General features: G+C 47.1%; 4 protein-coding genes across 12 annotated transcripts; 2 read left to right on the top strand and 2 right to left on the bottom strand.

The window, feature by feature from the left end:
- Positions 1-15,744: 15,744 nt before the first annotated feature.
- PARD6B (par-6 family cell polarity regulator beta) lies at positions 15,745-33,101 on the bottom strand. The gene is made up of 3 exons (XM_030839081.3): positions 32,572-33,101; positions 27,680-27,902; positions 15,745-18,980 (listed from the first exon to the last, which is right to left on the bottom strand). The coding sequence occupies exons 1-3, from the start codon at positions 32,635-32,637 to the stop codon at positions 18,151-18,153; spliced, it is 1,119 nt and encodes a 372-aa protein (XP_030694941.1). The 5' UTR covers positions 32,638-33,101; the 3' UTR covers positions 15,745-18,150.
- Positions 33,102-69,796: 36,695 nt separating this feature from the next.
- On the top strand, positions 69,797-140,030 carry RIPOR3 (RIPOR family member 3). 6 transcript variants are annotated; one of them, XM_030839074.3, is made up of 22 exons: positions 69,797-70,202; positions 112,611-112,729; positions 117,296-117,442; positions 119,695-119,773; positions 122,774-122,797; positions 123,104-123,157; positions 123,811-123,960; positions 124,131-124,194; positions 124,541-124,584; positions 124,772-124,897; positions 124,983-125,128; positions 126,872-127,001; positions 128,538-129,110; positions 131,688-131,818; positions 132,746-132,869; positions 133,424-133,559; positions 134,189-134,350; positions 135,057-135,218; positions 135,726-135,928; positions 137,193-137,276; positions 138,388-138,478; positions 138,897-140,030. In XM_030839074.3, the coding sequence occupies exons 1-22, from the start codon at positions 70,200-70,202 to the stop codon at positions 138,998-139,000; spliced, it is 2,856 nt and encodes a 951-aa protein (XP_030694934.2). In that variant the 5' UTR covers positions 69,797-70,199; the 3' UTR covers positions 139,001-140,030. The 6 variants fall into 6 exon arrangements, with proteins under 6 accessions (XP_030694934.2, XP_060141074.1, XP_060141070.1 ...); XM_060285087.2 differs by lacking the exon at positions 69,797-70,202 and adding an exon at positions 82,805-82,885; XM_060285089.1 differs by lacking the exon at positions 69,797-70,202 and adding an exon at positions 108,125-108,425.
- Positions 140,031-141,167: 1,137 nt separating this feature from the next.
- PTPN1 (protein tyrosine phosphatase non-receptor type 1) lies at positions 141,168-209,160 on the bottom strand. Of its 3 annotated transcripts, none has more exons than XM_070043644.1 (10): positions 208,940-209,160; positions 166,367-166,447; positions 163,734-163,824; positions 160,740-160,840; positions 157,882-157,980; positions 152,486-152,623; positions 148,520-148,729; positions 147,967-148,128; positions 147,371-147,594; positions 141,168-144,642 (listed from the first exon to the last, which is right to left on the bottom strand). In XM_070043644.1, the coding sequence occupies exons 1-10, from the start codon at positions 209,000-209,002 to the stop codon at positions 144,456-144,458; spliced, it is 1,356 nt and encodes a 451-aa protein (XP_069899745.1). In that variant the 5' UTR covers positions 209,003-209,160; the 3' UTR covers positions 141,168-144,455. The 3 variants fall into 3 exon arrangements, with proteins under 3 accessions (XP_069899745.1, XP_060140895.1, XP_030694939.1); XM_060284912.2 differs by lacking the exon at positions 166,367-166,447 and adding an exon at positions 200,415-200,504 and having other exon boundaries at positions 141,169-144,642; positions 208,940-209,154; XM_030839079.3 differs by lacking the exon at positions 166,367-166,447 and having other exon boundaries at positions 141,169-144,642.
- A 24,131-nt stretch (positions 209,161-233,291) lies between these two features.
- LOC115843221 (chromatin target of PRMT1 protein) lies at positions 233,292-234,727 on the top strand. 2 transcript variants are annotated; one of them, XM_060284547.2, is made up of 2 exons: positions 233,292-233,975; positions 234,114-234,727. In XM_060284547.2, exons 1-2 carry the CDS (start codon positions 233,573-233,575, stop codon positions 234,317-234,319), a joined length of 609 nt encoding a protein of 202 aa, XP_060140530.1. In that variant the 5' UTR covers positions 233,292-233,572; the 3' UTR covers positions 234,320-234,727. The 2 variants fall into 2 exon arrangements, with proteins under 2 accessions (XP_060140530.1, XP_030694929.2); XM_030839069.2 differs by having other exon boundaries at positions 233,292-234,255.
- Positions 234,728-288,358: the final 53,631 nt, after the last annotated feature.

The raw sequence follows: 288,358 nt of genomic DNA, 5'->3' as shown, positions 1-288,358 counted from the left end.
TTGCCAGCCCCCGCTTTTCACTGCCCTCCCAAAGCACCTGTAGCCACCTCTCTTCCTGCTCTTAATTCCCCAGTACTCACCAAGTGAAGTTCAAACACCTCCACCCCCCAAGCCTCCCTTGCCAATCTGTCTACTGCTTTTCTCTTTGAACCCTAAGATGCAAATGGGAGCCCACAGAGCAGAGCCAGGGCCCGGAGAAGGTAAGAGAGACACTTGGAGTACAAACTGTTAAGGGGGTCTTCCGGTCAGGACTGGCCCCAGGGAGTGAGGGTCTCCTTTCGTTGTGTGCCCTGGGCACCTCGCCTGCCTCACCTGAGTCCTGGCCCTGCCACACAGCCTGCCGTTATAGACCAAAGGTTTGTGTTCCCCCAAGTTCATACACTGAAATCCTAACCCCAAGGTGATGGTCTCAGAAGGTGGGGCCTTGTGAATGGAATTAGTGCTCTTACAGAGGTGACCCAAGAAGACCAGGCTGGGGTGTCTAGTCCACAGGAAGATCTGTGCCCCCATCACCTTCACAAAGGTTAACTCGAAGACAAAGGAGCTCTGCAGAAAAAATATATACATATATATTTATATAAAAGAAAAATATAAATATAAAAAATATATACATATAAAAGAAAAATTAAAATAAATTAAGAGACCCCAGGAGAACTCCCCTGCCCTTACCACCGTGTGAGGACACGCGGAGAAGTCAGCCGCCTGCAATCCGGAAGCAGGCCTTCACCAGAACCTGACCCTGCTGGCACCCTGATCTTGGGCTTACAACCTCCCAATCTGTGAGAAATGAATGTCTGCTGTTCGTAAGCCACGCAGGCTATGGTGTTTTGTTACTGAGCGGCCCAAACGAAGGCATCTGTAGGTGTGTTAGATTTGCACAACGTCGTGCTTAAATACCTGCATCTTTCAATGGTACCTTTTACAGTTCACACATTCAACTGTGGCTTCTCTCGAAAAGAAAGGGAAGCTCAGGAAACTGTGGGCCTGCCCTGCGGCAATTAGGAGCTGCCCCAGTTTGCAGTCTCCCCACCCCCTCTCTGACCTCTTGGTCTGTGAAAGTGTCTGGGTGTTGCTTCCGGGGTCCCCTGAATATGCCCCAAGTCTGCCGGGCTCCACATGGACGTCCAGCGTTTCCGTCTGCCCCTGGGCCCACTGCCCTCCCTGCCTTCCACCCAGCCTTCAAGGTCGCTCTTCCAGGGCCCTTTTTCTGACCCGCAAAGAGATGAGCCCTTTAAGCTTACCTTCTGATACTTTCTACCTTCGGCTAAGTTGAAAGTAAGGCCACCATCAGACAGAAAATTCCTGGAGGACAGAACACACGTCTTGGGCGTTTTGGGGGGCTTGCTGTAGGAGTCCAGCGGCTGCCTTTGCACCTAGAAGTCACTCCTCAATAAACACATTCATCTAAAGTTTGGAGTCACTTTCCTGCTTAGTGTCTCTCTTTCGCCACCAGCAACATGATTTAGAACACCACCCCTCTTGATAGAAGCATGGTGAAAACCCAGGTTTTAAAAGCATTTTCCTATCACAGTTTTGAAATGATCTCTCTATGGTAATAGGAGATAGCACATCCCCTTCGTTCCCTGTAAAAGAAAAGCTTCTGATTCTCCTCAGGCATTTGATCCGTTTTTCTCTGCGCCTTTTCTTTCCACAACAGAGCTGCACAAAGGGGCTCGTAGCTTTGGAGGCAAGAGGCCAAGCGTCGAGACTCAAAGTGCTCCCTATGTGTCGACGTTTGGCTTTCCAGCTAGAGCTGCCCCGGTCCTGGAAAGTGAGGGGAGAATCCTGGGTTTAGAGGAAAGAGGCATTTCCTTCCCCCTCCAGCTACTGAAATGTGGGTCCCAGGCTGTTTGTTCTGCCTCCATTTAAACAGACTCTGTAGGGAAAAGACCCTGCCCAGCAAGGTGTGAAGTGGCCGGGCTTCGGTGACCCAGGCGGAAGCTTAGCGCCTTCTGTAAATTCTCCTGCAGGCTCCGGCAGTCCTGGGCGTTACAGGCCCACCACCCCTAATGCAACCCCCCTGGGGCCAGACATATTTCGGAATCAGAACTCCTGGGTTTAGAATGTTAACATGGAGCACATAGGACACCCGAGGTGACAACTCCAGGACGAGTGGGGCAGCACCCTGTTATCAGACTTCGTATTTCTCAGTAGAATGTATGAATAGTCCCCTTATATGAGCTCATTAAGGGTCTTAAATAAATCTCATGCCAGTCCGACTCAGGTTCTGCTGGTCAATGCATTTCTGCTGGCCCGATGGGGAAAAAAGCGAATGAACTGAAAAGCGGTTTTCAGTTTCCTGGATTTCAAAATTTCAAAAAAAGGAATTATGGACTTGACTTTCTGTTTCGCAGTTGGGGAAACTGAGGCTCAGGAAACTGTGGCCCAGGCCCATGTATGTAACTGCGTGGAGTTGGGTTTCAAGCCCATGGCTCTTTCATCTATATCACACTGAGATGGATCGGAATACGTCAGAAGATGTTAGAAAGTAGTTAAGTGCCCTGGTAAAACAGTATTCATTAGACTATTGGGGACATTGGAATGTATTTGTTTCTTGCTTCAGGAACCTGTATCTCTATTCACTAGGATTCAAAGGCCCTTAAGTGTCTTTGGAGTACAGGGTACGGCATTGTGTACACAGTACGTGTTCCATAAAAGAGATCCTGCTGTATATGAAACCTGCAGGCATATCAGCAGCAAACAATAAGCGGAGAGGGGCCCCTGGTTGTAACAATGGCCATCAGCAAACACAATGATATTTAGCAGAAAAAAAAGAAAAAAGTATTGACTTTTTTGAGGATTATTGAGGATGTGGGAAACCTCGTCTTCAGCAGTTCATGTGACAACCACAGAGAATTTTTTAATTGATTTTGAGTTTAACTTAAGATATTGAAATAACACAGCTGCTAAAGAGCAAATGAGGATGAGGATGCATTAACTAAAAAATACAGAATGCAGTACAAAGAGCTAGAAGTGGACTGTCTTCTGGCCCCTGGAGGGCTCCTGCTGGGTACAGAATGTACCTCTGGGAGGGAACAATGCACAGTGACTAACAGCACAGGCTCTAGAGTCAAACTGTCTGGGTTCCAACCACCTAAAAGCTGTGTGACCTTGGCAGAATTACTTAACTTCTCTGTGCCTGAGTTTCCTCATCAGTAAAATGGCATGATACAACTTCACAGCATTGCTGAAAAGATTCAATGAGACAATCTACAAAAAACTTCTTTAAACACTGGCTGGCATACAGTAAGTGCTCAATAAATCCTACATTATAAATGGAATATTGACAAACTAGAGTGTTTTCAAGGGAGGACAAAGAAGATGGCCAGATAGATAATATAGCTGATGGTGGCAAGGTTTTGGTCACCAAGAATGCATTTGATAAATGTCTGTTGAGACAAACTGAACATAAAGTCAGTTTATGACTGACATTATGTTCATGTGATGCTCATGTGACCTTACGACATGTAATGACAGTTTGAAGGATCAGGAGCTGTTTTGCCAGGAGAAAGCTTGGATTATCTAAAGGAAGATCGCAAGGAAGGGGTTGATGAATTCTGTGGGGCTGCTGAGAGAAGAATGACAACTGAGCCAGGGACATGAAAAAACAGAGAAACCCCACCTGCCTAGCTGTGCAGAACACCACTCACATAGACAACGGCGTGCATGGCGTCCCCTGGAGTTGTGTGGAATTCTAAGATCCCAGCCCACTGGCGTACATCACATAATCCCCAAGTACGGGGGGAGCCAGAGGATACGATGGGTTATCATTCCCATGATGAAGTTACTGATTAGTTGACTTGGAGTTAATCAAAAGGGAGATTATCTTGGGTGAGTCCGACCTAACCAGACAAGTCCTTAAAGAGGCTTTCGAGGTCAGAGCTGGAAGGAGTCAGGGAGGCGCACCCCTGCTGGCCTGGAGGAAAGCAAGCAGTCACACTGTTGTGCACCCCTCTGGGGGCCGCGGAGCAAGGAACAGCTGGTGCCTCCAGGAGCCCAGGGCCTCAGACCTACAAATGCAGGAACTAAAATCGACCTGAATGTGCTTGACATTGGATGTGGACTTGAGCCTCAGACAGCTCCAGCGGCACCTTCACTATAGCCTTGTGAGAGAGACCCTGAGCCATGGAGCCGGGTAACTGTACTGAGACTCCTGACCCACAGAAATTGAGATAACAAACGTGTGTCGTTTTAAGCCTCTGAGTTTGGGGGAATTTGTTAACACAACAAAATAAAACAAGTACACAGGTATGACTAAAGGGAAGCGGACTTCACCTTAAAGTGAAGGGGGAAGTTTCCGAAGGTGAGTTGTATGTGAATAAACAGATGGGGTCTCCGAGGGGTGAGGCTCCACCTCGGGGGCAATTCAAGCAGAGTCGGGCCGTCTCCTCCTAGACAGGGACAGTATAGACAGGGTTTCTGCTTTGGTTGAAAATTCACCTCTAGATCACTGGTTCCTAAACTTGAATGTACCAGGTGAAGGACGCGTCACCTGGGGATTTTGGTAAAATGCAGATTCTGATTCAGCTGGTCTGTCCAGTCACTTGAAACCACTATTCTTCAAGAAGTGTGAATTAGAAGCCAGAAGAATTTCTGATGGTCTCGGAAATTTCTTTTTTCAAGTATCCTCTTTCCAAGGATACAGTGTGACAGCAGGTCCACTAGATGTTAGCTCCATGAGGTCAGGAACTGCACCCTCTTGTTCACTGCTGTGACCCCCCAACTGCCACAAAGTCCACATGGCACAGTTCATATATTTTGAATGAATGGGGTTTGTGAATCATTTTTTAACAACTTTATTGAGCTATATAGTTCACATACCATACAGTCCCCCCGTTGAAAGTATACAGTCAATGGTATAGACTAAAGTACATACACAGAGTTGGGCATCCATCACCACAGTCCATTTTAGAACATTTTTATCACCCAAAAAAGAAACACTAAAAAAGAAAGAAAGAAAGAAACCCTACACTACTTAGCCATTGCTCCCCAAACCTCCCATCTACTTCCAGCCCAGGCAACCACTAATCTAATTTCTGTCTGTATGAATTTATCTATTCTGGACATTTCATATAAATGCAATCATATGTTGTGGGACCTTTTGCATCTGAGTTCTTTCACTTAGCATGAAGTCTTCAAGGTCCATCCATGTGGTGGCACACATCAGACCTTTACTCCTTTTTGTGGCCCCCAAATATTCCATTATATGGACGGACCACAGTTTGTTTATTTATTCCTGAGTTGATGGACACAAATATATTAGAAGTCAAAAATGAATAATTACTTAACCTCAGAGTGTGAAAGCATTTCTTATTTTGATACAAAATTCAGAAGCCATAAAAGAAAATTTCAACTATAGAAAGATGAAAAGTTTCTGCACGGCAAACACTACTCTAAGCATATTCCAAAATAATATAAGAAATGTTCGATATCTTGATGGTGGTGGTGGTTATATGGATGTATTCTATTTGTCAAAATTCATTGAACTGTCCATTCAAAGTACATTGTATTGGAATAAATTATACCTCAATAAAGTTCCTTGTTAGGAAAAACAATATGACAAAAGGGGAAAAAATATTTGCTGATACACAGTCAAGGTGTAATCTTCAACTATAAAGGACTTCTGGAAAATGATAAGGAAAACATCAAATGAGCAAAGTATATGCAAAAATAATTGAAAGAAAAGCTAATTCAAGTAGATTATCATCATATGAAAAGATGTTTGACCTCCCTCATTATAAGATACATTCTTCAACCATCAGAGTGGTGAAAATTCACAGGTTTGGCAAGGTTATGGGCAATCCCACTCTTTGTTGGCTGGGTTATACAAATTGACACACAAACCAGCAGACTCTATTGAAATTACAAATGCATGTGCATTTTGCTCAGTAATTCCTCTTCTAGGTATTTACCTTACAACTATATTTCAGCATGTGCAAAATGACTTATGAATACAATTATTAATTACCACATAGCTGCAGTGGCAAAAGAATTGACACAAACTAAAGGTCCAGCAATAAGGGATTGTTTAATATATTAAATTGGTTGCATGTAATGGAGCTGCAAAAGTGAATGGGGATTAAATGCAACGTGGTATCCTGGACTAGATCCTGGAACAGAAAGAAGACATTAGTGGAAAGCTGGTGAAATCCAAATAAAGTCTAAAGTTCAGTCAATAGTAATGTACTGCTATAGACTGAATAGTTGTTTCTTCCCCCTTTCCCAAATTCATATGTTGAAGCTCTAACCCCTAGTGTGCCTGTATTTGGAGATGCGGTCTCTAAGAAAATAACTGGGGTTAAATAAGGTCATAAGGGTGTGTCCCTGATCCTATAAGATTCGTGCCTTTAGTGTCCTTATAAGAAGAGATGCCAGAGAGCTCTTTTTCCCTCCCTCTCTCTCTTGCACAAAGGAGAGGCCATGTGAGAACACAGGGAAACAACAGCAGCAGCACCTTGGTCTTGGACTTCCAGCCTCCAAAACTTTGAGAAAATAACTTTCTGTTGCTTAAACCACCTAGTTTGTGGTGTTTTGTTATGCAGCTGGAGAGGACAAAGACATGTACCAATGTTAATTTCTAGTTTTGACAAAGGTACCATGGTTATATAAGATGTTAGCATCAGAGGAACTTGGGTGATGCTGTACTATCTGTGCAACTTTCCTGTAAATCTAAAACAATTCCAAAATTAAAAGTTTGTATTTAGAAAAAGGAATGGAAATAAATGAATGGGGAAGAATTTTATCTAGTGATAAGGAAAGAATTACCAAAGATATATTAAATGAGAAAAGCAAAGGGTAGAATATGCTGTTTTTATATAATAATAAGAGGGGACATAGTATATTTTCATACTGTCTGATTTACATTAAAAATCTATGAAAAAAAAAATCTATGGAGAGATAAGCAAGAAACAGAGCATAATTGGTACCCAAGGGAAGGGAATGACAGTTGGGTGAACTGGGGACCAAAAAAGGTGAAAGTGTTTTCACTATGTACTTTTAAAAACTTTTTTTGGTTGTTTGAACCATGTGAATTTATTTACCATTCGAATAACTAAATTTGTAAAAAATAAACAATTGGGGAGGAATAAGAGGGCTTGTCTACAGAAACTAAAATGTATTTTAAAGCTTCAGTAATCAAAACAGCATGAAATTCTTCCAAAGCAGACAAGTAGATTAACAAATCGTGATTTGGCCAAAACAAACCCAAGAACATGTAAGAAACTAGCAAATGATAAAGGTGGAATTACAATTCAATGAGAAAGTAGTGTCTTATTCAATACATTATGATAGAACAATTAATGGAGAATTTAAACAAACAAAAAAAATCTCAGATCTCTTAGTTTAACCAAAGATTAGATGGCCAAAGAATTATCAGATGGATTAAATATTTAAATGTAAAAGAAAATCATAGAAGTATGGAACTTAGAATAAAAGCTGGGTAAGCATTTATATAATTTGAGAGGGAAACTACTAGAGAAAAGAATAAAGAATTTTACCATGGACAATAAGAAATTCCTATAGAATAAATACAAAAGCCAATGATACACACAGTAAGGAGCAAATGACTAATTAGGAAAAAATGATGACCAAAAGGTTGACTTCCTTAATCTACAAAGCACTTCTATATTAAGAAAAGACTGATACCTCAATTTTTAAAATGTTATGCAAAGGACCCAAACGGAGAAGCTAATAAAAGAAGAAATACTAATAAACAGTTTTTTAAAAGCCCTTCAAACTAATAATCAAAGGTATGTAAAGCAAAATAAAGAGACGCTTTTTTCCCCTATTAAGTAGGAAAAGCATAAAAATAATAAATCTGGTGTTTTGGAGGGGAAAACGACTCACACATACCCCTGGTGAGGAATTAAATTAGAACAACCTTTCCGGAAGGAAACTGGATATATTCATGAACCAATGCCCCCTCCTTCTCCAAAACAAACAAAAACAAACAAACAAAAAAACACATGCGTTGACCTAATGATTTCTCTTCTAGGAATTTATCCTAAGGAATTAACTGAACAAAGAATAAAAATATGTATTTACAAAGCTGCTCACCACAGCACTGTTATAATTGTGGGAAAAAAATGGAAACAGCAAACGAAAGGGAATTGGTTTTATTAAATGAGGGTTCATCTATACAATGAAATACAATGAAGCCATTATAAAAGATGTAGAGCTGTATTGACAGAGCAAAGACATTCACAATATATTGCCCTCTGAAGAAAGCAAATTACAGAATAATTTAGATGTATGTAAGATCCTGTTTCTGTCAAAATCCATATTAGGTAATATATATCATTGGGCATATGTACTGAAAAACTTAAGAGTGGTTATCTCTGAATAGTGCTTTTTTGAGGGGGTGACTCTTTTCTTTCATATACTTTTTTCCCTAAAATTTCTTCTGAAATCATTTATTACTTCACTGGACACACAGCTTCCTTAGCCAGTCTAGTTTTTGTAAGAGATAGTTATATATGCAAATATATTTTTCTCTTTCCCAGGTTATGTCTCTGAAGCTCTGAGTTAACTGTAAGGACCAGAAATGAATATTAAAAAAAACCTTGCCTCGAATTTTGACTTTTGCTTTTGATGAAGAGAACATCTAGGAATGAGTACTTCAACAACAACAACAAATTATAAAAACAATTAGCCCTAGGAAGAACAGAGTAAAAATAAGCATGATGTCAGTCTGCCAAGGAGACATCATGGTTCTGAGAAGTCCTAATTGAGAGCAAACTATTGGACTGGAAATGAGCAACAACTCAGGAATAAATTATGCATGGCCACTGTTAAATATTTTATCCATCCTTAACCATTATTTATCTTCGCAAGGCTAAAAGAGGAAAGACAAAGAAAATACTCAGATAGTAAGCATTATCAGTCTTGTCATCTTTCCTCCATCCTAGAAGCCATCAACATTCAGGCACAAACCCTGCAAAAGAGGAAAAACTCTAACCATGATCACAATAAGCAATCGGCAGGCTGAACTTGAACTTCACGACTTGATTAAGGGATGTCAAGGTGACCTCACCTTCTGCATCCAGTTTGTCACATCCCTCAAAATCATGAACATTTCGCTCTGCTTAACATGCTGTTTTAAAAATGAACGTTTATGAATTCTTGGCGACGTCCAGGCAAAGGGGTTTTGTGTTCCCCTGGTACCCACGCAGTGAGCGGGAAAGGACAGCGAGGATATTTGAGGAGCTGTCAGGAGTTGATGTAGCCCATTCAGCCCTTTGCCATTTGGCCAGCTTCCCAGCCACTCTGCCTCCTCCCCTGGCTCTCTCCCTTCACTGTTGATTTCCTCCCTCTCCGCTGTCTGCTTGGCTGATGGAGGCCCATGCCAGTCCCACTGGGCATGGGCCCTGTGAGCACCAGTCAAGGCCCCGTGGTGGTGGAGGGAGGACATGGATGCCAGCTCGCTAGAAAAACCCTCATGGGCCGCAACGGAATTGCGAAGACTTTATTGCAAAGGTTTGACTGTTGCCTTCCACAAGGGAATGAAACATTTTTACGATGGCCATTTTGGGGTGAGATTTGTTTGGAATCATTTTTCAAGTATTGTCTGGCATTTTGTATCTGCGTGTGTCAGAAGCATACATTACGTTGTTATCCTTTTGGGGGGGGGGTGGGAAGGCAGGGCTGCACCAGGTGGCATGTGAGATCTTAGCTCCCCGAGCAGGGATTGAACCTGTGCCCCCTGCAGTGGAAGTGCAGAGTCTTAACCACTGGACCGCCAGGGAAGTCCTTTTTTTATCCTTTTTTTTTTTTGCATTACACTAATGTTAATTCCACATTCTGGCAGACCAGATGTGTGTGTGTGTGTGTGTGTGTGTGTAAATGCATGTACCCAATTTAAACATCAACTCGTTAAAAGTTGTCTGTATGGGTGTTTTTACTTTTTTTAATGTCTATTAATTTTATTTATTTATTTATCTATCTATTTATTTATGTATTGGGGGTATAGTTGCTTTATGTATGTTTTTAAACCAAGAATCCTTTTCCACATTTTTCTGCTTTACCAGATAGAGATTCAAACAAATGAAATCTACCTTGTTAAGTTACCTGGTGTGGATTGTTACTCCTGAGAGTGACTGATTGGGGATTCTGATTCCAGATGATTCTGGCGTTAGTCACTGATCCACCCGGGAAGCAACACTGACCAGGACTGCTGTTCCCATGCTGTCATCATCACGGCATTGTTGGAGGCCCACATTCTAAAGCCCTCTCCTTCAAGCTCCCTTCACCCATGCGTGGTAGGTATTTACCAAGTTAATGATTTAGTTTCTGAGTCACTAAGCATACAGATTTTTGCTGGAGTCACCCCGGGTACATACCTGAGACAGCAGCTGAAGGCCTCTGGGAATGTTGGGGAAAACCTGATTTGCGACTGACTACCCTACTGTAGATTTAAAGCTAGCACGCGCTGGCAGGACAGAAAGCCTGGGAACAGAACTCTTATGTTCCATAAGAACAGTGCCCTGTTTCATCTGAGTGGAACCTGTTCCAGGTCTTAGTGGAACAATGCCACAAAAGCTATTTCCTTGTCGTTTCAGGCATTGCTAGGAGATGGGATGGAAAAGGAATGCTGTACTGATACAATCTGTGAGTTGTACTATTAGTCAAATTCTAGTCTTTTTTGGTCTTTTTTGGTGGATAGCCCAGAACAAAAATCCAACCTGGAGTTTTCAGAGGCTTATTTTCTGCACACCTCTAATGACCTGTGTGGGGAATTACTGTATTCGATCAACCTTGCGATTCTGGAAAGTCAGATTATACTAATTTAAGGAAGTGGAGTCCCTTGCACAGGGGGCTGGAGACTGAAGCTTACTTTCGCCAAGTTAACAGTACAGCGTGTGCCAGATGAGAAGACGAAGGCTTTCCGTACATCTTTATGAATTTCAGAAGACCTTATAAGCCATGCTCATTAAAGCAGTTCTGCTAAGAGTGAAGGAGAGATACAGATGGATCTGAGGACTTCTCAGACTGTCATATGCACAGGAAGCACCTGAGGAGAGCTTGTTAAAATGCAGATCTCTGGGCTCCACCAGCAGAGGGTCTATTCAGCAGAACCGAGGTGGGGCCTGAGCATCTGCATCTCTAACTTCCATACAAGTGATGCCGAAGCTGCTGTCTGGGGACCACACAGTTGGAGGACTACTTTGGGCTGGCCGCTGAATCCCTCTGGACCTCAGCCATCTCCCTGAGAAGTGGACAGCACAGCTGACATTCAGAGCGCTTATTAATCCTCAGGCACTGTCCTCAATCCTCGCGGTGACCTATGAGGAGATGGTTTCACAGTAAAGGAATGAGAGCCTTTGATGGTCCATGGTTCTGAGCTTCTGAGACAGCGTTGGCAAACCGGTAGCCTGCAGGCCAGCTGGGGCTGGCCGGTCTGTTTGGTCTGTCTCACGAGTTGTTTTAAAAATCAGGATGTTCCACGGGAAATTCTGGATTTCTGGTATCTTCTTAAAAGTTCGAAGAGCTGGCAACGCTGGGCCCATACATACCCAAGTGGCAACAACACAGTGGGGTGTGTGTGTAAGGGGAGACTGGCTTACCAGTCCCACCCACCCTACCCCATTCCAACCCCTTGGGAATCACATTTACCCATTACTCTAAGACCACGATTCTCTTGTTTCTGTATTTCAAAAGTAATGAATTTTGAACTTTCTGCCATTTCAGATTAAAGTTTCTATGTACTCTTTATACATTACATTTGTATCAGATTTAGTTATGGTAAATACAATCAAAATAAAACAATAATATCTGAAAACACAAAAGCAAACGTTGCCATTATTATGAGATTTAAACTTTTCCATCAAATTCAGAACAGGCCACTAGACCCCAAATTTCATTTCCACTTTTACCATTTTCCTTTGACAGAGGACTGCCCTCTGTCCCCATTTACCTTTTGCACAGTACCTTATGCTTTGAACTCTCTCCTTGACGAGAAATGTACACCCAAATACTCTTAAAAAAAGCTGCAACTGACGCCACTGTGTTCACTTCCCTTTCACAGGGTCCTTCTTTTGTGAGGTGACAGCACCCTGATTCCCTGATTCTTCTTTGAGGAACACCCCTCACCAACCCAGCGCAGATGTGGGCTCAGGACCCAGAGCCAGAGAGAGTGAGCTCTGAGGCTTTGGCTGTGATTCGTGGGGAGCGGAGGCTCGCTTCCGGGTGGGTAGTTAATGACAGAAGGTACACTAGAGTTGCTGCAGGCCATTTTTGTCACCACAAAGGGGTAATTTGTCTGAGAAAACGCAAAGCAGGAAACAGAAATTCTAGCTTGTGTTGTAAATACAGCAGCCACTCGCTCCGTGTGGCTATTTAAATTTAAATTCATTAATTAAAACTACATAGAGTTAAGAATTCAGCTTCTCAGTTGCACAAGTCACATCTCAAACATGCAGTATCCATGTGTGGCCTAGTGACTCCCATGTGGACTGAGCAAATGAGCAAATAGGCCACTCCCCTCATTGTATTAAGTTCTACCAGCCGCACCGTTAGATAATATCTGTGCTGAAGTTCTAGCCTTGACTATTCAGCTACGTGAGCCAATAAATCTCTTTTTAGTGAAGCCATTCGAGTTGGATACACTCATAATCCAAAGCCAGAAGCCTTCAGTTAGCGCTCTAGAGAACACGACCGCAGGATTTAAGTTTCATTGGGGATGGTTTTCTTCCTCTCAGGTCAGTGCCAGAAAAAATAATCACTGGGTCCACAAAAAGTACTTAAGCAAATGACACTCAAGAATATTCATGCCATTTCACCATCTTCTATTGTTTCTCCAATCAGAAAACAATTAAGACATAGAACGGATGGATCTGAAAACAGATACACTTCCTAAGTCCCCGTTCACGTTCATCAGCTTGAGAATAATTAAGAATACAAGAACTGTTTTCCCCCCACTGAAAAGCGTTTTAACATGAACAATATTGAAATAAAATGACATGTGCCTTCTGACACGGTACAATGAGGATATAATATATCTGTAGTATTCTTGCCAAAAATGCATAACTTGAATTTAATTATGAGGAAACAGACAAACCCACACTGAGGGACAGTCTACAAAACTTGTCTTTACTTTGAAAAAATGTCAATATTATGCAAGACAAAGGAAAGCTGAGGAACTGTTCCAGATTAAAGGAGATCAGAGACATGACACCTGAATGCGATGCATGATTCTGGATTAGACCCTGGATGGAGGGACGATTTTTCTGCAGAGGACACTACGGGGGCAACTGGTGAGATTCTAGTATGGCTTTGTGTAATAAATATTACTCTATCAATGTTAAATTTTTTGAATTTGATAACTGAACTGAGGTCGTATACAGGAATGTATGAGAGAATGTCCTTGCTCTCAGGAAAATATATGCCTGTCTTTAGGGGCTTAAGGGGCTGTGATCTCTGCAACCAGTTCTCAGATGTTTCAGGGAAAATGGAGAGAGAAAGCAAATGTGGGTATGATCGGGGTGAAGGGTATAAACTGTACTTTTCATGCAGCTCTTTTCTAAGTTTGAAATTATTTCAAAATAAAAAAGAAAGCAATGCAGTGCTTTTTCCCCCCCCAGGAAAAAAATATACTAGTATTTTCCATGGCAAATTTCTCAAGTGGAAAACAAAGTGCTTCACAAGAGTTTTTCAAATAGTGCATCCTGAAATTGTTTGGGGATGGCCCAATAAACATTTAAAAAATGGAACAGAAAATCAGCATTTTTCATGTAATGGTTTCACTTTGTGAAACTTTCAATTATATATAAGTGTGTAGTATACCCATCCTGACACATGCATACACACATCTGTGTACTGGATCACAACATTCAATGCATTTCTTACTGTGGCGTGCAGTTTTTAAACAATGTTTGAAAGCCATAATACTACAGTATCTTTAAGATAGTGACTCACAATTTACCTAAAACACCTTAGTTTGTACCTGCTGTCCTGGCATAATTATAAATTAGTCACTCATTTTCAGCCACTTTAATTTCTTTTTATAACCAAGTACCGTATGAATAAATATGCTTTGTGGACAAAAAAGAATTTTAGCCTTTTTAAAAAAAAATAAGAAGAATTATGTATTATTTGTATAATTGAAAAAGAATTTTAAGTTATCTTTACTAACACTATATTAAATAACTTTGCTATCCATCCCTTGGGATTATAATGAACTAGATAACTATAATGAACTAAAAAAAAGATTTTCTATTACACGGAGAACTCTCTAAGAAAGCTTTTTAAAATGGGAAAACACCTAAATACAGCTTGTAAATAAAATACGAACTCTATTTAATATTAATTTATAAAATACACATCAAATTTTGTAAAGTAACTGGACAAACACATTAGCTTTTAAAAATATATTATGTAAATCTTGTTTACAGGGAAGAACTTGGTAGACTACTACACACTAAGGGCTTTTCAATTATTAAATCTAACAGACTAATTTCCTTTCTTTTACCTTGTAATAGCTAGTCAGACACCCACCCAATTACAGCACTTAAGTAGCATGTAATATAGCTAGAGGCACAACTAATGTACGCTTTACCTTACAGGTAACAGTCACCATCAGCAAGTGATACGCTGTCACAAATAACAAGGTCAAGACTTTCTACGTCTTCCAAGTCAGGTGCTCCCCAATCTGCTGAGCTGCCGAAGTCACTGACACACACACAACCCTTAAAGCTTTGTCACCCACAATTAAAACCTTTCATCCGTCTAAAAGATGGGAATATCAGAGCAAACAACCAGTTGCTGCTCACCATTAATTCAAGCACCTTAAGGCAAACGACCAGAACAGGGCTGGCTTTTCCTTATACATTTCTATGACTTCGATGATTTTTTCCTCAAATGTAATTTTTTACCCAGACTGGAAACTTGGAAGCAGCAGGGATTTAGGATACAAAGAGCACTGGGGTCGTATTTGGGGATGAAAAGGATCTTTTAGTTCCATACCATTGTTTCATGGACCCCGAAACCAAGTGCATCAGGTACTGAGCGCAACACCGTCTGCACCAATGGATGATGTGACGGGTTCTACGTACACGATGTTGAATTTTTACTCAGAAGACTTTGTTTTTAAACTGGCGGAAGGAATCGGTTATTATCCTGCATGCTGGATGGCAGAGGAGTTAGTGCAGAGATCGACTTAGCCAATGACCGGGTGACTAATTTGGGATTAGACTTGGCTCAGGAAGAGGGTCTGTTTTATCTCAGGCCTTTTACAGTGTTCAGCGTAAAGTGAACTCAATCCATATAGGCAATACCTGTACCTGGGGTGGTAATAAAAAGTATAACTAAGTGAATTTGAATTCAGAAGAGAAACTTTCACTTTACAAACAACTTTTGCCTTATTTCAAATAATCTTAAACAATGTAAGTGATAATTCTATATGGATATCATGCAAAATCTCTCACATTATCAGAATTTAACTATATTTTAAATGCCCTAACCCTAACCCTAACTCTAACCCGGGCCCTCGGCAGTGCAAGCGCGGAGGCCTAACCACTGGACCGTCAGGAATTCCTGGTGTTGATCTTCTAAAAATTAAGGAAGCCAGGATCTTGTTATAACTTAGCAATTTTCTCCCTACCCATTTGCTGTAATGGGTGCTTGGTAAATATTTGTTGGGTGACTTTTCATATATTTGCAGACAAGAAAGTAGCCTTTATACAAGTCTATCTTTATTTGTAAAAAATAATATACAACTAAAGCTAATTTGATTTTTAAAATCAAAGCTCATTTAGTGATAATGTACATTTTATAATAAAGTTGTAGTAAAATACTGACATTTGATAGTTTAAACAAAGTAGCATTCATGTAAAAATCATATTGCATGTAAAATTTAATTAGAAAATCCATAGTTCACAAAAGTACATATATTTTGTTGATAGTTCGAGGACATTATCATAAATTTACTTAAGATACAGAACAAAATTCACAGTTAGCTTGACATTTAGTACTATAAAATTTTATGCTGAGTCCACTGATATTTTTGTTAATAAGGTACACTTGAAATAATTCAGACTACCAATGAATCGACGTTTTATTGTATAACCAAGATCTATTGGTTTTACAATACGTCTAGCAATCAATTCTTTCACCAATAATTTAAACGAGAGATCCAGTTGAAAAGACCGTTGACATATACCCTTAGTGGGATAATTAGAAATCACTAGCAGGGCTTCCCTGGTGGCGCAGGGGTTGAGAGTCCACCTGCCGATGCAGGGGACACAGGTTCGTGCCCCGGTCCGGGAAGATCCCACATGCCGCGGAGCGGCTGGGCCCGTGAGCCATGGCCACTGAGCCTGCGCGTCCGGAGCCTGTGCTCCGCAACGGGAGAGGCCAAAACAATGAGAGGCCCGCGTACCGCCAAAAAAAAAAAAAAAAAAAAAAGCACTAGCAGCTTTGATTTCCATTTTCATGAATACATACAAGACAAATCTGTATTTTACAGTTAAAAGTTGTACAAAAAGTCAAGCCCTGAAGTATTTCTTCCCCTAAGAAAAGTTCTGATGTTAAAACTTTGTTAAAAAAAAGAGAGAAAGAGAGAGAGGTAGTATGTGAAAGTATTTTTACTTAAAATGTTGAAGCCCTGCACCGCTTATAATTATAAATGAAATGTAACCTTCTACTTATTAACATTTTGCCATTCAAGAGTCAAATTTATAGAACTCAACAGAATGTTAAACCTGGAATGCCATTAAAAAATAGTGGTTATATAACTGGAAGAACTTCAATGAATTCAACAAGAAGTACACTGTATTACATAATGTTGTGCAGTTAACAGTTTAGTGATAACATGTTTAGTGGTAAAATGTGGGCAAAATACATTGAAGTATTCTGAGTCAAGAGAGCTTCATTTAATCAACTTTACTTCATATACTTTTACCATATAGAGAAAATATCCTTCAAAACGGAGTCATTTGATTCTTCATTGTTTTAATAGCACACAATTGTTATAAGGTATCCATTCTAGCCCTAGCATAAAATTAATCAATAAATAACTCTGAGAGAAATATCCATAAGTCACAGGAAACTCATGTAGTTCATACTATTCTTAGTCTCTATATACAAGCTACTGTAGTGCCTGTGCACCTCCATACAATGAAACCAGGCAAGGAACGAAAGTTAGCAGCCTTACTCTTACCTTGCTAAGTGGATGCAGCGGAAAGTAATAAATAGCCTCATAAAATTAATCGAGATACACTCTACCTGTCAGAGGTGAATACGACATACTTTTCATAAAGTGTAGGCAGTGTTCCTAGAAATCCCATTAAGGAAAACCCAAAATTTTCATATAAAAAGTGCACAAGGTTGTCCTGTGTGTAAAAATCTCTTAGTTTGGGTGCATTTTTTTTTAACGAAAATAATTCACACTACTCAAATACATTAAAAGAGTAAAAAGGCAGACAAACAAAATATACACACAAACAACAAAAGGAATGATTTCTAATGAGATTTGGAATGAGGACAAGAAGAGGTTATGGGAGAGAGTCTCCCATGGGCAAACACGGACCTGAACAACTGTTAGAGTTTCTTAATTCAGGAACATAGCTTCAATGCTTTATAACTTAGGAAGCAACCCCTAAAAACAGTCAATTGATTTGATTTCTTAGAAATTAGGAAAAAAAAAAAGCATTTGAAAAAATTACTCGCTACAATTAGCAACAGAGGAACAATATTAAAAAATCAAAATACAACATGGGGAATATAGGAGCCAAGGTCCCAAAGTACCGAAAGATAGACTCAGACTTCTTCACGTTAGAATTAAGATATACAGTTAAAGGAAAAATCAACCAGGCTCTGCACAGCAGGTTAAATATGCAACCACTTCAAACGGAAATGATCTAGTCCTTATGTGTAGTTCTGGGAATGTGCTCTAACATCCAGTTCTCTATAGACAAAATAGCAAAAGCACATCATTTCATTAGCAAAGGCCCCTTTGTTTTAGACTTAAATTCACCTCTGACCCACTGAAGTTTATATTAATTATCAAACTACTATTTTAATAACATTTTAAGCTTGCAATATACTTTTTTCATGCCTATCCCAGATCACTGGTTCAGAGGTACATATGCTTTAAACTAGCCAAATTTACAAGTCTCCACGGCATCCTCACTCAGAAGACATTCAGACGCGATGGTTTCATAGTGTTATGATTGTTCCATCTTCTTCTAAGAGTTTCTGATCTGGAGCACGCGTTTCAAATTCTGTATTTGTGCCACTTGCTAAGGGTGCTAAGCTCACTTCATTAGAAGGAATAAAACCGTTCTGTCCAGATTCAAAACTGAGTTCTATTTGTGTTAATGATTCCAGGCTCTCGGTGTTGCGAACAGCCTTAGGGATCTGCTGTGGCACACCATTGTCTTCAATAATAATGTCATCTTCATCGCTGTCTTCATCCTCTGGCTCAAAGCTCGGTTCGATCTGCTGTGGATAGCCAGGAAGGCTGTTGTCAGTAGACTGGCCAGAGCTGCCGGAAGTCCGACTGTTCCTAATGACGTTATTCCTCTGGTTTGCTGGTCTCACTGTGATGATGAGGTTGCGGCTGTTTGCAATCATCATGTCAGTTACTTGATCTAGACTCTTCCCGGAAACTTCTATGCCATTAACTTCTAAAACTTCATCATTAACGGCTAATAGTCCTGTGCTTTGAGCCAGACCTCCTGGCACAAGTCTGGATATAAAGATCCCTGGGACCTTCTCTAAGCCATGGGGTGTCACCCTGACACTGGAGCCGTCCCGGATGTAGAATCCTAGGGGTTTCTCAGTGCCATATTTGTAAAGACGGACCCTACGATGTGTTTCTGGGAGAATATCCACGTCTATAATAGAAGACACAGGTCTGAAGTCCTGGGGCATACTAATGACTATGTGTGGCTTTTTTCTATGGTTGTCAGGACGCAACACGTTGGTTAAAACATTCTTCTTCTTTATTAGTGTGTCTGTACCAAAGGCACTGTAGTCTGCTTCTTCTGTTTAAAAATAAAATAAAATAATTATAGAAATGCTGTAAAAACGCCCATTTATCTATAGTGGAATCTGTACAGAAAGGACAACTCAAATATATTTGATACATAAACTCGTTAAGTATCAGCCTGCTCCTATCGGCTGAAAATGTAACGCAGTAAGACATGCTATACCAGAAAAGCCCAATAGGTGGCCCTCTCGAGTATTCACCATGAAGTTACCAAAAGTTGAAGTTAAATTTGAAAAAGCTCAATGACTCAAACAACATTAAATATGGCAGATGAAATTCTGATAAGCCTCGCACACACATTCTTAAACACCATTTAAAACAAGTTATTTACATTGTATTTTCCCTATGTTTGTTTAAACACCTCCAATTTGCATGTTTATCATATTTGACTCAATGACACGAAATTGGGCACTTTTGAAGCGCAAATACCTGTACTAGAGTCTGGGAGGACAGTGTACAAGCTGACCTCTTTTTACTGCGCTTCGCAGATAATTGTGTTTTTTTACAAATTGAAGGTTTGTGGTGACCCTGCACCGAGCAAGTCTACCGACGCCATTTTTCCAACAGCATTTGCTCACTTCGTATCTCTGGGTCACATTTTTTAATTCTTGCAATACTTCAAACTTTTAAATTATTATACTTGTTACGATGTGCTTTGATCAGTGATCTTTGACATCACTACTGCAGAAAGATTATGACCTGCTGAAGGCTCAGGTGATGGTTAACGTTTTTTTTTTAGCAAAAAAGTATTTTAAACTTGAGTTATGTATTTTTTTAGACATGATGCTATTACACGCTTAATTTGTGCAAGAATTCATGTGACTTGCTTTATCGCGATATTTGCTTTATCGAACCCACAATATATCTGAGGTCTGCCTGTAATTAAATGAAATGGATAATACACATAAAATGATAATGTAATTAAATGAATGCATATCAAACACAGGAATTCTGGTCTTCTGAAAATACGCTCTCCCTCAGTTTTCTGGGGGAGTTCTTAACCTTTCATTTTCCCACTTTTGAAAGAGGCTGAGGTATAAGACAGAGACAACAGGGAGGGGTGAGGATTCTGGCAAAGCTGAGACCTCCTGCCCCATTTAATGGCATGGCTTTTCTCGCTCCAGGCAGCTTTTCTTCACGGACTGTAGGAATTTGTGTGGACAGTCCAACTTGTCAGAAAATCTTGTTTTTTTAGGTTAAAAAAAACACAAACCTTCCCATTTAAAATGCCGACACCTAATTAAATAACAACAAAAACCTGTTTGAGCAAAATAACATCTGGGGGTTGAATTTATTCTTCAAGCCAGCAATTTATAATCCCTGATGTAAATCAGGGAAAACAGGGCACTAAAACTAGATCTCCTTACATCCCACAGCTGGAGGTAGACAGTCTACAAACAACACGTCTCATCAGAGGATGAGGAAACAGAATTAGTAGCAGGCATAAAAGGTGAAATCACATTTCAAAAATAACTGGAATGGGAATAAACTAAAAAGTCACAATCTCCAAGGATGAAAAAAATATTTAATAAGAATAAAAAAGACAAAAGTGCCCCCACCATCCCAAGAACTAGTTTAAAGTCCTAGTCTCAATCACTGCTACAGACAACAGTAACATCACCAGACTGTGTCTGCACAGGGCTTCCATCTGTAGCCTCTTGTCACCCAACTCTCGGCCCCCCTGTCGTTAAGTATTATTACCTTTACTTTATAGACCAGGAAATTAAGGGTACAAAATAAGGTACAGACAGAAGACTGGCCCCAGGTTTTCTTACTAAGGCCAATACCGTACATGTTCAATTCATACAGTGAATGTTAAATGTCCACTGTGTGTCAGAGCCTGGAGAACTTCGGTATTCTTTTCTCAGTGCTGCTTGAACACTCTTCAAAAGCTAGTTTCAGATAAATGTACAAGACTAGGGGTACCTGGGGACTTCCCTGGAGGCGCAGTGGTTAGGACTCTGCGCTCCCAATGCAGGGGGCCTGGGTTTGATCCCTGGTCAGGGAACTAGATCCCACATGCATGTCACAACTAAGGAGCCCCACCTGCCACAACTAAGACCCAGTATAACCAAAAAAAAAAAAAAAAAAGCCTAGTGGTACCTGATTTTGGGGCATTTTCCCCCTGGGGATAATTTTGCTTCATTTATGGAGAAAGTACTTACACTGTGTTCTTACAAAGACAAATTTATTTATAATTTGGCTTGGGAAATAAACTGACTGACAAAAGAATCTTTTGGGCAAAATGTAGCCAGAAATCTATCAACAATGATCTTCTACTGAATGTGTTTATTCAAAATTGTATATTTCATTTTACAATCAATTAAGAAAGCCCACACAATTTTTATATGGGAAATTCCACACCATACAAAAGGAGAACAAAACTAAGTTGCTTACATACCTATTCATGGGAAACCTGACCAAAAAACCCCCCAAATCTGCATAATTTGGCATTGCATCCAGACTGTTTGAATGCTCTCTGCTAAATTCTCAAAAGCAATATGCCCCAGTACAAAGGCACCTTTGTTCTCCCATCTAGCTAATCAGTTTCCAGCCACTGGGAAAAGAAATATTTTGGCAGAAAGCCAGGGTGCAGGGTGTCGGTTTAAAGTGTAAAGGTGAACATCTACAGGGAACAGGCCTGACGTTCCACCTGAGCATGTCTGTCAAAGTACAAAACTCAGAAAGAGACGGAAAGTTGGAATCCTGGCTCATGGCAACCTTTCACTTGTATAAACCCAGGCTTTATGCAACAGTGTGTGATATAGGCTCAGCGAAACCTCACCTATCCCGAGCCTGACAATCTCAGCTCACCGAAACAGACAAGGATCTACCCCTGGAATGCCGCCAAACAGCCAAACTGGATGTCTCACTTCCTTACACACAAAAAGCCCCTGTGCTTTCCTCACAGAGGAAGGGAGCCCTGAAGGGCCTCCCTCTGAGCCTCTTACTTTTTAAACATTAATTCCAAAAAACCCTGGTTATCTCATTCCTCAGCTCACAGTCTTAAGTCACAGTCAGGGGTAAGGGTCCACCAGTGAGTGGCAGGCACAGATACAAAAAATAAAAGCCTACAGTGAAGAAAAAGCAAACCTGAAAACAAACAAACAAAACAAAAGCGTTATATAAATCCCAGCAGCATCCGTGTACAGTAACAAAACAGTAACAGTTCATGGTAGAGTCATCAAGCAGGTTCAAGATTATGACCCATTCAAGTTCAGTAGGAAGACAGGGGAAGAATGAAATAATTTTTGAAATTGTTCTAATCAAGGGGTGGACAATCTTTTTCTGTAGAGTTTGTACAGTAAATATTTTAGGTATTGCAGGTCATACGGTCTCTGTTGCAAAAGCAGCCACAGGCACTACAGAACGGAGTGATCATGGCTGTGTTCCATGAAAACAGCCAGCAAGCCTGAGTTTGCCAACCCTTGTTCTAATCCAAAATGGTTAAATGAAATACATGTGGCAACTTTAAAAGGATTAAACATCACTTAAAGCAATATTCAAAGCCTGCAGATCCCTTCACTTCCTAATATAAGGAAAATCAAATGCCAGACACTTAAGCACCTGCTACTATGTGGCTAGACATCGTGCTGTGTGCTGCAGATCCAGTGCACCAAACAGCTAAGGTGCTTGCTTTCATGGTGCTTACAGACTAAAATAGATGGCAATTAACAAAGAACTTGAAACCATTATATTATTACAAAGGTGCCAAGAGCTGTGAAGTTTATCAGTGGGAACTCAGCCTGGTCTGCAGGGTAAGGCAAGGCTTCTCTGGGGAGCGTGGTTTATACTGAGACTGGAAAACAAACCAGTAGCTAATCAGGTAGAAGGGAGGGAAGAACTTCCGGGTGCAGATACAACAAATACAGAGCCGGGCAGGATGGGGCAGGATGGGGTCGGCGGAGGAGACGGTGAGAAGGCAGGGTGGGAGGGGAGAGAAGAGGAGGAGCTGGAGCCAAGTCCAGGCGGCCAGGGCCCTGCAGACAGACAGGGCCTCCGGGGAAGTGGGGAGGATTACGGGCTTCAGCCTGAGGGCAAAGGGAAGAAAACCAAGGATTTTGGTTTTCCTACAAAGCTCACTCTGGCTGCAAGCTGGAGGAGGGCCCTGCGGGGAAGACAGGAGGTTTTACTGCAGGTAATGTAGGATGGTACCTGGCCTGGGGCAGAGGCAGTGGAATGGGGAAATAAGCTTGAAAAGTAATCAGAACACATTTTTAATAGGCCACGTGACCGAATAAAAAGGTGTGTCAGGAAACGGGGAAATAAGTTTGAAAAATAATTAGAACACACTTTTAATAGGCTTGGTGACTGAAAAACAGGTATGTGTCAAAGGCGACACCCAGGTTTCTGTCATAAGCAACTGGCATCACATTCTGAGCTGTTACTCAGAATTTTTTTTATTTCTCGGGCCGTACCTTCTGTTAAACAATTTTTCACAATTTACTATTAAAATGTATACTCCTTAGACCATTTCTAAATTCAACCCTGACTCACTAAAATATAACCTTAAAATACAGCTCCCAAATAACATCCAATGCACAGTACAGTTCTAAGAGACAGTTTAAGTGGCTGCCCAGTTCCAGGTGTCTGGGCCACAAGGCCACATCCTAACGCAGATGAGGCTTCAAGCAAGGCCCTTCTGGTACTTCCAACATACTCCTTTGAATAAACCCATGATACAAATGGGTTTGTCTGATGGCACACAGAAACAGCCTGTGACACGGCAAGCAGCTGTGGTGTAGGTATGCTGATCAGATCTGGCAAGACGTCCGGGCAGGTCAACGGGCCTCAGACTTGGCTGATCATCGCAACGGGCTTTTAAAAAATACACATTTCCCTGGCTGCGTTCCAAACCTACAGGAATGACCCGAGTACTTTTTCTAAAGGTGCAACCTTTAAATATTTTCTGAGATTGTTTACCATACAAGAACCACCTGAACAACAAGAGAAGAAAAACTCTCTTTTTCCCGCAAATAAATGAGGAAATTCTAAACTCTGACAGGGTGAGGGGGCTGGCAAAAGCCCTAGGATCCTCTGCGAAAGTAACTTTTAAAATATCAGGTTTTTTGTTTTGTTTTTGCTTCCACAATAACAGCCCTGGAAATAGAGTCTGGGTTTTCTCCTCTAACAATAAATTATTGTAAGACATAAAACTTTTCAAGATATGCAATGATGCTACCCGCGAGTTCAAGCTATGAAGTGGTTTATGCCTCCAATCCTGAGCTCTCACTTCAAAGAAGCTTTATTTGGTAGAGGGGATCAGATGTTAAAAGGTCACACGGTTTAAAATTTAAAATCGTTTTCATGTCTGTCTTTTAAAAAATCGCTTGGTGACACATCAAGTGCAACTGCTGCCCTATTGGTTCCTAAATTGGAAGCAACAGGCCAGTAAAACAGAAAGTATGTTGTAATTAAGCGAGAAAATGTAACTGTACTTAATGCCATGTTTTACATTAGTTTCCTGAATTTAATGTTCATTAAAGTTTAAGTAAAATCAGCTTTCTACTTAAGCATCTCTTGAGCTCTGTTTAAAAGAAAAAAGGTATCACCACGAACTACAGGGCACTGTGTAACTCTGTAAGACAGACAACAAACATGTTAACTCTACCTAAATAACCAGAGGGTAATGTGGTAAAGGTGGAGGTTGGGGGGCCCTAGCTAGGGTGGTCAGAAGAGGCCCCTCTGAGAAAGCCATCTGAGCTGAGAACTGAGGGAGGAGGAGGCAGCCATGCGACCAGCTGCAGGAAAAGCGTTGCTTACAGAAGGAACAGCAAGTGCAGAAGCACAGAGACGGCAACAAGCCCGCTGAGTCCTAGGGACAGAAAGAAAGCCAATGTGGTTGCTGTGAGGGGGGAGTGGGAGAATGGAGGAAGGAGACGCTGCTGGAGCACAAATGAGGATGTATTTTATTCTGGATGCAACGGAAACCACTGGAGGGTTTTCAGCAGGAATGCATCGACTGACTGACTTTTCATGTTTTGCTTAAGTCATATTTGTATTACAGTTACTTTTTTTTTTTTTTTGGCAGCACCAGGTGGCATGCGGGATCTTAGTTCCCCGACCAGGGATTGAACCCGTGTCCCCCTGCAGTGGAAGCATGGAGTCTTAACTGCCGGACCACCAGGGATGTCCTAAAGTTACATTTTTAAAAACAAAAATTTTCTGTTGAACACACTGCCTATTTCTAGATCAAATTCTAAGGGCTCTGAATTGTATTGGTTATTTACCTCTACAGCATAGAAAACTTTTGTTTACATCTAAACATATTTGAAAAGGAAACAGCAGATGATAACTGCCCTTAAAAGATGTTAGGATTAATCCTATGATCACGTAAGTGTTACAATTCCAGTAACAAAAACGTGTGGTAGTATAATCCAACACCTATAATCTTTCTAACGAAGGGGATAATCCAACAAGTTCTGTCAGATGGCAGTAGTTTAAAAATAGTCATTCTATATTTAAATACATGTTCCAAACAGCAAATTTGTAATGAAAATTACAACTGCTAACAAGACAGGCCTTCTATGCAACAACAATGATTTAAATTATTCTGCTTAAAATGACAAGCTCCACTCCAATGTTTTGTCTTCTCCTCTTCCTTCTCCAACATTCTATACATAGCTTTCTAAGAACCATCCCTGCTCTTCACCTCAGCAAGCCCTTATGTCCACTCCCCAAAATTTCAACTATCACTTTTCTGCAGACTTTCAGCTCTTTGATCAGCCTCTAGATTTCCACCCTAAGCTCCAGCCCATCATTTCTGATTTCCTACGGGACAAGGTTGAAACTCGCCGGCCAGATAAGCTTTTTTGTCCTATAACCAGACCAATTTTCTTTCCAAGTTAACCTCTCTTCCAGACTGTACCTGTTTTATGGCGCCATCAGGCTCAAATCCAGAAAGCTACTTGCCTCTGGATGCCTCCTCAACCCTCTGCCCTCCGGGGGAGCGCAGTGACTCTCAGATCCTCCCCTTTATCTTCCTCACCTGGTCTCCTGCCGGGGCAGCTTCTCAGCGTCCCTCACCCCCCTGCTCCTTGCTCTCTCCTGTAAGACTGCTGCGTACTCCAATTCCTCCTGAACAGCCAAATGAGTCTTCCTGAAGTAACACTCTAATTGTACCACACCCCTGCCACATACCTAGGAAATCCATCTTAGGGGTCTTTGGGAAAATGAATTTGCGTCTTTGTAAAGTATTTTGTAAACAGTCAAGTGATACAGATGTAAGTTACCCTACCCTTGGAGGTTTATTTTGTTGGCGGACTTTAGCTCCTCCAAACCCAGAAGCAAAGATACACAATCAGTGGAATTTCAAAGCCCTAGGAGTGGTCCAATGCTTATCAACTGATTGGAAAGAAAGTTTCACCTTCAAGGGTAATCTCTACCCACTCTCTCACACTGCTTTCTGGGTTGGTTTACAAACACAGTAAGGCTTTGATTATCCCACCAATACTGGGCTTGTGGCTCTCATGTCGCCTTTCCAAACCTCTTCATTTACCAAAGACAAAGGAATAAATGGCACACACCATGGCCATCTACAGGCGGACACAGATAAACACACACACACGGAGGAGGCCACAAAGTTAAAAGTTTTAGGGCTCAAAATACGTTTCAATTCTTGCCATATAGAGTGGTTATTTTAAAATGTTCTTTTGCAAAGACCAATATCAATGTTTACATTCCTCCAAAATAATGACTTGCTCTCTGATTTTCCAGATAATTCACTAGTTTTATTTCTGTGAAAAATGCCTTAAAAGGAAAGAAAACATTCACCGGAGGCATACTACATGCCAGAGCACTGCACTGAGCTCATTTAAACTTCCTAGTAATCCTATGAGATAGTATGTTCATTCTATAGATAAAGATACCGCGACCCAGGAAGAATAAACAGCTTTCCTTCAGGTACCTATTAAGTGATGCATACAGATTTCAAAGTTAATTGCTACCAAAGAAGTAGAATGTTTCCCTGACTCCAAAGTCATACTCCTCCTACCACATCTTTCTGAATGGACAAAATTCCATTCAACAAAGTGAAGATCAATAAATTCCTAATTTCCATTTTTAAAAAATCTAAGAGGTTATAAAGTAATTAAAACCACAATCTTTCGGACTTCCCTGGTGGTGCAGCGGTTAAGAATCCGCCTGCCAATGCAGGGGACACAGGTTCGATCCCTGGTCTGGGAAGATCCCACACGCCATGGAGCAACTAAGCCTAAGTGCCACAGCTACTGAGCCTGCACTCTAGAGCCCGTGAGCCACAACTGCTGAGCCTGTGAGCCACAACTACTGAGCCTGTGTGCTATAACTACTGAGGCCCACGCCCCTAGAGCCCATGCTCCGCAACAAGAGAAGCCACCTCAATGAGAAGCCCATGCACCACAACGAAGAGTAGCCCCCGCTCGCCGCAACTAGAGAAAGCCTGTACACGGCAACGAAGACCCAACGCAGCCCAAAATAAAAATAAATAAATAAAAAAAACCCGCAATCTTTCCAAAGTATACTTAGTGAAGTGTAACGATGTCAATTAAACCAATAATATCACAGATGTCTTAACTCACTTGTTAGTTAATATGGTAAGAAGATTCACACAAAATGTCTGTTCATTAAATTTGTAGTGAATTCTGTGTATCCTATCAATGAGGAAAATAAACAACTTCTAATTCTAAAATAATTTTTCTAAACATTGTTACTTACCCTTTTTTTGTATAAAAATCCTAAGCAGTGGGTTGGCCGTTGAAACAGCTTTGTGATAATTATCATCGTTATTTATAGGTAGTAAATCTCCGTGGATGTCTGCATAGCCTACTAAAACGTCAACATTGGGTATCTTATGAACATGTTGCAGTAATCCATAAAACTCCTCAAACTTTCCAGGTTTTGATCTTTCCAGTGAAAACCGACGAAATTCAGCTCCAAACTATAAATAAACATATTAATTTTAAAAAAGGTAACAGGATCCAATCTTAAAATGCATGACAGAAAAATTCACAGGCACAGTATTTCCCTTAATGAAGAAGACAGTTCCAATAACACGGTCTATTGTCAGCAATCTCATTATCAGGAGATAAAACAACATAAGGAAGGCACAGGAATGTGTCTGCTCACTGCTGCATCTCTGAAGGGCATTCCCTTCAAGAGGTGCAGGCTCAACTTAATCCCTGGGGTACCCAGGTCTCACTGAGGACTGTCCTGCAGAGTGACTCAGCTCAAACAAACCCTGTCTGGAGCCCAGATCCTGACAGCAGTATCTGCTCCTCACTCAGGCCATGGGGTAACAAAGATGTTCCTAAGTCTTTATTTTGACTGGTAGCAAAAAGCATCTAAGTTTCCTTCCCCATAAAAGGAATTACAATTTCACAGGAAGTGGCAAGAATTAACACCAACATATACAAAAAGGACTTTGAGTTTCTTGGCACTAAGGCAGGATACAAATGGAGGTATGTCATATAAGAAACAGGTCTAGAGATAAGAAGTGTCTTCCCTATGTTAATCTTAAAAACACACACACACACAACACATTAAATATATGTCCTACAACTCTCCAATTAAAGCAAAAGTGTTTACGTGCTTGGCACAATGCTAGGCCCTAGAGAATGAAAGGCTCAGGCCTGCACCAGAGCTCAGAAATTAGTGGGGAAAGAGAATAACTATATGAGAGGCATTAAGGGATCACACAAACAGGGAGGACGACACTTCCATCATGCCCAATATTTATCTCCACAATTCTGGTTCTCAGGTCTGGTTCCCTACTCTAGATTCACAACTCTGCCTTCCAAATGCCAAATTATTTAAGTGGTTCTTACTCAACACGAAGGACTGGCTTCATCTAGTCCATAGTAAACAGGATCCATGACTTAACTATGGGACTAGCATGGCATTTCCTCAAATGTGGAAACGTAAGAAAGATTCATCAGCCTTCCTCAAAAAGTGCCCCAGTCACACAAGTTTGGGAAATGCTACATAACTATAATTACACTCTTAGGAATCACTGTGGAGACCAGATATTAAACGCTCAGTTAAGTCCTGTGGTTGATTAAAAAAAAAAAAAAAAAAAAAAAGTTTTTAAACAAATGTTTGCCAAATATGTTTGACCACTGAACTAATTTTTCCTCTAAATATCTATTATTGGCAAGAAACACTAATGTACCCCTAAGACAGCCTTAAGCATCTTGCAGAGAAAGTCCCTATCAGAATAATTTGAGCAGGTTACAAATGTGTCAATTCATTTCCCTAAGGATCCCATGGTCTCTCTGAACTCACTGCTTTTGCTATCTCAAAGAGTTCATCTGCCTTGCTTATACCCACACTACTCACTAGTTTTAAATTAAAATGAAAAATTACTAAAACCACTTCTTACCTCTAACAAATCAAAAGTTTCCAAAACACATTCCTGAAACATAAACACTAACGTCTGTCAAGAACATAAGGTGACTCATACCTAAAGCGCTCAGAAAGTGTAGTCATACCTTCACGTTTCAAAGTAAATAATAACTGGGGAACACCCTTCATATCAGAGTTAGTCTTATGATGTTATAAAAAGTCATAGTTTCTTCTCCATTTTCTTTATTCTGGTATCAAAACATCCTAGTGCTTTCTGATTCATCTCAGGGTTTTATTACTTCCCCTGGTGAATGGGAGTAACATCTAATAATTGAATATTTTAGGGCTGCAATGTTTTTGCTAAAGCTTGTGGATAAAAACTCTTTGCTCAACATTTTTTTCTCTTGCTTAAATGTTATGATAAAAACAATGGAAAATTGTATGGCTTCACAAGTAGATGCGCCCTTTTGCAATGTTAGCAGGAAAAAAAAAGGGAAATTGTTATGCTTCTTGCAGCAAAACAATAGGATTAAGAGAACTTTTTACTACATGAAGAAAAATACTAAAATAGAGATAATATTAAGACCCAATCAACAACTATTATAACTTTTCTTAGCCTGGTCTAGTTTGCCTTGGTCACCCAGAATGTGTATGGACACCTGTCTCCCAGCATCTTTTGGTACACTCTAGAAATGAAAACTTAATTTTAATATTGTTTGCCCATAAATAATAACTAGGAAATGTACAGCTCAAAGACTATTCCAAGTGTTTAATAACCTAAGGTTATTAAAGGACGTCACCTTGATTATTAAGAGCTTTTCCAACTCTGGAGAAACAGGAAGATAAATCAGTTACCAAAAAAAGTCACATGGTAACTGGTATCACAACTTAACTATAGTTATATTTGCATTATCCATTACTTTATTTGCACCATTTTCCCCTTCCATGAGCAAAGATATGACACTGTTGACACTGTTTTCTATGCAGAAGAAAAAGTTGACACTGTTTTCTATGCAGAAGAAAAAGAAATCCTGAAACGTGGATCTGTACATCACCAACTTGTGGTTACAACCTCTTAGCGACCAGCTTTGTAAAAAGCTGTGGTATCACCAAAGCAGTGAAAAAGGAAGTATTGCTTCACACATCTGTCCAAGTATTTCTTAAATGGTAAAGATGCCAAATGTTTTATTTAATCCATTAACTATATATTTAAAACATAAGGTGCCACTGACACACTAGAAACAGCACCTCTACCGTGCCTATTTATCAGCAGCTAGAACACTAGTGGGACCACACTTTATGAGATGCAGGTTCTCAGAATGCCTTGATTCTATTTAAGAGACACGGTTCACCAGAAGTCCAGTATGGCAGGTCAAATATATAATGGGCAGTATGGGAAAGATTCACAAACCAGTTGACAGAAAAAAAGGGCAGAAAGCCTGAAATTCCAGTCCCCAAGTGCTCGAGGTTTTCTAGTCTGAGAGATAAATTGCCACTTGACTGTATTTATCAGAACACCTAGAATCCCTACTCATTTTTTCCTATGATAAAAAGATTAAATACTTGCTACCAAGATTAGGACCACAAACTGAATTTTAAGATTATGCAACATCATAAATGTCTTTCTTTTCTTAACCTCAACTCCCACAAACCCAAACTAGATTTATGACAGAAATGCCACGAGAAGGTTCAACCACTGGCCACGGAACTACCACCCCTATACTGCTAGAGGGAAAGCTCTATATATTTTGAGTTATCTTAACCCTTAGCTCAAGCATGTCACTTCAATTTGCTATGGCAGTTCCACGGAGGACACAGGAGACAGCATATTCATGAAACGGCTATAACTACATTTCTATTCTTATTAAGCAGAAGGGTTTCTTAACTAGTGCCTATTCTGATACACGAGTTAAGTCGAAAATAACATTGTAAAATAATGTGAAAAATGAATGCAGATACTCTTGATGTGATCATCTCAGTTACAGCAGCTTATAGAGCTTTGCTTATCAACTCCAGATAGTAAAAACCATTCCACCACAGGCTCCAGGGAGCCTTCCTACTCTGCTTCACTGAAAAGCACTCCTGGATTTTGTATTCTCCTCCCCCCTACCCCACCCCGCAGTCTTACATTCAATGATGTTTCATTATTCTTAAAGTTGATATGCTTTTACTTTTCTCCTATTCTTTCATGTGTTTTCATCTTCCCAGCTCTTATTTTCAATGTTCTCAGGGCCCAGCCCATGTCCTCTTTTTTCTATTCCATAAAGCCTAAAACTTATTTTGTAAAAGGTTTTAAGGTTTTGTCATAAAAAGCACACCTTGTCGAAGTCATAAGCTTTCTGAGCCCCCGTCTTCTCAGAGGATCAGACTAGGTTATCTAAGTCCCCTTTGGCTCTTCAATTCATGAAATGCTTGCTGAAAATGTTCCCGGAGCCGCCGACCATCTTCAAATTCCATCTCAAAACCCCCGTTGGAAAGCATTCCCTCACTAATCCCTATACACCGTCCTGCTCAGGGAGCCCTGCAATTTAGGAATTCAGTGGATACTGACGTAATTATCAGCAGATTGGCGTACCGTTGGTCAAGAGTGAAAACATTTGATGTGAAAAGGTAGCAGGATGGAATGAAGAGGGCACCCAGACTCAAACTGTGAAGTGCTACTCAAACGAAAGGCGATAGTGTTAATTTTATAGATTAAATGCATACCAAAGTTAGTGCTAGAAAAATCTCTAAGCAGGAAGCAAAGCTAACTTTACAAGGGCTCTTGAGTTCCCTGGGCTCTCTCCTTCACCACTTGATGCACCCTTGAGCCACAGAAAGGGGTAACATTTTGTGACCACGGGTGTTCCAAATACTCTTTACTCAGAAGGCCAAGAGGTAGAATTCCTCCAAACCTTTCGTACCACGCTGCGCTCAAACGCCTCCCATCCTCGGCTATACCTCGGCCCTTACTCCCATCCTTGAACAGGAATGATTTTTAAGGAGATAGATTAAGCGCTCAGCTGGTCTCCCTACCTGGGGCAGGAGCAGACACAACCCCCCACGCTCGTCCTCTTCACAGCAAGCGTATTCTCCACCATCTCCTGCCTCCAAATCCCACCATCGCGCCCACCACGGTCCCAGACAGCGGGCAGCTCCTCAGGCCGTCCCCGGCCAGCCCTTGGCTTCCCCCAGGCCTCCCCCAGGCCCCGGGAGCACCCCCCTCAAGGCTCTGACCGCCAGTCCCCATCTAGCCGGCCGCTCCGCCCAGCCCGGGCCCCGCGCACCTTGCTCTTCACCTCCATGGTGCCCAGGCAGCCGCTGCCCGCTCCGTGCCGGTGGCTGCGGTTCATCCTGAGGCCTGGCCCGCAACAGCCTCCTCCAGCCGGGCCGCCCCTCGGAGCGCGGAGAGCGAGTGCCCGCCGCTGGGCTCGGGACTCGGCTGCGGCCCAGGCGCCTCCTCACAGGCACCTGCAGAGGGGCGACCGTGGCTCGGGTCTCCGCGCAGAGCTCCGCTCGGCTGGCTCCTCACGCGGTGGGACCGAGGGTGAGACTGGCGGCGCGGCGGGCGGGAACGCGGCTCCCTCCCTCCGGCCTCTGCGACGGCCGCGACGGCGAAAAAGGAGGAGGGGGCGGAGCACAGGGGACAGGCGCCGCAGCCTAGCTCTCAGCCGCTTCCCCCGCGAGCCCGCGCGCGCGCACCCCAGCCGGGCGGGAGCCGCGGCACGTGCGCGCGCTCACCTGCAGCCTCCGTAGACGCCTTGGAGGCTCGCGCTCCGCCCACACCCAATGGGAAGCGCGCACCTGCGCCCCCAGCGCCAACCAATCGGTACACGTCTCGCGCAGCGCGTGGGCGGGCCGCCTCCGCGAAAGTCCCGCCCGCCGCCGTACGATTGGTCCCACGCTGCGAGGGAGGGGCGGGATCACCTGAAGCCGTGGACCTCCTCTCCCGACCTAGCAGGAGAGCTGGAAAGCGCATGCGCGGGCCCTGGAGTTTCCGCCCCGGGAAGGCAGGCCGGAAGCGCGAGCGCACCTGGAGATGAGCTAGGGCGCTGGGCCTTTTGCGCACGCGCAGGCGCGCGCCTGGTTGACCCGGACCCGGCTCGCGCGCCGCGGGGGAATGGGAGGCGAGGCCCGGCTGGTGCGGAGGCGGGGTGGGGCTGCTATGTTTCTGCCACCCCTTATCTTCCTTCCACTTTGGGATGCTGCAGCGTGCAGCTACGCCCCTCCACCACCCATTTGCGTCGTTTAGGGGTCTGGCTGCAACTCTGATTACAAAATTCAAGTTTTCCCGCCTCTGCAACAGTCACTGGGGAAGAATCTCAGGGCTCTACTGGCTTAGTTTTGTTGGTAGAGACTCTTTCTGCAGTCCGTCAAGTCCCATAGGGTCGAGTAGCCGCTGGGAGGGAGGGAAAGTGGGCAGAGGCTCGGGATGGCTCCTCGAAGGTCCGGCTTACCCGAGTACTTCTAGACCGTCCCTCCAGGGCTTTCTTTTTTTCTTTTCTTTTAAATTTATTTTTAACCTCTGAAGTCTTCCTCTCCCTCCAGCCATTTCTGGGCTATTCGTTGTGTCCACCAATGACAGCCTCCAGACTGCCTTTGTCCCCCTCCCCCCAGTGAAATGACCGAGCTCTGTCCCTGATAACAAAAGACTGACTCCTTGTCTCTAAATGCCCCAGAGCTGGGTTTGTTCTCCCAGGGGCCCTTTTCAGCACTGGCCGTGCTGGGGAGGTGAGGAGGAGACCCCCAACGCTCCCCCACACACACCTGCAGGGGGCTCATCATGGCACTGCGGCTCATCAAGGAGCTGTGGAACCCTCCTTTGAGCTGGACCTGGGCCGGCGGGCGGGGTTTCTAACCTGAAATGGCCAAGAAGATCTGGTTAGGGTGCTGCATTCCACCTGAGTCCTCCGAGGCTTCCTCCCCTTATCTCATGCCTCCCATCCCTCCTCACACTTTGCACCCCTCCTTCCCAGCACTTGTGTCAAGTTCCCGTTTCCCTATGTGTTTTGGGAGTAATCTGCTCCTGACCGAGAATGACGGCTCTGAGAAGGCAGGGGTCTGCTTTGCTCACTGTGGAGCAGTAGCACCTACCTGACTCCTAGCAGGTACTCAGATATGTCTCTGCTGGGTGCTGGAGCTGAGGAGGGCGATTTCTCCATACTAACTTTACCTCACCTGGGCTCAAAGGTGAGAAACCCATCTTTCCCCCTGAGGGGTTCAGTCCAGCAAATATTCGTGGGGGAATTTAAAGTTTTTCTGGCCATTTTGGGTGGAAGTCCAGATGGAAAGGATCCCATCCCAAGCTGAGTAATAATAAAACTGCCTTCTCTACCCCCTGTTCAAAAGCACCTACTATGTGACTCAAGCTAAACTGGAAATGAAGTGTGGTGCTGTGATGGGGCAGCATGGCAGTTTGGTCTCAAGACCCCTTAATACTCTTAAAAATTATGGAGGGCCTCCAGGTATTGTGTTTATGTGTGATATGTCTTTCAACAGTCATTGTATTAAAATTGAAATTGAGAAATGTTTAAAACACAAGAGTACACAAGCACACATACCAATAGTCATCAGGGTGATGATATCATCAACATGTCCTGTCCCTTCTGGAAAATTCCATTGTATACCTGTCTGACAAGGAAGGTGAGAAGAGCAAGTGACATCTTAGTATTGTGAAAATAGTTTGGGCTTTGAGACTCACCTGAAAAGGTCTCAGGGACTCCCAGGGACCGCTGGGATCTCTGTTCTCAGCTGTCACCTCCCAACCCCCAGCTGCCAGGGCTACCTGCTGGGCCCTAGTTCTGTGGGAGCTATTGCTGGGTGGTGGAGCTCTATTACTGTTATCGGTACTGATTTATCAAGCCCCTTTTTAAAAAGGAAGTTCATGGGTGCCAACACACCTGCGTGGGCCCTGCATTCCTGGAGGTGTCGTCACATCCTCTCTGTCCTCCCCCCGGGTGTGGCATCCCTCTTGGACTTTCCTTTCTGGAAGGGAGGGCCCGAGCTTTCTGGATCTCCTAAGTGGAATGTGCTCTGAGGCCTGCATCACAAGTGCGCCTGGGCTGTGTAAGGAAGGAATGTGGAAAATAGTCTGAATTTGATAAAGGTGGTGTGGAGGAGGGGAGCCCTTTCATTCCGAGACGGCTGTTCCGGGCACACGTTTGTTCGCAGGGCCTGAAATTCAGCCTCTCTCAAGAAGTATGAAGCCCAGAGAAACAGCAGAAACAGAGAAGGGTTTATATTTTTGTTTCTTTGGTTTGAAAACTGAACCCTAATCTCATTTCTCTCCATCCTCCCTCCCCACCCCCAAATCCTCAAGCTAAAGCTGATCAAGTCCTACGTGGGGGATGAAAAGCTAGTCCCAGGCCTGGGAGAATTAATACTCAGTGAGTTAGGGAGATAAGCAAAGTGAGTGGATGACACAGATTCTATAAATTACAGGTTCACAAAATCATTAGCTGGGAATGACTATCACACCCACACACTGTCATATCTCCCCCGCCCCAGCCCATCTGCACCCTCTGAAAGAAGCTAGTGAGGGTTCCATTTCTGCTTTATCCCTCTTCCCAATACTTTCTGTCTTTAGTTCTTCTACAACTTAACACAACTCTTGTGCCTGTTTGAAATTTACCTTGTGAGGTGGAAAGAGCTTGTAATTTTCCACAATTCATTTTATTGATTTACATCTTGCATGACAATGCTTATTTTTTCCTTCCTCCTCTTAGGGGGGAAAAAAAAGAGGTGGCAAGAAATCACGTGAGATTGGTGAGATTTTTTTCAGGAGTCTCTCTTGCCAGCTCTTTTCCTCCTTGATTGCTCAAGTGCCAGTTTTAATGGAGCTGGTTAATAATTCTTTGAGAGAGAGGGGAAGTGTACACTTATGAATCTCAGACTACTCACCGAAGCACTTTAAGCCCTTTGCAGAGTTGGAATTAAGTCACATGATCCGTTTTCTGGTTAATGGCTTATAACACTCACAGCTCGGGAAACAAATGAATTATCTCCTGTAGCTTGTAAGAAACTCAATGCCATTTTACTTAAAAACCCATCTTCATGGGAGGCAGCGTGTGCCAGGCACCGTGTGCATGAGCCCTGCCCTCGAGGAGCTTTGCTTTCTGACCTCTTGCCTCTCTGGGACTCAGTTTCTCCATCTGTAAATGCAGACGGATGAGATCATCTTCACAATCCCTTCCAGCTCTTAACATTCTGTGTATCCCGGGGATAACGGAGATTGATCATTATTTCAATGAGTTCATGCCAGGGATGAACTAGAATGAAACGCGTAACCTTTCCATCAGGGTCAATAGGCAGGCAGCAGTCATCAGCTAAAATATTCCACTTCCTAGGACGTGTTGATGAAGATGATGATAACTAACATTTACGAGGGTCCACCCTGGTGCTGGGAACTGTGCTAAGTGCCTTCCCCATGAATTATCTTATTGGCTTTTAAGGAACATGGAAGAGCTTTATACTTGGAGGCCCTGAGATCTTAACTTTTTAAAGTGATAGCTGTTAATTTGAGCCCTTGCTCTGCCCCTTGCTGGCTGAGTGAATTTGACCCTGTTCGTTTAACTACTCAGAGCCTCAGATTCTCTCCTCAGATGAGAAACTATACATGAAACTGCTTTGCAAACCATCAGGTTCGGTGAGAACATTGGCGGTTATTATTTAGCACATAATATTGCCTACCAAATCCTTTGGTAGAATTTCAAGAAATCCTTTGAAATAAAACAGAAATGTGTAATAAACCATTCTTCTTGTTTTCACACGGGGTGACCTTTTAGTGGCCATCTCTTAGAGAGGCCGAGAGGCAGCCTAGAGGAGTCCTTAAGAACGTGATTCCCAGATGCCCACCTTCACTCCTGCCTCTGGCATTTCCTACCTGTGTGACCTTGGGCAAGTTCTTAAGCTCTCTGAGCCTCGGTTTCCTCGCCTGTAGAATCAGGATAATAGGAGCATTATTTGTCTTCATTCATGTACAAAGCACTTACGATAGGACCCAGCACAGAGTAAGGACTCCTTAAATGTTACCTATTATTGTCATAATTGCTGTCTAATTATTTTTATTACCTACTGCCATAATAGAATTCATTAATGTAATAAGTATTTATTAAGCCTCAACTGTGCATACAATACGGTCCTCGGTATGGAGTTAAAGAATAATTAAAAAAAAAAAAGAATGAAGGTTTGATTTCTACCATCTAGAACTTCACAGTTCACATAGACGTTGGCTCAGCAGGCATCCTTGAATGCCTACTAAGGATCAGGCAGAGACAATACTATGAATGTGATCAAGTTCTTGCCTCCAAGAATCCAGAGTCTAGCTGAGAAGTCAGACCCTTGGAGAGATGCCCTCTGGAAGCGATGTGCGGAGTAGGTGAGGGGGGAGGTTTGCTGGAGTTGACCATCCTAGAGCTCACATCTGGCTCCATCACTAACCAGCTGTGGAACTGTGGGCACACGTTGTTAGACCTGCGCGGTCTCCTAGGAGTTTCGACTCGCCCAGGAAACAACAAGAGTCGGAAGCCGATGCAAAACGCAAGAGGTTTATTGAAGGCCGGTGCACCGGGGTTCCTTGGTCCTCACGTAGGAGGTCGAAGAAGGAACCCTTTTGGGCGCGAATATGTCAGTTTTATAGGTTCCCATTTCCCCGTATGTAAATTATAGATTTGGTTGTGTTCTCCTGCTGATTGGTCCCGGCTTAGGCTCGGACCAGAGAGGGAACTTGTCCCCAGCTGCCTGATTGGTCTTTGACAGACACCTTTTTTACATTTTGTTATCTCCCTCCTTCTCCCCAGCTGCCTGATTGGTCTTTGACAGACACCTTTTTTACATTTTGTTATCTCCCTCCTTCTCGGAAGGGGGCCGGACATCCTGGAAATTCACCCATTGTCTAAGAAGCCCCTATTGTCTGGAGAGTTCTTAATCATTAGCTGGAACAATGTCCCTCGAGTCCCACATTCCCCCCTTTTTCTTGTGACTATTGATTCCAATCATGGAATCTCAACCTTCTGTTCGTAAACTTTGGTACTGTTGTCTTAACATTAGAACTTGTACAGTACTGATACGTTCTCTAATAAATGCTATCAAGCGATTTAGAACACATGGTCCAAAAGTTAAAATCAACAATAAAACAATAAGAGGTCCCAACAGAGTAGAGATTAAGGTGGTAAACCAGGGGGACTTATCAAACCATGATTGAAACCATCCTTTTTCGTTTTCTCTCTCCCTTTGCCTTTTATCTAAGCGTTCCCTTAGTTTATCCATGGTTTTGGTAATGGTTCCTGAATGATCAATATAAAAGCAACATTCTTCTTTTAGAGCGGCGCATAATCCCCCTTCTTTAAGAAACAGCAAATCTAGGCCTCTTCTATTCTGCAACACCATTTCTGAAAGTGAGGTGAGTGATTCCTTTAGTTGAGTTATGGAACTTTCTAATGCTCGAAGGTCGATGTCTACAGCCTGTCTTAAACTTGCATAATACTGGGGTTGTTGTATGAGGGCTGTGGTTCCTGTTCCTATCCCGGCAGATATTCCTAGTCCTAGAAGGACAGCCAATGTGAGGGTTACAGGTTCTCTTTTGTTTTTTCTACATATTCATCTAAAAAGGATGAGTCTGAATGGTAGATAAGTCTAGGGACTAATTGCACTAACACACAAAAGTCAGCTGAAGTATTAAGAACCTCTAAAGAGACACAAGGGGTGAGCCCCGTGTTACATGCCCACCATCCATCTTGAGGAGGTACAAGATATCCTGAGCCTGAAGGGAGGCTGAAATCATGACAAAGGTGTCTATGGGACTGGGGAGGTGTTCCTACACAAGTACCATTTCCAGAAACCGAGGACAGGGTTAATTTACTGGTCCCTTCTTGCTTCCATCGACATTGGTCGGAGGAGGTAGAATTAGTATAGTTGGAGCTATATCCTATAGCATCATAATAAGGGGGAGGGGCAGCATAGCAAAGCCAACATGATTTTGTAGCCTCTGGGTTTGTAGCATTGAGAACCGTAAAGGCTGCCTGCACCAAAGAAAGCATCCTATCCTGAGGAGTCCCAGGCTTAACTGTGGGTTCTTTGGATCCAGAGGTTTCATTAGTCTCATTCTTTGTTGACGTAGCTGAAGGGGCCGGGGGAAGCAAAGGGGGGCCAAGTATGGGATTTGGGCCTATTGATATAGGAGAAGGAGTCTCAATCTTTAGCTTAAGGGTCATTAATATTCCTAAATCATATCCCCTCATGTAAAATCTAACGCCCCAAGAATGACCATTTATCCATTTTTTATCTCTTTTTCCGGGATTACTAAAGGAAATTTTAAGGGGATGACACCATCCTGAACATTTACTCCGGTGTCCGGTATCCTCATTATGAGAATAATTAGCCGTTACAGTAATAAAATCCCAAGTTGAGGTGGGTTTCCAATTAGTATCCCCGGTAGTTTCACATCCCCAGCTTTTGCAATAAAAGTTTTCAGTTCCACCACATTTATAATTCAGAGATCAAGGGCGGGGGAACCCGGGGCATACGTAGAAAGTGAGGATACCAAGCATCATTCTTTTGCCTGCATTTTTGCAACCCGGCCCAAACCAATCAGTTTCCGAAACTTTGGAAGGGGCAGTGTTCATATCATGAGAATCTTCTGTATCCCAATAAGGTGCTCCTATAGCCAATTTACAAACATCACGAAAAAGATCTGGCCACCAGGTCCAGGGGGGTGCAGTATGACTAATGGACCAGGTTACATCTCCAGTCTGAGAAATTACCTGCCAAGTTAAACGTTGGGGGAGGTGAGGGCTAAAATCACTTACAGTCAGTAAAGGCAGTAAAACCAAAATTATAAGTCTTAGGTTCGTAGAAGCTTGAGTTTGAGCGGGTTGTCGGTTCTTTGGGCCCGCCATCCTGATGATGCCGTCGCTGGTGCAGCCTTCACATGTGAAGCATGGATCCAGGCAGCGATGCCGTCCACTTTTATGGCCGTTGGGGTGGTGAGGAGGACGGTGTATGGTCCTTTCCATCGAGGTTCCAACGTCTGGGTTCGATGCCGACGGACGTATACGGAGTCTCTGACTTGGAAAGGATGAGTTTCTCCCGGTGTTCCCGGTTGGTAGGCCTTGGCGAGTTGGGACCATATTTCTTTCTGGACCAATTGGAGTCCCAGTAGCCTAGCATATAAGTCAGTGTTATTTTGACAATCAGGTTTTATTTCTTTTCCTAAAGTGAGGAGGGGAGGCGGGGCACCATATAATATTTCAAAAGGAGTAAGATGGTATCGGGAAGGTGTATTTCTAACCCGGAATAGGGCCAAAGGAAGGAGCACCGTCCAATCGGTACCGCCAGTCTCCAAGGACAATTTAGTTAGGGTCTCTTTTAGAGTCCTATTCATTCTTTCTACCTGACCTAAACTTTGGGGTCTATAGGCACAATGTAATTTCCAATCAGTCCCCAAATATCTGGCCACATCCTGACTTACCTGGGCGACGAAGGCTGGACCATTATCAGACCCTATTACCTTTGATGCTCCAAATCGAGGAAAAATTTCTTCTAAAACCTTCTTGGCTACTACAGCAGCTGTTTCTTTCTTTGTTGGGAAAGCCTCTATCCATCCTGAAAAAGTGTCTACAAAAACTAAAAGGTATTTATTACCGTACCTTCCAGGACGCACTTCGGTAAAGTCCACTTCCCAGTAAGTTCCTGGGCGGTCCCCCCTGAGTCTCTTTCCAGTTTCAAGTTTCCCTTTGTGAGCATTTACCTGTTGACATGGGACGCATTCCTGCACAATTTGTTCAGCTAATTTTGTCATTCCAGGGGTTTCGTACCCGGCTTTTTGTAACAAGGCTACCGTCTTTTTAGTCCCCAAATGTGTCCATCTGTGCATCTGTTGTAACATGGATTCTGCTTGCTGAGGGGACAAAGTTCCTTTTGTTGTGGCCGGGATGATTTCTTCATCGCGGCCTCGTTTTTCAGGAACTTTATCTGACAGTCCTAAAATGACTTCTCCCGATGCTATTTCTCGGGCCACTTTGTCAGCCATATTATTTCCCCTAATTATTGGGGTATTTCCTTTTTGAAGTCCAGGGCAGTGGATGATACTGACTTTAGTAGGAAGCATGAGTGCAGTCAACAAAGCCACGATTTCGTCTTTGTTTTTAATTTCTTTGCCACCTGAAGTTAGTAGCCCTCTCTGTTGGTAAATGGCACCGTGGATATGAGTGGTAGCAAACGCATATCTACTGTCTGTGTAGATGTTTACTTTTTTATTCTCTGCCATCTCTAATGCCCTCGTCAGGGCAATTAATTCAGCTCGTTGGGCTGAGGTCCCTTGTGGTAGCGCCGCTGCCCATATGACTTGTTTTCCGTCTACCACGGCTGCCCCAGTTCGACGCTTACCTTCCTCCAGGAAACTGCTCCCATCCATGAACCAGGTGAAATCAGCATCAGGGAGGGGCAGGTCCATCAGATCTGGCCTACTGCCGTGTGCTGCGGCTAGTACTTCCTGACAATCATGTATGATGGTGGAGCCTTCCAAGTCAGGATCAGGTAGCAAGGTGGCTGGATTGAGTCCTGTGGCTGGAGCAAACTTGATGCGATCTGAGTTTAGCAACAGGGTTTGGTAATGGGTCATCCTGGCAGTAGTTAGCCACCTATCCGGTGGTTGACGGACTACATTTTCCAGGGCATGAGGAGCTGTTATCGTTAGATTTTGTCCTAAAGTTAGTTTGTCAGCATCTTTGACTAGAACGGCCACTGCAGCGATTATCTTTAAACAGGTGGGCCATCCTGATGCCACAGGGTCCAATTTTTTTGACAAATAAGCAACTGGGCGATTTCAGGGACCCAATTTCTGAGTCAATACTCCTTTTGCAATGCCCTTATTTTCGGCCACATATAAATGAAAAGGTTTGGTTACATCTGGCAGTCCTAGGGCTGGAGCTGAAAGTAAAGCTCGTTTGATTTGGTCAAAAGCCCGTTGTTCCTTATCGCCCCAAACGAAAGGAGTGCTGTTTTTGGTTAGGGGGTACAATGGGGCCGTCAGCTCAGCAAACCCTGGAATCCATAGTCTACAGAATCCGGCCGTCCCCAAAAATTCTCTAACCTGCCTGGCGCTTTTGGGAGCCGGAATTTGGGCCATCGTATCCTTTCTGCTCTCCGTGAGCCATCTTTGCCCCCCTTTTAATAGATACCCCAGGTAACTGACCTGTTGTTGGCATATTTGTGCTTTCTTGGCTGAGGCTCTATATCCCAGGGTTCCAAGTTCCGTTAACAGTTTTTCAGTACCCTTGATACAATCTTCTTGGGTCTCAGCAGCTAATAAAATATCATCAACGTATTGGAGTAATGTTACCTGGGGATTTGATTCTCTATATAATGCCAAATCCTGATGGAGGGCTTCATCAAAGATGGTCGGGGAGTTCTTAAATCCCTGAGGTAGCCGTGTCCATGTCAGCTGACCAGACATTCCCGATGTTGGATCTTTCCATTCGAAGGCAAAGTAGGGTTGGCTCAGGGGAGAGAGTCTTAAACAGAAAAAAGCATCTTTAAGGTCCAAAACAGTATACCACGTATGTTGAGGTGGAAGAGTGCTCAGGAGGTTGTAAGGGTTTGGAACTGTGGGGTGCAGGTCTGCCACCCGTTTGTTTACCTCTCGTAGATCCTGCGCCGGCCGATAATCATTTGTTCCTGGTTTCTTTACCGGCAGGAGAGGGGTGTTCCATGCTGATTGACATCTTATTAAGATGCCCAAGTCTAGTAGCCTCTGTATATGGGGACGGATACCGTCTTTGGCTTCTCTACTCATGTGGTATTGACGGACCGTTATTGGGGTGGCAGTTGCCTTGAGTTCCACTAGCACCGGGGGCCGATTTTTGGCCATCCCCATTCCGGCAGTTTCTGCCCAGGCTTGAGGGAACCGAGTTACCCAATCAGTAACATTAACTCGTGAGGATGAAGGCTGCTCGTATAATTTATATTCATCTTCTAATTTCATAGTCAGTATTTGAAGTAACCTTCCCTTATTATCAGTTATGGTGGGACCTTCTGGCTGAAAGTGGATTTGAGCCCCTACTTTGGAGAGTAAATCTCTTCCCAGCAAAGGATAGGGGCATTCCGGAATAATCAAAAATGAATGGGTTACTCGTCCAATCCCAAGATCTACTGTCCTTCGTGTGGTCCATGAATATTGTTTATTCCCAGTGGCTCCTTGTACCCATGACCTTTTAGCTGAGATAGGACCTTTTGAGTGGAGAAGGACGGAGTGCTGGGCTCCGGTATCTACCAAAAATTGAACAGGTTCCCCCTCCACTTTAAGAGTTACCCGGGGCTCGGGGAGAGGGTTCGAGCCCTGACTTTCCTAGTCTTCTTCCAATGTTAAGATTTTGTTTCTGGTTGGCCTTCCTCCATTCTTTTTCTTAGGGCATTCTCTCGCCCAATGTCCTTTTTCTTTACAGTAGGCACATTGGTCCTTGTCTAATGGCCGCCTTCTGTCTGCCGTTCGCCCTTCCTGCCTATTTCTATCCCCTATATTTCTTCCTCCAACCACAGTGGCCAGTATCTTACTTAAATTCCTCTCCTGTCTCTTATCCCGTCTTATTTCACGGGCTTCCTGCTCTTTCTGCTTTCTTTCTTCCTTCTCTTCCTCTGTTTCTCTTTTGTTATATACTTTATCTGCCTCTTTTACTAACTCCTGAAGCGAAAATCCCTGCAAGCCATCTAGCCTCTGTAATTTCTTCTTAATATCAGGGGCCGCTTGATCTATGAAAGCCATTGCTATAGTAGCCCTATGTCCCTCCGAAGTTGGATCATAAGGGGTAAAGCGTCTAAAGGCTTCCATTAAACGTTCCAGGAACACAGTTGGCGATTCCTGGGGCCCCTGAGTTACTTCCCTTACCTTAGCCAAATTAGTGGGCCGTCTGGCCGCTCCATGGAGACCCGCCACCAGAGCCTGGCGATACATTTTCAGGCGCTCCCTACCTTCCGGGGCATTGAAATCCCAGTTTGGCCTGACGAGTGGGAAACCAGCATCAATCTCGTTAGGCAGCTGGGTAGGTTGCCCATTGGCGCCTAATACATTTTTTTTCTGGCTTCTAAAAGAACCCGTTGCCTCTCCTCAGTCGTTAGGAGAGTCTGAAGCAGCTGCTGACAATCATCCCATGTGGGCTGGTGGGAGAAAACAAGAGATTCTATTAAAGCGGTAAGGGCCTGTGGATTTTCGGAAAAAGTTGGGTTATGCATTTTCCAATTATAAAGATCTGCAGAGGAAAAGGGCCAATATTGGAGAGGTCTATTCCCTTGGCCGTCGGGGGGGCCATATTCTCTAAGAGGTAGGGCAGTGGAGTCCGGGGAGATAGCCCTCCGGCTCCTAGTGCCCGCTGAGGGACCCCTTTCTTCTTCCATCATGGATGGTTCCTTTGGTGCCGAGGGCAGTGGAGCTGGGGGTCCTCTAGGTGGTAGGGGATTTGGGGCCGGAGGATAAGGGGGTGGGGAATCCAAAAGAAGCAAATCGGACTGCGGGTCAGGATAAATCGCCTTCGGTGGATCCGGGGCGTCGGGTAGCTTCTCCGTGTTGGGGTTTTTCTTTAAGGCTAATATCTCCGACGCTGCTGATGTGTGCGCGGACGTACCTGTTGAGGAAACAAAGGGCCGGACCCACGGAGGTGGGGAGAGAATTAAATCTTCCCAGACCAAGACATATGGTACTTGGTCTGGATGTCCGTGGGGATCTATATTAAATATCTTAGACTTCAGCAGCTTAATCTTGTCTAATAAAAAGGATCCTTCGGGGGGCCATCCTATCTGAAATGTTGGCCATTCAGAGGCACACAAAGTCTGCCACTTTCCTTTCTTTACCTCTACCGAAAAATTATGGGCTCTGGCCCGAACTTCGGTCCAATGGCTTAGGGTAAGGGAAAGAGGAGTCGTCATAGTTTGTCCCATTGTCGTCCGTCAGAGAAGAAGAATAGACCACAATACAGAAACAGTTAAAAACTCCACGAAACACATATACACATGGGCCACCGCGAGCTCGCTTCAAAACCGAAACCTCTTCAGATGGCAGTTATCACCAAGGGAACTGCCGAAACCGAGTGAAGGGGAGACAGAGTTTGCCTCTCCTTCCAGATGAGCCACCAGGGCGTCCCCTAGGGCTCATGGACGCCGGCTATTAGCACGTCTGCCTAGCCAGAGGTCCGATACAGATTCCATAATAAGCCGATTCTTACGGCTTTCCTCCGATAATGGCCCACAAAGAACAAGGGACAAACAGACAATCAAGCTCGAGCTTACCTGGTACCTCCAACTCCCGATGTTCTTGTGGTCCGGGGCGAGTGGAATCCCGGACGAGCCCCCAAATGTTAGACCTGCGCGGTCTCCTAGGAGTTTCGACTCGCCCAGGAAACAACAAGAGTCGGAAGCCGATGCAAAACGCAAGAGGTTTATTGAAGGCCGGTGCACCGGGGTTCCTTGGTCCTCACGTAGGAGGTCGAAGAAGGAACCCTTTTGGGCGCGAATATGTCAGTTTTATAGGTTCCCATTTCCCCGTATGTAAATTATAGATTTGGTTGTGTTCTCCTGCTGATTGGTCCCGGCTTAGGCTCGGACCAGAGAGGGAACTTGTCCCCAGCTGCCTGATTGGTCTTTGACAGACACCTTTTTTACATTTTGTTATCTCCCTCCTTCTCCCCAGCTGCCTGATTGGTCTTTGACAGACACCTTTTTTACATTTTGTTATCTCCCTCCTTCTCGGAAGGGGGCCGGACATCCTGGAAATTCACCCATTGTCTAAGAAGCCCCTATTGTCTGGAGAGTTCTTAATCATTAGCTGGAACAATGTCCCTCGAGTCCCACAACGTCTTCATCTCTCTGAAGACCACCTTCCTCAGGAGTGAAATGAACATAGTGAGAATATCTACCTCTTTTGAATTCATAAATATTTATTGAGTGTCTATTTTGTGCCAGATACTATTCTAGATGGTTAAAGATACAGTAGTAGCGAAGACATGACCCAATCCCTGGCCTCCTGGAGCTGACATTCCAGGGGAGGAGAGAGAAAGAATCCACAAGTTAATTAATTACAAAATATAGCGTGTTAGTGATTAGAGCTATGGAGAAAAATAAAGCCGGGAAGGGGGATGGGGGGGCCTAGGGAGCTTGGGGGTAGGAGGAGGTGTAGAAGGAAAAGGAAAATTTCAAATAGGGTGACAAGGGTGGCCTTTCAGGGACACTGGAGATGAAAAAGTGATCCTGTGTTTCTCTGGCTGGTGGGAGCGGGGGCGGGGGAGCTGAGGGTCGGGGAAGCCTTCCAGGCAGAGGCTCAGCCTGGGTGTGATGATTAAAGGAGAAAAAGCTCGCTCCGTGCCTGGCACACAGCGAGTACTCAGAAGACACCAGCTGCTATTTTGAGCCATTACTCAGGGCTAAGGCCGGGGCAGGAAAGAGGAGGTGGGAGCGGAGAAGAGAGGATGACTAAGTCAGGCCTAGGGGGGAGTCTGGAGTGTTTCACGGGTGAAGTGACTTTGGTTAGAGCCAGGGCAGAAGAATGAGTAGGAGTTTGCTGGAGGCACGAGGTGGTGTGTGGGGGGGATAGGGTGAGGGAGGAGGCGTTCCAGGGAGAGGGAGCCTCGCAGCAGAGGTGTGGAAGCCGGCAGAGAAGGCGGTGTGTCCCCTGCGCCCTTGCGTGGGGCGCGGGTGTGCACTAGGTGGCGGCCCTCTCTGGCCACGCGGGCTGGAGGAGGAGGTGGGAAGCAATGAGATGGGCCTCAAAGGCCACACTGGGGAGTTTCTGCTTTCTCCAGCTGGTGCTGGGAGACTCCTAAAATCTTTAAAACTGGGCAATGAAAGGAAGAGATTTGTGTTTTCGTAAGATCTCCGGAGGACGTAGGCACTGGGGCAGCGAATTTAATGAGTCTTGCAGGGAAGGGTGTCATTAAATGGCAAAACGAGTGGTGTGGCGTGTGGGACTTAGGGAGGGGGCGGGCCGTCCAGCCCTCAGTTATTGATTCATTCAGCACATCTTTCTGGAGGCCCAGCTACGGGCCAGGCACCGGCTGGATGCCGGGGCCGAAATGGGGAGTAAGACCAGCTCTCTGCACGAGGGAGACAGATGAGAAGCAAGTAAACCCAGTTTTGGGGTGGGGGACAAGAGCGGGATTGCTTTACCGCCCGGGCAAGTGGCTGCTGCGATGGGTGTGGATGCCAGGCGGGGCCTGCAGAGGGGAGAGCTCCCGCCGAGTCAGGAGCTCACGAAGCCCAGCCCAGCCCGTGGGTCTATATGACGGTGGGCTTCATAGTGGCAGGTCTCGTGGTTCTTGAAGAGAGGCTGGACATTTTTACGGGGAACGTCCTGATTTTTAACTGCTGGCAACTGATCAAAAAGAGTGCAGTGACTGAGGATAAGTGGAGTGTGTACGTGTGTTTGTGTGTGCGCTCGCGCACGCACGTTCTGCTTAGGATGGGTTGTGGGAAAAGCGCCGAGGAGGTGCTGGTGATGTATTATAAGGTGCTGGCTGGGGCGAGAGGGAAGAGCATGTGCTGGAAGGATCCAGGCAGGGCAAAGCTTGATGTGTTTGAGGAGTTAAACGGAAGCCATGGCTGGAGCTGGAGGAGAGAAGGAGAAGAATGGCTCTAAAGGAGACTGAGGGTGAAAGGGGGGCAGGGTGGGCTGTGCAGGGTCTTCCAGGCCATGATGACTTTGGATTTTCTTTCAGGTTCATTGAAAAGCCATCTCTGAATCACTAGAAGTCATTCTAAGTTCTGTGGCGTCTGAATCTAGAGCTAGGAGGGGGAGGAAATGCGAAGGAGGAAAATGGCAAGAACAGAGTCTCTGCTTCTCAATCATCCTTGAGTAGAGGATGGTCAAGTTGAAGGAGAGCGAGGCAGGCAGAGCGCTGGGATGAATTCCAAGACCCCGGAGAACCTTGGGAGATGACATTCCAACGGGGAGGCTGCTGCCGTTTTATGGATGTCTGTGAACCAAGATCTTTGGTCTCTTCTGGATTTTATCTTGTAGGTCAGAGGGTCCCAAACATGCCTGAGGATAACATTCTCCTGGGTGATTAAAAATGCAGATTCCAAGGCCCCTTTATGTGATCCCATTTCTGGAGGCCTGAAGTGGGGCCCAGGGAACCAGTAATTTTAACTATGGGGATTCATCCTCTCCAGTAAGTTTGGGGAACATTGAAGCAGGCACTCAGGTGGCACTGCAGGTTTCTGACCTGGGAGCCGGGAACTGGTATTTTCAGATGGATTTCAGGGAAGAGTTTGCAGGCAGGAAGACCGGTGAAGAGGCCCTTAACATTTGTCAGGACACAGGACTTGAAGGTCTGGACTTGGGTTGTGTAAGGGAACTGTGGTAGTTTTCTAGGGCTATTGTAACAAAGAACCACAAACTGGGCGGCTTAAAACAACAGAAATTTGTTCTCTCCCAGTTCTGGAGGCTAGAAGTCCCAAATCAAGGTGTCAGCATGGTGGGCTCCTTCTGGAGGCTCTGAGGGGGAATCTGTTCCAGGCTCCTCTCCTGGCTTCTGGTGGTGGCCAGAGATCACTGGCATTCCTGGGCTTGCAGGCCCGTCACCCCAGTCTCTGCCTCCATCGTCATGTGGCATTTTCCTCCTTTTCACCTTTATGTGTTGCCTGAAAGTTGAGGAAGGTGAAGAGAGGGAAAAGACCACAGGATTTGTTGAAAAGCTGCCTACCTGACACATCATAAATTCTCTCGATGCTGGTCCTGGGAATGTAGAAACATTTGTTGGAGACTTTGGGGAATGCAATGTCAGGAGAAGGCACATTGGAGGCCCCTGCAGGTGGATAATGGGGAGAAGAGGACCATGGCAACACTTGACGCGAAATAAGATGGGTGCCAGAGATGGTCACCAATAACGACAGCTAAGACCCCGGAGCGTTGAAATGTGCAGGTGTGTTAAAGTGTGTACACATCTCTTCTCGTCTCATCTCAGGTGACAAGCTCATCCCGGTTTGCCCAGGACTTTCCCAGTTTTAACCCTGAGAGTCCCAGAAACCCCTCAGTCCCTGGCAAACCCTAATTCATCTTCACAAGCATATATGGATTTAGGTACTGTTATCACCTTTATTTTACAGACGAGGAAAGTGAGGAACAGAAAAGTTAAGTAACTTGCCTGGGGTCACATAGATTAGTGGCAGAACTGGTACTCAAATCCAAATTGTTGGATTCCAGAGTCTTCTAGGTTGCCTTTTATAGGGTCAGGTGAATGTCGGTGATGGGTTTTAAAGTCTTTCTTCCTTGATGAAATACATCATTTTGTTTGGAGGCAGAAAGCCTGCCTGTGTCCTTTTCCCCCTTCCCCGAGACAATCCTACAGGTGAAAAGTCGGCTAAGAGTCAGGTTGCAAGACTTGTTGCCCTCTAGGAGCCTTCTAGAAACAGGACAGTCTCCAGGGGGTGTGCCCCACGGCCTCAGGCTCTGATCAGAATTCCTCACGGGATTTTTTTTCAGGGGGAGGGAGAGGGGGTCACTATGGAGAGGAGTTTCCAAAATGAAAATAAACCAGCAAACAACCCAACTTGTTAATGAGATCCAGTGACTTAGCCCTATTAAGTTCAACGTTAAGGAGAAGAGAACGAAATCATTTATAGAAACCTTTTTCTCCCTCAGGAGTTATTTAAGAACTGAACCTTTTTTTTTAAAAAATTTAAAGGAATTTGCCAAGGTTATGTAAAATTATACCAATGATGAAAGAGGCTACAGAACAACAACAAGGCCAGCCAAAGTTGATGCCCACAATCTTAGACTCTTGGGAGACACAGAGGCAAACAAGAACAAGGAAGCCAAGAGCGTGAGAACGGGGTGATAGGGAGCACAGCTGGGGAGCCTGGTCCCCTGCCCGCCTGCTGGCTGAGCTGAGCCAGGGGACCTCGCCCACTGAGTCTCATCTCTAAAAGGAGATCCGGACTAGCTACCTAGAGTGTTGTGCTGAGAACGCCACCAGATTACAAATATGTCATTTAGCGCTGTTTCTGGTACATGGCAGGTGTTGAATCAATAGTACTTGTTACTGCTCAGGACTCTTTTGGGTTCGCACTTTGGTCTGTGATTAGAAAAAGCCCCCTCAACAAGCTAGTGTTTGAGGGCTCATGCTGTGTCAGGCCTGAGCTAGGTATGCTACACACATTCTGATATTTAATCCTCACCTTAACTTAGGTAATATTATTATTCCGCTTGTAGATGCGGAGACTGAGGTGGAGGGGGGAGGAGAAATGGTTTGCTTGAAAGATTTACGCAGAGAGGGAGGGATTAGGACCCAGGTCTATTTTTTTTTTTTAACACCCACAGGTCTATTCTGACTCTGTTTTCTACTATACAAGTTTACAGGGAAAAATACACCCCCCCCCCCAGAAAAGAAAAGCAGATGCCGTTTTCCTAGTTCCAGGTCTCCTTAAGTATAAAGAAGATCTGTTTGTTTCAGGAACGTGCCAGTGGGGAATTTTTAAAGGGAGCAAGGTGTGCCCGGCAGCCTTCCTGATTGGGGAGTTTTTGCTTATGTTTAGAGGCAAAATTTTCAGGCTCTAGGTGTTTCCCACACAGTTGAAGAGCTTAAGGCAGACTTGACCCTGCACCCCAGGGCTGAACCCTGCTTACTCCCCAGTTCATCACCCCGAGGTGAATGTGCCCTAAAGCCTCCACTTAGATCCTTAAAATAGGATCCTGTGCACACAGTCTGTGTTTCCTGTTACTCCTTCAGGATGGTTAGGAGATGGTTATCTCCGTTACTAACCTCATCTGACTTCTGTTGTCATGATCAGTGAACGTAACTTTTTATTTGTATGTGGGCCTTGCTGGTGGGTCAGTCCCATGACCTGCGGGGAAAAGGTCTCCCAGCTCCATCTTTAAAATCAGGAGCGTGAATGCATAGTGATGCTCATCTCGAGACTGGCCAGGAAGTCCTAAGCTCTCATCCTTTGCATGGCCCTAAATGAGACACCCCCATCCCAGCCGTTTTACTTCCTGTGGCTTCCTCTTGGTCACTCCTACCGTCCATCATTAGGTGATTTGCTCATTCATACAGCAAACTTGGAGTGCCTGCCACCGTTTAGACATCTGTCTTCTCTCCAGGGACCCAGTGCTTTTCAAACAGGAGTACTGAAGGACCCATTTTTCAAAACTTTCCCAATTGTCACGGATGGACACTTCTGTAAAAATAGAATAAAAATGAACGATCAGGGACTTCCCTGGTGGCTCAGTGGTTACGTATCCGCCTGCCAATGTAGGGGACACGGGTTCGAGCCCTGGTCCGGGAAGATCCCACATGATGCCGAGCAACTAAGCCCGTGCACCACAACTACTGAAGCCCGCGCGCCTAGAGCCCGTGCTCCGCAACAAGAGAAGCCACCGCAATGAGAAGCCCGTGCACTGCAACAAAGAGTAGCCCCCGCTCTCTGCAACTAGGGAAAGCCCGCGTGTAGCAACGAAGACCCAATGCAGCCAAAAATAAATAATTATATAGAATTTAAATATATATATATTTAAAATAAATAAATAAAAGTCAAGCATTTTGTGATAGCCCTTATATGTGGAATCTAAAAAGTACAACAAACTAGTGATTATCTTATAAAAGAAGCAGACTCACAGATATAGGGAACAAAGTAGTGGTCACCAGTGGGGAGGGGAGGGAGGGGCAATGTAGGAGATGAGGAGTGGGAGGTACAAACTGTCAGGTATAAGATAGGCTCAGGGATGTATTGTACAACATGGGGAATAGAGCCAATATTTTGTAATAACTGTAAATGGAAAGTAACCTTTAAAAATTGTATAAAAATAAATTTTTTTTTTAAGTCAAGCATTTTTTTTTTTTTTTTGCGGTACGCAGGCCTCTCACTGTTGTGGCCTCTCCCATTTTGGAGCACAGGCTCCGGACACGCAGGCTCAGTGGCCATGGCTCACGAGCCTAGCTGTTCCGCGGCATGTGGGATCCTCCCGGACCGGGGCACGAACCCGTGACCCCTGCATCAGCAGGCAGACTCTCAACCACTGTGCCACCAGGGAAGCCCTAAAGTCAAGCATTTTTCAGGGGGAAAATGTCTCCCTTTTACCCTGCCTTCTAGGTCTTTTATTATACACACACAAATACAGCAATGGGCTCAGACCATACCATAAATTTAAAAAATATATATGTTTACAAATCTTGCTTTCTTCACTCAACAGCATATCATGGTGATACTTCCACTTACATACCATCCCCATTCCTTTTTCCTGGCTGTATTTAGGCTGCGTATAGGTAAGCCATGACTTATTTAGGCAGACTTGTGATGGTGGATGTTTAGGTCATGATTACTCAGAGTGTTGCAGTGAACATCCTGTGTGTATGTCCTGTGCACTGATGTGTGTATTTCTCTAGGATAGATTCCAACAAATCCATCAGTGGGTGTGCACATTTGAAATGTTGTAGGTACTGCCAAGATTGTCCTCCTGAAAGGTAGGACCCATCATCATCAGATTTCAGAGTTGGAAAATGTGCTGTTGAAGTTGCCCCTCCTTTTGCCAATCAAAAGGCTGAAAGGGGGAAGAGTTTGATCTAGGTCACAAGTGACGTAAGACAGAGCCAAGAACACAGCCTCCTGACTCTCTTTCCAGTGAGGTTCCAGGTTTTTATCAACTTCTAACAGCCCAGTGGCCATTTACCTCGACTGGGGGCATGTCCTGCACAGAACTAGGAATAAAAGCTTTGAATAATTATGTTTATGTCAAATTTGAACCTCGGTCCTTAAGATTGTGTCTTAAGTCCCTTAAGAAACGGACTGTGGGGACTTCCCTGGCAGTCCAGTGGTTAAGACTGTGCTTCCAGTGCAGGGGATGTAGGTTCGATCCTTGGTTGGGGAATTAAGATCCGGCCCGCATGCCGCTCAGTGAAGCCAAAGAATAAATTAAGAAAAAAAAAAGAAAGAAAGGGGCTGTGACTTGGGATGCCTTTGCAGCCCCTCTAGGAGGAACATCTGATTCCCATTTGACCAAAGCACACTTGTCATACACAGGGACAGAACTTGGCCTCCAAGCTTAGCTCTGCTCTGACTTTGTGATTTGCGGCATGGTACCTAGGCCTCTCTGTGCCTCAGTTTCCCCATCTGGGAAGGAGTAAACCCTCTCACAGAGTAATCGTGATGACGAAATCAGAATAATGCATGGAAAAGGCTTGGGAGGCTCCCAGGAAATGTTTTCCTTCTCCTCTCCTCGTATCCTTCTCTTGTGGAGTTTAAAAGGATCAGGATTTGCGGCTGAGGCATCCAACAGAGGGCACTCACTGTCTGAGCTGGAAGTGGGATTCTTCTCCGCACAGAGACGAGCATTAGTAAGACGCTCCAGTGGTGCTAATTTATTCCCGGAGTTTAGGTTTAATTAAGGTCAGAGTCATTTTTCTTTATCATTGCTGTGTTGTTCTGAAGAGGTTATTTAAGGACAAGAAGTGGTCACATCCCCAAATTCCACGGACACTCCCTTTAATCTAATCCCTCTCTGAACTCCCTGTTTCCTAAATATCATCATCTGTCTTCACTTCTCTGTCTTCCGTGTAACCCGTCTCTGTTAACGGCATCACTATCTTTTGGGCCATCTAGGACCATAAGTTTATTTTGGACTCCCTCCCTCATTCCCTGTATCCCTGATTGAAAATATCTAACACACTGGTCCTTCTCTGTTGCCATGCAGAAGCGCCCAGGGGACAGAACTTCACGACCTCCTGCCAGGACCAGACTCCACATCCAGACAGGTCTGGGAAGCCTCAATCTGAGTGTTGCAGCCAGAGCTGTCTGTTCCACCTCTCTGGAGCCCAGGGGACTTGGTGACCCCCATCCCCTCTGTTAGCATAACATTCAGGGCTGAGCAGGGCCCGGTGGCCCCAACCCTCGCCTTTGGCTGCCATTTATGGAGAGCTGACTGTAAAGCTAAGGCGTTTATAGGCCTGGTGTCATTTAATTCTCAGGAGATAGGAAATATTATTATCCCCTGTTTATGGACAAGGAAACTGAGAGCCAGCAGAGTGTAGAGACTTGCTAAAGGTCACAAAGCCAGGAAGTGGTGATGCTGGGATTTCAAGCCCTATGTGTCTTAACTACGTTTCCCAACAGTGGTCCTAATACTGCCCAGGGGTGTGTTAAGAGGGTCCCTTGGGAATTCCCTGGCAGTCCAGTGGTTAAGACTCTGTGCTCTCACTGCAAAGGGCCTGGGTTCAATCCCTGGCCAGGGGATTAAGATTTCACAAGCCACGTGGCAAGGCCAAAAAAATAAAGAATAAAGTAAGATGGTACCTTGAAATGTCAAAATTGGCAATGGTTCCTGGCTAATTTCTACTTTAAAAAGATGACTGGAGTCATTATTTTTAAATTTCCCTTAAAACACCTGGCAGAGTAAGACTTTTGCTTGCCCAGCGAGTCCAGGAAAAAATGAGCCTGAGTGTGACTCGGCCGCTTGCTTATTTTTTAAAATTAGATTAAATTATTTTTATACAGCAGGTTCTTATTAGTGATCTATTTTATGCATATCAGTGTATACATGTCAATCCCAATTTCCCAGTTCATCCCACCACCCCTTTCCCCCTTGTCGGCCACTTGCTTGGTTTCAGTGACACTTCTTTTTTTTTGAAGATGTTGGGGGTAATTATTAATTAATATTTATATAAATTATCTTTATATAATTTATATTTATATAAATTATAAATTATCTTTATATAATTAATTATTAATTAATTAATTAATTTTTGCTGTGTTGGGTCTTCGTTTCTGTGCGCGGGCTTTCTCTAGTTGTGGCAAGTGGGGGCCACTCTTCATCGCGGTGCGCGGGCCTCTCAGTATCGCGGCCTCTCTTGTTGCGGAGCACAGGCTCCAGACGCGCAGGCTCAGTAGTTGTGGCTCACGGGCCTAGCTGCTCCGCGGCATGTGGGATCCTCCCAGACCAGGGCTCGAACCCGTGTGCCCTGCATTAGCAGGCAGATTCTCAACCACTGTGCCACCAGGGAAGCCCTCAGTGACACTTCTTGAGGACCGTGCAGTCACATGGTATTAAATTGCTTTAATTCTTAGACTATATTGCCTCATTTATACCCTGGCAGAACCCTGCTGTTGTAATCTGATAAATTAATGAAAAACCATGTTACTGAAAAACCAACATTAAAAAGAAAAATTTAGCAATGATTCTATTCACATCTGTACTTTCTTAGTTAGTGGAGCAGTGCTTACAAATTAAAACCTGAAAAATCTCTCCTCACCTCTTAGAAACAAACATAAAAATTTTAAAAAAGAAAAAATCTTTTAAAAACACAAAATGCAAGGATTTCAAGAGAAGTAAAGTTCAACAACAGGTGGCTGTTAGGACCATGGTCCTTTGACTAGAAAATAAACTTCATGAAGTCAGGGACCATGTCTTTTACTGCTGGGTGACCAGTTCCTGCCACATAGGAGACCATCAGGAAATGTTTGTTGAGTGAATGAATGTCGATGATACGGTTACACCCAGGATAAAATGTGAATTTCTGGACTTGGTCCCTTTAGAAAGAACTGAACAATGACCGAGATTTTCTGCTCTTTATAGTTTGTGGTACTCTCATCATTGTCTCATTTGATCCTTGGAATCACCTGTGCAGTAGTGTTTTCAGAAGTGGCTGGGAGAGGTGAAATACTGGATTCAAGGTCCCACAGTAAGGGAGAGGGGCCAGGTCTTTTGAGTCTAAATCCAGTTCTCTTCCCACTATCCTCCACCCTCAGCAGGTCGAAGGAGATTAGAGATCGGTGACTAAATTAAGCAAGGTTTAGATTCCTCCTCTGTGGAGTGGAAGCTTTGATTGGCAACCATGTCTACTCTGTCCTTGGACCTCTCTCTTCTCTGACTCCTTCCCCCGGTGACATTACCTAATGGCATGGCTTTAAATACCACCTATGTGCTGAGGGCCTTCACATGGATATCTCCTGCCCCAAACTCTCTCCTGAACTCCTTCTGTGTGTACTTAGTTTCCTCCTTGGCTCCTCCATTATTCATGTCTACTAGGTATCTCAAACTAACATGGTCCAAACTGTAATCTTGATCTCTCCACTCCCCTTCTCATCAAGAATCTTCTTCCATCTCAGCAGATGGCAGCCCCATTCTTGAACTTGTGTCTTCCAGATGACTTCCACTGGCATTATCCTTGACTCCTCTGCTTCTCTCACACCCCACATCCAGTCCTACTAACTTGATCATCAAAATATATCCAGTATCCAACTGCTTTTCACCACCTCCACACCGTCTACCCTAGACCAAGTCACTGTCATCTCTCGCTTGGACTACTGCAGTAGCCTCCAATCTGGTTTCTCTGCTTCTGCCCCTGCTTCTCTACAGTCTATTTTCTATACTAAGCCAGAAGGATCCCAGAAGTCCTAGGATCACTCCTGCCCCTCAAACAGGCTCCCTCTGGTTGTCCCAGATTGCATACCTACTCAGGTGGAAAGCAAGCTTGTGGCTACACTGTCCCAATTCATTTTCCTCCCTTTTAGAAGTCTCATCAATCTCCAACTAGGTTTGCTGGCACCGGGTCTTAAATTCTGATAATTGTATCTTATATCCCTGTCACCTCCCTCCTGCCCCACCTCTTTCCCTTTAAAAGTATTTCAAGACTTTCTCTATGGCTGTTAAAACCATAAGGTAAAGATTCAAGTATATACTAAAAAATGCATTACATAAAAGAACTGATTATATCTCAACAACTGGAATCCAAACAGAATGAAACAAAAATTCAGCAAATATGTATTTGTTTTTGTTACTTATTGCTCAGAGCAAAGCCAGGGAGTTTAAGTGGCAGAAAGAACACACGTCTCCTGTTTAATATTAGGCAGCTGTCATCACCCCCTTGATACAGCGTTCACAGGTTAGGGTTTTTCTGGCACTGAAATATACATACCCTACCTCCCTACATAGAGGTGTCAGGAGTCTTCAGTCATCTCCTATGCTATGGTGGATTACATTTTCCAAACAATGAGCACAATTTCTCCCTTAAGGAAACTTGTTATCGAAAGATTCGAGGGATTGGAATGTGTAATACAAAACAGACATGCAGAGAAGAATGAGTTTTATGGCGCAGGAAGAGAAGAACTGACTTTATTGGCTATAAAATAAAGTCCACATGCTACAAGTTGGCCTGAACCCACCTTGTGCATCATTTTTTTCAAATCGACCTGAGGTTACAAACCAGCCAGCCCTTTCATAGCTGGGGGACTTTAGGGATAAGCTCCTTAGACCTCTCTTAGATAAGCCCCTTAGAACCTGTCTCCTATGAAGAGGGGCTAATGTCTCCCAGGGAAATTGTGAGAAACGGGAGGACACACTGGCCAGTGCCAGTGTGTTCTGGTTGGATGCAGGAGAGTCGTGCCCTGTTAGGCAGAATTATCACCTAGTTACTGTCTCCATTAGGAGATGAAGTATGGTTCAAGGAGATGCCTGTGGGCGTCAGGTTGACAAGGAGTGGACGCCTGAGGAGAAGCTGGATGTATCAGCTTCATGGACTAAGGGATGTCCAGAGAGCTGGTGAAACATTCGTTCTGGGGGTGACTCTGAGGGTGTTTCTGGAAGAGATTAGCATATGAATCAGTCATCTGAGTAAAGGTAAAGAAGATTGCCCTCACCAATGCTAATGGCATCATCCAGTCTGTTTAGGCCTGAATACAACAATCAGGCAAAAGAAGGGCAAATTTGTCCTCCTTGTTTGAGCAGGGACACCCGTGTTCTCTTGCCCTTGGTCACTGGTGCTCCTGGTTTTCTGGCCTTCAGACTCGGACTGAGAGACACACCATCAGTTCCCCTGTCCTCAGGCATTTGGACTCAGGCTGAATTACATCACCAGCTTTCCTGGTTCTCCATTACAGAGGACAGATAGAGGGACTTGCTGGTCTCCATAATTTCATAAACCAATTGCTATAATAAATCTCCTCGTGTGTGGGGGTGTGTGTGTATATATATATATATACATATATATATAAAATTTATAACTATCCTGTTGGTTCTGTTTCTCTGGAGAACCGTGACTAATGCATTACCATAATTTTTGTTTCCCTTCTGACCAGGATACACAGAACCTCATCAAACCTGGGTACTGCTGGCCTCCATACCTTTGCTTATGTGATCCCTTCTTCCCAGCAGGCTTTTAGAATCTTTGCCTGCCCTAAACCAACTGCAAAGTTTCTCACAAAGGCCGCCTCTTCCAAAACGTCTTCCCAGATGCCACCAGTCAGAAGCAATTTGTTCCGGCTCATCTCCTCAAGCATGATTGTACCTCTGTGACGGCTGTTCTATAAGACAGCTGTCAACGTGGTGGTCTTGCAGCATCCCTGAGGGGTGGGGGAAGCCTCCTCAACTTGCTCAGGTCCGAAGCCAGGTGTGGCTCCAGATACCTGGCTCTGCATCACCTTCAAAGCCGTCGATCTTTGCCCATCTCCAGCCCACTGTTCACAGAGATCTTTCCCAAATGCAAACCTACATTATCATGGTGAAGCCTAAAACCTTCAGTGGCTCTCGTCAGTCTGAGGTTGAAGACCTGGGGTCATGATGCCTTGAATGGGGTGACCCTGTCTATCTCTGCAGCTTCATCTTTTTGTTTTGTTTGAGATATAATTCAAATGCCATAAAATTCACTCCTTTAAAGTGTACAGTTCAGTTTTTTTTTAAACTAAATTAACAGAGTGGTACAATTATCACCACTGTTTAATTCCAGAATATTTTCATCACCCTCCAAGGAAACCCCCAGACGTATTAGCAGTCACTTTCCGTTACCTCCTCAGCCCCAGCCTCTGGCAACCACGAATCTTCTTTCTGTCTCTACGCATTTGCCTATTCCGGACGTTTCAAAAAAATGAAATCATACAATATGTGGCTTTCTGGGTCTGGCGTCTTTCCCTTAGCATAAGGTTTTCAAGGTTCATCGACATCATAGCATGTATCAGTATTTCATTCCTTTCTATGGCTGAATACTATTCCACCATACGAATGTACCACTTCTTTGTTTATGCGTTTGCCAGTTGATGGGCATTTTGGCTGTTTCTCGTTTTTGGCTAATATGAATAATGCTGCCGTGAACATCTGTGTTCAAGTTTTTGTCTGAACAATAGATTTCCATTTCTTCTGGGTATACGCCTAGGAGTGGAAGTGCTCGTTCAGATGACATTCCATGTTTCACTTTTGAGGAACCACCAGACCGTCCCATCTCACATTCCTCCAGCAGCATCTGGGGGTTCTGGTTTCCCCCCATCGTCCTCTAGCCTCATCTGGTACCACACTGCTCCTGGGTCTCTGGGCTCTAACCCCATACTTCCTGTTAGTTCTTACACCAGCCTGACTCCCTGTCCCACTGCAAGAGGAGAGTCTTAAAGGTGCCTGTGATTCTAACCTCATCAGACCCAGTGGCTCCTTGTCTACCCGGAAATGAAATTCACAAATAGTATAACTTACCTACTCACATACTGAAAACATGTACGTGTACTTCTCAAACTCTAAAACAAAGGAGAATAAGTGGAAAGTAATCTATAAGAAAATCATATGTATTTTAATGCTGGAAGTCCTGATGAAGTAGCCAGGGGCTTGAACCAAACAGGTAGAACCTCTGTGAAGGTGACACCTGCACACTCAGGTGGGTCTAGGTGTGAGGTGTTGGCCACTCGTGCACCACGAGCATGTCGACTGGAGTTGCTGCCAGCCCTGATGCTCCGGAAGAGTGACCAATATGAACCCCCAAGCAAAGTCCAGTTCAGCCTTCTCTCAATGTCCATGGTCCTTGCATTCCAGGAAAATTCAGTACATATTACAACCATGCCAAAACTATTCTGTGTTTAAATGTAAAATAGAGTTGGGTTCTAGGTTAACCTAACTGCTCCTGGTAAGAACCACTGCCATGGGCTTCCCTGGTGTCGCAGTGGTTAAGAATCCGCCTGCCAATGCGGGGGACATGGGTTCGAGCCCTGCTCCGGGAAGATCCCATATGCCACAGAGCAACTAAGCCTGTGCGCCACAACTACTGAGCCTGAGCTCCAGAACCCGCTAGCCACAACTACTGAGCCCACGAGCCACAACTACTGAAGCCCATGCACCTAGAGCCTGTGCTCCACAACGAGAGAAGCCACCGCAATGAGAAGCCCTCGCACCGCAACGAAGAGTAGCCCCCGCTCGCCGTAGCTAGAGAAAGCCTGCGCTAAGACCCAACGCAGCCAAAAATAAATAAATTAAATAATTAACAACAAAAAAAGAACCACTGCCATATGCTCTTCCCTCGGCCTGGAACATTCTTCCCCTCCTTTTTGGCCAGGCGCTTCACCTATTCTTTCAAGTCTCAATTTGAAAGGTGCTTTCTGGGAATTCCCTGGTGGTCCAGTGGTTAGGACTCCACGCTCTCACTGCCGAGGGTCCGGGTTCAATCCCTGGTCTGGGAACTAAAATCCCACAGCCATGCAGTGTGGCCAAAACAACAAAAAAAGAAGAAGGTGCTTCCTCAAGTAAATCTTTCTGGCCTCTTCTTACCAAACTAGTTCAGTATTTAATACCGTTTGCAGTCACACGTTTATGTCGTTTCCTTTTATTAACCTCCACCTCCCGGCTCAACTCCCGACCCCATGAGGTCTGGATTTGTGACTTTCCTATCATCGTATTCCCAGCCCTTAACGTAATGCCTGGTCTGCAAATATTTGCTGCACGAATACAATAGTGCTCTTGTCTATCTCCTTTGTTGTCCTGGGAGTTCTTAGAAGACATTAGTGTGCCAGATTTATCTGTGTCCCTAGTGCTAAAGATAGTTCTTTCTTTTATGTGGAAAACAGTGGTCAAATATTTAATGAGCAAATAAAAGCAAAAGCACAGTTGGGCTCCCAACGTCCTAATGAATGAGCTAGGGACAGGGTAAGAGGCGTTTCGGTAAATCCTCCAGAAACTGCTGTCATCCTGGGTCGTGCTGGAATCCTTTTTATAGCTGTGGTTTCGATAGAGGACCTTTGTTTTAACTGTGTTAACAATGATTTGAGCTCTAGCCGCTGTGTAACAAACCACCCCAAACCTTACTGGCTTCCTGTAACAGAGAGCTGGTTGTGTTTTTTTGATTCTGTGGGTTGGCAATCTGCTGGCCTCTCTTGGGCTCACTCATGTGACCACAGTCATCTGACAACTCGACAGGGACTGGAGGGTCCACGTGGCCGCACTCACGTACCCAGCAGTGGTCTGGCTGTCAGCTTGGGTGCCATGGTTCCCATCAACGTGGACTTCCGTCTTCTAGGAGGCTAACCCGTTCCTCTTCACCACTGTGGTCCTGAGGTCCCAAGAAAGTGAAAGCAAAGACAGCAGGGGTAAGGTGAAGACTGCTTCCAAAGCTGGAGGGCCATCACGTCCTCCTTGATCTGCTGGTCAATGCAATCACACATTCTCGTGGCTACAGCAGCACCAGCTCCTTGCAGGGGGCAGCGGATCCAGGCAGCACGTTCACTGGGATGCTTCTTATAATAATCCACCATGGTAATCTCTCTAGAGGATACTCTTCTACTTCCTCGTTCTGGAATCCAAAGGGCAGCTCTGGGTCTTTCTTGTGGATGGAAGGTCCTCTGGGACCCTGAGTCTCCCCTTCAAACGTGGCATCTTCTTGTCTGGGCCTGGAGATAGAGTTGGAGAAGGTGGAGGAGATTAGGTTGAATGTGTTCTCTTCCAGATCCTGTTGGGTTTCATCTGGAGAGCAGGATCTCAATTTTGCTTTGGTGAAGTCACGATCTCATTTTATTTCCCCGCCATTTGCCTTGCTTCTCTTCCAACTCAACTGCAATAAAGAGTCGAGTTAATGGAGCATTCTGGCTAGTTCAGCAGATTATACTACAAAAGGACCTCAGGGTTGAGAGAGTTGATTCTAGAGCAAGACTCTTTGAGTTAGAATCCTGGCTCTATCAATTACCTGCGTGGGACCTTGGGAGAGCGGCTTCACCTTCCTGTGCCTCGGTTTCCTCCGCTTAACGTGGGGATCATGAGGCCGAGGGCAGTGGTTGTGAGGATGGAGTGAGGTAGTCAGCGTAAATCACTTAGCGCAGGCACAGGACAGTCACCACCCCAGACACCACCCCAGACAACACCCCAGGGAAGAGCCAGGTGAGGGCATTTGCACACAGGTCAGGCAGATGGTCTATGGCTTCTGCCATAGGTGTTTCTCTTGCAGGGGCGGGTAGAGATGGGGGTGGGAAAGGAGAAGGTGGCTTCACTAAAAAGCGGTTTGCAGTCTTTCGTAGTATATCTGTGAGACAGGAAAGCCTCCATTTGTGGTGACTTTTGCTCATAACTGCCTCTCATTGCAGCCCTATTACGAGGTATTTGTGCTTTCAGTATAAATTATAAATCTAAACACATGCAGGGTTTGTTTTCCCCCCAAAGCAGATTCCAACCAGCATGAAACTAGCCAATCCAAATAAATTGTGCGCTTAAGTCCATTGTTTCCAGCAACATGTAAACTGTTGGGTTGTAAAAAATTGCTTTGAAGAAGGCGCCCCATTAGTGCTTCAAGCATCAGGGTTCAATTTAGGCTGTGCATTTTTTGAAGAGTTTACTAGAAATTTGTGGCAAAGAAAGACACGCATTGGGGTGGGTGGAGGGGAAAGGGTTTTTATCAAATTATACAAGATGCATTAAGAGGATGTTGTCATAAAAGCACAAAATAAAGCCGCAACCCTGAACTCCAGGAGAAATGCAGAATTCCTCGGCTGGGGAAATCATTCTGGGAATGCAAAGATCGCTTCCAATGTTATGTTTGTAAGGAAATGACAGTCACCAAGTGGAGAATGTCAGGTCCTCTGAGAAACCCTGTCGGCACTCACGTGCAGAACGCTATTTACTTAACTGGAGTTGGTTCGGAAAATATTTGACTCCGGAGGGTCCCTAAGGGAGCATGGAGGGCGTCTGGGATTTTCCTTCAGGTCAAGACTTGGCCTTTGCTAATCCCCCCAACTGATAAGGCTCCCAGATTTCAGGGCGGATTCATTCCTCCGTTGAACCAAGGTTTATGGCCCAGCCTGAGGCCAGAGGGGGGACCTGTCATTCCAAATGCTTCCCCAGCTCAACAGAGCCAGCCTCTCTCTGTTGAATCCGTTGTTTGTCACTGTGGAGCAGAGGTGTTTTTTGTCACTGTGGAGCAGAGGTGCAAAGAACGGGACCCTGAGTCAAGACGGCAGTGGAGGAGAAGATTGCCAATGACGGGTCAGGATATTTATCTCCAGGAAGAATACAGCAATTGGATGTTCTCTTCGGTGCTGAAGGGTTGATAAAGGAGGGGGAGTTTTGATCCTACTACCTGTAGGAAAATGACGGATTTTACCAACTGGGATGAACTTCCTCCCAACAAGCTCACCCCCATGCCTTCTTGAATGGGAGACCCCTTCGCCATCCAGACTTTGTTCCTTGTATCTGCAGGAGGCTGGGGGTTTGAAAAAAAGCTCAGCTGGGAGTAAGGCCACTGGGTTCCAGTCAGGTTTTTCCATGAAAATTAGACAATGACTTAATCCAGCCATTATTTATCAAGCACCGGCTCTGCTCTGGGCACTGAGTCTGCAATAGTGCACACGGCAGTCGTGGTCTTTCCTCCCAGGTGGAGAAGGATGAGGAAACGGCAATCCTGTGGGATGATGGTGCCGATGATCATGGCAACCACATCTGTTTAATAGGAGCCAAGCCTGTGCCAGGCAGGGTCTTCGCGCTTTACATATAATGTCTCAGTGCTTCTCAACTTTAACGTGCATATGAATCATTTTGGGATCCTGTGAATCTGGTTCAGAAGGTCGGGGGTGAGGCCTGGGACTCTGTACTAACTAGCTCCCAGGTGACGCCCCATCTGCTGGCCCATAGACTGAGCAACAAGCTATTGTTTCATCTCATCCTCACAACAACGCAGTGAAGCTCTATAGTTACTCCCATTTTATAGATGATGAGGAGATGGAGAGGTCAAGTGACTTGCCCAAGGTCATTCAGTCGGGAAGAAGAGGAGCCAGGATTGGGCGCCGGGGCCTGTGTGCTTACACAGTTTTGCCACGATGAGACAGAGAGGCTGCCTGGGAGAGGGTCTCCACACCAGAGGGGGGGGTTCGGAGAAAGCTTTGGAGAATGTGGCTCCTTAGTGGGCTCCAACAGGGTAAGGATTAAGGTCTTAAACAGGTAAAAGCCAGGAGGGCGTGGGAGATGGCCAAGGGGAGAGAGTTCTGCTGGGGGAACCACGGGAGAGAGCCAGGCACCTTAGAAGGACGAGGGGGCAAAGCAGGAGAGGGGTAGAGTCCCAGGCTCTGCAGGGCCCCCAAGGCTGCGGCTGGTGACACACTTCCCTGAGGCATCATCTTCATTCTCGAAGGTAAGGCGGGGGGGGGGGGGGGGGGGGGGGCCTTCCCTCACTGCCCCGCCCACCTGGCCCTTACTACCTGGGCTGAAATTAGCACTTGGCATTGTAGGTTTCTGTTTACATGCCTGTCTCCCACTGGAACATTTCCTCCTTCTTCATCTCTGTCCCTGAAATCCCCAGCCTGGCACGTGGGATGACAACACCTGCCCTGCCGACATCACAGGATGCTGTGAGGGGTAGAGGTGGGGAAATGGTTTGAAAGTGTTACGAATGCTGTGCTGTTGGAAGTTGTGTGCCTGTGAGGGTGGCAGAGAAGATTCTGCGGGTGACAGGGAGTGAGTGTGGCCACGCAGGGACTTGAGAGGGTCCTTTGAAGTCGCCACAGATCTCCCCGCCAGGCCACATCTTAGCCTAGTTTCCCCCAAAGGCCAGCAACTCAGCACCACCTTGACAATTTGGCTACACTCATTTGCCACCTGGGCTCTTATGTACTAAACTTTTTCTTTACATTGATTTACTTTCTCTCCCAACTGTTTGTTTCAACAAATTTCAAACCTGCAGCAAAGTTGGAAGAATAGCTTCAAGAACCCCCAGGACAGGACTTCCCTGGTGGCGCAGTGGTTAAGAATCCGCCTGCTAATGCAGGGGACACGGGTTCAATCCCTGGTCCGGGAAGATCCCACATGCCTCTGAGCAACTAAGCCTGTGCGCCACAACTACTGAGCCTGTGCGCCACAACTACTGAGCCTGTGTGCCACAAGGAAGAGTAGCCCCCCTTCGCCACAACTAGAGAAAACCTGCGAGCAGCAACAAAGACCCAATGCAGCCCAAAAACAAATAAAATAAAAAAAAAAGAACCCCGTATCCCCCTCACTCAGACACTCCAATTGTCAATATTTTGCCACATTTGCTGTCTCTCTGTTTCTCTCTGTACATACAGTTTAAAAAAAAGCAACATGCAACCACAAATAACAAGTGTTGGTGAGGGTATGGAGGAAAGGAGACCCTCGTGCACTGCTGGTGGGAAGGTAAATTGGTGCAGCCACCATGGAGAACAGCATGGAGGTTCTTAAAAACTGAAAATAGAGTTACCATATGATCCAGCAGTCTCACTGCTGGGTATGTATCAGAAGAAAACGAAAACACTAGTTCAAAAAGATACATGCACACCTATGTTTATAGCAGTATTATTTACAATAGCCAAGATATGGAAGCAACCTAACTTTTCAGCAACAGATGAATGGATAAAGAAGATGTGGTATATATATATATGTATATATATATATATATATACACATATATATATACACACACACACACACTTATAAACACACACATATGCACACATACATATAAACACACACAATGGAATGAAAAGAATGAAATTCTGCCATTGGCAACAACATGGATGGACCTAGAGACTATTATGCTTAGTGAAATAAGTCAGGCAAAGAAAGGCAAATACTCTATGTTATCACTTATATGTGGAATCTAAAAATTGAAACAAACGAATGTATATAGTAAAATAGAAACAGACTCACAGATACAGAAAACAAACTAGTGGTTAACAGTGGCGAGAGGGAAGGGAGGAGGGGCAAGATAGGGTAGGGGATTAAGAAATATAAATTACTATGTATAAAATAGATAAACAGGGCTTCCCTGGTGGCGCAGTGGTTGAGAGTCCGCCTGCCGATGCAGGGGACACGGGTTCGTGCCCCAGTCCGGGAAGATCCCACATGCCGCGGAGCGGCTAAGCCCGTGAGCCATGGCCGCTGAGCCTGTGCGTCCGTAGCCTGTGCTCTGCAACGGGAGAGGCCACAACAGTGAGAGGCCCGCATACCGCAAAAAAAAAAAAAAAAACCACGGACTTACTTTTTTTCTGGGTCCATTAAACATAGTTAAATAAACTTTCAATTTTATTTACTTATTTTTCTTTCAGTTTTATTGAGATATAATTGACATACAGCACTGTATAAGTTTAAGGTGTACAACATAATGATTGGACTTATGTACGTCATGAAATAATTACTGCAATAACTCCAGTGAGCATTCATCATCTCATACAGATACAAAATAAAGGAAAAAGAAAGATTCTCTCCTTATGATGAGAACTCTTAGGATTCACCCTCCTAACAACTTTCACATATAATGTACAGCCGTGTCGATTATATTAATTGTGTTGTGCATTACATCCCTAGTACTTATTTATCTTATAACCGGAAGCTTGTACCTTTTGACTACCTTCATCCAATTCCCCCCTCCCCCAAACCCCCGCCTCTGATCTCCTTTTCTATGAGTTTGTTTTTGAACAATTGACCTACAACACTACGTGAGTTCCTGTTACACAACATAGTGATTCGATATTTCTACACATTACAAAATGATCACCACTAAGCTTTCAATCTTGGAATAGTTTGAAACTTACAGAAAAGTGGCAAAGACGGTACAGGGAACTCTACATACCCTGTACCCAATTTCTAATTGCCCCTCTTGTCATCTTACATTGCTATGGTACATTTGTCATAACTAATGACCAATATTGATACATCATTATTAACTAAACTCTGTGCCTTATTAAGGTTTTGTCAGATTTTCCCTTAGCTGATGGACTCCCTTTTAAACTTAAAAAAATTACAGATAGGAAAGTGGAAGACAGTGGAAAACCGTGATCACTTGCCAAACAGGATTCTAGCTGGATGCTGTTGGCTGCTGGCTGACCTAAGCCTGAGGCCTGCTTTTTCTTTGTCAGAAAGAGAGATTAGTAGACGGTAGAGGTGTTAAAGACAGATTAGCACAAAGCTGAGACTCTGTCCCAGGCCAAATGGGATGGGAAGAGAATTGCCACTGGAGTAAAATGACGTTCCCACTCTAGGGGCAGTGCTGTTCAGTGTCCTGTGTGTCACCCAAAGTCATCTTGGGCACTGACCCTATGTGAGGCCTGCTTTGGGAACGGCATGGTCTCACTCTGCCACTCCCTCAGATGGCTGGAAACACCAAGTCTGAGACTGCCCGGCTCCAAAGCTGGGGTTCCTTTCTGTCCTGGAGGACGAGGAGGAGGGGCTGGTGCCCCCACTGGCTCGGGGCTGTGAAAAGCGTCATTTGTCTTCTTTGCAGTTGAATTCCCAAAGCCCGCAGGCACTGGACAAGTGGGGACAGAGAGCATTCTGGTGAATTCCATCACATCACAGCACGTGCGAAGCACCCTGTGTGGAGTGCCAGGCTCGCCTGCCTGTTGTGCCCGTGAGATGTGGTTGTGCACTTGGTCGGTGAGCAGGAGAGAAACGGCTGAACCGAAACCGTGCTTCTCGGCAACCCTTTTCTTGGCATGAAGTCTGAACATGTTCACTCCTTTAAAACGCTTCAGAGTGGTTTTCATGTTTTGCAAGTTAGAGTAGGTGACATTGCTTCCTGAAAACCAAGCCATCAACTTTCCAATACTTTGCTTTCAAATATAGATCTGCCGGCCTCCTTTCCAGGAGACCTAAGCCCACTCCGGAGTAACTTTGACAGCTCCCTGGCTCTTAAGGAGTTTCACTCAGTGCAATGTCAGTTTCAGCTCTGGGTCCCAACACCTGACTAGAGGTGATCAAACTAGAGTGCTTGTAGAACTTCTGGGTTCACTCCTCAGGACTGCTGTTCAGTTCTCAGCTGACAGATTATAGAATTCTTTGAGCTAGTCCAAGGAGGCAAATGGGTGGATGAAATTTTCTCCGGGTATGGGGTGCAATGTCACTGGTGAAGGAAGCTGGTTGGGAATCTAGGTAACAGATGAATCCATTTTCACTTTTCAGAATGAAGCTGCTACAGGTAAGAGCACCACGCTTAAACTTCTGCCTCCCCCACTTCCCAGAGGTAATGGCTCAGTGTGGTTTATATCCTTATAGACTATTTTCCTGGCTTTATGTGTTTCCATAGCCTTTCATTTTATGTGTGTATAAGGGCGGAGGGTTACACAATCAGGATGATACTGAATATATCATTCTGACCCTCTTTTCACTCGATAATATGTCTTGGAGACCCATCTCCATTGTTACATACAGATGCAGCTCACCCTCTGAATCCCTGCCTGGGATAGTACGATTCTTTCATATTCTATTTATTATATTCTATTTAACCAGTCATTTTTTGGGATGGATATTTATTTCCAATGTTGCCTGTGATAAACCTTTTTTTTTTTTTTTTTTAAACAAACATCTATGTGCATGCCACCTCGTGGACGTGCATTAAGTGATGTTCTGGGTGGCAGCTTATGCCCATTTCTGGTTTTTAAAGGTCTTGCCAAATTACCCTTCAGAGTATGTGTGTTTGTGGCTGTGGGAAGGGGTGTCAGTTTCTCTTCTTTCGGGCTGTTTATTCCTGATTTCTTGTCTGCAGTGGCTGCAGGGTGGCACGGAGCCAAGGGGCAGCAGAGAGAAATTTATCCCTAGGTGTTACAGGCTGGGAGGCACCATGGCTGGGGGGTGGGCTCTCCGTGGTGGCGATGAATGGGGCCTTTGTTTCTGGGTCCATCCCTGAGCAGAATCCGAAATCCGAAAGCCGAGATGTGCCGAGGTGACCAAAGGAGCAGTGCCTCGTATCTGGACTCCACCCTTGACTGGGACACACAGTCAAGTTCATAGGAGTTCTACACACCCATGTAATGGGGGTTGGGCGGCGGGGCAAACCCTGAAATAATTAGGTTGTAAAGAAAGAAAAGAGGCTGACCACTAGCTGTAAAGATGTAAAGGGAAAAGGCCAAGCTAATTTACATCCCAGGAGAAGTGGGAGGTGCAGAGGGGGCTTGGGGGGAACCAGGACCAGAGGAAGGGGTGTACGGAGGACCGGATCTGGGACAGAGGCAGGGAACAGATGGGAAGGAGGGAAGGAAGGAGGGAAAGGAGAAAGAGTGAGGAGAGCGACCCGAAAGTGGCAAGGTAGGAAGAGGGAGAAGAGGGCGGGGGAGCGAGCGGGAGGCTGGGTCCCGTCTGTTTGTGATTAGCACGAAGCCCGGTGCAGAATGAGTAAACAGAAACTTCCAGGCCTCCCCACACCCCCCTCTGAGGCAAAGCAGAAATCAGATGCTCCGTGATTAATCGTGGAGAGTTCAGGACACGACCACAAACGCTGTACTGACTTGAAATTAGCTGCCTTCCCCGGTCCCCTTGCCAAGATGCGAGTGGGGGTGGGCCGTGAAGGGGTGGGGCTCCGCCTGCAGGGGGCCAGCATGGAATTCTCCCTGGCAGAGCTCAGAGTGACACTGACGGGCAATCGGCCGCGGCCAGAGCGGCAGGCAGCATCCGGGGGGAACGGGGCCGGCCGGGGGGGCCCCAGGCGGGCTTCCTGGAACCCCAGCTCCGCGGCCGCCTGCACCCTCACACAGGCCGGATAAGAGCCAGGCTGCTTTATCGGAGCCCGGCTGGCGGCCGCGCGCCGTCCCCACGGCACCACGAGGAAGATCGCGGGCAGGGGGTCCTCCGAGGCCATCTTCCGAGCGGCCAGTCCCTACAGGCTGGTCTCCCGAGCCCCGCAGCCGATGGGAGCCGACGCTCGCTTCAGCGATAGAGAAAGCCGTGTTGCTTCCAGGAGGACGGCGTGACACGGCCCTGAATGTCGAGACCTGCTCGATGGTGAGTGCGAAGCGACTGCTCCGTGTGCAGCTGGCGTGGACCAGACTTTAGAGGGAGTCGGGGTGTGAGGAGGGCATCCGCACATCCCACCTGGAGCTCCCCAAGCGCTGAGGCTGAGATGAAATGGCAGCATCTTGCTGTGTGGCCTTAGGCAACTTCCTTCCCCTCTCTGGGCCTCCCTTTGTCCATCCCTACAATGAGGGGTTGAACTAGGTGATCTTTAAGGGGCTCTTACTATGACTACTGTTTTTTCCTTGTGTTTAGCAGCGCCGGGCAGCTTGCAGGATCTTAATTCCCTGACCAGGGAATGAATCCTGGCCCTTTCAGTGAAAGTGCAGAGTCCTAACCACTGGACTCCAGGGAATTCCCTACGACTGCTATGTTGTGTGGGTCTGCTGCATGCCAGGCACTGTGCCAGGCTTTGCTGAAGCTTTAGCTCAGAGAATTCCCATGAGCCCCTGGCAGGACAGGGATTATTACTCTTATTCTCGTTGTACATTGAGCAAATGGAGGCATAGAGAAATGAAGTGACTTGCCCAAGGTCACACAGCTGGTCAGTGGCAGAGATGAGAGTCAGATCTCAGAAGCTCTCCGCCTCCAGGAGTAGCCGGGACTTCTGTGTTCTCTGAGTCTGTGACTATCCCAGGAAGCAGAGGTGAAGGAGGAGAGGGTGTCAGGGGAGTGTTATGTGTACGAGGAAGAAGAACAGTGGGACAGACGAAGCACTGGGCTGATCAGCCTGCAACATTTAGAGGGTATGTCAGCCCAGGGATGGGCAGGGGCTCCTGGCTTGAATGGAGAGGGCCTGATGCCCCTTGCTGTACGAGGCTCCCGGGGAATGAGAGAAGAGAGTTAATATTAGGCAGGGGTGGGGAGAGCTAGGGGTGGGGAGAGCTGGGGGTGGGGAGAGTGGCACATGCCTCTATGAGGTTTTGTTCCAGTTTTATTTTGCCTTTTTCAAAAATCTGTTTCGAATCATTCTGGGCCCCCACTGCTCCTCTGGACGAAACAGAATTGTGAAACACATACAGTGCTTTCCACATGCCTCCCTTGGGGGGAATCACATATTAATATTATCGTAGGCTATTTGCATATACATCCCTGAAGCTGTGGTGACAGCAGCCAAGAGATAAGATGCAGATAAAGTCAGCTAGTGTCTCTCTGGCAGAGACAAGGAGGATGCATGTTACATCAAGGGCGGGGAAATCCACAGCAGGGCTGTGGCAGGTGGGAAATCCCTCGGGTGCCAGCCATCTGGGTAGAGCTGGAAGTCCCAGCACCCAGATATGGCCTCCTCTTTTCTCTTCCCTTGGAAAATTCCATCCCGCAGCAGCTCTGTACTCGCTCCTTTTCTTTCTAGGACTGGCCCAGACCCTCTGCCTTGGGCTTGAGTTGAGACCCGACTGGTGGTCCTAGCTCAAGAGTGACCAACTTGTCCCAGGAGACCCCCTCAGTCCCGGGACAGCTGGTCACCCTACACAGTTCTGCCCTTGATTTCTGTAATCTTGTGCAAGTCACTCCCCTTCTCTCATCTATAAGACGAGATTATTTTAGGAAATCTCTAAAATCTCTTTACAACTCTAAATTGCTATGACTCTGGCTGGAAGGCACTTATGTTCTAAACGTGGGTGAGACACAAGCTTAAAGAGGAGGAAAATCTCCCCGCGAGTCCCCCAGCGCATCAGGGAAGGCGCCGGAGGAGGCTGGGATTAAGATGGGCTTGAAGAAGTGATTGCTGGCCTGCAGTGCCCCGTGACTGCTGTCAGCGAGAACAGTCCTAGGGCCCCGCAAGCTTCAGAAAAGCCTCATGAAACGCTGAAAGCCCAGCTCAGTCCCGCAGCTTAGGTTTGGCACAGAGTGATTTAACCCAGATGTCTGCCACTTACAGAGCCCTCACCTACGTGTCATTGGAAGCTCAGCACCCCCAGGGTCCCCCAGTTCCTTCTGGGGAGCTCCAAAGGGCTGTTTCACATTGGCTTGCAAACTAGTCCCTCGCCTCTGCCGCCAAGGCCACTGGGAGAAGTTCACTGTTGCCAGCACCCATCTGGTGCGGCCAGACTCCAGCTGCTTAGTGCCTGAGCTGCTCTGGGTTCTGGGCAGAGGTGGAGGGAAGGGCTTCCTCCCCAGCCCGTGACACTCTCTGCCATGTGGTCCCTGCACGGGTGGCGTGCTGGAGCCAGCTTGGACCGGCTCGCAAAAGCCAACTGTCAGATTTTCAGGAGTTTGGTGAACGCGTTGCTAACCAGAGCCATTATTAAAAATTAAGCTACATAAACTTATAATTAAATAAATTTAATTAAAAACAAAGGTCGTGGGGCTTCCCTGGTGGCACAGTGGTTAAGAGTCCGCCTGCCAATGCAGGGGACACGGGTTCGAGCCCTGGTCCGGGAAGATCCCACATGCCATGGAGCAACTAAGCCCGTGCACCATAACTACTGAGCCTGTGCTCTAGAGCCCGTGAGCCACAACTACTGAAGCCCGCGTGCCACAACTACTGAAGCCCACACACCTAGAGCCTGTGCTCTGCAACAAGAAAAGCCACCACAATGAGAAGCCCACGCACCGCAACGAAGAGCAGCCCCCGCTCGCCACAACTAGAGAAAGCCCGCACGCAGCAACGAAGACTCAACATAGCCAAAAAATAAATAAATGAAATAAATTTAAAAAAACAAAAAACAAAGGTCGTAAGTGCTCAAAACTCATCACTTTCCAGTTTTTAAAACTACATGTTACTGTTACTGGTTCTCCTGGGGATATTCACGTCCGGTGTGTCTGTCTGGTGGGAACACCCCCTAACAGTGCACTGTTGCAGATCTCTTCCCAATTCCATTTTTTGCGACTTAAGTTGGTAGCCTGAAGTCGGCCATGGTGGGAGTAATTACACTACAGGAATTGGCAAACAGTACAGCTCAGGGCTTGATTTATTGTTTTGTTGACTGTCTAGGTCAACAGACAAAGTGATCTAGACAAAGAAAGGGAGGGAGAAAAGGATGATGCAGGTTAAACATAAAAGTGCGTCACGTCTCTAATTGTTACAGTGGGAATAACACCAAAAAGCAGGGAAGCTGCACACTTCGCTGACAAACCAGGAAAGTTCCGACCTGCACTTTGGTGTATCATTTTTGTCTCAGTCCTTAAGGTAAAGGCAGATATCAGCCAACGTTCTGGAAAGAACTACAGTCACTCATCAATTATAACCATAGGGTGACAACAGATACAAGAGTTAGGGGCAAAAATCAACAAAAATGTCCTGTGTGAATCAACTGAGTATATGAAATTTACAAAAGGAGGGGATATTGTACATTTTATGTTTATGTGTAAGTTGTGGGCTATACATCCTTTCCATCAATACAATCTATAGTAAACCTGAGTATATATGTGTTTATGTGTGCAAGCATGAGTAAGTGCCTATATTTGTACACATGTGTGCACGTGCATACCCACACATACACTTTCCCCTGGAAAGCTGGTTGTTAAACCTTTACCAACACACCACTGGCCCCACAGCATACATGCTTGTGCCCAGGGTCTTAGAAATCTTGTCATGGACCGTCCTCAGCTCTCACCCAAAGGGATTCAAACTCCAGGCACTGGGCCTTGGACACAATCCCTCAACTTCCTCCTCTGGCCTCAAACAAACCTAACAGCCAAACTCCTCTCTCCTGCTCTAAGCGCTGGAATGGATGCAGAGATCGGGAGGGTCAGAAGGTGTTATTTGCACCGGCTGCGTCCAGGGCCCCAGCTCAGGCAGCACAAAGGCCCTGGGTCCCTGCATTCTCGGTGCCCCCCCCCCGCCCCTCCACATTCGCAGGGCGTTTCTGGGTCCCATCAGGGGCAGCTCCCTGTAAATTCCATCCCTTTTCAGGTCTCGCTCCTGCCATCCTTGATTTTCATGCACAACACATGATTCTCTAATCAAAATGGCGTCTTGGAACATGGAGGAGGAACAGCTAAGCCAAACCTATTGGAAAGTTCAGAAAACTTTCTATTTTTAGAAAGCCTAGGAGCCAGGTGGGCCCTTTCCAGTCTCCCAGGCCCGCAAGCACGAGAGGAAAATATTTCTCATTCCCCTGTTCTGCCTTCTTACAGGCCTAGCCAAGGAGGAGGCCCAGGTGGGGACACTGGCCGCCTATGAGAAGTGAGGCTGGGATGGCAGGAAGCGAGCCCCGCCCACAGCAATCTTAAAAGGAGCTAAAACCAGGGTTTTTGGATTCTTTTATTTTGCATGTAGGAAGGGCAATCCTGACTTTAAATCTCAGTGGGTTCCGCTCCAGGTAACCACTGTCTGTTCTTCCAGACCGTTCATTCACTCGTATATGTAATTTTAATGTTCAAAAATGAGGTCATTCTTACATTTTATTCCGCATCTTCCTTGTCTCACTTGACAATACACCCCGGTGTCTTTCCCTGTTAGCACATGAAGACCTAAACCACTCCTTTCAATGCCTGCATAACAGAAGCCCCAGGAGGTTGTGAGAAGGGAGCCGTTTTGACAACCACATCTCTATTTTCAAACCAGGTCTCAAACTTTCTTGACTGCAAAACACATGAGTAGAGCCCAGCTGCTTCCACTTTTCAGTAAAAAAGACATTCTATTGGCTCTACCCTCAACCTGTCTCCGGAAGCTGCTGGCTTCCCGTCACCTCCACTGCCGCCACCCTCGTCCCTGTGGCCATCATCCCTCTCTGGACTGTTGTGGTTGCGTCCTCACGGATGTCTCTGCTTCTCCTCTTGCCTCTCTGATGGGCTGTTCTACACCTGCAGCCAGCAGGTCTTATTAAAAGGAAGTCAGATCCTGCCCCTCCTCTGCTCAGGACACCCTCCTCCCACAGGCCTGGCTCCCTGCTCCTAACCACGGCCACCAGGCCCCGCAAAATCTGGACCTCATCTCCAGATTCTGCCCTGCCCTGCCCCTCGCCACACTCACTGTTCTCAAGTGAGCCAGGCTCAGTACTGCCTCAGGACCTTTGCACTTGCCTTCCCCTCTGCCTGGGACACTCATTCCCAGATCTCCACATGGCTCACTCCGTACCTCTTTCCATCATCTAAAAATAATATATTATTTTTCTTTTTCAAAATATCCTCTACTAGAATGTGAGTTTCCTGAGGGCAGGTTTTTTATTTATTTATTTATTTTGGCCTGTTTTGTTCAGTGCTGTAGCCCATAGTAGGTACTCAGTTAAGACTTATGGCATATTCGCTTTGCTACGTTGCCAAGGGTGACAAAGCGGTCAGACTGAATTAGGGTCCCTGGGCACCTCTAGCTGCATGCTATATTTCATTTATGAATACCGCATTTTAATAGCCCGTGCTAACTCACCAAGCAGCCGCTCCTTTGCAAAACAACGAGAGTCTGTGGAATCGTGCATCCTCACATGTGCCCGTCAGACCAACCAGGCCCAGGTTCCAGGCTCTTCATGTGGCCCCTATACTCACACCCCCCTTCTCTGTCTCAGGTGGGCTTGGAGGACCCGGTAAACAACCCCCTTTTTCTTACCTGAGTTCGGATAAACCCAGGAGTCAGACAGGTGATGGGACTCGGAGTCTGTCTTGGCCAGGTGGCTGTGACCGTGTTGTCCCTTGAACTGAATCACCTCTCCCACCACCCAGTGCAGCAGGCAGCCCTCTGATGAGGAGCGAGCCTAGCATCGCCCTCCAAACTCACTCCCCAGGGGAGAATGAGCGAGGGGAGGGGAAGGCCCTGCAGGTGGAGGCATGAGGAGGTGGGCTTAAGTGGTACCTCCAGACCATTGGTTGCACCCACCCGCCAGATGCCCGATAGGCTGGTGCCTGGTTGGCAGCAGCGGGAACGGCCCAAGGTCTTTTCTCACTTGCCCAGGGGCACCCATTAGATCCCTGGTCCCCAAATCCAGGTCCAGAGAGCTTTCCTCAAGTCTTTACAAAATGGACCTCAGGTGACTTCAATTAATCACAGCCCAGGTGAAAGAGACAATTGAATGTCCCCATTTACCCACCCAACCCACAAACAGCTGTGACAATTATTTATAACCAGGTACGTGCTCCTTCCACTGTCGTAGCTACTACTTGAACTTTGTGTTTATCTTTCCCTTGGTTTTTAGAAAATTGTAGTAAGAGATCCATAATATAAAACTTACCACATTCACCATTTTCCAGGGTACAGTTCTGTGGCATTTAGCACGCTCGCAATGTTTTGCAATCACCACCATCATCCAACTCCGGAATGTTTCCATCATCCTGATTTCTCTTGTTTGAAAAAGTAGTATTATCACTCACGTGTTTATGCCATAATAACGTATCATTTACTTTTACTTATTTTTGAACTTTATAAAAAGATATATGTTGTCCTGTGGTACCTCTGTGTTCTTAAATCATTTTATCACTAAAATTCATCTATGGCGGCACGTGGCTGGCTGTTGATTCACTTTCACTGCCGTATACTATTCTGCAGTGTGCCGGAATTTGTTTTCCAAGTCTATGGGTCTTTGGGTTGTTTCCACTTGTCTGTTTGCTGTTATAAACAGAATTGCTTTGAGCATTCTTGCACTTGTCCTAGTACATTCATGCTGGCGTGTGTCTCAGACGTGTACCCAGGAGTAGGATTGCTGGATCATAGGGAATATGAAATAATATGCTGAACTATTTTCCAACGTGGCTGTACTGATTCACACCCACCCTCAACCATGTGGCATTTGTCAGATGTCTTACTTTTTGCCGCTTGAATGAGTGGAATTTCCCCTGGATCTCGACCACCACCACACAGACAGGCCCAGCTGCCGTTGACTCTGTCTCTCCAGGTCAGAATACCCAAGCCTGAGCGGGCTGTGGGTTCCTGATGTGCCACATCTTTGTGGTACGGCTGCTCCCGGAGGGGAACCGAGCCTGATAGCATCGACCTCTCCTTCCTCCCCTTCCCCTGCTTTTATTTAGTCTGACTCTCATCACATGTGAGAAACAGTGTGACGGGGGTAAGGGTAAATCCTCACCGTGAGACAGGCACTTTTCCACACACTTTACATGTATTGCTGTAAATTCATTCAACCCTCAGGTCCCGCAAGTGGAGGTGCTCTTATAAGCCCCACTTTACAGGTCTGGAAACTGATGAACAGAGAGGTTAAGTAACTTGCCTGGAATCACACAGAGTTGGGTTTGGATCCAGCTTCTCTGGCTTCCTCTGGAGTTTATTCCCCCTCTTGGTAGAGCTTAGCAGTTAAGTGTTGCAAACTCTTCAGTTCTACAGACTTGGGTTCAAATCCTGATCCCCTACCACTGTGCTGTGTGACTCTTGGCAAATTACTTCACCTCTCTGCACCTCTAAAGTGGCAAGAGCTCTCTTTTCCAGAAGCCTCATAAAGTGTTCCTTTCTTGTGCCATATTGTTTCTTGTCGGGTTGTATGCCCATTCCTGAAATATCCCTGGAATACGCTCCTTGGCATGAGCAACTGACAAGGCTTATCCTTGGAGCTGAGGGGGAATCAATTCTATCCAAACCAGTGTCAGCGAATCAGGGCCTGAGGTGTCCCAAAGCTAGCTGCTGTTCTTGGGAGAAGGGCAGGGGTGCTGGGCAACAGGAGTGGAGACGTCCACTCCAGGCCATGCTCGGGCCATTGCACACACATGTCTGGAATACCTATTCTGAAGGGTAATTCCCAGGGAGAAAGCATGTTTATACTTTTTTGGGGGGGGGAAGATTCCATTTCTGTTGCCAATTAGTTCTGCTTGAGAACAGCTTTTCTCAACACCAACATGTTGGCCGTCCAGGCTCGAGTTCTCTTGATTAGCTCAAAGTAGGGGAGAAAAGTGATTTTTCTTTCCTTCCTCTGCCCCCAACCGTGATACCCGGCTGTTAGTGATGAAAGGGGTCCTGTAGCTCATTTAGTTTTCCTTGTCATGACTCCAGGAAAGGCTGTAAAAATCATCAGTGGGCCCCGCGGGCCGTAATTGGCTGGAGGGGAAGTTGGCTACCACAGCGGCTGAGTTATCAGAATCCACTTCAGACGAGGACGCCTCAGTCGAGCCTCTTCTAATTGCACCTGCTCCGCAGGCTGGCACAGGGCAGGGAGCGCTGAAGGGTGTCTGTGTGCCTCTCTTCCTTCCCGGGTTCCAAGGGCGCCAGGGCTCTTGTCAAGACAGAGAAGCTGGGAGAGCATGTGGCAGGCTGGTCCCCAGTCAGCCTCTGTTGCTCGCACCAAATCTCAGCTCCGCTGTTCATGGCCACGAGCCGTGGACGAGGGACTGGAGCTTTCTGTGCTCACTTTCCTCATTTTAAAGTGATGGTCGTGGTCCCTCCTGAGATTGCTGTAAGGACCAAATGAGTGGATACACTTGGAAGAGACCCTGACCACGTGTAAAGTCCTTCCTAAACGTCAGTTTTTATTATGGACTCAGGATCTCCTCTGACGCGTGAGTCATGTGATTGTACCAAAGTGTCTTAACCCAGTACCCTGTTGATAGACATGACATCAGTTCCAATCTTTTGTGATTGCAAGTCATGCTGCGTTGAATGACCTTTAGCTTCGTGTATCCACCCCTCCCTGGGGTATGTGAACCCCACGATAACCTTGGCTCTGGACTTTCCTCCCTGGGGCCTGCAGAATGAGGAGAGATGAGTGGGCCATGGGCCAGCCCCGGCCTGGCATGCAGACCGGCCTGTGAGGCAGGGCAGGGTGAGGTCCTCCCGAGCCAGGTGGGACAGATTCCTTCCGAGTCCCTCAGAGGAGTGTGGCCATCTGGTCCCCAAGTTTCTGGCAAATGCCTGAGCTGGCCTGGACAGAGGAAATCTGTGCAGGTTCAGCCCATCTTTTGTGATCCTCTTCCTCCAGGAAGACCCCTGGGATCTCCGTTCCAATACTCTTGGCTGTCTCTGCATGGATTTAGTACCATGGTGTCCGGCTCCCTTTTGCGGGGACAGGAGGAGTCAGGAAGGCCGGATTTTGGTCCTGACTTCTCAGCTCTCCACCCGTGTAACCCCCAGGGCCTCTGTGTCCTCATCTGTATGAACCGGATAATAACAATAATGGTAACAACTCCTCAGGAAGGTCTTGGGAGGTCTCGGCGATACAACATTGGTGGAATGTTTGACCCTGTGTCGGGCACGAGAAACACAAGCTCGGGTTAGGAATGTCGCATCTATGGGAGGGTCCAGGCTCACCTCGCCCACTGGGCCGTGGGTACTTGCAGGCTGCAGCATCTGGTCTGAAATCGAGAATAAACGGGGTCCAACCTAACTGTGTGGGCTTGGGCAAGTCGTCCTCCCTCTGGACTGAGTCTTCTTTCAGAAATGGGGGTTCTGACGATTCCTATCTAGTAGGTTTGTTTTCAGAATTAAATGAGGCAAAGCACATAATGCTTTGGATCTAGCAAATGCTCAATAAATGCTGGCTACTGCTGGTATTGTTAATCTTCAGTGTTAACAGTCATAAATAACCTCCCAGAAACCCGCACAGTGCCGTGCACGCCGTGGGTACTTAGTGAATCAAATGCACTGACCGACAGGGCCAAGTCCGCTGGTTATAAAGTCGGGTCTGAGGGAGGCACTGACGGAAGACCCCATTTCTCATGTTGTTGACCCCCCTAGAGAGAATAGAGGAAAACCACCCAATATGACCTGACCTGCAGTTATGCCATCTGCTGGTACTTAACTCCATGCAAGGCTGGATCAGGCGTCAACACCCCCATTTTTCAGATAAGAAAACTGGGGCCCAGAGATGGGAGAGCCTCACCCTGCGCCCCACAGCCAGCCCGCGGCCCAGCAGGGGCCGATCCACTTCTCCTGACCCTCAGGGCAGTGGCCCTCACCCTGACCCTCAGCCCTGTGCAGGAAATGGACCGCAGGGGCGAGATACAGTGTCCCTCTGTGGCCAGAGCTCTTGCACATTTCTGACATTTTTGCCTCTTGGGACAAAGGGTGAAGAAACTCAGATGAACTGTTCTTGCTTCCCGATAGACAAACACTCCTGACCCAGGGTGAGGAATGTTTGCTGCTGGATTGGTTCGGAAGTGTGGTTTTGCCTGGGTTTCTCCCCCTCCTCTGTACCCGGCTACAGGGCGACTGTAGAGAATCCAGGGAGGGCAAATCCAGGGATGACCCTAGGAATTCTTCCAGAGTATCTGAAGGGTCAGGGGGCTCCCTGCACCGTGGATGCTGGCAGCCCCGTGTCCGCACCCAGTGTGCTGTTGGACCCGCCCCGCACGAGAGAACAACTGAATGAGGAGGTGTTCACTGTCCTTACCTGGCCCTCTTCCGTGTGTCCTCTCCTCTTATAAGGACACCAGTCATTGGATTTAGGGCCACCCTAATCCAGTACCACCTCATCATAACTAATTACATCTGCAAAGGCTATTTCCAGATAAGGTCACGTTCTAAGTCTCTGGGTAGACATGAATTTTGGGGGGATACCATTCAACTTACGACACCACCTAATAAATACTCGCCATTACTAACACTCCCTTCACCACCTATCGCAGCAGTACACACTGCGTGCCGGGCGCTTCTCTGAGCTTCTTTTATTCCTTCTCTCCTTTGGCCCTCTCTGAAGCTGTGTGAAGTGGTCCTGTGATAATCTCTGAGGCCCAGAGAGGTGAACTGACTTGCCCTAGGTCACACAGCTGGCAAAGAGCAGAGCTGGGCTTCAGACCCTTTTCTTTCTAACTCCAAAGCTGGCAAGATTTCGAGACGTTCCAGTCTCCCCCCGAGAGCTTGGGGTTGCCATACTTTCCTTCCCAGAATCCCAGTATCTGAGATAGGCTCGCTCCCGGCCCGCACCTCTCTCCAGAAACATCCCCCCAAGAGAGGCTCTAAAGGGACAGGGGAGGAATCTTGTCTTTATCGTGGGAAACTGAGGTTGTGCTCTGCCTCCAGTTGCCGGTGCCCGGGTCTCCTGCGGGTAGGAAGCTGGCGTGCCACGTCATCCCTCACATCTGAGGACATTTTAGGAATCTTGACTGGGGGCTACAAATTGAAAAATGGTCCATTAAGGTGTGATTTATTCATCATCAAGACAATGCTATTAAACGCTCGCAAAGTGATTCACTCTGGCAGGTCGACGAGCCCCGACTTCTCGGGCTGGGCCCGGCCACGGCCTTGCAGCATTGGTGCGGCTGTTTCTTTGATGGTGGCATCGGCGAGGGGAGAGTAGGGCCTGGTGGGGCTGGGATGGGGCTCCGACAGAGACGAATGAGCGCGCGGCCAGATGACGCTTCGCAGTTCACTTTTTATCACGCCGCCGTGGAAAGAACTTGCTTTGGCTAATGGGAGACGTGTGCAATTAGGGGTCAGGAAAGAAAACTTGTAATTTCCAACAACTGGGGCTTTGGGGCCAGGAAATAGTTGCTCTGTCAGAGTGGAGAGAGTGAGTGGGTTAGAGACCCCTGGGGAGGTCAGGGGTCCCCGCAGGACAAAGCCAGCCCGCAGCACTTTGTGTGGGCGGTTGATGGGCCTGGCGAGTAGGTAGGGGCTGGACAGACAGATGGCAGAGAGCACTGCCTCAAAGCCAGACTACCTGGGTTCCAATCCCGATTCCTCTGCGTCCAGCCCCTTAGACAGCCCTGTGTGGGCGAATGATGAGTAGGCCGTGATGTTTCAGAGTTGGGTTTGATTTAACCCACCTAACCCTCTGATTAGAATGGTCAGAATGTAAGACAGGGATTGTAACAGACCTCCCTTGGGGGCTTGCGGGGACGTCCTGAGCTAACGGCATAGAGCAAGTTCTTATTAACGCCAACCATCGTTGTCAGGACGGCGATCCGGTGGGGGCCTGGCCGCATATGGAGAAGAGCTGAGGGAGCAGCACACCGGCTTCCGGCTGTGGCTCCGGGGCCAGGCTCCTAACTCACCCGCTGCCCGCTGGGCGGGAGGCTTCTGCTTCCTCGGGGCAATTGGGAGCCCAGTACCGAAGTGGTCGTCACCCAGCTTGGGCAGCCCATGTGCCCGGCATCCAAGAAGCTGTGGGATCAGCTGGACCCAGGAAGAGGGCTGGGGTCACCCCAAAACCACTACCTGCCACAGCTGAGTCGCCCATGGGCCGCCAGCCTGTTTCCATGCCTGCGGACATCAAAGGTCTGACTCACATTTCCGTCTTCGGAGCAACAGCAGGGCAGGCAACGGCCATGTGGCCCCTGGGGCCCTCTGCTCAGGGGGCTCCAACCCTGGATGAGAGGAAGGGACGGACACGCGTCTCTGTGGGGCCGGGGGGCTGGGGTGAGCCGCAGGGTGGATCCAGCTTAGGGGCGGGGATCACGTAGGCCTGGGGCGGGGAGCGCTAGACACCGTAGTCATCGGGCCCTGTGAGCTGCATCTGGCCTGAAAGTCTGTTCTCCCGATCTGGAGTCAGGCATCTGTTGCCATGTGAAGGCGAAGGCCTGACCCCTTCCCCTTGGTCCCGTCACCGCCAGGTCTGCCTGCTCGGGGGCCACGGCCAGGCCGTGACTCTTGTGCCAGCTGGCTGCGGCTTCCCCACAAAGGCCAGTTTCTGGAGCTCTCAGATGCCGTGGCTCTCGGCTTGTTTATCTCCACGGCGCCAAGCCTGGCCGGCTTTTGGGTAACAGCAGCCCCGTGGGGAACATAATCCGTGAAGAAGGGACAGCAGAACCCAGCGTCGGGGTATGGGGGAGGCCACGGGATGCTGGGCGCCCCGGTGGTAGGCAGCTGTGAGCACAGTCCTCTGGAACCCCAGGAGGCCCCGGTCGGCAAAGTGAGGATGGAGGTAAGGCTTCTCTGCGGTGGAGGACCTCTCCCCGTGGGACAGTGGGGCGCTGACCTTGTGACAGCTGCTCAGTGAGGGCTCGTCACAGCTTCATTCCAACCTACGCGTGGGCTTCATTCCCCGATTCTGTGATCTTTTCAATGCTCAGCCAGGGGTCCCACCCATTCATTCGTTCATCCATGTTCTTAGTCCTCACGATGAAGCTATAAGGTGAGGAGGTTATAGGAGCAATAATACGAGCAGTTATCATTATGCACATTTTTAGATGAGGGAACACATGAAGTTTGAGTAATCGGTTCCCGGGCACAGAGGTAACGAGGGGCTGTATTATCTGTAGCTGCGTTAACACATGATCCCAAAACGTAATGGCTTAAAATAGCCTGTGTTTAAAATCTCAAAGTTTCTGCAGGTTAGGGGTCCAGGCCTGGCTCGGCTGGATCCTCTGCTTCAGGGCCTCTCATGGGCTGCGATCAAGGGATCAGGGGGCTCCAGTCACCTCAAGGTCCAACTGGGGCAGGATCCATTTCCAAATTCTCTCAGCAGTGCAGGCAGGATGCAGTTTCTCCATGGCTGTTGGTGGGAGGCCCTCAGTTCCTAGCCACGTGGGCCTCTCCAGCACGTCAGCTTGCTCTGTCAAAGTGTGTGTGTGTGTGTGTGTGTGTCACTGTCTTTTATAACCTCGTCTTGGAGATGATCTCCACCCCATCACTTTTGCCATATCCATTCATTAGAAGCTAGTCACTGGGCCAACTCATACTTAAGAGGACAGGGTGGCTGCCAGCAAGGGTGGGTGGCTGGGGGCTGCTTTGGAATCTGTCCACCACCAGGGCCAAGCCAGAGTTTGAACCCAGTTGGGTCTGACTCCAAAGCCTGCCCCCCTGTCCCTCCGCCCCCCAAAGGAAGCTGAGAAAAGAGTTCTTTCTTCCCCAGTCCTAGAGATGGGCCACCTGTCTGTTACCGCTCCGGTAACTGAGTCACCATTCACACATTCAGTGGACATTTCCTGAGCATGTACTATGTTTCAGACACAGGGCTGGACAGGATAGCTGTGGTTCCTACCCACGGGAGTGTCCATCCTGGGGGCTTACATTGGGTGGCTGCACACTTCCTCACACTGTCACATGTGTATGCAGAGAAAGCTCTCTTTATTTCCTGTAACTGATCTGAGATTTCTCACAAACCCCAGTTCTAGGGCAACAAGGAAAAATGCTAGATTTAGTCTAATCTGGTAGATTTAATCTGATCCAGGACTTCAGGCCTTTAGGTAATGCCCAGTCTCAGATTCCCTTCTGCTCCCCCTCAGCCCCCTCTCTAAGTGCCATCTGAGTCTGTGTGTCTGGGAGGGATGCAGATGACGAGGTTCCCCATGGAGGGGAGAAGACGGGGTCTCCAGCCACGTCTGATGCCTGGATCACTGCTTGCCTTTCTGGCATCTGTGGCTAAAGCTGGCGGCTGGAAGAACTCATGCTCTGGGCTTTGAGCCCTGCCTGGCTGGCTTGTCTTTACCTTGGCTCAGACTTCCCATCACCACTTCATCTGGCCCCCTGCCCAGGCAGTCCACCGCCTGCCTCTGCTGCGGTCACTCAGCCCCTCCCCCAACAGCATGTCCCCCACTTGAGTAGGGACGTGTTGAGTCCCATCCTGGCTATGGGGGGACCCCGTGTAGCCAGAGAAAGTGGACCACGGGGCTTCTTTCTCTTCAACCTGCTGCATCTCCGGGTTCCCCATCCCTAGCTGGTGGGTGGTGGTGTCAGTGCAGCTTATTCCTTGAGCCTCCAGAGGATCAGCACAAACCCCTGCCTTTGGAGCTGACCCTGCTTGTATAAAAACACCAACAGGGCTTCCCTGGTGGCGCAGTGGTTGAGAGTCCGCCTGCCGATGCAGGGGACATAGGTTCGTGCCCTGGTCCGGGAAGATCCCACATGCCGCGGAGCGGCTGGGCCCGTGAGCCATGGCCGCTGAGCCTGCGCATCCGGAGCCTGTGCTCCGCAACGGGAGAGGCCACAACAGTGAGAGGCATTTAATACAACAACTCTGTGCGGAAGTACTCTTAGTCCCATTTTACAGATGAGGAGACTGAGGCACAGAGAAGTGAAATGACTTGCCCATGGTCACAGAGCTAGTAAGTGGCAGAGCTGGGATGTGGACCCAGGGGCGCTTAAGTCCATGCTTTTCACCATTGGTCTCCTCCATCTCCTGTCCTCTCTGGGCTGAAGCTGAGAGGAGCAGAGGTGTCCTTGCTTCCTCTATGTACTCTCCTTTGGCCATAGTTAGCAAGCCCGGGGTCACAGGTGAAGGGAGACCTTCTCTACTCTCTCAGTGATTTGGGAAATTGCTATGCTCATTGGGAGCTAAGGGACTTAAAAAAAATGTTTTCTCACAGTGGAGGCTTTTAAGGCTACTGTCTCGTGGCAAAATCTATTTAGATTATGAGGAACTGAGTCTAGCCATGGTCCTGCTCTTTACTCCTCTGTACAAATCTACATCTTCACCGGGCAGGTGGATATCTGAAGACCAGGAGGGGAAGGGCTGTTTCCCCACAAAGGCAGAGACTAAAGCGCAGTAATATTTTTCGAATGATTACCTGTTACGGAAATGATCACACAATCAGTCACAGTTGTGATAAACGCGCTGAAGGAGAAACACACAGCAATGCGGGTGTGTAATGACTGTCTGAGCCCATTCAGGGCGGCTGTGACAAAGCACCAGAGACCGGGTGGTCAGAGCCACCGTGTCACAGCTTCAGTTCTGTCAACAGACCCTATGACCTGGCAGAGGCCCAGCCTCAGTCTCCCTACCTGGGAGCAAAGAGGTCAGTCTGTCACCTCTGAAAGGGTAGAGCCGACAGTTCTCCAGGGGGTGACCTGGGATGCTGAAACTAGGGCGGCCGGGGAGAGCAGGTCAGGACCACCCAGGGTAGAATGATGTGGAAGTCTGAGGGCTCCCAAACACTTTCCTCTTTCTCTCTTCTCCATCCTCCTTCCTTCCTGCCCCCACCTAAGCCGATCTAAATGAGAATGATATAAATACTAATACTCTGCCATTTACTATGTCAGCCATTGGGCAAGCATTATAACATCGAATTCTCAGAGACAGACACAGTGAGTAGTGTTATTATCCCCATTTTACAGAAAGGAAAACTGAGACTCAGAGAGGTTAAGCAACTTGTCCGTGATGACACAGTGAGAATGTGGCATGCTAGGATTTGTCCCCAGGTCTGTCTGGCTCCGAAGCCTTTGCTATCCTCCCACCGCTACTGTGCCCGTCAGGTCTCTGCATAGGGGGCGGGGTGGGGGAGAAAAGAATTTGCCCCAGGAAAAAACTTCAAGAGCTGGACTCCAGAAATGCCTGAGGGAGCCAGGCCAGTGAGCCGAGCTGCAGGGAGGATATGTCAAGAACTTAAAGCAGAAACCCAATTTTGAAATGTTCTAGGACAAGGCAGGGAAGGGCCCTCTGGAGATGGGGTGGAGATTCCAGTCCATTTAACTGGAGGAGAAGGGGGTGAAGGGACATTAACTGCTGGTTGATGGTTAACGTTCCCTCCCAAGGGTATGTGTGATTTATGCCGATGTTTTAAAATAAATTCAACCAAGCTAGACTCAGTGTCCCAGGAAGCTAAGGAGACAGCAGTCCTGAAAACTTTGGGGGGGGGGGAATAAAAGGATATATTCCAGACAATTTGCCTCCTTTTTGACTCTGCTTATCCAAAGTGGATGTCCTCTTATCACAGAAACCCCTCAGGAAGGGTCTTCTAGTCACCTCCATCTGAAGAAATTGGTGTCCTGTGTCTGCATTCTAGGCCTCTTGTCTTGACTGGATCAAAGAGAAAAAAAAAAAAAAAACAACCCCCGAACTGTTCCCACTGTCGTATTAGCTAAACCCACTTTGGTCCCCATTCTGGGGTCTGCCTGGGAAAAAAGAAGAATCTGTACATTAAGATTCTTTGAGTGACATGTGACAAAACCCCAATTCATACTGGCTCAAGCCAAAAAGAGAATGTATTGGCTTACATAATTTAAAAGTCTAGGATTGGGTGTAGCTTCAGGTATGGCTGGATCCGGTGGGGTGGTAGGGGTGGGGGATCTTAGCGCTGATTTCCAGTGACCTGGACTGCAGGAGATTTCCTTGCCTGAACCCGTCACGGTGGCTGCAAGGATGTGGTGGTCTGAATGAGCCTCAGTGGTGTGCACTGAGAAGTCGGAAGGGATCATTCGTCCTGAGAAACCTGTGGTGCTTTTAGAAGCAAAGTCAGATCAACAGAGAGATCTCCTTAAGTTCTGTCTGATCCAACGAGATCTTAAGAATCCGAACTGCTCTCAGCTCTGAGGAACCTTATAAAGCATCTGGGTTGGGGAGGCCAGTATGCGTGCCACCAAAACACTATTCTTCCCTCCTTCCATTCCTGGCAGACATTGCTAATGGATTACAGACATTGCTAATGGATCACAGCACCCTTTCCCAGTGAGCCTCAGACTCTGTCTCAATATCGCTTTGGAAGCAACCCGTGTCCACCAGCTGGTGTTAGAGCAGGAGCCGAGATGATTTGCAGTTTCTCTCCTAAGCGGATGGAGAAAAGGAAACCAAAGCTCTGAGAGTTGTGATTTGCCCAGCGTCATGCAGGAACTCAGGGACCGAACCCTCCTGACTCTGGCCAGCCTCCTTTCCTGTGGGATTCTGCCTGATTGAGCACTGAGAGGAGGTCTGTCCCTCAGTGGAGATTTCCACTGCAGACAGCTGCGGCACGTGGTAAAGAAATAGACTTGAGGTCAGAGGAAAGCCAGAAAGCTCGGCCACTGACCCAGCTCTTGCTGAGATTATCCCCTGGAGCTGAGTGCAGCTCGGTGGGCAGGACGATCGGTGGGGAGCCCACCAGTCAAACCACTTGTCCATCCACAGAGATCTCAACGGGCTTTTGGTGCCCTGCCTTACGTATAATAAAACCCGGGAACGTGCTCTACTAGACACGCGTTCTCAACGGGAGGTGATGCTGAAATTATTCCCTCCTGGGGACGGGATCAGGGTTGTCTTAGAGGGAAGGAGAAATGGCTAAGAAGCCAGAAGGTGGAGAGTAAGTCCTGACATAGCTATTATTCTCCCAGCTCAGCCTCACCCAATCGCAGCAAGAAAATACGTGTCAAACAACCAGCTGATTATTGGGCCGTAGGGAGGTACGGAAGGCAGGTCCTGACCTCAAGGAGCCTACAGTGATGTATGGGATATGAACCTAGTCAGTAATTTGTGTGGACTGACATTGGGCTCGCCGTGTGCCTCTCACTAAGCTAAGAGCTTTGCCTGCATTATCTTAACTCAAATTCACATGACAACCTGGAGGAGGCAGTGGAGATTTTCCTTATGAACAGACACTGAACCAGAGGCTTAGAGAGAGGGAGCCGCGCTGCCTGTGGCCACCCTGCCCATGGCCACCCTTGAGTGAGGGCAGAGCCGGGCTCCTGGTCAGGCCTGCCTGACCCTGGTTCTGACCGAGCCACACGCCCTGGACTGGCAGATGTGGTGAAGAGGAGCAGAACGGAATGTGTGAGCCGCTGGAGAGCCATTAGGCCCGTTGCCCCCAGCAGCAGTGTGCAGGGTGCTGGTGGGCTCAGAGAAGCACGCGCTCGTTCCCAGAAAGCACAGGTGTGCCCTTGGGGAAACGTCACCGGGGAGGCTGAGTAATGTAACTAAATGCCAGTCGTGACATTAAGCTTGTGGCCCACAGAAAGGTGCAGTCGGTTTGAAAACTTCGGATCTAGAACAAGCCCCCCATTGTACAGGTGAGAAAACTGAGGCTCAGGAAGGAGAACTGACTTCCCCCAAGTTGCACGGCCATGAGCAGTGGGGGCCAGGACTTGAATCTCCATCGGGGTCCCAGTTGAGCCAACGCCCCTGGGGGCCCATGGGAAATAATAGGAACCAAACCGTGGCAGGGCAGTGATGGAGCACCCAAAAGAGGGTGCTGGGGGGGCCCGGATGGAGAAACACCTGAGGGTGCTGTGCCTCGCCACCTACAACAGATCCCCCGGGGTGGGGTGGCGGGGACGGCAGTGATGACGGCAGCGCCTATGATGGCCACCACCTGAGCTCAAACCCAGGCCTGGGACCCGGCACTTAAAAAGCACCCGATTTCACAGATGTGGCCAATTATTATTGCTTCTTTATTTCCTTTGGAAATTTACTTTTAATACGTTTTGGCTTTCCCCGTCCTCAGCGGGGTCTGGCCCTAATCAAGGCAGCCTGACTGATGACAAAAGCAGAGGCTCCCAGGTAGGCTGCACACACCCACACCTCCGGTGGGTCTGGCAGAGGCTGGAGGGAGAGTCCAGTTTGCAGCTAATCCTTTTCGCATCAGCGGTCAGCTCCTTGGAGCCTCTGGAGGGGCTGCTGATTGTGGAACCAGCTGGAAGGGAAATGCGAGGGCAGATGTGGCCACAGCCAAAGGCCCGAAGTCGGCAGCGCTTCGCTGCAGCGTTTTGGAAAGGGTGCCACACCTGGAGCCCTGGATGCAGATTCGCATCCCAGAACTACCACTGACCGCCGAGCCGCTCTGCCTCGATGAGACTGGGTTCAGCCCCAGGAGCGCCCTGAGCGCTGGGGCCCTGTCTGCTGAGTGACTACTATTTGTCCCCGTTGTCAGCTAAACTCGCTGTGGACAACAGCTATTCTGCGGGGGCCAGGGGAAACGGAAGACATATTTCTCCCCCTTCTCTCCCAGGCCCCCGACCTGCCCTTCAGCTTCAGGAGTTCCGGGCTTCACCCTTTGTCCAGGACCTTCAGAGAGATTGTGATAACAGCAGTTCTGAAGCTGAGAAGGGGTCGTCGTGAGGACAGCGTGTTCCTGCAGCAAAACCCTCCTCGCCTCCTTGCCCCTCCTCCAAGTGCTACAGACCAGAAGAGGGGAGCTTGTCATTAGGGACATTCAGGGACACAGCTTTGAATCTTAACTGTCTCAAAGGGCTTCTGCCTTCTTCGGCATGGTGTGTTCGGGTTCTCTGGATAATAAATCTACTGTAACTATTCTAGGTAAGAAGGGGATGACTTGGACGGTTACAGAGATTTTCCTTTTGATTATACAAAACAAAGCAAACACCAAACTCCAGAAAATCTAATAAAACTAATTTGAAGAAAGATTTGTTGGGTCATGTATGGAAAAGTCCAGTGGTAGCATAGGTTTTAGGTGAAGCTTGATCCAGCCACTCAACATTGTCACGGGGATCCAGACTGCCACACACCTGTCCCTCTTCCACACACATCTGTGTGTGCGTGCTCCCGGAATGGCCATTCCAACTCCAAATATCCATGACCTTTCAGCTCAGGTATCTGCACCAACATGTCCTTCCATGTCTCTTCATTTGTATTACTGAGGGAGGGAATCAGATGTCCAGGCTCATCCTTTCAGGCCAAGCACCAGAAGTTATATGTTTCTGGCCAGTGAGTGGATGGTCTCTCCTGGGTCCAGTTTCCAATACTTATTCAGTCATCAGTGGCCAGACCACGAAGGTCACATGGTTGTTCCAACCCAGTGGAGGCAAGATGTCTGAGAAGGGGTCAACCACCCTGACACCTTCCCAGAGAAGTGGGGACCCACACGCTGAGTCCCATGAGTCTCTGAAGACTCTGGCCTGAAGATGATCTGGAGTCCTCTTTTGTTCTTAATTAGTAATTTTAGGAATACTTTAAGATCGCTTCTGGTTAGAATTTTTTTCCCAAGCTTTTTCTTGAGGCTCTGTTTCTGGTTCGTTCAGGAGGAGAATTTCAGACTTGGTTCAGGAAATAGTGTTAATCACTGTTCCTGAGAAATCTGTCAGTCACCACGTGTGTCCACCGTCAGCAAGCCCAGGATTATCCTCGGTTGGCTGTTGACAGGCAACTGGGCTGCTTCTTCAAACAAACCCTGCATTATTTTATACTTTCATACCAGGAAAAAGGTTTGATCTTCAAAACAATGTACTCACGTCATCGATTAGGCTGGAAGAACTTGTTTGGCCAAATTTAGAACCCACAAGAAGGTCAGAGAATAAATTTAGAACTGAACTCTGCACCCTGAGGGCCAACAGCTCCATCTGGCACTGGGTGCCTGCTAACTCCACCTGCTACCTTGAGTTTGGTTGAATTTTTCCCTCTGATTATGTGTCTACAGAATTCTTGTATGATAACATAGTCTTTAAGGGCACGACCTGGCATCGAAAGCCTGTCTTTACTACTTCATAAGCTGTGTGACTCTGGGAACGTGTTTCATCACCTGATCCTTAGTTTCATCATCTCTTAAAGAAGGGGGGAGGGTAATAATAGCATCTACCTCACAAGATGTTACAAAAATTGATTAAGATATTTTTGTGTGGGACTTCCCTGGTGGCGCAGTGGTTAAGAATCTGCCTGCCAACGCAGGGGACACGGGTTCAAGCCCTGGTTCGGGAAGATCCCACATGCCGCGGAGCAGCTAAGCCCATGCGCCACAACTACTGAGCCTGCGCTCTAGAGCCTGTGAGCCACAACTACTGAGCCCACGTGCCACAACTACTGAAGCCCGCGAGCCTAGGGCCCGTGCTCCGCAACAAGGGAAGCCACGACAATGAGAAGCCCACACACCGCAACGAAGAGTAGCCCCTGCTCGCTGCAACTAGAGAAAGCCCGCACGCAGCAACAAAGACCCAACAGAGCCATAAATAAATAAATTTATTTTAAAAAAAAGAAAGATATTTTTGCGTGGTAAAATATATATAACACAAAATTTACCATTTTGATTTTTTTTTTTGGGGGGGGTACGCGGGCCTCTCAGTGTTGTGGCCTCTCCCGTTGCGGAGCACGGGCTCTGGACGCGCAGGCTCAGCAGCCATGGCTCACGGGCCCAGCCGCTCTGCAGCATGTGGAATCTTCCCGGACCGGGGCACGAACCCGTGTCCCCTGCATCGGCAGGCGGACTCTCAAACCACTGCGCCACCAGGGAAGCCCCACTTTGATCATTTTTAAGTGTATTGTTCTGTGGGATCACATACATTCACACTGTTGTGTTCAATCATCACCACCATTCATCTTCAGAATTGTTTCATCTTCCCCAACTGAAACCCTCTACCCATTAATCAATAACTTCTCCTTCCCCCTGCACCAGCCCATGGTAGCCACCATTTTAATTTCTGTCTCTATGAATCTGATTACTTTAGGAACCTCATGTAGGTGGAATCGGACAATACTTGTCCTTTTGTGACTGGTTTATTTCACTCAGCATAATGTCTTCAAGGGTCATCCATTGTGTAGCATGTGTCAGAATTTCTTTCCTTTTTAAAGCTGGAGAATATTCTATTATACGGATAGGCCACATTTTTGTTTATCCATTCATCTGTCAATGGACACTTGGCTTGCTTCCACCTTCTGGTGATTGTGAATAAATGCTACTATGAACACAGGTGTACAAATATCTGTTCAAGCCCAGCTTCCACTTCTTATCCAGAGTTTGATTAAGATATTGATATTTTATGGAGAGCCCTTAGCCCATGTGTGGCATATAGTAAGCATTCAACATCTTGTAGCTGATAAAATCAGTATTAGAAAAATAGTGGGCAAAATGTTTAGAAATGCAAATTAAAGAAGGAGGTGACATTTTTGCTTGTCAAATTAGCAACAACTAAAAGGTAATAATCCTCAGTGCAGCTGGGACAGGGTGAGATGGATTGTGTCATACACATCCGTAGGAAATCTTTCTGGAGACAACTTGCAGGGCTAAATCTGATATATTGAGGTTCTCAGAAGTGTGCATACCATTTGACCCAATAATTACACTTCTGAGAATTCATCCCAAAGAACTTCAATTGCAGACCAAGATTTGACACTGGAGAAGTTTGTCACAGCAATCTTTGTGATATTGTGGAAGCATCCTCTATTTCTGTTCGTAGAGAATAGTGAAAAAAAATATTGCTGGTGTAGTCCTGCAATGAACTATTTTGTAGTCATTAAAAATGCTGATGAGAATAGTGAAATGAGAAGATGTACATGCTATACTCTTTCATGAAAAAGAAGGTATAAATATTGTATATATGGATCCTGTAAGGATAGGTACCATTTATTGAGCATTTACTATGTGCTGGAAACTCTGCTAAGTTCTTTACATACTTTCTTGTTTACTCCTCCCCGCAAGCCAAAGAGGTGGGTGCTATGATTACTCCATTTTACAGATGAGAACACAGAGGTTCCAAGTGGTGACGTGACTCTCAGGGTCACACAGTCAGCAAGAGGCAGAGCTGGGATTCCAACCCAGGCCCCTCGGCTCTGAAGAGTAGAAAAGGAATGGAAAGAACACGGTGCACGAAAAGATAATCATGCTCCTTGGAAGAGTAGGAGTGAGCTAGTTTTACTTTCTTCCTCATGCTCGTCTGTACTTTTTTCCCGCAAACCGGAGTGGGGTGTGGGGAGAGCATATCAGATAGAAAGGGAAGGAGAGAGGCAATTGCCCCTTGCAAGGCAAGAACTCAGTTTGTGTCCATTTTTTTTTCTGGTGAAAGTAGAGCAGAGTGTCCTGGCTGTGTCTTCTGGCTGATTGCTTAATAATCGTGGACACATACACACACACACACACACACACACACACACGACAGAAGAGACAAAAACCAGCAGTAGCCAAAACTCTGCTAGATCGATGTAGACTTACACGCGCAGCTTTCCAAAAAGCAGAGCTCAGTGAAATAAATAGTTTTCCTGTGAGAAGAGGCTTAAGTTGGCGATCTTAACAACCCTCCAATTCATTCCAGATCTTCTCCGAGTGGCTCGCGTCAATGCACCCATCTTGATGTACTTAGGATCACTTAGTAACTGCAGTGTGCCTGAGCGTCTGCCGGGCTTCTCCGGCTCGGCAGCGTGCCAGGGTGCTGGGCAAGGGGGCAAGGAGGGGTTTGGCCCTGGGGAATGCTCTCCCCACTCCTCGAGCCCCCCATAACTTCTTGGGGTCCCCAACTTTCTTTTCCTGGTAAACCATCACATTTAATCTAAACTGGAGGCCTGAGAATTCAAACACTTTTCTTGGCAAAGGCTCCATTCCTTTAGTCCTGGAGAAAATCTGCAGGAAGAATTTAGAATCAGGGACTTTGGAAACATATACACATGAAAAAGTCTGGGCTATCTTAAAAACTGACAGCTTCACTGTCCAGGCAAAAATGTATTGATGGATGGATTCATTAATTCACTTGCTCACTCAACAATTGTTTATTGGGCCATCTCCTACGTGTAAGATTTGATACAAAGTTAGTGTAAGATACAAAGTTGCTGGACGTACAAGATTCATCCAACCATCCGTCCATCATTCAACCAGCAGATATTTACTGAAGCCTCCTAGGTGCCAGGCACCTTCTGAGGATGCTGGGCCATTAGCAGGAAACTGCCTCTTAGAGCTTGCATTCTAGCTGGGGTGACAGACAGACAAGGAAAATGTAGCATATAGAATAGCGGATGGTATTAAATGCTAAAGAGAAAAGTAAAGCCGGGATGGGGAAAGGGGGGCAGAGGTGATCCCACTTAGATGAGGGGCCAGGAAAGGAGGTGTTAAGCCACAATTTGTGGGAGATGAGGGAAGATGATCCAGGAGGCACAGAAATTAAATAACAGTGACTCACGGATCACGTGCAAGTCCCGTTTCAAGTATCTTTCAGTCCCGATTACGCCGAGAAAGTCTCTACTTGCTAATATGTCTTTGATGCCTCCCAGAGACCCACTAATCTCCCCCTTGGAAGCACAGAGGCTTAGCAGGCAAGCATGCCTACTGGCCCTTGAACTTGGCTTTGTGTTCAGTGTGAATATTTTGCAGTTACTGTTTATATTACTATTGATGGGGAATGACACTGGCTCTTCATTTACAGTTATGAGAAGCATATTTCTAATTTCATCTATGTTTGAAAAGTGAGCTGATTTTATTTATTTTTTAAAATTTTATTTATTTTTGGCTGTATTGGGTCTTTGTTGCCGCACGTGGGCTTTCTCTAGTTGCGGCGAGCCGGGGCCTACCCTTTATTGCGGTGCGCGGGCTTCTCATTGCGGTGGATTCTCTTGCTGCGGAGCACGGGCTCTAGGCACGCGGGCTTCAGTAGGTATGGCACGAGGGCTCAGTAGTTGTGGCTCATGGGCTCTAGAGCGCAGGCTCAGTAGTTGTGGCACATGTGCTTAGTTGCTCCTCAGCATGTGGGATCTTCCCGCACAAGGGCTCAAACCCATGTTCTCTGCATTGGCAGGCAGATTCTTAACCACTGCGCCACCAGGGAAGCCCTGAAAAGTGAGCTGATTTTAAAAAGTATTAAGGAACTTATAATACAGGTGGCACTCAAATATGGGGGAAATTGTAAAGGTGATAATGAATGAAATTTGGGACACACTTAAATCAGACGTGGGACATCCCTGGCAGACCAGTGGTTAAGACGCCATGCTTCCAATGCAGGGGGCACGGGTTCGATCCCTGGTCGGAGAACTAAGATCCCACCTGCCTCGCGGTGTGGCCAAAAAAAAAAAAAAAAAAATCAGACGTGACCCTTCTCCTCGAGTTGCCCAGAGCCTGGCTCAGGAGATGAAAGCTCTCAGTGTGACTCAGCCTGTGATCAGCACCTCCCTTTAAGGGCCTCTGGAAGGGGACGGCATTCCCTAAGGCTCTGATGGGTCAGGGAGAGCTGGTCAGAGGGGGAGCTGCCGGGGGCACGCTTGAAGGCAGGGGCAGGTCTGGACCTGCTGAGGGAGGACAAGCTGGGCATTCCAGGCAGAGGGACAAGGGAAGCCAGGAAGCGGGGGTGGAAAGATGAGGAGAGTCAGCCAGGCAGCCAGTATATAAGGGAGCAGAGCTGCTGGGGGAAGCAGACCTTTGGGAGGCCACCCCAGCTTTATACTAGTCTTGAGACTCCTCCTCACACAAGTTCCGTTCTTCGGGCGCTGCTTTCCTGCGTTTTCTTATGTGATCTCGGCGCACCCACAAGGCAGCACTGTGGTCAGTCCCGTTCCACAGACGGGGAGTTGCGGGCTCAGGACACATCACCTGTGCAGGGTCAGGCACTCAGCAAGCTGCTGTCAGCACTTTTATTTAAACCTGTTTTAAAAAATTCAGATCTAATTCATAGACCATAAAACACACCCTTTTAAAGTGTACAGTTCAGTGGTTTTCAGCCTTTTCCCAAAGTTGTGCAGCTACTGCCACCATCCGATTCCAGAACAGTTTCAACGCCCCCAAAAGAAACCCCGCGCCGCTGCGCAGCCACGCCCACTCTCCTCGGCTCCCAGCCCCCAGCAACCACGAATCCAGCTTTTGTCTCTATGGATTTGCCTGGTCTGGACACTTTGTGTAAGTGGAATCATATAATATGTGGCTTCTGTGTCTGGCTTCTTTCACTCAGCATCATGTTTTCTAGATTCATCCATGTTGTAACATATATCGGTACTTCATTCCTTCATGTGGTGAAAACTATCCCATTGGACGAGTGAACCCTCATACATTTTGCTTATTCTTCAACAGCTGATGAACATTTGGGGGGTTTTCACTTCTTGGCTCTTAGGAATAATGCTGCTAAGAACACTTGTGTACAGGTTTTGTGTGGACATGTGTTTTCATTCCTTTGCGAATATATCTGGGAGTGGGATTGCTGGGTCATATGGAAACTCTGTGTTTCACCTTTTGGGGGAACTGTCAAACTATCTTCCTAATCGGCCGCACTGTCCTGCGTGCCCACTAGCGGTGCCCGAGGGCTCCAGTTTCTCCACATCTTCACCAACACTTGTTACTGTCCATCTCTTTGATTACGGCCATCCTAGTGGGTGTGAAGTGGTATCTCATTGTGGACTGGCAACCCCAGCAGCCAAGTTGCGTTTAATTGGAAACTTACTCTGGCCTCCTGTGGCTGGAACTGGGGTCAGTGGGAACAGAGGCGGGAGGATTAATTGGGGCTGGGGTGCGGGGGCTTCAGCAGCTGCTCTGAGGACAGGAGGGAATGAGAAGGGCAGTCAGAGAGGGGCCCCAGGGTTTGGAGCTTGGAGAATTTGGGGTGTGATGGGGCTGGTAAGGGCAAGTGCTGGGAACAGAACTCGGAGACTGGACCCACCTCTCCTCCTGGGTCCAGGGCGAGCTTCTTCCTCATGAGAACAGGCCCTGGCCTTGGGCTTCACTGAGATGGAGGGGGACGGAGTGAGGCAGCAGAATTCCTCCTCAGGGAAGCCAGAGCAAAGGGGGTCTTGAGGAGCGAAGCACTCCCAGGCCTGCACCAGACTCCGAGGGGGGCTCAGAGCTCGAGGCCTGGGCTTCACCCCGCCAAGAACGCTGGGCACATACCACCCACTGTTTCCAAAGTTGTGACTTTCAGGTCCTGACTCCCAGGACACGGGTTGGGGCTCATTCCTGTGACCCTAGCGTGGGGCAGAGCTCTGACGACCACAGGCCCACTGTTGTTAGCTGTCAGCCACCAGATGATTTCTAATCATTATCATGTACAATATTCGTGTTTCTTAAGCATTTACTATGTGCCCTTATGACGTACTCTGATGCTTTACATGCATTTAATTTCCATCTCCATTTCACAGATGAGCAAACTGAAGTTCTGGGCTGTGAGGGAGGTCTTGCAGCCACCCCCACACAGCCAGCAAGTAGGACAGTCAGGTCTCCAACCTCGTCTCTACTGTCCAGGCCACACTGGGAGGGAGATGGTGTAGGAGCCTTCCACTTTAAGGCCTTCCTCACAGGGGGCGGATTGGTTTTCTATTGCTATGTAACAAGTTGCCAGAAACTCAGCAGCTCGGTGCAACCGCATTTATGAGCTCCCAGCTCTGGAGGACCGAAGTTGGTGTCTAAGATACTGGGTAGACGGAGTTCTTGTGTGGAGGGTGTGGAGACAAATCCACTTGCAAGATCACTCTTGTTGGCATCATTCAGTCTCACGTGGTTGTAGGACTGAAGTCCTGCTTCCTTACTTGCTGTCAGCCGGGGCCACTTTCAGCTTCTAGATGCTTCCGATTTCCTGGCCACGTGGTCCCCTCCCATCTTCAAAGCCAGCAATGGAGACTCTCTCACACTGAGTCCCTCCCATGCTTTAAACCTCTTCTGCCTGGAAGAGCCGGTCCTGTTTCAGGGGTCTCCTGAGTAGGTCAGGCCTGGGCAGGATAATCTCCCTTTTGCCATAAAAGGTGACCTACTCACAGGAGTCATATCTCCTGATATTCACGGGTTCCATCCACACTCAAAGGGGAGAGGATTTCATGCAAGGTCAAAGGTCCTGGGGGTCATCGTAATATTCTGCCGGCCACGGAAGATCTTAGGTTCTAATAATAATAATAGTAATGGCCACAGGAATGGTGATACTTCCTTTCACTTGCTCAGAGCATCATGGTTTCCAGACTTACTCTACATCTGTAATCCAGTTGGAGCCCAACAGCTATGCCGTGAGGTATGAGCATCATCCCCGTTTTACCCAGGAGACAGACAGACACCTTGTTAGCGTGTCCGGGGCTGGAGCCCAAATCTTCTGACCCTAAGCCAGCCCAGGGCTCTTGGAGCCCACAGCACCCCTGCCTGCCATCAGAACCCTCAGACCTCATTACCGTTCTTGGAAAGGGCGAAGCATCTCTTTCCAGCCAGCCCAGGCCTCGGGGAGCGCTTCCCTGCAAACTCACCGCGTTGGGTCATAGAAGCTCCAGCGTTTACAGGAATTGCTGCTGGGCTGGGTGAAGCTCACCTCATCAGGCAGGAAAACGAGTAAAGACTGAGGGGCACAGAATCAAAACAGCATGTGTGCAGGAAGAACCCCATGACCAGGGAGGGCGTCTGGCTGAGGCTGCCGTTCTGTGGCTGAAAGAGAGGGGTCCACGCTGTCCAGAGGGCCACGTGTCAAGCGGTGCTCACCGCTGCTCCTCGTCTCCATGCGCCAGGCACAGGACTCACGTGGGTGCCCTGAGCGGCAGCCCCTGGGTGCCTACATCTGCCAGGCTTCTTGTGGGGTACCTCTCCCCTTAATATTAACCAGAGCCCAAGACCCCAGTGGGAAATCCCTGCCCCCCACACACTATCCCCAAGGATTCTCGAGGGTCTTAACATTGCTAGATAGCTTTGTGCTGATATATGTTAATTTTTAAAAATATTTCATTCTTCTCCTAAAATGCTGGATGCAATTTTAAAAAGGAAAGAGCCAGCTTTGCAGCTCGAGGAGGATGAGGGACAATTAACAGTCATCATTGTTAGAAGGCCAGTAGGGCTTTACGGGGTAGGTAGAACTATTGTAAACCAAGGAGTTTGGGAGATTGGAATATCTGCTTGTCAGATCTATAGAAAATTGCAGGCCTAAGGTGATTGGATTCACTGGAAAGAATTCAAGGCGCAAACTCAAATCTGCATAAGATTACCAAGAGCACAATTCTGTTCACTATTATTTTTAGGAGAACAAAATACGCAAAGCTGTGTTCATTTCCCTCAGAAAGCATTTTCCTGAGCAGTATTAACAGCTCAAGAATTAAAAGCCACTTCTGTTTTTCCTTTTGACACCATCATTTTGAAGTATCACTAATCATAGGTGAGTCTGACCCTCCCAGAGGAAAAGACAGTCTTAGGGAGTTTCACAGGCCTGGGGCAGGCAACAGCCACGCTGAGAGTGGGGGAAAGAGCCTGTTTGGCTGGAAGTAGGTCTGTCAGTCAGTGATGTGGACATGCTTAAGGGACAGAGCCCTATGCTGTGTTCTGATAATGGACCCCTGGATGCAAAGGTGGTTAAAAACCAACCTTCAGGATAAAAACAAGCTGATCCTAAAATATAGTTCATTTGAAGTTTTTGGATGTTATTAATTTTTTTTTTATTTTTTTTTGGATGTTATTTTTTAAGATTAAAAAAATGCTTAGGATTATTATAAATCAATATTTATCAAAAATAAAAGTATATTTAGAATAGTTTTGTTTACCTGATTAAATATCTGGTTTTTGGTATGTGAAAAAAAAAAAAGACAAAAAATTGTCTTCTTCCCTTTTATTCCATGCTGGATGCTGCTCCAATTCTTTCATTTTTCCTAAAGTTTTGCTGACACAAGGCTGCTGGGAGAGCGGCCTTTGGGGAGGTCTGTGGTGAGCCAGTGCAAAGGAATCTGGCTAATTTAAGCTGAGGGGGTCTCCTGGAAGGTCATGGGGAGTGGGGGGTCACCGAATGGATCCAGAAAAACAGGACTGGAAATGGCCTGAACCAGGGGCTCAGGAACCCAAGACGGTCTCATGATAGACCCTGCAGTCAGGGACTCACTGAAGCCAGAATGAACGAAATCCAGCATGTTCTGTCTCCTGTCCTTCGACTCCAGTTTCCCTTCCCAGGGAGGCTGTGTCTGCTTAGCCTGGCGAGGTTCCTGTCCTCTCCGTAGTGAGGGGATGGTGGGGCTCTGGGCCAGTCCCAGCAGACTGAAGGCAGTGGGCTAGAAAAAGGCAAACAGGGTGCTGTCGGGAAGAAAGCCCATAGAATTTGGGGTAATGGGAACCCAGGGGTAGCACACTTGTAAGTAAAGTCTGGAATCACCATCCTAAAATCCCATTGCCTGGAAAATGTCCCATGTGCTGCTCTCCCCTCCCCTCCCCCATAGCCTTCCCTGTCTCCAGCTGTCAATCATCAACACGCACATGTCAGTGCCTTCTTACACGTAACAGTCCAGCATCTCTTCCCCCACCCCACCAATGCCTGGAGCCCCCCTTGGCACATCCCAAAGCTCATTAAGCTGCCGGGCTAAACAAAGTGTTTTCGACCTGCTGTGGGTTGGATTTTGTCCCCCTGCAAAAGATATGCTGAATTCCTACCCCCTTGTGCCTGCGAAGGTGATCTTGTGCGGAAATAGGGTCTTTGCGGATGTAATCAAGTTTAGAGGAGGTCTTCTGGGTGGGCCTTGATCCAATGATGGTGTCTTTGTAACTAGAGAGAAATGCCTCGTGAAGACAGAACGCGCACAAGGCCATGTGGCCCTCGAGGCAGAGATTGGAGCGACGCAGCCAAAAGCCGAGGAAGGCCAGGGATTAAGGGCCACCACCAGAAGCTGGAAGAGGCAAGGAAGGACTCTTATTTTTAATATATTTATTTATTTAATTTATTTATTTTGGGCTGTGTTGGGTCTTCGTTACTGCACACGGGCTTCCTCTAGTTGCGGTGCACTGGCTTCTCATTGCAGTGGCTTCTCTTTGTTGGGGAGCATGGACTCTAGGCTCGCGGGCTTCAGTAGTTGTGGCCCACGGGCTCAGTAGTTGTGGCTCGCGGGCTCTAGAGCGCGGGCTCAGTAGTTGTGGCGCACAGGCTTACTTGCTCCGCGGCATGTGGGATCTTCCCAGACCGCGGCTCGAACCCGTGTCCCCTGCATTGGCAGGTGGATTCTTGACCACTGCGCCACCAGGGAAGGAGAGGGAAGGACTCTTTCCTAGAGGCTTTAGAGGGAACGTGGTCCTGCCGACACCTTGACTTTGGACTTCTAACCTCCAGAACTGTGAGACGATACGTTTCTGTTGTTTAAATGGTACTTTGTTATGGCAGCCACAGAAAACTAAGACACTACCTCAGGTCTCTAACCTTAGCAGCACAAAGCTGTAGGAAAGGCCATAAATTATGGTTTGGTTTTTCCTTTTAACAAGGAGAAGAAAACCCCACATCCTGGAAACTATAAAGTAAGGTAACTAATTTCAATGGTTTCTATTTTGTAGATGAGAAAACTGGGGCTCAGAGTTTGTGACTTATCCAAGTCACATAGTTAGAAGGAGGCAAAGGCTGGACTTGAACAAGATTTTTGACCCCAAGACTTGTACTCATCATCCTGCATGTGAATGTGTGGCTCTGTATCTCACAGGTTAGTGCAGAGACCCCAAATCCTAGTCCCCAGATGTCACTTTTCTTTATTACATGAGCTCAAAAGTTAGTACTAGCTATGTTCTTATGGGAACTACCTGTTACAGCCACATTTTCTGTAACATGAGCCTCTGTAAAGCAAGCCTTTTTCCCTGGTGATTTTCATTACAAAATCAGAGATTCACTCCCACCAAAATCATCTCCCCATAGACCCGAGTAAGAATGTTTGGCAAAGAAGGAATTAATTGATAAACAGCTTGTAGTATACTAACTCCAGTGTCTGCCTGGAATGTTTTGCAACACTTTTGGAAACTCCAGAATTATAATTTCAGCACAACCTGTTTATTTCAGGCTATTAAGCCACATGTGTATTCCGCATGCTTGGGAATCCACTGGCTTCACTCTGAATGGAAAGAACGGAGATCCTCTCTCACTTTCGGGTGGGCATTTGTAGCGGTTGGTAGAGCAGGGCTGCAATCCCTGGGGAGACCAGTAGGGGTCTTCTTCCAAAGGAAATAAATTTCAGGCTGAAGATTCTCTAAGTTCAAGGCTTTGGGTGCTAGAAAATAAGTCGTTTCTTTGGGATGAAACCTACCCTCCTTACAATGTGGATTAACCAGTTGGTGTGAAATCACTCAGTCCTGAGAATGGGGCAAGAAAAGGTGTGGAAAAAAAATCCGACTTTTCCTGCCTTTTTGCCCCTCCTGGGAGGCACTGGAGCTGAGGCCAGGGTGCCTGGGACAGCCTCTGTCTTTCCCATCGGCACCAAGGGGAAAAGGACACTGCACGTCCGCACTGTCGAAAGAAAAACCAGAACGGCAAGCTGGCCTGACTTTTCTCTTGTAAATTGTTTACCTTGGGACAACCAGATGGCTCATCTCTTGTTGACCCCTTGACCATTTCTCGTGCTAACAGCCTCTATTAGCAAACAGTCCCACTCCACTGGCCCACATGCCTGTGCAGGAGTCCCAGGGCCTGCTGGCTGCAGAGCCTCTGGCATACCAGGAGGTTGACTCAGCACTGCTGGGCTACAGATCTTCATCAGGGTTCAGGGTCTGGGTACTTCAGTTGTAAATGGAGTGAGGGTGGAAATAGGATGGATTATGTAAACGCTTTGCAATCCCTCCCACCCCCCAGCCCCTCGTCCCCCAACCCCCTGGCCCTGCCTTTACCATGACAAGACCTGGTTGTGATTAATGTTTGAGGGGTGAGAAGGGGGCTCTTGCCTTCCTGGGCAGTGGGCAGGGAGCACTCCGTCGTCCCTGTCTGGGTTCCGTCCTTAGGCACCACCTCCTTCTGGACCTTGTGGGTGTGGTGCGGGGGTGAGATTTTAATATTAAGAGCTCCCAGAAGCCCCGAATCTGGGGTGGGGTGTAAGAAACAGATGGACATTTTTAAAAGCTCACTCCAGTTTTCAGGGCAAGTGGAGGCGGGGAGACCAGTGGAGACCCGAGAGGTGATGGGGCTTGGTCCTGGGGTAGGGGTGGAAAGAGGGGACAGATTCCGGGTGTTTCTGAGAAGCACGGTGCAGAGTGAAGTCTCTTGACCAAGGAGGAGGAGAGCGATGCCCTTGAGGGTCTTACAGCCCGGCTGCCAGCAAGACAAAATTCTCACCCAGGGAACTAGACTTCAGTGGTCCACAGATCTGAAACAATTTTAGAGGTGGAAAAAGCAGGTTCTAAACTCTAAAGCATAGAAGGAATGTTCAGAGATCCAGACACGTAAATATTTGAAGCTTCTGTTACACACACTCACACGCACGCACGCACACCTCATTAAGAGCAAGGTAAAAGGTAAGTGAAGGGCTGGGAGAAAATTAAGAAAAGATCCCCAATCCAGGATTTATAACTAGCCCCTAGAAATCAATGAGATCAAGGTGGATAACTGGGGACTTCCCTGCTGGTCCAGTGGTTAAAAACAGACTCTGCACTCCCAATGCAGGGGGCCCGGGTTTAATCTCTGGACTGAGATCCCACATACCACGCAATGCAGACTGCAGAAAAAAAAAAACAAAAACTAGGTAACTGTACAAAGGAACATGAATTTGTAAGTTCCAGAAAAGAAGGCTCTAAGGATAATGTACATATGGAAGCAAGCATGAGCTCACTGGGAATCATGTCCAAACATAACTTCTACTTAGGAACCACTAAGTCCATTTTAGAGAACTGGAAGTTGAGGCCTGCGGGTGATAGCACAGCCCAGAAGCCAAAACTCAAATTCATTAGACCCTGAAACCAGAATGGGATGGAGTGAAACCTGCAGCACTGCATTTCACTGAGGGTCAAATGAGCTGATTTGGGTCAAGTGCAAGGTCCGGACTGGCTCTCTTAGCTCTTCCATCTTGGGGGGTCAGGCCCAGTGGACTTGGGAGTAGGGAAGGGGGAGATAAAACTGAGAAGGGGAGACAGGAAGGAAGGGTGAATCTGATTTGCATAATAAAGACTTGTGTGGGAGGGAGCTGGATAGAGAGCCCAAGGGCAGGGCAGGAGGTGGAAGGATTGATCTAGAGGCAGACAGATTGGAGGCGGGGCTAGGAGAGGGCCAAGGGCAGGGCCACGTGATGACTTTCGTGCCATCCCCACCCCACCCCCCAGCACCTTGGCCATCCGGGGACAATTCCTGCATAAAAAATATTAAATAGTATAGGATATTGTGACTGGTATAAAGATGGATGTATTATAAAATAAAATACATTCTATTAATATACATAAATAATATAATTTTACATTATATAATAAAACATTCTCTTTGACCTAAAATTTCATTAGTCTTCTGATTTTAAAAGTAATCCTCATGTTTTCATGGGCCCTGTGCACTGTGCCCACATCGCTAGTGGAGAAGTTGGCCCTAACTTGTTCCACAGACAGCAGTCAGGAACAGAATTCTTTCCCAGTCCTTTTGGCTGGTTTGGAGAGAGACTCCTGGGCTCTGATGTCCAGCTGTGTGGCAGGGGGAAGGTCTGTGTCCCCACGATTACGGAGAATTCCAGGCGGTTCATCCAGGGTGGACTGGTTGGCCCACGTGGCCAGCAGAGTTCTGCCTGCCTGGGTTTGAATCCAAACCCTGCCTGTGTTGAGCTGCCCCAAACCAGCGCGTGCGTTCATCGGCATCAGGGTCTTTGGGATTAAAAAGGGAGGTAGCCTTTGGGTCTCTTCTGGCCTCCAGGTAGGGGGTTACGATCAAGGCAGGTCTCACGCAGAGCACTGACGTTACAGCAAACACCCCCCAAGGAGGAGGTCAACCTCTACTCCAAGCTCAAGGCCTCACGCTCAGGCCTACAGGCTTTCATCCATACCCTGGCGTGTGTGCGTGTGTGCACATGTGCGTGTGAAGGATGGGGGTGGCAGAGGCCCAGTGGGAGCTGTAGGCCCAGGGACCCTTCTGAATATGTTGGGCTGCTGGGGCCCCCAGGTTCCCACACCCTATTCATGTCAGGAGACGGAGCCTGAACAACATTCGTAGCCAACGGAATAGAGTATCTACAACACTACTCCTTTCACCTGTGAGAAATCGTTCCTGACCCCCAGCACGCTAATTCACCAGCCCTCTCGTGCAGATCTGACAAGCTGCCTTTAACCTTTAACCTTTAACCCGGTCCTTCCCATCGGTCACCATTCTGCACCCCGCCCCTGCCCCCGGGGGACAGTACAGTGTCTGCAGACAGTCTTGGTTGTCACGACTGGAGGGTGGAGAGCTCCTGGCATCAAGGGGTGGGAGGATAGCTGCTAAATATGCAGGACAACCTCCACAGTGAAGAATGACCCCAAATGCCAGCAGTGCTGAGGTACAGACCCTCCCATAGCTGCTTCTGGAGTGGGGACCCGCGTTAGCGCCCTCCACGCAACACCTACTCACCCCTAGGATGTGGGCTAGGTCTACGCACACTTGGGCCACGCTGCCCGCACATAAGCATTTTAAGGTGAGTTATTGAAGACCTAGTGCTGCCACGTGTTACTTCAGGCCGTTTCAGTTCTACCAGCCTCAGTTTCCCGGTCCGTAAAATGGGGGTGGTAACAGTGCCCACCTCAGAGGGGTGCTGTGGGGACATGCCCGATCCCTCCTGCCTGACCCCATTTTTATTGGTGATCCTAAGCAGACCCGAGTGAGAGTGGTGCTTCCAGAGGCTCAGCTTCGTCACCTCCCCCCATCTCTGGGCAGCTCCAGCTTCCTGTCTCCCCTCCCCACACCCACACACACTCCTTTGCCCGTGGCGGCCTCAGGAGGCTCCTTCCCCCAAGAGTTGCTGTCTCTTCCAGGTGACCCCTGGTCGACCCGCCAATGGGAGTGTGTCGGTGGTGGTCAGGGGCCATTTAAATTCGAACACTCTCTGGATATTTCACAGAAATTCATGAGTCATTTTTGCCTCATAAAACCCAGTGGAGTTAGCTGGGAGTGCAGATGATATCTGTGGACCTTTAAAAAATTTTTTTTCTTTTTTTTAAAGAGGCAGGTTTCTCCTTTGATCCCAGGTTCATCCTGAGAAGCAACGTTCTCTAGGTTGGAGGACACGCAGTCAGCTTGGTAGCTTGATTACTGTGCGACCGAGGACAGCTTAGTCAATCTCTCCATTTTCTTCGAATTAACATTTTTTTCTTAATTTGAGGGAATACATGTCCATTGTAGCACATTCGTAAGGTACTGTTTCAAAAATAAAACACGCTGTATACAGTTCACATCTTGCTCTGGTTTAGTCACATCTTACCTCAAACATTTTCCCATGTCACTATTCCTCAAAATCATATTCCTAACGGCCGCACAAATTTCTTTTGTATGGGTTATCTCACCTGTACCTTGCACTTGGCCATTTGTGGCTGCACCCTCCGTGTTCCCATCTGTGAAATGGGCACAGGTGTGCTGTGAAGTCCAATGAGAGGGCCTGCCCATCCTCTCCTGTGACTGGTCCTTGACGAGCCTACAGGCCAGAGTTGGTGCAGGACAGGAACTCCTCCCAGGCCTGCCCTGGGCAGGAAGAACACAGCGGGCTGTGGACTGCATGATACACTGAGGCAAGGGCCCTCTTGGATCCCGGATTCTGACTCCGTGCCTGGTCTTGAATCTGGCCGTCAGGAAGTTTCCATTTGCCCTGCAGCTGCGGGACAGTGGACTCTGGGGGCACAGTTGGGGCTCCCCAAGGAGCTGCTTGCTCTTCTCTTATACCAGAAGCCGGAGCCATCAGCCCATCTGTCTCTTTGAGACAAGCTGGCCACCTGCAGAGACACACCTGGGGTCTCCAGGTGCCACTGGCTCCAGCTGCCACTTCCACGGTGGCCCCTGAGAGCTGGTGGCAGGACCCAGGAATGTGGGCTGCCAGGCAGGTGGGTGCCTACTTGCTCTATTTAAACCAAGTGTTCTTCAAATCCGTACTGTCTTCATTTAAACATGCTATTTAAAAAAACACTTTAAGTCATACAGAGCACAGCTTGCTCTAAATGGAAGGTTACCTTAAATGAAATTCAACAAAACAAAACAACCTGACTGCGTTCAAGCGCCTCCTCTGCCCACCCCTGGCTCTGTGCCCGGGCCAGCTCTGTGCTCTGTTGAACAGGAAGGGTGACAAGTGACAGAGAGTCGGGGAGCCAGGATGAAAAGACGACTAAAGACTAAAAGACTAAGAGAACCCTCCCACCGAGTGATGCCTGGAGGCCACTGGGCATCCCTCACTTGGCCCAGCGTGTGCTGTGCTTGAGGGAAGCCTGAGTTCTAGCCCAATCCTCCCATTTTACAGACTGGGAGACAGAGGTTCAGAGGGGTGGGAACTTGTTCTAGATCACATGCGGCTGGAACCGTATTCTCCTGTTTCCCCGGGCACGTCTTCCCAGCCCCATACAACCTGGCTCAGGAGGCGCCCAGCAGGGAGAGGGGAGCCCAAGCCGGCAGGCGTGGAAGCCAATGGAAGGCGTCCATCCTGCGTGGGTCAGCTACGGGATTTTAAGTGGGCTCCAGCGGAGGAGCAGGGGACTGCGTTTTGGCAGGCACAGGGAGTTTGGATTCTTCTGACTCTTCCATTCACCTCTGGGTGAGCTGGGCAGGTCGTCTGGCCCCTCTGGGCTGGGTCTGGCCATCAGTAAGATGAGGGAGTTGGACTCCATCTGGTGCAGACAGTCTGGTTCCCAGAGAAGCCTTCCCAGGACGCCCTTCCCTCTTATGTATAAACTCACATTCCTCATCCTGGGCTATTCTGCCATTTCCTTTCGTGCTAAACCAAAGGGCTATTTTGGAAACTCCTATAAGCAAACTAATCCCTGGCTGGCATTTGAACGGATATAAAAGAGCCCTAAGTGAGGGACTCAGGCATAAACGCCGCCCAGCCCTGAGAGCCCACGCCGTTAAATTTAGAAGCATCGCTTCCAAATGAGGTGAAATTGCAGGTTCCCTGTGGCCGGTGGGCAGCTTTGGGCAGCACCGAGCAGGACAGATTTAGCAGAACAGGCTCCGGCTCCCTCTGGCTGCACCTTGGAGGAAGAGGCCCAGGACGGCCCCTTCAGTGTCTGGGGAGCAGCTGCTGGGTGAGGAGCCCCTTCAGCTGGCCCGCCTGCCCTGAGCTCCCCAGCTGGATCCAAGCATCAGATGCTGCCCGAGTGCCGGAGAGAGGCAGTCTCGTCTGCCACCGAAGGTTTGGGACCCGCATGATTTCTGTGACTCTCTCCTCTGCCCAGGGGCCCAGTGAGGTCCCTGGCCTGCCTCTCATGCCCTGCAGAGTGCCAGCTGCCCAGGGCTGCCCGACCTGCCTACAGTCCAGCCGCTAAAGGGTAATGCCGGCAGGGGGAGGGGGAGGGGGGATGGTCTTGGGGGAGGAGTGGGGTCTCCAAGGTGCCCAGCCTCTGTTCTGAGTGGTCAGTGCCGCTGTTGTGTCAACAACTAAACATTAAGAGTATGACCCTTGGTGAAAGGTGACAAACATCCGTTGGGACTTGTCAGAAGCCCACTGAAGGCTCCTGGGATTCCAGGGGTCTCATCCCGGCCATCTCATGCCCAGTCCACCAGGGAGGGGATCATTTTGCAGCCCGCTGGGTGAGATCACAAGGGTCAACTTCAAAGGCTCAGCCCCACCAGGGATCGGCCAGGAGAGGTGCTGCTGGGATCTGACGCTGGTCCAAAGGGCCCTGGGCTCCCACACCCTGAAGCCTGCAGGGGATGGGGCTCGATGTCTCTCAGCCGTCCCCAGGGCTACATTTCTAGCTTGGCAGGTCTGGGCCATGAACCTGCTTCCATTCTGGGGCCCCCTCCCTCCTGCTCAGGTTCACGGCAGCGGAGGCGGGGTAGTGTCCTCAGCACAGCCCCTGCGGAAGCAGGTGCATCCTAGCGTGAAGTAGCTGGGCTTTGGAGCCCATCACGCCCAGGTTCAAATCCCAGCTCTGGCAGTTCCGACCTGTGTGACCTTGGTTGAGTCATTTCCCCTCCTCTCTGAGTCTCGGTTTCTTTATCTGCAAAATGGGAAGGATAATAATAATATTTGCCTCATATAGTGTTGGGAGTATTAAATGAGATTTTAAACCTTTAGAGCAGGTAGCAGAAGGAGTGCTGGCCACCCAGGGGTCATTCATCAATAGCTGCTGCTCTTGTAAATAATGTTTTAGTGGAACATATCCAGGCTCATTCATTTACACATTATCTGTGACTGCTCTTGCTCTAAAACGGTGGAGTTGAGTAGCTGTGACAAACACCATAAGGCATGCAAAGCCAAAATAATTCACTCTCTGGCCCTTTCCCGAAGTCATTTGTCCACCCCTGTCTTGGAGTCCAGCACATAGTGGGAGTTTTAATCTTTATCCTGTTCTTCCACTGACTGCGCCTTGGGCTGCACAGCCTGCTGAAGTGGGGGAAGCAGCCCCAGCCTTTCAATTCTTGTCCTCTGGTCCCGTAAAGATGCGCTGTGACTCTTTCAGGCCCTGGAGAACGCCCCCAGCCCCACCTGCAGGGAACTCTCTGTCTAGTCGGGGAGGCAGACAAGTCACCATTCACCGTCCACTGTAAGTAAAGTGAGGCAGGGATTGGGGGGAGGTCCAGGAAGGCTTCCTGGGGGAGGTGACATCTGGGCTGGAAGAGGAGCTGCGAGGGTCTAGCCAGGAGGCCAATCCCCACGTGACAGCCAGACCTCACCCTGGAAAACGTGGCTCCCTGAGCCAGCCTTTTCACCTCTTAGAGGCTCTTTCCTCATGTGAAAAGTGGGGTCATTGCACCTCATGGCCCTGTTGTGAGTAGTCAGTCTAGAGCCAGGTGCTGGCACATTGCGTGGGTCTGCACTGAACCTCAGTTCTCCTCCTCGGTCCTCCTTTCCTAACGCTGGGCGGGCAGATGGTTGGGTTTGTTCTAGCAAACTGCATGCAGAGGAACTCTTTAGCGATCGTCTTTCTCCCTTATCTTGAAGTGGAGGACCTGGGGGAGGCTGGAAGAACGACCCAGAAGGCCTGGGAGGGAGGGTGGCGGGGAGGTGGAGGGAGAAGGTGGAGGGAGGGCGTTCCGGTCCCCAGCCCCCCGGGGCTGGCTCCAGAGTCCACGTCCCACCCGCTGACCTTGGGGATCTCCCTGCCTGCTCCCTCCTGTGCCCTTGCTCATCCTGGCTAGGATGGAGGGAGGGCGTGTTTAGCAGTTTGAGAAGCTTCCAGTGCCACCCAGAGCCTGTGCTGATAGGGGTGGGGGCAGTGGTATGCTGATAAAAGTTTAACAACAGGCAGAAAAACAAACAAACAAAAACACCTCAAACCCTAATTTGTAGCACGTGCCCATTTCCACGCTGTACTTAATTCTGTCATGGCTGATTTCAAGCTACCAACATTCCTGAAAATTTAACCGTCGACTCCTGTGAGCTGGTCCAAGCTGGCAGCAGCACAGCCCAGGTAGGGACTGTGGGGGCGTGAGGGTCCTCCCGTGGGGCTGGGGCGAACCCCCAGAGTGTGGGATGCCTGCCCACGTACCTGAGAAGAGCTGGCTCAGCATCAGTTACACTCGGGTTCTCAGCCTGGCTCTGCCGCTTCCTAGCTGGGTCCCTGGGCTCGTCTTGTTACCTCTCTGAGCCTCAGTTTCCTCATCTATTGAATTAGGTTCGCAACGGCTCCTACACCTCAGGGGGTTGTGCGGCTCTACTAAGATAATTTACATAAGGCGCGTAGTGGACAGCTGGCCTAATTATGAGCTCTCCACTGCCAGACTGCGTCAATTTCCCCATCCGTACACCCGGCTGCTGTTCACGGACCTATTGCACGGGACAGTCCCTGGCACTGGGGCTCCACTCAGTGGGTGCTCCGCAGACACTTGCCGCTTCCTCCGTCGGGGCCAGAGGTCGCTCCTTGGCTCATCTGCCCCAGCAGCTGGGGTCTCCAGGCTGGGGTCTTGGTCAGCCGATGGCACACAGACAACCAGCTCTTTCTGGTGTCTATTTCACATCATGTGCTGTCAGCACATTGTGTCCTTGGTCCTTTTCTGAATTTCCATTTTACAGACGTGATCACCAAGGCCTGGAGCCGGTGAGCGGCACAGCTGCAGCTGGGGTTTGAGCCCAGGTCTGGCTTTGTTGCTTCCAGAGCTCACCTATGCACAGCACGTGTGGGACTCTGGGCTGCGGGAGGTATCGGAGGAGGAGGAAGCTTGTGGGGGGTCACGCAGATCTGCCAGGGGGTTCAGAGTGAGGGCTCTGGAGCTTGTGGTGGGAGCTGACTACGAACAAAATGCAGGATAGACACTGGATAGATGTGGCTGCAAAGGGAACGTTCTTCCAGGCAGAGGCCCCAGGGTGGGCAAAGGTGTGGAGTCTGGGCTCAGCCACTGGGTGGAGGGGATGTGGGAAGCAGGGGCCCTACCGAGCGGGAATAGGAGGGAGTTGGCGGAGCGGAGCTTTCTCAGGGCAGTGGGGTCCCCAGAATCCTTGCACCGATGCCACCCTGGCTGAGGGGTGAGGTATAAAACTGTAGCAGCAGAGATTTAGGTTAGATATGGGGGAGAACTTTCCTATTGTGTTGGAAGACACTGGACGATATTCCCAAACGATGTGGTGGCATTTTTCCAATCTCGAGATGGTTTGGAAAAACGTAAAGACAGCCAGGGTTCTAGGCTGGCCTCCCTGCAACCTGGGTCAGAGATGGGGTAATGGATCTGTGGCTTCTGGAAGCCTTTGATGCCAGCAGCCTGGCCTCATGTGAACTGGGCTGACTCACCCCCTGCTCAAAACCTCCCATGGCTCCCAGTTACCCTTAGCCAATTGCAAGGCCAAAGTCCTTCCTGGGGCCACCGAGGCCACCCTGACCTGTGCTCTGCTGGCCTCTCCAACCTCACCTGGAGCCACCCCCCCACCCCCCTGGACTTCTTTCCATTTCTGGATTACACCTTGTCCTCTGCGCCTCCAGGCCTTTGCTCACGCCGTTCCCTCTGCTTCAGATACCTTTCCCTCCCCTCCCCTTCCCCTTCTTCCCTCCTCGCCTTTCCTTCTCAGCTCTCGGTCGCCTCCTCCATGGGTTGGTCTGGTACCCCCATCATTTCACTATGGACTCCCTACTGTAATGGTGGCCCGTCAGCCCCCTGCTGGACTTGGAGCCCTGGAGGGCGAGGGCTGGGCCTGCCTTACTCGGCGTCTGGCTCACAGGAGGTGCTCAGCGGGGGTTTGTGGAGGGGGGTCAGGGTTACTGGCAGAGAGGAGTAGCTGAGGGGAGGTGAGAGGAGCTGGTTCACGAGTTGCTGGGTGCCCCCTGCATCACACAGGCATCAAGGACCCAAGCACAGGGTGCAGAGACCTGGGTTCGAATCTTGCTCCTGCCCCCCCCTCAAGCTCCCTGACCTCACTGAGCCTCAGTTTTCTCATCTGTGAGCTGGGGGCAGCTCCAGCCGCCCCCTCTCTGGGGCTGCTGTAGGGCCCTTGGGGGCCATGGTGGAGGGTAGCCAGCCTGCGGTCAGCACTCACCGGGTGCCAGTTCGAGGCTGACTGTCCTGCCCTCTCCCTGCAGGTGACAGCCATGTCGGTGAGGGTGCGGTTCCTGTCCTCTGGGGACACAGGGGCTGTGGGGGTCATGGGCCGGAGCGCCTCCTTTGCCGGCTTCAGCAGTGCCCAGAGCCAGAGGATCGCGTAAGTTCTGCCCGGGCTGTGTGTGGGAGGCTTGTTTGAGGGCCAGGGATCGGGGGGCCGGCGGGGGCATCCTCCTCCCACGCCAGTGACCCTGAGGCTCACTCTCATGCCAGGCCTGCAGCGCAGGGTAGTGTGTGTTTGTGTCTGCCTGTGTGTCTGTGTATGTCTGTGTCTGTGTGTCTGTGAGTGAGACGCTTGGTGTTGGGAGAAAGCTGTAATTTGCTTCAGATCTGAACAGGTGTCACCCTACGTGCTCCTGGCAGTTGATCCTGGAAGCTGATCTGCTTGAGTTTATCAGGCCCACTTGGCAGATCAGAAAACTGAGGCTCAGAGAGGCAGAGCTGCTCACCAAAGGTCACACAGCAAGACTGATTCAGAGTTGGAACTTAGTCTCCTAGGGGCCAGGTTAGGATGGAATGTTCTTCCTGTTTTTTTTTTTTTTTTTTTGCGGTACACGGGCCTCTCACTGTTGTGGCCTCTCCCGTTGCGGAGCACAGCCTCCGGACGCGCAGGCTCAGCGGCCATGGTTCACAGGCCCAGCCGCTCCGCGGCATGTGGGATCCTCCCAGACCGGGGCAGGAACCCGCGTCCCCTGCATCGGCAGGCGGACTCTCAACAACTGCGCCACCAGGGAAGCCCTGTTCTTCCTGTTTGATAGAATGGGAAGTAGGGCCACCTGTGACCTGGGGCAAGTGACTTCACCTCTCTGAGTCTGGTTTCCTCATCTGCGAAATGGGGATCACAAATGTCCCTCCCTCATGGGCTTGTCATGAGGGTACAGTGAAGTGACAAATGGTGAGCTGTCAGCACATGCTGGCACGCAGTAGGGGCTTGTGGGAAGTTTTCCAAGGAGGAGAGACAGGCAGAGACAGGCCTGGTTAGTACTGACCCTCCAGACGTGAGTTCACGGCTGATCTGCGATGTGTCTCCTCCCGCTGCAGGTAATGCCTGGGAGGAGGGTGCGTTTCTGCTCCTGGGGCCACAGCCCTGCCAGCTCAGGCGTGCCGGGCCCCTGGCTCCAGGAATCCTGAGGGCCCCAAACGGCTGCCAGTCTGAACAGCCGTGGTGGGCAGGCAGGGCCCTCAGCCAGAGCAGGGCGCAGAACCAAATCTCATCCTGGCGTTCCCCTACCTGAAACCCTCCGGAGGTTCCCGTCCCACTGAGAGCGTAATCCGGTCCCCACGCGGCAGGGTCTGGCTGGCCAGCCTCATCCTGAGCCCTGGGCTCTAGCCGCATTGGCCTCTCTGTCCTCCAGGCCTTTGCACAGGCCCTGCCCTCGTCCTGGAACCCTCCCCACTGCGATTCACCTGGCCTGGTCCCGCTTAATCTCATCAGGCCTTGGCTTCAAAGCCACTTCCTGGGGGTTGGGGGTGCGGACCACCCGAGCCCGGCAGGCCCTCCTCGTGCTCTGTCCATAGGCTCCCCAGCTGCGCATTAGACCCACCTTCCCCTCCCCCCGCCCCACCCCCCGCCCCACCCCCCATCACTGTGAGGCCGACCCTGTGGTCAGGCCCTCCCAACTCACCCAACTCACTCGCCTTGTCTCGGGGCAGCCCAGCTTCTCGGTTCTGAGGTGTGCCTGGGAGGAGTGGCATCTCAGGGCTGAAATCCTGGAAGCACCCCTAGGAATCCCTAATTCTTTCCACAAGTATTTATGGAGCATTGGCTCTGGTCAGGCCTCGTCCAGGGCTGTGGAGACAGGCCCAGGCCCCGCCCTCCTTTCAGGACGGGGAAAACAATAAGCCAGTGATAGTCAAGATGGATGCCGCTGGTGGCAGGTGCCCGGAAAGGGTTAAAGCAGGGAGGCAGGAGGGCAGCAGGGGGCTTGGAGGAGGTCCCCAGTGAGGCATTTAAACGAAGGCAGAGAGAAGAGGAGCCCATCACGTGCAGACAGGGTGTGGGCGTGGGAAAGCCTTCCAGGCGGAGGGGACAGAGGTGCGAAGGCCCTGAGGTGGGAATGAGCTTTGAGGGACAGAAAGTGGGTGTGCGGCTGGCCTGTGGGACAGTGGTGTAAATGTCCTGGGGCTCCCCGTCCTGCCCCCATCCCCCAACCCTGCAGGGACTACTGGAGGATGTCTGGCTTGGACGGGTTCTGAGATTCCTGAGTGGCCTCCATCGGGCCTGGTTCTCTGTAGTCCCCTTGTCCAGGGGTGAGGAAGTAGCTGCCCGTGATGGCAGAGAAGCAGCACATCTGTTTTTAACTTCCTGTCTCTGTACATAACTTCTGTACATAACTGTACATAACTTCCTGTCTCTGTACATAACTTCTGTACATAACTGTACATAACTTCCTGTCTCTGTACAGCTCCCAGGGATCTGGACCCTGGCTCTGGGGCTGGACGGTCTGGATCGGGTTTCAGGTCTCACCTCTGGCCTTATTTCCCAAGTAATCCAACCAGGTTGAAACACGGCCACATTGCCAAGGTGCTCAGCAGCGGGGGCAGGTCAGGCAAAAATAACCTTAGACAGGAGAGCAGAAGAGCCTGGCTCCACTTAGATGTCCCCAGCCCTTACCCCTGCCCTGGCACCTGAAGCCCCTTTGCCTCTGGACAGTGTTGTTGTTTTTTTCTTTATTGTGTAATCAAAGAATTCACTTGGGGAAGTAATCTGGTGAGGAAATTTTACACTAAGGTTGAATGACTGCTATAACAAGGCCACATATAATAAATATATAATACTATATTATAGCATAAGGCCGTACATAATAAGGTGGGCAGATGAAGAAGAGAGCCGGGCCCTGACACTGTCCCATTCTGCCCTGACTGACAGGCACAGGCTGCTCTTAACCCCTTCCTGCCATCCCTCAGCCAGGTCTCCCCTCCCTCAGGCAGGGACCCTCTTGAGCCAGGAGACCCTGCAAGGTCCGCACCACCTGGGAATTCCTCCACTGGGACGGCTGGGAAGTGTAGGTGTGAAAACCAAGCAGCAGCCCTTGATTTTCAAGGAGAGGAGGCTAGAGAAAGGGGGCAGAGAGGAGGGCTAGACCTCAGAGACATGTATCGGGAGAAACAGGCTAGTACACGTGAAGCACCCAGAGCAGAGCTTGACCTTTGCGAGTGCCGTGCGCGTGTTTGTCATCATCCCTGGGCGTCTAGTACCACCAGATGCAGGAGGAAAGGTGCGCTTACAGCCAGCTTTGAGTCCTCACCTGAAATGTGTCCAGTCGGTCCTCTTATTTATTGCCCCGCCCCCAGCCCCTCCTACCTCCGGATCCTGCACCTGCAGCAGCCGTGCACCGGGCCTCCGATAGTGTCTCCCAACGACACCAGGTAGAAGGGCTGGCCCAGCGGCCTCACGTGAGGGCTGGGGCCCATGGGTCACACGTGCCCATCTGGAAGCTCGTCTGGCATGCCGGGGGATGTTTAATATTTACTGAGTCCTCTCAGAACTGCTGTGACATCCGCCCCTGGAGGTTGCTCCCTGCCCTGGCAGTTGTGGCACTGGGCCAGACATGAAACCTGATTTCGCCATCCGGAGACTGCACGTACATCACCGTCCCTGGAGGGGCTGGCCACCACACCTGCTCTGCTGAACTTCAGACAAGAGCACTGGGTTCAGAGCTTCCCCAGGAGCCAGTGCTATCAGGCACAGCCACAGAGCGAGGGCGAGGAAGTTGCCAGGTAGATGGAAGTGGGATCCAGCCGAGGGCACGCATCTGCCGGGGACTGTGGGACTCTGGGAGCTGGCAGGTGAGCGGGGCTCCTGCAGCCCCACCTCCAAGCTGCTCACCCACCCCACCTGCCTGTCTGCCCACCTGCCGGGGACCCTAGCCTGTCTGAAACCTGCTTCTCTCGAGGCTGCAGCCCTGCCTGTCCCTGCCAGCCTGCAGATGGCAACTTTGTGGAGGGTGTGTTCCAAGAGGTGGCTGACGTGGCCTCCGGGAGGGTCGGGGAGGAGGGAGCACAGTCCCTGCCTGGGCTCTGCAAAGTGTCACTTGACATATAATATATGAATAACAGCAACGGCAGGTGCAGGGGTGAGCTTAGTCCCCAGGGCTTGCGTGCACATTACCCAGACTCAAACATCGCCTGATTGGAGGAACCTTCCCTGTTCACCCTTTGCATTCATTATCCTGCCTTTGTTTTTATTCTTGGCACTAGGCACTATCTGATATATAATTTTTTTTTTTTTTTTTTTTTTTGCGATACGCGGGCCTTCCACCGCTGCGGCCTCTCCCATTGCGGAGCACAGGCTCTAGGCGTGCAGGCTCAGCGGCCATGGCTCATGGGCCCAGCCGCTCCGCGGCATGAGGGATCCTCCCGGACCGGGGCACGAACCCACGTCCCCTGCATCGGCAGGTGGACTCTCAACCACTGCGCCACCAGGGAAGCCCCTATTATTCTTTTAATCCTCATATCCAAGCCCTCATTTGACAGATGAGAAAACTGAGGCTCAGAGAGTCTTGGCAGCTTTCCTGAGACCACGCAGCTTGGTGGCAGTGGGGTGAGACTCAGCCAGGTCTGCTGACTGCCTGGGGCTCTGGCCACTGTTCCCAAAGTGCCTGCCCCTGAGAAGGGCTTGGTCCAGACCCCTGCTCTGACCACGCCCCCCCATCCCTTCTCACAGAAAGTCCGTCCACAGGAACTCAGTGAGGTCTCGAATGCCTGTGAAATCCTCCAAGATGTATGGCACGCTGCGGAAGGGGTCTGTCTGCTCGGATCCCAAGCCACAGCAAGTGAAGAAGATCTTTGAAGCACTGAAGAGAGGCCTCAAGTAAGGATGGCTATTCGTGGCCTTTAACAAGTGCATTCTTTGTCCTCGTCTGCTCGGTCCTCTCTGCCTCTTCCTGGGGAACGTGGGTGGGTCTCTGCTGTAAGAGGCCACAGAGGGAGCTCCTGGTTATCTGTTTAGTCAACAAGCATGTCCTGGGTGCAGCCATGTGCTTGGCCCTGTCCTTGGGCACCTGGGACACAGTGAATACGGCAGGGGGACCCTGGTCTCATGGAGCTCACGGTGTGGAGGGGGAGACGGTGATAAAAAGTAATGTGATCAATACCGTAACTTCCACGAGCCCAGAGGGCAGTGAGGGAGGTGATGGAGAGACAGCGTGTGGAAGGCCTGTCACACAGGGCTGCCCAGAGAGCTTCACTGAGGAGGTCCTGATGGTTTCCGAGAAGGAGCCATTGTGCTGGCCTCTGGGGGACAAGCATCTTGGGCAGAGGGAACGGAACGGGCAAAGGCCCTGCAGTAGGAGCTTGCACAACAGCTGGAGGTCAGGGAGGCTGGATTCAAGTGAGGAAGAGACTGACTGATTAACTGAGCAGAGGTGGGAACAGGAAGATTCAGTCACTTATTCCCCATATTTTTATTGAGGGCTTATCAAGTGCCAGGCGCAGGGTACGGGAATGAACAAAACACAAAAACCCCTGCCCCCGCGGAGCTGACATCCCAGTGGGGGACACACAGACAATAAACAATATAGAAAAGTAGGATAGAGAGTATGTCAGGGGGTGGTAGCTCCTATGGAGGAAAACAATCAGGGTAGAAGGTGTGCGGTTGATTTTAAATAAGGTGTTCAAGGAAGGGCTCACTAAGAAGGTGACATTTGAGCAAAAACCTGAAGAGGTGAGCCCTGCAGATGACGGGAGAACATTTCAAGCCAAAGGAGCCACTTGTGCAAAGACCCTGGGGCAGGAGCATGATCGGCCCATTAGGGGCACAGTGGTCGGGTCAGCATGGGAGCTGAGGTGGGGGGAGGGGTATTCGCACATTTGCCGAATGGAAGGCTTTTCCTTCTTCCTGGGATGCCCTGTCCTGCTCTCCACCTCTTGTGACCTGCTCTTCATCCCTCACTAATTAATAATAATAATAATAACAGCGGCAGCACCTCTATGACTTGTTTGGTGCTTCGTGTCCCTGATGCCGTGAGAGACTCTCTCAGCCTCCTTTTCCAGGCGAGAAACTGAGTCCCAAAGATGGGAAGCATCTTGTCCAGGATCCCACAGCCAGGAAGCAGAGAGTGGGGCTCCAGGGCCAAGGCTGCCTGCCCTGCTGTCCCCTGGGCTTAGGGTAAATGCCACCTCCCTCCGTGCCGGTGCCTGGCTCCCTACGCAGGGGTCATCCCACAGTGCGCCCGGCGCTGGTGCTGAGAGGGAGCCGGGGATGTGCCCAGAGGGTGGAGGCCTATCTCCAAGGTGCCGCTCTCCCAGGAAAGCTTCTGGTGATTCCTGTGAGGACCGCACATTTGAGACGTGTCTGGGGTCAAGGGCATCTCCTTCTTCCTGGGGAGCCCAACCCCTGAGGGAGCTGTGGTCTGACAGAAGGTAGTGTAAGTGGGCCCAGAGAGGGTGAGTCACCTTCCTGGGGTAAGCCAGCAAATCTACAATGGAGCAGGACGGGGCCCCCACCTGGCCCCCAAGTCCAGACCTCAGGTTTCATGTCCGAGTCTCTTTTTGGCGGAAAACACAACATGAAAAGTCCCCTCGGGCCCATGGCTTTTTCTGTGCCTTCCAGAGTGGGTTTGTCAGGCCCCTTTCTGGGCCTGGGCATCCAGGCAGCAGGACGGCCTGCCTTTGGCTGTGAGGGAGGTGTGCTCTCTGTAACCTCCCCACGGGCTGGGGTGAAGATACTGGACTCTGGAGGCCACTGCCTGGTTTCAGACCCGGGTTCAGCCTCTTCCCTGCTGTGTGACCCTGCGCTGAGTTGCTTCAGGGTCAGTTTGCCCATCTCTAAAATGGGTATAATAACAGTAGCTCCTGTTTGCAGGGCTGTTTGGGGAATTACCTAAGGGATTCCCCATTTTGTACAGCGCTGGGCGCACAGCCCTGGGTGTGTGGGATGTGGAGGCTGGGCGAGCTGGGACTGGGCTTCCTGGGGGTGGGCTGAGTCTGCCCTCTGACCCCTGAGCCTGCTGAGCAGTCCCTGCTGGTGGCCGTGGCTGCCTCCTCCCTGGAACTCTGCTCATCTGCCTGTTTCTTTCCTTTCTCTGCTCCTTTTCCAACTCCTTTTCCTTGTTCTCCTCACAGGGAGTATCTGTGCGTCCAGCAGGCCGAGCTGGATTACCTGTCAGGACGCCACAAGGACACCCGCAGGAATTCCAGGCTGGTGAGACCCCTCCCAGGCCCTTCCCAGGCGAGCAGCCTTGGCCAGGGTTCCAAGATGGACCCTCTTTCCCCCCGTTGCCTGCATCACGGGTGTGACTCTCAGTCTCGGAACTCAGAGGCCTAAGGAGTGGGCTTTATTTTTGATGAATGAACCTCACTTGGACCTGGATGAATTTAACCTCGCAGACTGGTGGGAAGCTCCCGGCAGCCCCCCGCCCTCACATGGTGCAGCAGTTCACACATCTTTGGGCCACCTCCCTTTAGTGCTAGAAGTAACTGTAAGGTAGGCGAGTGTGCAGAGGGGTGTCTACGTTAGATGGCCCTATTCTGTAGCGCTTGGCCATCTGGGCCCCCTGCAATCAGGGTGGCTTACATGATGGCAGGAAATTGGATCAGGCATTGAATCCAGGGTGTGTCACTGTGCCAGTGGCCCTGACACCATCCGTCCTTGATCATCCCTGCGTGTTCCCACAACGTCCAGCGGCTCTGCAGTTTTGCTCTCATCCGAGTGGCATCTTTGAGGCTGCCCTGGGGCCTGTCTAGCCCAGGATTCACCTGCTCTGGGCTTCTGCCATCCCCTTAGCAAAGCCAGATTTAGAAGAAACAAAACAAACGCCACAAAAAACCAATACCAAAAACAAACCAAAAAAATAGGATTTCCAGTTAAATTTGATTTTCAGATGACAAATCAATTTTCAGTATGTCCCATGCAATCTTCAGGACACAGTTATACTAAAAAAAAAAAAGTATTCATTGTTTATTGGAAATTTAAATGTGACTGGGGGTCTTGTATTTTTTTTTTTTTGCCACGCTGTGCAGCATGCGGGATCTTAGTTCCCTGACCAGGGATCAAACCCGTGCCCCCTGTAGTGGAAGCGTGGAGTCCTAACTACTGGACCACCAGGGAATTCCCTGGGTATCTTGCATTTTATCTGCTGGCACTGCCAGGACCCCACTGCTGGGTGCCTGCATCTCTCCAGTGGGGAGGCTTTCTTTTGCATCTTGGGGAGTCCTTCCCAGCCCCTCTTCTCTATCCAGCTGCTGCCTTGTGAAAACCCCTCCTGTCCTTAATGAGAACTTCTGGAAGCAGAAACCAGGAGGCCTTGATGTCTATGGTTTTCTCTAGCTCATTCCAGCCCTGCTCCTCCAAGGGCCAATGCAGAGAGCGGGCCACCGGCTTGACGGAGGGACTGCAGACACGAGGGGGTGGGGAATGAATCTATCAAAGTCATGTCCCCTCACCTCTATATCCTGGCCCCAGCAAAGAAGACCTCGGGGGTCGACAGGGTGGGAGATGCAGGGCTCCCAGCCTGCCGGCCCACTTGGAGAAGGGAAGGCCGGGCAAACTCACTCATGCCTTGTCCTGGGTGGGCAAATGGGTCAGTGCAGAGGCGGAAGGAGGCGCTGCCTTGTTTCCGGCCCTTCCGAGCACTTGCCGGGCCTCCCTCTCTTGTGGGTGTGGCTGTTCTCACGTCCTCCGGTCTCTCTTTCTCTGTTCTAGAAGTAACTCTAAGGGACGCAAGGTTTATGTAAAGGTCTGTATGTGTTAGCTACTCCCATTTCATAGGTGGGCACACTGAGGCAGGGAAGGGGCAGCAACTGCATTGGGGCCACCCAGAGGGACGATGTACCTGGGGTCCGGTTCTCAGTTTCTGAGAAGTTGCTGTGCAGTTACTTCTCTTTCCAAAGCCTTGGGAACTTTCCTATTTCTTAATTTCTTGCATAGAGTTGTTTTTGTGTGTGTTTTTAAAGAAAATATTTATTTATTTTGCCTGCGCCAGGTCTTAGTTGCAGCACTAGGGATCTTTTAGTTGAGGCATGCAAACTCTTAGTTGCGGCATGCATGCGGGGATCTAGTTCCCTGACCAGGAATTGAACCAGGGGCCCCTGCATTGGGAGCGTGGAGTCTTAACCACTAGACCACCAGGGAAGTCCCCTTACATAGAGTTTTAATTTCATAATCCTACACGTACAATGTCACATAAATGCATACGTAGGAAAACAGACGTTGGCACGGGGTTAATCCATTTTTCCTTCTTGCCTGACTGGTTCCCGTCTGCAATCTTCTCTGTTCCACCCTGTTTAGCCCTTGAGGACAATCTAGTCTTTATCTTTCCATATTTTCCTCCCTGGTCACATACTCATGCAAATATACAGATTGTGCATATAGAGTGGTTTGGTTAACAGTTGTCTTACAAAAATGAAATCGCAACTTACATACTCTCCCGCCTCTTAGTCCTTCTCCTTAGTGGATCGCCAACCTTGTGGAAATGCGTCCAGGCTCAGATATAGTGACTCTAACCCATGTGGGCAAAGCAGGGCCTGTTTTGGAATTAAAGTTTATCCGAACACAGCCCACACCCATCATTTACATATTGTCTGTGGCCGCTTTCATGCTCCAGTGGCAGAAACCATGTGGTCTGCAAAGCTGCGATATTTACTATCTGGCCCTTTATACAAAGGTTCCCCCATCCCGACAATATATTCTTTTCATTGGCTACACCGTGGCCCCCTGCGAATCTGGATGGACCAGTCCAGATTTGCAGTTTCCTTAGACCTGAACTCCTGGGTGGTGCTGGCCGCCTCTCCCCACTCTCAATTCCTCTGGTCATGGCTGAAGTCACCCCTTAAATAATCAAATTGCACTGGTTCCCCTCTTGTTGAGTTTACACCGTCCTTTACTCTTCGTAACTACCCTGTGGGGTCGGTGCTGTTGGTACCCCACTTTACATAAGGAAATGGAGGCTCAGACAGGTAGAGAAACTTGCCTGGGACACACAGCTGGCAAATAGAGTCAGGCCTAGAGTTGCCTCACCCAAAGCCCGTGTGTTTACTCATTCTTCCTGCTTGGCCTGGACCACAGCTTGCTGACTGCAGGCCTCAGAGGACGGAGTGGCCGCTGGCTTTTTGTCCTCTGAGCTCAGGCACCCCTGGGATGTAGCCTCATGGTCTTGGAGGAGCACTGGAGTCCTGACTCCCTCCTTCCTCTCCTCCCCTGCAGGCTTTCTATTATGACCTGGACAAGGTGAGGGAAACTCCTGTCTGCACGTGGTAAGCAAGGTGGGCCATGGCTGGGCCTGGCTGGATGAGAATAACGTCTTCGCTTGCATTCCATCCTCCTGGCTGTCCCATGGGAGGAATACTTGGGTTTCCTCCCCACTTTACAAATGGGGAAACTGAGGCTCAGTGATGCGCCTTCTTTAGGGATGGTGAGGGGCTGGCCTGGCGTTGAGCGCAGCTCTGTGTGTCAGTACCTGGAGGAGGGTGGCAGGGGCTGGGGGGGAGTGTGGGCAGGCTACTTTTGAAGCATCTTCTCTTCTTCTGGGAGAAGCAAACACGCTCTGTGGAAAGGCACATTCGGAAGATGGAGTTTCACATCAGCAAGGTCAGCCTGGCTTCGGGGGGTGTCTCCCGGCTTGCTGGGCCTCTGCTGGGTTAGCAGTGGGGCGGTGGCGGGAGGTTCTCTGGGTGCCAGGTGGCTGGAGAGAGCCGAGGAGGAGCAGAGCCTGCAGGGGCTGAGCCCTGAGATGGGGATCAGGGGGTTGGGGTTAGAGGGCTGGGAATGTTGAGTCCCACCACCCGATCATACAGATGTGATTGCAGAGGCCCAGAGAGGGACAGGGATTGGCCCAGGGTCGCACAGCAAGTGCCTTAAGCTTTATATTCTGCAAACTCTTCCGTGAGCTTGCTCTACTCCCGCAGGAGCCCAGTGGGCGGACAGAATATCACAAACCCACCTTCCCTGTTTCACAATTGAAAAATCGGGCAGGGAGAGGGGAAGCGATGCACCCACCCGGCCAGTTCACTAGTTTTTACTGTGCACCCGCTGGGTGCCAGCCTCTGCCAGGTGCTGGGGATGCGGAGCGGACGAGACAGACTTGGTCTTTGCCCCGCGGGCGCACAGTCTACGGGGGTGGGACAGCCGGGGTGGGGTCGGCTGCTCGGGGGCGAGTGACTGGCAGGTCGGGGCTCCGCCCCTCGGCGTGGGCCGCGCCCAGTAGCCCGTGCGGCGCGCCCACGGACCCGTGTGCCCCGCAGGTGGACGAGCTCTACGAAGGCTACTGCATCCAGTGCCGCCTGCGAGACGGCGCCTCCAACATGCAGCGGGCCTTCTCCCGGTGCCCGCCGAGCCGCGCCTCCCGAGAGAGCCTGCAAGAGCTGGGCCGCAGCCTGCAGGAGTGCACCGAGGTGGGCGGCGGTGGCGGGCAGCGCCGCGAGGGTCGGGCCGGTCTTGGGGCTCCCTGGGCCCTGAGGAAGCCTCTCTCTCTGCCCGGGGGCCTCTGTCTGGCAGGGTCTGTGCGTCCCCCGTGGCCGAGCCCGGGGGCAGGCGGTGAGCCACCTTGTGTGGGGCTTTGCAGGACATGTGGCTCATCGAGGGGGCCCTGGAGGTTCACTTGGGCGAGTTCCACGTCAGGATGAAAGGTAACAGAACAGGGCTGAGAGTGGCTGGGCCGGTGCCAGTGTGGAGGGAGCATCAGGCCTTCTCGGGGACCCTGGGCCTTGTGCGGAGGGTTGGTCAGAATCCCGGGGGTCCAGGCCCAGCCCGCGTTTCCACTCCTGTGACTTGTGACCTCGGGCAAGTCCTATCCCCTCTCTGAGTTGAAAGTGAGGGCCCAGGCCTGTCCACTGTCATCATGAAGGCCTATCCCCCCATCCCCCGAAGCTGATACACCCTGTGATGGGGGGGGCTCCTCGTGTGAGGGCCTGTGACCCATGGGGCAGGGACGGAGGAGAGTGGAGAGGAGATTAGCCCGTCTCTGTGTTCCAGGCTTGGTGGGCTACGCACGCCTCTGTCCGGGAGACCAGTATGAGGTACAGCCACGCTCCGGGCGGGATCAGACCTCAGGGCTCCTCACCAGGCCTTTGGGGGTTGGGAGCTGCTGGCAACCAGGGCCCCAGCTGGGTTTCTGTCCCCGCCCCGACCCAGTTGGCAGGGAGGGCCCCCAGGCAGGGGGCAAGGGGGGCGGCTGACCCCTCCCTCCGTGGGCCTGGCCCACAGGTGCTCCTGCGCCTGGGCCGCCAGCGCTGGAAGCTGAGGGGCCGGATCGAGTCTGACGACAGCCAGACCTGGGACGAGGAGGAGAAGGTCTTCATCCCCACCCTGCACGAGAACTTGGAGATCAAGGTGGGTGGGGCTTAGGGGCGGGGCCGGGGCGCCGCGGGGGGCGGGGCTTGGCTCCGACACCACCCAGAACTCCCCATCCCCGCAGGTGACAGAGCTTCGGGGCCTGAGCTCGCTGGCGGTGGGCACAGTGACCTGCGACATCACCGACTTCTTCACAACCCGGCCGCAGGTCATCGTGGTGGACATCACAGAGCTGGGCACCATCAAGCTGCAGCTGGAGGTGCTGTGGAAGTGAGTCGGGGTAGCCGCCTCCCCCTGCCCGGGGCCCACTGCCCCGACTGGAGGCCGGCCCCAAACTCTCACCCAGAGAGGAGGGGGCGGGGTGGGGGGAAGGGGGCTCGCCGGCTCCCCCTGGTGGCCTAACCACGCCTTAGCATCCACCTTGGGCAGCCCTGCCCTCATCCTGCCCCCCAGACAGGCTGGGGCCCAGACCCTTACCTGCAGCCCTGCCTACCCCACCGCCCCCGCCCCTCTGACTTTTGATTCCCTTCTCACTTTTGACCCAGTGGCTGTTAAAGACCTGGCTGGGGACTTCCCTGGTGGTCCATTGGTTAAGACTCCACGCTCCCAATACAGGGGGCCCCGGTTGGACCCCTGGTCAGGGAAAAAGATCCCACATGCCGCGGCTAAGAGCCCGCATGCCACAACTAAGAGCCCGCATGCCGCAACTAAGAGCCCTCATGCCACAGCTAAGAGCCCGCATGCTGCAGCTAAGAGCCTGCATGCCGCAACTACGACCCAGTGCAGCCAAATAAATAAATATTAAAAAATAAAATAAAATAAAGACCTGGGCTGGCCAGGACCCTTTCCAGCAGCCTCCTGTGCTGGGTTCCTGGGAGAAGCCTGCCTCTGCCCAGGAGGACTGGCTTTGCTGTGCCCACCTCATTCCCCGCTGACCCCTGCCATCCATCAGGCATAACGCCGAGTGGTCACCTTGATTCCTCCCTGGGCCACAGCCCACAGCCCCATGGATGGGGGACACGTGTGAGAACGACCCCTGCCCAGGATGGGGCTCTCCACTGTGCATGCCATTTCAGGATCGCTGGTGGTTTCCACAGGTTTTGGTTTTGGTAGCAGAGCTCTTTCTCCCAAATGAAACCTTGGGTTTCGAGGAAATTCCCTTCTCCTCATTCCCCAGGGCAGGTGCTGCAGGAGCAAAGGGGCTGAGACGCACTTCCTCTACTCTGGTGCTTCTTGTGACCAGTTGGGGCCGGTCTCTCCTTCCTCCCTGGGGTGGGGTCTGAGCCGGGGTCACTGGAGCCACTGCCCTCTCCCCGGTGAGCTGGGTGAATTTGGACAAGTGACACCCCAGCTTCAGTGTCTTCATTTGTCTAGCGGGGCTGAGCACGCCTCTCAAGTGTACGGGGCAGGGGGTGGCCCAGCGCCATGCAGCCCCAAGCCGGGCAAGTCCAAGGACCCGGGTATCCTGCCGGCCTGCAGCTGCCCTGGGCAGGCAGTGCCTCTGAGCCTCAGGCCCTCGTGGCTGGGCTGGGCCCCAGGTGTTGCGAGCTAGGCCTGTGTGCAGGGAGGCACGAGGCAGGGAGGGCTGACCCACGCCTGCCTGCTCCAAGGGCAGGCGAGGGCCGGGCTGACGCATCACTTCCTCACCCTGGATCTGCAGCCTTCCCTGTGACTGGCGCCCCCTGACCGATGAGGAATCTGAGGGGGGCAGTGACGTGGCTAACCCAGAAGACGGCAGAGCCGAGTGTCCACCTCTGGTCTGCTGAGCTTCTCGAAAGGCCTCTAAAGGGGGGTGTCATTCACCTGTGTGGCGGCCGAGTGCCGCCCCTCGCCATCTGGCTAAGGGCGTTCAGGGCAGCGAGCCTCTGAGAGACGTGGCCAGAAGGGTTGAGAACGTGGATTTGGAGTCCCCTGGCTGTGCCTGCCCCTCCCCGAGCCTCCACCTCCTGGGTCCTGTCTGTGCTCCAGTGTCCTCCGGCCACCGATGACACCCTGGCCTCTGCTCTCCTCCAGCCCGTTTGATACCGAAAGCTTCCTGGTGTCGCCCAGCCCCACGGGCAAGTTCTCCATGGGCAGCAGGAAGGGCTTCTTGTACAACTGGACACCCCCGAGCACCCCCAGCTTCCGGGAGAGATACTACCTGGTGAGTGAGCCGCGCCGGGCAGGGGTGCCGTGGTTCTAGCTGGGACCGGGAGTGGGGGGGACTCCCCAGGGGCCAGCACAGGGGGTGGGCTGAGCAGCAAACTTTGGGCTCAGCCTCCCTTGTTTGGGGGTCATCCTGGGTGTTTTTCTGTACTTTTTCTTTCTCGCAGCCAAGCCCTCCATTCTGGGGCCTCTGGACTTGGTCCTGGGCTCGGCTGGTTCTTCCGGATGCCTGGGATGGGGTTCTCTGGATGGTTCTACCACCCCAGCCATGACCTTGGCCTCCAGTCTGTTTTACCCTTTAGTATACGTTTCCAGTAGGTAATACCTTAACACCCTGTACAGTAAAATACCTCTTTCCTGTGGCCTCCAGGGACCTGGGTCCCCTCCTTAGCACCAACTACTCTTGTCACCTTCCTCCATATTCCTCCAGAGATGCTCTGTGCCGTCTGGGAGCAGATGCCTCTTCCCCAGCCTTTCTCCCACAGCAGCCCTTAACCGAGTGATGTACTGGACACTGTCATTCCCAGAGCGCTCCTCATTCTTTGTTTGCACGGTGCAGCATTCCACATTTGGCTAAAAATCGCACTTTGTTTAACAAGATATTGAGGTTCAGTTATTTGCTGTTACCAACGACGGGGCTGTAAATAACCTGGTGCACACGTCATCCTGCATGTGTTCAAGTATCTTCCCAAAGCAGGTGCCCCAGTGAGGGTCCAGGGACAGAGACAAAAACAAGGACATTCTGTCAAGCCCAGAGGGAGGGTGATGCTGAGCTGGATGAACCTGTCTCCCGCCTCTGGACCTTAGGTGCGGAAGGCAGCTTTATATGAGCTGGGCAACTTGTGCATTTAGAGGAAACGTGATTGTCTGGCCAGGGTGGTCCCAGTGTACTTTGGTTGAAAAATCATCTATGGTTAAGAGCATGGACTCTGGAGCCAGATGGCCTGGGGTCCAAATTCTGTCTATGCCTTTCATCTGCTGCGTGACCTTGGGCAAGTCATTCAACCTCTCTGGACTTCAATTTCCGTATCAGAGAAATGAGAACAACAGCACCGCCCTGATGGGGCTTTGTAAGGGTTAAATGACTTAGTTAATGAGGAGTGCTTACAAGAATGCCTGGCAAAAACAGATGGTGCTGTCTGAACATCAACCATTATTATTGGTTCGGTTGGTGAGGGGGAGGGGTTCGGGTTTATGTCAGCTCGCCTGGATTAAAACTCTCGCACTTTGATCCTCGCCTGTGTGGCCTGAGGATGAGCCAGTGCCCACCTTCAGGGAGGTGTGGTGATGGTTAAATGAGGTCTGACTCAGAGACTGGGGCTGGAAAGAAGGGCATTAGAAGGGTGATGAGGGATAAGGGCAGAGAGGTGCCAGGCTCTTATCAGCACTTCCGGGCTGCCAGTCACCTTGGTGGACCTCAGTCATCCTGAGAATGTGCGTATGCAGAGCAAGGGTCTGTGGGGGAAGCCCTCTGGGGGCCTCGCTGTGATCCCTGGGGCAGCTGGTGAGTCTGCTCCCGCATCCCCCTCTCCAGTCTGTCCTGCAGCAGCCGGCACAGCAAGCCTTGCTGCTGGACAGGCCGAGGGCCACCTCCATCCTCAGCTGCCTGTCCGACGGTGACCTTCGGGGGCCTGGCCTGCGGAGCCGGAGTCAGGAGCTGCCTGAGATGGACTCCTTTAGCTCCGAGGACCCCCGAGACACTGAGACCAGCACAACAGCATCCGCCTCGGACGTGGGCTTCCTGCCCTTGGCCATTGGCCCCAACACCTCCATTGAAGAGGGGGCCCAGGAGGACCCCCCACCCCTGGGCCTCCTGCCAGAGGTGTTCCACCTGGCGGAAGGCTCATTTGTGGAGCAGCCTGGGTGGAGAAATTTGGGAGTAGAAAGCCTCGACCTGCCACGGGGCTCCCCCTTCCGCAACCACGTGATCCCCGGAGGCCAAGAAGGCCACCATGAAGCAGAAACCGAGGATGGAGTGGATGGGCCCGGGGTGCCCCTCGAGAGGCCCCTGCAGGATGTCCTGGATTTACTGAGGTCCACGGACCCTGCCCCGCCCCAGCTCCGGGAGCTGGAGTACCAGGTCCTCAGCTTCAGGGACCGGCTGAAGGTACGTTTATTCTTTGCTGGGCGGAAGTCCTGCTTTGCTGATGGTGTGACAACTGGGAGTGAGATCTTGGGGCAGGGAGCCGGGGCCAGCACCCTGGCCTCACCCCTGTGTAACCCAGGTGGGCGATGTCTCCTCTCTGGGCCTCAATCTGTTCATCAGTCCAATGGGTGTAACAACGGCTCTCAACGACCTGGGAGGAGGATTATAAGAGGAAGTCGGGGCTCAGTGTGGATAACTTGCTCCATGTCCAGCCAGATCCCAGCCCCATCTCACATCTTCTGACCTGGGTGGGTGGGGCTGCAGCTCAGCTTTAAAATTCCCAAGTCGGGGCGTTCTCAGGGTCAGAGCTGGCACTGTGGGAGGCCCCTCACAGCCACACGCCCCACACCAAAACTTCTCCACAGGGCCCACGCCAGGGGCTGTCCTTGGGTGGCTCTCAGAGGTGCTGGCCTGGGCAGGTTATTTCTGTTTTTTTGGTTTACATATACAGATGTACATAAGCTAAAATGTATACTTATATATATATATATATACATATGGCATATATATACAGCATATATACATACAGCACCTACCTAGACATCAATTTTTTTTTTGGCCGTGCCCCAAGGCTCGTGGGATCTTAGTTCCCCAACCAGGGATCGAACCCGTGCCCCCTGCAATGGAAGCACGGAGTCCTAACCACTGGACCTCCAGGGAAGTCCCCATACAGCAATTACTTTATGGAACCACTGTCTTTTGTGTTCAGTTCACTGGCACTGAAATAGTTTAACAGCTCTCATCAAAATTCGTTTCGGTTATTCCAGCCCTGACCCCTCCCCCAACATTACAGTTCAGCACAGGTGAAAGTTTAATTTTTCACTTTATATCTAGTAACTTTAAAAACACGTTCGCTGTTTACCACTGCTGTGGTCTTTAAAAAGGACCTGCCAGAAAATTTCAAGAAAAAAATTTAAGAAGTAACGTCACCCTTTTTGTATTTCTTAGCGGCGTTAGTGTGTAGAACCATGCGGGTCGGCACGCACGCAGCTTCTGCCACATACCTGTATTTTTTTTTTTTTTTCTTCTGTACGCGGGCCTCTCACTGTTGTGGCCTCTCCCGTTGCGGAGCACAGGCTCTGGACGCGCGGGCTCTGTGGCCATGGCTCAGGGGCCCAGCCGCTCCGCTGCATGTGGGATCCTCCCGGACCGGGGCACGAACCCGTGTCCCCTGCATCGGCAGGCGGACTCCCAACCACTGCGCCACCAGGGAAGCCCCCATACCTGTATTTTGAAAAATACACTTTGCATAAACAACCTAAAGTAATACCACAATAGGACAATAATTTTAAACATCGAGGAAATTTTTTTTTTTTTGGGCAAACCAAGTTAGAACAATACAAATGATTATAGGCTATGGTGTTTAGTTTGACTTTTTCAAGAGAAATTATACACATAGGTATAGGTGTATAAATTCACGTATTTATATTCATGTGTATATGTGAGGATTTAATGAGGATTTAATTTTATACGTGTGTATATATATACACGCAGTTAATTCTCACTATTCACAGATTCTGTTTTTGCAAATTCATCTACTTGCTGAAACGTGCTTGTGATGCTTTCGTGGTCATTCAGAGGCACGTGCAAAGGGGCAAATAATTGGAGTCCCCTCATGTGCAAGTTCCCAGCTGAGGCTGAAGGAGATGACACCCTTCCTTCTTTTCTCAGCTCATACTGCACCCAAGTGTCCTTTTCACCGAATATTTAGTGCTACGTTTTCCACATTTCTGTACTTATTTCTGGTGATTTCGCTGTTTGAAACAGCGCCCAAGTGCCAGGCTGAGGTGCTGGCCAGTGTTCCTGACGTGCCTTATGGAGGAGATGTGTGTGTTGGATAAGCTGTGTTCAGGCGTGAGGTAAAATGCCACTGACCTTGGGTTTAGTGTATCAGCGGTACAGCGTCTATATTAAATAAGACGTCTTTAAGCAGACACACAGAAAACAAGGTTACGTATTGATGGGTTGATGAAAACGTTGACCAGAGGCTCACGCCTCTGCATCTCCCCTGGGAGCAATTGTTCAGTTTCAAATCCAGAGATCACGACGTTACACACCGTAACTACCGTGAACAGCAAGAACTGTGTGTGTGCGCATGCGCCTGTGTGTGCGCGCATATATATATGTATATATATGTATATGTATATATATATATATATTTTTTTTTTTCTATTGGGCAAGGAAATCTCTGCAACTAGTCTTATTCTTCTGTTGTTGCTCAAGGTTTTCTCTTTGGGCTCAACTTTCAGGAGCCCAGTTCTGGCTCTTGGGGCAGCATCTACTTGGGCTATGCCTTCGGTGCACTTTGTGTGAGACGAGGCCCCTGGGGATGGGAATCAGCCACAGCAGACTTGCCACTGGGAGACTTGCCCAGACTTGCCACTGGGAGGGGCCTTGGGGACGCGTCCCCTTGCCCGTCCCTGACGCAGGGGATGGCAGCCCTGCTGAGGGACGGTGACCAGGACGCCGTTAGGGTGGGTATGCTGGGCGGGTGGCCGGGCTGCCCTGAGTTCCGGCTGTCCGTCCATCCGTCCGCAGCCCCGCGGAGCCCGCCGGGAGCACGCGTCCGCCGAGAGCCTGATGGAGTACATCCTGGAGAGCTTCTCCTTCCTCAGCGCCCACATCACCCCGCATGAGTTAGCCCTGTTTGGGGGCTCCCAGGGTCCCCGGTGAGTGCGCCCGTCCCAACGCAGCCCTGGTGACCAGCCTTGGGGCCGGGCTCTCCCACAGCCCGGCCCTGATGTCTGTTTTCTTTATTGTGGCCCCGGCCCCGCCCCGCACAGAGCAGGTCCTCCGTGACCACTGAGTGAACGAGGATACCTCAGCCTGGCCCTTAGCCTTCTGCTCCGAGCGATGGGCTTTTTTTTTTTTTTTTTTTTAATCTTAAAAAATAACAATAGCGCACTCAGTAGGACCTCTGACCTCTGCGGAGCAATTGCCCAAGCGACCCCGCTCCCAGTTCCTTCTGCACAACGGCCCGCCCTCACCTGTGACACCAACTGCGTTCTCGGTGAAGCAGCTCCCACCTGCCCACTCACACTGGCCTGAGCGCTTCTCCTGCACCCAAAGTTCAGCAGCACAGAAGCGTGTGAACAGGCCACATTTCTACTCTCTTCTCACGATCCCATGGGGAGGGTGTGGCACCTCCACCCCCCTCAGGGCTCAGGCTCAGCCCCTGCCCGGAGCAGACACAGTGCTGGGTACGCTTATGTGTCACTCACCCCTCACGGCCCCGAGCTTGGGGTTCCTGCCCCCACTTTTCAGATGAATAAACTGAGACTAGGGGAGGCTGACTTATCCAGAGTCACAGAGCTAGGAATTAGTTGGAACCTTAGGCTTCTGCTACAAATTGCACACCCTGCAAGGTGCGGGGGGGGGGGGGCCCCAATGCCATCCCAGCACCTGTTTTGAGTTGTTGCTACCTTTTGCTGCTTCTCCTTTTCTCTTAGTTTTCTCCTCAGTTTAACTCCATCTCCTTGGGACCTGGAGTTGGCCTCCCTGATCAGAGCTCTCCAGAGAGGGAGGGTTTCCTCTACCCTTGGAGGGAGCTGAACTGCTAACCGAACGGTCACCCAGTTCTTCTCAATTCAACTCAGAAAGGACAAGACTCCACCTCCACCGCCAGCGCTGAAAGCGCCGTCCAGGGAGCTCACGGCTGGTGCCCCAGAGCTGGACGTGCTGCTCACGATTCACCTCCGAATCTGCAAAGCGCTGCTGCAGGTGGGTGAGGAATGGGGGAGGGTGGGGTGGAGTCGGGTGGGGTGGCAGGTTCAAAGCGGGGGTGCTGGTGGTGGTGCTGGTGAATAGTCATGGGGTCCTTATACAGCCCAAGCCCTAAACCGAAGGCAGTGGTTGTGTCTCTTTGAGTGGCAGATGCCAGGACTCCAATCCAAACTGGCTCAGCCGAAAGGAAATTTTTTGGCTCGTAGGATTGAAAGACCCAGAGGTGGGCTTCAGGCCCAGCTGGATCCAGGGTTTCAAACGTCATCATGACTGAGTCTTTCCCTCTCTCAGCTCTGCTTTCCTGTGTTGGTTGGCTTCACTTTCTGGCAGGCTGGCTCCTGCCGGTGGCAAAGGTGGCTCCTGGCAGCTCCAGCCTGCATCCTGTCGTCTCTACCCCTTTAGCAAAGGAGGAATCCCCAGATGACAGTCAGGGAGCTACCATCGGGATAGAAGAAAGGATGGGCACAGGGCAGGTGGGCGCCACAGGCATGGTGGTTGACCTCAGAGGGCATGTTCTGTGCTAACCCGGAGCATCATGGGTTGCTTCCCAGAAACTGGACTCTCCTAACTTGTCGAAGATGGTCCAGGAGTGCCTCCTGGAAGAAGCTGCACAGCAAAAACAGGTTCTGGAGACGCTTTCTGTGCTTGATTTTGAGAAGGTCAGCAAGGCGACATGCGTTGAAGAGAGTAAGTACCTGTCCTCCATCCACGGACTGCCCGTGTGCGTGGCAGGAAGTGATGAGGATGAAAGCCCAGGGGGCCTCCTCTCCCTTCCCAACACCCAGAGTTAAATGGAGCCCAGGGGACATGAGTGGGGGCAGTGGCTGGGATCAGACACACACTGTGGGGTGGGAAGGGAGGCCCGCTAGCCTTGGTTAGCTGTGTGACTCTGGGCAAAAGATTCACCTCTCTGAGCCTCAGCTTCCCCATCTGTACAGGGGAGGCCGCTGGGTAGGTGTCAGTGAAGGAACCCCAGGGCACATTCAGGGCATACAGTGTGTGGTCAGACAGTAGCTGTAACCCCAGTTCTGCCCCTGCCCCCTCTGTGGGACTTCCCCTTGTCCATAAGGAGAGGCTGGTGACAGCAGCAGCCCCAGGTTTGTCGTGAGGGCTGCAGGTGGTGACCCAGATGAGGTGCTCACAGCCGAAGCTGCTTGTCTCTGCGGGTCACAATGGGACGTGGGAAAGGGACTCTGCGTTAGGCCAGGCCATCCCTCCTCCCCGACCTCTCAGGGCCTAGTGGAAGGACATCTCTGGGCTTCCTCACTGCCTGCTGTTCCCCACCGCCAGTCAGGCTTCTGAGCCTGGGCTTTCAGTCATCCCGCAGGCCACGCGGAGGAAGGGGTGCCTGAAGCTGTGGAGAGGCTGCACGGAGCCCGGCGCGGTCCTGTCCTGCCCTGGCACGGTGCTGCTGGACCAGCTCAAGAAGACGTTCCTGCACAGAGTCAGAGGGAAATACCCGGGACAACTGGAAATAGGTAGCCCCCTGCCTGTGCCCGCCCGCCTCAGAAATGCTTTGTGGATCCTCTGGGGCCTTCAGCATTGCCTCGGCAAGCCTCCTTGTAGCCCCGTCTCCACCTCTGCGAACGCCTTCTCGGCATGAAGTGGAGGCCTTTCTGAAATTGACAGCAAGGCATCTCCTTTTCCTGGGGAGAGGAGGGAGGAGTCCGTGAAGCCGGGAGGCTGCAAACGTTAGTGGGCTCGTGCACCTTTCTGATTCCATGGCTTCCACCAGAACCTTAGAGGGGTTGAGAAGGAGCCTTTATGGGAAGGTAGGCAGGACTTTACCTGCCCCATAGCGGTGTCTTGAATCTTGGCTGGACTCTTTCCCAGAATGCAGAGCTGCAGCACTTTTCTCTGTTGACAACTGAAGGGTGACATACTCCAGGCAGTGGCTCTGGGCCTTAAGCAGTTCTAACCACCTGCATATTCCCAGGCCCCGGCTCTGTGATTCACATCGAGGGGCGGGTGGGGCCCAGGGCACACGGATGCACCGCAAGACTCCCACCTCGGGCCTGTGGGCCTTAGCTGGAGCACGCCCCACGCAGGCGCAGGGGGCGCAGGGAGGGACACCCACCCACACGCCATCAGAGAGCCTTTAAAGTGACCCGGCCGTGGCCAGCTGAGCGGCGCCAAGGGGGCGGGGTCTCGGTCTCCCCTCATGTCGTGTCTGTGTGTTGCCAGTGTGCCGCAGGCTCCTGGAGCAGGTGGTCAGCTGCGGCGGGCTGCTGCCCGGAGCCGAGCTCCCTGAAGAACAGACCATCACCTGGTTCCAGTTTCACAGCTACCTGCGGAGGCAGAGTGTCTCCGACCTGGAGAAGCACTTCGCTCAGCTCACCAAGGAAGGTAGGGGCTGGGGTGGGGGGCACATGGCCTCAAAGCAACACACTGACGACAAAGGAGTGTCCGTCGTGGAGACCTCTGTCTCGGCTCGGCTCTGGGAAGCCAGTGTTTCAGAATCACTGTGTCTTTCTCCTCCAGCTGTTCTTTCGAGAACCAGGTTTAATTAGATTCTACATTCAGCCCACGTAGAAATGAGCTCCCAGGGCAGGAGGCTTTACAAAGCACAGAGCAGAGGTCAGAACTGGACAGGAGGGCTATTGCTGGGCTGGCCGGAGTCCCTGAAGTATGGACCTGGGGTTTATTCATTTTCAGGGTGTATTTGATCCCTTGCTAGAAAGCCTTCCTGGAGATTCCAGGAGGCCCCCTTTGAGACCAATCCAGGCTGTCCACTTGGTGATCACACGGGCTTGTCCTGGGATTTGCTTCTCCCTGGCTAATGCACGAGCCACAGCTGTCCAGCCCGGCGCAATCAGAGGGGACCCCGGGCCTCCTTTTTTCTGTCTCTTGTAGTAACACTCGTCGAGGAGCTGCAGTGCGTGGGCCAGGCCAAGACAGTCAGGAAGCTGAAGGGGAAGCAGCTGGGCCAGCTCCAGCCCCTGCCCCAGACGTTGAGGGCCTGGGCGCTGCTCCAGCTGGACGGGACCCCACGGGTGTGCAGGGCGGCCAGTGCTCGCTTGGCCAGCGCAGCCAAGAACAAGAGCTTTCGGGAAAAGGTACGGTGTGGGAGGCGGCAGCCCCTGGCTGCAGGTGTGTGAGTTGGGGGGAGGTGGAGGGAGGTAGGCTTCCTCTTGGAAAAACAGGGAGCAGTGAGTGACTGGGGGCTGCATCTGCGGCCGGTATGTTGATGTAGAGATACTCCAGACAAGAACACAGCCTTCCGCAAGCCCTCACCACTGGCAGCAGCCAGCCAGCCCTGGGGAGGGAGCTGGCGTTGCCAGGCGATCAGTGGTTAGCAGCATGCCACGTGCTCACCACCTCATTCAGCTCAGTGTTTCTAAAGTACCTTATCTATTTGGTCTCTGAGATGTCACCTGCACGTAGAATGTCTCTTAGAATTCTGACAGTCACCCTCATTTACTTTCAACTAATGTGTGTGGCTGGCTGTTTCGTTGTGCTCGGTTCACTTGAAAACCAAGAGATTGGACCCCTCTGCCTTTTAGGTTCCTGAACACCTGTGACTCTTCTAGATTTTGGGTACCAGCCCCTGTGGTGGGAGAAGGGCAATACTGGGGCCTTGGTCTCGGGCTCACCCAAGTGCCAGGCACATCCCCACGGGCCCCTCCCCCATGCTTAACAGCCCTTACAACAATTTTGCAAAGCAGTTGCCAGCTTTCTTTTCCAGCTGAACCGACTTGGCCATGGTCATGTGACTGACAGGGCGGGGTCAGAGCTGTGACTGGGGAAGAGTGAGGAAGGGAAGAGATGCTTTTCCTTCTGGCCAAGGCAGCAGCCTCACCGAGGCTCCCTCTGTGTTCACTTCTGCTGTCCCCGCTGGACAGTGGGTTTCTCTGATTCAGCATTTTTTTTTTTTTTTTTTTTTTTTTTTGCGGTATGCGGGCCTCACTGTTGTGGCCTCTCCCGCCGCGGAGCACAGGCTCCGGACGCGCAGGCTCAGCGGCCATGGCTCACGGGCCCAGCCGCTCCGCGGCATGTGGGATCTTCCCGGACCGGGGCACGAACCCGTGTCCCCTGCATTGGCAGGTGGACTCTCAGCCACTGCGCCACCAGGGAAGCCCTCTGAGTCAGCTTTTTATCTAGATGGCAGTTTCGGAACGCATTTTGTAAACAGTACTAGAGAAAAAGAGTTTTCTTATGTCGTGAGCCTCAGCCCAGGGACCAGCGTTTTTAGATAAATTGAATGCCGTAGCCTACAACTCGACACTGCGCACACCTGCTGTCAGCATTCGGGGGATGAGCCGTGGGCACCGTAGACTTTGCTCTCACCAGCCCCCCGTTCACAGTAACCTCATTTCCTAGGCTTTGCTCTTCTACACCAACGCCCTGACCGAGAACAATGCAAAACTCCAGGAAGCTGCGTGTGTGGCGCTAAAACATCTAAGGGTGAGTTTAACCCGTCCTTGGTGGGGATAGAGGGAAGCCTGCTTGTGGTTAATGCTGAAGTTAGTTCATTTCAAAATGATCCCACTGGGACCGAAAGAAAGAAAATCACTGCCAGTGAAGAAGCACCGTAAAGAGCTGGCTGTAGAGGAACAGCCACCAGCTCCAGCAGCAGAAGCTCTGATGGCAGAGGTCCCTGGGAAACAGTGCCCGTTTGCTCTGGCTTGGTGTGAACAAGCAGGTGGCCCCAGAGACTCACTTTTGAGCTCTTGGATTATATGGTTTAATATCCTCAATGAAAAATGTTCTAAGAGCACAATAAGCTCATTGTAGAAAAAAGAGAGTGTAAAAATACAGCAATGCAAAAATTATCCATCCTAATTCTTGAGCATCTCTGTGCATAAAGCTTTTAAAATTTATATGGAATTCTGAATTACTTCCTTAGGCTAGACTTAGTGTTATCCCAGGGCCAGAGAATGCATTGATAAATGTTTTTGAGACTCATGATACCACACACCCATTTACACTCCCGAAAGCAGACAGGAGGGGATGCCCGTTTTACCTCAATCTCATCTTCATTTGTAACCCTTATTTAAAAAAAAATCATTGCCATTCTGCTAGATGACAAATGGTCCAATACAGACTAAATTCATTCTGGAATGAACCGGCAGGAAATTCTACAAGGACCATCTGGTTATAATCAAATAACCAGTGAGTGTTAGGGTGCCCACTAGGGGAAGCTAAAGTGCACTCTGGTCCTTGGCCCTGGAGGTGATCAGGTGGTCAGCTGTGCCTGAACCAGGTCAGACCTCCTCTCCTGGTCTGACCTGGAGGGCAGGGTTGGGAGAAGAAGACGGGGTAGAATGGTCCAGGAGAAAGCAGGTGTTCTCATTTCCAACACGGGCCTTTCCAAAGGTGTCAGGATTGAAAACATGAGATGCTGCCAGTGGCACTGTGATGAACCTGAGGCCACAGGAGAAACCTGGAAGCCTTCGGAGAAGGAAGGGGCTGAAGCCGCAGAGACCATGCTAGGGCTGGTCCTGCAGGGTTTATAAAAGTGGATACCTGTTCCTTAAAATGCCCCCTAATTGTCCCTTCCCCCAACCTCAAACAGGGCATCGAAAGCATTGATCAGATTGCCCGCCTGTGCCAGTCTGACGTGGAGGCCGTGCGAGCGGCAGCCCGGGAAACCACGCTGTCATTTGGTAACGTACAGCATCCAGCGTTTCGAAGTGCAGTGGGGTTGCTGGGGCCCGTAGAAAGGTTGTGCCAGAGAGGCCACAGCGGTGATGCAAAACAGCACACGGGACGGGCACCGTTAGCAACCTGTTTGACTGCATTTGGCCAAGGCCGGTTTCCTTTATGGCTGAGGTGGCCGTTTACGACCCTTGGGAATGAAAGTCAGATGCGAGGCAGGATTAAGGTTCAGCGGGCTCTGTCTTGGACAAAGGGACGAGGCCCTGGGGTCCACGTGAGCCAGTCCCAAAGGCTCCCCATCCCCTACCCTTTACAGCAGCACCGGAGGCCTAGGCGTCTGGAAGTACTAAGGCCACCTTGGCTCACCAGTGTAGGAAAGAGCGAGGTGGGGAGACAACCCAGTGACAGATGACCTTAATATTTCAGGTGAAAAAGGACGCTTAGCTTTTGAGAAGATGGATAAACTTTGCTCAGAACAAAGAGACGAAGCCTTTGGCCAGGAGGCAGATGTTGAAATCACAATATTTTAAAAAGCCTCAGCTAATGAGCCCAAACCCGGCACCTTTGTTTTTGCTGCTGCCCGGCCTCGACACAGGGAGGGCTTCGGGTGGAGGTACACGGTGTGCTCTCCCAAGAGCGTGAACTGGCCAGAGCTGCTCCCGGACTCTGGGCCAGTTACGAAGCCCCAGGGCACAAGTGGGACTTCTGTACGGGAGCAGAACAAGGGGCTGCACGGCACTTAGAGGGCTGCACTTCAGTCAATCAGCCTTTGGCTTTGAGAATCGGCCTGACCTTCCCCGGGGGCAGAGCCGGGTCAGTGCCAGCCAGCCACGTCACGAAGGGGCCGAGGCCAGGCAGGCGGAGGCCTGGAATCAGCAGGTCAGCTGGCTCAGCACTTCTGGTTCACTAAAGACTGGGACTGAGGAGGCGAGCAGACCGAGCGTCCCTGCTGAGGACAGAACTCGGGTCGTTCCCACAGCATCAGGTGTCACTGTGGGGAGGGCAGAGCCAGGGTTTCGACGGTTCGCCCGCTCAGCCCGAGCTGCAGCCCAAGCGCCACAGGGGAGCCGGCTGGTGGCCTGCTGACTGTGGGCCTTATTTTCACTGTGGTTCAACAGCACAAAGGAAACAAGAACATGCCGTCAGCCGAGAAGTCTTGAGTGCCATTTGCTTTGACCTCACTCATCAGAATGGAATCCATTTTCTGAAGCAAGTCAACTTAGGGTTTATTAAATAAATTGCTTCAGAAGCCATAAGCTAGTTTGAAGAAAGATTTTACTGAACATCATGTTTAAAGAAGGAAAATTAATTTCCTATTTAAGTCTATTAAAAAACCCAGACATGTCCTGGGCTGTTTCTGGGATAAGAATGTAGAGGTACCCTGGGGTCTGGATGTGGTATCAACAATGGCATTGGAAAGCTCTGTAACTTAAACATGCTCATTTACATTTCCTGTATATATTCTGTGCTTTTTGGTTTAACTCAGTATTTATTTGCCTTGTCCATATGTTGTTTTCTGAAATTTCAATTAAAATAACTTTTTATTGGCGTTCCACTCTACCTGAAAAAAGTGGAGGGTAGTGGTTGTTTTCTGGAATATCCTGAGGGAAGAAGCCATCCCTGCTGTCCCTCAGTGCTCTCTTTCCAACGTGACATAGACGCAGGGATAGAGGAGGGCTGCCTCAGGGCAGGGCTGCCCCTTGGACTCTCCACGTGCTCTCTGAGGCTCCCAGAGTCCCCTCTCCTTACAGACACCAGGCGGTGTGGCCCTTCTCTGGCCTTGGGCTCTATCTGACTTCTGCTTAGTTACAAATTTAGTTATTTTTTTCCACATTGGCATTCCTCCTCTTCATGAAAGCTTAGATGTCATTTTCTTTTTTTTTTTTTTGTATCTGAAAACGATTGAGGTGACGACAGTGGGTGTGACACCACCACCCAGGTCCCCACTGTCCTTGCTGGGTGTTGTGTGGTCACATGACCACAGACGTTGTTTCTGGGTTCCATGGATGTTGCTGAGAGGCCACAGCATAAACAGTTTACTCAGCAGCCAGCTCTGAACAGTCATAAAACCTTGGATATAAGGAAATTCTTGGTAGTATTTCTGCAACGTTGTGCAAGTCTGAAATTATTTCAGAACAAGAAGTTGAAAAATCACTTTGGGGAGACTTACATTTAATTTTGTACACGAAACGAAGACTACACGAATTGTTTATACTTCACTGTTACCTCTCTGTCAGTCTCCACTGATGTGTCAGTTCCACATCAAATGTGACTCGGCAGAGGTGCTGAGACATGGCCACCGTTGTGTCTTACAGGCAGCCGGCTAAGGGACACACGTTCTTGAGGTTTGAGCAGTTCTTCAAACAACCTTTATAAATTCATTAAGTTATCCAAGGGCCCTAACACTTGAAAAGGTGAGTTTTGTTGTTGCTGAAATGGGTTGAGGCCTGAGGCGCTGAATAAACACGAGGCAGGGAAAGTGCCCCCAGCCCAGAGGCACCCCCGACTCCAGGAGGCCGTTGCCGTCGTAATCCTCAGATGCGGAAAAACTATAACCCCTCTTGACTGACAACATCTGCTTCACATCAGCAGGGATGGAAAGAAAACAGAAGTTGCCCAGCCTGGTTTAGGCCTATTAAGCAAAGAAATGGGAAGCACCCCAAAGCCATGTTCTTTAGAAAAAATTTTTTATTGTTGCAACTAAAATGCAAACCCATCATTTATATGGCAAGTTGGAAAACTGTACAGTTTGACAGTTCTGTGAGGTCACAGAAGACCCTGAGACGCGCCCCCCGCCCCCCATCATGCATCCATGTATACACACACCTGAAAAGGTATCATACCAAAACACCTCGCTTTTTTTTGTTTGTTTTTATTTTTGTAAAAATGGTTTATTCTATGGCCATCGTAAAAAATAATGACCTGATGAGTAAATATTGGCTTAAGGCATATAGCAGAGCAGCTCGCTACTTCTCTAACATACGTGTGACAAGATGGAGAACCATCTGTTTTCCAAGGATAGGAGGTTAAACCAGTATATCCATTTTGAAATGCTACTATATATACACACCAAACTACTACATACATATACAGGACTTAAAATAACAAACAAGCCCAACTCAAAAATGCTTACAGCCTGGCACCTCAGAGTCTTATCCACACCTCACCAAGGCTCTGCGGGGCGATGCCTCAAATGTTCCCACCACAGACTTTCTCTGCACGAGCTTCTAACACGTGAAAGGCAAAATGTGAAAATGCTGGCAGAAGAGCAGCCCGTGAGCTATAGCTGCCTTTTTTTTTTCTTGTTAAGCCACTTAATGTGGAGGTCTTAAGTTCCCCTCGCAGGAAGAGTCGTGAGCACCATCAGTCCCCAGGGTTCAAGGGCAGGGCAGACGCCTCTCTCAGCAAGGCCCCCGGACCTGAAGGGCCACAGCCTGGCTCGAAGGGACCGTCGTCCAGGCTGTTTCAAGAAGTGTGGTTTCCAACAGTCGCCTTGGTTCCAGATCACGGTCCGCTCAAGAAGAGTGTGAACTTGGCACAGTGGAGGCTGACCCCAAAGGTGTGTGTGTCGTGGGGGACCTGCTTGTCTAAGTGTCCAGAGAGTGAGGTGTGACTATGGCTTCCCACACCCTTGGAATGTCTGAGTTACAGTGGGGCCCAGCTGGACCAGGACAGGCTGGGCCTCACTAGAAGTCACCAGAGTGTCATGCCAGGAATTGGGCAAATATCTGTTACTGGACATCGCTCCGCTGCCGAATGGCAATGATTTCAGCAACGGTCTTAGGAACCAGAGCCACGTAATGCTCAGCTCATGCAAAGGTAGACTGGACTTGTACACGGAGCGCGTCAGTAAGCAGAGATCTAAGGATTTCAAGCACGTGGTATTTGATCGGGACACAAGAAGACTGTACATGCATCCTAATGCACACAGGGAGAGTGGTGACTGAGACCGAGGTTCGAGCAGACAACTGGGGAGGGGAGGAACCGGGACAAAGTAATCTCACGCCATGTGTCTTAAATAGCCAAGTGTTCATTATATATTATCCCCTTGTTCTATAAACATAGGCAAACCTCTTCTCGTGTTACCCAATGAAATCACGACTGCTTACAACCGTCCTCCTTCCTAGTACTGGTCTGACGCAGCAGGCTCACGGCAAAGTCCTCCGTTCCCAGCGCTACCTGAGGGTTTATTATTGTACTTTTTGATAAAGCCCTTGGTGCAAGGCTGACATCAAAAAACGTTAACACATTATTGGTTTATGAAGATGCTAGTGCACTGTGGATGCCTTCAGGAGAAAAGACTTAAAAAATAAATATGGAGTGGAGAGGCTCACTACACGCCGTCTCCAGGGAGGGCTGTGGGAAGGATGTCGCTTGCCGCCTGCCAGGGATGCGCCGAGGGGGCACCATGCGAGGCTCGCCCCTCCACCCGCACAGGCTGCCTTGCTCTGAGCCACCAGCCCAGCGCCCTCTGTGCTCTCCTCAAAAAATGGGTTGTGGGTCTGGTATTCAGAGGAAGGCGAGGGGGAGAAAAGTAGCAGGATGGAGGTGAGGCCAACCGCCCGGGGAGAGGGGCTTTAGTGCAGAACCGACGTCCGTCGGGGCGCGGAGGGCTACGCTGTCCAACGGCCCTCGCCTACGCCGGCTGCCTGCTAGGCGGCTGCGGGCTCTATGGGCAGGGGCGGACCGTGGGTGGAGGCAGGTCAGATTGTGTGTGGCTGTCGAGCAGGAACTAGGACAAAACCAAACGCTTTCAGAGGAGCCCGGCCCTGCCCCCGCAGAGCTGCGGACTCGTGCAACACCTCGGCCGCCCGGGCCACTCCAGCCCCCGTGAAGGGGGTTTTGGTTATTATTATTATTTTTTACAACAGCTCCCCCTTCCCAAAATCACCCCCGAGGAAAAAGCTGTCTGCACGTTACTAAACCATCGGATGCGCTCAAAGGTGGTTGCTTAGAAAGAGGTAAAATACTTAAAATCATTAAAAGAAAAAACAGAAGTCTCGTGAGGTGATTTCCACGACCAGAGATTTGAGGCTAATCCTCACTCTTCTCCGTAACTTTAACGGCAACACATTCTAACGTGTGGATTTCTACTGAAATGGCATTTATGTTCCAAGCAAAGTGGAAACTGCTCCTTCTGGATCTCAATGGCTGGGTGAAAAGCCGGTGGCCACCCTGTGGTGACCTCTGACCCTGAGGCAGGGGCCCTGAGGAACCCTGTTTATGGGGATGGAGCAATGGGTGCAGGACGTGCGCAAGACGGCTGTAACGAGAGGGGGCCGGTGGAGGAGCGGACAACGGGAAGCCAGTGGGACACCCTGAGCAAAAGCAGAAGCCGGGTTCTGTTTTCTAGAGACGGCCTTTTGTTGTTTTTCTTCTTAAAACGGGAAAGCTCGCAGGCACTGTCCCGGCTCAGTGCGCGCTCAGCAGAGGAAGTGCCTGAGCGAGACGATGTCCGAAACCCTCAAACCCTCTCCTCCAAAGGACTTTACATTCGCAAAAGTGTGGGAGTCTTTCCCTGGGAAATCAAATAAAAATTGTGTATCTGGTTACACCACCTAAGGGTACAAGAAAGTTTCGTAAGTGCCTAGTCTTTTTTTTTTTCCCAGAAATAACAAAAAGCTGCTTTTTATAAAGGTTAAAAACAACAATGTGTTGTAATTCTATTACTTTTTTTTCAAAAACAAATGAACAAAAAAAGAAAAAAGAAAAAAGAGAGAGAGACGTATTTGGCATTTTGTCTACTTACTCCTGAATAGGTTAAGGCCCTGAGATTAGACTCTTCTATTCTTGGGACCACAGGGCTCCTTAAGACCCCGGTGCATCAATCCTCAATTCTCTCTCGTTAGCCCTTCACAGTCCCAGACTTTGAAAACCTTTGATCTGTTTCTTCTGAGGCTGGCTCAGAGGCTCCCGCAGCACTGAGCGCTACCGCCGGGCTGGCGGCCAGGGCTTGCCGTACACGCGGTCTGGCCAGCACGTCCGTCAGTGAAAACATACCCTGTAGCAGAGGTACGCGCCGGCTGTGAGGACCGTGGCCACGCACACGTTGACCAGGAAGGGCTTCCAGTGAGTCGGCGCCTGGTCCTGCTCCTCCTTGGGCAGCGATGGCTCCCCCTGGGCGGGACCTGCCCCCGCGACCCGCCTCCGGACTTCAGTGTCTTGACTCGCGCTGAGGAATGAGGGGGGCAGAGGCGGGTTACTCACTCGGGAAAACAATGGCAAGGATGCTATTACTCCCGGAGGAATTCTAGGAAAAAATGAGCCACGTGGAAGCAGAGCCTGCTGATGCTGACACTGGCCAGAGGCCCGCCTGTCACCGCCTCCCTCCCAGGGCCCGACAGCAGGGCCAGGGTGGGGTTCCGGAGACCCGCGGACTCCTCAGTGACGGGGCTGGGTAAGGGTCTGAGGAGCAGTACAGCCCCTGGGGCCGCTTGTAGAATGTTCCCCTTCAGATCAGGGAAGGTAACAGTGCAACCACAGGCTTCCACTCCCTCCCCGGGGCCTGACAGACGTGGACACACAGAGGCCTTTGTTGCTGCTGACATGCGAACACCACACATCTGCAGTGCTGACCCTCTGCCCTCCCCGCTGCACGCCCAGCCAGTCCTGCCAGCAGGCCCACTTCCCAGGTGTCCCGTGTGCAGTCAGTTGACTACCTTGCTGGGGGCAAGCCAGAGCCACCCTGTAGGGCTGTCCCAGGACAGGCCAGCAGAGGCTGTGGGCCTGGGTGCAGCCAGACCCTGCCTCTCCCCTCCCCACCTCTCCCAGGCCGTTGCCCTCCCACCCTTGCGTCCATCGAGGCGGCCCTGGCCACAGGAAGTCCTGCCTCCCACAGGCCTTTCCATGGCCCTGCTGCCCCAGCAGCCTCCCGCGTGACTGGCAGGACCATCCGGGGGCACCGCCTCCCCAGGAGACAGGAGGAGGCTGCACGAAGCGCCCTTCTCGGCGCCCACCCGGTGAGGCCCCAGCCGCAGGGCTGAGGCCTGTGTGCACGTGGGCTCCCCGCCCTCCCCGGTGCCCAGAGGCGCATAGGTTCTTGGTCCCACTCCATTCTTTTCCTGGAATTCTCTGGCTTTCAGCTTCCCAAATCCACACTTCCCTGCTCACCACCTTCACCCACAGAATGTGAAAGGCACCTTTCTCTCCATTGTCTTCATGAATAAAGAAACAGGACCAATGACACAAATTTGACCCAAGTCACATGCCAGCTCCCATCCCTCTCATCCTCGGCCCTCGGCGAGCCCTCAAAGGGAGCACGCCAGCCCCCCCTGAGAGTGTCAACAGAGGCCCTGGGAACCGGGGCACAGTCGCACTTGTTCAGCACCTGCTCTGGGAGGCCCCGCTGGACAAGTGTCTCTCGAGCCCCAGAACCGGACCCGGTGTTCCTGTGATGAGGGCCAGTTGCACAAAAGGCCCTGGGGAGTAGGTTCATGGGCCAGGACTGGGACCTGGACACCAGCATTTAGCAAAGTGCCCGGGGAAGATTTTGATGATCAGTGTGGGGCACACACTGTGTGTGACCTGCTTTCTCATGCATGACCGTTCCAGTGTCCGGCCGTAACAATACACCCTGATCCCATTCTTTAATAGCTGCAGAATATCCAACACAGGGAGAAAGCACGACTTATCTAATCCCTGGATACACAATCAGCTCATCTCTAGATTTTCACCATTAGAAATAATGCCACCACGAACACCTCGACCTGTACATCTCTGCACACCTGCTTGAGAACTCCTGCTGGCTGAGTTTCTAGGTGTAGACAAACGTGGGGTCAAAGTGTGCACTAATCTTAAACTGCCCTCCAAAACTGCAGGTACCAAGGGCACTGCCTCCACGGTCTCAGGCTCGGGCTAACCCCCGTTCATCCTTCAAGCTTGTGCACAATGCCACCTCCTGCTGGCAGCCTTCCTTGACCACCCAGGGAAGGCTGGGTGTCTCCTCTCTAAGGCTGACCCCCTCAGCGTGCACCTCCATCACACCCCTGTCCATGGGCCACCACCACAATCTACTGCTCCCTTGCCAGTAAGATGGTCTAGAACACAGACCAGGGGCTCCAGTCTAGTTATCTCGGGGTTTCACATGCATCAGTAGGTGCTCAGTAATCTTTGTCAAACTGTAAGGAAGCAAAACGGCAATCAACTCAATCAAGACCACATGAAAAGGGGGACTTCCCTGGTGGTCCAGTGGTAAAGAATCCGCCTTACAATGCAGGGGATGCGGGTTCGATCCCTGGTGAGGCAGCTAAGATCCGACATGCTGCGGGGCAACTAAGCCCACACGCCACAACTACTGAGCTCGCGCACCTCAACTAGAGCCCGCGTGCCCTGGAGCCTGCGCGTCAGACCTAGAGAAGAGGAAACCTGCACGCCACAACTAGAGAGGAGCCCACACACCTCAACGAGGATCCCACGTGCCACAACTAAGACCCAATGCAGCCAAAAATAAACAAACAATAAACAAATCTTAAAAAAAAAAGACTACATGAAAAGGTTAAGTACCCCAAGACCATTCTGGGGGCTGAAGGTACGTGGTCAAGCCTGGATATCAGTTTCAGGACTGGCCTGAAGTCCAGGGCAGGTTTCTGTCTTTGTCGCTGTCATCACCGGGCTGGAAGACCTGACTCAGTCGCACCAGACCCCTGATTCCAACAAGCACCACCAGGTGGTGCTAGATCCCCGCTAAAGCAGTCACTTCCCTGGGCCAACCTGTGGCTCAGTCAGAGGCTCCTCCAGCTGGGGGAGGAGCAGGGACGGTCCAGGGGCCTGTTCCTCAAGAACACAGAAGCACCGTTTGCCAAGAGGAGGCTGGGTCCACAGGGTTTCAATATCAATATGTATTTCTGGAACAGAAGGCCATTTCCCCTCGCCCCCAGCAAGCCAGGACCCTCTCACATTACCTTTCCAGGCTGCAGGGGGCGGTTAAGAGGGTTCTGGTTTCTTCCTTGACGGGCCCGTCTTCTTTAACCTCCTCAGTCTCAGCTGTCACCCACTGGTGGTTTGCGAAGAACTCCTTGCACTTCCCATTGTGTGGCTCCAGGATTCGTTTGGGAGGCCGGGGAGGTGGGGGGATGTGCTCGGGTGGAGGCTCCAGGTCCTCGTGGGAGAGCTCTTTCCATTGTTCCTTGAAAAAGCAGCAAGAGGAAGTCCCGTGAGATTTCACGTTTGGCTGATCTGTCAGGAAACCTGCTCCCCTTTACGTGAGCAGAGGTGAGGGGCCCTCTCAGCTTCTCGGGTCTCCAGCCATGTCCTTGGAAGATGAGATCTTATGAAAATAAAGTCTATTCTCCCTATTAATGATCTCTATGTGAGCACTTCAAAGGCAGAAACTGGAACATGGTGAAACCTTCCACAACTTTTTAGCTATTTAAACACGAAGCCCAGCTATTTCCTCTGACCCAGGATACTGTTTCAACGTTTACAATGAACAGCCTCCTTCTTTACAGGCAAAAATTTAAAACCCACACACCTGGATTAAAGCAAAAGCACTGCTGACCTGTACTGAAGAGTCTCCCATGATGAACTTGGCGCCTTCGATCACAGCCAGGTAGGAGAAACGGAGCTGGTCTGCTGTCTGGATCAGTCCCATCCGAAATTTCCGCATTTCTAACAGAACTTTCTTGATATCAACAGAAGAAGGGTCTTTCCTTTTGTCCATCTGAAAGCCAGAGAGGAGACACAGCTCAGTGAGGTCCAAGCCTCAAGTACAACGTGACTGTATATGTCCTGGAGCGTGCCAGTTCCTATTCAGGAAAAGTCATAGCGAGGAAGGCAGATTTCTAGAAAATGTGGCAAAATTGGGACCATTTGAGCACAGGGGCAAAATGAGAGGGAAGGGGATTCTCTGGATCTTCCACATTAAAATTAAGGGCCTCCCTTCAAACGAAGCTATTTAGGGTAAAGCTCCTTTCATGGGAAGGAAGCTATTAAAAAGTGAAGATCAAAGCTAGTTTACTGCAGAGACAGTTAACAGAGAAGCTGTGGCTGGGCCAGACTGGAGGTTAAAATGTGCTCCCTTCTCTTCTCGGGGTATTTAAGGGCCTTCTTACCAGCAAGAGGCAGGTGTCAGCCAGACAGAAGGTCCCTGATCTGCCGATGCCAGCACTGCAGTGCACCACAATGGGGCCGTACTCCATGCTGAGCGACCCCGACTCGCGGACTTTGAAAAGAAAGTTCAGAAACGAGGCTGGCGATTCAGGGACTCCAAAGTCAGGCCACGTGGTATAATGGAAATGTAAGATCTCTCGAGTTTCTTGAGACTGGAAGAGAAATATACTCATGACGATTCTAAGAGAATCACCTGTACAGAAATCATTAATTCCAAGTAAGCATGAAGTGCCTTTCCACCCACCTAACTCCAAGAGTAGTCTTAATTCTCAGATTTTTCTCCCCGGGTCCACAAACCCAGTGAACAAATACCAAGCCCCGAGTGGACCCCAGGTTGCTCCTGCTTCAACTGCCCCTCCTTTAGGATGGAACAGTCTTGCCCACAAGAGCCCTTGTCTCCAATGTTCCTCTCACTTCTGCCGTCTTCATGATTACAACCGATTTCTATCCACCCCACAAGTCAAAATGATGCTTCGCTGCCACCCACAGCAATCTTGTCATCAAAGGCCTCGGGGTTTCACATGAAAGAGTGGAAATGTAACTGCACGTGTGGGGCACCAGCTCTGGGAAACTCGGGGCTTTCCTTACAGGACTATCTGGATGCCTCAGAGAATTGTCATTTTACAGAAAAAAGTTACCAACTCAGTCTCCAAAGACAGGAGGCTGCCACGTGTGGCTCAATATCCAGCTGAACAGATGGTCCACGATGAGGAGGAGGATGCTGACAAGACCAGCTGCACTGGCCCCACAAGCGGAGCGCTTACCGTGTTCCAGTGTGGGCACGAGAGCTCACTGGGTTCTCACAGCAATCCCTCGAGGCACGTAGTCCCGTTACTCCCATTTTCCAGATTAGAAGACTGAGGCTTGGCAGCTAACCCTCCATTAAGTGGGGGAGCAGGAGTTTAAATCTAAGCTTGGTTGACTCCAGAGCCCACTGCAGGAACTCTTGAAAGGAGGAGGACCCTGGCCCTTGTCTCCTAGCCCAATCTGCTCACTGTGGAACAGAAAGAACGGCCTCTGGTGCTGTTTCCAGCTCCGCTCCTTCCTCTGAGCCTCTGAGACTCCACTCCCAGGGTGGACAACTGGTCGCCAGGAGCAATGATCAAAATGTAGTCCTTGCTGAGGAGAGCACCCAAGATTATACTAAGGCAAGAGCCCACAGTAATGGGAGCCAGTCACAGGGGAAGTAAGGCCTGCAGACAGGAACCACCCCAGCTGCGCAGCGCCAAGGGCCAAGCCAGTGCCTAGGTTACCTGGACAGCAGCTGATGGTGAAACACTTTGGGCCAAAGACCCGCTGACTGACAATGTCTCCCTTCGTTTGGCAAATGTCCATAACGTGCCTCCTGTGTGCCCGGCACGATGAGGTAATGACCCCGCGCCCTGCCCTCCCAATGCTCACAGCTTAGTTACAGCAACCTTCCCTGACCCTAGTGTGATGAAAACGTGTGAAAAGGACCCACAAAAACAGCAAGGACCTAACATCAGCAGAGAACACACACGTGTCGCCCTGCACCAGCTCTTACACACACTGGTATCTTTCTGCAGAACTGGAAAAAATCTGCTTATGACATGAGGATAACTTATAGAACCACACCAAACAATTCCATACTTTCCTCCCTAGAAAATGATCTCCTTATATCCTTTAATGGCTTAAAAGAGAAACGTGTCTTCTATTTATTTTGGAACAGAAAAGCACTTAAAAATAGATTTTTTAAAAAATGGAATAAGAAGGGCTTCCCTGGTGGTGCAGTGGTTGAGAGTCCGCCTGCCAATGCAGGGGACGCGGGTTCGTGCCCCGGTCCGGGAAGATCCCGCATGCCGCAGAGCAGCTGGGCCCGTAAAGCCATGGCCGCTGAGCTTGCGCGTCCAGAGCCTGTGCTCTGCAATGGGAGAGGCCGCAACAGTGAGAGGCCCGCGTACCGCAAAAAAAAAGGAATAAGAAAACATGCCAAAAGCAAGTTCCTTCTTTTAATTCTTAAAAAGGTGTGGGTTACCTTCTGTTTACTCCCTCCCTCACGGCTGCCCACCTCTTTCTCAAGGAATTCATTCCAAACGTGTGCTCGGCCAGGTACACGTCTGACAAAAGACTTTTTCAAAACCACGTCTGTTTGGAGCAAACAGATCTCCCCCAAACCTCCAAGCTGCTGCCTCTGCTCTGCCACGCAAACAGCACAAACCTCTTCTGCTCTGTCCAAATTCTGTTTCCCTCAAGAAGCAAAGGAAATTTTCTCAAGAGTTTGCCGGAAGTCACTTGCAATGTCAGGCTTGCAAACGCTCAAAAGCATTAAAAAAGTCTACCACGTAATCCTCCAGGCACATACCAACCCACTGCCAACATTATTGCTGAAAATCCTCCGTATCAAACCCCTCCATAAATCACACCCCGAGAGCCTGCATGCGGCTATGGCCGGGCTTGGGGCTCCAGCGCTAGTGCACAGGGGGCGGCAGGGGGACCTGGACCCACTGCGCAGCTGCATTCCCCCAGAGCCACGGGATTTTAACCTCTTCTCCACTTCCAGTCACCTGCGTAAGTTCTCGATCTTACTTCGACTATTAATCCCACCCCAGGCGTCACGGTGACTATAAAGCAGTAAACTGAAAACTAAGATGCAAATAGAATCCAGGGGCAGATTCCTCCTCTTCAGCCCCGGCCCGCAAGCCCCAACACCAGTCCCACCGCCCCCAGATAAATCCACGTTCCTTCGACCCCACAGAACCTGTGAACCCTTCCCGGCACGTGCTCTGAGCCTATGCTGCTCTCACACTGCACACGGACCACCTTCTGGAAGGCTTTCAAAAACCCTATCTGACAGGGGGGCAGACATAGACGCAGTGAGAACGGTGCCCTTTGCCTGAAGTCTGACAATTTGATATCCTGGGGTGTCCCCAGGAGCTGCCGTCAGCTCCCTTCCACTGTTCCCACTACAAGCATGGTTCCCCAGAGTGATGGCTCCGGGCGAATCATTCAGCCTCCCCGAGGGCAGGGTCTTCCGTGATGCCGATTCTAGCACACTGCCCAGACATATTCCAAGACCATCATTTAATGATAGCTGGCAGGTGGTGTTACAAATTCTCCCCACACATGGGCTTCCCTGGTGGTGCAGTGGTTAACAATCCGCCTGCCAAGGCAGGGGACACGGGTTTGAGCCCTGGTCCGGGAAGATCCCACATGCTGTGGAGCAACTAAGCCCGTGTGCCACAACTACTGAGCCCACGTGCCACAACTACTGAGCCTGTGCTCTGGAGCCCACGAGCCACAACTACTGAAGCCCGCGCACCTAGTGCCCATGCTCTGCAACAAAGAGCAGCCTCCGCTCGCCGCAACTAGAGAAAGCCCGCGCACAGCAATGAAGACCCAACGCAGCCAAAAATAAAATAAATGAGATAAATAAATTTATTAAAATTAATTAATTAATTAATTCTCCCCACACAAACAAGCCCAAGACTTCATCTAGAAAACTTTCACTGACTATGAACTGGGAGTCAGCCCTGGAGGGCCCTTCTTCCCTCACTTCAGACTAAAGAGACTGTGGACCACAAGAGAGGCCCACGTGCTCTGCTGGTATTTAACTCACAGGCCATCACTTTAGTCCCTCTGCAGTTGCAAAGGCAGGAGCAGGAACAGGTAAGGTTTAGGTCAGAACTCCCTTTTCCCTAAGAACTGGTGTTAACTAGTGTTGGGAAAGAGCTCTGTGGGGAAGGAGGCAGGTGAGACCCGCCCCCAGGCACCTCTAGTCACCCGGTAAGTAAGCAGGTAAGCTCTACTCACCATAGTGCTAAAACTACTTCTTGCTCAGAGCACAGAAAACCACTGGCATAAACAACTGGTGTTCAGTAGTATCACCCAAGTGAAAAGACATCTCAACCAGTAACTGTCTGAAGTACTTAAGCGCATGCCATACTCACTGTGAGGTTTTCCAATTCTAGTTGTCGTACTGTGTAATATGACTTAATATCTTCAGAGATCAATGTCAATTTCAAATTTGTGTCTTCAAAGATCATTTCTTCTTCTTCTTTTTGTGGCCAGTACTGTGCACATTTTAACTAGGGGAGAAAATAACATTGAATTATTGTGAGCAACTGACAGTCTTCCTATGGAGGTTTGAAGTACCGTCCACGAGCTTTATGATAACCCAAAGACCCAGGGTTTTCTGACCTTGGAGGTCGCCATCAATGTAACCTGCCTGCCTCCAAAGGAGATGGGGAGGGGGTCTGTGAAGATCTAGACCAGGACTAGTCAGGCAGACAGGACTTGCACTTCCAAACCCAGCTGCCCCGGTTTTCCACACAGCGAAGTGTTCCAGGGGTCTGATCCTCTCCCTATCACCCATGAAGGAAGCCAGATGGCACACAAGGTTTAGTCTCTCATGAACTACTTTATGTAGCCATTTCAAAGGTTATCAAGACCCTGATGGGTGCTCTCGGCATAGCGCAGACTCCCTACCCTGGGGACGATAACCAAGGCTAGAAGAGACCACATGAAACACCGTAAAAAGCTTGAAGGGCTGTAATCAAATGCAAACCAGAATCGAGAAGGTTTGCAGAGGGGTCCTCCAAGGCTGGGGATCACCCACTGCCCCACCCCACCCTTTCATTCTGGTTCGGTTCAGTTCAGAAAAATCCCTTGTTGTAGTTTAAAAATTTTAGAAACTACTTGATGCTCTTGATTTAAACGTAGCTCATTAACATTTTCCTTAAAGCAAGCAAACTCCCGAAGATTTGGTTTCATTTAGAGTTCAAGAAAGAAAATCTGAGTCAAATTTAGTGGCATGCTTTGCTTGAGCCAAGTGTCTACGCCAGACGTTTCTGGTTGCTGATGACTGTTCTGGATAAGAACAGCAGGTAGATGGGGGCTAAGCTGCCAGGTCCATAAGCCAGAGGAACCGACATATGTCCCCAGACAGAGGGACCCTCAAAGATGGTATGACTTTCAGCAAATGAAATATCAGTGTGTGTAAACAGCTCTTTGGGAAATGGTACAAGTTCAAGACCCTTATAATTCAACATGCATTGACTCAGAGGAGCCAGGAGGCTCTTGAAGAGGCTGAAGACAGAACAACAAAAGCCCATCGGTCCTGCTTTAATGAAAACCAAAGCAACAGAAAAAAGGGAGGGAAACAAATTAAGAAACACCACACTGAGATGCCAACACAGCATCAAACTTTATGGTTTCCGAACAGAAGGCCAATAAGAGCCTGGACACTGGCCTGTTTTAAAGTTTTGGCCAGTTTCACCCTCCCTGCACCAATGGTGAGCGCCAAAGATGAACCCCTGGAACAGAGCCCATCTGTCAGCACCAAAGAGATCCTGCCACTCAGGACACAGAAGCATCAATGGCATGGCACGATCCCATGCTTAGCCAAAGTGGGTGAGGCAGATGACGGCAAGACTTCAGGAGACGCTTAAAGGATGCATTCATTCCCACACTTCAAATCATTAGACCTGTGTAATGCCTTGAGACTCCAGAAACAGACTGCCCTGGTAGGTCCAAAACCACGTGTGCTGGAGTGGGCACCCAATTCAGTGAGCAGACCAAGAGTAAAGCAAAGAAGCAGAAATGCAGAATGGCGAGCTGCTACCAAAGAAGAGGCCAATGTTTTCATGCCTCATGGGCAGGAAAGGCAAGTCTTTTCAACCTCACGTCCACACAGCAAGCAATCACTTTCAAAAGCAAATATAAAGCCTTACAAATCTCTGTAATCTGGGTAAAGAGCAAGACTTTGGAACTCTACAGCTGAGGAATTCTGGCACACACTAAGTGTCAATACTTATTTAAAAAACAGGAGTTCTTAAAAGAACTCTTAGGCATCTATAGCAACATGCCACGGTCTGCTGTCATTTCCTGTAGAAATTTTTATTGTAAACATATGCAACAAAACAAAACAAAATAAGCACAATATCAACTACTTCCTGTTATCCTGTTTAGTTGATACATAGTGACCGGAAAAGGCGATTTATTTTATTAGAAAGCAGTCCTTCTTCAGGGTTAAAATTGAGGCATGTTTTGGGTTGGCACCAAACAGCCACATGGCAGTGCCAAAGTACTGGCATCTGTCATACCTGCTGTTACCACCATGAAGGCGGGTGTGAGAGAGTCCTTGCTTGGGTCCATCTAAGACAAAGAGCTACACCATCTTGAGAAAAATCCATGAAAGTCATCTGGGGTGACCCTGTGATGGGTGATTTGGCTGAAATAAGAATGAACACAGAGAACTAAAAGCAGAGAACGAGAGAGATGCACAAAGCCTAAAGCACCTATGATACAAAACCTAGTGTCTCGGGCCTGAAAGCACTTGAAATCAAACAGCATCTTTAGTAGGGATTTCAGGGGAGAGATATGGGCGATGTTTCTGGTTGAACATGGCTTTGCTACTTCCCCCTAGACAACAAGCCCGGCCTCTACACACATGCACTCTATCCCATCATGTCTAAACTCAGTTTTTAAACTGAATGAATGAGAACTTTGGCCATTTGGATGACCTTAGTCTAACACACACGATCATTTTCTGCACAACGGTTTTCCAGGAAGCACAGGGTCCCAAAAGGGTAACGGGCAGGTCTGCCAAAAATACAGGGAGAACATCTACCACTGTTTGGTGAAAGAAGGAAACCAGAAAACAAATATGCATTACATGGAAACGCTCTGCAAGCTGGTTTTGACCACGGGCTGTGTGGAGAAGTTATAATTAGATTAGTTGAGCAAACAAGACAATGCAATTTCTTATAATTTTCCCCAGTCAGCCCTTATGGGGTGATAACGTTGAGGCCGAATTAAAAATGTTTATCCCAAGGAAACTTTAAGAACCATAAACCATACGTTGCTTTCCATGCCAATCTGCAGGCCCAAAAGACCCACAGTAAAAAGAAGAGCTGCAAAGGAAAACAGGGATTACTGTCACATCATCACAGTAAACTACAATAAAAACCAACTAGTTTTTTGTTGTTGTTGTTTTTTTAATGGGCAACATAGCAGTCCAAGGGGAAAGGTTGTCACAGTGGATCTGTGGTCCATTTACGTTCGGCCTTGGGTGGGCGACAACCAAGAGCAGGGCCTGGTGACAAACATGTGACTGCAGTACAGGGCCACCACTCCTGGTGTCCTGTGGCAACAGTAGCTAAAGCAAACCGCGTGCAAATAGCAAAGAGGTTTCATCTGAACTTTTAGTAACAAATAAAAGGCAAATGCTACCATATCTGATGATTTTAAAATAAATAAGTCATGATTTAATATTCTCAACCCTCCATACGACTACAGAGTGTTTCTCAACTGAGGGCAATTCTGCCTCCCAGGGGACACTGGACAATGTCTGGGGACATTTCTGATGGCTTCAACCTGGGGTGGGGGTGATACTGGCATCCAGTGGGCAGAGACCAGGGATCCTGCTAAACACCCTCCAACGCACAGGCCGGCCCCCCAAGACAGAGAGCGATCCGGCCCAAACGTCAGCAGCGATGAGGCTGGAAGACCCCGAAGGGTCATCTGTGCTCAGCACCTGCACCGGCCACCGTGTTTCACTTCTCCTTGAGGAGTGCGTGTATTGCGGGAACCTCGTGTTTTGTTTCTTTACTCAAAACTGCTGACAAGAGTGGTGATGGGTGAGGGTTTGCTTCACATTTGCAACTTCACATTTTATTAATCAAGCCACTGCAGAGAAAATCAAAAACCACTCTCACTGTAAACATTTTTTTCTAAGACAAGAAGCATCACTGCATCAACTGAACACTCAGGTAAGCTCTTTACACCTGTGAGTGCGGAGCGAATAAATACTCTCTTTCAAGAAAAGGAGGCAGAGGCAAAAGTATGATTTTAAACATGTGCGGTCGTACGAAGGCCATTTGTTGTAACCAAGACCGTTCCTTTCCGGGTGCGGGAGGGAAGAGGCTTTGTGGCGAGTGCTTTACTGCTTTAGGTTTTCACCGCTCACGTTTCCTTTGATGTGTTACTTCTTTGCACTTGTATTTTTTCCCTTTAGGGCCACGACTGTGCTTTCTTCAGAGGGGTGGCGTCTCCAGAGCCTTCATGTTCTCCTGGCAAGCCACGGCCGCATCCTGACACAGCCAGGACAGCTGCGACAGCAGTGCCCCCGCTGAGCCCCAGAGAGCACAGTGCCAGCACCTGGCCGGGCCTGGGCTACACGCTCCTCCCGGTCTCCGTGCTCCTCAGCCCACCTCCTCCCGGGGCCTCCACCTCTGAGGCTGCGGAGCCCCGGCAGTGCTGGTGCTGGCTGCGAGTGTCTGCTGCTGGCCGTGTCTGGTGCTGGCCGTGAATGTCGTGGGAAGCAGGCGGGAGCCAGGGGGGCGGGGATATGGCATCTATTCCCTACTTCAAAGATGCGTGGGGAGGGAGAGCACAGCCACCGCGGCCCCAAGGGAAGCAACGTGGGATGCCGGGAAGTGGGGCAAGTGTGATTCTGATCATTAGCCCAGAGAACTGGCAAGAAACTTAAAAAAAAGAACAATTTAATAAAATAAATAAACGTTTGTCCTGGCTGGAGTCTGGAGACGGAAGGCGGGGCTGGGGGTCCAGGTTAACTAGGGCCCAACCATACCCGGTCCAGTAGCCACATTATGCATATCTGGGAGGCAGGGGGAGCCCCAGAAGAGTTTCAGCTGTGAAGAGGTGTGGTGAGACTTGCTTTAGAAAGACCATTCGGGATACAGGACGCAGGAGAGACTGAGGAGAGCCGTTGAGGGGCAGGAGGTGGCCTGAACAAACGCACACCTCGAGTCCACGTTGCAAAGAACTTGGAAGAAAGGAACACACACCCTGAAGTGAAGCACAAGCAGACAACGTCCACACTAAAGAGGTGTGGCCAGGAGCCAAGCGTCTGGGGATTTTATGGAGGCGAACCCAGGGTCCAGCTGCTCCCACAGCTCAGGTGCAGAGAGGCATGCTTTTACCAGCCAGAAAAAGCAAATATGATGAAGATACAGTAGGAACTTGCTTTTCAAAATAAAACTCCGCTTACACAGCTCCACAAGGCAAGCACAGCAGCACACGAAGCAGGAGAGAGACTGAGAGGTGAGAGGAAAGCAGGACACACGCATCACACACTGGAGAGACTGACTGATGGGGGCAGGGTGGAGAATAGGTCAAGGGCAGTTTGCCTTGTTTCCCTCTTTTAAATTCACCTACGTATCTGACTTGTTTACAATAAACATGTATTTGTATACTGCTTCTTTATGTTTTTCTAATAGAAATAGAAAAGCAACTCAAGGAAATAAACACGGACAGATGTCGACTTTGTGGACTGGCGTCCACACGGGCAGCGATGCAAACAGTGGATCAATCTATGACTTACCGAGCCTTTCTCCATCACTCTGTTGAGCATGACAACGCCCCTGCTTTTCTGCTCCCACACCATCTCCCAAAAGTGACCGCAGGTATTGGGCAAAGGGCCCTGCAAACACACAATGCACAGTGTATGCATTTTACACACAAACACGTTCCAGTGCAAGCTCACTGCTGGCGGAGTGGATGACAGGGCCCTCAGGCAGCGTGGTGGCCATGGCTGGGACAGGGACCCGCCTCTCCCTGCCTAGTGGTAACCACAATTTTATTTCCTACCACGCGGTGAAAGGTCATTTCTGCACCTCAGGGCTGGTTCAGAGCTGAGCGATGGAGGAGAGAAAACACAGACTCTGCTTTCTGGTGTGGGCTGGCCAGCTGAGGGGCTCCACTGAGAACCATGCCTTAGGGCGGGTGGTATAGCGAATAAAACTGGCTGCAGGGGAGAGGCAGTGTGGGGAAGGGGTCACAGGGACGCTTCCGACGGCTTGGTCCCAGCTCCAATCACTTACTATCTGTGTGACCTCGGACAAGTCACCCCACCTCTCCTTGCCTCAGTTTCTCCACCTATTCACAGGGTTGTGAAGATTAACTATGTTCATATATCAATACTTATTAGGCCTTACCACAGTACCTGGAATACAGTAAACACCCAATAAAATGCACCGATTATTATTACTATTAATAATGGTTAACCTGACCACAGACAGCCTTCATCCTTGGACCAAGGAACATGAGATGTGGACACACAAATGGTCAGGCGGGTGGCCCAAGGGGTATGGTGTCACCGAGGCATGGGGGGTAGGGGTGCCTGCTGAGCAGCGGGGCCTGTCTCACTCCAGCCCCCCTGGCAATGGGCACAGATGTTTACTGGATATAGGGTATGAATGCCTCAAGTTTGCCTCAATTTTTAGTGCTGCCTGGAAGGGACATCACCTATCACCTGCACGACAGAGCATGTCACCTCCTCTGGCCAGCACCACTTCTTCTAAAATGGTTTCCATTCACTTTCATCCAAAATCTCCTCAGTCTTTACATCTTTTCCCTTTAAGTCTCACCGCGCTTCCCTCGACCACGGAGCCCTCAGTGCCCTCTCGCTTCCTTCCCTGAACTTATCTGGGATTTGCTGCCTAAACCTGACAAATCCTGGCTCCTTAGGGTCTCAGACAATAGCGGATTCCATGGTAACCCCTTCCAGCCAAGTGACAGAAAAACGGCTCCAGGAAGGCAGGAATCAGGGGGCCCATGGCTGGGCACGAGGACCCTATTGCCAGGTCCCCATAGCGGTGGCTCTTGTTACTCCCCTGCCCCCATACTTCACCCCAGTTTAGAATGGGTCTGAGGGATTAAAAATCCTGTAAGATCTGAAAGGATACACGCCAAACTCAGCCAACACTTGAAGATGGACATGAAGGCCAGCACCTGTGACATTATTCTCTATGCTTTAAAAAATATTTCAGTCATATTGTCTAGGGATGTAACTCTGGGGTCAGGCTGCTTCAATCCCGTATGTAAAGCTCAGGGCAGAGGGAGACCATGTAAGCAGTTGGATATAACCATGGTACAACCTGACAAACAGACAGACCTTCAGATGTGCCAAGGAAGCGCTAGGGCATGGGGGTGGGGAGGACAGCGGTGTAGAAGTTTCCATGGTGATTTCCTAACACTCCATGTGACTTTACAGACCCTATCTTTGCTTTGGGCTTCCTGACCCCACACCAAAGCTGAATGGCTGAAATTAGGAAGTAAGAAACTTGACTACTTCTAAAAAGAGAAGTTCCCAAGAAGCCACTTTTGCCTCAACCTCTTCCCACCAGCCTGCCACCACCAAGGTCTCGCTCCTTCTCATCCCCACCCCAGAGGTGCTGGGAGGACCATGCGCTGAGGGCCCGGGGACTGACGTTCCATACACTGACTGGGGGGCACGAGGGCCAACTGTGGTCACGTGCGGAAAGGAATTGGGACAGGACAAAAGGGACAGTAAAGAAGGGCCACCAGGGATACGCCCTGCCCCAAAGCAGAATTTTTTCACTGCACTTTCTGGTTTCACTGTCATTTTAGTCTCCGAATATTAACCACAGCTATGACGTTCACAATCACCCTATAACGCAAACCCAATATACTACTGATAAAAACTGATACGCAATGAAAAAACAAAAATTAGGATTAAAAAAAGAGAGAGAAACTTAAGACTGTTTAGACCAATTTACAGGTAACAGATTAAGACGTGAGAAAATTACTTAAAAAGAAACTCCTTTATCCCCTTTCCCAGATACCCATGGTCTTTGGGTCATACACCAGTACGTGTTTCACAAAAGGTTATTAAACCACTTTTATGATTTTTTTTTCCCATAAAGATGCCAAAAACCAGTGGGAGTTTCAAGTGGTTGTGCATGTTTGTTCACATCACCTACCCCCTCCATACACCCCACCCCCCGCAAGAATGAGGACCATGCAGAGGAATTCTGAATGGCCATCTGGATAGATTCCTCGCCTATTGCTAACCCTCTCAGATTTCCACGAGCAGCACTGGACACTCTGAGGCGAATACTTATGGACTCAACACAGGTACTGCTCTTCTCTAGCTGCTGCCTCTGTCGACAGACCACAGGCCACTCTGGCATTTTACTGCTGTTTTCTATAAACCCAGCAATGCCATACTTCCCAGAAAAGATTCATGTCACGACCAGACTGAATCTCGGAAGGAAGACTTTTTCCTTCCTTGTTGCTTTTTTGGGTTGTTTAAAACCTGATCTTCTAAACAGATGTGGCAGATTTTATTTGAGGTGTAGACAACAGCACTCTGAAACTCTTACGCTGACATCAAGTAAGGCAAAAACCATTAGAGTCAAATTCGAACAATCCGTTTACCTGCGTGAGAATGTAACTCCTTTGGGCTTCTTCCATTTTTATCAAACTAGCATTGATATAGTCGTTATCTTCTTGATGAAGCTTAATCCGACTATGGTCAACTGAAAGGCAAACCAGAACTCAGAGGTTAATCCTGGAGGACCCAAATGTCCACACAGGCAGTGCACCCCATGGGGAAAAAGCAAGAAGGTGAGTTGGTGGCACTCAGGGCGTTCACATTGGCTGAGGCCAAGCTGTTTTAGTTGAGATTAGTTATCAATATGGAAACGACTAGTATTTTCAGAAAGGTTTTTGGAAGTGTTTGAAACTTAACATGAAACAGCAACAGAGGCAAACTATACTAAAACACAGAATATGTCCTGTTTGGGAAATCTGTTTTTAGGCTATATCGTCTTATGATATTTGTTACTGTCCCCACAACTTGGAAGACCGGGGAAAGGGGATGTCAAGGGATCTGTTCTCTGATGCCTAATATATACTTTTAAAGGGTAAAAAATACAGTGGCTTCAATCTTTAAAAGGGAAAAAAAAATCCACCAAAAATTCCACCCAGTCCCCAGAGCTCTAGTTGGTACAATGAGCTAAGTACGTAAGACTTACGATCACACCTCAACCTCACCTATGCCTAATGGTTCAAAGATTAAGTGGCTTAAGTATACAACAGTGTGAAAAGTCATACCTTGAATTCCTTGATACGAGGTTTTTTTTTCCAAAGTTCAAGTATAACATAAATCTCATGATCAAAGACACTTAAAAGACAGTTTAACTGGAAAAAATAAACTCTGAATCCAAAACACTGAAAGTCTATTAAATGTAACTTTCAGAAGAGTTTTTAAAAGTAAGCTTGTGTTTGGAAGGTCTGCCCCAGGTTACTGAAAAAGCACAGCCCCCTTTTTTTCCCCTTTACCATAACTTTGTCACAAAAGCCATGTTTCCCTGAGGGTAAGCCACCTTCCTTATCCTGCTAGTGCAGCTAACAAGAGCAGGTGGGTATTTTTATTTCTGGTACAACACAATGGACAGTAAACTCAGGTGACCACCCATAAATAGTTCTCCCCCTGCCCAGTGGGAAAGGAAAAGTTAATGGGGATAAGTGGTTTGGGGCTTCCTATTCAAAAGGATTCCAAAGAGATGTTTTAGGAAATTAGCCACTGTTTCGAATAATGTTTCTCATCATAGAGGGTTAATACAAACTGAAATACTTGGGTAATATTTAAGTGGGTCATGGAGATAAGAAATCTCAAAAAAAAATTATGACCGGCACTGGTGGTTATGTGAGTGGATTCAAACAGCACTGGGTGGTGACCTTGGGCAAACAACCTACTCACCGAGTGCTGGGTTTTTCACCTGCCAAATGGAAGATAATACCCAGTCCCCAGAGCTTCCACCTTGAAACATTCTCCCCATTTCCTCCATAACCTTAAAAGAAAATCACCTTTTCTACTGAAGAGTAGAGGTAGGGGAGAAAAAGCAAAATAAAAGGAGTAAGATTGGGTGAGGGTGAAAAGGTTTGGGAATTGCGTCTCTGGAAGAATATTTTAAATGCTGTTTTTTCCTCTGTAAAACGGGTTCATAAAACCATTTAGATGAGCCTTGATCAAAAATGTAGAAAAGGAATATTAAAGACAACATTACTGCCTAATTCAGAGCAAGTACAGCAAAGGCTAGAGACCATGGGCATGGCCACACCATGTGAAAGGTGCGGACAGTGATGGTTCTTTCCAGTTCAGGGCGGCTGGCCAGGGCCTCACAGCAGCATCACCTGAGGAGAGGCTGTTAGTATTATTTTTAAATAAAGCCTACGAGGTGCCATAGCCTAGACGTGCTCAATCAAGAGTATTGGGCATTGGGGCAAAATCATGTGTCACTTGACCTAGACCCGCGCTTCAGATGTTCCTGGCGAGCACCTTCAGTTAGTGACCATCTCAACCGCAGCCAACATTCACGAGTGAGACACTGGGCTAAGCGGCTGACGTGACTTTATTCATCTTCGCACAATCCTGAGATCCGCGTTGACTCCTGTTTGACTGACGATCAGAGGAGGGGGCAGCCGGCCCAAGGCCACAAAGCTCTGAGGGGCAGGGACCGTGGCAGCCGTTGGAGGCAGACTGCTCCGTGCCAACTGGGGTCCAACTTCGCGCCCCTCTCGGGAACCTGGGCGCTGCACAGTTCAGGGCGGGAGGGCAGTGAGCTTTGACAGGCCGGCGGGAAGTGCCTGGCTGGGGACTGACCAGCTGCATCTTCAATGTCCCTGGCAGAGAGCAGTGCCGGGGGAGCTGCTGGCAGCCACAGCCCTCACTGATTGGCAACAGCCACATGGAGGTGAGCCAGAAGGTTCTCTGTGGCCTAGAGGAGGTGGCAAAGTTCACATCCTTCACTCCCCTCCAGGTTTTGTTACTTTATACAAATTCTAACATATTTGGTTATTTACTTTCGAGATATCAGCGGACTGAGAGCCAATTACTCAGAAGGCAGAGGAGGATGCCAACGGGCACACTGAGAGCTAATGGCAGGAAAGAGCTTGAAAAATGATGATGGCAGCAGGGGGGTGGGGTCAACAAGCAGAGCTGACTGCAGCTTTAGTTGAGGGGGTGAACGCTCCCACCCTTTAATGCCTGCGCAGGGCATCATTAGCAGTTCAATACAATGCTCGGGGTCTAATAAGACTTTTGCTGAGTCACCCAGAAGTGGTTATATTATGCCTGCTATACCCTGCTTCAGCTCGTAGGAAAATGATTCATCATTAAAATAGTCAAAGTGGAAAAAAAGTGCTTTGAACTTAGCTGAATTTTCCAGGAACTGAAACCTTACCCCTTCTACAAGGGTGGAAAAATGAACCATTACTATAAGTCTCTAATGCCTTTATTATAGGAAACAATCAAGTCATAAACCTTTACTGCTATCAATTTATTACCAAACCCCGGGGCTAAAGGAGTCCTGACTGAGAGGTCCTGCAGCTGAATGGAAGCAGAGTAACGGCGATGTGAATACTTACAGGGACTGACATCTCTGTACCTGTTTCGGTTTTTGTTCTTAGGAAGCTTGGCCACTCTACATGGGAAGTCACTGGCTTCGTGTCGGATATCCTACAAAAAAAGGATAAAGAGTTCTCCCTTGAAATCTCTGGCATCAGGAATTCATCTAGATAGTTAACTGAGCGTGGGCCCTGTGCCGGGCACTGAGGAAGACCCAGCACAGAAACGGACATCAAAGGGAGCCACGCAGTGTGGGAGATGCAAGGTGCTAATTCAGAGGCATGCCCAAGGTCATGGGAGGAAAAGAGAAGGACAACTGGGGTGGGGGGAAGTGGCATGGGGCTGGGAGCTGGAAAGACGTGGAAGAGGGCAGGAAGATGGGGGGGGTGGGCACGTTTCACTCAGGAACCCCCAGCACGGCAAAGGCACGGGGGCTGGAGTTCACGTCTTATGCAGGAACAGTGAGTGGGCCGGTGGGAGGAACAACAGGCCTGGGGCACACAGGTGGGTACAGGCCAGATCTTGGAGAGCCTTCCAAGTCAGGCCTGGGAGTTCCATCTGTAACCTTTTGTAAAGCTACAGTTATCAAGAGCAGATAAAATGCCCTTTTACGCCAACAAACTGTCCAAATGCTTTCCTAGGAGATGGTAAACAAATCCCATTATACCAAACTGTCAGAAAGAGCAAGTGCCTGGACTAACAGAAGATGCACATTATGCGTCCTGCTACATGGATCACACACATCTAATTTTGCTCCCCTAAATCAACAACCCTATAATCCTATTTAAAAGGCTTTTCCTTTAAGTCTGTATTTTACTATACATTATTAAAAGAAAAGCTCATCCAACAATGTGAATATACTTAATGCCACTAAAATGTACACCTAAAAATGGTTACAATGGCAAATTGTATGTTATGCATAGTCTATTACAACTTTAAAAAAAAAAAAAAGACGAACCCACAGTGAGAGAACAGGAGAGCAGATAATAGCAACACAATTTTGGAAGCTGGAAATCAGACTGATTAGTGGTTGGCAGGCCTGAGAAAGCTCAATTACAAGCCAGCAGTGGGGAAAGCAGAGAACCATCATGATTTCCACCACAGAACCTTCCAAAGGCACAGAAAGTGTGCTTCTCTGGAAGGAGGGGTGGGATTCACTGCAGGGGGGCGGGGCAGAGCTGCCTGAGGGGAGCAGCATCTCCACTCCCACCGCCCCCTTCCGTGCTGCTGGGTGACTGCTGCCTCACAACTCTGCAGAAATCTGGAGATTTATTTTCTGGAAGATGTAAATCAGGGGGCAGAGTGCTCTCTAGATGATCTGAGCAGACAAGAGGAAAGACCAAGAGATGCCATTACAGGGGTACGGAAATAACAGCCTACCTGCACCTAGAGGCCCAGTGGCCAGATCTGTGCTGATAAGCCCCTTACACCTGCTCAGAGCTCGCTGCAGACCCTGTAAGCCCCTATTCTTCATCATGTACACACCACTGATTACAAGATGTCAGAGGAGAGAAAGCCTCTGATACAAAAGAGATTTAAAAGAAAAACAAAACAGGCAAAAAAGCCCCTTAGAGGAAATAAACTGCAGAGAAATGAAAGCTTAAAATATATACATTATTAATATACTCAGATAAGATACTGTATCCATGGATTAAGAACAGGATGTTGTATACAATAAAAATGTCTCTTGCAACTTAAAAACAAGATGGCAGAAATGATAAGGTTAACTGAAGAGTGATAAGATAAAGGTAGAAGAAATCCTACCTTTCCAGAAGGCAAAGCCTAAATAAATAAATAACAATAATGGAAAATTAAGCAAAACAAAATATAAGAAAAGAATACATTAAAAAATAGTTCAAGGAAATCTCCCAGACACATCAAGTGCTCATCAAAATGATAAAAACAGATCCATACTGAGACACACTAATTTGCAATTCCAGAATCCTGCAGACAAAAAGAACATACTGTAAGTTCCCAGGGAGAAAAAATAGTTCACTTTCAAAAGATAAGGTAATCAGATTCTGCAAGAACACTGAAAGCTGAAGGGCAATGGCGCAATGCCTTCAAAATTCTGAAGAAAAATGATGTCCAACTTAGAGTTCTATACACAGCCCAATAATCAACAAGAGAGAAGGAACAAGAAAAACATTTCAGATATGCAAGGTCTCAAAAACTTTACCACCTCTGCCCCCTTGCTGCAGCAATCCACTGGAGCATGTCTTCCACCTGAGTGAGGAAATAAACCAAGAAAGAGAAAGATGTAAGATATACAGGACAGGGGTCGGGGGGAAGGATCCAACACAAGAGCAAAGGCACAGGAAATTTCCACAAAAGCTGTGACGGGGGAGGCCCCAGGATGACAACCATATACCAGCACTAGGAGGCAAGCAGCCAGATGGGCCCAGAATGACCCAAGAGACAGACGAGTCAACAACATGCCTTTGTCCCCTGTACCAACCGTGACCGAACGAGACCACCAAAGGGAAATGAGAAGACCTGAAGTCCAGAAAACAGGGAATCCAACTGAGAAGAAAAGCAAAGAAGTCTCAAAATGGTAGCTGTGTGGCAGCCTACAGACCCAGCGACCCAGACCAAAGAACAGAGGTCCCCAGTAGGGACGCCTCCAAGACCAAATCTGAAGCTGAGAAATCACCTGAAACTGCTCTGTCCGAAACAGCAGCCCAGCAGCCACGAGCCACACGTGGCTATTGAGAGCACTTGAGATGCAGCCAGCCTGAAAAGAGATGTTGCGCAAGTGTAAAAATACACATTGGATTTTGATGACTTAGTGCTAAAAAAAGAAAGTAAGGTATTTCAGATATTTGAAATACTGACTATTGGTTGAAATAACGTTTTGAACATATTGGATTATGCAAACTGTACTACTACTTTCATCTGCTTCCTTTTATCTTTCTTACTGTGGCTACTAGAAAAAGCAGAATTACACATATGGGTTGCGCTGTATCTCTATTGCATAGCACTGACTGAGCTTGTGGAAAATTGTTCTGAGAGGCTATCAGAAGCTATGGGAAGAATTAGCAACAGGTAGAAAGAAAACTCTATAGATGAAAAAAAGGCAGGAAAGTATTAACTACAGGAAAATCTATTAAAAAGGAAACAGTACAGTACAACACTATCTGTGACTGTGTGCATAGGCAAATAATGTACACAATGAATATGGTTTTAACCAAAAAGTATAACATACTGGGAGAATGGGGGAGGGGAAGCAAAGTGGGAAAGCAGAAGGAATGGCTGTTCAAGAAAGTGAAATCCTATACCTTAGGAAAGATCTAAATCAATGAATCCAAAGATAAGCATTTTCCTTAGAAATACGGAAATAAATACAAGCTAGAGTCAGCAGCTCAAAGAGTTCAAAATAGTCATCCATGAAGAGAAAGACTGGGGAACAGGGAGGTATGGGCAGCAAGTAACTGGATTTTATTATAAGCTTATCATGGTATTATTTAAGCTCTTAAACCATGTATACATTCAACTTGGATTTAAAAAAAAGAATGCCCACATTCTGCTATTCTACTTATTAAAAAAAACTACAAAATGACAAGGAGGAGTTTTTGACTCATACTAGAAATGAGATAATAATTTAAAGCTATGATGATATATTATAAGCCCACTTGGGATTAAACAAATTAGTCCAGTAGTAACTTAGCCATCACATCATTTATGGATGAGATTAAGCTTTCAGGGAAATGCTACACAACACAGAAAAATGACTTGAAAAAATAAATCTCAGTTTTAAATTTCTTATTCTACTTGTTATTTGGAAGTGTTTAGCAAAAGGTATGAATTTTGCCTTGTGATGTGAAACAATCTGATCACTCCAGCTGGTGTGACTAGATGAAGATGGAAGAAATCATTGACATGGATAAACCACTGAACTAACAAGTATTCATTCTGAGGAAATAAGGGCCAAAATAGCAACAACAGTGTGCAATTGATTTTATTCAGCCAAAGGATTTATTAATCTGTACTTTTTTGGTGAGAGAGAACACAGCAAAACTCGGAGATACCTAATAAAAATAGGAGTTATTCACACAATACTTTTTAAAAAAGAGATTCTAAAATTAAGGTATACTCATAGAGCAAAATGCACAGATCTTAATTATGTATTTCAATTAGTTTTTCTGACCAGCTTTGAGGTATAATTTACAAATAATAAAATATACCCAGTTTAAGTGTTTCTCTATTTTAGAATGGCATATGGGAAATATATGCATGCTTTGAATACAAATATTTACATTTCATTCAGCAAAATAAAATGCCAGGATTAGAGTCTTAAAATTGAGGAGTGATAAAGTACCTTTAAAATTAAAAGTAACTACCAAAAGTGGTTTAGAAGAAAGCAGATACACTACTGTACCACAAACCTTTACAGAACTACAGCAAAACAAGATTTCTGTATTCTAAAACTGTATCAAAGGTAAGCTAACCTTCTAACTGCGGTAGAAAAAGCAGATCCCTGACTGATGAACAACTTTAAGGAGACTTTCATCCCAAGCATGAAGTATCCCTAGAAGATCTTCGATTACTCTGACCAAAGATTAAATAATCCACCAAAGTATGTAAAATTTCCACACACACAATAAAATAAAGGCCTTAAAGCTGATGATGAAAAGATGAACGCTGGGTAAACTGAGGAGCCAAGCCAAAAAGGAAACAATAAACTTGCCATGAAACATACTCCCAGAAGCATCCCCTAAAAAATACCTACTGAACGTTTCAAGAATCATTCAAAGTGTACCTCATAATTTCAGGGATGGGATCACACTAACTTAGAAATGTTACCAGTGGGAAATTAAATATACCAACAAATAGATACCCTATCCATTTCTTTCCCTCGGACAGTTCTTTACTGGTTTTTTAGAAGCTTACTTCCTATTCTTAGTGTAGGTTTCAGAAATGTCATAGAACGAAACATCATATGTAATGGACGTCAAACGTTCATGCTCTCTTGGAGAATAAATCTGATGATGTGCTACCGAAGCAGAGCTCAAGTTTGGTCAAAGCTTACAGGCAAATGGTTTAAATTACACTGTATCATTTTATATGGGCACCCAAAATGATCTGACTCATCTCTATAGTGAACCGTTTTCATGAGAGGAAAAAAGCAGTTCTTCCAAAATTATGATTTTGCTGGGCTAGAAAGCTGGGCTAGAAAATGCTTGATAAAGTTTAAACAAAACATCTGAACTGGAAATCTTAAGAGGCAAGGAAGTGAGCAGGGCAGAAACTGACATTACCTGAATAATTTCTAAAGCTAGTTCTTTATTTCCCATCTTCCCACACTCACTTAACAAGATAACAGATGACCTCCCAGTGAGTACAAAGGGATATAACATGCTTATAAAGCTCTGGTAATTCTGGAATGAATTAGGGCCCAGAGTGAATCAATTTCTGTATTTACGGGAAAGCTCATGATCCATTATTCAAATACCTCCCAAATCCAATTAGGCAAAAAGTCAAACTTGGGTGAAAAGCTGGTAATTTTTTACTTGAGATTTCCGTTTTTGAAAACACATAGGCATAAAAGCCAATCCAGCCTTGCAGAAATATTTTCAGGTTTATAGCACTTTGTTAAGTTAAACCTAGCAATTTTGGTTTTAACACCTTTTTCTCTTTAGTCCCAGAATAGGGTGAATGTCTCTTATTGGCTCCACAGTAAAATGCATATTTCTCTTAAAACTATTTGAGAGTGATGAGGTGGAGCCAGCATCTTGTTAAAGCTGGGAGTCTGCTGGGAAGGGCCTAGACCTTCACCTCTCTCACCCCTCCTAGCCCCGGCCCAGGCTCAGAGTCGGCACTCAACCTAATTCTAGTGATGGAATTAAGGGATGATTCCAAAGGTCCCCCTCAAAGAGTCCTTAACTCCATACCAATCTGCTTCATTTTATGGAACAGAAATGTTCTTGAAAGGGAATATGTTTAAGCAAATGTCTGGTCCAATCCTGCTTTCCAATCATTTTATTATTATTATTTTGCTGTGCAATTGAGTCACACGGCCTCCTGACAAGAGAGTACCAAAAGTGTTACTAAAACGTGGATTCAAAGCAAAAAGGGTTATTTTTAGATGGTTCAGACAGCTATCTGTTTTAAAAGTCTAAAGGAAGAAAAGACTCCAGTGGTACCTTTTATTTGCTAGAACTGCAGTGAACTACAAGTCCCTTAGCACCTTCAGCATCTTCTATGCTCCCCCGCACCCCCATTTTACAAATGGTTGCCTAATTTGATTGCTCCGACCGTTATCCAGTACTTTATGGAAGCTACTGGCGCTCAGAAATAGACAGAACTAGACTGAAGGGAAATGCAGAAGTACAGTAAAGACAATAATTTAAAATGCAATAAGTGAACATACAGGGTGTACATTTCCTGGAACTCTTGCAGTAGTCACCACTGAATAGGGAGATATATATAGAAATGGGGGGGAGGGGTGGCTAGACTAAAATTTTAGCAACCAACTCTTCAAAATAACGTGTTGAACAAATTTCGTTATTCATAAATCTCATTATAAATGAGAATATAAAATTTCTGCATAACAAAGTATACTCTGAGAAATACACAAATTATCAGTCAGAAGTTCAATGTCTTTCAAGTTGAAAGCAATGCTGTATTCTTTACCTATACTAGTTAATGGAACAATATAATTTACTACAAAAACCTTAGGAAAATATTTTATTATATTTATCTGTTTATATAATCAATACACGAGAAGTCACATACTCAATATTGTTAAATTTTAAGATAAACTACAACGCTTAGATAATAATGAAAAAGCTTAAAATTTAGCTAACAAGCACCAAGCTTGCTTTGGTTTAAAATTTAAAATGATTATGTACTGAACAGAAAAAGATGATGAAAAGTAAACCAAGAACCTAAGACTCTTATGTGGTAGTTGAAAGAGAAAGAGGGGGAGGGAGGAAGGAACAAAACTGGCCAGCATTTAAAAGGCAGAAGGATATACAATAATCATCCCTGCCAGAGCTTGAGGAAATGTTGGGTCATCTTGTACACTGGTCGGGGGTAAGGTTAAAAGAAAATGGAGTTACAAATCACTACCAGAACAATTATGTACATTTGGAAAACAACATGGAAAAAAGCATAATCAAATTGTTTTACAAATTCGCCACAAACGAGGATGAGGGCAGGAATGGAAAGTGTGGAGTACCCTTCACAAAGGGGAACCATCTGGTGGACATGGTGGGACCAATTTCACGCTCTGATGTGCACCCTCTGCTCTGAACACAAAGCGAGGTTGATTAAATATAAAGAAAAGCACAAAGGCACAGCTAGGCTCAAAAACAGAACAAATGAAAAAAACAGGCCTCCCACTCAAAGTGATCTGCAAGCAAGGTACCAAAAAAACAGAAGGTGACTAGTTCTGAAAAAGATAGCCAACAAATCAACTAGAAAAATAAATCTATTCCACAAGAAATTTATTGTTAGCACTTTAAAGATAAATATATTTGAGATCAGGGATAAATAAAGGAATCATGTATAAAAAAGATGCTATAAATAAATCTAGGGAGGAATGAAGCCAGAATAAGTGGATAGGAAAGAACAAATGAGAAATCTTGGAAATGGAATTGACAATCACTGAAATTTAAACAACAACAACAAACCTTAACAGATGAAGATAAACACTCTGCACTGAACACAAAGGATGGGTACTTTGAAAGCAGAGGAACACAGCATGGAGAAATAGGAGATGTGAAGGAGCAGTTCAGAGAGACAGAGGATAGAGCAGCCCCAGCACACCCCTAAAATATAAATCAGTACCCACACGTTAGGGTCAGAGTAAAGCTGCAAAACAGTAAGGTTAAAAAATCTTCAAAGTAAATCACAACATCTCCTGGAAGCTTAACAGAACGTTAACATTGTCATTTATTTATTTTTTACACAGCTGAGTAGTTAACAAAGAAATATAAAAATTGCGTTTTCAAGTACCACTGACTTTAAACCTTATTTTTACAATGCTTAAAGTATCTGTTTTTTGTTTTTTTTAATCACTTATGTTTTCTGTTAAATGTCATAGATTTCACCTTGGGCAGAAATCAATAGGCAGAAAATGAATCAGACTTACAGTAATTGATGTCAATGAAACATATTGGAACAAGTAGTTTTTTTTTTAATGCTGAGAACCACAAAACCCATTCCTGTAAGAGAACAGTCTAAAAAATTGAATCTACTTTCACTTCTGTTTTGTTTACCTTCTGCTTTCCATAGGGACAGTTTAAGTGTTCAGGCCCTGGGGTTCTGGCACTTTGCCGAGGACAGTGGTACAGCTGACTAAGGACACAAGTAGTTGGCAGACATCTGAAAGTGGAAGGTTTACACCTTCGTTTACATGGAACCAGATTGCCAACCACCAGCTTCCTCCTTCCATGGTTAATTTCCCTAAGCTCAGTGGTCACAGGGAGAGACCTTAGGAACCCACACGATATTCCTACTCTGAAATAACAGAACCATACTTATGAAACTGATGATAGTCTGTGTATAACTTGGGAGTGTAAATGGGAGGGAAACAATGTCAAAATGAAACTAGCTTTGGTTAAGCATTTCTTTAATATTCCAAGAGCAGTACAAGATTCTGTACCATAACCAAAGAAAAGGCTTTTGCATTATTGTTATCAACCAAATGAGTTTTCTAAATACTTTCTAGATGTAAATGTACTTTTCTACATACCATTTCGGGGATTAGGGCTGACGAGGAAAGACGTGACCAATGCCCAAAAGCATTATGAAGTGATAGTTTTTTACCGAAGCCACAAAGATAAAATGACAATTTGGGGAAGAGGGGAAGCAGGTGACCAAGCTCTTCTGCCTGGCTTTCCAAAGAACTCTGTGTATGTGGATTAAAGAAGCAAGGTCTAGAGTCGGTGTTTGAGTCCCTGCAATTCATCCAAATATTTATTGAGCACTGACTATGTGGCAGGCAATAAGGATATGAAGATGAACAGCCAGATAAAGAGACGCTAGGTTCTCAGATAGGCACTGTCACATGTACCTCACACAGACACATCCATGACTATTCATCAAGAATAACAGTAAAACAGGATTAAAGCCCTGAGCAAGTGGATACTCTACCTACACCCCCTCCCCACCACCAAGGATCTGATCATTCTTGGAAAGGCATAAAGAATGATTCAGAAGCCCCAAACTCTATCTGCACCTGCATTTCTTTTGTTTTTGTTTTTTTACGGTACGCGGACCTCTCACCGCTGTGGCCTCTCCCGCCACGGAGCACAGGCTCCAACGCGCAGGCCTAGCGGCCATGGCCCACGGGCCCAGCCGCTCCGCGGCATGCGGGATCCTCCTGAACCGGGGCACGAACCCGTGTCCCCTGCATCGGCAGGCAGTGACTCCCAACCACTGTGCCACCAGGGAAGCCCTGCATCTGCCTTTCTTTTTGCTTCCTCCTGTGTCTTAGATTAAGGGTTCTAGCATTGAACTGTGCCTGAGAACAATGGTACCAGGCTGTATGCATAAAACCACATGCACCACACATTATGGGTAAATTAAGGATAACCTGATCTATGCACAGATTTCTTATCTTTTCTTAGACCTCAATCTAGTGTGAGATGCAACTTACTTACATAAAGCTAATTTAGGATGTTGCTGAATAAACAGCAACGGTCTTAAAAACTTCAGGGCTTCAGGAGAAGAATCTCTTTGGGCCAATTTGGTGAGAGAGGACTTTTAATAAAATCAACAGTTCAGTGAATGCTTACTACTTACCACGCCAAGATATGTTAGTCTAATCATAAGGTTACAAGAGACAAAACCCCATGTGAGCCCATAGCCTGTGGCTTTCTATCTGTTTTCTCCACTAAGTCATGCAATAATCAGAGTTACTTGATATTCCTAATTAAGAAAACATCTGAATGCAGCAAGTGAAAGTAACATTCTGTGAATGACTTTACAGCCATTTGTTTTTTAAGTAACTTATCATAACATCAGCATTGATGTCACATGTCACACCTGCTTATAAGACACCTGGAAAAGTGGCAATACCAGAGCAAGATACTACTGCTACAGGCCAGAGGAGCCCTTGAAGTGTTTTGAAGAAGGTTCACTCTTTGTTTTGTACATTATGTGGATTTTGACAAATTTATAATGACATGTATCCTCCACTAAACAGAGTATTTGCACTGGCCTAAAACCCTGTGCTCTACCTATTCATCCCTCCCTCTCTCCCGGCACACCCCTGTCAACCTGTCAACTGATCTTGCTACCGTTTCCATAGTTTTGCTTTTTCCAGAAATGTCATACAGTTGGAATGATATCATATGTAGCCTTTGTCCACTTTTTTTTCTATTAGGCTGTTGTCTTTTTCTTAATGATATGCAGTATTCTTTATGTATTCTGGGCACAAGTCCTTTGGTGGTCACACACACTGCAAATGTTGGCAAAAGCCAACTGATACACGTATCTAACCACCCCAAAACACAGGGCTTACAACAGCTTATTTGCTTGTGATTCTAGGGGTTGGCCATTTGAGCTAAGCTTAGCTGGGATGGCTTGTCTCTGGTTCCATGTACTGTTGGCTGGGCTCACCATATGCATTTGTGATCACTGGTGGCCCACTGGCCTCACTTACAAACCTGGTGCTTGGCTGGCTGTTGACAAGGGTGATGGCAGTAATCAGGTCAGTGTCGTTCATCAACCAACAGGCTAGCCTGGGTTTGTTCACACTGTAGTAACGGTAGAATTCTCAAAAGCAGCAAGAAAGATATGCAAGTACAGAGACACTGCAGGTTCAGTTCCAGACCACAACAATAAAGCGAATATCGCAATAAAGTGAGTCACATGAATTTTTGGTTTCTCAGTGCATATAAAAGTCATGGTTATATTACACTAGTCTATAAAGTGTGCAAAAGCATTATGTCTGAAAAAAACAGTGTACATACCTTGATTTAAAAATACTTTATTGCTTAAAAAATGCTAACCGTGAGCTAAGCCTTCAGTGAGTTGTAATCTTTTTGCATTAGTAACATCAAAGATCACTGAGCATGGGTCACCACAACAAATATAATAATAATGAAAAAGTTTGAAATATTGCAAGAATTACCAATATGTGACACACAGACAAAGTGAGCAAATGTTGTTGGGAAACTGGTGCCAGTAGACTTGTTTGACACAGGGTTGCCACCAACCTTTAATTTGTAAAAAACACAATAAAGCAAAGTGCAGTAAAACGAGGTATGCCTGTATGTTTTTTAGGCCTCTGCTTGTGTCATTATCACCAACATTCTACTGGCCAAAGCTAGTCACGTGGCCGAGCACAAATTCAAAAGTGATTGTCCACCTCTTGGTGAGAGTCACATTCAGAGGGGCATGAATGTGACAGACAGGGATGGGAGGAATTTGGGGCCACTTCTGCAAACAACCCAAAGTTAATGGTGTCTTTTGATGAAGAGAAGCTCTTTTTTTTTTTTTAACATCTTTATTGGAGTATAATTGCTTCACAATGGTGTGTTAGTTTCTGCTGTATAACAAAGTGCATCAGCTATACATATACATATATCCACATATCTCCTCCCTCTTGCGTCTCCCTCCCTCCCACCCTCCCTATCCCACCCCTCTAGGTGGTCACAAAGCACCGAGCTGATCTCCCTGTGCTATGTGGCTGCTTCCCACTAGCTATCTATTTTACATTTGGTAGTGTACATATGTCCATGCCACTCTTTCACTTCGTCCCAGCTTACCCTTCCCACTCCCCGTGTCCTCAAGTCCATCTTCTACGTCTGTGTCTTTATTCCTGTCCTGCCCCTAGGTTCTTCAGAACCGTTTTTTTTTAGATTCCATATATATGTGTTAGCATACGGTATTTTTCTCTTTCTGACTCACTTCACTCTGTATGACAGACTCTAGATCCATCCTCCTCACTACAAATAACTCAACTTCGTTTCTTTTTATGGCTGAGTAATATTCCATTGTATATATGTGCCACATCTTCTTTATCCATTCATCTGTTGATGGACACTTAGGTTGCTTCCATGTCCTGGCTATTGTAAACATAGCTGCAATGAACATTGTGGTACATGACTCTTTTTGAATTATGGTTTTCTCAGGGTATATGCCCAGTAGTGGGATTGCTGGGTCGTATGGTAGTTCTATTTTCAGTTTTTTAAGGAACCTCCATACTGTTCTCCACAGTGGCTGTATCAATTTACATTCCCACCAACAGTGCAAGAGGGTTCCCTTTTCTCCACACCCTCTCCAGCATTTATTGTTTGCAGACTTTTTGATGATGGCCATTCTGACTGGTGTGAGGTGATACTTCATTGTAGTTTTGATTTGCATTTCTCTAATAATTAGTGATGTTGAGCATCCTTTCATGTGTTTGTTGGCAGTCTGTATATCTTCTTTGGAGAAATGTCTATTTAGGCCCATTTTTGGATTGGGTTGTTTGTTTTTTTGATATTGAGCTGCATGAGCTGCTTGTAAATTTTGGAGATTAATCCTTTGTCAGTTGCCTCATTTGCAAATATTTTCTCCCATTGAAGAGAAGTTCTTAAGGTCAATGTAGTTCAACTTATCAATCTTTTCCTCTATCGTTTTTGTGGGGTGTCTTGTTTAAGAAACAGTTGCCCATCTCAAGTTCATAAATACAATCTTCTCCATTATTTTTGAAAAAATTCAACTAAAGAAAAATGTTTTTCCATACAATTTCATTTATATCTTGATTATGCCTCAAGATGTTGGAATAAAACATACAGACGACAATATGGCATGTCTGTCCCTTCCAACAGCCGTTTTTGTGCACAGTAAACACTACTCTAACTTGACCAGCAGGCACTCAGCGTCTGCTGAATGATGAACACAGAGTGACTGTCTCTGTCCTTTGCCTACCAATCTTCGAGAATATTAGTATTTTTCTTACTCATGTAAGCTCTTTACATATCTTAAAGCCAACAATTCTTTGTCTATCCTGAGAAACCACTTTGTCAATTTATTTGTTTGCACATTTAAATTTAATTTCCCCTAAATAAAAATATTTTAACTGTGGGAGGATTATCATAAAATGTCATTATAATAACGAGAGCTGCCACTTGGCAGAATTATGAGTGATTTTTATTTTCTATTGTTTTCCAATTGTTTTCTACAGCGCATATGCATTACCTAAGTAATAAAGAGTTTTAAAGTAGTTTAAAATTTTTAAGTATTCAAACCTATTGACCTTTCCCTCTGCGATTTTCTTTATTGCCTCTAATGGTAGAAAGTCCTCTTCCTCAGTATGGTAGTAACAATTTAGAAAAAAAATTTAATCTTAACCCATCTGGTTTATTTTCCTTCTACAATTTTCAACTATACCCATTATGTTGCCTTTAAATCTCAAACTATGCTAAGAATAGATGTTTCTTCTGGTTCTGTCAGGTTAACAGTTCCACTATGCTAATCCTTGTGTCCGTCTATTACAGTAATTCAAATTGTATATTACAGAGTGCTTCCTCCTCCCTTCTTCCTAAACTCAAATAGGAACAAAATGCAGCTGCAACTGATCATTCAGATTTCAGAGTGAACAAATCACTATTTTTAAGAGAAAGACGAACCATTACAACTAGGTAGAGTTGTGTTTTTTTAAGAAGATTAATGCAGGCTAGATTCATTCTTTGCAACTATTTTAGCAAATTAAAGATCAAGAGGAACACAGGAGATTAAAATATAGGGAATTAAAAAAACCCACTATAGTATTTCTATAGTTAAAACGAATACTGTTACTTTGTTCTTCTGTAAGGAAAGAGTAGGCAGGATGGCTCTGGCACAAAACTTTTCCCCCATATTTATCTGGCATGTATTATTATGCGTATAAACTTGTAGTGAAATAGAAGAAAAAATTAAAACATTAAATTATTTCTGTTCACCATGTCCATAAGCAGACTATTTTTTTTAAGCAGACTATTTTTTAAAAAGCATAGTTCTCCATGTCAGTTACCTGATTTCTAACATTTTAACTTCCGTCAAAGCAAATTTTAATTTATTAAGTGTACTTAAATAAAAAGCAACTTTCAGAGTAACTACTTAAAACAAGATCCAGCATAAAATACCTGTATGTCAACAAATCAAATTAGAACATCTTCCTATCTCCTTGACGTATTTAGGGAGATGCAATTGTTTAAAAACGGTTCTATCCCTTCCTCCTCTCCACCCATAAGCCTCCGGCAACAGCTGCATGATCTTTTGGTCATCTGCCTTCTTAGAACTGGATACATAAAAAAAAAAAATTTTTCTATACAATGAAAGGAGGCAGTAAACCTCTGCTAATAACATATGATCAATTTTTAGAAGGCCGACTGATGCCAAATACTTCCTCAAGAGGATTTGCTCAATATCTCAATGCTACAACTAAAACTATATAGGAACCAAAATCCATACACATATTGCTAGAGACAGACCTAGGGCCACTATTATTACATAAATAACTGAAGCTATTGTAGAAGTAATATCCTTTAAAGATAATACAATAGCTAGGCACTCTTCTCCCCAAGGCTCACAAAATCATGACATCTTCATTGGGCTAACAGGAAAATAAATCCCTAGGACCAAATAAATCAAACATTTTACAAAAATCAGGATAAATAAAGAACTTTAGGGACACTAAGTCTAGTGACATTTTCATGTAACAGCAATGCCTAAACTTGAAAAAAACTCACGATTAGAATGTTTGTTTTCTTACTGCACTGTAAAGCAATCTTCAAGTAAACAAGATTACTCAGAGCAAACAGTGGAAAGTTTCAGTGAGATATGTTCATTAGAGAACAGGACAGTTAAAAAGCCAGAAATGTAAAATTATTTTAAAGGTAATTGGTCTCACCACCCAAGTATATTTTTTAAAGCAAACCCTTACATACGATGCCAAAGTCAAGTTTTGAGGATCGTCTTCAGAGTCAAGACTGCAACATTGCTATCACTGTACTTGCAGCCAATTTTTGTTCTTGCGTTTCAGGTTGTACCAACTGTTGACGGGGCAGGTGGCTCTGTCGTCGTCCCTGTCCTCAGTGAGTTCCTACTTGGTGGGGGAAGACCGCTGTGGCCACAAACAATGCTACTGAGTAGAAAGTCCTGCTCAGAGGCAAAATCTATTCACAGGAAGAAGGGAAAGGCAATGAGAGGAGCTGGTAAAAATGAAAATAGTAAACTCAGGAGTAACTGTGGAGCAGCCACATCTGGTGCAGAGGAAAGAGCTCTTTCGGGCACTGCTGACCTGTCACCTCTCCTTGCCAACTTTGGTTGGCATTAAGGGGAGAAGATACATCATACAGCTATATCTAAGCTGTTTTGCCTAGTCTGTTCCAGCACTGTTGCTTGAAAGGAAACCTTAGCAATGAAGGCTGGGGTGGAGACAGGATGGCCATTCTCCACTGGAGCAACCCCAAAGTCTGCTGTCTGTGTCACTCTCCAAGCCCTTGCCATCACACCAAAGGTCAGAGAGGAGAGAGTGGGCCCACACCACACGAAAGTGGCCTGCGACCCAGGTCTCTGTGCCCAGACTCCTAGGGGTGCACAGGGCACACACATAACACTTCCTAAACTTGCCTCTGCTCAACAGGGCTGGAGAGGCTTTCCAAGAGATTGCTGGCTGAGCCTCCTCAGCTCAAAGGAGCAGGCACTTGAGGTCCAGCTTGTTCACCGGCAGAGCACGACTCCTGCAGACACAGGGCCCTCAATAAGGATCCACTGAATGGGTGGGCTAAACATGTCAGAACGAACCAAGGTGAGATATGAATTTGGAATTATGAAAATAGAGATAGCATGAGGATGGCAATGGAAAACAAATAATGAATGCAAGAAGAAAGCACCAGTGACCCAACTAACTTTGAGAACTCTGCTCTCTCTTTGACTTCCTCAACAGAAAGGTCAGCGGTGATTTCCCAGTAATGAGTAATTTCCTGCTATGATACCCAGGGAATGGCTGGGTGTGAGAGAAACATTTCTTGGAAGGATGTGCCTCTTCCCCTCTACTTCTCCTGCAGGCAACACGATTTTCTGATGTGGTACACTCCTGGAGAAGGCTATATTCCAACTGAGATGAAATCTAGGCTCCCTACATCCTCCCTACAAACTAGGGAGGAGCAGGTCAATGGCTGGAATAGCAGGAAGGCTTTTACATGGAGTGCCTGAGCCAGGCCGAGGAGGGACTAAGCGTTGTCAGCACTCAGCACTCCTAAATCAGGACCCACCGGGGCCCTCTGCTGCAAACAATATTCAGGTAGGAATGGCAAGTGCTGTCTTCCTAGCTCCTTGTGCCTAGCAGAGCTCGATATGACAGTCAGCTCCCTAAGGTCGTACTCCGAATGTATTTCCAGGCTGATGGTCCCTCAGCCCAGACCCTGGATGGTAACATCAGCTTTCCTTGACATTTCACTTTCCTCTCCAAGTCCAAAGAAGATGTGGTTCTGGCTCCTCTGACCCCTGAGTGTTCAATTTTTTTTTTAAAGTATTTTTTATGATGCTTGGATTTATTTCAAAATAAATTAGAGCTGGGAAGGGTTAATGGGTAGGGGATACAGAGGAAAAAAGATGAGCCATGAGTTTTTAATTATTGAAACTGGGTGACGAATACGTAGGGTTCATTATACTAGCCTATTTCTATATGTTTGAAAGTTTTCGTGAAGGATTCTTGCAACTCAAGTTTTTTTTAAAGTAGGGAGGAATGATATGATTGGATATGTGTTTTTGAGTGATTACTCTGGCTTTATGATTCTGGGAAGACGGTGGCAGCAGTGGCCACAGTTTTCCACTCTCCCTGAATCCCCATAAAAATAAATGGAGGACTTCCCCAGTGCCACAGTGGTTAAGAATCCGCCTGCCAATGCAGGAGACACAGATTCAATCCCTGGTTCAGGAAGATCCCACATGCCATCGAGCAACTAAGCCCGTGTGCCACAACTACTGAGCCCGCGCACCACAACTACTGAAGCCCGCAAGCCTAGAGCCCATGCTCCACAACAAGAGGAGAGAGGCCCACGCACCACAATGAAGAGCAGCACCCGCTCACCACAACTAGAGAGAAGCCCATGGGCAGCAACAAAGACCCAACGCAGCCAAAAATAAATAATAAATAAATAAATAAACAAACAAACAAATGGAGCAACAGGATAGCCAAACCAACACAGAGAACCCCTCAGACAACAACTAAAACAAAACCAGAGATTCTGAAAGTACAAGGAAGTGGGGGACAGCCAGTTATTAAGACCCATGTGGTATCAACATTTGTGTGGGAGGAAGGAGAATCAAGACAACGGGGGGGTTCTGATGGCTGTGACCAGGAGAACCCCAAATCATCAGGTCTCACTGGGAATTGTGACAGGCCAACTTGTGTGAGCAGCCAAACTAGGAGCAGATCCTGTAGGCTCCAATTCACAGGCATCCCCATGCTCCCCCTCCCCAAGGTGCTGGGTCAGCCTAGGCCCTACAGACTCTCAAAACTAAGACCTTCTAAGTAAGACACAGCCTGCACGGAGGAGAAGCTTCTTGGAGCAGAACAAATTGAGCAAGATACAGACAAAAGGAGCAAAGGAAAGATAAGGTTGAGATAATAGGTAAAAATGGGAGGAACAGGGGAAGCAGATCTTAGAAACACAAGATGCTTTAAAAGTCACTTCACAAAGCCAACTAAAGAGGGAGCCTGAGAGCCCTGGGCTAGAACATCTATCTGACCCACCCCTTTCTTCCTAAAACTACCAGGAAACTGTTCACTTAAAAACGGTCAGTAGACAAGGAACAGTTGAGTTCCACACAGCATTAATATATGAAAGAGAATACGGGACAAACAATATCCCTACAGAAGACAAAAGCAGGCTAGAAAGATGCCCACAAAAGATGAAACTAATCCAACAAGAAACTAAGAAAATGGTAGAAGCTATGGAATAACAACATAAAGGAGAATGAGAACTTAAGAACCAAAGTAACTGGAAAAAAGAATGATCTGAAAAGAGAAGTGAAAGAAATCAGGAAAGAATTAAAAAGAAAAGAAGAAAGTATTTTCAGAAATGAAGACAAAACAAGGAGGAACACAAGAGCAAATAAATAGGTTTAATGCCTTAAAGGAAACAGAAAACAGGAGAGTTTAAAAAAAAGAAATTCAAAAAGAAGTAACCAAAGAGAAATAGGTTCCTTGTACTGTTATAATTGTTCTGTAAGTTTGAAATTGTATTTTAATTTAAAATTATATTTAATAATTTTTCATGTTTTTAAAGCAAATTATTAAGATTTTAAAATTTTTGAGAGGAAGTGAAAGAAATAAATGATAGGCAAAGAAGATCAAACATACACACAACAGGCTGAGTCCCTGAGAAGGAAAGCAATGTAACAAAAGAAATACTGAAAGCTTGAATTTAAGACTCTTCTGAAATTAAAAAAAGAAAAGGTTTGAAACTATACATTGAAAGAACACATTGATTTGGGGGAAGAATTCTTCTTGGACCCAAAATGGCCAAGAGCAAGATATGATTTAATAAATGATTACACTTTGAATTAAAAGATTTTAAAAATCCTTTGGGAATCTAGCAAAAAGACCAAGTCACTTTTAATGGCTAAAAATTAGACCATCAAACATCCACAGCAATGCTTTATACCACAAGACAGTGGAATAACATATTTAAGTTACTTAAGGAAATAAAGTGTGATCCAAAGATTTTTATATACAGACCATGTGGCCTTCAAATATTAAAGCTGCAGACAAACTGTTATGACCGTGCACTGTTAATTCCCAGAATATTGTTTCTATAAACCATTCCTGAAGAATCTAGGAGAGAATGAGCATCAGGCAACCAAAATGACTAGAGAGATTTAGGGAACAACTGAGAGTGAGAATTAATATTTACTAGTAGGTCTAAGATAAAAGGATGGCTGTAAGGGAGACGGTGTACTATATAATGTAGAGTACAACCACCAAAGGGAGTGTGGAAGGCAGAACGGGAAGAGTTTTTAAAAAAGAGAATAACCTTGCTAATAGTTTTATGGATATTGACTGAGACTCTTCAGATAGCAACTGAGAATATTTCAAATCAGATGCTGGGGGGAGAGGGAAGGGAAGAATAGTTGATTACTAGGTAACTTCAGTACGGCTCACAGAAGGGAATCACAGTAATATGCAAAAACTGAGGGCACTAGGGGTATGTGATAAAGATATTAGTATAGAAGGAGTCATTAGAAAATATAAGCATTCCTAAATACTGAAAGACTTATTATAAAATTCCTCCTCAAAAATTATAAAAATAACATGTCCAGTGTATACAATACAAAGATGTAATGAAAAAACTTAACCAATGTTAACAGTCTAGTATTGTCTACTCCTCCAAACATGCAAAATAAACAATGAATTCTTAAATAATGAATTCATTATTTATGAATTCTTACTATTTGTTTTTACATAGATAGGCCCACATTATACATATTATTCTATGATAAAATCTTGTTATCCAGCCATCTAACCTACCTTCATTTCCTCATGTAATTTTTCTTTTTTTTTTCTTTTTTTTAACTCATGTAATTTTTCTTAAACTCGTTTTCTAGGTTGATCAATCACATTGCAAATAGAATAAATCCGTTTCTCCCAATTGTTTAGCAATGATTTACTTTTCTTATCTTATTACTTTATCTAGAGCCTCCAAAATAATGTTCAATAACAGCTGGGTTAAAATAAAAACAACTTCAGCATTTTAACAGTTAGGTTTGAGAAACAGATTCTCTTGTTGAAGTAGCTTCCACATATTCTCACGTTACTAAATTTTAATTATTAAGAGCTGCTGAATAAGGCCAGCCAGAACTCAACAGTTATTTTTCATTAGTGAGAGCCTAACCTCCACTGAGAGATCCTATTCTGGACAGAAAGAGCTCCCTTCTCTCACTATCCAATAACAAGACAATCATGCCTAACTAGTTTTTCTTCTCAAGTCCTTTCCATTTGCTTGGATAGAGTCCCTTGGCAGTTATCTCCTCCTTTTAAATTTTTTCAAGCTGATTATCTGGTTGATGTGCTTTTAGCGACCCCATGCCACTTGATGACTAGCGTCACTCATCCTGGCTTCTCTCCTGCTCTATTCATGCTTTCTGAACTCAGTTACAGTACTTTAAAACAACTTCCTTTTTACATTTCATATGTCCTATTGTTTCTTTCCTTTTTACTCCAAAATTGAAAATTGGGGGTATTTTCTGAATTTTCTCAACGGGAGCATTGAGATAATTCAAGCAACACTGAAAACCAGACCACATATGAAAATCATATGGCCACCGAAAATCAACTGACTACACATGCAGCAACCAAGTGGTGATTATCTTTTTGGTTATTTGTTCGACAGAGGGGGAGTCAGTAGACAGATGACCTCAGAAGAGTATTTGCTCAAGAAATAACAGCAAAGATCTCTAAGCCTCCTTTGTTACCTGTACTTTCCTGGTACATATTTATTCTTCTACTTACTCTGTTCTGCTTAAATTATAGGCAACTCACTGTCAGGCCCTTTTCAGACACTGTTGATAATTCAGTCTATTTTGAATGGCACTAAATGGTTCTCTCTTGGTTAGAAACCACCCAGAGTATCTTTCAGCAGCAAGGCCAGATAAACTGGCTAAACTGTCTATAAACAATCAGTAAGCTGGTAAAGTACATTCGGACTAACTATTTTTAATCTATTTATTTCTCTTACAGGTAGCTGCTTTTTGAAACAAGTTTAGAGAAAACACACAATGGCATGAGAGGGATATAAGATTAGGAGAGGGCGGGCTTCCCTGGTGGCACAGTGGTTGAGAATCTGCCTACTAATGCAGGGGACACGGGTTCGAGCCCTGGTCTGGGAGGATCCCACATGCTGCGGAGCAACTAGGCCCGTGAGCCACAACTACTGAGCCTGCGCTCCACAACAAGAGAGGCCACCGATAGTGAGAGGCCCACGCACCGCGATGAAGAGTGGCCCCCGCTTGCCACAACTAGAGAAAGCCCTTGCACAGAAATAAAGACCCAACACAGCAAAAATAAATAAATTAATAAACTCCTACCAACAACAACAACAACAAAAAAGATTAGGAGAGGGGATGCTTTTTGAGGGCAGAAAAGAAAAAAACTAGAATGAAATCACATAAAAAATAGCATTACTGGGCTTCCCTGGTGGCGCAGTGGTTGAGAGTCCGCCTGCTGATGCAGGGGACATGGGTTCGTGCCCTGGTCCAGGAAGATCCCACATGCCGCGGAGTGGCTGGGCCCATGAGCCATGGCCGCTGAGCCTGCGCATCCGGAGCCTGTGCTCCGCAATGGGAGAGGCCACAACAGTGAGAGGCCCGCATACCGCAAAAAAAAAAAAATAGCATTACTAATACAAGAGTCTATGGGAAACAAATAATGCACACACAAATGAGCCCAAGTAAAACTGAAGAAATATGATAAGATGGACAAACTGTTATCAATGTCAATATCCTGGTTGTGATAGTGTTCTACAGTTTTGCACAATGTTATCATGGTGAAGGAAACTGGGCAAAGTGTACAAAGGACCATTCTGTATTATTTCTCACAACTGCACATGAATCTGTAATTATCTCAATAAAAATTTCAATTAAAATATGACTGGCAGAATACAGACAAAATGTTTATAGTAGTTATACTCTGCAGTGATAGGGATAAAGAAAACTTTTATTCTTTTTTCTTTTCCATAGTAAATATATCACTGTATAATGAAATATACTATAAATTACAAAAATAAGAATTCTTAACAAGGGTTGAAAGGATATAATCAAGACTTTAGGTATTTTAAAAATATTTTATAAAATCTCAAGGAATATGAATAAGTATAGTGAATACAGGACTGTTCAACAAATCAAGGGATTCTAGTATAAGACAAATCCTTAATTTTTAAAACGTGTATAAACAAAGGGGAAGTACTACTTTCTGCCAGTGAATAATAAACTTCTGGGAGTCATTATCTCAGGAGGTGACATACTCTGGTGACCAATGCTCAGGTCGTGCATGCCTTCCCTGCGTTCTTGAAAATTGCTAAGCCACTTCTAACTGAAAGGCTCACCCACCCCACCCTGTAGGCCTCGCCCAAGGATTCACTGACCCCTTCATACCTGCTTAAAGCCCCTTCTTCAACACTCTCCTTCTACCTTTTATTCTTCTTTCATGACACTTCCTCCACAATTAATAGTTTGTGTGACTGTTTCATGTCATCTCTCTCCTGTGACTATTAACGAGACCACAGGTGTGTGTTCCCTATCACCCTCACCCCTGTACTTGTCACTGCCTAGCACACTGCCTGGCATCCACAGGCACCCAATAAAGTTGTAATGAACCAAGTGCCAACATAATTTATATGAACTTATAGGTGACCATCATAATGGTTTATAGGACAAATTACGACTCTTCTGTTCAATAATTGTTAGGTAGATTACCCTTAAGTGCTGAATATGGTTTATTTAATTCCACAAACATTTCTGAAGGGTGTACAGAAATGCCATCTTATATGGCAACTAAATTCTATAGTTAGCTGTGAGGCAAAAATTTCATGCAATTAAGATTAAAACCTTGGAAAAAATACTTTAAATTGCCAGCATTGAAGCCTTAGATATTTTAAAGCCCGGATCTTAACTTCTTTTGTTTCTCTTTCACCAGTAGTCTCCCCTTCCCTACAGAGGATTATCAAGGTGTGGTCTGATAGGACAATGTGGTATTTAAAGGAATTTCTCTTTTTTGCTTGTGGCAGTATGTATAGTTTAAGCAAGGTTAAATGAGTGCATGATACAAGTCCACAAGGTGACACTAGGCCAGACACTACAGTACACTCAGTACTGAGGATACGAAGATCTAAAAGACATGATCTCATATTCTCAGAGGGTTCACATTCCAGCAAAGAAGAAAATAATATATAAGCAATAGAATTAAAATAGTAATTCATATAAAATATTATTATTATTTTTTGGCTGTGTTGGGTTTTCATTTCTGTGTGAGGGCTTTCTCTAGTTGCGTCAAGCGGGGGCCACTCTTCATCGCAGTGCGCAGGCCTCTCACTGTCGCGGCCTCTCTTGTTGCGGAGCACACACTCCAGACGCGCAGGCTCAGTAGTTGTGGCTCACGGGCCTAGTTGCTCTGTGGCATGTGGGATCTTCCCAGACCAGGGCTCGAACCCGTGTCCCCTGCATTGGCAGGCAGATTCTCAACCACTGCACCACCAGGGAAACCCATAAAATATTATTAAGTGTTAAAAAGGAACAGCACACTGCAAAAAATGCTATTTGGCATGTCAGAAGCAGAATACGTTTTCTCAGTGGTTTTCTTCCTGTAACCAAATCCTAATTTTCCCCTAGAGAGATGGATTCCTCAGGTGAATTAGGGAAAATTAATACATTCAGGTATAGAGGTAACAGAGAAAGCATGTTAATATTTCCCATAGAACAAAAAAAAAGGGAACTTAACAGAAAAGTCAGCTCAGTGTCGGGGGCGGGAGGCACCTGCTCCACTGAGGCAGGGCCTGTGAGCTGAAAGGAGGGTGAATGGTGGCCGCTCAGCAGACAGAAGATACAGCACCAATGACCACCCAGTTTGGAAGGGGTGGGGTGGGGCAGGGGTGCTGGTCAGCAGAGCTAAACCAACACCCTTACCCAGACCTGCTTTAAGCACCTGTGTTAGGTGAGGCCAAGGAATCAGGAGACTACAGTCCCAGCAACGGGGAGCCACTAGAAGTTTTCAAGTAGGACAGGGGTATCACTTCTTGTCCCATGAAAGACAGGATGGAAACAAAGAGCCTGAACCAGCTGAAGGTGACCATAAAAGGCCAGAGATGAGGAGGGCCTGAATGGAGACAAGGGAAGAGGATGAAGAAAGAAGGAAAGAGGTTCAGATGCACATTTCAAGAATGAAGTTGGAGGACTTGGCAATCAGTTGGATGTAAGGGTAAATCAAAGAACTGAACGTTACTTTAGCTTTTGAGTCAGTGCAACTAAGGACAGATACACATATTAACTTGTAAACAAGTGTCTACTGATTTTATAATTATTCAGTGGATTTCACAATACAGGAAAAAAAAATGCTGGGTGGTTAAAAAAATATATCAAGCTTACAAGGCAAGGTAAAGCCATGCTCTACATTACAAAATACATCCTCTAAACAAAAGCATGAGAAAGTCTACAGAAACCTATTTAATATAAAAATAATGCATTAGAAAATATATAAAATCTTACGGGTTCCCATTTCTATCTGATCTATTTTAAAAGAATGTAACATATTTGCACAGGTTAAAAAAAAAAGGCTTAAGTGCTTGAGTGATTTTCTGGCAAAATAATTAGACATTTTCAGAAGAACTGCCAGTAAATTAGAGAGAGAAAATCTGAAGTCTCATTTGGATAAAACTTGCTAAAACCAGAAAGTGCTGTTTAATATGACAGCTTCTATGGCCAGACAACCCCACTCCCCCCCACCCCTTCTGTGCTCACGATTATTAAGGGGAATAAAATGCTAGAAACTTTCATCACACTATGCCAGAATGCACTTGTAGAACAATCTGTAGTTTTGGGGAGCAGCCACGTTCCACCTCCAGCCCCACCTGACCCACCTTCTTGTTTACAATGATGCCAGACTGAACCTTTCAGAAGTGGTACATCACACCTTCCTTTCTGGGTGGGCTTGGGTGGGCACAGTGTCCCTTTCTGCTGAGAAGTGAAATAGCAGCTGTCAAGTGAGGGACAAAAAGCCACACATGAACTAGCAGGGAACCTCCAGCCCTGCAGCTCTCCACAAGCCAGTTTAAAAGCAGCAAACTGCTAAATGGAAACACCCAGACCAACTATTGCCATCAGCTAAGAGCCCAATGCCTCAGCATCTCAGCAGTGCTTGGTTGAGGACAAAAATGAGGTGCAACTTGGGTGCCTGTGGGTTCAGGGAGGGGAATGTGATATTTATGGGAGATGATGGCCCTGGAGGCAAACGCTTTTATCACAAGGCTGCCAGGGCCAGGCCTGCTGTGCCATTCAGATGCTCTCCGAGGTCCCATTTGCTATGACCAGCTAATCCAGCCTGTCCTTACCCTAAAAGATTTCTTTGTATCAGGTGAAGCACAAATCAAGTCATAAAAGACCACAGAGATCATCTACCCAACGGTTTATCCAGTCTCCTGGCAGAAGTCATTTTGGACTCTGAAATACTGCTGTGGACAGATTCAGAGGATTTAAGTAGGAAGTGCGCTGTACGGTTTTGTGTACTGTCATGAAAAGGTCTTATCTGAAAACAAATCTTAGACAAGAAATGTAATCAAGGGAGGCAGTATTAATTATAAAAGCTATTATTTTCTGCAATGTGATATATAACACAGGAGAATGAAATGGAAATACAGGTGCAGTTTATAAAGATCATAAAGATCAGTCATCTGGGATTCTACAATTTCTCACAGCAAAATTAACATGTGATAACTCTGCCACAACATTTAACTTTGAAAACCTCAAAAAGACTATATATTTATTTCAAAAGCAGGAGACCCTGACAGAAAATTCAGTTGTAGATCAGAGGCAAAAACCCTGGTCCAAGCAAAAAAAAATGGTAACCAAGCAAAAAAAACGATAACCAAGGAAAAAAAGGTCAATGCCTGGGGACCTCGGAAGAAGACAAAGCAGGGTAATGAAGAGACAGCCAGGCCCAAGAAGTGTCCTGGGAGCTGTCATTGTTCTCTAGCCCCACAAATGCCAGCCTAATCTATTCCTCACGGCTCTAACCTTGAATCCAGCCTCTCCTCCAAAATCCATGAGAGTCCATATTACTTAGAGGTGAGAAGAAAAACCACTTCCAGTGGCAAGGCTGCATGAGAAGGGGATGTATTAATACAGACCTATAGCCACCCCCCCACCACATACACACACACAATACCCCCCAGATGGAACCCAGAATGGTTTTTATTCATAAAATCACTATTATGTATAATATTAAATATATATAGTAATCATCATCATATATAATAATTCTATGGGAAAATCACATATGATATTAATAGGAATACTTCAGGTATACTGCAGAATAAAGAGGTACCAGGGTAAGCTTGGAACTTCACCACCACTCATAGCACTGATTCTACAGAAAATATGTTCAGAGTCCCAGACAACTAACTTTCAACCTTTTGAAGCAGACACATGTATGTATTAGGGACTGTCTGTATTTTCATGCTTGGTTACCAGTTGACTCTCTGCCAGCCAGAAAAGTCCATCTGAACATTGTTCCCATGAACTGACCCAAAGAGATTTAAGGGGACACTCTGGATAGTAATAAACTTTGAGCCTCACAGCCAGGGACTCCATGACACACAAGACTGGCCGTAGCTTTTTATTTGAAGACTATCAATTTAAACAGGACAAAACAGGCATATTAAAAATCAAACAAAAAACAAAATTCTTGAACACAAAATTCTGCCACAAACTGAGCCTGTTCTGTTTTACAGGCTGTTGTAGTTTTCTGGCTGTCTATTAGCATCTCTCCCAACTTGCTTAAGCATACGGTTGTTTCTATCATCTATCCTCTTCAACTGGCATTGGTAGATTATAGATGTACCCTTAAATACAGAGATAGAAAGCAACTACAGATTAGATAGCAGAAGAAGCAGTTTATTGCTAGTTTGCAGCCAATCAAACGTCACGAGGCACACAGTGAGAGAGCCCACAGAACTTGGTAACGACGTCAATGGCCAACCCCACTTGCCCCACATCCTTATAGGGAAGCAGCCTCAAGATCCAACATGTTGGTAATTGCTAGTGGTGGTTGTGGTGGCCATGGGGGGAGAGAGTGGTGAGGAGGGGAAGCAAGGATGGGGGAGAGCAAGACAAAGAGGATGATGGTGGGTGGGGACTCGGTAACACACAGACTACAATACGGGGACCATACAAGTAGGTCTGAAACCAACAAACTGGAATATAAATGCTAACTGCTAACTGCTTCCCATACTATCTTCAACACTCTTTCAAGACTCCTGCCAACAACTCTGTCTTTAACACTATTTCTACTTTGTTCTCAACTGTTCTACCTCTGGCCTTCGTTAAAGGCACTTTTATGTTTAAAACAATCTCAGTAAGTGACACTGAGGATCCAGAACCTCTGCTCTGAGATGAACAGAATGAAGGCAGGTGAGCGCTGCAGTCCAACAGGAAACCTCTATTCGTTTAATCACGGCTACTCTGATGAAAGGCATTCCTAGGGCTCCGGGAAAGCAGCACGTCTGGAGGAAGGGACACTGAACCGGGAAGAAAAGAATTCTCTTGGGTTACAGGTCTGCTCTGTGACCACTTAAACCATGCCAGATCTCAGTTCATTTGAGAAACAACCTGACCCAAGTCATTCACCACAATGACTTGTGTTTAACACAGGTAACAGAAATGTGCCCTGCAAATTGTGAAACTAAGTGCGTTTATCTAAATTTGATTACATTCACAGAAAAATTCTGGTTTAAAACACAAACCTTTAAACAAAAAAAAATAAAATCCACAAGAAGCCAAACCAACCCGAAATATCCCTTCTTCACCAGACTAGACATGTCATTCTGCTCCAAGCTACTAATATAAAGCCAAGCCTGCCTAGGCAAGAACAAAGCTTTTACATTTATTTTTATTCCTCTCCTCCTCTTCTCCATTCAAACAATACCGCTCATTTTCTAAGATCCAGAAGATGAGAGAAAAGTTGAGATCCACAAAAAATAGAATAACCTTCAGGGCTGAACCAAGGATAATACGTTAAGGAAAGAGTTGAAAACAAAAGCAATGATTTTGTTTCACATGCACATGCTTCACCTGCCCAGAATTTTGTTTTGTTGGAAACTTTCTGGCAAGATCAAAATCTCAGGAAATTCCAAACAAATGAAACTCTAAAGGCAAATTACCTAGGAAAAAGGATCTAACTTCAGAGACCCAAGCACGCTCCTGCCATTTTTATCCAGTTCTCTACTTTTATAGAGGAGCACCAAACCAACCATAAAATCATATGCTAACAAGAGCTCTGCATCCTGCAAGTTGACAACTCTGGCTTTTAATAAATGCCTCTATTTCCTGTCAGCACTGGTCAGTCCCTGCTACCAAACCTATGAAGTTTCAATGAGGGAGACTCTCATACCGCTGACGTCTCTCATACTTGGCCAGCATGCTGGAACACAAGAACTAAGAAACCACAGGGAAATTGCCCCTCCAGAGTGGCATGGGCTGTGCACGGCCCCGAAGCAGGACCAGCCGAGGAAGACAAGGATGGGTTACAGATGAGACTTGGTTCCAGAGTGTACACAGTAAGTCCCCGACATATGAACCTTCAAGCTGCGAACTTTCAAAGATGCGAACGTACGTTTGCATGTCCAATCACGTAAGGCCTGAGTGAAACTGCAGCTTGCCCTCCGTCTCCTATTGCTGACGATCCTTCAGCTCTACCATCTTCCACCTCCTCTCCCTCCTCCAGTCAGTAACTCTTCTTGCCTGATCACTCGATGCCAGCCCCTATACGCCAGCTGTTGTATTGTACTACTGTACTTTTCAAGGTACTGTACTGTAAGATTAAAAATGTTTTCTTTATTTTTTGTGTTTGTTTGTTTTTTATGTATTATTTGTGTGGAAAGTATTATAAACCTATTACAGTACAGTACTATACAGCCAATTGTGTTAGTTGGTACCTAGGCTAACTCTGTTGGACTTACAAACAAATTGGACTTACGAATGCGCTCTCAGAACGGAACTCACTCGTATGTAGGGGACTTACTGTATATGTGTATGTGTCTATCTATCTGGGATTAGGCCCACTGAAATGAAGTTCAGCTACGTTCAAGGCACTGGAGGGAGACACCAAGAATGACACACAGTTCCCGCTCAGAAGGGCTTCTAATTTCAGTGGGGGAGGGGGTTGTTCCACACATAATATAAAGGGTGAGAGAGAAAACAAAATGTGTGCTAAGTTGATGGTGGGTCAGTAACACATGGTTTGCACAATACTATAAACTCAATGCCTCCCTATCAACCAGTTTCCAATTCATGAACCCAAATAGCATAGCTCCTCTACTCATTCAGGAACTACCTATTGGGTACTTTTATATGCCAGGCACTATATTGGATCAAAGAGACAGAAATGACTCAAACAAAAGCAATCCTGCCCCTTTTAAGATAGGTAACTTGGCAGCAGGTAAGTAAACAGGCAACTACAGAACAATGAATATCCTTACAGTATAATCACACCAAGTGCTATGAAAGTGGAAGTACAGGGGCCATGGGAAGACCTGTAAGAGGCACCTACCTGGAGAAATTTGAGAAAGCATCCTAAAAGAGGATGCCTAAGATGGACCTGAAAGGAAGAACAAGAACTAGTGAGGGATGGGCTTCCCTGGTGGCGCAGTGGTTGAGAGTCTGCCTGCCAATGCAGGGGACACGGGTTCGGGCCCCGGTCTGGGAGGATCCCACATGCCGCGGAGCGGCTGGGCCCGTGAGCCATGGCCGCTGAGCCTGCGCGTCCGGAGCCTGTGCTCCGCAGTGGGAGAGGCCACAGCGGTGAGAGGCCCACATACCGCAAAAAAAAAAGAACAAGTGAGGGAGAATGTTCCAGGCAGAGGAAACAGTATACGCAAAGGCCCTCTAGGAGACAGGGAGCCTTACATTTCAGGAACGAAAAGTGTTCTGGAAGCTACACCAGAGTGCAAGAATGTCTATGAGTCCGCTCTGAATTCAAGGGCTGTTACTACCTCTGGGTGAACAACTGAAGCAGCCTAAGAAGAACAGAGTCAGATGAAAGTGGCAGCATAGGGAGACCCCCAGCAGATGAGCAGAGAAGCCCAAGAGTGAGAGCTGGGACTAACTAGCTAGAAAAGGAGAATATATAAAAGGAAAGAAAAAGGAAAAGAGAGAGTTATGGAAACTGCGGTTAGACAATACTCAAGAAGCAAATAGAGGTCGACCATGTTAAATGGTGTTATGATAAGGATGCAAAGAATCCATTGGCTTCAGCAACAAGAAAGCTAACAGTAACCCAGTGAAGAATTATTTTAGTGGCGTGGCAGGGTGGAGCCTAGCTTCCCTCAGTCGAGGAGTGACTGGGAGGTGAACAATGGATGCAGTGACCTATTTATTTCAAACATTTCAGCTGGCGAGCAGTGACTAGAGGGGGAGTCGCAGCCGGAGGAAGCCTGAAAATGTTTAAATGGTTCAAGAAAGATGGTAACATAGAGGGAGGGCTAAGGACACATACCTAAAAAGAAACACTAAGCTATTGGTGCAAGATGCCTTGAACAGGTGGGATGGGAAGGTATGAAGAGCGCAGATATAAGGCTGCCTTTGACAGGAACAAAGACTCCTTTTTCCTTGTGAGAGAAATGAGGCAGAAAGGATGACAGGCAAACTTCAGATCTGACAGCCAGGAGCTGAGGGAGACAGATCTGAAGTTACTGACCTGATTTCCTTCTAGTGGTTCAATCTGCAAAACCAGGAGATTTTTCTCCAGCAGCACCTAGGGGCGTGGGCCCAGGAAAAGAAAAGCTGGTGGCTGGCCTGGTCCAGGTAGAGCTGGTCTGGTATGCTGATGGCAAGAAGATGGGCAGGGGCTTCCCTGGTGGCGAAGTGGTTAAGAATCCACCTGCCAATGCAGGGGACACGGGTTTGAGCCCTGGTCCGGGAAGATCCCACATGCCACGGAGCAACTAAGCCCGTGCGCCACAACTGCTGAGGCTGCACTCTAGAGCCCGCGAGCCACAACTACTGAGCCCGCGTGCCACAACTACTGAAGCCTGCGCGCCTAGAGCCTGTGCTCTGCAACAAGAGAAGCCACCGCAACGAAGAGTAGTCCCCGCTCGCCGCAACCAGACAGAGCCCGTACACAGCAACAAAGACCGAACGCAGCCAAAAACAAAAGTAAATTAAATAAATTAAAAAAAAAAAAAGAAGATGGGCAGAAGGGCTACACGGGGATATTGGAGAGGCAGCATTTCAAGGGACTGACCGGCCGCATAAGAAGGGAAGGGAGGACTGATGCTGGAAAGGAGCAGCTGGAAATCTGGCTGTAGGAGTAAACCCAGAGGAGGGAAGTAACTGAGTGAGGGAGTGTGGAAGCACAGGAGGCTGTGATTGGAGAGTGAAAGGTCTGAGTCTAATGAGATGGCAAAGACAGAAAACATCCCAAGGGCCAGGGCGTGCCCTATGGGAAGGAGACGGCAAAAGGAGAGGGACATGAAATTTCCAGGGGAGGAGGTGAGCATGGTGGATGGACTGCCCAAGGGAACACTGATGTGGCCCAGGGAAGACAGCAGCTGTGGAAAAGAGGACACGTTGTGAACCAGGTAAATTAAGGGGAGAGGGAGGGATGCAGAGGGGCCCACTTAAAATATGACCAGCATAATACAGGCAAGTAATTAAACAATTCCCCCAAAGGCAATTTATTGACTGGGAATGCCTGCTGGAATCCTCTCTTAGATTCATACTCCCACCCCCAACACACGCACATCTACACCTCCCCTCCAATCCTAAGACAAAGCATAATCAGTGAACCAGGGTCTTATCCAGAGTTTGGACTTCTATTAAGGATCTATTTTTATAATGCTTTCTTATTCACTTCCAACTTAAAAACGGTTGCTTCCCCCCTGCAATACTCTGTCCATTTAATAGCTATGTTTAGGGGCTTCCCTGGTGGCACAGTGGTTAAGAATCCGCCTGCTAGTGCAGGGGACATGGGTTCGAGCCCTGGTCTGGGAAGATCCCACATGCCGCGGAGCAACTAAGGCTGTGCCCCATGACTACTGAGCCTGCGTGCCACGACTACTGAAGCCCACGCACCTAGAGCCCGTGCTCTGCAAAAAGAGAAGCCACCACAATGAGAAGCCTGTGCACCGCAACGAAGAGTAGCCCCCGCTCGCTGCAACTAGAGAAAGCGCGCACGCAGCAACGAAGACCCAACGCAGCCAAAAATAAATTTTTTAAAAAAAGCTATGTTTAGTGACTCTGTTGAGATGCCTGTGAACTATTGTTTTTCTGCTCTATACATCTATTTCTGCTATGGACGTTCTATAGTATCCATTCAGTGACATGTAAATGACTCCAAAATAAAACCGGAAGGAGGAAAAACAAAAACAGAAGCCACATTGAAACATCCTCCTTCACCAGTGAAGGAAAGATAGTCAAAGCTTCTTTTACTCTACTTTGTCCTCCATTGATAAGAAAAACTCTTCCATTTTCAAATCTGTAATGACTAGTAATCAACAATTATTCTTTAAAAAATCGAATCCAGTACTACTTCCACACATGATCTTCAAAGCCAGAATTAGAAAAAGGAAAAAAGAAAAGATGTTACACAACCTTAATGGTTTGCAGATATCCAAGTCTGACTGCTCCGACACAGCAAGGAATGAGTTTAGTAAGTATGTGAACGGAAAACAGGCAGCAATCAGCAACTCATTCAGAATTACTCAAGATGATAATTTTTGTGTTTAAATCACAAAGTCTCAGAATATGTAATCATATCCAAAAATGTTAAAATGCCTAAAAATTAAAGCCTATCAGTTAGTCATTTAAAACTAGGATAAATTATCAGTAAAGTTATTTTACAAGGTACTTGACTTGAAAGACTCACTCGAACAAAGCCGTCTATATAAAGAGAACTGCTAATGAACAGACCACATAATGGGATAAGCCAGCTAACACCATTAAAGATATCTTTTAAAATTCACAATGAATAAATGAGACCTTTCTTCTTATAGTGTCATCTGCAAATCAGGGGGATAGCCACATATTTTCCATTTGTACTTACTGAGTCAGGCTTATACTTAAAGACTCTTTATAAAAAACATTTTGTGTCATAAAAGATAATTCTGCTTTTTGTACAGACTGAAGAGTATCTGCATAAATACCTGGATAAGAAAAATAAAACTATTTATATAAAAGCTATCACTTCATTGCAATCAATACTGTACTACCTGCCTACTAAGTGTAACGCACTGTCCGTTAATACCGTTAACGCACAGACGATAACACAAACATCATCCTGCCAGAGAAGACACCTACACAGGTGACCACTACACGGCGGCAACATGCGGTCAATGACATGTTGTAGCCTTCACTAAGTCACCCTATTAGAAGGATTCTGAGGCCATTATCACAGTCAAGGTGAGAAGTAATGGCAAGGGAGAGAGGAAAAAAATATATATTAAGAGAAAGAGAGACAATGCATATGAATCGTGGAGGGGCAAGGGGTGGATGGGAGGCGGAGGGTTAAGAACAAAGAGGAATAAAGTTAAATATGCTCCCATGCTTTCAAGCTTAGGTAATTTAACACTTAACATGAACAGAGAAGGGCACGGAGGCCTGAACCCAGATTAGGGGACTAGAGAACATAAGGGGCTCACTCCTGCCTGCCCTTGGAATCTCAACTTAGATATTACTTTTATAGACTATCTTTACCTGACAGGTCTTCCGCTTGCTTTTCCTCCTCCCAAATGCCTCTTCCTCAGTGTCCGCAAGTACCCAGGCCTACGCCTATGAGAGCTCTCATCACTCTGAACTGGGACTGTCTCTACCCAGCCCCTTTGCTGGCTGCACTGTTAAGCTTCTTAACAGCAAGGACAAACTGTGTCTTTCTTGCTCACCACTTACCCTCACTGCCTACCAGAGCCCGGGCCCTAGCTCATGAACTTGAATGAGTGAACGGACTCTGCCTGAAAGGAGCTTACCATTGTAGAAGAGAAGAGGAAATAAAGGGGAGATGAAAAGCTTCATGGAGAAATTGATCTCCAGTTATTGATTTTAATTTCATATATACAAAAAAGTATTAAACGGCCAATGCCATCATGTCACACAATTCAGGAGTGCTAAAACACTGAGTTGGTTTTGTCCTCCTGGCGTTCAGCTTTAGGAGGGGAAAAGGTACAAAACTCAGAACAAGGATCCTGATTGTTTTATAATGGTAAAGAATCTTCCCTATCTATTGCTTGTTCTAATTTGTCATATATAATATATCTCTATGGAAGAAGAGATGTTCAAGAGGGATCAAAGGAATAGCATCTCCTACAATATAACACGTACTTCTGTCGCTAAACAGGGACAGAGACCTTTCACACATATTCTTTGTAACATATATACATATATATATATATTTTCCCCCAATCATGGCTATCATTTATTTCATCCCTTGATAGAGAGGATAAGGTAGAGAAACCATCTAATCATGAATTGAGACACATGACAAATGGTATCATTCCTAACCAGGTCACAAAGCAAGTCATTAAAAACACTACTTCTTAGATTTTTCAGTGCAAACTTATTTGAGCAAGTCATTCTTCTTGTCAGGTCCCATATTGACCATCCAATTTAATTTCCAAGTTGGTCATCAAAAATAGTTCGTGGAAATAATTGAACATGGGACAAAAATACAGTCACACTCAGTTGCTCGAGGTGGAAAAAAATGGTGGCAGCTTCCAACTTCCTCAAAATAGCAGAAAGGGGATAAGGATGACAAGGGAAGGGGGAAGGGCAGGAAGGAAAGAAGCACCTGGCTAATGATTTTATCCCGGATTTTAATGTCAAGGGCACTCCCTCCTCAGGCATTTTCACACTAGCCACCATATCTCCAGCTAGTCTTCCCTTGCTTTGATTTTATCTAATGATAGTACACCAACTACTTACGAGCCTAAACGTCTTTTTAAAATCACCTTAATTCTAATGCTAATAAACAATTCCAAGAAAAAAACCCAGTCTGGAGTAGAGGCTACAAACTCAAGTGCGTCCAATGGCGGGGTAGATCATATAAGCAAGGACAGGGGGACCCGCTGGGGAGAAGAATACACACGTGCCCCTCAGATCAGCAGACCACTGCCACGGTGGGCTCAGGCCGTGTGATCTTCAGATTTTTCAAGAGAAGCCAGAAATCCAGATTTGTATGTGATTTCTCCTGTTTTATCAATAATGACAAAAGTTTAAACTCCTCTTTTTTTTTAAAGCACTGTGTGGACCAAGCAAAATATAACTGGGTGGCCAACTTGTGACATCTAGGTAAGAGGTCAGAAATATGGGCAAGGGTCAAAATCTACAAACTCTCTCTTCCTATGTGCTAATCAACCAGGAAGCGAAGCGCAATTCCTTGTCCCTGCAGTTGTGTATCCGTGTGAGCATGGCCACAGTGCCGTTGTAAAGCTGGGTCCAGGACATGGGAGACCTCAGGCAAAGAAGAACATCGAGGCTCTGACACCTAATTATCCTCCCAAAACATTTCCTGCTATTAAAGACCAATTTATGGTGTGTAATAAACGGTACTGCATGTAAAGCACTTTGCGCAGTGCCTGGGGCACATAACAGAATTCAATAAAAGTTAGCTGTTATTGGGTTTTATTATGAATGAGGGTAGAACATGGATCAGACTGTGCCTTTCTCCCTTGAATGGGAGATTTTAGTCCAATTACAAAACCCAATAATCCTCTTTAGACATGAGAAGAATTTCAAAGGAAACTGCATTCATCAATGTGGCATTCAGTCATTTTATAAAATAATGGATTTATGCCCACACAGGGTGTTTTGTTCTTTTTAAGGACATAATGGATTTTTAAAGTTTTGATTTGAGTTAATATGAAAATTTAAAGTTCTGTCTCACTTTTAGATAAGGGGGATCATGGAACATATATGGCTACCAAATCTAGCATGAGTGGGACGTGAAGCCCCCATTTTTCCAGCAAAGTTGCCCCAGTCTCCTGGCTCCTCGTGTGACCGCGTAGGTGTAGGATGTTAGATTCCAGTCATGCTGTAAGGCTATCTGGTCTAATCACCATATTTTACAGATGTTGAATGTTAACTCCTTCAAGGTCCCACAACAGTCGAAGGCAGACCCAGAACCCAAACCCTGTCCTCTTCTTCCATCACCTCACAAGTCCCTGGGGGGGATGTATGTTCGGGGGAGTTGGTTAAGGGTGGGTAGCAGGGCAGCCTGGGACTAAAGCTTTGAGACAAAGACCCAGCCTTTACGAGTAAAAGGCTCTATCAACTAAGAGGACAGGGTGGGGAAGGTTTCCTATATACAGCCAATCAAAGCCTTGCTTCAGTACATCTCAGGGTCAGTCAGACTCTTTTAAAAATCCTCTAGTATCAACCATACCCTTTTAGCCACTGGCTTATAGCAAGAGTTCCAAGCCTCTATGAAAGAATCTAATTTACTTGCTGGAAAAGTAGAGACATCACTAAGCAAAGGAATCAATGATTTTTAAAAGAATGTTACTATGTTTCAAAGTGTCCAACTACCAAAGTACTGAGAAAATATTTTTTTGAAATATAGCCAAGTGTAGAATATAAACTGAGTCCTACATTCATAATTTGTCTTTCTAGAAAGCAAATGTCAAAGGATATAAAGCAAGCTGTGAACAAGAGACTAAAATTAGCTCAAACCACAAATAACCTAACATACTTATCACTTCCTTATGCTCAACCTACAAAAATCAAACATTAAAAGCATTTACAAAACTAAAGGTGTGATGCCAATTTAATCCTTTAACTTCAGCTGTATCCTTTCTTCCTTCTGGCATGTAAACATTACCAAAGAATGACATTTTATTAATTTGAAGGCAAGTACAAGGGAAACCATTAGAGCTAAGTTTTGCCCTGTAAATAAAATAGCATGTACCATGCAGTTCTTAAGTGGTTAGAATGGTAACCACCTCCTCAAACTGAGGATAGGAAATTTCAGATGATGGACCACACCCATCTCCGAATGCGCTTCTCACAGAGAGCTAGGGACATACCAGACTCCTACTTCAGACCAAAGCTTGCCTCCATCTCCTCAAGCCGTTTATTTCCTACTTCCAAAAGCAACATCTTCCAATGAACAAAGGCTGTTGGGAAACACAAAAGTTTTTGTCATAAAGTAGTGGAACGTGTTGCAAAAGGAAGGTCAGTTGACAAATGTGGGTTCATGCAAAAAAAAAAGGTACTAGTTTGTTAAACTTCAACTACTTTTACCATGATTCTCTCTGCGTGATGACTACATTTTTGATAAGTTTTCTGGGGAAAGTTCAAGCTCAAAAAGGATGGAAACGAGTGGTTAAGAAACGATGAGTATAAAACCTACCAACTGCTACTGTGCACTCTTCAATACTAAAACTCTAAAAAGCATTCTTATCAGTAAGTCGAAAAACAAGGGACAGTAGCAGACCTGGGTACTATGACAAGAACAAATGAAATAAAATACTGCTAATGACACTAATATTCCTGGGATATATTAAGAAAAACTGTTAGTGGGACATGAAGGAATATTTAAATACACTTAGAAATGGTACCATGATAGGTACATAAAGGACCCATTAAAACGCAGCACATCATGGGGATGTGGATTCTCAAGGATGGTTCATGGGAGATGTGGACCAGCTAACCCTCAATCATGGCCATATCACCCGGTGTACTGGGGATTGCTCCAGAAATGTGGCTTTGTGCCTGTCAAGCTGATGTGGCTTAATGCAACTTCCTGATATTGCACCACTCTGCTTCACCCCCTCACCCCACCTCCGAGGATGATCCAAAAGACCCTGGCAACTGGGAGGTGGTATCCAGGTGGTGGAGAACAATAATGGCAATGCTCTTAACTCTAAGATGCTGTCAAAATATCATTTTGAATCAGGGTAAAAATAAAGCAAAACAACAAGAACAACAAAAAACACAAAACAAAGTATCCTCCCTCTGAAAGACCCCTGAATATCTTCTTAGAGGCCTCTTTTCTCTGTGCAAAAGTGAGCCACACAAATATTTATGACCCAGTTAGGCATACTTTGCCTTTATCATTGTAGAAGCAAACTCAGCCCTGACTATTTGAATAGTGAAGCAATACAAAATCTAAGATAAATGTAACAGTGACAAATGTTTAAGCACCGAGGGAATTTAAAGCTAATTTACCGTATTATGCTAAACGCAGCTTGCCTATTTGTTCTCTTGAGTGAAGTTATATTCAGAAGTGATTTCATGCGCAGACATTTTTAAGTAACCCCCTGTTCTTCAGAGAATTCCAACTACTTGGAGTAATTACTTGATGTTCACCTTCCTGTAAGCAATTCACAATACTGTATAATTCTCTGAGTAATCAGTACTCAACAGAATAAAAACTAGCTAAGCTGTTCCCTGGAACTTAGCGTGGCATTTTTAAAATGAGATTCTTCAAAACGAAGAGATGCACCAGTAACAAAGCCATTAGGTAAGAAAAAAAAAAAGTCGGGGGAAAAATGTTTCATAACAGTAACGGAGATAAGGGAGTTTTCCTTCTCTAATCACTAACTAATAAATTAAAAAAACATAGTTTTGGAAACCTAGTTTTGCTATGCTCATCTTATCTTTGCAAGTGGTGTCGCTTGCCCACAAAAGCCACAAACACAGCCGAGGCTTTTCCTTCTTCACCTGTAGAAGAAAACGTGCCTCAATCAGTCTTTGGGAAGAAAGACGCCTAGGACACAAGTCCACTCATGCCCAAAGGTTTGCTTCAACAAGCAGTTAACCCTCAATAAGAACTCAGAACTTCCTGGCACACTACTAGATTAAGAGTAGTAGGGAATATGTATATTTTCCAGAGAAAAATATGGACCTTAAGTGTCCCTTTGCTAAGAAGCCACGTTTATTTTGTGATTCCATGCTGTAGAACTTCTTAAGCACCAATTCTATCTAATTACCACGGGGTATCCGTAAAACTTTACAAACAGCGTTGGTAGAATCAAAAGCATTCAAAACTGCAAATTGAATCAGGTCACAAATTAAAAACAAAAAACTGAAAATCATTTATCAGTAGTTATTTTTGTCTGCAGTGTGACTTGTACTACATTCCGAAGATCAACTGATTTGGGGGGGGCTTGACTTTTCTTTGGCTATTTATTTTGGGGGGAAAAATCTTCCATGGGAAATGGTCTTGTTCCTAGCTTTCAGATATTCAAAATTTACAAAACTGTCAGTAAGACCCTTGTGATACGTCAAGCTGCCTTGAGGAAGGAGAGGGCAGCAGCTAGGAAACTATGAAGCCCACTTCTACAAAGTGAAGCATTATTTCTAAAATGCTGGAGCCTTAGGTACTTTCTTCTCAAACACGGCAGCTGTGTATACTATCATGCTCTTCAAATGAAGTTTAGACCAGATGTTGGTTTCTTTCTAAAATTACAACATAAAGGGCAGCTACTCTTTGTGTACCTAGGTGGGGTTGAATCTTTCGTAAATTCTCGAGAATCAGTTCCTCTATCTTTACAGGAAAAACCACCCAATTGCTACTCAGAGAAAAACTGCAAGCATAACTCATATGTCAGTGCCACTCGTTTTCCCACATTACTAAACCAAATGAACCCAACTTATTAAAAATGTTCAATACCTCTTGGGAAAAAAAAGATTCTTTTGAATCTTCAACCATAGTCACAAAACTTACACATTTTTGAGCCTAACTGTACCCACCGACACCCACGCACCTTACAAAATTGAGTAACCACAGCAGTGGTTACAAGGATTACTTCAGGAACATCAAACTCTCTTTGTGAGCACATTAAAGACTTTCATTACTTGAGGAGAATTTGGTGATCAGTTAGTCAAGGACCATTTTTACACAGGAAGGGACTGAAACCCAAAGAAAGGAAGGGACCCATTCAGCCTAGTTAGTGTTAGAGCTAACTAGAGAAAAAGCAAAAGATTAAGCTACTCTCTTGGCCAGAAGGGTGATCTGATCAAAGGCCAAAAATGTTTGCCTTTACCATTTATACTCTGAAAAGAAATCACAGGTTTTATAAGGGTTACTTTATGGAGAACCATATTTTTAAGCCCACAGTCAAAATACATTTTACAAACCAGCTACATACAAAGCCCTTCTAGAAGGCATGTGAGAACAAGTCGAGAGTGATGAGAACAGAGTAATTCAATAATTCTTAGAGAGACAGATATATCACCTCCAAGTTTCCTATTAAGTTCGCCTCAAGCCAAGTACAAATTTGTTGTTAAATTTAAAGTTCCTGTGAAATAAGCTGGGCTTCCTACTGGGTAAGCATCCAAGCTTTTCTTCCAAGCCACCACAGCAGGCAACACCAAACTGCCTCATCAAGCCGTGGCTCAAACTGTACTGGTTTTCTCTGAGAGTGGCCTCTGCTATTAGTACTAATGCAGGCTAATCTCTTTGTGTCTACCATTCCTCCTCCCCCAGAATGGGGGCTGGGAACTGTGACTTGTCTTTCTATTGTCAGGGCCTGGGGCAAAGTGCTGACAATCAATTCAACCCCAACATTTCTTAGGCACTTTGTGCCCGGTGCAGAGGACACCAAGATGAATGAGAAAGATGGAAGAGGTGACTTCCATAGTTTGGACCCTACAGTAGATGGACTCGGATACAAAGGAACAGCTCCCATGAGAGCAGCGCTTTAAAAGAGATAGGTACGAAGGTGTATGTAAGCACACAAGTGAGAGAGCCAAAATCTAGTGCAAGGGGGCACACATTTGAGCTGGGAGGCGCAAGCCAGAATGAGTGGGAAAGGCAGCCTAAACAAAGTGTTGAGCCAAAGTACAGAGGAATGAAAGAGAAGGATGAGTCTGGAGAACACTGCACCTTCTAGTGTGGCCAGAATAAAAGGTACACAGGAGGGGATGGCTGGAACCTGGCTGCCATGCCAAGGAGCTTGGACCTTACACATAAATGAAAGCATAGAAGTAAACAGAGGAGTGACAGACCCAGGTCTGTTTTTAACCAATTACTCTAGTGATAATGTGAAGAATATACACAGTGGGGCAGGCAGGAGATGTGGAGAGATTGTTGAGGGACCTTATTAATATGTTTCTGGTTTCACCAATTTCTGTAATGTGAAGCCAGAAATGACAGCAGTATTATAAGCAAAATTTGAGAACCTAGACCACTGGGATGGTAGGAAGGACATCATAGTGACCAATCAATGAGATGTGGTAGAGGGAATCAAGAACCATTCCAAAGTCCCCAGCACTCCTGCATATTCAAAACATGCACCAAATGACTGGTACCAAACTACATTGTCTTGGACACAATGACCCTGCTGGACTTCCCCTTTTCCTAAACATGGGCAGTACAAAGAAACATGCCCAGACTATTTGTAGTCAGTATTAGTTGGTTACCATGAACAAATTAACATAAACACTGTAGGGAGGGACCGCCAGCTTGTGCAAAATACACATGAGCTCAGGCTGGCTTATGAAAAAGTACCTGCAATTAAAAGTACAGCATAAGACAAAAACTGTCAAAAGGATTCTGCCATCTAAAAGATCAGAAAATAGACAACTCAAAAAAAAGAGAAAAGGGAAAAAAGAAAAGGCACAGTTATTTCAGTAGTTAAGAGTCTGACAAAACCCCTACAGGAAATTTTAAAATTTATTTCTATCATGAAATTCAGTATACATTCAATTACACTACTCAATACCAGGCATTTTTAAAATAGGTTTGGGGGAGCTATTCGTGCTAAAATGCAAAATGCAGGGACTTCCCTGGCAGTCCAGTGGTTAAGACTCCATGCTTCCAATGCAGGGGGGCATGGGTTTGATCCCCACATGCAGCGCGGTGCAGCCAAAAAAAAAAAAGCAAAATGCACTGGAGGGGCCTTGGAGCCCAATGGTAGATAACTGGCAACCGAAAATCATTTGCATTACCATTAACCCCCAGCTGACTCTTTAGAACCATCTGATATAGTTTATGATGTACTTCCAAAAGAACCAAAGTATTCCTATAAATATGCCAGTGATGTCAAACAAATAATGATAGCAAAAAGTTCTTCCCTCCACTATTTCTACTTGTGCCCCCAGTTAATCTGAGTCCAGACAATTACAAACGTCTTTGCACCGTTTCCAAAGTGGTGATCAGACACCTAAATTTAGTTCACTCAAACCAGGGCTACACAAGAACATTTAGATCTAATGGGTCACTCAAGATGACTAGAGCTTCCCATCCTCTCCATGTCACTTCCGTTTGTCTTTCTTTTTTTTAAGTGAAGTGAGTCATAGTGTATAGATCTTTCTCCTCTGCACAAAACACATTTTTTCTCTGAAGAGAATGGTATTTATATAAAAATTACTGGGAAATTTTAATATTCATCTTGGACTGTAATAAAATAAGCTGTATACAGCAGTAAGGAATTTTAGTGAATTATTGTTATAACATGATTTTAACCTAGTCAGGCATTAGATCGTATTTCATAATGAAAGCAGCTATAAAAACAAATGTCAATTGGAAGAGTGGCCCGTATTACAAAGCCTGCCTCTAACATAGAATAAATCTTGCCTTGAAGTCACAAGCTATTGTTGCAATCTCCTTTATCTGAAACAATCAAATCATTCATACTGAAAATTAGTGAACAGTGTCAGAGAATCAAAGAATTAGAGATGAGAGAAATGGCGAAACACCTGACCCAAACCTTAAACTACAAATGGAGGGTAGTTTTTCTTATTTTCATTCATTCAAGCCCTCTCTTCTCTCATTCTAGCTCCAAAAACCAATCTCTTTGCCCTATCTATGTTCTCTCTTCTCTTTTGGGCACTCCAGGCTTGCTAAGTATTACTTCCACTTTTCAAACCAGACATACAATCATTTAAATGATAGAAAACAATTTTTTAAAGCCATCTACACATGCTATCAAAGCTGACTTTTTATAGACCTAAATGCTTATTAGTATCTATGCTATCTATTACCATTAACAACTATATAAAAACAGTTATGCTCACTTTATTAAATTGAGCTAGGAGAGAATCTTCGCCTGAAACATTTGTTTTCTAAGCCGCCTCATTCCTCGGCATTCAAAAGTCTACTTCATCTTTTGTTCTTTTCCCAATTGTTTCCAAGTTTTTACACCTTTTTGTTCTAGTTAGAAGTTAGTATAGTGAGAAATAACTGCACTGCTTTGTTTACAAAATGTTAAGCAAAAATTACATATTATTTTAAAAATCACAATAGACTAAGCAAGCCCAAAATGACTCTGTATAAGGCTGCCTTCATTGTGACGGGCTACAAAACATTAATTTTTCTAACTTCTATTTTCTACCCACCATAAACACATTTCTTTGAATTCCTGAAAAATAATGGTTTTCATAAATTGACACACACTTTGGAAAATCTGCCACTTTAGACTCAAGGTCATCTGAACTCTACATTTTTTATACAATGCCAGAATTTGCCACTTTTAACATCAAGAAGGAAAAGAGCGTCCGATTCAGATTTTGTAAAAGAAAAATATCTGTACTGCAGAGGTGAGAAAGCCCATAGCGGATAATTCTCTGAGATAAAAGAAACCACCTCTAGAAATGTGGCAATCGATTAAGGATCTAGAGAAATCTCAACATACAGCGATCTCGACCAACTCCTGGGGTTCCAAGGTGGTAGACAAACACAAGAACAATGAGGGAAATTAACTGAAGACCATGCTCCATGCTAGTGACTTGCTTAACATAGTTTTAACGGTGCTTGGGTGAAAGGTCTCCCACTCCTCGCTAAAACTGTAAGTAATCAAATTCAAACAAGGACTTTTTATAATATGAATTTGCTGTTGCCAACTGAGTCAGCTTCAATATAAAAGATTCTCCCCAGTACCTCCTGGAGGCCACCCCTACTTGTGATGGGGTATATCATTATCAACTCCAACACTTCAGACCAAGAATTTTTTCATTTAAGACCACTTTAGACTCCACTGTATTCAATCTGATGCAGATAATTTGTCTACACATTCTCAAAGTCACTAGTGGGATTCATTCAATTAACTCAGAGAGACTAGACACGGAATACAAATTTTATATATTGATCGATCGTACTTACACAGATTAGAGTGGTTATAAACATTAGTCTATCAGAAGCTAATATACATTACAGTGCAAGTAAAAAGAATCCTGTCAAATAAGCTTGATGAAAATCCACATGAAACCAAGCCTGCCAAAAAAAGGCTTTTGTTAGTCAAGCATACCAAAGAACTGCTTAAAGCTTTTTTCCTTTTTAAGTGGAGCTCAAAATAGATTTTAATACTACCAGCTGATGGATCTCACAATTTGCCTTTTGAGCCTATAAGCCGAAAACAGCCTTCTCCCTTTACACAAGTAACAACATCTCTCTATTCTGTATGTTGTTTATTTAAAATACCGAGTGTGGTTTTGGTTAATCCTCACAACCCCCGCGATGACATTTAATCGGGAGCACATATTTTCTTCAGAGGATTTAGCTCTTGTGAAAGCAGACCTCTTCATCTTTTTAATCTGATGATGTAGAGATACGTGAGAAACTCCACCTTCCGAACTTTTAATTTATGAATCACCATAACCCACAAGGAGATGAAGACCGGGAAGACACCATCATCTCAACCATGACCAAAGGATAAGATGCTCACCGAGAGAAAGATGCTATTTTAGAAGGAGTAGAAACGTCAACCTCCCCTGTTGCCTGCCTGACACGGGGTAATATTCTGGCCCCAGTGGAGTGGGTACTCCAGACCTCCTGGCTGGAAAGCTCTTTTCAGCCTGCTACTCTCAGGGCTTAGCTCACAGAGCAAGTATCTCTTCCTCTGACAGATCTTCCCTGATCCCCTTCTCTGAGGCAGGCCATCTTCCCTGAAATCACTCTCTACCCCGTTATGTTTTGTTTTCTTCATAGCACTTGTCCCCAGCTGAAATTGTCTGCTTATGTGTTGCACTGCCCTATTCGACTCTAAGCTCACGGGGGATAGCATCTTGCCTGTCTTGTTCAGCAAACACTACCTCCAGCGCCTCAGCAGCGCCTAGCACGGAAGAGGCACGTCAATTCAGATCCATTAAATGAATGAACAGGAAGGGGGAAGGGACTGTCATCCTTGGGACTCGACGCACAGAGACCAGGAGAAAGGAAATGTAAAGGAGGGAGGGGGGAGTAACCCTTTCCCCCGGGGAGACAAAGGAAGACAGCCTGAGGTGGTCCAGTCTAGAAAGGAAGTAGTGGGGGTGTTCTATCCACCCCAAGGGACAAAGAGTGGACAGGCAGGGGGGCGGGGTCGGGGTGCGAGGTTTCGCGCTGAGGGCAGAGACTGGCGGCTTCCAGGCTTGAGAGGTCACCCGGGCTGGAGAATATGAGGTAGGTGGGGGATCAAAGGGGACTGCGAGGCCGGGGAGAGACGCAGGCCCACCCGAGGGACAAAGAGAGAGGCGGCTGGCCTCTGCCGCCGTCGGATCGAATCCTCACGGAGCAGGGCCCAGGCGGAGGGCGGGACCCAGAGGGAGAGCGGGACCTGGGGGTCTGAGGGGAAGGTTCGCTAGGCCTAAGCGAAGGGCCTGCCGCGCTTTGGGGGCGCTCCCGCACCTGGTAAATGGCCGCCCAGCTCCCAGCCTTGTCGATCTGCTCGAACTCCTTTTCCATCTCCATGGCGGGCCAGGGGGGCTGCTGCGCCTCCTCCTCGGCCCACTGTGCCGTCTGCCGCTCTAGGCCGCGTCGCGCTCTCCGCACTTAGTCCCGCTGCAAGCCGCGACTCTCGCCGCTACCGCCGCCCTAGCCGCCGCTGCTTCTTCATGTCAACCCGGCAGCCGGAAGTACGCACCGCGCTGCCGCGGGCTCCGCCCCTCAAGCGGAAGGACCAATCAGCGCTCAGGAATGTCGGCTAGCAGTGCCGCGGGGCGGAGCCGGGGGAGGTGCTGGGGGAAGACATCTTGCAGCGTGCCCTCCCTCCTCCCCTCCCATCCCGGTCTACGGGCTTGGGCGTGGCGCGCGCCCGTTGCCTAGGCGACCCCGGGAGCCCCGCCCACGGCGCGTGGGTTTGCCCGGCTGCCACCGATCTTGAATTCAAGCATCGACGCGGTCCGTTGAATCACAGAGTGACCTTGAAGCAGTCATGCATCTTTCTTGCAGCGCCAGGGCCCAGGCCTCAGTGCTCCAAGGGGGGCGGGGGGGATTACATGCTCCCCTTCCAGGCTCCGGCCTCTGGCCAGATGTCCGCCCTTTTTTCGTGAAACTTAGAGCTTCATAATTTACCAGGCTGCTGGGGAAGGCCCACTACTCTCTGAATGTACTTTGCGTTTGGAGTCTCCTATCCTGGGCACTGCAGAAATGAATGGATTGGGGTCTTGGAATGATTTTTAATATTTCCCCAAATAGCAAGGAAGTCCTGCTCAGAGTGGACTCAGTGGAGCACAAATTCCGTGGTGCATTAGTGTTGAATAGTGGCAGATTTCTGGGCCCACTTCCAAAGGATTCGGATACAGGAATCTGTATTTTTTATCAGCAACCCCAGCTAATTCTATACCTGTGGTCCTTGAAGCACACATGAGAAGGGCTGGTCAGGTGGTTTTCCTGCAGGTTGTACTTTAAGCCATTCACTTTTGGGTTGGGCACATTATATGAAGATAGTGAACTCCATGGGGTCAGAGACCCTAGAGGACAGAATCATCTCTGTTCACTCTTCCCATCTCAAGCCTACCCAGAGCAGCGGTGTTGAATTCCAGCTTATTCCTTGAGTGCTTGTGGCAGGCACTGTACCTGGCATTCCAAGTACATTTTCTCATTTAACCTCTACATCAACCCTACAATATAGGCACTTTTATTATTCCCATTTTATAGATGAGGAAACTGAGGCACAGAGAGGCAAAATCACTTGTCCAGAGTACCTTTGCACATTGGTATGGAAGCCAGGATTCTAACCAGTCTTCAGGGGAGTGCTCACTTTGGAGACAGGCTGCCTGAGTCCAAATTCCGGCTCTACTAAATACTAGCTGCGCAACCTTGGGCAAATTAACCCCTCTCTGCCTCTGTTCCCTCCTTTGTAAAATGAATATAATGAAAGTACCCACCTCATAGGGTGGTGTGAAGATTGAAAGAGTATGTATAATGCTTTTAGTCTAGTGAGTGGATCAATAAATATGAGCCCCCGTTATTATATACCTTCAAATAATAGCAAATGGGGAGGTAAATCCTTGTTGAATAAATGCAATTGGTTTGATAGACAATGTCTTTAGAAACTGAGTATTCCATGGAGGGGGAAATTAACAAAAGATGCCCCTTCGGGTGAAAACTTTGGGAACCCTACACTTGGAAGCTGCCTAATATAAATCTTAGCCATTTAAGTGACTCTCCAGGTTCGTGTACTCTTCCTGCCCTTGTTTCTTTGAGTGCTAGTTTATCTGGAACTCACAGAACTCAGAGCTCCTTGTTGGGGGGGGGGGACAGAACAAGGCTGGTTCATTCTTCTCACTGTGGGCTGACCTAAGTAAGTAAATAAATCAAATGCCCATCTGGAGCCCAAGTGGCCCTCATGCCTGCAGGGAGTACCACCCAGTGACTGGAGCGGCCTTTGAGTGGGGCCAGTGCTATGCACAGGATCTTGATGAAGGAGTGGAGGTGGGTGTGTGCGTGCAGAGTCCATGTGTGTTTAGTGGATGCGTTAGTTACCTAGGGTGGCCACAACAAATTACCACAAATGTGGTGGCTTCAAGCAACAGAAATATATTTTTGAACAGTTCTGGAGGCCAGACGTCTGAAGTCAATGTGTTGACAGGGCCACACTCCCTCTGAAGTCTCTAGGGGAGAATCCTTCCTTGCCTCTTCCAGTTCCTGGTGACTTCAATTGTTCCTCAGCTTGCGGCAGCATAAATGCAGTCTGTGTCCGTCTTTATGTGGTTTTTCTCCTCTGTCTCCTCTTCCAGCTGTCTAATCTCCCTCAGCCTCACTCTTTCAAGAATACCTGTCATTGGATCTAGGACCCACTCTAATCCAGGAGGATTTTGCATTGCCAGGTAATTCAAGATGATCTCATTTTGAGATCCTTAAATTAATTACATCTGCAAAGACCCTTTTTCTGAATAAGGTTATATTCCAGGTTCCATGGGTTAGGACTTGGACATATCTTTTTTGAGATATGTCCCCCACTCAACCTACCACAGTGGCAGAGGGTGAAACTTTGTCACAATATTGGTCCTGAATGAAACCCCTAATTTCAGGTATCAGCTAATCACTATTATATCCGTTCTTCACATAGCAGCAGCCAGAGAGAGCTTTTAATTTTTGGATCATGAAACTCTTGTAGGTAAAACCCTCCAATAGTTTCCCATCCTTCTTAGAGTGAAACCCAAATAAGTCCTAACCCTGGCCCACCTCCCCAACCTTTCTCCTTTTCTTGTACTCTAGACCAATCCTCTAATTCATTGAATGAGTTTCTACCTCAGGACCTTTGCACCAACTGTTCCTGCTGCCTGGACCACTCCTCCTGCAGATCTTGTCACCCTTCAAGTCTCAGGTCAACTGTTACCTCTGCAGATAGGTCTCTGACCACGGTCTCTAAAATAGCCCCCAGTCACTTTCTACCGGTGACCTTGTTTTTTGCAAGGTCATCTTGCAAGGTCATGCCATCTCTAAGCCAATATTTGCATCACAGTACTCATCTCTAAAATCTCTCTCTTTATTTGTTGGCTTGTTTCCTTTTCCTGCCCCCCACTATAGTGTTCCAGGAGGGTAGGGACCTCGACTTCTTGTCTGTGTCCCAAGCCCCTGATATTGCGTTGGGAGGAGGGACTTGAGGTGCTGGAATCTTCCGTGGCTTTCTAAGGCTTGGCTTTCATCTGTCACGCTCTACCAGTTCTCTGCCATGTTCTGGCCTAGAACCAGCCAAGCCTTGGTATCCCCCAGAGCTGTGATGGTGGTGATTGGGAATCTTTTAGTGATGACTGGTTAGAAAATAAACAAATGGCCATGTGTCATGATAGCTAAAACCTTTTCTTGGCAGGCCTGCCTGAGGAATGGTCTCAGGTGGTTTCTTGGGCCTTTCCTTCATAGATTTAGCTAATGGAGCAAATCAATGACCCATTAAACTTTTTAAAATGTCCTAAAGAGTTGTCAGTAGAGAAGGATGGCTGTTTACCAAGGCTTCAATGGATCATTGACTCCTAACTTAGCAGTGTCAGCAAGCTTCCTGGTAAAAATCCGGCCTGGTCTTTTTTCTGGGAGGTAGACCAGTGTTAAGAGCTTGGAATTCAGAGACAGACCAAAGTAGTCTCTGATGAGATGTCACTTCCTCGGAGAGGCCCCTTCTGCTGCCCCCTAATAAACAGTTCCATGAATCTATATCCTTTTTCCTTCTTAGAACTTATCAGGCATTTGAGGACATATTTTCTCCCTACTGTTACCATGTAGTAGTATGTCCTGTGTTTGTTTTAGGTGTTATCGTCCATCTCTACCACTAAATGTAAACTTCATGAAGAAAAGAGATTAAGTCGATTTGGTTCAATGCCGTCTTCCTTGAGCTACAGGTCATTCCCAGATGGGCCACAAGTCCTTGGAAGATTCCAGAAATCAAGATGACAGGGCTTTTTTCTACCTCTTAGACTCAGACCTCCAGGGTCCTCAGGGTCATCCAGCTCGCTCTGTCTACCAGTGAGGACACATAGCCAGGAAAGGAAGTGGCCCTTCCCTCTGAGATTCACAGCTGCTCTCCTAAAGAAGTGTGGGCGCCTTGACTGGTTGGCTGATTTGGGGTCAGCCAAAGACATCCCTGGGATGGAATAACTGACTAGGGGCAAAACCCAGGCCCACAGCACTGGAAACTGGATGCACAGAGCTTCAGCCTCCAGCCACAGACAGTGCTAGGTGTGACCTCTCACTTTATGTTTCCCAGAAGTCCTGCAAGCCTGGTGTTGTCCCATTTTGCAGATGAGAAAATGGGTAAAGAGGTGAAATCAATGAACACCCAAATACAGAATGCTGGTCTGGGTGCAGCAAGTTAGAAACTTTTAACCCTGGTCTGCTACTTACCAGCTTTCAGGCTTTGGGCAAGTTGCTTAACCTCCTAGTGTCAGCCTGAATGCTTTCCAGTGAGAAAAACCCAACTGAAAGCAGCTTTCACAAAATAGGGAATTCACTGGCTCATGAAACTGGGAAGTCCACAGTGGTTTGCTTCAGGCACAGCTGCATCCAAGGGCTCAGACAATGTCATCGTGACTCTCTCTCACTCCTGCTCTCTTAGTGCTTCCTCTGTGTTAGCTTCACTCTCCTCCCCAGGTAACCAGGATGGCCCTGGCAGCTCCAGGATCACATCCTGCCAATTCAGCAACCCTGATGGAAAAAGTGCTTCTTTTCCCTGTGGTCCCAGCACAAGTCCTGGCCTTGAAGCTTGAAGTTCATTGGTCCAATTGAGTCTCACATGCCATCTCTTTTTTTTTTCTTTTTCATTTTAACATCTTTATTGGAGTATAATTGCTTTACAATGGTATGTTAGTTTCAGCTTCACAACAAAATGAATCAGTTATATATATACATATGTTCCCATATCTCTTCCCGCTTGCGTCTCCCTCCCTCCCACCCTCCCTATCCCACCCCTCCAGGCGGTCACAAAGCACCGAGCTGATCTCCCTGTGCTATGCGGCTGCTTCCCACTAGCTATCTACCTTACGTTTGGTAGTGTATATATGTCCATGCCTCTCTCTCGCTTTGTCACAGTTTACCCTTCCCCCTCCCCATAGCCTCAAGTCCATTCTCTAGTAGGTCTGTGTCTTTATTCCTGTTTCACTCCTAGGTTTTTCATGACATTTTTTTTTCTTAAATTCCATATATATGTGTTAGCATACGGTATTTGTCTCTCTCTTTCTGACTTACTTCACTCTGTATGACAGACTCTAGGTCCATCCACCTCATTACAAATAGCTCAATTTCGTTTCTTTTTATGGCTGAGTAATATTCCATTGTATATATGTGCCACATCTTCTTTATCCATTCATCCGATGATGGACACTTAGGTTGTTTCCATCCCTGGGCTATTGTAAATAGAGCTGCAATGAACATTTTGGTACATAACTCTTTTTGAATTATGGTTTTCTCAGGGTATATGCCCAGTAGTGGGATTGCTGGGTCATATGGTAGTTCTATTTGTAGTTTTTTAAGGAACCTCCATACTGTTCTCCACAGTGGCTGTATCAATTTACATTCCCACCAAAGTGTAAGAGGGTTCCCTTTTCTCCACACCCTCTCCAGCATTTATTGTTTCTAGATTTTTTGATGATGGCCATTCTGACTGGTGTGAGATGATATCTCATTGTAGTTTTGATTTGCATTTCTCTAATGATTAGTGATGTTGAGCATTCTTTCATGTGTTTGTTGGCAATCTCACATGCCATCTCTAAGCCAATCACTTTGTCCAAGGGAAATATTGGCAAATAAAGAAACTGAGGCCCAGAGAGGTCAAATTCTTAACCAAGGTCGCACAACTCTAAGTATGGAAGTAGGATTTAGATAATAGGCAGTCTGGTTTCAGCGTCTGTGCTCTCAGCCGTGACGCTACACAGTCTCTCCAAGAATTCCCATGAACTCTAAACAAATAATAACAATGAAGACATAATAATAGTGGTAATAATTATCACAACAACATGGTGAAGCTACTACTATTATTATCCCCCATTTGAACTGAGGCATAGAGAGTTTCTCAGCTTGCTTGTGGTCACACAGCTAAGAAATGGTGGAGCCAGTATTTGAAAGCAGTTTAGCTCTAGATGCTGCTTCTAGTTCTGAAATTCTATGAATATATGTGAGTTCTGCACTGTGAGAACTCACAGGAAGGTTAGCAGCCCAGAAGCCCCTCACTCACATCCTCACTGGGCCCTTCCCCATCCTTGTGAAGACTCTCCCACCCCTCCACTCCCAGAAAATATTTCAGACTTTATTCTAAGCCATTAAAAATAAAAACAAGGGGCTTCCCTGGTGGCGCAGTGACTGAGAGTCTGCCTGCCGATGCAGGGGACACGGGTTCGTGCCCTGGTCCGGGAGGATCCCACATGCCATGGAGCGGCTGGGCCCGTGAGCCATGGCCGCTGAGCCTGCGCGTCCGGAGCCTGTGCTCTGCAACAGGAGAGACCACAACAGTGACAGGCTCGCGTACCGCAAAAAATAAATAAATAAATAAATAAATAAAAACAAGAATAAATACAAAAATCTAATCTGGAGCTCCCTCTCCTCCAAGAGTGAGTGCCCAGGTGCGGGAGGAGGTCAGGGGGAACTAGGGGGAATCACGTGCGTTCTGAGAAAGGTGGGTCAGAGACAGGGGGTGGTTGAAGCAGGGAAACTTCAAGCAGGCAAGTCTGACCCAAGGATGGAAACTAGACCTGGCCCCGTGCTTTCAGCAAAGGAGGGTTTCCAGAGGCCACTGCTTCCTCCACCCTCCAGTTTAGGGGGTGGGGGGACACTTTGGCATCACACACAGTGATTCTGGGCATAGGTTCTGCAATCTGGCGGACTTGGGCTTCTGTGCCCTTGGACAGGTTACTTACCCTCTGATTGCCAGTTTTCCATCTTTTACATTAAGACAGGGATGTGATGGTCGGATGAGATGGTGTCTGAGCCTTGTCTCTAGTTCAGGGCAAGGACTCCATAAATGAGGCTGTTGTTATTATAGTTGTGTAGGTTGCTAAGTAGAAAAAGCAGGCTATGATCTGCCTACAGATGTTTTCATAGTATATGTTGCAACCTCCTGTTTTACATCTCTAATTTCTGTCATGCCGGTGGAGGTGAGCAGGTCCAGCTTCGTGGGTGTGTCTGTAATCTGTACAGCTACACAGGGCCTGGGCTCAGAAGGGCCCTGCGCTTGGTTTAATGCTCTGCAGTCACCATGTTGAAATCCTTAATAATTTTGGAATCAGGGACCCTGCATATTCATTTTACACTGGGCCTTGCAAATTATGTAGCCAGTCCTGAAAGTGAGTCTAGATTTTCAAATTCTTGAAGTGGGTTAGGGACAGTTTCTGTCTTTGAAGATGGAAATGGTTTCCCCCCTTTATTCTGGGAGGAACAACTACTATTGGGGGAAGTCTTAAAATAGTGACATTATTCAGATACATATTCCCCATGTTGAGTTGTTTATTATTGTTTAGTAATAATAATTGCTACATGGATTGGGTGTTAACTATGGGCCAAGCTCTGTGCTAAGCTAGCGCTTTACCTTCATCCCTCTAGATCTTCCCAAGAACCCTGTGAAAGGGTCTGTTATTAATCTTATTTGACAGATGAGGAAGCAGAGGGGTTATGTAATTTGTCCATTGTCACCAGCAGTGTTGGCATAATGTCTATGAGTTGAGTGGCTCTGTAGCAATATGGCAGCCCCTTTAGAGAAAAGGAATTAACTTCTAAGCTTTCATTTAGATAAAAGTGTTCCTGGAGTCCTTGGGAGAGAGGTGTGTCTTTTGGATCAAATATTTGCTCTGGTAGTTTTTGTATTTGAAGATGGAAATGGTCTTCCATTTGAAAACTGACCATGCAGAGAGGGAGGGGCTGGCCTGTACTTTTCCTTTCCTGTCCTGGAGGGAGGCCTATGGAGAGGACCCACACTTAAGCAGAGGGACCATGACATGCGGGAATGTTCTCACAGCTCTCAAGCTGTCCTCACCTGGGCCATGGGGAAGCACACAGCGGAGGACCTGGATATTCCCACTGCCCATATCTAGGGTAGGCGAGGAAGAGAAAGGCTCTAAATTCTAGACAGAGGGTCAGGAGGCCCCCCTCCGTGGGAGGTAGACTGGCTCCCACAACTGGCTGGAGAGAAAGGAGGACGGAGACCGGCATGAGGGAAAGCAGGACGCAGGTACATAGCCTCTAGAAACTATCTGCTTTCAATTTCATTTTGTGTTTTCCTTTTCTGCATTGTAATTCCCACCTGTTATCCTCAAGTCTTCAATAAAATGTTGTTCCCTGCTGCAAGCTCATCTTAGGCTTGGTATTACCCAGATACTAATTGTCCCCAATATCAATTCTCCTCTTCTTTCATAGAAATAGGATTGTACCTGGGCCATGGCTGCCCAGCTAAAGACTACATTTCCCAGGTTCCCTTGAAGCTAACTATGCCATGTGACTACATGCTGGCCAATAGGATGTGGGTAGAAGTGATGTGGTCCACCTCTAAATCATGCCCTCAAAGGCCCAGGGGGTGCTGGGCAGAGGGACAGGAAAAGTTCTTTCTTTTGCTTTTTACTCCATCCCGCTGCCTAGAACGTAGATATAGTGGGTTCCAACTTGGACTGTGCAGACAAGGGCAACATACAAGGGATGGAAGAGAGCAAGACAGATGGAGCCTGCCCCAACACCCCTGATCACACACAGACCGTTCCATGAGAGAGACATAAAGGGGGCTGATTTTCAGCTGATATGCACATGTCTAGTCATCCTGGTTGCTTACAGACATCATTCTTATTGTTAAAAATAAACTTCTGCTTTGTTTAAGCCACTGTTCATGGGAGTTACAGTAATTGAATCTATATTCTATAATTAAGCCAGACATGTTTTAGGGGGCTGATAAGGAAGAGGGCTGTGTACCGCCTCCAGGTTAAGATGGCGTTGGAGAGAGGAGCAGCATCTTGATGCAGGCAGTTAAGAGAAGGCAGACAAGGGCAGTAGAAGTCCTGGGAGAGACAGCTCACTGTGGTTGCCAGGCAGCCACAGGGATGGTCCATGGGACATGTGAACATCCCCCAGAGATTCTGAGTAATATCCTGCAGAAAGAACCTGATAAAAGTTTGGTCTTGTTAGAGTCATGGGGTCTGATTGTTAGTTAGATATTAAAGGGGAAGCTGGAAATTTTGGGGACAGCTGGGGTTAGAAACAGTGCCCAGAGAATGTTAATTCCCTTCTGAGGCAGATACTTTTGGTTGCCTATCTATGCATCATCCCCTCCCCCCTTCTTCTTGGTTGACAGAGCCCACCCATTATAACAGAGGCTGAAAAAGTGAGCTATTCCTTTTCCAAGCCACCTTTGCAGTTTGAGCATGGACATATTACTCAATCCCAGCTAATGGGATGTGAGGCAGTCTGCCCAGGAGCTTCTGGGAAAGGTTTCTCCCTCTTGTAAGAGACACGTGGAAGGAATTTTGCCTCTTCCTCAACACGCTAAGGCTGGAGGAGCAGAGAGAGAGCCCCCGAGCCCTTGGCAATGTCACTGAGATACTGAACTGTCTCTGGAACCATCTAGCTCTGAACTTCTTTGTAAAGGTCATAAGCTTTTTAGTTTTATTGTTGAAGCCACTTTGGGTTGGCTTTTTTATTACTTGCAGCCAAAAGCATGCTAACCGCTACACTGTCTTTGCCTTCTGTTTCTACCTTCCTTCAGCCCTATGGGTCTCAAGTTTAGCCTCATTCCTTCCGCTGAGCCCTGGTTGCTCTGGAAGTCAAGATCTTTTGGAAACCACCTGCATCAACTTGTCACCACTTTTCTTCTAAATAAGAATCCCCCTTGTCCCTTCTTACTTCTTCATTTCAGAACCAAGATCTGTATCTGGGTGGGGTGAAAGCAGAACTTCAGCCTTTGTACAAAACTCTATTTGGGCATGGATTGATCCTCTTGTATTGGTCTTATCAGTCCGGATGTGTGTCTCTCTCAGCTGACCGGGAGCTCCTCTCAGGCATGGACTGGGTAGTATTCATCTTGGTATATCCCTAGGGTAGCTCAGGGCTGGGCAAGAGGAGGTTCTCCCTGAATGCTTGTTGAATGAATATATGAAAGAATGAATCATCTAAGCCCAATTTTATCACCTCCCTAAACAGAGACAATTTCCCTCCCCACTGCTCTCCTATACTACTCTAGGACAAGACAGTTCTTGCAGAGGTAGAGCCAGGAGGAAGAAGAATTTAATCCAATTCTCAATTCCAAAGCAGTGTCTAATCCTTCTCTCCTTAAATTTCCTTTAATCCACCCACTGTCAGCCTTAGCTCTGGTTCAGCAATGAGCTGACTCTGACCCAGATTGTCTCCAAAAAAAAAAAAAAAAAAACAGGAAGAAGGAAGAAGGGAGAGAAGAAACTGTGTTTGTATTTAAATCAAATTCCAGAAGCATGGAAGAACTAAAGAGAGAAAGGATTCAAGGTGGGCATTCTCTCCACCAAGACGTGTAAATTCTAGCCCTGGAGGTGGGACCTTTTTTTCCTCAATTCTTTTTCTAATCTCAAAAGTAATACGTGTTTAATGAAGAACTCTTGAAAAGCACATATGAAAGAGAGGAAACAGTGTTTTAGTCTCACCACTTACGGTGGTGACAACATTTTGGTATGCGGATTTCCACAGTTCTTTGGTTTGTCTCTGTCTCTTCACCTCTATCTCCATCTTCCCCTTTCCCTCAGCCCCTCTCATCTCTCTCTCTCTCTCTCTCTCTCTCACTCCAGGTCTCATTCTCTCTTTCTCACACTTAAATGTTTCCAGGTTCTTCACCCTCCAGACAGGGTCATACCCCGCCCCCATTTAATAAACACTCAGTGTGATCTAATTCCCATCTCATGATGCCGTAGGAAACCCAGTCCCCTCGGCTCCGCAACACTTTCTGAGAAATCTGAATACCTTTTCCTCAAACTCTGCTTCCCACTTGTCTCTTCCTGTTCTAACTTTTCACCTCAGTCCACTCTCCAGCTTCCCCTGCTCTTCCCGTATCAGATGGGAATGCTTTTGGCTCTAAGTAACACTCAGGCTGAAGCAGATCAGAGTTCCTTTTCCCCACAGAACGAACAGTCTGGGGACAGGTGTTCCCCCATCATGCTGATGGCCTGCACATCCCCTCAGCCCTCGGTGTTCACACCGCAGCTTTCTGGCAGAAAGCTTTCTCCGGCCACTGGAGTGGGCTCAGCATCCCTCAGGGTCTGGCCAGGAGCTTGTGCCTTTAGAAACAGCCCTCGACCATGGACAAGTGGGAGCTTGTGGGTAAGCAGCTCAACTCCTTGCTCCTCAGGGCAGACAACACAGGGGCATGTTCTCCACAGGCTCTCAGAAGTCTCCAGTGGGGCAGAGTCCCACTTGCCCTTGGTGGCAACCTGCCCCTTCCTGTCCCTGCCTCCTTCCCCCACTCCTGGACCAGTGCTCCCCAAGACCTCCTCTCAGATCACTTGCTTGCATTCGAAGCCTTGCCTCAGCATTGGCTTCTAGAGGAACTCTGTCTCAGACAGTAGACTTGGGCGTTTCCTTCTGTCTAACTAAAAGGCCACAAATAGAAATGTCTTCTTCAACCAAGTATGACTCCACAAACTTCTGGCCTCTTTAAAAGAGCAGCGCATCCCCACTTCTAGTCCTCGAGATTTCAGATATACTGGGTCTCCCTCTAGGGCCCCACCCCCGCTGCATATGCTTTTGCACCCGGCACTGTACATACACAATAAAGTGATGAAGGGGCCTTCTGAGTCTAAATTCGGAGGTCATCTAGCAGTTGGGGACAGCCACTCCTCTTCAGGGGTCCCTGTGAAGCCATTTTAGTGGAAAGGCACCCTACTCCCACTCCTACCCAGCCCCCTCCACCCCCCACTTCCAAGCCCCTAGAGCCATAAGTCTTGCTTGAACTGGGTGTTGGAAGGGGGGAAGGTGTAGAAGAACTTTTTTTTTTTTTTTTTTACGATACGCGGGCCTCTCACTGTTGTGGCCTCTCCGGTTGCGGAGCAGAGGCTCCGGACGCGCAGGCTCAGCGGCCATGGCTCACGGGCCCAGCCGCTCCGCGGCATGTGGGATCTTCCCGGACCGGGGCACGAACCCGTGTCCCCTGCATCGGCAAGCGGACTCTCAACCACTGCGCCACCAGGGAAGCTCTGTAGAAGAACTTTGAATCAAATTCTAGATTGAAGTTTTTTCAAGTAAATTTTTACTAAAATATAATACATATACAGAAAAATATATATATATATGTCATAAGTACACAGCTTAAAGAATGTCCACCAACTGAACATGCTGATGTAGCCAGCACCCGGATCAAGATGCAGAACTCTCCCAGCCCCCCGGAGAGCCACCTTGTGCCCCTTTCGGTCCCATCCCCTCCTCAAGGGCTGCCGGCATTCTGACTCCTAACACCCTGGGTGAGTTTTGCCGGATTTTGAACTTTGCATAAATGGAATCACGCAGGGTCTGCCCTTTCATGCCTGCCTTCTTTCGGTCAACATCACGGCTATGAGATTCATCTGTGTTGGGTCTAGCTGCAGCTCACTGGTTGAGACTGACATTTTAATTTGAGGAGTTTTGAGTTTTAAGGACTGAAAGGAGATGGTTTTGGTAACTAAAAGAGCCTGAGAAATTATGGAATCGGAGAGAGGTGGATTGAGGAAGCCCACCCCTTAAGAGCTGCATGTCTTTGGACAAATGACCGAACTTCTTGTTTCTCTGTTTCTGTAACGTGGGGCTAACACAGGTTCCTAGTTCACGAGGCCATTGTGAGGACTCGGTGCATTGGTGCCTGCAAGAGCAGCGCCTGGCCCGTGGCGGGGGGCTCTCTTGGGAGCCTGCTTCTCACTCCACTGCTGCCGCTACCGTGAATACTACCTCTACTCTCGTATTTTTATTATTACCCAGAGGGAAAAGGGAGGTTTCAACAGAGGATAGTTGGTAGTAGTTATTATAAAAATAAAATGATTTCTAGTTACACCTCAACTAGTTGAGACGTATCCCTAAACCGGTTAGGTGTGCGTCTCAGGTAAAGCACACATCAACCCTGAGAAGTTAGTACAGATCATGCCCCTTTGACAGATGAGGCGGCTGAGGCTTGGAGGGAGAAGCAGCTTCTCTGGGGTCACAGAGGGACTTGGTGGTGGAGCCAGGGCCTCTCTAAGCAGGGAATTCTGCCCTTCTCTTTGCCCTTTTGCCTACTTCTCATCTCCTGCTAGATCCGGCAGTCCTCAGGATGTACTGGGGTGACCCCACTGGGCTGCCCTTGGCATGACCACCCCATCCATGTGGTGCTGTCTTTAGAACTTACTGGAATGTTTTCTGTATTGATTTTCTTATCGACCTGTTCACATGAGGCTCAGTCTTTCTTGCGGGTCTCATAAGCAGCACTTTGTGAAATACCAGGTGGGTCAGTGATACTCAGCAAACAGGTTCTAAGGTAGCCCCGTGGTAGTGGTATGGTGGCTGGGAATGTTGGTTTTTATGGGGCTGAAATCAGTCAACTGAGGTAACAGGATTCTATTCTATTGGCCTGTTCACCCCTGAACCAGAATTCTCCCACTGCAAATCAAGAAATTGGCCCGCAAGAACAGGAGAGGAGTTTGTGAGAAGGACGTAGGGCACTTTATAGACATGGAGAAAGAAATGCCAGAAGCAAGTTTGAAAAGGCTTGAGAACAGGATGCCCTGGGGGGCTCTTGGTTACATAAACTGGCAAGTGTCTTCAGCTCTGATGACCTGTCACTAAGGACGCTTTGGCTGCAAGTAATAGAGAACAACGACTCAAACTGGTTTAAGCAGTAATGGAGTTGGTAAGTTGGGCAGCTCTGAAGTTGGTTGACTCAGGGGTTCAAGAATGTAATTGAGAACACAGGTTTTCTCTCTCTTCCCTCTACTATCCACCTGTTGGCTTCAACTGAAAGCTGGTTCCCTCTGTGGCTGCAAAGTGGCGGCCAGTAGTAAGCAGGCTATAAAATTGTTAACTTCCAGTAGGGAAGAAAGAGAGAAAGTGGTTTTCCCTGGCTCTCTCTTAAGAGTAAGGAAGTGTTGCTGCCAGAAGTCCCCAGGAAATCTATCCTGGTATCTCACTGGCTAAACTGGCTTGGCCTGTTCACCCCTGAACCAGTCCTCAGCAAGAGGCATAGGGGGTGATTCTGGCCCCCATTTGGAGGACATTTGGCAATGTTGGCAGACATTTGGTGGTGTTAGTGGCATCTCATGGGTAGACATTAGAGATGCAGCTAAATATCCTACAATGCCCAGGATGACGCCTCCCTGCTTCACACACTACAGAAAATTATCTGTTCTGAAACATCAACAGTACAGAGGTTGAAAAACCCTGGCTTAGACTAATCAGGCCCTCCCTGCGCTCGGGGTGTAATAGTTGGTGGGGAGTCCCCTACAGTGGCCACTGCAAACTCTTTTTTCAGAATCTGTTCCTCTGTTGGAGATTCAAATTTCAGAGAGGGTTTGTTTGGCTTGGCCTGGTTCACTTGCCCACTCCTAGGCTAATTGAGTGTAAGGCACCGTGGTTGACCAGTAGTCCCCCCACAGGAAGATCCTGGCACAGGAAGTGGGAAGGGATGTTAAACAAGCAGAACAAAACAAAAAAGCCCACCTCAACGTCTCAGAGAAGCTTAAGCTCTTGATGCTGCCGGAGGGGACAAGTTTCATGTCTTAACTGGAAACCCACAAAACTGTGATGTGCTTTTGCAGTGACACTCCCCTCAAAGAAGAAGAGGGAGACATCCCAGAATGAAATAGGGGAGGGGAAAAGCATGCAACATCCTGGGATGATATGGGGGAGGAGTGGGGAGAGGAAGAGTATGACACGTTAACTTGACTTCAAAGATGGTGGTCATTGGGGCTTCCCTGGTGGCGCAGTGGTTGAGAGTCTGCCTGCTGATTCACGGGACGCGGGTTCGTGCCCCGGTCTGGGAAGGTCCCACATGCCGCGGAGCGGCTGGGTGCGTGAGCCATGGCCGCTGGGCCTGCGCGTCCGGAGCCTGTGCTCCGCAACGGGAGAGGCCACGGCGGTGAGAGGCCCGCGTACAGCAAAAAAAAAAAAGATGGTGGTCATTCATTCTTTCCCTCGAGGTATGGCGTCTACTCTTCCACACCCTTGAATCTGATCTGGCTGAGACCTTGTGTCTGTTTTGACTAGTAGAACATGGTGAAAGTGATGCTGGGCTAGTTCTGGGCTTCCTGCCACATGTAGCCCTGAGCCACCATGGAAGGAGTCTAGGCTGCTCCAGTGGGAGAGCACTGAGATGCCATCTTGGATGTCCAGCCCAAGTCAAGAGGACGTCAACCCCAGTAGCCATCTGCTTGCAACGGCACGAGAGAAACCAAGTGAGAGCCGCTTATCTGAGTCCAGTCAACCCACAGAACATGTGAGTAAGAATAATAAACTGTTGTTTTTAAGCCACTACATTTGGAGGCGGTTTGTCATGCATCAATTGATAGCCAGAACAATATATAAAAATAATATGCATATATAATAAAGATATTTCAATTTTCATTTACTAACATTTTCATTAAAATACTTTATTATAAAAGTCATATAAAAGTGTCGCCAAAAATGGAGAAAAGAAACACCACCCCTAGTTACACCGATGTAACTCCAATCGCAATGACTGTAAGCATCTCAGTGTGTACTCTCCCAGCCTTCTTTCCTACGGAAGATTGTCATACAGCAGTTTGAGAGCATCCTTTTTTCCTTTTTCCCATATGTCATCATCGTTATTCTACATTGCCATAGAGTTTTTGTAACCAGAAAACTATACTAACAATGCTATTAACAGCCACTTATAGTAGACAGAATAACGGTCCCCCCAAAGATGTCTATGCCTTAATCCCCTGAACTTGTAAATGTGTTACTTTATGTGGCAAGAGGGACTTTGCAGTTGTGATTAGGTTAAGGATCTTGAGATGGGGAGACTATCCTGGGTTATCTCAATGGGCTCAATGTAACCACAAGGGTCCTTATAAAAGGGAGGCAGGTGGGTCAAAGTCAGAGAAGGTGATGTAAGGAATCAGCATCCGAGAGAGTGAGCAGAAGAGGCCATACTGGGGCTTCCCTGGTGGCGCAGTGGTTGAGAGCCTGCCTGCCGATGCAGGGGACACAGGTTCGTGCCCCGGTCTGGGAGGATCCCACATGCTGCGGAGCGGCTGGGCCCGTGAGCCACGGCCGCTGAGCCTGCGCGTCCGGAGCCTGTGCTCCGCAACGGGAGAGGCCACAGCAGTGAGAGGCTCGCGTACCGCAAAAGAAAAAAAAAAAAAAAAAGAAGAGGCCATGCTGTTTTCTTTGAAGGTGGAGGATGTGCCACAATCCAAGGAATTTGTCATCCCTCTAGAAGCTGGGAAAAGCAAGCAAACAAATTCTCCCCTGGAGCTTCTACAAGGAATGCGGCTCTGCCCACACCTGGCTTTTAGCTCCACCAGGCCCATTTCTTTGGACTTCTGACCTGAGAACTATAAGATAATAACTTTGTGTTGCTCTAAGCCACTAAGCTTGTGATAATTTGCTACACTAGCCATAGGAAACTAATACACCATGTTATTTAGCATTTAACACACAGTATCTTATTTAATATCTCACAACAACCCTATGAGGCAGGTCCTGGTGCCATCTGCGTTTTAGAAATGAGGAAGCTGTTGCTCAGGGGGACGAAGGGACTTCCTCAGGCCACAGAGCTGCCCCGGGCAGAGCCAGGGACATATGCTGGCCCTGCCACTTACGGGTATACTTACAAACACCGCTAGTATAGGATTTATTTGGACTTGTGTAAACATACAGACATTGGTCTAAGCCTTTGTCATCTTTTTTTTCATTGTTTGTTCCTGTATTAACATTGTGACTTCTCTGGAAGTCCTCACCAGCCATAAGATGAAAACCACCGTTTTGAAATTGCATGGGCCATTGACTCATTGGTTTTTGTTGTTATTGGCACTGAAGTGTCTCATTTAAAAAGATGAAATCCCAATTCACTTTGGGGTTTAGATGGATCAGATGTAATTTTGAAGTTGCCTAAATCTTAACTGCTATGTCAATCTCCTGCTTCTGAGATGTTTTGTTTTGTTTTTTAAATGTTTTCTTATTTATTTATTTATTTTATTTATTTTTGGCTGCATTGGGTCTTCGTTGCTGTGCGCAGGCTTCCTCTAGTTGTGGAGAGCGGGGGCTACTCTTCGCTGAGGTGCACAGGCTTCTCATTGCGGTGGCTTCTCTTGTTGCAGAGCATGGGCTCTAGAGAGCAGGCTCAGTAGTTGTGGCATGTGGGCTTAGTTGCTCCGCGGCATGTGGGATCTTCCCAGACCAGGGCTCGAACCCGTGTCCCCTGCATTGGCAGGCGGATTCTTAGCCACTGCACCACCAGGGAAGCCCCAGAGATGAAGTTTTAATGACATCTAAAGAAGCTCTGAAATGGGCCCTGAAGCTGTCTATAATCTGAAGATAGCCAAGAATTTATGCAAACAAGATTCTTTTCTGCTCAGCGGAGTTTCCCCCTCTTTCAGCAAGGTTGGTCCATCCATGGGCTAAGCTCACACGGACCGGTATGAAGTCCAGTAGTGTTCCCCCAGACGGCTTTTGCATTGATCTGTTTGGAACAATCTTTTTTTTTCCTTAATCTATGGAAAACAGTCATTCCTCACATCCAACACCAAACAGCTGCATTCCCATAAAGATCTCCCAGTTGCTTACATGTGAGTTGGTCCGAACGGTCCTGGATTCTCACTCCCTCTCACACAGTCCCCGCTGGAGTCAAGATCTGCTTCAGAGTTCTCACGAAGCTTGATTTCCCCACAAACGTCCAACTGATAGTCCTATTGTAGAGTCTTCTGAAATAATTTTATTTTTTTAACTTTTTTTATTAAGACAATCTATCTACAGTAAGATTTACCCTATTTAGGATCCAGTTCTATAAGGTTAAGCAACCTATGATGCATAGGACAGTCCCCAACAACAAAACAATCCTGTGCAATCGGGCTGAGGTTGAGAAACTGCATCACAGCTGTGATCAAGTAATTTCCCTTTGTCAGTGGCCTTCCCTTCCCCATCACTTCCCCACTCTAAGATCCATACTTCCGTTGCTTCCCATATGTGTATTTAGCTGTTTAATGTCTCTTTTCCCCCCTGTGATATAAACCCTAAGGGGCAAGGATTGTGTATGTTTTGTTCTCACCATGTAGTAGCTGCTTAATAAATATGTTGAATGAATGAAAAGTGCAAGTGAAAACTATCTTTCATAAAAAGCATCTTTAAAATTTGAGGACACCAGGAGGCTTCTCTTGACTTCAGTCTTGATGACTTTCTAAACATCATTTGGGAAGAAAGGAATGTATGAGAGAGAGAGAGAGAGAGAGGGAGAGAAACATTGTCTTTGTAGGGTAAATGTGAGCTGGATTTCTAGCACTGCCACTTAACTGCCACATTACCAACAGCAAGTCACATTCCCTCAACCGTAAAATGGGAATTATAAAACAAGATGAAACGTGCTAATGGATGTCAGTGCCCTGTACTTTGTAAATGTTGGTTTTTTACCTTCTTCTCTGTTTCCTCCTTCTCTTGAGTTTCCAGGCCAGTGTTGGTGCCCCCGGCCATCCTCTTCAGCCCACCCTGGAGGATTGCCTGAAGCTTGATGGACAGTTCCGTACACACCTATGGCATCTGCATCACTGCCCAGGGCCCGTGTGTTCAGCGTGTACACAGCAGGTCACAAGGGAAGTGCCTGGGAGTTGATAGTCCCAGGCAGCACCTTCCACCATTGAGAGATGGGCATGGTGGATAAACGTCCCAGCTTCCTCGCCCCCTCACAGGACACTCCAGTGTACTCTACATCGTCTTCCAGAGTCCTCACTGAGATTGAGCCCTGGTTGCCCATAAAGGTGAGCAACGCACTGACACACCCTTTATTCTGGTCCTCCCTCCCTGTCTCATTTCCCACTTCCTCATTATTCTTCCTGAGCTTGTTTCCCAAATAAACTGCTTGCACCTAGGGAGTAGCAGTTGCTGTTTGTGAGCCTCAGATTTTAACATTTGCCGGACTTCATCTGCCCAACTTCTAGCTGCTAGCATCTTCATCTTTTTGCATGAGTTTGTTTTTTCCCTGGCTGTTGGAGTTGAGCAGGCTAGAAGTGCTGGAGAATTAATTCTCTCTCCCCTCTGCCCAGCAGCCATCAACCTGTGCCTGGAAGGAGGTGGTGTATAAATACCCCAGCTCCCTGGTCCCTCAGGTAGAATAACTCTGAGACACATGTTTTATACTGGGGGCGGGGGGCGGGGAGGTGAAGCTCCAGTTGCCTGTGGTAGTAACTGTCTTGATAACTTGCTTCATTTTGGCTGCTCTCCCTTCCCTTCCTCACTCTCCTCTTCCCTACTGATGTGTCTTTTGTCTTCCAGATAAATTACCTGTCCTTGAATCTCTGTCTCAGGATCTGCCTCTGGGGAAACCCAAACTACAATACAAGCTCTGCTATGGGAGGTTTCCAAACGAAGATATCAATTAGATCCAAATGCAGTCTTGCCTTAAACCTCCCCCAAAGAAAAGGGTGGAACACGCTATTGTCCAGTTATGCAGCACTCCTGTAATAATTCCATCCGGAGCTGAAGCAGATGACTCCTGTTCACTGAGTGGAAGGACCTCATCTTTCCTGTGGCATTAACAAGCTTCACACCCCACCCTTTGGTACATAATCGCCCCCTGTATTTCACATGAATTCCTTTGTTGTCTTTCACAACGTTACTGAAACACAGACAATGCTCTGTTGATAGCTTTGGAAATGCCCCTTGGGTATCCAGCGGGGGGCGCCTCTTTCTCCTATTTATTTAGTTACTTTCTGGGGATAGTACACATGCTGAATGTTGTCAGCGAAGTTAGTCTGGCTGAATACTTTCATCTGCCAAAAAAAATTTTGCAGAGTGGCTGATTGGAAATCCCACAGCAACCAACCCCCCACCCCCATGACACTTTATGTTATTTTCTACATTTTCTTTCTTTTCATAGTGGTGAATATGAAGGATGTTTGCTAATTGGGGGCCCTTCTGCATCTACTGCGTTCTCTTCTGTGCCACGCACCCTGCGTTTCCATTGGCATCACCCCTTCTGCAAGTTCTCTGTCCAGGAGGTTCCTGTGACACTCCTCTCAACAAAGAGCATTGAGACTTAGCACCAGCCAATCAGTGGCCACCACGACTGGTTCAGGCATGGGCATGTGGTACAAATTGGTCCAATCAGAGTTCACCTCAGGATTTGTTTGGTAGCAACTAGGAAGCCAGCAGCTCTGCCTTGCAGTTCCCCAATGAGCTTAGAGTGGTTGGGTCACTGACAAATGAACTTGGCTCACTGAAAGTCTCAATTCCTGAGGAATTTTAGATGTTAAAACATTTTTTTTCCACCAAATAGTGCTCCCTATTGTATTATGTTAAATCTCCCTGGAGAGCAGATTCCTTACCAGTATTTTTGAGCAGAGACTATAATTTTCTAGTCACTTTTGCTTGTTTTAAAAAGCTTAGCCTAAAATAGTTCCAAAATCTGAGCAAATGCCTGATTTAACTCTTATATTGGTCAGGATATTAGTCCAGCTGCAGTAATGAAAGTCAAAAGAGGGCTTCCCTGGTGGCGCAGTGGTTGAGAGTCCGCCTGCCGATGCAGGGGACACGGGTTCGTGCCCCGGTCCGGGAAGATCCCACATGCCGCGGAGCGGCTGGGCCCGTGAGCTATGGCTGCTGAGCCTGCGCGCCCGGAGCCTGTGCTCTGCAACGGGAGAGGCCACAACAGTGAGAGGCCCGCGTACCACAGAAAAAAAAAACGCCAAAATAACTGGCTTGAAAAAAATGAACGTTTAATCTTCTCTCATGGAACAGCCCAACAGCGTACAGTTGGCCATGGTGGTTCCATCTTGTCTGGGATTCAGACTCTGTCTAGTTGCTTGGCACCCTTAACATGTAGCTTCTACTTTGTGTCTAAAAGAGATGTTAAAAATAAATAAATAAAATAAAATAAAAAATAAAAGAGCTGTTTTGCTCCTAACATATTCCCTCCTACCAGTGGGAAGAGGAAAAGGGGAGGGAGAGGGCCCTTCTCTTCCTTCCAATGGCACAATTCAGAAGCCTGTAGTCATGGAGACAGGGATGCGATCCCTAGTCTTCAGCCTCCTCTTCCTTCCTCCAGCCTTCCCCACGCTGCTCTGCCACCTATGTGGACAGCATCAAAGGGCTCTCCTGCCTGCTGGCTTCTGATTGGTTTGACCAATGAGAGACACTGGCAGGAGATGGGAGGAAGGCAGCAGAGTGGATCTGGGTATTTATTCCCTCAGCTCTCCTGTTGGGACCCTCGGCCACTGTGTCCCTTGACTGAAGGTCACAGCTCCTTCAGACAGCCTCTTCATAGGTCTCCTTCTCTCCATATCTGGCAACTGTTTCCATCTTTGCCCTTTTCAGCTTAGGGTGATAACGCCTTCCACTAGGGGGTTGGAATGCCCCCCCATTACTACTACTCAGTGGTAACACCCCCTCTGTTACTAGCCTTGGGGTGTTGCAGCATCTGTGGGTTCTACACCCTGCCCACAACTTCATCAACAGTCCATTCATAAAACTCTCCTCCTGCTGGGCCCCCGACTGATGTGAATCCTCCCAACAGTCAAAGGCCATAGATGTCTTTATCATCATCCCTATTTTATTTATTTATATTTTTTATTTTTTTTTAACTTGAAGAGCCATCCTTATTTTATGGATGAGAAACTGAGGAACAGAGAGGTTAAGTGAGCTGCCTGAAGTCACAGAGCTAGTGAATGGTGGCACCAGCGTTTGAGCCAAGGCCGTCCGGCTCCAGAAACCACATTCTTTATCACTGCATGAGCCTCGGCTTCTTGAAGTGTGAGAAGGACGAGGTTGTGGATTATCCCCCAGGTCATCATTAACTTGTTGAGGGCCTCAGGTCCTCATATTTTTGGTGAAGGGGTTGGACCAGTCCAAGAGTTACAAACCCATATGCCCAGGGAGGCCAAAAAGTGGCATAAACAAAGTACGTGGACTGGGTCATCGCCACAAAGAAATATGCTTTCTCCTGCTTAAAGATCTGGCCCTCTCATCTATCTTTCCTTTCCCCACTAGCATAGAGAACCAGGCACAGAGATAAGTCATTTAGCAACTGCACTTGGCTGACAGTAACAGTTACTTGACTGCGGGAGTTTAAACAAATTAGAGATTTATTTCTTTTACATAAAAACAGTCTGGAGGTCAGCATTCCAAGGGGGTAGCTCCACGATGTGGACAGGGACTCCATTTCCTTCCATCTTTACTATGGAACCTCTCTCTTTAGGGTCACAAAATGGCTACTTAAGCTCCAGCCATCATGTTTGCATTGCAGGGAAAATGAAGGAGAATGGTAAGGCACCAAAAAGCTTTCTTGGAAGCCCCACCATCAACTTTCATTTGCAATGCATCGGCGACTCAACCTCAGCACTACTGAGATTTTGGACTGAATAATTCTTTGCTGTGGGAGTCTGCCCCATGCCTTGCAGGATGTTTAGCAACATCCCTGCCTCTACCCACTAGATGTCAGTAGTACTCGCCCTCTCTAGCAGTGACAACCAAAAACATCTCCACACACCGCCAAATGTCCTCTGGGGGACAGAATCGCCCCTGATTGGGAAACATTAAGGCATTCTTACATTCAAAAGAAGCTGGAAAATGTGACTTTTGAATATATTACCACCCCCAATAGTGTAGGGGTGTAGTGTACGAAAGAAATAGATATTAGATATTTGGATGGCAAATAACCGTCCTTGCTCCAAGAGATCTCATTCAATTTCCTCTTACTTTTACTAAGCGAGAAACAGTGACCTAAGAGCGATGATAAGCAGTCTCAGTGTCAGGAGTATAGAGAATGGTGGAGACTGTGGTAAACTGGGAGCAGAGGGCCCATCGAAAGGGGATGCTTTCCAGCTGCCTCCCAGCTTTGTTACCCAAAAGGATTGTGGGACCGGAGTTATTAGAGCTTCTGATTTTTCAAGAAAAGCTGGAAATTGAGACTTTAATATGCCATCTCCCATTTCCAAATATTGGCAACCAGTTCAATTTTTATAAATATTTTTACAAGTAATGTTTGACCCACAGGATGCTAGTTTGCAGTGACTGGTATACGGGATTTTTAAAAAATACACAAAAAATAGAGAGAAACATAATAAATACCTGGGTATCCATCTTCAATAGTTTTCCACATTTTACCAATCTTATTTGATTATCTCCCTTCAAATTACTCTTTCTTTGCCAGAGTATTTTTTTTAACATCTTTACTGAAGTATAATTGCTTTACAATGGTGTGTTAGTTTCTGCTTTATAACAAAGTGAATCAGCTATACATATACATATATCCCCATATCCCCTCCCTCTTGCATCTCCCTCCCGCCCTCCTTATCCCACCCCTCTAGGTGGTCACAAAGCACCGAGCTGATCTCCCTGTGCTATGAGGCTTCTTCCCACTAGCTATCGGTTTTACATTTAGTAGTGCATATATGTCCATGCCACGCCAGAGTATTTTAAAGCAAATTGTTGGCCTCTGGTCATTTCACCAGTAAATACTTGATAATCACTTTAAAAATTAAACCACCATGCTATTATGACACCTACCAAAGTTAACAATGAGATCTTAGAATGGACCAGATGGTTTTTAAGGGGGAGCCCAGCTTTGCCATTCCAAGCTTTATTAACTGATTCTCCTCCTTGTCTCCTGATCACCCTCCCTCTCCCACCTCTGTCCCTCCTTTTACACACATAGACACACAGACAGATATATAGATGTACACACGGAAGCACATGGGCAAACACACGAACACAGGAGTACACACAGACACACAAACATACAGACCAACTCACAGAACACCACTCACAGACATTCAGCACACAGACACACACAGACACCACTCACACAAACACAGATACACATGTGCGCCTCGACCACTTCTTGAATTTAGACCTGCAAGCATTGTAAACTGGGCTGCACCCAGTGCCTGTCCCATTCCCACCCACGTCCTGCATCTCCCTTGTGCTGACTAATTTTTGACCCTGGACTTGTTCACTCACCCAGGCCTTCATTTTCCTTTGTGCAAAACAGGGAGAACAATTCCAACTTGCCTCCGACAATGATGCAGGGAGGAATGTAATGAAAGGATTGCACACTCCTTGTGCAAGGATGAAAGTGCTTAATAATTACTGCAACAACGGCAGCAATGATGAGGCGATTAAAAGCCCCAGCGGAGATTTTTTTTTTATTTATTTATTTTTTTTTTGTTTTCGACACCGAGCGGGAGTTGAGGGCAGCCGCTGTGGTGAAAGGCGGGAAAGGGCAGGCCGGTTAGCAAGCGGACGGGCCAACCGGACAGCCAGCCAACAGCAAAGAACTAACCTAGCAATCTACCGCTTAACACATCTAACTAACCGCCCACCAAGTTAACCCGAGCCCCTCCACCGTCAACTCAAGTTCGGCCGGCCCCCGGCCCGCCTGCCGCAGCCGTGGTGGCAGCCCCGGGAGGAGCACTGGCGTCCGTTTCCTTCGATTCTCGGGATTTGAAGATGGCTGCACAGTCAGCGCCGAAAGTTGTGCTAAAAAGCACCACCAAGATGTCTCTAAATGAGCGCTTTACTAATATGCTGAAGAACAAACAGCCGATGCCAGTGAATATTCGGGCTTCGATGCAGCAACAACAGCAGCTAGCCAGTGCCAGAAACAGAAGACTGGCCCAGCAGATGGAGAATAGACCCTCTGTCCAGGCAGCATTAAAACTTAAGCAGAGCTTAAAGCAGCGCCTGGGTAAGAGTAACATCCAGGCACGGTTAGGCCGACCAATAGGGGCCCTGGCCAGGGGAGCAATTGGAGGACGAGGCCTGCCCATTATCCAGAGAGGCTTGTCCAGAGGAGGACTTCGTGGGGGACGTGCCACAAGAACCCTACTTAGGGGCGGGATGTCGCTCCGAGGTCAAAACCTGCTCCGAGGTGGACGAGCCGTAGCTCCCTGAATGGGCTTAAGAAGAGGTGGTGTTCGAGGTCGTGGAGGTCCTGGGAGAGGGGGCCTAGGGCGTGGAGCTATGGGTCGTGGCGGAATCGGTGGTAGAGGTCGGGGTATGATAGGTCGGGGAAGAGGGGGCTTTGGAGGCAGAGGACGAGGCCGTGGACGAGGGAGAGGTGCCCTTGCTCGCCCTGTACTGACCAAGGAGCAGCTGGACAACCAACTGGGTGCATACATGTCAAAAACGAAAGGACACCTGGATGCTGAGTTGGATGCCTACATGGCTCAGACAGATCCCGAAACCAATGATTGAAGCCTGCCCACCCTCCTGTGAGACTCTTGTTAAAGTCACACATCTGTAAATAACCTTGAGATAACAGATGAGAAGAAACTTGATTGATGCTGGAAGGACCTACCATAATAGGCTATGGACTGACTCGCCACCAGTTTGTGCATTTAGTGTGTTCCTTTTACTTTTTGATACTGTGTTGTATGAAACCCTTTTTTCCTCTGACTTGGGTTTTGTTTTGTTGTCGTTTGGGGTTTTTTTTTCCTTCGCCCAGACTTCTCTTTGAACATGAATGTGTTGGCCTTGTGGCTAGTACACCCTCTTCCCCGCTCTGCCTTCCCTCACTTGTCATATGCTTTGGCATTCTGACATTTCCTCTGTTCATCTCCCGTGAAAAAGTCCCAGAAAGAGCCCATCAATGTCCCTCCTTAATATCTAGGTTTCTGAGATACAGTTCTGTTCTGCATCATCTTTAAAGAGCCTCTTAAAAGTGTTTAGAAAATGTGGAGCTCAAAAATGCATTCTGCCACGCTGATGTTTTAGTAAAGTAAATTAGGAACTTAGACATAGCTACAGGGCCACCTAACAAGTTACACACGGTAGCAGCTCTGATTTGATTAAAGTTATTACCATGTACATTTACACCACATAACCAGTGTATTGGGTCAGGTATGTGCACTTTCTACCCTGGAATGAGATTTATAAACTTTTCCTCTTGGCTTTGCATCGTGCCCAAAGAGGGTATTTTTGGATTGGCTTACACCTGCAAAAGAGTGGGGAAAGCCATTTGGTTTGGCAGATGCTTCAGAAGGGAAAGGGCTGGAAATTGATGGCAGATATCTGGTGGGAGGGGTCAGAAGATATCCATGCTGAAATGCTGTTATGTTTATACCAGGCCGATCTTGGGCTTCATTCATTGACTTTGACCCTTATTCCCCTTGAAGGTTTAATTAAGTTCAACCATTTTCTGTCAACTGTTCCAGTTTCAGTAGAATCTTTTGTTTCTGGTTCATTATAACAAATTGTTCTCTGAAAAAATAAATAAATAAAAAAAATAAATAAAAGCCCCAGCGGAAGCGGAGTGTAAACAAAGAGGCCCAGAAAGGGCTCTGACGGTCTTAATCTTCTGACTGCGGACAATTTAAGACCCACAGCCCTCTTGTCCCTGAAGCCTTACACTTGCCTTCTATTAATACATGAAGACATTTTGGGGCCTGGCAAGAGAAGAGGTTCAAAATCCAAATACCCAGCTCGAGCTGTTAGGGGAGAAAGATATTTTGCAGCTTGGTTCCTAAATTAGAAGATGATTTCTGGGTGTTTAAATATCTCCCTTTATCTCTGTACCACTTATACTGCTGCTGACACAGCTCTGGGGCCTAGGTGGGGCTTGGGGTCAAGGGGAGGCCGGGTGATGCATTCTTTAGGTGCGCCCTTGGAGGAGATGTCCAAACAGGCCTCTGGTTCCTGCCATGCTCTGCCAAGGACACTCCCAAAATACCCTGGGGACAGATGCTATTTTTGAGGTTCAGCTTAAAGGCTACCTTGTGCCCCCCGCAAAATGGGATTTCGCTCTGAGTTTGCTTTTAAACAGAGCTTGCCTCACTTTTTCAACTTCTCTTGGGGTCACTTGAGTAAAATGTGAATTAGCCTCCGTTCTTCTAGCCTTTTCGGGAGAACCAAACTCCCGCGATGTTTAAAAACAATTTTTTTTTCTTAATCCCTTGCTGTTTCTTTCCTACTGTTGAGTAGAGAGGATGGCAGCTAAGTGCTTGAGGTTAAAATTTAAGATGCCAGCTCTTAAATTCCAGTTCTTCCTGAAACAGTACGAATTTATCATTCCCAAGGTCAGTTTCTGGCTTAGCGTCAGGAAGCTAAGGAAAGGAAAATGAGGAATTTTTGTTTTCTGTTGTTCCGCTTGTTACATACATATTAGAGGTCGGCACCCTTTGAAGATAATTTCATTTGCAAAATATTATAAAGTTGAGAAGTGGCCATTTTTATTTCTGCAAAATGGTCAAGATAATAATGATGATGATGTAAGGATCATAGAAGCATAAGAGCTGCTTTGATTTGAGCATTCACTGCATGCCAGGCACTGCTAAGCTTGTCACTAGCATATCTCATTTAACCTTCTCCACAGCCCTGTAAAGTAGGTACAGTTATATCCTCATGATGAGGATTTCCACCTCTTCCAGGAAGCCCTCCCTGACTCCAGCCCCATACCTTCACTCCAGGCTGAGTGCTCTGTCCTTTAGGCCATCGGACTCAGTGATCTTTTTTTTTTTTTTTGCGGTACGAGGGCCTCTCACTGTTGTGGCCTCTCCCATTGCGGAGCACAGGCTCCGGACGCGCAGGCCCAGCGGCCATGGCTCACGGGCCCAGCCGCTCCGCGGCATGTGGGATCCTCCCAGACCAGGGCACGAACCTGTGTCCCCTGCATTGGCAGGCGTACTCTCAACCACTGCGCCGCCAGGGAAGCCCATCAGTGATCTTTTAAATTACTTGATTTCATGTCCTTGAGAGCAGAGCCCATGTCTTATTCAGAATTTGTAGCCTAAGGGGCCATAGCATGGTAGGTATACAGTTAAGACTTGTTGAACGAATTGAACAAAGATCTTGGGAAAATTGCCCAATTTCTCTGAGCTTCACTTTTCCCCTCTCTAAAACTGGGTTAGTGGGACTTCCCTGGTGGTCCAGTGGTTAAGACTCCACGCTCCCAATGCAGGGGGCCCGGGTTCGATCTCTGGTTGGGGAACTAGATCCCGCATGCCGCAACTAAAGATCCCGCACGCTGCAACAAAGATCTTGTGTGCCTGGCCCAGCTAAATAACGAAATAACTAAATAACTCAATAAATATTTTTTAAAAACTGGGTTAGCAACAATAATAACAGCTGATATTTTTTGAGTTCTCATGTGGCAGAGATGACTGGCTGCTCTCCCAATATCTACTCCTTATTAACAACCCCTGATTTTGTTCTGGGCAGCAATGTGCCTCCCATGCAGCTAGGGGAGCAGCAAGCAGATGTTGTTGGGTGGAGCTGATAGTTGGCAGATACACACCTTTTGCCCCTCCTCATGCCCTCCTTCTTCCTGCCTAGAGTGTGGACATGACGGCTGGCACTCTGGCAACCTTTTTGGTCCTTGAGGCAATCTTAAGGATGGTGGAGGAAAACAATAGAAGTCTAGGACCCTGATGATTGTCTACTCATCATTCTAACCCTGGATGTCACACCTTTCGATTTCTTAAGTGTGCACAGGATAAGGGCAATGAGGGGAGAGAAAGGGAGAGAGCGCTACTTGGGATTTCTGTTTTACATAGCCAAATCTAATTTGAACTGACAAGACTTGCCCAGGTCCATGTTAAGTGCTTATTACACACCTCAATGAATCCTCCCAACAGCACTTCTAAGCAGGCATCATCATTATCACTTCTATTTTATAGATGAGGGGACAGAGGCTCAAAGGGATTAAGTGAGTGGGATTTGAAGTAGGCAGTCTGCCTCCAGAGCCAGGACTCATAGCCGCTACATCATGCTGCCTGCTTTATTGTGATCTCGTGGTGGGTATGGAAGTGCTATAGATGCTGTAAATCACTGGATACATAGTCACTGTCTCCCTCACTTACTCATTGACTTATTAATTCATTTATTTAGTCAACAAACATTTACTGAGAGCCAATTCATATGCTTATATTAGACTTGGGGGCTATGAAAACAACCATGATGGTTGTCTGCCCTCCAGGAGCCCCCCAGTGTGAGGTTCTGTTATTGTTACTTTCCAGGGGCAGATAGTGGGTCAGGGTCCCATATATGGTGATGCACTGTACAACCCCAGGGGCACCATCTACACAGACCTCAATATGAAGGGTGCCTCCTGGAGTTGGGCAGTCCACAACCTGCTCAACTGTATGTGGCAGCCCAGCAAGTGACAGAACTGGGATGCAAATCCTGCTCTCCAGTCTCCTACTTGGATGCCTTTCCATCTACTCCCTGCAATATCTTGGTTTGTTCCCAGATCCCTTTTACTGTTTGTTGATGTTGGTCTCTGTCTTTCATGTTGGAAGTGTTTCTCAGATGTCAGGGGCTCTTAGGACCTCTATTCGTATTGGAGAGGGAGGCACTAAACAACTATTTGGAAGCTCCATGTGTTTCTCTGTAATGTGGCTGGGCAGTGAGCCAGCTTTTTCATTCTGGGACCCAAATGTCACTGTCATCAGTCTTTTTGCCGAGGATGTCCACTTCTACTTCTCTGTAGAGGACTCTCCAGGGGTCCTGCCTGAGCCAGGCTGCCTGTGTTCTGGAAGCCGATGTAGGGAAGGGAGCTGGGTCTATTTTGTTTTTAGCTCCTTGCTTCATCCCCAGCCTCTGCAGTGTCCACCTCCTCTCTATCCCAATGTCTCCAGAAAGTAACCCCCAGATCCCTGCCAAGGTGGGAAGGGCAGTCACCTGGCTACACAGGCTGGCAGAGGGGGGTTGAGGGCCTTCTACCAACTTCCAGCCAAGGCCCCGTGCTCAGCCCTGTCCTGTTCCCCCACCCTTAGAGGCATCTGGCACCACCAAGAAATTTTTTTAAAATGGTAGATATGACTGATTGAATAAAATACTTAAGTTTAATTTTATAGTAAAATACTTAAGTTTAATTTTATAGGAGAAAAAGAAATGAAAATGAAACTGAAGGAATTTTCAAATTTCAAGTAAAAGAATGTTCTACCCCTAAAATTATTTGAAAATTTCCCCTAAAGTTAAGAAAAATGATTATGAAAATACTAAGATGCTTGAAGCATTATTTTTTGTCATTTATTTTGTTTTTTTTAATGAATATGTTGACTTTTGCTAAGATGATGAAATTAGTCTATTTATTCTTTAACAATATTTTAAAACTGAGGTATAACATACATACATTGAGCCATTTCCAGTTTGGGCTATTATGAATAGAGCTGCTATGAACATTCTTGAACATGACTTTTGGTGGACATAACGCCCCACTTCTCTAGGGTAGGCATAGGGCCCCAATTTGGAATCCACACAGGATCTGTGCTTGTTACTCTGTTTACACTGTCTCAGTTCTTATTGGCCTCCCCCACTGCAGGCTCAAGTACCCAACTGTCTACTTGATGTTGCCACTTGGATGTTTTACTGACCTGCCAACCTTAATATACCGTACCCTGGAGTGCACCCCCATCCCAAGCCAACCCCAGTCCCCTCTCCCTAGTCCTCCCAGCTCCATCAGCACTGTTGCCACCCACGTGGTACCTGAGCCAGAAGTCAGCCTCCAGTCTTCCCTTTGCTTCACTGCCCTTTCCGGTGCCACATCAACTCATGGATTCCAATTTCAAACTTTCATTTAAGTCCATCCTCTCCTCACCATCTCCACTGCTTCCTCCTGGTCCAGCCCACCTCATCTCTCCCTTAAAGAGGGAGATAACTGCCCAGTCTCCTAATTGGTCTCCCTGTTTCCATCTTGCTTTCCGCTCATAGTTTCTCCAAATGGCAGCAAGATGCTCTTAAAATGTGAATCAGATCATATTCTTCTTTTGAATGTCTTCCCACTGAACTTGGACTCAAGACCAGACTCTTAAATGGCAGTTTAGGCTCTGTAGCATCTGGCCACCACCTGTCACATGTCATCTTTCCCAGGCACACTCCTAGTCCTTGGAATTTACCACCTTTTTTTTTTTTAAACCTTGGGGCCTTTTGCATATACTGTTCCCTCCAGCATTGGGTTATTAGTCCCTTGCATAACCTTTAAGATATTTTTTGCATATATAAGCAAATATCAATAATATATTCTTTTCCTCTCCATCCCCTTAAAATATCAAAAACGAGTATGTGCTATACACATGGTTCTGTATATATATATATATATATATTTTGTAGGAAGTCCTGGCATGAGCTTTACTTACCTGTTTATACACAGCTGCCTCTTTATTTCATATCACTGAATGTTATTCCATTGTATGTATGGACTGCCATTTATTCATCCTGTCCTTTATTAATAGACATTGTTTCCTTTTTTTTTTTACTATTAAAAATGATGTGATAGGGGCTTCCCTGGTGGCACAGTGGTTGAGAGTCCGCCTGCCGATGCAGGGGACACGGGTTTGTGTGCCGGTCTGGGAAGATCCCACATGTCGCGGAGCGGCTGGGCCCGTGAGCCATGGCCGCTGAGCCTGCGCGTCCGGAGCCTGTGCTCCGTAACAGGAAAGGCCACAATAGTGAGAGGCCCTCGTGCTGCAAAAAAACAAAAAACAAATGATGTGATAATGAATAACTCTGTATATGTCATTTAGCATATGTATGAATAAACCTGTAGGATAAATTCTTTTTATATAAATTTTTATTTATTTATTTATGGCTGTTTTGGGTCTTTCTTGCTGCGCACGGGCTTTCTCTAGTTGCGGTGAGTGGGGGCTACTCTTCATTGCAGTGTGCCGGCTTCTCACTGTAGTGGCTTCTCTTGTTGCGGAGCACAGGCTCTAGTCGTGTGGGCTTCAGTAGTTGCGGCATGCAGGCTCAGTAGTTGTGGTTCACAGGCTCTAGAGCGCAGGCTCAGTAGTTGTGGCGCACGGGCTTAGTTGCTCCGTGGCATGTGGGATCTTCCCGGACCAGGGCTCGAACCCGTGTCCCCTGCATTGGCAGGCGGATTCTTAACCACTGCGCCACCAGGGAAGCCCAGGATAAATTCTTAAAAGCAGAATTGCCAGGGTAATAGGTATGAGCATTTTATTTTATTTTTAATTAATTAATTAACTAATTAATTAGGCTGCGTTGGGTCTTCCTTGCTGCGTGCAGGCTTTCTCTAGCTGCGGTGAGCAGGGGCTACTCTTCGTTGCAGTGCGCGGGCTTCTCATTGCGGTGGCTTCTCTTGTTGCGGAGCACGGGCTCTAGGCGTGTGGGCTTCAGTAGTTGTGGCTCGTGGGCTCTAGAGCACAGGCTCAGTAGTTGTGGTGCGTGGGCTTAGTTGCTCCACAGCATGTGCGACCTCCCCAGACCAGGGCTCAAACCTGTGTTCCCTACATTGGCAGGTGGATTCTTAACCACTGCGGGTATGGGCATTTTAAATGTAATGAAACTGCCGAAGTCATCTTTATACTCATCAACAGTTTATACTCACACTAACAATGTATGAAAGTGCTCGTTTTCTGATACCAACATAGTGGATTGTCAAACTAGGATTTCTGTTAATCTGATGGGGGGTAAATGATATCTCATCTCTCTTATTATGCATGATATTGATCATCTATTTATATAATTAAAAGCCATTTGTTTTTCCTTCTCTATGAACAATCTTTTTTTTTTTTTTGCAGTACGCGGGCCTCTCGCTGTTGTGGCCTCTCCCGTTGCAGAGCACAGGCTCCGGACGCACAGGCTAAGCGGCCACGGCTCACGGGCCCAGCCGCTCCGCAGCATGTGGGATCTTCCCGGACCGGGGCACGAACCCGTGTCCCCTGCATCGGCAGGCAGACTCTCAACCACTGCGCCACCAGGAAAACCCCTAGAAACAATCTTTTTTTGCCCCCTTTCCCACAGAACTGGTGATTCTTTTCTTATTGATTTGTTGGAAAACTTTGTATATTAGGTAAATTAGCCTTTCGTGATTAGCCCAATTTGTCTTTCGGCATTTAATTTAGTAAATCTTTTTAACCATAAAGACGTTTTTAACGTCTTTATGTTGTCAAAAGTATTCATCTTTCATTTTAGGACATTTCAGTTTTGTTGCATTATTAAAAAGGTCTCTTAGAGTCTGAAGTTACAATAGACTTATAGCTTTTTTATTTTACTACATTTGTGGTTTCACATTATGTGTTTAAATCTATGATCTATTTGGAATTTGTCCTGGTTTACGTGTGAAGGAAGGATCCAACTTGATTTTTTTCCCCCAGTGACTACCTGGTTGTTCCTTCTCATCTTGTCTCAGTTTAAATATCACCTCCTCTCTGACTGTCCTATTCAAAGTATTTCTTATCTCAGTCCATTGCCTGTGTCATTCATAGAACTTACTGCAATTTGTAGTTTTAAAAACATTTGTTTGTTTTTTTTTTGGTCTCTCCTACTAAGATGTCAGCTCCTTGAGGGCTGGGACATCCATCTTGTTCACCATCATATCACCCACAGCTTGCAGTGTGCCTTGTACATAGTAGGTGTTTGTGGACGACATGTAATATTGCTTCTGCCTTCCAGCATCTGTTGTTCCTTCTTCTGGTATTTGCACTCCGATTTTCCTTTGACAAAACCACACCTCCATTACTGCTGGTCCATGTGGTTTGGATAGTGTAGACTCCGCCCCTGGCTTCAGGTGTGGGGCGTGACCAATCTGTGGTCCACCCCCTGGCAACAGTGATTGGCTGAAATGGGCACATGACCTAAACTCAACCAATGAGGTACAATATCAGGACTGATAGGCATTATTGAGAGGGAGCATCCTCATAGGAAATCTCTTACAGGTTATCTGAGGCTCTTGACTTTATGGGGCAGAGGCACCAGCCTTTTCACCTAAAAAAGAAAAGTCCTGGCAAGGCAACTTTGGTCTCTCTCTTGTTGATCTTGAAAACAAAAGAATATTCTGATTCCACATCTGGGGTGTTTGATGAGTCAGTTAAAGAGAAGCTTTCATTTCTTTCAATCCAACAAATATTTCTTGAGCACTTATAAAGTGTTTAAGACTTGAGCTGAATTCTGGGACTGGTCTCAATTTTTTTTTTTTTTTTTTTTTTCGGTACGCGGGCCTCTCACTGCTGTGTCCTCTCCCGTTGCGGAGCACAGGCTCCGGACGCGCAGGCTCAGCGGCCATGGCTCACGGGCCCAGCCGCTCCGCGGCATGTGGGATCTTCCCGGACCGGGGCACGTACCCGCGAACCCTGCATCGGCAGGTGGACTCTCAACCACTGTGCCACCAGGGAAGCCCTGGTCTCAATTCTTAATGGTGATTTTCTTTTGAAAATACATCATGCTTCTAAGTTTTTTTGAATTAAAATAACATATATTAGAGTTTTTAAAATCCAAAAAATATAAAGGCAAAAAAATGGCCAAATAACGCCTACTGACATTAAAAAAAAATACAAGTAATACTTGTATGTGGTTAGGAAAGTGAAGTCATTCAGAAAGGCTCAAAACATAGCAAACAGGTATAATAAACCTCCCCCACATTCAGAAAATTAAAAATTAACAGTTTTTTAAGCTCACAGGCAAAAAATTGGCACCGAGTCTACCTCCCCATTAACAGTTTCTTGTGGTTGTGTGTAGAAAAGTTTTATACATATACAAGAATATTTATATATATATGCAAAACAATTGTTTTACTTTTAATTTACAAAAGCGAATGTAATATGCATCCTGTTCTGCCCCTTCATTTTTCATTTAATAATATCACTAGAAAAATGGATAAGGGATATGAACATATAGTTCTTAGAAAAGGAAATACAAATAGCTCATAAATATATGAAAGGATGTTCAACCTCCTTTGTAATAAAAAAATGCAAATTAAAGGTACACAGAGAGATCATTTCTCATCTATCAGATTGGCAAAAATCCAAAGTCTGATAACACTGCGTGCTGTCAAGTCTGCAGGAAAAGAAGCACTCTTGTACCCTGTTGGTGGAAGTGGAGACTGGCACAGTCCTTTGGAGGGCAATTTGACCCTATCAAAGTGATAAATGCATATACTCTTTGATGCAATAGCCGTAACTTCTGCAAATGAAACCTTCAGATAGTCTTGCTCAAGTATAAAATGACATATGCTTGGGGTCATGTTTCGAATATAAGTTTATTATCGGGGAAGCTCTGTGAGGGCAGGACCCTGTTGGTCTTGCTCACCTCTGGGTCTCCAGCTCCTAGAACAGTCCACTGAATGTAGCAGATGTCACAGGGACAACACTCACTCAAGCTCTTCTGCCTCTCCCACCCTCCTTTGCAAAAAGGTCAGAAATATGTGGCTCATTTCTGCCCAGTGGGATGTGCAAAAGTCACGGAAGTCACTTCCAGGCTAGTCCTTAAAAAACTCCCATGCAACCTTCTAGCTGTCTCTTTGCCTGCCATGTACATCTCTAAGACCACCTGTTCCAGACGGCACAGTAACATGATGGAGAAGGGCACTCAATCTGCGTTGTAATGAGAATGTAAGAAATAAACCTTTGCTGTATTAAGTCACTGAAATTTGGGAGGCTGTTATGCAGCATAACCTGTCTGATCCTGACTAAAGTGTAGGTGCTCAGTAAACGCTTGCTGGATAAGTGTACGCTGCAAAGAACAGGCTTGTGCACATGGCTGGATGAATGAGGGCAATCTTAGGCAAAGTTTTCAGCCACCATGTTGCTGGGTCAGGGAGGACATACTTAACATCTTGGTAGATAGTGCAAATTGCCCTCCTGAGAGTTTGCATTAATTTATACTCCCACCAACAGGCATAATGATAATACATACAGATCTCATTTTGTTCCAGGCACCATGCTAGGTGTTTTCTGCATGTGGGATAAACTCACCCTCACAATAGCCCTACTGTGGCAGATGCTATTACTGGCCTCATTTTTTGGAAGAGGGACTGGCAGCACAGGGAAGTTCAGTAACTTGCCCAAGGTCACACAGCCGGTAAGGCAGGGAATGTCTGTAAATTATAAATCCCTCATATCCTATTTCTTCAATTGAACTGGCCAAGAAATCTGTATTTAAAAAAGATTGCTACTGATCATATGCTACATATCATATGCTACTGATAGCCAGGTTTGGGATCCAGGAGCCTGGGGACTTCAGTTAAAGGTGCCAAAGAGTGGTTTTGTTGAAGCAGCTAAAATGTAAGGGCACCTTGGGTGTCTTCCTTTACATGGCCTTCAGTATTTGTGGAACAGGAATAAACTGATATAAGGGAATCAAAACTGTGTACTTCTTTCTGCTTTTTTTTTAAAGGATTTACTCCATGTATATATTTTATGCAATTTTTCAAGCCAGACCCACTTCTTTAGAAGTGTACTATTTTGAATATAACTTCATCTGTGGAGTTCACAGACATAAGAGACAGAAATACGATAAAAGTTTCTCTTTCACACAGAAGCCCGAGTTGGGGTGGTGGCTTTACACCTTGAAGCTGTCAGGGGTTTGGGTCCCATCATTATCAGCATGTTGTCCCCATCCCAAAGGCCAAATGGCTGACCGCCATGTTTGCTTTCCCATGTTCTGTTCACATCCCATTGACCATCCCTCAGTCACATGGACACTCCCTGCTGCAAAGGAGGCTGGGAAATTTAGTCTTTATTCTGAGCAGCCATGTGCTTCTATGGAGCTTCTATCAATATCAAAACCAATACTGGGACAACTCCCAAACTCTACCACTGAAGGCATTACTAAAGAGTATAGAATTTAGATTCTGGAACAAAATAGATTACTCATCCCCAATAACAGCACTACACCATATGGTTTCAGAATTTCAGCTGACCATGACTGCCAATTTCAGGAGGCCCCACTTGGCTGGTCGTCGCGCTTTGTGGTATGCCTTATGGTTGTATCATGCAATAAGCACATGTGGGTCCTCAAACTAATCAACAGTAATAGATTAGAGCCAATTATGTTTATTTTAAAATTTCTTCTCAAGGGTGTCATCCTCAGTGTCAGAAGAGCGATTAATTAATATTTTGCTGATTATGTAGAAGTTGCATGTAGAAAATAAAGATTTCTTTCAGCAGTGTTTTAATGTCATGGATATACTGGTGTCTAGGGGCTGCTTGAATCACCTGCTCCTTATTCTAGCTCCATCTCTGGTATTAGCAGAGTTCCCCCTATCTCACCTCCCACCTGAATTCAACTTGATCCCAAATATGGCTCCACATCATAGAACCCAGGCTAAGTCCTAGGCACGCAGCTACATGAATAATTTACCTTTTGGAGTTTGCCTACCTAGCAGCCATTTCCTCTTTTTCTGATAAGAGCATCACAGTTTTCTTACAGAACACTGTCTCACTCACAGTCCACGTGGCTTACGCGGGGCTGAGCCTACTCCTGGGCTTCAGCATGGGCATATGACCTAGGCCTGGCCAATCAGTGCATTCCATTCTCCCAGCCACAGTGATTGGGTTGGAGAGAGACATGTGGTCTGAGGTAACCAATGAGACTCATGTGATCTGAACCATTGGGAAATAGAAGTTCTTTATCAGCTGACTTAAAGATAGTATGATGTTCAATAAAAAATAAATAATATAAAATTTAAAAATAAATAAGTAGCAAAAAAAAAAAAAAGGTAGTATTACGTCCTGGGCCTAAAGCTGCTGGGGTTTACCTTTGCCATCTTTTATTCATTCCTTCATTCAGCAGGTACTTACTGAGCACCCACTTTGTGCCAGGTGGTGTTCTAGGCACTGGGGCTACAGCAGTGAAAAAACAGACAAAAACCTTGCCTTCGAAGAGCTAACATTCTAATGCGGGATACAGACTATAAACAAATATGTAATGTGGTTGGAGGATAACAGGTGATATGGAGCAAAAAACCAGGATAAGGTGGCGGGAGAATAGAGGGTTGCTATTTCATGTAGAATGGTCTGGGAAGAACTCTTTGAGAAAGTAATATTTAAGCAGAAACCTCAGGGAGTAAGGAACTGCCATGTTCCTGTCTTAGGGAAGGGCATTACAGGTGGAGAGAATTTCAAATTGGAAGTCTCTGAGGCAAGAACATGCTTGCTATGTTTGAAGAATAACAAAGAAAACAGTGTGGCTAGAGCAGAGAGCACAAGGGGGAGAGAAGATGGTGATGAGGGGACTGACTATGACAGGCCTAGTAGGCCATGATGAAGACTGAGGACTTTATTCTGAGGGCACAAGGGAGCCATCAAAGAGGTTAGAGCAGGGGAGGAACCTGATCAAATTTATGCTTTAGAAAACTCACTCTGGCTACATGATGGGAGGCAGACTGGAGAGTTTGAAATGTGTATTGAGAAGTGTTTTGGGGGCTCTGAGATGAGCCACCTGCAACCTAGAGTGGCAGTTTTCACACTTAAAACTCTGCACCAGAGTTTCCTAAACTTCAGTCATCCAACCACCACCTTCATTATGTATGTCCCCTACTGCCTGCACCATTGTCTTACTTAATATTTTTCTTTAAACAAACACATTTATTTTACTAAAGTGTATTTATTTTTAAAGGAAATGTTTTATTTCTACTGTATCAGTCAACTCAGGCTAGATTTTGCTGCAATAACAAACAACCCTAGAATCTCAGTGGGCTGTCAACAACACAAGTTTATTTCTCATTCATATTTCATGTTGGTTGCAGGTTGGCTGCAGCTCTGGTCCATGTGTCCTCTTTACTCTGGAATTCAGGTAGAAGGTGCAGCCCACCCCCTGCCCATCTCACTCACAGCAGAGAGAAAACAGCAAGGGGCAGAACCACGTGCTGGCTCTTAACACTTCTCCTTGGAAGCTCAGTTCACATTCTATTGGTCAAAGGAAGTCACACAACCAAGCCTGACATCAGTAGAGAGAGTTACCAGGGAACTGCCAGTAGGAAGGACTGATAAACATTGACAATAACACAATCTACCACATCTATTGTAAATGGGAAAGCAGCACCACTTGCCCTCAGCAAAAGGTGACCACAAAAAAGTAAATATTGGGGCTTCCCTGGTGGCGCAGTGGTTGAGAGTCCGCCTGCCGATGCAGGGGACGCGGGTGATGCAGGGGACGCGGGTTCGTGCCCCCGTCCGGGAGGATCCCACATGCCGCGGAGCGGCTGGGTACGTGAGCCATGGCCGCTGAGCCTGCGCGTCCGGAGCCTGTGCTCCGCAACGGGAGAGGCCACAACAGTGAGAGGTCCCTTTTCTAAAAAAGTAAATATTATGAAAACATTTAACTTTATTAAATTGTGGCCAAATAACCTTGCCTTCTGAAGGCTCTAAGTCTGAGGCCCACTCTCTTTTTGTTCAAAAGGAAGATGGGTAAGCATTAGAAAGGCATGAAAGACATAGCAGTTTCAAACTGTTACCTAGATGTAATCAGAACGTTTGAAAGAAAATGGAATGTTATTTGATGGTGCAGCCCTGTACCCACTAAAATCTTCCCATGAAGCACCATTGGTACTTGGTCTATACTTTGGGAGATTCTGATTTAGAATCACTCTGGGGGAGGATGGAAGGAAACTAGAAGTTTGAGGGAGTGATGATAATGAGAGTCACGTGCTCCCAGGTGTTTGCTGTGTAACGTAGCGGCCTGGAGATGATTGATGTCCATAGGTTACCTCATTTACTTTTCACGTTTGCCCTACCACATAGGCAGCTTTATTTCCACTTTACAGCTGAGAAAAATGAGATCCAGAGAGGTTCAGCACCTTGCTCAAGACCACAGGTGAAGGAGACGCTCCCAGCCAGGCTCGTAATAAACCTGAGGACCAGAGGTGTAGTTTCAGGCTTGGCCACTTGGTGTCACTCTCTCCAAACTGTCGGAAGACTGCCCAGCCGAGATGCGCTGAGTACTGGGGACTCTGGGCAGAGCTGCTTGCAAACTGATCCTGAAGAAGGCAAAGGAACCGTATCCTGTCCTTCCCGTGGGTGTGCAGAATTCCTGCCTGTTACTTTTTCCCATCGTGCATGAAATAAGAACTGGGTCTCACTCTGTGTCCACACTGAGCTAAGTGCTCGACGGCATCAACTCACATAAGCCTCCTAGCAGCGCTATGGTCTTTCCATGTTATGGATGAGAAAACTGAGGCCAAGAGAGTTGGAATGATGTGCCCAACTAATAAGTGGCAGATCTGAACCTGATTCGAGGCCAGATTTAAGTTGGAAGCTTAAGGGTTTTGGTGCCCAGCAAGTGCATATTTGGGTGGCTGTATTAATCCTTACTTTTTAATGGAATGTATTTCCAACCACCCAACCTCAGACCCCACAATGTTCCTGGCGATGAAAATAATCTGACTATTTAGGGGACAGCATGTTTTCTGTTGTTGCTTTTCGATGTAGAAGTTAGTTTTCCTCTGACTATCAAGAAAACACGGAGGGTCTACTTTTAAAGAATTTTTTAAGCTACCAAATATTCTTTGATAATTATTTTTAAAAATTAGAAAATCCATCTAAGTAAAAAGAAGAAAATAAAAGTCACCCCGAATTCCCATCAGCCACCCAGAGATAAGTGCTGCTGACACTTTGGAGCACATCCTTGTGGGCATTTCTCTCTCTCATCTATCAGTGTGCATTAAAAACTTTTAAAAAAATTAATAAGGAAACATATTTACATGAAAAGTAATTGAAAAGGTACCATAAGATTTACAGTGGATATTCTCCCTCTAATCCTTAACCCCTGCGCCCCAGCTCCAAAGCTCCAAGCTTCCCTTTCCGGAAGCCATCCTGGTTATCGTTTCTTGGGGATTGTTACAGAGATATACAGAGTGTAGATAAGCAAACATGTACATGGATTCCTGTAGTTGTTTCTCTAAATAGAAGCACACTACACACCCTGATCTGCATTGGTTTTGTTTTGTTTTGTTTTGTTTTTTACTTAACAATGTACCTTGGAGATCTTTCCAGATCAGCACTAGGAGAGCATTCTTCACACATTCCATTGTCTGAATATAATAATTTATCTAACCAGCCCCTGGTGATAGTCATGTAGGTGATTCCAGTCTTTTGCTGCAGCAAACAATGCTGCAATTAGTATTCCTTTCACAGGAGTCTTTCCGTGTTTGTGGGTCCATTTCTGTAGGGATAAATTCTTAACAGCTGAACTGCCCAGTCACAGGGCAGGTGCATTTTTAAATTTTAACACTTATTGTCTAAATGCTTTCTAAGGTCATACCTACCAATTGACATTCAGACCAACAATTTACGTGAGCACTGGTTTCCCCACACACTAGCCAACACCAACTATTATCTGACCTCTCGATCTCTGCCTTGCTGATTGGGGAAAAATGTGTTCACCATGGTTGTAATCTGCATAGTTTTTCCTTAGGTTGGGAATTTAAAAATATATCTAAAGGTCATTAGTATTTCTTTTCTGGTAGCAAAGCATTCATGTCCTTTGCCTATTTTTCTATTGGATAATCGTCTCTTTTTTCATCTGCAAGAGCTTTTCATATACTAGGAAAATTAGGTCTTTGTTTCTCATAAATGTTACCAATGTACATATTTTAAAATACAGATATGTCAAACAAAAATGGGATCTGCCTGTACACAATGTTTTTGACGTCTGAGGTTATTTGACAATATATTGTGGATCCCATTCCATATTAGTAAATATGCCTTTGCAACAAAATTATTTATTTGAGACTTATTTAAAAATCACTCGGGGTATATTGGAAGTTCATCAAATATAAATGGCTATGGGTCTAGGTGACCACCCGCGTCAGAGAGGAGGATTATGAAGCATCTAATATGTGCCATCTGTTTATGTATATTCATAACAACATTCATAACAACACTGTGAAGTAACATTATCCCCATTTTACAGCTGAGGAAACTGAGGTCCAGAGGGGTCAGAGGATTTGTCCAAGGTATCCCTGCTGGTCTGTGGAAGATCTCAGATACAAACCCATGTTATTTTTTCTCCCAAGCCTTTGCTGCCATCTTTCATTACCTTAAATCCCCACATTCCCACCTAGTCTGGATGAAGATGGCCCTGGGGTAAGTCCCCATTCTCCCCCCACCACCCCAGGCTGGAGAGTTTCATGCAGTTTAGGGATGAGACCACCGGGAGGCGCTAGGGACACATCCTCTTGTCTAATTGGCTAAAGCCTGGAATGGGAGGGACGTTTTGACAGCCCTAATGTCTTTAGACATTGTCAAATTTAGACACTGCCAGATGGCCCTCGGTTTAGAACCCCTGTTGTGGACCCACAGGGTCCAGGCTGGTCACACAAAGTGACCAAAGTTAGTCCTGTCTCACTCACAGAGAGCTTCACATATAGGAACCTGCTAATTAACGCCCTGGAGGTGGGGACTGACACCATCTCTGTCTTAGAGATGAGGAAACGGAGGCCCAGAGAGGTTCAGAGACTTGCCCAAGGCCACACAGCCAGTAGGTAGCAGAGCCAGGGCTTGACCCCGGTTGTCAGACACCAGCACCTGTGCCCTTAACCACTGTACTCTACTGTCCCTCAGGAAAGTATGTATTATTTGGGCATCCAATCCACAGGAGTACTCTCTTCTTCCACTAAGAAATACTTTCTCTCCCAGTTTTCTTTTTACGTATTTTCATTTTCCCACTTTTTTAAAAAAAACAATTAGAAAGTGATTAATTTTGAGTACTTATTAACTTTGTTTTCTCGTTTAATAAATTTATTTATTTTTGGCTGCATTGGGTCTTCGTTGTTGTGTGCAGGCTTCTCATTGCGGTGGCTTCTCTTGTTGTGGAGCACGGGCTCTAGGTTCGCGGGTTCAGTAGCTGTGGCTCGTGGGCTCTAGAGAGCAGACTCAGTAGTTGTGGAGCACGGGCTCTAGGTTCGCGGGTTCAGTAGCTGTGGCTCGTGGGCAATGGAGAGCAGACTCAGTAGTTGTGGCGCACAGGCTTAGTTGCTCCGCGGCATGTGAGATCTTCCCGGACCGGGGATCGAACACTTGTCCCCTGCATTGGCAGGTGGATTCTTAACCACTGCGCCACCAGGGAAGTCCTCATTTTCCCACTTTTGATGGAAAGTCAGGTACAAGAGATTTTTCATTTTCAGTTTAATTATACTATGAGAAAAACACCAGCCCGAAGTGCCACGATAAACGGCAGCTGACACCCAACCTCGACATCAGGGATGCACTGGAGAGTGGTGGGGACTGCGGAGTCCCAGATGGCTCAGCCCTGTCAGTCCTGGCATGTCGTTTTCTGGCATGTGTGCTGGCCCAATTTTGCAAGAGAAGCCAGAAATCTAGGTTTCTCATGTGAAATTTCCTAATTTTAAAATAATGGCAATTAACTAAAAAAATTAAAAACCCATGATGACCAAACAAAACATGTTTGAAGCCTGATTTGGCCTGAGGGCTGCCAGTTTGCAACCTTCCTGAAGGGTGCATTCAAGGTCCAAGAACAAACACATATACTCCTAGTGCCCTCTGCCTTTCCTAATCATTTATTTAATTAATTCTTTTACATATTCAGCCATGCATTCATTTCATGTATGGATTCCAACCACCCACTCATCCATCGATATCTATCCACCCACCCATCCATCCATCCATCCATCCATCCATCATCCATCATCCTTCATTCATGCATTTCACCCAGCTACTCACCCATCCACCCATTCATCCATCCATCCATCTACCTATCTATCCATCCCCCATTTTTTAATTCATTTACTCAGTCATTATTAGGCCCTCATGTGCTAGACCCCAGCCAAGCCCTGGGGACATAGTGAAGCCTGTGAGCCCATCCCTTTATCTAGAAACTCACCATTTGGTTTAGTAGAAATGAGAAGAAGGAGGCCAATCATAGACAAGGATGGAACCAAATGGTGTTAAATTTAGACTCTGCCATTTGCCAGCTAGGCAACCTTGGACAAATCATTAAACATTTTGAGCCTCGGTTTTCCCCTCTGTGAAATGAGGCTAACATAGTGACCTACAGCTTGCTCACAGGCAGGTTGTCAGAACCAGGCTAAGCTAGGAAATGTACGTGAAGAGGGGCACAGACACGGTGGTGTGATACATGTTGGGCTACAGGGACACATGGGGCTGTGGCGTTAGGCAGGGTCGCTAGCCCAGCTTGGGGTCTGGGGAGGCTTTGGGGAGTGGCAGCGTCCACAGTCTCCACCATGCCCCATGCTGGGAGAGGGCTTGCTTTGTCATTATTCGCACAACTTCCCCCTGGTCGGCTGACACCTTCCACCGGCCCAGAACGCGCTGGTTTTCCCACTCTTGCTTCACTTCTAAAGGGCAGCTCTCTCTCTGACCACCCAGCCCCACCCTGCCCCAGTTTGTGGGAAAACTCTATGGAACAGAAAAGGCTTGCGGGCTTCCCTTCCTCTAGATTTGTTTTTATTTTTTCCCATTTAAATTGAAACCATGCTTATTAAAGAAGATTAGAAAAAAACACATCAAATAAGAAAGAAGAAAAATTATTCTTTGTCCCATCCTTCTAATGCAACCACACTAAACATCCTGTTTTTTTTCTCTTTCTCCTAAGCTAAAGGTGTGTGTGTGTGTGTGTGTGTGTGAGTGTGTGTGTGTGGTGTGTTTGCATAGTTGTAAGGCATACTGCTCAACTATTTAGTGTTGTGTTTTTAAAAACTTTTCCATTATATCGCAAGCATTTCCCCCCACTGCTCATCTTCACGAACATATTTGAAGGTCTGCATAAATTTATCCAGCAAATGTTAAGTGAGTACCTATTATGGCCTGTGGGAGAGAGAGAGACAGTGTAATAATACTGAGCACAAATTCTGTGCCAGACACTGTTCTAAGCGCTTAAATTAAGTCACTTCTTCCCCACAACCATCCTATGAGGTGTGTGCCATCGTAATGCCCACTTTCTAGATGAGAAAACTGCGGCCCAAGTTGTACAGCTAAGAGGAGGAGCCAGCATTTGAATCTGGGCGGGCCAGCCACAGAGCTTGGACTCTGGCCATGCTGGGGCACTTTGGCCACCTGCAAATGGTGACCCCAATCCAGAGTGGTCAGAGCTGAGACAGGGAATGTACAGCAGCATGAGACAGCCCTGAGGGGGGCCTCCAGACCCATCCTGGGCATCAAGGAGGGCTTCCTGGAGGAGAAGGTGACATCTCGGCTGAGGAGGTAGGAGGTGAGGGCATTGCAGGCAGAGGGAGCAGCGCTATGAAGACCTGAGGTAGGAGCAGTGTGGGGTGTTGACAAGCTGACAATGAAGCTAGCCCAGGATGGGGAGGGGGGTGGCGCCAGATCACACAGGGGCTGTGGGCCCCGGGACTCTTAGGGAGCCCTGGGGAGCCCCAGGGGGTTGTTCAGCTGGGATGCGTCATGACTGAGGAGGCTTTCCTCTACCCTAGGCCAGGCAGTGTCCCTGCTCTGGCTCCCACAGCCCATCTGTGGCACCCTGGGGACTCCTTGCCTGTTTGTCACCCCTCTGTTATTCTAGACTGAAGAAAGCTAGAATCTGGACTAATTCATTCTCTTCTGTGGCCTGGGACCTAGCTCAGTGCTGGGCAGATAAAATCCCTGGAATGAGATAATAGCTGACAGCATGTGGTGACTCTGTGTCACGATTGTGCCACAGCCATGGAGACTGGGCCTTTCTGTGGCCCCTCAGGTCCCTCGGGGTTCAAGGCCTCTTGAGATGTGCCCGGGTCTGGAGGTTTGCCAGGACTTTGCTCTAACTTGCCCGCGGTGTCTTGTTTGGTTTCTGAGAGGCCCTGGTCAACAAGGCAACCCTTGCTGGGCCCTCTCGGTGCTGGCGCTGGCAAGGCGCTGGCAAGGAGCTACCTGCGGGCAGCGCACACACCCACCTCCCAGCCTCCCCCAGCACAGATTCACCCTCCTTCTGTCCACACCGCCTGCTGCTGGAGGGGGGCCGCGGCCCCCTCTTCTGCTTGGGCTGAGGGCCTCCAAGGTAACTATTTGCTCCTGCCCCCCTTCGCCAAGCCCATTATCTTATCAGCTCAAACACTTCAGAGTTCAGGCCAAGAAGCCAAAGTCAACTTTGAAAAAGTCTTTAAAAGGCCAAAACACAAACACCGGGGAGGGTGTTTGGAGCAGGGTGGAGAGGAGGTTGGGGAAGGGTGAGCTCTTGGCTTCCTTTAACAGACTCCAAAGGACTCCTATGACTCTCTGGGCCCCAAGATGTATGTTTGAGGACAGTCACTCTTTTCAGTAGCAAACGACTGAGTTCACCTGCATCCATGGATAGGGGAATGGATACATCATGACGTGCCATACAGCCTCTGAAAACAGCAAGACCGCTTCATATGCAGTGATACGGAAATAGACTGTAAAGTGGAAAAAGAGAAAGCCAGGATATAAAGCAGATCTGTGTGTAATCCGATCCTTTTTGTATAAACAGAAAAGGTGGGGATATATATCCCTACATGCCTGTTTATGTGTAGAAAATTTCTGGAATCATTTACCGGGTATCTGGAAACGTTAGCTGCCTCTGTGTCAAGAGTCAGAGGGAGACAGACTTCTCATTATACTCTTTGTATCTTTTGAATTACTTAATATCATGTTAAAGTAATATTATAGAGATAAATAAACTAAACAAGAATATCAGTGATTTTGTTCCAGGCAAACAGCCAATAGCACAAAAGACGAGGAGGGAAACGGCTGCAGAAGTCATAGTGACTTTTAGTAGAGATCAGATTATCGAAGGTCTAGCTCAAGGGGAAACCTATGGCTCTTTAGTCCATTCAAACAAGGCTTTCAAGGTTCTCTCGTGTTTTATAAACCTGGATGCTTAAAACGCACTTTCAAGACACCATCTCATTGAACCTCTTGAGGATTCTACAAAGTATATAGAATCAGACCACTGTGTGGATTGATTAACTCATACAACAAATAGTTAGTTTTAGGTGATCAGGATGTTAGCAATGAACAAGACTCTCAAGATCCCTGATTTCATGGAGCCCATGGGTCCAGAGGGAGTGCTGAACAGATAAAAAGTAACCAACAGCAACACAGAAAAACAAGCATGACAATTTCAGACAGAACCGCTGGGAAGAAAAATGAGACCAGGGAAGATAATTGATAATGGTTGGTGTGGGGAATGGTCAGCGAGGGGCTCTCTGAAGAGGTGATACTTGAATCGAGACATGAATGAGAAAAAAGAACCAATCACAAGAAAATCAGGGAGAGGACAGAAGCAGGAATAGCTAGTGCAAGGGCCCTGTGGCTCCACTGAGCTTTGCCTGTGGTAGAAGCAGAATGGTGGCCAGTGTGGCTGTGGCTTAGACAGAGAGTCAAAGAGCGTTGGTAGAGCCACTTGGAGAGGGTGGCAAGGGCTGATCCTGTGGGCCTTGTGGGCTTGATAAGGAGTCCAGATGAAGAAACTGAGGCTCAGAGAGGTTAAGTAATTTGCCCAAGGTGACACATTTATCAGAGGCCAAGTCAGGATTCAGACCCAGGTTTTCCAACTCCATGTCCCATCCTCTCAGCAGTCACACATGTCCACACATGTCTACATGTGGCAAAAACATGAAACGTATTTCCATACAGCACCGCCCGTGTTCTGAAAACATGAGTATTTTTTGTTATTTTTTGCACAGAAGGGTGCATACATCATACAGAGAATTCTCACCAAGTGGACAAACTCATCTAATCAGCATCCAGATGAATGTTCCAGAATAAAACAGAACATTCCAGAAGCCCCCTTCATGTCTCCTCCCAGTAAATGCTCCCTAAGGTTAACTAACCACTGTCCTGAGTTCTGACCCCATTGCTTAATTTTATTGCTTTTGGACTTTATATAAATGGAATCACACAGTATGGGCTCTTTCCTGTCTGGTTTCTTTCGCTCAACATTATGACTAGAAGATTCATGTGTTTCAGTAGACTTTTACTGTGTTACAGCCCAGACCAAGATATCATGTGAAGCACACAAAAGCTTCCCTCCTACAAAACAGGCCACGAGGAAGTAGCTTATACAGGAAGCAGTTCCAGGTATGTTGTTACATGAAAAAGGCAAGTTCAAAGCAATATGTGTAAAGCAATCCCATTTTTGTTGGGGGGAAACAGTTCTCCTTTTATGTAGAGCCAAAATGATCCTAGAAAATCAGTTAAATTTTCTCTCAACCATAGTGCACTACGAATTCTTTGTAAATCAAAATAGCCACTGGACGGAGGGGCTGCCTTGTGCTTGGGGACGTGCTGAACACAAGATAGGATCTGTCAGCTCACCTGAGCTACTTAGGTCATTTCTCTCTCTCCTGTCCCCCCTTTGGCCCAGTGTTCATGGTGAAATCGTCTAAGTTAACTGCCTGTATCATGTGCTTCAACCCTGGAGTCTAGTGTTTCATGGAGATTTTCCCTGCATGCTGGGTATGACAGGTGGACTTTATTTTTCCTTATTTGTTTATTCTAACTTCTGTAGAAAGAATAAGAATTCTTGTGTATTAAATAATAACCGTGGCAGCAGCAACAATCTGACAAACAAAAGGAAGGCATTTCCATCCATGGTTTATGTTGCTGCCAGAAGGTCACCCTGAGAAAGGGGATGTCACCTGATGCACTGAGTCAAGTGGGGCTGGGAAAAGAGCATCTACCCCCCTCATCACGGCCTGAGGAATGGGACAGCACCCATGGGATCAGAAAGGGATGACCCTGAGGCCAGACAGGCTAGGGTTTGAATTCTGACCTTACCCCTTGCTAGCTGTGTGTTTTGGTTACTACTACTGCCGCATAACAAACACTCCCAAACTTAGTGGCATAAAACATCCATTCTATTCTTTTGGATTTCTATCTCCTGGATCCCGTGGGTCAGGAATTTAGACAAGGCACAGAGAGATGTATTGTCTCTGTTCTATGATGTCAGCAGTCTCAGCTGGGGTGACTTGAAAACTGGGGGTGACTTGGTGCTTGGGGGGCACTGGTATCATGTGGAGAGTCTTCACTTGCCACAGGCTGGCAGCTGGTTCCTCAGAGGGGCTGGCAGTAGGACACCCTATACGTGACTTCTCCGTGTGGTCGCTTCACTCAGGGCTAGTTGGCCTTCCTCACAACATGGCAGCTGGGTTCCCAGAGCAAGCATTCCAAGAGAGCAAGCTGGAAGTGCAAGGCATTCTTATGATCTGGGCTTGGAAGTCATGTAGGATCATTTTCACTGTACTTAGTCAGTTGATGTAGTCATAAAGGTCATCCAAGGTTCAAGGGGAAGGGACAGGAGAGGACAGAGAGACCTCATCACTCAATGGAAGGAGAGTCAAAGTCACTTTATAAGAAGAGCCTGAGGAGGATGTACGGAAGCTAGAACCTCACACATTGCTGGTGAGAGTTCAGAATGGTGCAGACCCTTTGGAAAACAGTTTGGAAAAGCGGTTCCTCAAAAGGTTAAACATGAAGTTTCACCAGCAATTCCATTCCTACATATATATACTCAAGAGAAGTGAGGACATATGTCACTCGAAAACAAACATCTGTCAACAGATGAATGGATAAACAAAGTGTGCCATACCCATTCAACAGAGTATTATTCAGCCACGAAAAGGAATGCAGTACTGATACAGGCTACAGCACGGAGAAACCTCCAAGACATGCCAAGCGGAAGAAGCCAGTCACGAAAACCCATAGATTGTATGATTCCATTCATATGAAACGTCCAGAAGAGGCAAGTTCACAGAGACAGAAATTAGATTCCTGGTTGCCAGAGTCTGGGAAGGGGGAAATGGGGAACGGCTGCTAATGGGTACAGGGTTTCTCTGGGGGGTGATGACAATGTTCTAAATTAGATAGTGGTAATGGTTGCACAAGTCTGTGAATATACCCAACCCCCCTGGATTGTATACTTTAAAAGGGTGAATTTTGTGGTATGCAAATCATATCTCAATAAAGCTGTTTTTCAAAAGAAAAAAAAATCATGAGGGATGGGAGATACAGCTGTGAGCCTCTTTAGAAAATACAGAGTGAGGAGGAGCTCATCTTCCTATGCCTCAGTTTCCTCTTCTGTAAAACGGGGCTATTTAACAATCAAATGAACTCATAGGGTCTTTGGGCGATTAAAGGATACAGTCCTGAGGCCGAATCGTGCAAGGGCAATGTGGCTGGCTCAGAGTGAATGAAGGAAGTTTCTCATAAGTGCTAAAAAGAGCGAGGTGGGAAATACAGTATGACCAGAATCCAACCTCTTCTCCCACCTCCGTGGCCACCACCCTGATCTGGTCACTATCATCTTGTGCCTAGACTACTGCAGTAGGTCCTCACTGGTCTCCCTGCTTCCACGCCTGTCCCCCAGCCCACCCTCTACACACACACACACACACACACACACACACACACGCACACACACACATGCACACAGTCCACTCATCTCATGCAGCCGGAGGGAGTGTATCAAAGCCTAAGTCCGGCGATGTCCCTCTTTTGCTCAGAACCCTCCATGGCTCCCACCTCATGCAGAGTAAGAGCCAAGGAGCCTATGAGGCCTTCCAAGACTTGTACCCCTGACACCTCCCTGACGTCATCTCTCTCACTCACCCCTGTCTAGATGCACTGGCTTCCTCACTGCTCCTCAGACACACAAGGAAGAGCCCTGCCTCAGGGTCTTTGCACTTGCTCTTCTTTCTGGCTGGAGCACTCTTCCCACAGATATCCTCAAGGCTTGCTTCCTCACTTGCTTCAGGTATTTGCTCAAATACCAGCTTGTCAGTAAGGCCTTCCTCGATCACACCTCACAGTCCATCTCCACCTTTGCTGCATTATTTTTCTCTGTAGAACTTATCATTATCCGGCATTTTATGTATTTTTCCTTATTATTATTATTTTTGTTCATCGTCTGTCTTCCCAACTGGAACATAAGTTCCATGAAGTGGGGAATTTTTTCTGTCTTGTTCACAGCTATAATCCCAGTGCCTGGCACATAGTAAGTGCTCAATAAATATTGCTTGAGTGAATAAAATGTAAAAAAACCGAAACGAGTGAAGCAGTTCTGATGGAAGGCAACAGGGAGTGGTGGGGACCGTGTAAACTGGTAACCCTTGTCCCATCTGAAAGGTGCAGCTAACACTTGGCTACATACAGCCTAAAGTTCCCATGTGGGAATATGGGCCCAGTATGGCCAAGCTCCAAGTGTTTCCAGGGAGGCCAGAAACTTCTGTATTTGTGTGAAAAGTCTTGATTTTGAAACCATTAAACCGCTGCTGATCAAAAATCCACATCTGCTGCCTACCTAGGTGGGAAGCTTGCCATTTGTGACCTCTGACCTGGGTCAGAAATGCTTCCAAAAATTGGCCTCATAGAGCCCCAAATTTCTGAGAAAGCTGACAGGAGTTCGGAGAGCAGGAGTTGAAGAAGTAAACTTGCGCTTTAAGTGTTTCTGTGAAACGAATGGCATTTTCTTATTTAGGTTCTTGAGATGATTTTATTTCAGGGTGAGTTCCTTTCTCTTCTCCTAAGTCTCAATTCCACCCTCACATTTACACTGGGCCTGGGCATCTTTCCTCCACGCTGGAACGAAGATCAAAAGTAAATATTGGCAGAACATTGGTTTTACTGTGACCCCGATAAGGAACAGACTAAAACGGAAATAGCGAGATTTGATTGTTCCTCCCACGTCTTCCCCCCCAGCCGGACTCCCTCAATATTTACTTATTAACTTTGCTTCATACAAAGTCTTGGTGTTGATTTTGTTGCCAGCGGGGCTGCCACACCGGGTGGGGCCTGCACAACTCCAGGGGCTCCAGGCTATAAATAACTCCCACGAACAGCGTCCCCTGGAGTTGTGCCGTGGTTGCCTGTATGTGTTTATTTAGATCATCTCATTCTCATTGACAGTGGCATAGGAGTCCTTTTTGCTTCAAGAAACATTTTCTGCTTTGTAAAAGTAACATGCGCACATGGAGAAAAATTCAAACAGTGTAAGAGTGTTCTGGGGAAAACTGTCTGCCTTCTGTCTTCATCTGATCTTTCCCAATTCCAATCTGATCTTTCCCAACTCCAGAAACACCAACTGTTGCCAGTTTCTTATGCGTCCTTTTAACTATATATACAAATCTTTCTTATTCTCTCTCTCTCTCACTCCCTCTCTCCAAATAGATGGTGTATCACACACACATCCATCCATACATGTAACAAAGTATCTCTCTGTTTCCTGTGTTTCTCTAACATCTCTTTTTGCACCAATGGTTGGTACAAGGCATTAGCAAACTATAGATCTCAGGACAAATCTCTCCTGCTGCCTGTTTTTGTACAGCCTGCAAGCTAAGAATGGCTTTTACATTCTCAAATGGTTGAAAAAAATCAAAAGAAAGATAATACTTTAGGGCACATGAAAATTATATGAAATTCAACTCTCAGTGTCCATAAATAAAGTTGTACTGGGACACAGTTTTGTCCGTGTGCTTGTGTGATGTCTGTGACTGCTCTCGTGCTCCGACAGCACACTTGAGGACTTGCATCAGGGACCGTGTAGCCCACAAAGCCCCAAGTATCTACCATGCGGTCCTTTACAGAACAAGTGTGTTCACCTCGGTTTGTATTGTACACATTGCTCTGCTTTTTCCACGTAACCATAGATCCTGGGAGGTCTTCTGCTATCAGCACATACAAATGGTTCCCAACGTAGGGCTGTTCTACTGACGATTTTTTGATTTTATGATAGTGTGAAAGCGATAACACCTTCAGCAGAAACTGTAATTCAGATTCTGAATTTTGATCTTTTTCTAGGCTAGCAACATGCGGTCCAGTCCTCTCTCATGATGCTGGGCAGTGACAGTGAGTGGCAGCTCCCGGTCAGCCCCATGGTCACCAGGGTGAACAACCGGAACACTTACAGCCATCCTGGACCCGGACAATCATTCTGTTCTACACTGTCAGTACAGTATCAATAGGTGACATGAGATATTCAACGCTCTATTATAAAATAGGCTTTGTGTTAGTTGATTTTGCGCAAGTCTAGGCAAATGTAAGTGTTCTGAGCATGCTTAAGGTAGGTGAGGCTAAGCTCTGATATGTTGATAGGTAGGTTAGGTGCATTAAACGCATTTTCTTTCTTTCTTTCTTTCTTTCTTTCTTTCTTTCTTTCTTTCTTTTTTTTTGGCCGCACTGCATCGCTTGCGGGATCTTAGTTCCCCACCCAGGGACTGAACTTGGGCCACTGCAGGGAATTCCCTTAAATGCGTTTTCAACTTAATATTTTCAACTTATGATGGGTTCATCGGGACTTAAGCCCATTGTAAGTTGAGGAAGATGTGCACTGATTTATGTGCACTGATTCCTTTTAACAAAGGCTCTAGCATCTCTCATTGTGTTGCTGGGCCATAATTCATCCAGTTCTTAGGATGGACCCCTGAAATTCTTGTTTAAATGAAAGGAGTTCGTGTCTCAGGAGAGTTTGAAAATTCCTGTCAAGGACAAGAAATCTCAAGTGGTCACTCTGTTTGTTATTTATATCTTGTTCTTTGAGAAATAGGATTTGTAAAACCGTAAAACCACTAAGACAGAGGTGAAATACCAGGAAAGGATTGGAGTCAAGATGCCTGCCCTTCCTGGCTGAAGAAGCCTGGATTATACTGAGCTCGAGGCTTTATTTGAATCATACTTGCAGACGATGCACAAATCTTTGTGGATGTTTATTTTCCTCAAGAAGGAGGTTGCAGGCAGAATGGCTCTGAGAAGCTGGAAACAATGCCGATCAGGGTAACACAGAACAGTGTTCCCTACCCTTACAATTGCCAAATCTTGAAGTAAATGAATTATTATTTACTTAATATTTTTCTTTAACTCATATAATTTTTTAAAAAACCTTAAACACAGTTGTTTCATCTGAAGAAATAATATCCATGAATTCATGGTTCTGATGAGTTAGTAATATGTGTATTTTTTCAAATGTGTGTAAATATATAATAAATAAAATTTTTTAAAAAGCACAACTTCATCCTATAATAATCATCCTTCATCCTTCACCACCTATAATAATCTTGAAAACCAACATGGTGCCTGTGCTAAACATTTTAAAATGCTGGGGTATCAGACACTGGTGGTTGCCATGCCAACTGCCATTTTCCCCTTCCTTTCTGCTGACAGAACCCTGACTTTGTTCTGCTGGCCATGTGCCCAGACCTGGGAAATAAACCACATTTGGTTTAAAGCAACTATGGCCATCCTATTCTCCCGGAGTTGTGATTGGTCTAGGGGTGGTCATTTGATCCAGTTCTGGCCAAAGGGAAACTCTGCTGGGAGCTTCTGGGAAAGGATTTCCTGTCTGATAAGAAAGAGGCACATGAGGAGAGACCTATTTGCCTCTTTTCTTCCTTTCCTGCTTTGGACATAGTTGTGTGAAGAGGTGATGAGTGAGCTGTGGCAACCATTTTGTGACACTGGGTGACAAACCTAAGGAAAAGGTGCTGACTTGCTGTTGAAGGCAAGGAGCTTTGGTCTTTTATGACAACCTTGAGATGCCAAACATACCTTAGGGTCTCCAATATCCAGAAGTCTTTTAAAAAACAATAAATGTTATTATAATCTAAACTGTTATTATAGAGCCTCTGAAACTATCTTAATGGATCCAGCTGGCTTTGTCCTTTAGAGCTGGACTCCAGGATCCAAAAGATTTATGGCCATATTCCAGCTCCACCAAATACTCCTAGCTCTGCTACCTTGGGCAAGTGGCTTAATTTTTCCAAGCCTTAGTTCTTCTGTTCATAAAATATAAATAGTATTACTAGTTATCTCAAACAGTGATTTTTGAGAAAAAAATTAAAATTCATTTAAAGCACTCAGAATATGAAAGTGCTGTTGGTATCAGTATCAGTATTATTTCTTTAGTATTCATATAATCCTCTAAAAAGGGGGGTGGAGAAGCAACATGGACAGAGACAGGAGGTTGACAACACATAACTAAAGACCACCAGCCTGGCGCAAGAAGAGCAGAAGATGATCTGAGTGTCAGAGCTGACCACAAGCTGGGATGAGTCAGTGCTTCATTGGACAAGTTCAGTGGAAGCCTTGGGGACTAGACTACGAGTGTGACAGGCAGATTCCTGGCTGTGAACTTTCTGCTTCATGATTCGTGACTCACACTTTCCAGGAGCATAGATTCTACGTTTGGTCATCTCATCTTTTTAAAGGATGTGGGAAGCTGTCCTGGGTCCAAAGGCTTGGAGGCAGTGGCCTGGGGGCTATTTACGTAAGAGACTGGAAAGATTCAGGGGCAAGGTCGTCACTGCCTTCTGTTTAGTTTACAGAGCAGCTGTTGGCTGTGTCTATAGCAGCCTGAATGAAAGGAAATAGACCAGGAGGTATAGCATGAGCAGAAGGAGTACTGGATGGTGAGTCAGTAAACTGGTGACTCCACCGTGTGACCCAGGGAAGTTTCCTCTCAGTTCCAGAACTCAGTATCTCTGTATGTACAGTGGGGCTCCAGAGCAACCTATGGTCTTGAGGAGGTGACTGTGACAGATAGAAATGCATTTGGCTGCAAGTAGCTGGAAATCCAAGTGACTGAGGCTCAAACAAGCAAGGGGTTGTTTCCCCCATAATAAAAAGTTCAGAGAGAGGCAGTTATTGGTCTTCACTTAGTGGCTCAAGAAAACCAGGGCTCTTGCTGGCATCTCTGCAGTTCTCTTGGCTTCCCCATGATAGTTTCAGGATAGATGCTTAGTCCTTCTAATGATAGGAAGAAGTAGGGCAGCACCATCCACTTCTATCCACTTTATCCCAAAGCGAAAGCTTTCCCCCAACCCCCAGAACTCCCCTCACATGTCTTTTGGCAGAGCTGATCATGTGACTGATGACATGCCTGACTCAGCTGCAAGGGACCCTGGGAAAGTGAGGATCTGGTCACCATTGTGAAAGGTGAGAAGAAGAAGGGAATGGGCATCAGTTTGCCAACCACAGGATCTTAGGGCTACAAACCCCTAATACTGGCCCCTGAGGTCTCGGGCATCCAGAGCCACTGTCGACCACCTGTGGCCCTTCCAGCTACAACGGAAGTTGTGAGAACAAGACTTGAATTCAAATCCTGCCTCTGACACTGGCTGTCTGTGGGACCATGGGAAAGTCACTGCACATCTCTGAGACTTCATGTCTCAACAGGACAGAAAACAAAATCCAACTCCTAAATGGCGCTCTGGGGCCCTGGGTAGTCACACAGCACCCCATGCTCCAAAGGGCCCCACACTTGGTTTAATGCTCTACTCTTGCCATTTTGAAATCCTTAACAATTTCAGAACAAGGGCCTTGCGTTTTCATTTTACACCCGGTCCTGCTAATCCCATAGCAGGTTCTGCATGGTTTGTCAGGCCCTGTGTGAACCGTTTCTCCACTCCACTCTGGTCTCACTCCCTGCTACCTTCCTCCTCCTCCCAAATGCTCCAAGCTCACTCTCCCCTCAGAAGGGCACGGCCTGGTGCGGTGGCTGTCCGCAGCTGAGGCCGCCCCTGAAGGAGCTGGCAACATCTGCTGACCACTCTCTCCATGGCGGAGCAGCAAGGCCCTCCTGGAAGGGATTCTGAGTGGCACGTCACCATGTCCACCACTTTATGTTTGTCTTCAACTTTCTGTTTACCATCTCGTGGTAACACATTTGGGGGCAAAACTTGAGAAAGTTGGCAAATGTGGGAATGAGGCAGTGCAGCAGAGGGGTGAAGAGCTCAGGTTTTGGAGTCAGCACTTCATCATCTAATTGCTGTGTGGCCTTGAGCAAGTCACTTCACCTCTCTGAGCCTCAGTTTTGTGCTTTTTTTTAAAGTTAATATTTATTATTTATTTATTTGGTTGCACCGGGTCTTAGTTGCGGCAGGCAGGCTCCTTAGTTGTGGCATGCGAACTTTTAGTGGCGGCATGCATGTGGGATCTAGTTCCCCGACCAGGGATCAAACCCAAGCCGCCTGCATTGGGAGAGTCTTATCCACTGTACCACCAGGGAAGTCCCGAGACTCAGTTTTGTTTTATGTAAAGTAAGGACAATAGTATTTACTTCATGGTGCTGTTGCGAAGACAAACAGGCTGGGAAAAGGCTCAGCACAGGGCCTGATACCTGGTAATCATTCAGCAAATGATCATTATTATTATGATTTTTATTAGTATTATTATGATGATGATCATTATTATTATTAGAATATCAAAATTCTGAATGAATGATGAACGTTTGTGGAGTGAAAAGGTTGCCTCTTTCCTGAAACCAGTTCTGCTTTTCTCTCCTCTCACCTTTCAGAGCACTTTACGTGGATTTCTCATGGTCTGCTTTTGCCAAAGCTATTTGTCTTCCAGCCTGGAAATAGCTATTTACCCACTTGTATAGTTCAGGTCTTTGGGCTGAAAATGATAGAAACAAACCCAACTCAAAATGGCTTAAGAGAAAAAGTGTGTGTGTGTGTGTGTGTGTGTGTATGCATTGGTTTATATAAATTAAAAGTCCTAAGATGGGTTCAGCGTCAGGAATGGCTGGATCCAGATGTGCACCTGTTGTTTAGGAACCATGCTCCTTCCAACTCTCAGCTCTGTTTTCTTCTGTGTCAGTTAGGATCACCCTATGTCCTCAGGATCCCAGGCTTCCATTCTGTCAGGTCAGCAAGCGAAATGGATAGAAGCTGACTTTTCTATGTAGTCCCAGCATAAGTCTGGGGTTGACTCAGGTTGGCCTGACTTGGGTCATGTGCCCATTCCAGAACCAGTCCCTGGGACTGGGGGATGCAATATGTTCATTGCCCAGGCCTGAGCCGCCTTGCTGGGGAGACAGCCCACTTCCTCTTGAGCCACATGGAGTGATACTGGGGAAGGAGTGGTTCCCCAGAAGAAAGGGGGATGGACAGTAGTCAGGTACAAACAACAGTTGGCTATTGCATGCCCTCCTCAACTGTCCAACTATCTCTATTCCAAGGCCTCCTTTGGACATGCTTGGTACTCAATAAATGTTTGTTAATTGAATGAGTGATTGTACAAAGTAAACTATTAGAAGAAAAATCCATCTGATTTACCAGAAAGGGCGTGATCTTAGGGATAATTTCTTAGGGGGCATAATGCAGCTTCTGATTTTCCAGGTCCTGCCCATTTTTACTCTATTCTCCCAGGTTGGCATCATTTCAAACTTCAAAACCTCGATTCTGCCTGCTTCGGCGGCAGAGTGAGGCTGCTTCATGGGTCCGTGTCCCACAGTGGGCACCCACCCACCGCAGGCCCGGGCAGATGATGGGTGGATCAAGAATGGCTCACTCTTCCCCGTGGAAAATGCACAGGAGGCTCCAGCCCAGGGAGATGGTGAGCAGCGTCTGATAAAGGCAGGCGTCACCGGGTCTTTTTCCTCCCCTCATTGGCCGGTTTCAGCAGGTCACACTTTCACCCAATTCTCTTTCTCATCAAGAACTTCCGAAGAATCCTCTTCGTGCCTGAGTCACACACAGGCACTGGGCAGGAGATACCTGGAGCCGACAGACTTGGGAGCCTAGCAGACTCAGGTACACATGCTCAACTTAAGGGGGTACCTAGGAGTCGGCTGCCACCCATTGTGGCCCCGTGAAAAATGTGGGAGCAGTGTAGCCAGACCTTCTGATTTTTTTTTAACAGACTGTTTTTTGGAGATTCATGGCAAAATTGAGTGGAAAGTACAGAGAATTCCCATGCCCCTCCCACCCCATGCTCAGCCTCCCCAGCTATCAGCATCCTCCCCCCACAGTGGTACACTTGGACACATCAGTGAACCTAATGGACACATCATTAGGGATCCACCCAGAGTCCATAATTACATGGGTTCATTCTTAGTGTTGTACATTCTATAGGTTTGGATCAACGTATACTGACATGTATCCATTATTGTAGTATCATTCAGAATAGTTGCACAGCCCTAAAAATCCTCCGTGCTCTGCTCATTCATCCCTCCCTCCCCTCTAACCCCTAGCAACTACTGATCTTTTTAATGTCTCCGTAGTTTTGCCTTTTCTAAATCTTTTGGGGTTTTTTATTGCTTTTTCTTGTGACAGCCATGGCTTTGGCTGGACTGCCAGAGTCAACTCTGAATGGTAGATGCCCAGGCCAGTCTGGTTAAATATTTTGCATACTATTCCTGGAAATATCCCTTTCTTTAAATGCTGATGATAAATTCTAATTTTATGAAAACATCATGCAGGCCAAATCAAATAGGTTGCAGGCTGCATTTGGCTCGTGGGCTACCAATTGGAGATCTCAGACATGGGGGATTGAGAAGGGTGAAGCTGGAGTCCAAAAGCCCTAGTCTTGTTCTGCCACTTCCTAGCTGTGTGACCCTAGGTAGTCACTTTGCTCTCAGCCCATCTGTCAAGTGAAGGCCTTGAGCATGTGATTATGCAGGAAGGAAACCAGTCAGTGCCAGTCTCTGAGGTTAGATGTCCTGGCATTTTCACAAGCTCCCTTGGATTGCACTGGGCACAACAAACTGAGACATGTATTGCTCTTGTAAAATTTGAAGACAGTAAAAACATCAAAAATTCCCATAAACATACAGGCTTTGGGGTAGAGAGAAGTGAGAGACCAGTGGAGGGATGCTTGTTGCCTGCTTGGCTGGGCAAAGGGAAAACCAATTTCTCTGCATCCCAGAAACTCTCCATTGCAACAACCGCCTTGACGAGGGCTAACGTTGATCCAGGGTTAGGAGCCAGGCTGCCTGGGGTCTAATCCTGGTTCTGCTGTGTACTAGCTGTGTGACCCTGAGCAAGTGGCTTAACCTCTCTGTGCATCAGAGCTTCAGGGGTGCTGTTCTTGTCATGGTCTATGTGATTGGTGCCCCCTGATTGGGCAGTGCATGGCTGTCTCTGGTGGCCCTGAGGTTCTTGTCTGGAAAACAAGGATTAAATGAGTTAACACATGGAACATGCATGAAGTGGTGGGTGCCCGGCACAAAGTAATGGCTCCCTAAGCGTCCACCAAGAGGGGTGTTATTATCTCTGCTCTGTGCCACGTGCTTCACCTGCATCTAGCACTACTGTACTATAATCACCCCATTTTATAGAAGAGAAAACTGAGGCTCAGAAGAGAAAATAGTCTCAGAGAGGGTCAGTAACTCTCTCAGAGTCATCCAGCTAGTAAGTGGCATATAACAACAACAACAAAAGCAAGAATGTAACCAGATTGGAAACATCCAATACTGACTCAGCACCCCTGTCTCACGCTGGGCCCACTGCTTTAAGCACATTATCTTAGAGTGGCTCCAACACCCTTGCCCTGCTCCCTCACACCACTACCCCTGCCTTAAGAGGGTGTATTTCCCACTGCCCCTAACCTCCACTTAGGATGTGAGAAGGGCTCAGCTCCAGGCAGGCCTGCCAGAGCCAGTCTAGTTCTCAGGGTTCACAGTGGGGTGCCCTGGCCCTGTGACCTGAGCCTCACCCCTTCTCCCCCTTTAATCCTCAGATTTCAAAGCACTTTACACTCACACTCGAATAAGAGAAGACACCTTCCTATATTTATAACTAACGGCCTCTTGTGAGGCCGCAGGGCATCAGGGCTGCAAACACTACTAATTCTAGGATATACTCACAGGATGTGGCCAGCACGGCCTGGGTAGTCAGGACGGACCCAGACTACCTGATCCAAAGTAGCCCCCTCTTCTCTCTCTCTCCTGTACCTGCTCTATTCCTGTGTAGCACTGATCAGCTATTTTAAGTCGTGTATTTATTTATTGACTTAAAATAATAGCAGCAGCTACTTTTATAGAGCAGCCACTACGTGCTGGTCCTGCACTTTGCTTGTACAGTCATCTCTCGGTAGCCACAGGGGCTTGGTTCCAGGACCCCCACGGATACTGAAATCTACAGATGCTCAAGCCCCTTATGTAAAATGGCAGAGTATTTGCATATAAGCCACTTTAAATCATCTCTAGGTTACTTAAAATACCTAATACAATGTAAATGTTATGTTAACAGTTGCTGGCACATGACAAAGTCAAGTTTTGCTTTTTGGAACTTTCTGGAATTGCTTTTTTCTAGATATTTTCTATCATCAGTTGGTTGAATCTGCAGGTGTGGAACCCGCCGTACAGAGGGAAGACTGTATCAACCTCCTGGGGTACAGAGAGGTTAAGTAACTTCTTCAAGGTCACATAGCTAGTGAGGAAGCTATATTTACCTGCTTATTTGTTTATTTATTTGTCTGAGTGTTTTGTGTTTGTCTTCCCCACTCATCCATCCATCCATCCATCCATCCATCCATCCAACCATCCAGTCATCTATCCATTCCTTTATTTAACACATTTATTTAACAAAAACTATATGCCTGGCTGGGCTTTACGCCCTGGGGACACAGAAGTGATCTTGTTCACTATTGCATCCCCAGTACCTCGTACAATGTCTGGCACGTAGTAGGCACACAAAATATACTTGTGGATTGAATTAACAGGATCCTGTGCTCAGCCTGTGTGACAGCACAAGTCTTTGTGTAAACATAGGTGTCCCTTTCTGTGCCCCAGGGAGAAGGAAAACCACATTGTTGGCTCTCTCTGGTTCTCATGCTTTTTCACTTCTCCACACCTTTGCTAGAGCTATTTCCTCTCGTGGCCTTTCCTTTCCCATCATATAGATCAGGGGTGGGTACACTATGGCCTAGGGGCCAAATCTGGCCCATCATCTGTTTTTGTAAGTAGTTTTATGGGAACACAGTCGCATCTATCTGTTTAAGTATTATCTATGACTGCTTTTGATCTACAACAGCAGAAGTGAGTAGTTGTGGCAGAGACCTGTGCAGTCTAAATATTTATTATCTGGCTCTTTACAGAAAAGGTTTGTTGGCCTCAATCTAGCTGACTTTTCCATATCTTGTAAGAATGAGTTGAAATGCCTCCTCCTCCAGGAAGCATTCTGTGATCTCCCAGTCTGGTTTAAGGACCTCTACTGTGTTCCAGTAGTCTCATCTTCCCTCTAAAACAGGGTTTCTTAATCTTCTCCCACTTCAGGAGACTTTTTAGATACTTTTTCCTAATTTCCAGCTCCCCTCCCCCCATGAAATTTTAATACACAGATAAACTGTATATCTGTTTTTTCACTGCAGCTTTTTGGAGGGCCACAAACCATGGTAATCTCTAAGGTTCTTTTGCCCCTGCTGAGAATGCATGCGAACATAACTCTTATTGTCATGCATTCATTCAGCTGAACAGAGTGTATTGAGCACTTACTATGTACCAAGCCCTGCTCTAGGCACAGAGGACACATGGTAAAGGTAGGAGACACAGTCCCTGCATCTACTCATCTATTCATGGGAATGGTCCCTCACCAGACCTGAGCAACTGGGAGGCAGGGAGCCAGCTAATTCAACTTTACATAAGAAAAATTTCCTGGAGCCCAGCTCTAGTAGGCATTTAATGAGTTCAACAACTTGTTAACATGAGTAGTTATGGAAATGTAGTCACCGAAGGGATGGGGTAATTGGGAAAAATAAAATCGCACTGCAATAGAGACAGGGATTATTGGATTAATGATGGTGTTTTGGAGATTTTCAGTGTGCCCACTGCTGGGCACTCAGTCACTCAACAAACATCTATTCACTGGGTAATCTGGACCAGCAGGTCATGGTGGGGACCATCCTTCCAGAGTCTCTGTGATATAGATGTCACAGACTGCCGGTCCCAACTACGGATGTGTATTTTGATCCTCACAGTGTTAGAAAATAACATAAACAAAGAAATTGAATTGATTGCCAACCTTTAGAAATTGGGAAATTTCATATAAAAATCTGAACTTCTGTCTTCTCTGGATAAAAGGGAACAATCGGGTAGCCTTGGCCGGTATTCCTCCTTGGCAGGAGTCAGATGGAGATAAGCAGCAGCTGTGACTTTAGATGAGCCTTACACGCATCAGTTTGCCCCAGTCTCCACCCCTCCCTGCTGTCTGCTTGACCCTGAGACAAGAGTCAGTTGCTGTTCAGCACCATGTGGTTGCCTTACACCTCACCCCCTTCACTCCTGCCAGGCTCCCCAAGGCTTCTGAGTTTTTGATCCTCAGATTGTGATAACAGGAGGGTCATAGCGATCACAGTTAGAGACCGAGGGGTGTGTCTGTGGCAGTGACAGCCGTTGGCCCTCAGATCCAGCCCCCTACCCTTCCCTCCTCTGCTCGGCATCACAGGAACTGCACTTCCCCTCTTCCCTGCCCTCTGGCTTCCTCCAGGGGCTGGCCTGGGGGAGGCAGCGTTGGAGGGTATAGGAGGGGAGGGGAGAGAGAAGCAAGGGTATTTCTCCCCCTCTCTAGGCCTCGGGCATTAGACATGCTCCTCTCGGCTGCAGCTCCCACCTGGCGGACCATCCCTGGTTCTAGCCCTCACTGGCCGGCTGGCTTCTGTGCTTCAGTGACACCACCCCATCTTCTGTCCCTCCAGCCCCAGGGACAGCTTCCTACTGCTGTTGTGCCTCTGCCTCCCGTGGCTTCTCAGCTTCTCCACCACATGTAACCAGTCCCCATGTTAAACTCCCTCTTTGGAAGACCTGGGTATACCTGGAAGCAAGGGACTACTCCTCTCTGGGGGACAAAAGGACATTGGGCCCAGTGGCCTCATAGTCTGCTGGTCATTGCCAGTTGCTGAGCACTTTAGGGATGGGACAGCATCTTTGACCTCACGGTCCCAGCTGGTGGACCCTACTGGAGGCCCTGGTGAAGCAGGAGGAAAAGGCCCTTCCAGAGTTGCTGGTGATGGACACTGACAGTGAGACAGAGCCATGGGGTGGGATCAATCCTGCTGTGGCCACTCAGAGGAGGGGAGGCTTGCGCGTCCAACTGGAGCCTTCTTCTGACTCCTAGGAGGGCAAGATGTGGGCCCCAAACAGGGATGCTGGGAGGTAAAACCTGGCACCTTCCCAGCACTCAGTACAGAGCCCATTTGGTGACTGGGCCTGGCTTTGGCTTTTGCCAAACTGGAGGGGGGGAGAGTGGGGAGAATGTACATGGGCATATCCACTGTCACATAAGGGTGCAGCCCTGTTTCATTCTTTCTTGAACTCAGGGAATTGCAGCCCTGTGCTCATCATGATCATATTGGTGGAGGATAACTGATTATCAAAAACAAAAAGGAACTATACTGAATGTCCTATTCACCTGCTTTTGATGGGCAATTCTGAGAATTCTTCATTGGGGGTGTGTGTGTGTGTGTGTGTGTGTGTGTGTGTGTGTGTGTGTGTGTGTTACATGTGTTTCTACACAGCATCCAGCTAGGATATTTAAAAAAATGAACATCTACAGTGTGATGTAACATGAGACTCCACAGGGCAACTCAATCTTTGGCAATAAACGTCTTCCCACGCAGACATAGAGAATGGACTTGAGGACATGGGGTGGGGGAAGGGTAAGCTGGGACGAAGTGAGAGAGTGGCATGGACTTATATATACTAACAAATGTAAAGTAGATAGCTACTGGGAAGCAGCCGCATAGCACAGGGAGATCAACTCGGTGCTTTGTGTCCACCTAGAGGGGTGGGATAGGGAGGGTGGGAGGCACACGCCAGAGGGAGGAGATATGAGGATATGTGTATATGTATAGCTGATTCACTTTGTTATAAAGCAGAAACTAACACACCATTGTAAAAGAACTATACTCCAATAAAGATGTTAAAAAGAATTTGCTTTAAAAGAAAAAAAATAAATGTCTTCCCAGCTCTTTGGTTATTGTCTGTCCTCCCTATCAGATTGGCACCTCCAGGAGGACAGAAACATGCCTGCTTTGCTCCCCATGTACTCTGAGCCTAACACACAGTAGGTGCAAAAGTATTAAGAAATCTTGGTATGCCATACGTAACGATTAACTCAAAGATGGATTAAAGATTTGAAACTAAGACCTGAAACCATAAAACTCCTAGGAGAAAAAATAGGCAGTAATCTCCTTGACATTGGTCTTGGCCATAATGTTTTCGATTTGTCACTAAAAGCAAAGGCAACAAAAGCAAAAATAAACAAATGGGACTACACCAAACTACAAAACTTCCGCACAGCAAAGGAAACCATCAACAAAATGAAAAGACAGCCTGCTGAATGGGAGAAGATATTTGCAAATGATGTATCTGACAAGGGGTTAATATCCCCAGTATACAAAGAACTCATATAACTCAACATCAAAAGAGTAAACAATCCAATTAAAAAATGGGCAGAGGATCTGAATAGACAATTTTCCAAAGAAGACATACAGATGGCCAGCAGACACAGGAAAAGATATTCAACATCACTAATTATCAGGAAAGGCAAATGAAAATCATGAGATATCACCTCACATCTGTCAGAATGGCTATCATCAAAAAGACAACATATAGCAAGTATTGGTGAGGATGTGAAGAAAAAGGAAAGCCAGTGCACTGCTGGTGGCACAGCCATTATGGAAAACAGTATGAAGGTTCCTCAAAACATTAAAAATAGAACTACCATATGATCTAGCAATTCCACTTCTGGGTATTTTTCTGAAGAAAACGAAAACACTCATTTTAAAAGATGTATGCCCCCCTCAATGTTTATTGCAGCATTATTTAGAACAGCCAAGATATGGAAGCAACCTATGTGTCCATCAAGAGATGGATGGATAAAGAAGATGCAACACACAGACACAGACACACACACACACACACACACAGACACACACACACACACACAAGATGGAATATTACTCAGCCATAAAAAATGAAATCTTGCCATTTGTGACAACATGGATGGACCTAGGAGGTATTATGCTAAGTGAAATAAGTCAGAGAATGAAAAATACCACTTGATTTCACTTATCTCTGAAATCTCAAAAACAAGACAAATGAACAAACATAACAAAACAGAGAGTCATAGATACAGAGAACAAACTGGTGGTTGCAAGAGGGAGGGGTGGGGGAATGAGTGAAATAAATGAGGGAGATTGAGGTACAAATTTCCAGTTACAAAATAACTAAGTTACAGGGATGTAATGTACAACATAGGGAATATAGTCAAAAATATAGTAATCACTTGCTATGGTGATAAACGGTAACTAGACTTACGGTGATCATTTGGTAATGTATAAAAATATTAAATCACTATGTTGTACACCTGAAACTAATATATATGTCAATTATACTTCAATAAAAATATTTAAAAATAATAAACAAACCTAAAAAACACTAATGCAAAAAGATATATGCACCTCCATGTTCACTGCAATCTTATTTACAATAGCCAAGATATGGAAACAATGTAAGTGTCCACAGACAGATGAATGGATAAAGAAGATGTAGAATGTGGTATATATATACTCAGGCAAAAAAGGAATGAAGTCTTGCCATTTGTGACAACATGGATGGAAATTGAGGGCATTATGCTAAGCGAAATAAGTCAGAGAAAGACAAATACCCTATGATCTCACTTATAGGTGGAATCTAAAACAAAAACAACTTAGCTCATAGATGCAGAGAACAGATTGGTGGTTGCCAGAGGTCTGGGGGGATGGGGGCAAAACAGGTGAAGGGGGTCAAAAGGTACAAATTTCCAGTTATAAAAGATAAGTCATAGGGATGTAATGTATAGCATGGCAACTATAATTAATAATACTGTATTGCATATTTGAAAGTTGCTGAGACAGTAGATCTTAAAAGTTCTCATCATAAGGAAAAAATGTGTGTAAGTAGGGTGACAGATGTTAACTAGACTTATCGTGGTTATCATTTCACAATATACACAAATATCAAATCGTTACATTCTATACCTGAAACTAATATAATGTTATACATCAATTATACCTCAATTAAAACAAACAAAAAAAGAGAAGTCTTGAGTTGTAGTTGGTTTGTTCTCCTGCACAACTCTGGTGTGACCTCTGGGTTTCACCTCTGGGCATTTGCATGTAATTTTCCTCTGCCTAGGTAGCCCTTCCACCACTTTGTCCCAGTTAATATCCCATCCCCATTCTCATCTCAGCTTCAATGTCACCTTCTCAGGGAAGTCTTCCCTGATTTTCCAGACAAGATTCAGTACCCCCGTCAACGTCCTTACATCATTCATTTGTTCATTGTTTCTTTCCTTCACTTAAACCTTCAACCACTTATCCAACAAACACCCATAGCACGCCTACCCTGCTCTAGGATTTGTTCCAGGCACTATGGACACAGCCCCTGCTTTCATGGAGCTCACGTTTGGGGATCATTCAATAAACAAGTAAACAGATAAGGTAACTTCAGATCAATATGTGTTACGAAGTAAACAGGGTGATGTGGTAAGAGCGTGACTGGCGGGGGCCTCCCTGAGGAAGCGATGTTGTTTCTTTTTTTTCGGTACGCGGGACTCTCACTGTTGTGGCCTCTCCCGTTGTGGAGCACAGGTTCCGGACGCGCAGGCTCAGAGGCCATGGCTCACGGGCCCAGCCGCTCCGCGGCATGTGGGATCTTCCCAGACCAGAGCACGAACCCGTGTCCCCTGCATCGGCAGGCGGACTCTCAACCACTGCACCACCAGGGAAGCCGAGGAAGCGATGTTTGAATCAAGATTTGAATCAAGAAGAAGGAGCCGGCCATGGGAAGATCTGGGAAAAGCATACCAGGGAAAGGGAGCAACAAGTGCAAAGGCCCTGAGGCAGGAATACCCGGCACAACTGAGAAACAGCCAGGAGGTCATTGTAGCTGGAGCACAGTGGGGAGCTGTGAGCTCAGAGAGGTAGGGTAGTGGCAGGTCGTGCAGAGCCTTGAGGCTACAATAAGGACTCTGGATTTTGACCTGGGAGCAGAGGGCAGCCGTCAGAGGGTTTTAACAAGGTTTTGTATTTCTTCACAGTCTAAGCCCACATCACCTTTTGCAATTCTGCTTTTGCATGACTTTGGGAGTGGTGTCTGGATTTTGACTGTGAGTTCCCTGAGGGGGCAGCCATGTCCCTTCTGATCCCCAAATATCTGTCTCTCTGACTCATAGTACGTGTAGGCCTCAGGCTGGGTGCCACCAGAAGCAGACAGTGAGACAAGAATTCAAGTCATTTGTTTGGAAGGTGATCCCAGGAAGTAAGAAAGTGGGGACATGAAACAGGGAAGGAAAGGCAGCCAGTACAGGGTATATTTTTGAGCAGGTTATAGCTGTGGGCAGTTGGGGCTCACTTCTGCTGGGGAACACTGGGACCAGTGTAGAACATGCCTCCAAAGTATTCCCACCCAGGAGTGAGGAAGTGGGTTTTTATCCACCACCTCCCACGTCACTGGTTGAGGGCTGTTGCCAGGGGATAAACTCTTGGGCACGTCCAGCCTGCCCTGCATGGCCTTAATAGGCTCTGGTGGCCAGAGAGAGCCCTCAGCAAAGAGATGCAGGCACTGGTGACTGGAAGCCATTGAACAGTGAGCAGGGGGGTGCAGTCTGTATTTAAGTAAACTAATGACAGCTGACCAATAGAATAGCTGCGAAAGAAATGCCCCTGAACACGACAGCGGGGGCACCACTTCCTCTTGAATTTTCAGTGAATCCCCAGAGTTCCCCAGGGGGTTAGCTTTTGCTCCAGTCTCTTGGTTTTTGTGTGGCCAGGATGGAAGGTTCTGGAAGCCTGCCCTGCCATCCCAGGAGGCTGGGGCTCACCACATCCTGGGAAACTGGAGAGGAGAAATTTGGATTTTTCTCTAGGAAGCAGTTTCCTCGGCAGTCCACAAGCCTTTATCAGCGTTCAGCCCTCTCTTATTGGGCAGGCAGCCCTGATGGTGTGGGCCTGGCATTCCAGGAGCAAAAAACCCTGCCCTTCCTTACCCCACCTGGTAAAACTGGGCTGCATGGGGATGGCACCGTACCCTCCGGCCACCACCCGGAAACTGGCTTGGCTGGCAACAGGGCGGGTGGGGAGGAAGGTAGAGCTGTTTGAACATGTCCCTTGCTGCCGCGGAAGGGGTGGGAGATGGCAGGGGTGTGCTGCAGAAACGTGATGAGGTTATAGTTTCCTCTTGAGGCAAATCCTCTCAGTCTATGAATGGGTCTGTGCCGACAGAGAAGGTGAGTGATACAAAGATGTGGTGGAGCAGAGAGATGCCTTTCAGACGAGGAAATCAAAGAATCCTGCCCATTTCCTGGAACCCGGAGGCCTCCCACCTGCCCTGGGCACTGGGTAAGTAGTGGGCATCATTCCATGAGACCAAGTCTCCTCAACCACGGCACTGTTGACCTTTGGAGATGGATACTTCATTCTCTATAACGGGGGTCTGTCCTGTGCGTTGCAGGATGTTTAGAAGCATCCCTGGCCTCCACTCACCATGTGCCAGGCGCAGTTCCCCATTCCCAGTCATGACCATCAAAAGTGTCTCCAGACGTTACTAAATGTCCTCTAGGGTACAAAATCGCCCCTGGTTGAAAATCAGTGCGTTAGACCCACCAGTACTTACACGAGGGCTTCTTTTGTTCCAAGCCCTGTATTCAGTGATTTACATGTCTCAGTCAGTGCATTGAGTCTTCACAACACACTTATCAGGCTGGGGCAGATGTGGCAGCTCCATATTGTCATGCCAAGGCTGCTAACTTGTTCTCACCTCCTTGCAGTGTTGCCCTGGTCTCATGGTACAACATGGCTCAACCCCACATCCACATTACAGCCAGTGGGAAATGGAGAGGGGAAACCTGGAAGTTGTCCAGATAGCTTAACACCACATCCCATTGGTCACAACTTGGTCACATGGCCACATCTAACTGCAAGGAAGGCTGGGAAATGTAGTCTTTATAGGGACAGCCCCATGCTCAACTACGAGTCCATTACTATGAAAGTAGGGGAGGATACTGAGGGACAACTAGCAGCCTCAACTATGTCCCATTTCATAAACGGGGAAACTAAGGCACAGAGTGGTTAAGTACTCTTCCAAGGTCACACAGAGAATAAAAAAATAAAGTAAGAAAATGGATATAAAGTGTAGGTGCTTAAAGCCAGCCTTCTTCCTTCCCATATATCCTTTGAGTATCATCCATTGCAATTGGTCAGTTCCAAGGGTCTCCTTTAGAGGAGGATACTGAAAGTTCTCCTGCATACCCAGGACTGATGAGTTTCCTTCGGTCCCTGAAATCCACACCCTTTAGGTCATCCAGGTGCAACCCTAAAATAACCCAAAGGTTTTTAGGATCCTTTTATCTAGTGGAGCAAAGGACCCATGGACCCTGCTTTCCTACATGTGCAGGTGGGAGATATGTTGAGGCAAGTTCTCAGCCGAAAAGATTTCCCTAAACTGCAAGGAAACTGAGGCCCAGAGAGGAGAAGGGACTTTTTCAAGGCCACACAGCTGCCTCCTGGCAGAGCCAGGACTAGGACCCCAGATGAGGAACCCTGGCAAAACACTGTCTTCCAGCTTCCAAAACCTGGGAGGCGTCCTCCACCTTCTCATTGCCTGTTCTCTGTCCTGTGCATTTGTTCCCTTTCCCGTTTTAACCCCTTTACTGCTGTGTTAGTGAGATTTCTGGGAGAAGCTGAGGTTTACACTCGAGACCATCGTTGTCTACCCAACAGCCAGACTCTCTTGGCTTCAAAAGCAGAACCCTGATTTTGTGAAGGAGTAGGAGGTGATAAGCCCAGCCCCAGGGGAAGGATTAAGATTGGGCTAAATCAGTCATATCATCCCATGCCTCTTGGCTACAACTCACTTTCCCAGCCTCCTTTGCAGTGTGGAACAGACATATGACCCGTTCTGGCCAATTCAATGTGAGGGGAATCCCTCCAAGGAGACAGTGGGAAAGATTTTCTTCCCAGATTAAAAGAGCTCAAAGAGAAAGGAGATTCCCCCTCTCCCCCCAACACTTTCTCCTCCCTTGAACTCTATTAAGGATGTGATGCTAGGGACTGTGGCCCTATCTTGTGACCATGAGGTTTCAAGACTAATGACAAAAAGCCAACACACAGGATGGCTGAGTGGAAAGGTTAGAGTGGTTGAATACTGGATGACATTGTTGAGATGCTGCCTTGACCCTGAAACTATCTACCTCCAGACTTCTTGTCCTCTGAAATAATTAAATGCCTTTACTGTTTACACCACGATTAGTGGATTATTCTGAAATTTGCTGCTGAAGGCATTCTTAACTAATATAATTAAGTTCAGCCCACCATATTTTGGCCCTGGAATTTATACCCAAATCCCAGATGGTAGGACCATCACTTATTTTTATGAGTGGCTGACACCCCTCTTTGCCTCCGTGGAAGCTGATGGAGAGAAGCCCATTCAATCTGCTTGGGTCCTCGCAGGATGAATGAGGTGTGAAGAAACACACATAATAATTCTTGGGAGACTTTTGAGATGTACTCAAAAGGGTACAACATTTGCTTATAGTTGGGGGCTTGGATTCTTTAATGTATTATCAACTCTTAGAGTTGCACAGCATTTGGGGAATTTTGGACTTAATAAAATGTCTATCAATTAGAAATGCTTGGCTGCCTGTAACAGAAGAATCATAATGACTAACAGTTATATGCTGAATATAACTTGCCAGCACTTTAATAAGCACTTCACTTACACTAACTCACTTATTCTTTACAACCCCACGAAGATATACTATCTTCCCTCCATTCTCCAAATAGGGAAACTGAGGCACTGAGCTAGTAAGTGACATAACTGGGATGTGACGCCAGGTAGCTGACTCCAGAGTTCATGCTCTTAGCTGCCTCTCTTTATTTTTTAAAATTTATTTATTTATTTATTTTTGGCTGTGTTGGGTCTTCGTTTCTGTGCGAGGGCTTTCTCTAGTTGCGGCGAGCGGGGGCCACTCTTCATCGCGGTGCGTGGGCCTCTGGCTGTCGCGGCCTCTTTTGTTGCGGAGCACAGGCTCCAGACGCGCAGGCTCAGTAGCTGTGGCGCACGGGCTTAGTTGCTCCGCGGCATGTGGGATCTTCCCAGACCAGGGCTCGAACCCGTGTCCCCTGCATTGGTAGGCGGACTCTCAACCACTGCGCCACCAGGGAAGCCCAGCTGCCTCTCTTTAGAGCCAATTAGCAGTGACTTCAGCCATAAGAACTTCTGTCATTTACTTAAAAGGAAGTTTAGCACGGAGTCCTCTAACCTTACCCTTTGCCAACCTCAGCACGCTGGCTTTTGCCACCTAATTGGCACAGGATGGTGACTGAAGTCAAGCATCCCCCTGTCTCATGTCTGTATCCAAGGCAAGCAGGTAAGGCAGCGGCAGCATTGCCAATCCTCCTTAGCGGGAGAAAGGTCTCACCGGAGCAGTCATCCAGCAAACTTCCTGTTGTGTCTCATTGGTCAGAAGCCAGTCACATGCTCACCTTGGACCAATCACCAGCAGACTGGAATGAATGTGCCACGATTAGCTAGACCAATCACACTTCTCCCCAGGGCATGGTGTGGCTGGCACAAATTGGGGTTCAGTTAGCAAAGAAGAAGGGGGATGGCTGTTGGGTAGGCAGCCAGTGACATGGATCCCAGCTGCTGACATTACTGAGTGTATACAGTGAGTTGGGCTTTGCCTTCAGCTCTTTACATATGTTGATATTATCGAGTCGTCGTACTATTATTATCCCTGAACAATTTGAAGTCCAGAGAACTTTAATTGACTTGCCCTAAATCACCCAGACAGGAGAGGAGGAAGCTGGATTCAAATGCAAACCCTTAGAGACCTGCTCTCAACCCTTCTAGGCAGGGTTGCCAGATAAAATAAAGGATAACCAGTTAAATTAGAATTTCAGGTAAAGAAAATATTTTAGTATACGTATGTCCCAAATATTGCATGGGTTATACTTATACTAAAAAAAATTTATTGTTGATCTGAAGTGCAAATTTAATTGGGCATCCTATATTTTTATATGCTAAATTTGACAATCCTACTTAGGGTCACTGGGTATGAAACCTAAGCAGTGGTGTGGGAGCTTAGCCACACTTTGTTTGCATAATAAACACTAAGAAAATTCCACAAAGAAATATGCATTCTCCCATTTTTCATGTAACCTGATCCCTCTTGGATTATTATTTGTTTCCTTCTTTTCAAGAGTGATATGGGTACAGAGAAAATGTCCCTGCCTCAGAAAAACAACAGTGTATGTATTGTGATAAACGGTAACTGGCATTCGGCCTCAGGGCCAGGGAGGCAGTAGGGAGAGGTGGGGAGTGTGGGGCACTGGGGACTCCTTTCTAACACTCCCATTCCCATTTGGTTGTCGCCAGGAAGAATGTGGGCCTAGCACAGTCCAATCTTTCAATGTTTTAAGGGAGGGAGAAATCTGAGTTTTTAGGTAAAATCTCTTTATTTGTGAACATTGGCTGAAATTTTATTAAAATGCCACATGGGCCAAAGGAAACATATCTGCAGGCTTGTGGGCAGCCAGGGAAAAACCTCTGCTGTTTAGTTTTGGGAGATGAGGCTGCAACTTCTGCAAGCCGGGGAGCAGAGAGGCTGGGCTGGAGGCAGCCTTGGCAATAGGAGAGTCCCGTGGGGCAAGGGACTGCAGCCAGAACTGGCTTCAAATCTCCTCTCTTCCAGATAACTGCTGTGTGATGGTGGGTAGGTTGCATAGCCTCTCTGTTTTCCAAACCATTCAGAGGCTATAATTGTATCCATCTTGCTGTGTAGCTGGGAGGATTCCACTGATGGAGTTGATGTAGGTAAGGTGCCTGGCACACGGTGAGGGTATGCTAATTCCTTTCCCTGGGAAGGGCTCACACTTAGAAGTTTGATGTATTTCTTTTTCAGGTCCTTCTTCCTTTCCTTCCTTCCTTCCACCTTCCCTCTCTCTCTCACTCCCCCTTCTCTTCCTCCTCCTCCTTCTTCTTTTTCTTTTTTAATTAAATTGTGTGAAGATTTAGGGCCAGGCATCAAGAGAGCCAGGGGCAGGCCCTGGCTCTATTCCAACCTTGAGGTGAGACTGGGGAAAGATTCTCTTCCTCGTAGGGCCTCAGTTTCTCCCTATGTGAGAAGGTAGGTCTGACTGGAGCTGCATATGCTCTTCCAGGGGGGCCAGGGTCATGCAATTCTGTGGAGCCTTCTCAGGGTGGGATGGGGGCAGGGATGGTGGCCTTGGCAGTGATGGGAGGTGGGTGGCTGGAGGAGGCTGAGTCAGAGGGCGCTCTCAGGGCTGGGAGCAAGAGAACATACCAGCACATAGTACCCAGTGACTCGCAAGCCATAGGAAGCCAGCAGCCCCTGTCATCAGGGAGCCTGTAAACACCCTCCAAGGAGAGCTAGGTCTCTGCTTGTCTTGGATCTGACCACGGGCCCATCCCAGCGATTTGGGGTCAAAGCTCTTAACAGATCACCCTGCCAGGAACATGGAAACGCCGAGCCCCTCCTCCCAGCTTTCTGAGATCTGACCTCTGCTCACCTCCCCTCTCACGCTCCTCCCTCTTGCCAGGTCAGAGTCTGGTGAGTTTCTCGAACATGCAGTCCTCTTCCTGAGCCTCCAGGCCTTTACACAAGCTGTTTCCTCCACCTGGACTGTTGTCTCCCTCTTCTCTAGGCCTCCCCAAGATCACGTTTCCTTCTGGTTCAAATGTTAGCTCAAAATCACCTCCCGTGGGAAACCTCTCCTGGTTCCCAGGTGATCTCAGGCCCTCTTGTAGCCCCGTTCATCTTCTCCTATGGCGCTCACAGCCACCTGTGAGCTGTATCGCTCTGCTTGTGTGTTTGATCAGTCTGTCTGTCCTTCTCCGGAGGGTGAGGACCGGGGGGTCATTTCTGCTACTACAGCCCATTCATTGAATGAGTGAATGAGTGAAAGAACAAATGAAGCTCTCCCAAGGGTCTGGTAACTCTCTCAGGCCCAGCGAGCTCAGCGTCCTCTCAAAGGGATGTCACAGCAGGTCAGGTCATTCCTCAGCCTCAACCCTCCCGTATCTCCCCACTGCACTTATGAAAAAATCCCAAACTCCACTCGGGGCTTCCCAGTGTGCCCCAGGATCTAGCCTGGCTGATCTCTGTGACCTCCCTCCCTCCCCGCTGTGCCCGCTGCCCCATCCCAGCTCCAGCCACGCTGGCCTCCTTTCTGTTGCTCCACCAACCAGGTCTGTTCCTGCCTCAGGGCAAGCACGTTCTGTTCCCCGGAATACTCGGCGCCAGGCCGTCTCCTAACTTATGTCCCAGTCATGTCACCTCACAGAGGCCTTCCCCACACACATTCTTCCTCAGGTCACCCTGTTTTGTTCCTTCACAGCACGTATCACTATCTGAAATGACTTCATTTATTTTCAAGTATTTGATCCACTTTTGGCAGAGTTCAAAGCTGTGCAGAATAAAGACAGCTTTTCTCAGCTTCCCTTGCAGCTAGGTGAGGCCAGGCAACCAAGTTCTGGTTGAAACTGGGAGTATGTGTGGCAGTTTCTGGAATCTTTCCTAGAGATTTAACTGTTGCTTGCCCTTTACTCATTATCTTTCCTTCTCCATCCTGCCACCTGGAAGGCAGAGGAGAAGGCTGGTGCTGTGGCCTCTATGTTGGAGCATGAGAAGGAGGGCCACACCCTAGGGATGGCAGAGTGGCGAACAAGCCAGAGCCTGGGACACCGAGGGCTGCGTGGAATCTCCAAACCAGCCCTGAACTGCCTACATCTGGACTTCATCACACGAGAGAAAAATAAACTCCCCTTTTTAATGTTGATTTTTTCGAGTTAAGCTTATTATATTTTATCGTGACTACATTTGTATGTCTTAAGCAGTACAGTCTCATGAAAAATGTCAGCTAGAATATATGCTAGATCTTTTCATTTTAACATGTGCTCTATAGGGCTTTGTCTACTCCATCCAGAATTTTAGTTGGAGTTACTGGAAGAGCCCTGGGCCAGAGAAGGGAGGCCACTTGCCTGAGGTCACACCGCAGGGGAGGGGCAGAGCTGGAATGTGACCCCTGGGCCCCAGGTCCTAACCTCCAACCCTCTTTCTCAGCAGCTCCCAGCTTGAGGTGCTGCTGCACGTCCCCCAGGACAATGCGATGGGCAGAGTGATTTACACCCTCTCTGCTTTTTAGGCCATTAGGCCGAGAGGTCCTTTCTTATTTCTCAGCGGCCCAGAGCATGTTGGAACTGTGAGAGAAGACCCTGCTTGTGGGGTCTGCTGGGGGTTGAATCTCAGCCCTGCTGCTGGCAAGCTGTGCACCTCGAGGAAGACTCCAGTCTCTCTGAGCCTCAGTTTCACGATAAGTAATGCCCCAGGGCAGGTCAGGTGCCCTGCAGATTCCCTGAGGTGGCATTTTTAGAGTGTGTGACACCTCAAGAAGGATGGAGCGCTACATCCCACAAAGTGGAAATTCCTGGAGCACAGCTGGTGTCATTGGTGTTAGGAGGAAGCGGGCAACTTAGTGCAAACTTTGGAATCAGTTCTGGGTTCAAATCCTGGTCCCACACTTAGCAACTGTGTGACCCTGAGCAATTCACTTCCCTTGTTCTGGCTTTCCTAGTGTCCTCGTTGGAAAACAGGGACTCACTCATTCATTCAACACGTGTGCTGAGCACCTCTCAGGCCAGACTGATTCTAGGTGCTGAGATTCGGCCGTGAACAAGTTAGACAAAGTCCTCCTCGTGGGGCTGATGATTGAGTGGGGAAGGAAGCCAGACAGCAAAGAAAGAGACAAACATGTAGCAAGACAATAAGACACATGAAGCAAACTAAAGAGGGGGAGAAAGAGATGGTGGGAGGGGCTCTCTGAGACAGGGTAGTCAGGGAGGCCTTCCGGAGGAGGTGACACTGGGGCAGAGACCTGAATGGCGCGAGATGCGAGGTTCTAGGGCAGCTGAGCCTGGTCTCTCCCATTACCCTGTAACTATTCCTGGGCCTCCCCCAGTTGAATTCTTCCCAGAGCAGGAACCGTGTAGTGGCCAACTCTGTGTCCCAGGCACCAGCCCAGGGATGACTGGTTGAGCAGAGACACTGGCTCTCCCCGCCCCCTCCCCACAAGCGTCCAGTCCATCAGCAAGGCTGCCTGTTTAGTCTCCTGAAGTTCTCTTGAATCCATCCACTTCTCTCGGCCCACCCTCATTTCCTGCCTGGACTATTGCAGTAGCCCCCTCCCTGGTCTCCCTGCTCCCACCTTACTCTCCTGTAGTCTGTCTTTCCCACAGCATCTGCATTAGTTTCCCATGGCTGCTGTGGCAAATTACCACAAACTTAGTGGCTTAAAATGACATGCATTTATTTACTTACGGTTCTGGAGGTCAGAAGTCTGAAGTCAGTCTCTAGGCTAAAGTCAAGGTGTTGGCAGGGCTGGTTCCTGCTGGAGGCTCCCAGGGAGAAGCTGTTTCTTTGCCTTTTTCAACTTCTAGTGGTTACTTGCATTCCTTAGCTTGTGGTCCCCTCCTCCATCTTCAAAGTGCATCCTTTCAGTCTGTTTCTGTCATTGTCTCTGCCTTCTCCTCTTCTGTGGTCAAACCTCCTTCTGCCTCCATCTTATGACTCCTGTGATTACATTGAGCCCACTCAGATAATCCAGGATAATCTTCCCAACTCAAGATCCTTAACTAAATCATAACTGCAAAGTTCCTTTTGCCATAAAAAGTAACATTCAGGGCTTCCCTGGTGGCGCAGCGGTTGAGAGCCCGGCTGCCGATGCAGGGGACGCAGGTTCGTGCCCCGGTCCGGGAAGATCCCACATGTCGCGGAGCGTATGGGCCCGTGAGCCATGGCCGCTGAGCCTGTGCATCCAGAGCCTGTGCTCCGCAACGGGAGAGGCCACAACAGTGAGAGGCCTGCGTACTGCAAAAAAAAAAAAAAAAGTAACATTCAAAGGTTGGGGGATTAAGATGTGGACATCTTTGGAAGGGGGGCATTATTCATCCAAAGGGATCTTATTAGAACCTAAGTCAGGTCCTGTGCCTCATCTGCTTAAAATTGTCCCATGGTCCCCAGCTCCCTCAGAGCACATTCAAAGCCCTTACAGTGGCCACAAAGTCCTGCACATCTGTGTGCTTGTTACTTCTCCTCTCTAGCCACAGGCCTCCTTGCTGTGCCTCAACACTCCATGCATGCTCCTGCCTCAGGGCCTTTGCACCGTGCAGTTCCCTCTGCCCAGAACCTTTCACCCTGCCTCTGCCCAAGGCTAGTCCCTTGTCATCCTTCAGGTCTCACCTCCTCAGAAAGGCCCCTTTGGACAACACCCTCCCTGTAACAGCCCTTCCCTCTCCCCTCAGTCTGAACACAGTCTGAAATTTTCTTGACTGTTTATTTGTTTTCTTGTTGATTACCCACTGTCCCCACTAGACTATTATCTCTTAAAGACCTAGTAGGGCTGGTCTGTCTGGTTCTCGGCTGTATCTTCTGCACCAAGGACAGGGCCTGGCACCTAGCAGGTGCTCAGAAAATCCTTGCTCCATGAATCCCTGAGTGGCTAACTTCCAAAGGCCCTCAATGCTGCTGTGAATAAAATATAAATTCGCTTAAAGGCATTCTGACCATCCAGGTGACCTTTTGGCTTGATCTATTACTTCAGTCAGTGATTAAAACACTGTCTTCACATGTAAAAAAGTGGGAAGGCATCATTTAGACTAGGCAAGCAAGGACTTTGAAGGTCCTGGAATAGAGGCAGGGGTCTCCTAAGGGCAGGAGCCAACAGGAGTGGCAGGGAGGTCTCATGGGGAAGAGCAGGGTCATGGAGTGGGCGCTCAGGCAGTGGTGTTCTCTCTCTGTGCCCAGGCTTCCACATCTGCAAAATGCAGATCATAACAGACCTCACCTCATAGCAGGGTTCTCAGCCACTGTGCTATTGATATTTGGGGCCGGATAATTCTCTGCACAGGGGGCTGCCCTGTGCACTGTGGGATACGCAGCAGCATCACTGGTCTCCACCCGTTAGATGCCAGTAGCATTTTCCCAGTTGTGACAACCCAAAACGTCCCTAGATGTAGCCTAAAATCTCCTGAGGGACAAAATCGCTCTGGGCTGAGAACGGCTGCCTCAGGGGATCATCCTGGGGGTTGAAAGAGATGATGTGGGTAAAGCATCTGGCACAGAGCCTGGCACTCAGCAGCTGCTCAGGAAATGGGAGCTGTTATCTGGTCAAGAGGGTGGCTGGGTTGGAATCTTGGCTCTGCCACTTAACAAGTTAGCAGGTGGCACTGGGCAAGTGACTCTAGCTCTCTGAGCCTCTGTTTCTTCATCTGTAAAATGGAATAATAATAGCGCTCACTCTCTTGGGACTTCCAGTGCTATGCCCCGTGCACAGTAACTGCTTAATAAGTGGGAACTCTGAGGATGAAGATGAGGATGACGGAGGCTCCTGGGAAAGTGGGAGTGAGAGAAAGGGCACTTTGCAAGCACAACCTGGGGTCTCTAGAGTGTGTGCCCCTGCATTAATTAGGGACACATAGTCACAGCTGCCCATACCCGGGAGGGCAGCTGGCTCAGACCCTCAGCCCTGCTGGGCCATTTAATAATTAAGCTGGATAAGGGGTGACAAGGCTGGAAGGCCAGCGGTGAGTGGGGCCTGGCCTTGTTTGGCTTTGGTGACGCTATGGCCCTGGGATCATGGCCTTCTTGAGCCCATAAACAGGGGGTTGGGCCTCGAGACAGGCAAGGCCGGGCCAAGGTCTCTGCCAGTGGCCTTGTGTCCGAGTCATGCAGTGGGTGGGAAGGGGGGCACTCGGCAGCAGCAGGAAAAAGGGGCGCTGTGGAACGAGGGCTGTTTTTCACAGGGTCAGCTCTCACCTCCGTCTTTGCTCTGTGCATCCCGTTTCTATCTGTCC

The sequence above is a fragment of the Globicephala melas genome, chromosome 15 (assembly GCF_963455315.2).
Source record: "Globicephala melas chromosome 15, mGloMel1.2, whole genome shotgun sequence".
Taxonomy (NCBI): Eukaryota; Metazoa; Chordata; class Mammalia; order Artiodactyla; family Delphinidae; genus Globicephala; species Globicephala melas.
Note: the sequence above shows the minus strand (reverse complement) of the source record. Positions and strands in the feature narration are given on the sequence as shown.

Excerpts from the sequence above, each read along its gene's own strand:
- PARD6B (XM_030839081.3), bottom strand. The coding sequence starts at position 32,637 with ATGAACCGCAGCCACCGGCACGGAGCGGGCAGCGGCTGCCTGGGCACC. Across the intron at positions 27,903-32,571 it reads CCATGGAGGTGAAGAGCAAG|TTTGGAGCTGAATTTCGTCG; the intron begins GTGCGCGGGGCC and ends GTTTATTTATAG. Across the intron at positions 18,981-27,679 it reads GATTTTTATACAAAAAAAGG|AAGAAGCAGACTACAGTGCC; the intron begins GTAAGTAACAAT and ends ATTTTTAAACAG.
- RIPOR3 (XM_060285087.2), top strand. Across the intron at positions 132,870-133,423 it reads TCTGCAAAGCGCTGCTGCAG|AAACTGGACTCTCCTAACTT; the intron begins GTGGGTGAGGAA and ends GTTGCTTCCCAG. Across the intron at positions 135,219-135,725 it reads CGCTCAGCTCACCAAGGAAG|TAACACTCGTCGAGGAGCTG; the intron begins GTAGGGGCTGGG and ends TGTCTCTTGTAG.
- PTPN1 (XM_070043644.1), bottom strand. The coding sequence starts at position 209,002 with ATGGAGATGGAAAAGGAGTTCGAGCAGATCGACAAGGCTGGGAGCTGG. Across the intron at positions 163,825-166,366 it reads TTCGGACAGAGCAGTTTCAG|GATATCCGACACGAAGCCAG; the intron begins GTGATTTCTCAG and ends CTTTTTTTGTAG. Across the intron at positions 148,129-148,519 it reads CTGACACCTGCCTCTTGCTG|ATGGACAAAAGGAAAGACCC; the intron begins GTAAGAAGGCCC and ends TCTGGCTTTCAG.
- LOC115843221 (XM_060284547.2), top strand. The coding sequence starts at position 233,573 with ATGGCTGCACAGTCAGCGCCGAAAGTTGTGCTAAAAAGCACCACCAAG. Across the intron at positions 233,976-234,113 it reads GGGCGGGATGTCGCTCCGAG|GTCGGGGTATGATAGGTCGG; the intron begins GTCAAAACCTGC and ends TCGGTGGTAGAG.